At 39.8% G+C, this 288358-nt stretch overlaps 5 protein-coding genes across 7 annotated transcripts in view; 3 read left to right on the top strand and 2 right to left on the bottom strand.

The window, feature by feature from the left end:
* The window catches only part of LOC124138630, a 19901-nt gene extending 5983 nt beyond the window's left edge, over positions 1-13918 (top strand). The window contains exons 4-8 of the mRNA XM_048397254.1: positions 3636-4573; positions 7169-7204; positions 10342-10627; positions 11170-11316; positions 11911-13918. Of these exons, the coding sequence (XP_048253211.1) occupies positions 3636-4573; positions 7169-7204; positions 10342-10627; positions 11170-11316; positions 11911-13532 (3029 nt within the window). The 3' untranslated portion in view covers positions 13533-13918. The remainder of the gene's footprint in view (positions 1-3635; positions 4574-7168; positions 7205-10341; positions 10628-11169; positions 11317-11910) is intronic.
* A 4370-nt stretch (positions 13919-18288) lies between these two features.
* LOC124138565 (beta-1-syntrophin-like) lies at positions 18289-25769 on the top strand. Of its 2 annotated transcripts, none has more exons than XM_046505286.2 (6): positions 18289-18750; positions 19286-19674; positions 20147-20289; positions 21788-21966; positions 23394-23584; positions 24614-25769. In XM_046505286.2, the coding sequence occupies exons 1-6, from the start codon at positions 18300-18302 to the stop codon at positions 24704-24706; spliced, it is 1446 nt and encodes a 481-aa protein (XP_046361242.1). In that variant the 5' UTR covers positions 18289-18299; the 3' UTR covers positions 24707-25769. The 2 variants fall into 2 exon arrangements, with proteins under 2 accessions (XP_046361242.1, XP_046361241.1); XM_046505285.2 differs by having other exon boundaries at positions 21770-21966.
* Positions 25770-37657: 11888 nt separating this feature from the next.
* LOC124138567 (probable malonyl-CoA-acyl carrier protein transacylase, mitochondrial) lies at positions 37658-47657 on the bottom strand. The gene is made up of 4 exons (XM_046505287.2): positions 46844-47657; positions 45575-45662; positions 42622-42842; positions 37658-40620 (listed from the first exon to the last, which is right to left on the bottom strand). The coding sequence occupies exons 1-4, from the start codon at positions 47489-47491 to the stop codon at positions 40225-40227; spliced, it is 1353 nt and encodes a 450-aa protein (XP_046361243.2). The 5' UTR covers positions 47492-47657; the 3' UTR covers positions 37658-40224.
* Positions 47658-49281: 1624 nt separating this feature from the next.
* Positions 49282-67459, top strand: LOC124138568 (DNA replication licensing factor mcm4-A-like). Its single transcript, XM_046505288.2, has 18 exons — positions 49282-49371; positions 51019-51129; positions 52212-52247; positions 52453-52632; positions 53376-53551; positions 54240-54446; positions 55603-55837; positions 56223-56465; positions 57509-57743; positions 58826-58917; positions 60632-60734; positions 61520-61696; positions 61922-62015; positions 62231-62385; positions 62806-62923; positions 64813-65054; positions 66394-66604; positions 66940-67459. The coding sequence occupies exons 2-18, from the start codon at positions 51033-51035 to the stop codon at positions 67033-67035; spliced, it is 2697 nt and encodes an 898-aa protein (XP_046361244.2). The 5' UTR covers positions 49282-49371; positions 51019-51032; the 3' UTR covers positions 67036-67459.
* A 14680-nt stretch (positions 67460-82139) lies between these two features.
* Positions 82140-250695, bottom strand: LOC124138570 (H(+)/Cl(-) exchange transporter 7-like). Of its 2 annotated transcripts, XM_046505291.2 has the most exons (23): positions 250294-250693; positions 147359-147682; positions 135708-135782; positions 134642-134707; positions 133379-133514; positions 119428-119537; positions 118808-118951; positions 118418-118510; positions 113635-113793; positions 112740-112850; positions 108451-108566; positions 106532-106676; positions 104983-105073; positions 103715-103884; positions 103316-103351; positions 91372-91548; positions 90678-90763; positions 90230-90347; positions 89195-89263; positions 87613-87702; positions 86314-86403; positions 84093-84173; positions 82140-83558 (listed from the first exon to the last, which is right to left on the bottom strand). In XM_046505291.2, the coding sequence occupies exons 1-23, from the start codon at positions 250396-250398 to the stop codon at positions 83460-83462; spliced, it is 2691 nt and encodes an 896-aa protein (XP_046361247.1). In that variant the 5' UTR covers positions 250399-250693; the 3' UTR covers positions 82140-83459. The 2 variants fall into 2 exon arrangements, with proteins under 2 accessions (XP_046361247.1, XP_046361248.1); XM_046505292.2 differs by lacking the exon at positions 103316-103351 and having other exon boundaries at positions 250294-250695.
* Between the last annotated feature and the right edge of the window lie 37663 nt (positions 250696-288358).

Genomic DNA, 288358 nt, shown 5'->3' with positions numbered 1-288358 from the left:
ACACTTCAGTTTCATCTTGATTGCCAACATGTCACCAAAAGAGTTCCAGTGATCATCTGTGGAGGTATATTAGTAACATGTTACTTCGTGAACATATCATATTTGCACAGCTGAACAGTCTGCGTCCATTTAAGTCGTGTAGGTCTGTGACATTAAAACGAAGTTAGCGAGTTTGGGTCACGGCCACTTTGAACAATATTTCAGTTATATCATCGCGTCTGACGTATGTAAGGAATGATCAAAGTCACATCTGCTTTTGGTAAAATAAATGCGTCAAGACTAACGTAATCATAAGCATGTCTTTGTGAATCACTTTCAAATAGTCATGCTATTAGATGTTCATGAAAAGGCAAGCGTATCCTGCACCATCGGTAGCACCTGCAGCAACACATGCAAAAGCAAGTCAATTGTTCACCTGAAATAAAACCACGGGAACACTATACATGAACCCATGCTCATGATACGACTTATCAGCATATTCCTTTTACCTGTTATTTATCTAAAATATCTTTTCGGTCTTAAACAACAGCATCAAAAACATTTTCATTACCATACGAAATCATCCATTGTACGATTCCAACTATAATAAAAAAATTCATAGACAGGTGTTTATGAATCAGACATTGACGTTACCAAGTGTTGAAACTCACGAGCACGGATAAGGAACTGAGAAAACAGGGGTCATAATCAGCGGTTACTGACGCGAAAAAGGGACGCAACTCTAAAAAGGAATTCTGAAACACAGTACAATAGACAATGCCTATATCAAATAATCTTGATGACATCACCTGCGTCGAAAGTTGCTCTTTGTACTGGTGATAACAATACTAGCAGTCAGACAGACGCCTGCCATGTAGAAGCGACAATGTAAGTACAGTAGTTTAAACCTTTTTGTGCAATTACATGTTGTTTAGGCACAAAGTTAATGTTCAAAATGCTAAACGTTTAAGTAAATATTATGTCTATTCAGTCTTAAATAACATAGACAAAATCCTATTCATAATCATACGATATCTGTGCTAAAGGCAGAGTTCATGGTACGATTCCGACTTTATTATAAGCATGTGTACCTGAATACCTGAATAGTTACATCCGTAATATGTAAACCTGTTTGAAATACTCGTCTTAACAAGGGCACGAAAAACTGAAACCTATGTAATGTCAACCAATGTCACAAAGCCACCATCAGCTACTTAAATAAAGCAACAAAACCCTTTCTATGTCCGTAATGTCTGCATTAAGCAGAGTCGATTGTGAGATGTCGACTATATCATGAGCATGTGTTTATGAATCACTTTCAAATAGTAATGAAAGCAGGTGTCCGCGAATAGGTGGGCATTCCCTATCAAAGTAATAGTCTGAGATACCGTAAATTGGTGTCAAAAAGGGACGTTTAATTTGGTCGCTGTGTGGACATCATCTGGCTGCATTTTATAACGTTATGACGGCCAGGCAAACAGACGCCTTATACATAAGGGGCAATTACTCTAGCGGGCGGACCGATGAATTGTCAAGGAAATTAGAACATAATATATGACTAGGCAATTATCGTGTTGCTTACATGTATTTTCGCCACTGTCTAAAAAAATAGGTTTCAGTTGAAACTATATTGACTGTTGTCAGTAATGAATTCAGTGTTGCTCTCCTCATAAATAGCGAGCTTTGATTCCATAACCCAGCTGTCTTATCGCATAAGAATCGCGTGACTAAACACGTCAATATAAAGGCTATCAGTTTATTGTCAAGTCTCAACAAGTACGTTAGACGCCCTCTGCAGTGTATCAAGCTAGTCACGTGTAAAGGTAATGCTCTGCATGTAAGTAATATCTACTTATCATCTATATATTTGCTCATCAAAACAGTTAAACATATGAAAGAAACAACCAGTGATTTATAACAATGTTGACATTTTAAGGGAGAGGCTATGCTTTCATATCAAACAAATTTTACACTAAATTGTTTACACTACATTTACGTCATTTGTTGATGCCCAAAAATATCCGTATCAACAAATATACAATGAATTCAATAAGGTATTGATTTTGACCATTCCATAAACTTCATTGAAAAAGGCCATTGGTGATCTACGTCATGTGACCGGCGGCCATCGAGAGTATGGACGGAGTTATGGCCCTTCCTAAACTGATACACAAAGATACGACCGTCACTTTGTTGACTGTGAATAAAAATAGTCTCATATATGATTCCATTGTGATAGCATGAAACGTAATCAAATATACAAGCCTTGCAAGGACACCGGCAGTGACAACGACTTAAATGAATGTCATGACAAATATGCAGACAGGTATTTAATATCACGTTAGTTTAACGACGCTTTCATGTTTATGCTATCATTTTGACACTTATTTGAATGCAATGATTAGATATGTACTGGCCTGTTACAAGCTTATAATGGTCACTGGTAATGTTCTTATAACATAGTTATTACCATGTGATAGTGTCAATGTTGTTGTGCAACCTAGTATCAATGTATATTTTCTCTCAGATGGCGACTGCTAAAACCCTGGAAGACAATTACCTGACCTGTGTCATCTGTTCAGAGGTGTTCACAGACCCTGCCACGCTTCAGTGTTGTCACACATTCTGTAAGACATGTCTGCTGAAATACACCAAAACACAGCCTAAAGCAATGCAAGACAAATGCATCCCGTGTCCCTCCTGTAGACAACTGACAAAGGTGACCAACCCTGCTAGACCAGTAAAGGAGTGGGTCAGTCAGCTGAAACCAAACCACATTATACAGAGTATGATGGACGATTTTGGACAAAGTTCTACAAGTGAGTATTCATCTGGTTTATGACGACGCTTCAACATGTTCTTATGTTTTAGCTTTTACATTTATTTAAAATGACTGAGATTCCTGAACACAAATGGTACTCATTATTAATCACAAACAATGATTTTACTGTTTAATTTCATATCTTCAGAAATGGACTCGTGCAGTGTTTGCAGACACGACGGGAAGACAACCCCTGCCACGTCCTGGTGCTCTGTCTGCAATGACGCCTTCTGTGGTGAATGCCTCAAGCTACACAACAAAATGCCAAATCTACGAGACCATGAAATAGTTGATTTACAAATACAAGGAAGAAGAAAATCAGCTCCTCATCCAATGTGTAAATTACACAAAGACAAACGAATTGAACTATTTTGTAAAGATTGCAAAGTAGCTATATGTACTCTCTGTTGTAGCATAAAACATAGGAAATGTGATGATGTTGATACAATTGAACACATGAACCCACTTGTAAAAGAAGAACTTTTGCGAAAAACTAAAAGATTAAAGGGAAATGTGAAATCTACAGCTGAGATGATGTCAATTGCACAAATCCAGATTGAGGAGTTGACCCGAAATGCAGAAAACGTTAAAACACAAATCAGAGACACACACAGGGCTGCTACAGAAATGCTGATGAAGAAGGAAAAGGAACTGATGGACCAGGTCGACCGATCAACTGACAGAAACATACAAGAACTGAAAGCATTCATCAAATCTCAGGAGATTGACCAACAGATGTACCAGCAGGAAGCAGAGTTCGTGGAGAAAGCCGTGACGACAGAGTCTGTGGCAGACATGTACGACGTCTACGAGTCGGCAGCGGAATCTAACACAGACACAGACACAGATGCTGTCAGTACACCAACCTCCGAGGGGGTTATTTTCACACATGACATGGACGAAGTGAGAGCATCTGTGGAGGATATACAGCTCGGTCATATTGACATAGTGAAGGATATAAGTGACAGGACGTCTTCACCTCGTCTGTGTCACACAGTTGACTGTCACATAGATGGTGAGAATGTGTTTAACTTTATTTTCGATGTCACAGTGTTGACAGTTGCTTGTGAAAAGGTCATTGTTATAACAAATTCTGGTGATAATAATGTTAAGGCATTTTATGGTTTAAAGTCAAAACCACACCACAAATGTCTAACTCTATCAGGTAAACCACGTCGATTAGCTAAGATGAGTGACAGCCAGGTTGCTGTTAGTGTCCCTAACAAGAAGATGATAGCTGTGATTGGCTTCAACCCTGATCCTATACTGCTGTCAACCATGACAACGAAGCACGGATACTTCGCCCTAGCATGCCTGAGTCAGTCACAACTACTAGCGAGTAATTACAAAGTCAAACACTCTCTGGATATTCTGGATATGTCAGGCAATGTACTGAAGTCTATCAACACGGGTATCGAACCTACTGCAGATTTCATCCACGTGACCAGACAGAACAATCTGTTAGTTAGTGATGGAGGAGTGGCCTCCCTTGTGTGTGTGACCCGTGACGGAGAAGCTGTTTTCACCTACACCCCCACAGGAGACAGAGCTCTGAAACATACTCGGGGGGTCACAACAACCAGCACAGGCGACATCCTCCTTGCAGACAGTGACTCCCACAAAGTGATTCAGCTGGCAGAGTCGGGGCAGTTTGTGAGAGATGTTCTCACAGATCAGGATGGTCTCTATTATCCTTCTGGTATCTGTCTGGACAGCGACGGCTTGCTGTATGTCTCCTGTCTCAATAATGTGAAAGTGTTCAAATTCACCCAATAGGATTATGTCAATAATCACCACAATTAAAGCCTGAATAGACTCGAATGGCATGGTTACAATGTTGGTCCACTCAATGGACCTGGGAATGAAGATGAAGCTAGAACGCATACAGGGACAGGGTCCCAGGATTCACAGTCTGAAAACCATGAAAGAAGCACGTGCTGAAGGCTGTCGTGTTGTGCCTGGTGGACAAAGCTGACAGCTCTTGTTTCTAAAAATATAGTGATTCTGTTTCTTACCTGAACCTGATCAAGCATCACATCAGCATAATCTAACACCGTCTGTGTTTGAGTCTTTGACCTTCAACTTTGGAGCATATATATTGTTCGTTGCTGTCAATTGAATGTTTCATTTCAAACACAAGGCTAAAAAATTGGAATTGTTTTGGTTGGTTTGTTAAGAAAAAGTGTGCTTTTGTACAATCTTATAAGTCTTGTCTTCTCCGAGATTGGAAGGTCGGTGATTCTATCCCACATGTCAGTATTATGTGTCCGAGTGTGGTATCCATGTTAAAACTGCTGCTTGGCATCTCAAAGGGCTTGCCTTTGTTAACTGGCGTAAGCCCGGACTGGTACAAGCAGCAACACCCACGCGTACCTCCACGTCACTATGTGCGTGAACTCAACTTAACTTATGACTCATGACATGCCTTGATTAATAACGGTTACTGGAATATGACGCTGTAAATCTTGCTACATGTAAATATTTAATATTCGCAATCTTCTGGTATACAAAACTTTAACATAGGCTGCCGGCTATAGCCTAATATATAGCAATGCTGGAACACAATCCATTAACATTAAACCCTTTACTCTACTCATAGATATTCGACTCTATCATTGTTCTCATCCAATGCCGCCCTGAACAACATGGCACCACCTGTATTTACTTGAAGGTGAACAACTTTTGTATTTTGGCTTTTGTCCAATAAATGTATTTCTTCCTGGTTTGTGATTTTGTGCAATTACATAGTGCCTTCAAGTCAACCATAACCCTGAACAGATAACGTTGGTGATGTGAAGACGTTAAAGAGGAACTTAGTAATGCTTCAAGGCCTTGCATCTATGTACAGTCTAGGTCAGGTCGTAATAACCCGTGCTCCCCCGTGGGGATTCCATGGGCATTCCGATGGTGATTGAAGCTAAGGGACTGGTGTTATTGGCATATATGACTGTTTAATACCTCAATTTTCATGGTTCTGAAAGAGGAAATAATAATGTCAAATTGGTACAAACGACACATGAAAGAACTTGGTATAAGTGGCATATGAAGTAATACCAGATACTAATATTAGGCCAGTATGGTAACTGAGGAAGAAATCTGCCAAAACCACACATCAGTATTATTAACATTTGACTCGACGCTAAAACCTAAAGACATGTCCAATGCTCTTTCGTACTGGATCCCAAAGCTCCATAATCATCCGTATAAAGAGAGAAATACCGCTGGGTTAAGCACATGTGTCACCAAGTCTCTGTCTCGAACATTAACCAAAGGTCTTAATGCAATCACTTCTTTCTTTCCAAACTCAGGCACAGTGTACTGATTCCGAGCCAACCAGTCCTTGCTTTAACCCCTTATTGCCGAGCACCAGGCAGCGTAACAACAAGTACCATCTTTGAAAGTCGTTTTATATGACGCGGTCGGGGATCGAACCTACGGCATTCCCCTCTCAGGGCAGACGCTCTATCCACTAGACCACGGAGGCCGTGGTTAACTTGTAGAACATATCCAGAAAGTGTTAACTGTTGCAAGGCAAAGATAGTCATGCAAAGTAATACTATGTTTTCATTATTACCTGTCTGAAAACAAGACCTCCACAAAATGGTCCTCTGTGACTCTTGTAGCAGAAAACATTGACCAATAGTCGCTCTCTGTAACCGACTCTTGTAGCAGAATAACATTGACCAATAGTCGCTCTCTGTAACCGTCCTTTTACATTGACGGTATTGCAGGATAGGCTCTATTGGAAACCCCCAGGAAAATTTAGACAGAGTTGTCTCCCCGGCCTTGTTCCATATGAACAAAACGTCTAGTGCTATCTCGCATGAGCAAATATGTTGTTTGTTTATCAGCAATTTTCCAGCTATATAACGGCGACCTCTAAATAGTCGAGTCTGGACCAGAAGATCAAATGATCTAATATTGCGACCAACGAGTCACGTTGTCGGGGTATCAAAAATGAAATAAAACCATGGGAACACTATACATGAACCATGCTTATTATACGACATATTTGCGTCTTCTTTTTTTACCTGTTATACATCTAAAACATCTTTTCGGTCTTAAATAACAGCAACAAAAAACATTTTCATTATGATACTAAATCATCCATTGTACGATTCCAACTATAATAATATTTATCATAACCAGGTGTTTATGAATCAGACAGTGACGTTGCCAAGTGTTGAAACTCACGAGCACGGATCAGGAACTGAGAAAACATTGGTCATAATCAGCGGTTACTGACGCGATGAAGGGACGCAACTCTAAAAAGGAATTCTGAAACACAGTACAATGCCTATATCAAATAATCTTGATGACATCACCTGTATCAAAAGTTGCTCTTTGTACTGGTGATAACAATACTAGCAGTCAGACAGACGCCTGCCATGTAGAAGCGACAATGTAAGTACAGTAGTTTAAGCCTTTTTGTGCAATTACATGTTGTTTAGGCACAAAGTTAGTGTTCAAAATGCTTTTCGTTTCAGTAAATATTATGACTTTTCAATTTTAAATAACAGACAAAACCCTTTTCATAATCATGTGAAATCTGTGCTAAAGGCAGAGTTCATGGTACGTTTCCGACTATATCATAAGCATGTGTACCTGAATATCTGAATAGTAACATCCGTAACATTTAAACCGGTTTGAAATACTCGTCTTAACGAGGACGGAGAACGCTGAAACCTATGCAGTGTCAACCAACATAGATCACAAAGCCACCATCAGCTACTTAAATAAAGCGGCAAAACCCTTTCTATATCCATAATGTCTGCATTAAGCAGAGTCGATTGTAAGATTCCGACTTTATCATGAGCATGTGTTTATGAATCACTTTCAAATAGTAATGATACCAGGTGTCCACGAAAAGGTGAGCGTATCCTGCCCCACCGTTGGCACCCGTCCCAAACACATGCAAAGGCAAGTCAATTGTTCACCTGAAATTCCACGGGAACATATTGTACGAGTCAAAATAGGGAATTGCATCGGAAATCATTGTTGTCATTGATGCGTCAAACTTGGAAATGTCCTTCACATGTCTACCATAAAACATTTTGAAAGCTGTACTGAGGCCTTGAATGTTGTAACCTTGATCAAACAACTTCTGAGCAAGAGTCGTATAGAATCTTGGTAGAAAGAGCATGCTCGATTGCATCTCAAAAGGTGTGAGTGAGTGAGTGAGTGAGTATGGTTTTACGCCGCTTTTAGCAATATTCCAGCAATATCACGGCGGGGGACACCAGAAATGGGCTTCACACAATGTACCCATGTCGGGAATCGAACCCGGGTCTTCGGTGTGACAAGCGAACGCTTTAACCACTAGGCTACCCGACCGCCCCCAAAAGGTGTGAAATGTAAACAACAAAGGTTGGAGCTGCTGGATATTTTGCGCGACAAACTCGACAAACTCATCACTATGAGTATGGTAAATGTAACCGTACGATGTATTTCTGAAACAACATTAAAAGCGCCATTGTTTTAACATCTTGTGCAAGTAAATACATGTCTTCATAAAAACATTGAAAACATTGGAACCTACTCAATATATACCAACAGACCTCCAGTCGTGTTATTAAAATAAAACGATAAGTGATTTCTTGTCATCAAATGAGTTTAACCACACAAAAGTTGATTGTCCATAGCAATTGTCATGTGAATATGTGAGTCCCTATATTAGAATGCACGTCGTAATTCCCTCTGAGGAGGTGACATCATGACCTATATTGATACAGCCACATTGTTGCAATCGACATCCTGGTGTTTATCTACAATCTACAATCGTATCATATGCAGTTACTTTGTGTTCAAAATAGGTGCGTCATCCTCATAACTGATTGTGTTCGCTGATTGCAAGGCATCTCTCTAAAACTGTTCAATGTTGGGACATCATGCATAATCTTATGGTTATACATAAGCGACAAAACCATTCCATTATCATGAGAAATCTTGTTAATTACAACCATTGTGAAAACCTTTTTCTTGTACTGTTAATAACTAGTTCCGATTGATGAAAAATCAGTATCCATATATATATATATATATATATATATATATATATATATATATATATATATATATATAGCGACGAGGCACTTATCCATATATCTAGAGATTACCAGCTGAGTGGGTTTCCGTATCATAAATATAAATTAGGAATATAATATATGTTAAATAACCATTGTATTTTAGCGAGCATTGGCGAGTTAAATAAAACGTGTATACATAGTCCCCACACAGGATATTTACCAAACTACACAAACGTGATAACCTCGTTATCATAATTATCAAGTCATTCCCTTATTCTAAAAAGAATTACTAGCGGGCGGACCGGTGAATTGCCAAGGCAGGTAGAACATAAAATGTGTGTAGGCAATTGTCGTTTTGTCTATATGTAGTTACGCCACTGTCTAAAAAATAGGTTTCAGTTGGAACTATATTGACTGTTGGCATTGTCCGACTATCAATCATTGACCTAATCAAACAATATATGCGCACATTCCGTGCAAACTTGAAACTTGTTACCGTTTGTAAGAAATGAGAATAGTTCTTTTTAGAATTAGGAATGACTTTACATGATAATGACGCTTGTGTGTTTTGGGATGATAAATATCCTGAATGGGGAATTTACACTTTTTATTTAACTCGCCAATTCTCACTAAAATACAATGGTTATTCCTAATACAGGATATTTACCATCCCAAAACACACTTGAATGATAACCCATTTGTAGTTAGTTCGCCAAGGCTCCAAAATACAATGTTTGTTTCTGATAAAGGATATTTTCCATCCCAAAACACTCCCGCCTGAAAACCTCTATTTACAGTCCGGAAGACATAGCTGTAATACTATCTTTATAATATGATGTTTTACACTGTATTACAATAATCGATGTTTAAAACGTAGTTGTGCTCAAATGATCAAAGTTTAGAAACCGGGTTAGTGAAGGTCCGGGTTATAACTGGTCTTCAGCAACCCATGCTTGTGAGAGGCGAATAACAGGATCGGTGGTCAGGCTCGCTGACTTGGTTGATGCATGTCATCGTATCCGAACTGAGTAGATAGATTTTCATGATGTCAATCACTGCATGGATTGTTTGGTCCAGACTCGATTATTTACAGACCACCGTCATATAGCTGGAATATTCCGAAATGCGCGTTAAACAACAAACAAACAAATAATGTACAGTAAACTACGGTTACCACGAACTTAAAGGGACCACTAAATGTAGTTCGTAATAACCGTAGTTCGTTATAAGCACATATACAGCATATATACAGCACATGGACGGGGTTAAAAAAAACAGTTCGTTATATCCGTCAGTTCGTTATAAACGTAGTTTACTGTAATGCCAATTCATTTGCAACTATGTTTGTCTACAGAAACACACACAATGTCTCTCAGTACCACACTATCCATTACATGACATTACATTTTAAGTAATCTGTGTCATATATTACTTACAGACGTGTCACTTTAACACTGTGTGTGTCATAGAATACACCGTGAAAGTGTAACTGTTCCACGTCAATACATGTTTCAGATGGCCAAGAACCTTATAGTAAGTCACCTGACCAGTGCAGTGTGTACCGAGGTGTTCACAGGCCCCGCCACACTTCAGTGCAACCATACATTCTGTAAGTCCTGCCTATTGCAATGCCTCAAGTCAAGACCTGAAGCCAAACAAGCCAGGTCCATCCCATGTCCATCCTGTAGACAGCTGACGAAGGTGACCAACCCTGACAGTCAAGTAGAAGAATGGGTCAGACAGCTGAAACCAAGTCACGTGATACAGGGGCTGATGGACGACTTTGGACAAGGTTCTGCAGGTGAGTGCTGTAAACGTTCGTTATAACGAACTCAGTGATGACTAGTGGTGAGGTGAGGTGAAATGGGGTTTAACGTCGCGTCCAAGAGTATTGCATTTGAATAGCGTATTTGAATACGTACGTTTGTGTGTGTGTGTGTGTGTGTGTGTGTGTGTGTGTGTGTGTGTGTGTGTGTGTGTGTGTGCCAATTTATAGTGCTAGCCCACTAAGATACCATGCCGCAGTTGAACATTAATACCCCACTCAGACACAGTATACTGACTCCGAGCCGACCAGTCCTTGTTTTAGCCCCTTAATGCCGAGCGCCAAACAGGGTAACAACAAGTACAATTTTTAACGTCTTTTGGTATGACGCGGCCCGTCGGGGCGGACGCTCTACCACAACTGGACCACGGAGGCGGTCACTAGTGACAAGTTCATGACGACACTTGAGCATATTTTCTTATAAACATCATTCTCAAATTAAACAGTACACAATATTAATCGTTAGGAATATTTTTACTCTTCAAAGAATTCAAATCTTTTTTATTTCATGTCTCCAGAAATGGACACATGCAGTGTTTGCAGACGTGGCGGGAACACAACACCGACCACTACGCCAGACAGTCCAGTAGAGAAGAGCGTCAGTCAGCTGAAACCAAGCCACGCCACACACAGATTGGCGGACGATTTTACACTAAAATACAAAGGTAATATTTTGTACATCAAAAAAGGGGCCTGAAGTTAGCACCTGGTTCGTTATTCAAAGGCTGTATATATTAAACAACTGCAGTAATGCTGTCAAATACCCTGAAACTCATTTAATATATACCAGCAGGTTCGTCTTACATCATCATCCAAAAGCTGTTAAGTTATTCAGTACTATTGAATAACGAAAAACAAACCAGCACCGGGTTCGTTATTCAGTTTATGATTCTATTAAATATAAACAGTCTGTAGTCTGTCTCCCAACAATCGTTAAGCTATTCAGTACTTTTGAATAACGAAAAACAACGATGTAAGACGAACCTGCTGTCAAATATTAAATGCGTTTCAGTTTATTTGACCACATTACTGTAGTTGTTTAATATACAGCCTTTGAATAACGAACCCGGTGCCGGCTCGTGTTTCGTTATTCGAAAAACGAATAACGAATAACAAACCCACTGCTAACTCCAGGCCCCTTATCAAAAATGTGTCAAAAGGTTATATAATTATTTCACAAATAATTCACCCGAATGGTCAAGCATAGAGTAAATTCGATCAATGGAAAGAGGTTTTACTTTTTTAAATTTTTGTTCCAGATCTAAACATATGCAGCGTTTGCAGGGACAAAGGGGAGATAACTCCAGCTTCTCTTTGGTGTTCTTCTTGTGAAGCTGCATTCTGTGGCAGATGTATCCGTGTGCATCGTCGTATGTCCATGTCACAAAACCACGACGTGAAGGACATCGCAACAAGGGAGAAACGTCGTAGTTTCGTTTGTGAAAGCCATGACGAAAAAGTCACAATGTTCTGCCGAGATTGTGAGAAAACGATCTGTCATATCTGCTGCAACGTTGACCATAGGAAATGTAAAAGCATTGCAGTCATTAGCGATGTTCTTCCCAAGGTCAAGGCCAGTCTGATGGCGACCAAATTGGATCTAGAGAAAGAAATAGCATTGAAAATGGATATTATTGAAAAACGCAAATTACAAACGAAAGCTGTGTCAAACAGAACTGATGAAGTAGAGGCCGAGATTATTATGAAAAGTCAGACAGCGATGGAGAAGATACGCGTGGAGAAGAAGAAACTTCTTGATGAAATGAACAGGATCAAGTCCAGAGAGATTAACCAAATACAAGAAGAATTGCAATCAGATCAAATTGCCGTCAAAATTAGGAAAGAACGGGTTCACAGCATAGACAATGTTTTGACGTCAGACTCTGAAACGAAAGTGTTTGATTTGTATGAGGCAACTAAATCAGACACACAAACATTGACAGACAGCAAACATGAAGAGGACATTACGAGGGTTGCTGATAGTAATTTTGAAGCTCATATGGACGGATTCACGGATGCTTTGAACAAAATCACTCTCAGAAACAGCATCTCAAACTACGAAGAGATAATTGATTATGATACCTTTCATCCAACTTTACATCAACGGTTTAATGTAAATTCCAGTCTTGACAGTACCATTCCTGTAATTAAGGACATTGTTGTAATCTCTGTGAGAGGAATTGATATTATTGTTGTCACTGATTGGACCAACAAAAGCATTAAAGAATTCTACACAGAGCACGACCAGCCATTGCGGAAACTGTTGAAACTAGAAGAGAGTCCGTTTGGAATAACAAACTTCGGAGACAATCTTGTTCTTGTGAGTCTTCCGTGGCAAAGGAGTCTTTATGTGGTATCAGTGTATCCAGGCCTTAGCATCGCCAAGTCCATACCAACAATACGTCGGTACTGGGGAGTCAGTTGTGTGGACGAGGCAAGGATAGCGGCTGGTGTTTGCGACGGCGTGTCTTCATCAGTGGACATTCTGAACCAGAAAGGTGTGTTGCTCATGTCAGTGTCGAACAGATACATACAGTACCCCGAGTATTTGCACATAACACATAGCGGCAGGATTCTAGTGTCTGACAACGTGTCTAAATCTCTCCTGTGTTTATCATGTGATGGGGAGTTACTCTTCAAGTACACCCTCCATGGGGATACAGTTGTCAGCGTGCCTCGAGGGGTAACGTGCAAGCACAAAGGAGACATCCTGCTTGTCGACAGAGACGTCCACAAGGTCATCCTTCTGACGGAAGCTGGGGAGTATGTCCGAGACGTCCTGACGCCAGATGATGGGCTGGACGTACCACAAGGCGTCTTTAAGGACAAATATGGACGCCTGTATGTGACCTGTAAAGAACACATCCAGGTGTTCAAGTAACAGAGACTTTTAGGGTCATGTTCCATACAGGAACCGTTTTAGCGTTCAGACAGTACAATAAGGTTTATATAATACACTGGTTGATAAACACATTTATCATCCAAAACTGGCTCCCACAGGAGATATCGCTTGTTGATAAAAGTGGAAAAACTCAGCAAGCCACGGAGTTTTTTCAACTTTTATCAACTCGTGATGATTTATTTGATATCAAAAGACACTCGGGTGAGATTCTCTATATCCCTATACTCCATCGCTAAGGACAGCGTCCACATCTTCAAATCCAAGTGGTCTAGTGGTAGAGCGGAAGGTCCGGGGTTCGAGCCCCGGCCGCGTCATTCCAAAAGACGTTAAAAGATGGTGCTTGTTGTTACCCTGTCTGGCGCTCGGCATTAAGGGGCTAAAACAAGGACTGGTCGGCTCGGAGTCAGTATACTGTGTCTGAGTGGGGTATTCATGTTAAACTGCGGCATGGTATCTCATTGTGCTAGCACTATAAATCGGCATCAGTCAGGACTAGTACAAGCAGCCACACACACACACACACACACACACACACACACACACACACGTGCATATCAGTGCAATAATCTTGGACGCGACGTTAAACCCAATTTCACCTCACCTCACCGCAAATCCAAGTGTGACCTAATAGTAACCATACTCACTTACTCACTATTTCTACTCGGAATCCCCCCTAAAGATTGTGCCCTAATACTACGACAATATAAATAGTTGTTCATGCTGTCAAACATTGGTTATCATGGTGCGAGCTCTGGTAAATACAGGCAGATGTTATAGTTGTGGGAACCGGTTTCTCTTGCCAAGTGTAGCAGGGTGTCTGTATAACTCGACACACGGGATAGGGGTTCCCATCTTTGATCATTGAAATAATACATCACACCTGACAGTGTCACGTTATCAGCATTGATAGATATGCTTCTACTGTATCTCTGTCCTCAATAACAGGTGATAGGGAGACCTGGTGAGACTATCGTATCTCGTCCTGTGTGTTCTCTTTATTCACATGCTTACCAAATATTACATGAATATCCCAAGTTAATCCTAATCATGTCAGTTTGGCTCCTGATGGTTACAATGATGTAAATAGAATTTTGTCTAACTCTGACGATCAGTTAAGGAATACATGTTATATATCATATATGTGGGTTTTTTGTGCGCTTAATCTACACTCAAAGGTATGGAATCTTTGAAGGGACATCGTCGGGTTGTCGCGTTGTCGCCCTTACTAAAACAAGCTAAAAGAGTCAAAATTAACGAAACCGTCACAATGCGACAAGGCGACATTTTGGCCATTTGTCGTATGGTCGCGCTTTTAATAATATTTATTAGTTTACCAAAGGGAGACAATGCTACATTTTTCAAGGTCAAAAGACTTGGTAATTGTGATTATTTAAACTGAAAAATAGCTTGTTTTGTATAGCTATTGTTTAACGGTGCGCCAAGCAATATATAATATATATGCCGGCTGCCTGTAATTATTGGAGTATAGGATATACACCGTAGAGGTACGATGACAGACTGATGTTATGAGCAAGGATATACACCATAGAGGTACGATGACAGACTGATGTTATGAGCAAGGATATACACCGTAGAGGTACGATGACAAACTGATGTTATGAGCAAGGATATACACCGTAGAGGTACGATGACAGACTGATGTTATGAGCAAGAATATACGCCGTAGAGGTGCGATGACAGACTGATGTTATGAGCAAGGATATACACAGTAGAGGTACGATGACAGACTGATGTTATGAGCAAGGATATGCACCGTAGAAGTGCGATGACAGACTGATGTTATGAGCAAGGATATACACAGTAGAGGTACGATGACAGACTGATGTTATGAGCAAGGATATGCACCGTAGAAGTGCGATGACAGACTGATGTTATGAGCAAGGATATACACCGTAGAGGTACGATGACAGACTGATGTTATGAGCAAGCATATACACCATAGAGGTGCGATGACAGACTGATGTTATGAGCATGGATATACACAGTAGAGGTACGATGAAAGACTGATGCTATGAGCAAGGATATACGCCGTAGAGGTGCGATGACAGACTGATGCTATGAGCAAGGATATACGCCGTAGAGGTGCGATGACAGACTGATGTTATGAGCAAGGATATACACCGTAGAGGTGCGATGACAGACTGATGTTATGAGCAAGGATATACGCCATAGAGGTGCGATGACAGACTGATGTTATGAGCAAGGATATACACCGTAGAGGTGCGATGACAGTCTGATGCTATGAGCAAGGATATACACCGTAGAGGTACGATGACAGATTGATGCTAGGAGCAAGGATATACACCGTAGAGGTACGATGACAGACTGATGTTATGAGCAAGGATATACACCGTAGAGGTGCGACGACAGTCTGATGCTATGAGCAAGGATATCCACCGTAAGAGGTGCGATGACACACATACAAAACCAGGTCACCGAGCCCGACTACTGTTTCATTTCGGCGCCTCTTACGACAAGTGGGAGGTAGGGAGTTCGATCCTCGGCCGCGTCATAGCAACGGACGTTAAAAGATGGTATTTGTTGTTACCCTGCCTGGCGCTCGGCATTTAAGGGCTAAAACAAGGACTGGTTGGCTCGGGGTCAGTATACTATGTCTGAATGGGGCATTCATATTCAACCGCGGCAAAGTATCTCACTGGGTTAGCGCTATAAATTCGTTATGAGTCAGGCCTAAATACAAGCAGCCACACACACACACACACACACACACACACACACACACACGTGCACAATAATCTTGCACGCGACGTTAACCCACATTTTACATCACCTTACGACCAGTATAATTCTGAAACTTACAATAATTATGAGTGACTGATTTTACGCCGCTTTTATCAACATTTCAGCAATTTAGCGGTGGATATGTGTTGAATCAACCCAGACCTACGGCGTGACGAGCTACTAGAGGCTAACCCACTCGCCCTAATAAGTGTACACATCAAAGCACGTGTTTGGACAGACAGGGGTGTGTCGGTGCACACAGGTTGATGGGCAGGATTTGAAATTAACAATTTGAATTTTCCTTAATTACTTATAATAAAACTTCTTCTAAAAAATTCTTATAAATAATTACAGAAATTTAAAGTTTCAAATTCAAATCTTGCCTAACAACCTATGTGTATCAAAATCCACCCTGATAATTAGGAACATATTATCATAGTTACTTTAAATTTATTATTATTGTACTTTCATATAAAAAAAATAGGTTCGATCTTAAAAAAACACTTGAATAAACAAGTAATTAAAACGTTCTAAAATCGTCTTTTTAAATTGATTGATTAATTGATTGATTGATTAATTGATTATCTTGAAGGCAATATTCGCAAAGCTGGTACAATTAGGAGTATAGTTCAAATCGTCTCTGTATGACCAAAAGAATCATACATGGTAAATGTGACATGTTTAAGAATTTGAAACAAAACGTAAAAACGTGCGTAATAACGGGCTGCACGATGTAAGTAAAGTACAAACAAAAAGTTTAATGTTGAATGAGCTTGTAGTTTTGCCTACTGCTATACCAGTATACCAGCCTCTCAAGGCGACATAACTTGACAGCAGTCACGAGGCGGGTGGCCTGGGAGAGGTGTGATCACCCTGTGTATATAGCCTGCCCATGACATGCGGCACAGACAATGTAGATAACGAGCCTACACTTATGGAACACTGTTTGTTCACTAACCACATTGTGTTTACTTTCTCAGACACCACCTGACATTCCTTTACTGCCTCAATGCTACTCTAATGATATAATGTGTTTACCCACTACTTGCACACTCAACAAAAATAAAATTGATATTCAAAAAAATAATTAAAACCTCCTAGATCTACCACCTTCCTCACTTTTGAGATATGTGTGCCCGAGAAATATGTAAATTCTGCAGCCTCAGGGGAAAATTCTGGTTACCGCAAGTTACATACAATAGACCTTTGATTCATTTAGTCTGATTGACGTATCTAAAACAATCAGTGTTACGCCACGACAATACGTGGACCAGGCAGTTTAGTCTACCGCCTAATTAATACGACCTATTTGAGCTGACCGGAATATTTACAAAAAGTGGAATACACTAAAATGGGGGTAATTAGAACATACGGCACCCCTGTTCATTAATATTATTAATATCCATGCGGATCTTATAAGGGATCAAGCTAAAGCGGCACCCTGTCAAACAACACGTACCAAACTGGCTGAGAATGGCACCAGTTTTCGTTGGCCATAACGGCATCATATGTATATATATATATATATATTATTAGGTATGTACATACGGAAAATAATAAATACTACTCGCTGTAAGCTATATCTGTAGATATAATTTCTTAATAATAAATAATAATATTAAGTTATCAGGTGGGATATATAATATCTTAACTTCCGTATGTTAAAGCCACTATTATAATTATTATTACCATTAGGTTGCTGTCATTACAGTTATAATTGGATTAAATTATTGTCACGCTAAACTGGAATCGTATTACGTAAATATGTATGTAAGTACAGCTCACAATAGCTGACGGCGGTAGTAAGAGAGTGTGGAATGCCACGCAACGCCGATATTTACATTACTCGCAGATGTTGTGGTAATATATGGCCAAATGCAATTACGGAAAAGCACCGTTTCTCTTTCGCTATGCACCTGCTAACGTAACTTCAAGCACTGATTGCTCCCCGGTCACGTGATCCGTGTAGACAGGGAGGTCAAGATGGCGGCTGGAATAGCCAGGTCAGGAACTTTCGAAGTCTACATAAGACAACAGTGGTGTGGGGTGGATGTGACTCTAAATGAAGAGTCATTAACCCTCACACTTACGGAAAACCCCGAACAAGCGGGTGCAATCAATGGTGCGCCCGACAGTCGTCAGGGTCTTGCAAATGGCAGCCCGGAAATGCCTGAATCTATCGCCGGTCAGAAGCGATTTGTGAAAGTCATAAAAGAAGAAACAAATGGTTTGGGAATCAGCATCAAGGGTGGAAAGGAAAACAAAATGCCAATTCTGATTAGCAAGATTTTCAAAGGAATGGCAGCCGACAAGACTGAGAAACTGTACGTGGGGGACGCCATTCTGTCGGTGAACGGGGAAGACTTGAGGGAGGCTACGCATGACGAAGCTGTCAGGGCCTTGAAAAGAGCAGGCAAAATAGTAGAGATGGAAGGTTTGGAAATATCCAATATTTGTATTTCTTGTTTCTACTTCTTAACTTCAACGATACTGCTAAAGGAATAATATTCATGTTTCTCGATGCAACTTGATTGCCGGTCTTGACATGACTTGTGAAGTTTAAAGGCAGGCTTAGAGGATTATCTGCCCCTTTATCTGTCAATGAAAATATCAAGCTCTATCCATTTTCCGAGCTGCGAAACCTATTGCAGTGTACGACTCTGCTTTTACTTTCGGCTTACAGTGGTCACTAATATTTATTTATTAGCTGCAAGTGGATGTCAAATAGTAAACACGGAACTGTATGGCTTAGGTTTTGCAGCTGCACTTAGGCAAATTCATGGATGGTTCAACTTTTACTTAGATTAGCCCGACATAAGTTGCTTGACACTAGCACTGTTACATCTTTTAATTGGTTCATGACATAACCACAAGAAAAGAAAGCCTGAAAATTATTTTCATCATTTGTGCAGTATTATTTGGTAAACTTTTAAGATCTACCATTTATGATTTCTTTAATTTTTTCACAGTGAAATATCTAAGAGAAGTAACACCATATTTCAAGAAATCGTCTCCTCTGAATGAACTTGGATGGGGGTCACACCCAGACCCACCGAAAGAAACAGTCAAAACGTCCAACTGGTCAGAAACGAAAACTATACCACTCAAAATGTGCTACCTCTGTCGGAACCTAAGTATATCTGACCTCGAACAAAAAGTTCTTGAACTTCATTCACCAGATGGAAAAAGCTCTTGCATTCTCCGATTCTCAGACCCTCTTACGGCCAGTGACTGGTTTAATGCAATTCATTCTAACGTAACTATGCTAACCCAGCAAGCCATATCAGAGGCCAACCAGATCACAATTTCTGCACCAAACCAGGGGGAAATCATGCACATGGGATGGCTCTCAGAACAGGTGATGATAATGATGATGATGATATTTTTGGTTATATGTAGGGCTTGGATGACATGTATCTTTACATCATGATATGTCAAGGTTCCATACAGCTGTCGTATCATAGATCATCTATTTATTTTGGAAAGGATATTCAAAGTTTGCTGCATATTCTGTGAATACTGGTCATTATTATCAATCATTTTAACCTTAAAACTCCTTTTTTTTTTTAAAACATTTGCGTGAGATTTTGATTCAGTGGAACAATGTTATTAATATATTCCCTTTCTGTCTCTAAGTATTGGCATTTAGTAATATCAGGTCACCATGTTGATTTTCCAAGTAATCATGTGGTGACTGCTTAAGAATATGTTTCCAGGTGGAAATTCCAGGTGGAAATTTCAGTTGCTTGGTGACGAAATTAGTCGCAACTTTGGGACCTGAGACATTCATTCTCTCTCAGTCTGATGACAACTAATTATGTTGTTTGTAGCTAACAAATGAGCAGGGAAGCCCGAGCTGGAAGCCGGTGTTCATAGCCTTGACGGACAAGGATCTCCTTCTGTACGACACTGCCCCCTGGAGCAAGGAGGAGTGGGCCACACCCTTCCAGAGCCACCCACTCTTGGCAACCAGGTACATGATATACTGTGGGTCTGTCTGCTGGATTGGAATACTTTTTGGGGTCCCTGGCAGGCAAACAGGAGTCACGGCTTGACCACTGTTACCTACTAAATGTAGGCCCGTGAAGATCCAGGGTAGAATAGGTCTTCATCAACCCATGCTTGCCATAAAAGGCGACTATGAGACTTGTAAGAGGCAACTAACGGGATCGGGTGGTCAGGTTTGCTGACATGGTTGATGCATGTCATAGATCCCAATGTATGTGGATCGATGCTCATGCTGTGAATCACTGGATTGTCTGGTCCAGACTCAGATTATTTACAGACCAACATCATACAGCTGGAATATGGTTGAGTGCAGCATTAAACAACAAACAAACAAAGTAAATGTCTACAGACAACCAATGTGTGGCACCAGGGAAGTAACGAAATTCAAAACAAAAATAGAATAACAAAAATTATAACGAAAAGCACACAAGGTACTAATTGACAATGGTCATGTATTATTCTCTGAATATGAATTTTTACCTTCAGGATGTTTTTGTTTGTTTCACTGCTGAGATTTTTATATTGCAAGAAAATATTCTAAATTGCGTCTAATCGTTTCCTAATGACCTTATCTTGGAGTCCAAAGGACTCCCAGTAATATGTTTTGGAGGTCCAAGGCTGGCCACCTGTGGCCGGCTTCACTTGATTTTCGACCTTTGAAGATCCGGGTTAAAATAAGTCTTCAGCTACCCATGGTTTTCGTAAGAGGTGACTAATGGGATTGGGTCATCATATCGCACTTGCGCTGATCAAGGCTCATGGTAGCAATCAGTGGATGTCTGGTCCTGACTCAATTATTTACATACTGCCATCATATAACTGGATTATTGCTGAATGTAAACAACAACCAAACAAACAAACACCTGATTTTTGTGATTACTTAATCATTGCACATGCTCGGAAGCCTGGTCTACTATTAAATTGAAGGTAGTCCTCCACTCACACCCTGAGTGTATTTCTTGCCATAAATTCAACATGACTTAGAAATGATTGCAGCTGAATAAAACACTTCATTCTGTGTAATCTTAATCTTGAACTTCAAACAATGTCAAAGCCTTAGTCACCTGTTCAAATCATACTTAACTGGAACGTTTTAGGAGGAAAAACAAAACAAAACAAAATTCAAATTTTGTATGAATGAGCACTGCAGTATCGTAACCAAAGATGAAAGCAGATCAACGATTCAGAGGTCATGATGATGAAATTAAATTGTGATTTGTCAGTCAAGGTAAACTTGGAGTTCAGGTAAGAAAACTACTGCACATGGAGGCCTTAGTTTTTGATGCACCTTTTTTTTAGAATTATGCATGAATTGCAGAAGGCATGACTTTCCCAATCACTATTTGTTTCTTGACAGCAACCTGATAAAATAAGTTAAGGTAAATAGTGAGACATCGGTTCACTGTGATGGCTTGTTAGATTTGTCAGCCATCTTGACACTGCAGGTTGGTACATTCGGGCAGGCAGAGCAACCTCATCACCGGAGACGACGTCCTGACATTTGGTACCCGCTCTGGGACTAGGAATGGCGTGGAAACACACATCCTCCGTGTAGAGACACAGCGAGACTTGGCATTCTGGTCCCGGGCTCTGGTACAGGGCTCCCACGGAGCTGCAGTCCTTGTCAAGGATGTCACATGTCGTAAGTAGAGAAATGAGGACATTGTTAACACTGACAAGACTGTTCGATTTGATTTTAGTCTGTGTAAGGTGTTTAATTTCTCTGAAGGACTCTTGGTTTCATATGGAATCTCCAAATTAGGAATGGGTTTATCAAGATTTGTGTTATTGGTGAGATGAGGGTAATTGCTTCAGGGGAATTGGTTATAAACTAATCCCTAATTGTTTCAATAGTTACGACCCTGCGGTTGACTAACATTTAGTCTCAGAAATAAAGTTATCTCATTTAAAAATATATATCCACAAAATAATCAGTAAAATTCAAATGGAGCCTAGAACAGTCCTTAATTTCAGGGGCTGCCAAATCATTCTAGACTTGAGTTAGGGTCTGGATGATAGACGAACCATGTGGGTATTCTTACTCACATGCATAATAAAGTCCAGAGCCCACTTGTACAAAATGATCTAAGTGCTACCACTATCATAAGTCTATGTTAAAGTATGAGAGTCACATTCATCATAGCGCTAAGATAGCTTTGTGCAACTGAACCCTGCCTCCTGTTTTAGGATGTGTAGCATGCTTTTGATTGCCTATCAAAGACTTGATTATTTATGATGTAGCTGGAATACCGTTTACCATGCTTACTGCAGCATAAAACAACATTCGCTCACTCTCAAGCAGGTTTACCTGATCCAGACTTGATTATTCACAGGCAGCGGTGATAAAGCGGAAATATTTCTAAGTGCAGCATAGGACAACATTCATTCTATTATTCATTCACACTGTATGAATATTGCTCAAACCTGACTTTTAAAGGTAGCACTTCTTTCCCAAAACCACAGTGTAGTACCCCTTGAATAGATGGTTTGTTTTGCAAGATCCAGTTCAATCAAAGGAGTTGTACTGCTTATGTGTGCAAAATGGATGTGATCTATTTATTCATGGTACCTTAGATCTTCTAGCCTTTTGGTATCTTCATCATTAATGGAGGGCACGGGTGGCCTAGTTGAAAAAGGTGCCACAATTCCCTTTTCAGATTTGCGTCTGTTACCAAACTAGTACTAGCACTGACACGCCTAAAACTAGTACAAGCACTCACACGCTAAAAGTAGTACAAGCACTGACATGCCAAAACTAGTACAAGCACTGATATGCCAAAACTAGTACAAGCACTCACACGCCAAAACTAGTACAAGCACTCACACGCCAAAACTAATACAAGCACTCACATGCCGAGACCTGTGAAGATCCGGGTTAGAATAGGTCTTAAGCAACCCATGCGACTATGCTTGTTGTAAGAGACGACTAACAGGATCGGGTGGTCAGGCTGTCTGAATTGGTTGATGCATGTCATCGTATCCCAATTGCGTGGATCGATGCTCATGATATCAATCACTAGATTGTCTTGAATACAACCTGACCTCACTGACTTATCATTGCTATTTCAGCTGTGACATGGCAAGGGAAGAAAGCAAAGTTGTGTCTGAACTTTGACACAGGCTTCACAATGATAGAAGACAAGGGAAGCGATGAAATCCAACCAACCATCCTGTGGAACTACCCGTTCGAGAGATTGAGGATGTCAGCTGATGATGGCCACCGACTGCTGTGGCTGGACTTTGGTGAAGATGGAGAACAGGTAACTAGAGAATAGCTCTTGAGCAAGGAGGGGGCAGCATATTTTAAATTCAATTAATCATTATGTCTTTATTACTTTGTTTGTACTCTTATTAATCATCAAGAAGTCAAGTGAGGCAGAGTTGCGTCCCCTAGTCATGTCAGGATCCTATGATCATGTTTTTAGTTCATTGATTAGTCGTTGGTTTTATATGCACCAACCATGCTCATGGGATTTGGTGTATGTCTAAAACTTGCCTAACAGCAAGCTCACATGGCATGACACAACTGAAGTACTGCTCAAAGCAGCAGGGTCGGTCGGGTAGTCGTGTGGTTAAAGCGTTCGCTTGTCACACCGAAGACACGGATTTGAGGCCCTACATGGGTACAAAGTGTGAAGCCCATTTCTGGTGTTCCCCGTCGAGATATTGCTGGAATATTGCTAAAAGCGGCGTAAAAACCTCACTCACTCATTCACTCAAAACAGCATTAAACACAACTCATGGCCTCTCTCATAACATTTGGAAGATGTTTGTTTGTTTGTTGTTTAAAACTGCTCTCAGCAGTATTCCAGCAATATGACGGCAGTCCGTAAATAATCGAGTGTGGACCAGACAATCCACTGAATAATATCAAGGAACATTTATCTACGCAACTGGGATACAATGACATGCATCAACCAAGTCAGCGAGTCTGACCACCCAATCCTGTTAGTTGCCTCTTACAAAGGCATAGTTCCATTTTGGGAGATGTATTGAAACAGTGTGATATAAGTATTATGAATTGGGGTGTACATATATTTTAAGCTTTTGAGTATTTTTATAATGTTTTACATGTTTCAGCCAAAATAATTATAATACAGAACTGTGTTATTTTTGCACTAGTATTCATCTTTTCTTCAAGGTACAATATTACATTATGGCTTAAGAACTAATTCATTTTAAATGTATATACGTTCGATCATTTCCCTACAAAACAAGAACAAAATATGTCAATATTAATTTTGTTCATTGACTCAAAAAATGAGTAACCTCCTTGTTTTTTATTACAGGAACTGGATTTGAACACATGCCCAAAGCCAATGGTGTTTGTTCTTCATACATTCTTGTCATCCAAGGTTGCCAGACTGGGTCTCATTGCATAATAAGCATCTCATAAAATCAATAGGAGAAAATGAACAACCCTGCAGTACACAACTGCACATTTTCTGTGTCTGTGTACTGGACTGTACTATGACTTTATCCTCCCTCTTTAGAATGATCTTATTGAAATCTTTTTACAAGATATTTTAATATTGTTTTTCAGTGATTGTTTCTACCATGGTGATATTATTTGTATGAGGAAACAAATGGATTGAAACAAATGGCTTACTCCCTGAGAACAGGGATTTGTTAATTTGGAGTTTAATTGTAGTTATTGTTTATATGTTTTCATAGTCTTTTGATTTGTAATAAAAAATATGTGAGGGAGGAATATGTACAAATAGTGATTTTTTTTTTAAGGTGAAAAGGATGATTTTTATACAGTTTTCTAAAAACCAAGATTTAGTTATTAAGAGATTTTTTGCAGCATTTATAAATCAATGCTTGAGAAAAAACAAATAAGTATTTGTAGCCAATTGTTTGTCTTCAGTTTTACCTTAAAGCTTAGCAATGGCTTGTGTCTTCATCTACTGCTGCTTAATGTCATCAAAACCAACAATCAACCCAGAGATCTTTCATATTATACAAATCCACAGGTCCAAATGTTTCATATTTACATAATGTTTCTTTTATTTGAGCACCATTTTTCAAAGTAACTTTAAGGTAATCATTGCTATTATTTTCTTCTTTACAAGTTGCAAATTCATTAAGTATAGTTATGGAGTTTACGAAATCGTCGCATGTGAGTGTCCGCTATTGTTGACTGCCTGCCTGTAGTGTTCATGTCAGATTCAGTATCCAAATATTACCATGAATATGTTTGCAGCATTCTACTTGTTTATGTGCATAATATAGCATTTTGATTTAGAATTGCCTCCGTTCAGACCTGTTAATACCAAATCTTTTAAAAATCAGATCTTTTATGCTCTTAATATAATGCCTCTCTGCATGAAGGTCAGATAACCACTCCAAAGGAAGTCTCATTAGTTGAAGTGTCTCTTCAACTTTAAGGCTTTAACATTCTCTGTATTAGTTGGTGAAGCATTCTCACAAGCATGTATAATTCCGAATCTCGAAAAAACACTTAAATAGACAGTTCCAAATGTAAATAATAAAAACCACACCATCATATCGTTGTTTCTTATCACCATTGAATCTACACCCATATCATGGAAGGAATAATTCAGTTCTGGGCAGGTTTTTTTTTTGTTGACATTAAGAAATCTGAATTGAAGTGGTAAAACTCGGAAGTGGTCTATGTTCAGTAAGTGTTCAGGGTTCACCTGACTATGTTCTATGGAGGGTTTGCAGATCATCACACAGAGAAGTATCTATATAGTGTATCGGAATAAAAGATCTGACTTTAATAAGCTTGGTTGTTACCAATCGAAAGATAGATGGCATTCTTTGCAGAACAAAATAAAATAAACAGTAAATGAAAACAGTTCTTATTTATTCCTCGAGTAAATGAAACAATACAGTTTTTTCTAACTATCTTTTGGTTGTGACTATTATTTATGACTTTATCAAATGTATTTACATATTTTGCTTATGATAATGTTGGAAAGAGATCTTGTTATTTAATGTGACAGTGATTAGTGAATATGCTATATAATAGAAAACATAGTACATATATATTTATACTCCAATGATTTGATAAAGGATTAGAACAATATAAAAAATCTAGGTGTATTTCTTTGTGATATATGATAAAGTTTTGTTTTAAGAAATTGGAAAATGTGAAAAGCATGTTCAAATTGTCTTACAAAAAAAGCTTGATCATGAATTTGAGAACAAAGTCAGCACATTAAATACTTATGATACCAGATTGTATTCAAAATATTTTTAGTGTGTATGGCCAAAAACTTTTGGAAATGAATGATTAACAAAAATTAGATGACTATGAAGAATGCCCTCTTTAGTGTAGAAATACAAGCACATTTTCATTTTCGAGAAAGTAGAAAAGCAACGAACGTAATCCTGCAGGAATGTTAACTGAAGCAGGCTCTACCAGAGAACAAAGATTATTTTTGTTTTAGCCTTAGTAACCATTTTGTAACAAAACGTTTCTCTGCAGAAATTCTATTTTTGTAGATGAAATTGTTATCCCTCTGTATCTGAAGCTTTAACAACTTAACAGATAGTATTTCGATATCCGTCTGAGTATTTGCTTGCCAAAGATTATCCCTTTGCCTTATTGTATCCTGCTTGTGTTCTGTTGTGTGCTTTCATAATTATAAGCATCGTCAATACTTCACGGGTTTATTTGTATTCTGCATTCCTCCATCACCTTGAATACTGAAAATCATGAAATTAATGCGGAAAATGTGAGTGTCCTTGCCCACATCAATAAAGTGGCACGTTTCTTTCTGGCCATATCTGGAGTATCTTGTCAGGTGCACTGCATATTTCCAAAAAGAATGACATGTATAAAAAAGCTTGCATCTATTTGGTGATGTGTTAATTTCATGATTTACTGTAAATATGTCCACTTTGACCAGTGAATCAATCCATAACTGGTTCTTGTGAGAAGGAAAACAGCATGTGCTCTGACCAATGAGTGCTCAGTTTACATGTACGAACAGATATATTTCTCCTGCAGTATGTGCTACTGCCTTACGGTCACCTCCTCTCCACATTTCCTGCTAGATCCTACAGTTGTAGAGTTCGGACAAACTTCATGGATGGAATAGTTACACTTCCTTGTACTCGCACGAGCATCCAGGGAATTATCTAGACCTGCTCAGATGCCTATATTCGGTTCCAAGTCTACAACAAATGTCAGTAAACATTCCCCAATCGGAATTAAAATTTCATAATAATAATCAACTAATGTTATGGCTTTGTACATGTTGTAGTAGTGGCTTGCATTATTCTGACAAGAACAGTTATAGTATGTGCTCTTTTATTTAGTTTTACATCATTGCATTGAATACAATGTTAGAACACAGTTACAGACAAAAAATGAACAATTTAAATTCCAATTTTTTTTACAAAATATTTTTTTATTCAAATTTGCCTTGCAAGGGCACTTAGTTTGAAATCCTAGATAAACCCCTCTCCACATTTCATTGCTTGACTTCAAATGGGACATGTTATTACCACACTGCATATCTGTCATACGTATTCACAGATGGAGGACGTAGTGTGTAGAAACCTATGAAGTATTGACGATGATCTATAAACAGTTTGATGATAGTGTTTTATACTATCAACTTATGTAAGAAAGGAGGAAAACCTTTCAGAAAGATATGTGATGATCTTTTGATGATATATAGGATATATGCATGCATTTATTTTGTATTTAGTGATAAAATACTGTAGTCATCTGCAGTAGGAATCATCAGTGAGTGAAGTACCAACCACTAAGGCTGGAACCACTCATGCATGCTCTTCATGCTGGACATCTTCCCAAAGCAAGAGAGTTAACTGACTATAAAAGTCCAGTTTCCACCCTTGCCGAACTAGGCTTGTATTATTTCGTTACATTTTGGCTGGACTAACAAGTTATGATTAGACCAATAAAAATCGTGCAACAAAATCAAAATCCGGTTCGTAAACTGTCGTGCAGATTTTGGTCAATTGCAGGAATTGCAAAACGTGCACCACCAACTCGTTGTCAACAGATATTTTCCCAATCTTTTCATGTTTTTAATCAAGGTGCTCACGTGATTTGATGCACTTCGCGATGTAAGACCCGTTGTGTCACAATATAGATCTTGGTTATCGACCAGATCGTCTTGACTGGGCGCCGTCATTTTGTTTTAAACAAATGCAAGTCATACGAGAGGTGAAATCTGATTGTTCAATAGGAGAGGCTAGGAAGGGACATAACTCGTAATGACCACTGGTGGCGCTACGATCGAGCCCAGGAATTCCAGCCTAGTTCAGCAAGGGTGGAAACTGGACTTTTAAAGTTGGTTAACTCTCTTACCTCAGGAAGATGCATGCTCGATGCCTGTATTGTTTTGAAACTAAGGTTTGCCAGAAAATACTTAATTAATAGAACATTTGGCTTTTCTTGTTCAACAGCATGTGTTTGTCTCATCTTGTCAAATTTGACGTCAACCATATGTGTGTATCACAACAAAGACCAAATGCTTATTTTTGTTTGGAGAGAATGAAGTGAACATCACTTTGCTTATTGGAATATTCTTGTGAAATTCCACTTGATTATTTTCATTTGGGGTGTTGAAATCATTGTTTTTAGAGGAACTCTTTCCACCCTGTGTGCCATTATGGAATATTTTGCCTGCACATTCATGTAACCAGTATTTTGCAGATGTGTTGTGACCATATACATGTGTTTGGTATGTTCGTTATTTTCTTAGCAATGTAGTCATATGACTCAATGTTAATATGTTGGCTTTCTGCGAATGCTGTGAATTTTTTCCCCTAGAAAATATTTAAATTATTTTTGCATTGTGAACATCAATAGCACTGCATAAAATAGGACGATCAATATTTACTCAAATTTTTAATTTTAATAGTTACCTAAAGATCTCAAAAATCAATAACTATCATTATATGTAATCGTTTCTATTATGCACACGTCGATTACATATCTGCCAGTAGCCAGTACTCTATTAGCAGCTGTGTGTATGATAGACCTATATGTACTGTTGTATATGAAATATGTATCAATTATGTATTTTGAAGGCTTATATATGCTTAAATCAATCAAGTCCAAATATGGTGCTGAACTACATGTAGCATTTGACTGTTGTATGGTTGTCTGTATGTATTTAGTCTGGTATTTATTATGCTGTGTTCGTTATACAATGTATTGTAGTGATAAGAGCCGTGGAACCAGAACTGATGGCATATGGAGCAGAGATAAATCTAGGCCACAGGATTAGGACTGCTCATTTAGACCATGTTATGATTTAAAGGGGGATTATCCTGCAAAATACGAGCTGTCACTTCTTATCCGTGTTTTTAAGAATTGATGTGTTTATGGAGGTATTAAAGTTAAAAACGTGCATACTGTGTAAATATACATAGCAGATTTTACTTTTATACATGTACCTCCATAACTGCAAATACATATAGAAGACAGTTATTAATGAATTAGTCAACATAAATAACTTCACAGAGTTCTTATTTAATCATAGCACAAAAGACCCGTGAAGATCCGGGGTAGAATAGGTCTTCAGCAACCCATGCTTGCCGTAAAAGGCGACTATGCTTGTCGTAGGTGACTAACAGGATCTGGCAGTCAGGCTTGCTGACTTGGTTGATGCATGTCATTGTATCCCAATTACGTGGATCGATGCTTATGATGTCAATAATTGGATTGTCTGGTCCAGACTCAATTATTTACAGACCGCCGTCATATAGCTGGAATATTGCTGAGTGTAGTGTTAAACAACAAACAAACAAACATAGCCCAAAAGTAGCTGCAGACAAAAATGTGAAATCAGTAACATCGTTCAGCGCCATTATACAACACAAGCCATGACCATCCCATTATCACCCTGTAGACAGGGCGTCATATTTTCAGTATATTGAAACATAAACACAAAGAGAATTGCTAATCAAATGCCATAAAATTACTGGCCATTTATTCCGTAATGCATGACCAACTGACATTGAAATATAAGGAGACATAATATGCTTCCGATGTATGTATAAATCCACCGCTAAAGTCAATGAGAAGGATATTATCAAAGCAGCTAATGTTAGAGGTTAAGATCCTGTGACAATATCATCATCCCAAAAAGTGTTTCAGAGGAGAATATTCAGCCGTCAAATTTACCAAGTAGGGAGTCTTAAGTGCATCCAAAGATGCTGACGTAAGTTAGGATGCCTCTATCCCCCTGGTTCATAAAGGAAGTTCCAGAACCTAGACTTATCTCTGCTGGAGGTCCATGATTCCATGGGTCATCAACTCAATCTCATTAAAATCAGATCTTAGTTTTCGCTACTGCTTAGCAAAGATCTGAGGACATCCCATTACGGGTCACGTCAGAACGACCTTTCGCGAACTTTGACCGACCAATGAAATGACTGACAAGAAAGCGACATTAGCCAATCAGAATCCAGCTTTCTTGAGCTTTACGATACTAGTTTCAAACTGGTGACTACGATTTGAAACATATTTTGACGTATTCTCGATTAATTTTAAAACTGATCAAACGAACATTCTGGAATGGCTTATAGATTGCCTAGATTGTATGGATATAATCATAAAACCCGTAACTGTCGTTCAGAATACCCTCTGTTAAATATTTCTTGGTTGCATGATCAGAAAACACACTCCGACTGTCACTTTCATGATCTGGTAAGCGACGCTCTGATTGGTTGCATTAAAGGTCGTTCTGACGTGACCCGTAATGGGATGTCCTCAGATCTTTGTTCAGCGATAGCAAGAACTAAGAGGTCTGATTTTAATGAGATTGGTCATCGACTAGTCTGGTGAAACTGGATCACATATAATCAATGTGTATCACCAGCGTTGGACATATATACCTGTCAAGTTTGAAAAGAGCATCCTGTCGGGGAATAAATGTTTGGATCAGATATTACTGATCAGATTACCTTTAAAGAGCTGTGTCAAAATACATACATACAAACATTTGACACAGCTTCAAGGATGGGTGTATGTAAACGATTATTACGAATTCCAGTGGAGTTATCTCCCATGTAACTGATGCCAGGATGTGGATGGACAAGAGAGTATGTTGTGCCAGCATTGGTGATACGGTGTAAAGATGTATATTCACATGTTATATGTATTTACTCCACTAGTCAATCAATGAATTTATTGTTCAGATTGTTGTTTCATTATATTTGTTTTGTGTTGTGTATTATGCTTTTGTGTCGTTTTGGTTTGGTATTCCGGGACCGAACATTTTATCTGCAGAGGTAGGATCTGGGATGTTCATGCAAGACTATTTGGGGTCATTCTTTGAATGCATGCAATTTCAACATATTCCATATGTTTTAATATGTAATGCAAAAACTATGGTTTTCTGTGACAATATTAAGTCTATTTATTTGGGGGTTTTCGGGGGGGGGGGGAGATGTCCCATTTTGTCTTTTTTTAAACTTTGCCTTCTTCAGAATTGAAATGGACAGTCCCTTATGAAACTATAATATTTCATCAATGGTTTCAAATTTTTCAAGAATGACTTTACAGGTCTGTTTGAAAGTATTTGTGTCTTCTAATTAGAACCTGTACTAGCATCTTCCCAAGGCAAGGAAGTTAACTGACTCTGAGATTTCTGAGATCGATCATAGCGCCACCAGTGGCTATTACAAGTATGTCACTTCTATGCCCCTCCTATTGGCCTGTCAGATTCCACCTCTCTTATCATTTGCATTTGCTTCAAACAAGACGATTTAATCGATGATCAAGATCTATATTATAATAGCACGGGTCTTACCTCGCAAAGTGGATCAAATCTTGTGAGCACATTGATTGAACACATGAAAAGATTTGTAAAATATCTGTTGACACCCAGTTGACGGGCCAGATCCTTTGCAAATCATGCAGTCGGCTAAAATCTGCACGTTGAATGCCATGTTGTTTATGAGCCAGATGTTGATATCGTTACATAATTTGGATTGGACTATGCATAGACTCACAAGTCCAGCCAAAATATAACTCCATAATTCCAGACGGACTTTTACAGTCAGTTAACACCCTTGCCTTGGGAAGATATTGTACAAGATGTACCTAGATCACCTTTTTTCATACAATGAGTCAAACTGAATGTATGGCATCTTCATGGTAAGGGTCATATCGATACAGTGTGTCATGTTGGTGATTCATGGATTTATATATCATACGATCATGCATGTGGGGTTGTGTCATCACCAGGAGGATCTCTAACCATCTCATTAAAATCAGATCTGCAGAGAAGTCTCATATAACAGATCTGATTTGAATGCGATTGACATTTAAAACAAGTAGTTGTTTATGAGGTCAGCTCGTAATCAGTGAACAGTTATACACCTGGACAAAAGTTAAGCAGCACTACATTTTTTTCATATCTCATTGTTTTTTATATCTTTTGGAACAAACTACATGTGACGTTTATCTCATGTGATCAATGTTTACGGTACCAGTATTACCACTGATGCTTACTGAAAGGTTGGTAGAAGGACTTGGTGGACCCCCCTGACGGTTGCAAGTTCTCAGCCAAAGTTTGGAGCAGAATTCTAAATGGTCTCTAATGACGGTTGCCATGGAACAATCACAAACATGGCATGAGTCAAATCCATTTAAATTTCTGTATTACAATACGAGTAATATTATCAACAAAAACAAAATGAATACATGATCTGATTTTCAAAATGGCTGCAGTATGGGGAAATGGTTAGTCGGTGCTTGGCGTTTCTCCAGGTGCATATGATCAGTGTATCAATGTTCTACAGGACAATTCAGGATATACTCAAGATGTGACTTTTGTGAAACTACACATCATAGTTATAAGTTATGTCCAATGTATATAAGGCATGTCTATATAGGCATTGTTTTCTATTACTTGGTTGATCACCTGTATTCTATGATGGCTGTGGCTTTGTTCCCATATAAAAACGCTAGAAGTTTCCTCACACAGTTCACAAAAATGCCAAATGAATATTAGAGTATAACAAAACAGCATGGGTGGTCACGAATAATAGAGCATTTGAAATTTGATTGTTTGAGGAATGAGAGAGGTGTTTATGTGACATATCAGAGTTACTTCCCTTACCATGTTGAAGTCCTTTGGATTAATAGCATGTTCAACCACACTTATGAAATCCATTAACCAAGTAACAGAAAATAATTGCCCAATTGGACATCTGTTAAATGTGCTGACGCAGCTGAAGTGTCTGAGGGTCTGAGTTTTCCGAGCTCTCTGAACTGATGAGCTGGAAGTTGGACTCAATGAGAATTAACAGCCTGGTGAGGCTTGTTAATTTGACATCTCAAATCTTTATTTTATATTTAGGTACTGTATGAAATTTTTCATTTTCAAAATCCTTTTATACAATTTTATGAAGATTAACTGATTAATTGTACCAAATATTCAAACCAGTGAAGCATTGATCAAACCAAAACTTGGATCAGTCGCTCAAACATGAATTCATTGGTTGACTGGATATATAACTTCTGTTGCCCTTCCATCATGTCAGTCAAAATGAAAATGTAGAGTTCTGATATTTGTCGACAAATGGTAGCGTCATATCTTCCACCACATCAGGATGTGTATCGCGGGTTTGTTACTTCCTTGTCTTCCAAATACAGGTAGCTTGTATGCATCATCTGAAAGTTCTGACCATTGTGTACATGTTCACACGTTTGTGCGGGGGTTAACTAGTGGGTCACTTTCATCTGGACTGATGCACAGGACAGTGTACGATGCAGTCCTTGTTGCAGATGTTGCCTCTTGGTAATGGACATGATATGTCATGTTTGGCTGATGATGTGCCATGTTTGGCTGATGATGTGTCATGTTTGGCTGATGTGTCATGTTTGGCTGATGATGTGTCATGTTTGGCTGATGATGTGCCATGTTTGGCTGATGATGTGTCATGTTTGGCTGATGTGTCATGTTTGGCTGATGATGTGTCATGTTTGGCTGATGATGTGTCATGTTTGGCTGATGATGTGCCAGGTTTGGCTGATGATGTGTCATGTTTGGCAAAAGTATTCAAATTGTGCATGAAACATATGGTCAGCCAAAAAAGGAAATTATCATGATTATCCCTGCAGTTCACTGCACCACAAACCTGTGATCGTGGGTTTGAATCTCAGATTTGCACTGATGATGATTCAAGGTTTGTCAGCACTGTAGGTTTCACCAAAGTGATAAACATCTAACACCTGCATCACTGGGGCTTTCCTCAGACATCAAGCTGACATGCCATGAAATATTGCTAGCTGTGGTTATAACCAGCATGATGACCCAAATGAATCTGTTTTCCATCTCAACTTTTCCCGGCTTCCCTGACCTGAGAAGTCACTCATAGTTGGGGCTTACACATACAGAATAGTTATTTTATCAGAATGTGTTGACATTTATATTTTTTCAGAAATGTACACAATATGTTCAAATTTTCAGATGAAAAATACATTGTTACTTGATCAAATCTGCTGAGAGGATATTTTAATTGCAATTTTTATACAAGAAACATATCAGTTGCACTAAAATCATCTTACTAACGGCTGGTATGGGTAATATTTATTCTAGATTTAGCAAACACCATGGTAACAGATTAACACCCATTCACATTAGAATTTCATTTAGCAGTACTAAACCAATTTAAGAATCACATTCAACTCAGGGAACTCCTTCCGACCAATTGAATAACAACGTACAACATATCAGAAGGGACAATACAATACAATAATACCCGGTTGTTACTAATGTCCAGATATAGGCATGTGGGTAAGACGTTTTATTTCTTATTAATCCATTCAGACCCTGAAATTAGTAAAGAATAATAATTATTCATAACAATTCTTTTTAATGGTTTAACAACTAGGTGTTGTCCCCCAATAACTGACATATAATTTGTAGTTGTTAATGTGATGAAACCACTACCATGTACCCACTGACAACTCCTAAGACTAAAGTTGCTACTTGAAATCCGAGTCAACACACTGGCAGATGTTTCGTACATTTGCTGGAAATGGTTGTATAGAATGATGATGTCAAACCATCAACCAGCTACACTGAAAGCAGTGACTTCCCATTGAAACATGTTTCCTCTTCGGTCAGTGATAGTTTATTATAAATAAATATATATGGAAGTTTCCCCCTGATTCTAATCAATATCCAATCTCATTAAAACCAGATCTTAGTGCTCCAGCACGTAGACCTGATTTTAATGAGATTTGATGCCTATCCTCACAATACCTGTACTCATGGGTGTCATGAGTGGTGAACTTCTACAACATGCTTCACTTCGGATGATACCGTATTTGCCCTGATATGCACCCTGTACAAAATCGACAAAGGGGTCGCTTAGGCTAAAAAAAAATAATAGTCTTGGTTCTCAGGCACCGTCCACATCATAAAGTCTGCTGTATGTTTCGTATTTATTCCCATTTAAAATTTCTTTTTAAAAATCCTTAAATATTCCAAGTCCCATGGTAGTCAAACCAGTGTTATACTCATCAAGGCCCTTTCCCAGATTGATTGTACAATACTGTTTATTGGGTTACATACTAGTTTGAACAACAACAAAAAAACAATGCCCACCTGCATTATATTTTCAAATGTCATTGCCTGAGAACCAATTCTTTTATTTTTTACGCCTTATTATAACTACTTTGTGTAAAATTGGATTTCCTGAGCAAAAATAGTTCAAACGTTGAGGAGACTAAAATTTCTTCGATAATGGTCACCTGGCAGTCATAATACACTCATTAAAGTACAAAATCTGTAATGTACGTGCACAAGAAATATGTTTGATCATAGTAGGCAGCATTTATATAGATTACTTACATATTGGTGTATAAAATTGGTCAGGGGCGCTTTCTGAAGCAGGCCACTCAATGCAGAGAATATGTTAAAGCTGGTGTGCTATAACTGAAATACTGTCTCAAAGCGGCATGAAACCTTCCTTAATCAAAACTTTCTTTCGAAACTTCTTTAAGTTTTACTAAATATCAACCACATTTCTTCAGGTATGCTCAGCCCATGCTCATAGATGTGATCTTCAATCAAAGGATTCAGGTCCTTAATGTAAATCAAATGGTTTTCTTCCATCCTTTGTGCCTGTATCCTGTCTTCACAGCCAGTTCTGTCAAATAGAAGAGCAGGTCCATGGAAAAGTCTCATTTTATAAGATGGAATGCATGTATGGGCTGTATCCTGTCTTCACAGCCAGTTCTGTCAAATAGAAGAGCAGGTCCATGGAAAAGTCTCATTTTATAAGATGGAATGCATGTATGGGCTGTATCCTGTCTTCACAGCCAGTTCTGTCAAATAGAAGAGCAGGTCCATGGAAAAGTCTCATTTTGTAAGATGGAATGCATGTATGGGCTGCTAGCTGTAATCATGTGGTAATATTAAGCCATAGCAGTTTACAATAGGATTATAGCATTCAATGACAAACCACTAGTTTTAGGGGCTTCAACAGACTTGTTGTCCAGGACCTGTTGGTGTTAAGTCTGTTAACAGAACTCGCCCACTCACTGACTCAACTAAAGTGAGGTAAATAAGACCAACACCTGATTTCTTTGTTAGTTCCCCATGTACTGGCAAGCACCCACCACAAAGACTAGATCACTGCTACCATGTCACCAACCTCCTCTGACCCATCCTCGTATCCAGGGCCCATTCCACAAAGCGATCTTAGCGCTAAGACGGTCGTAAGCCTATGTTACAGTATGACAACCGTAGCGTTATGATCGCTTTGTGAAACGGGTCACTCAGTATTACATCTCCATTCAATGTTGATAAATACCTTGGAACCATTTGCTACCATAGATTTATTTTGAGACCCATTTGAGTAACTCAACGCTAATATTAGCCGTTCAACAAGTGAGAATTCTGTGCTATGTTAGATATAGAAGCGACATGAGTAAAATCACTTCCTAAATGAAGCGTTCGCTCGTCACGCCGAAGACCCGGGTTCAATTCCTGACATGGGTACAATGTGTGAAGCCCATTTCTGGTGTCCCCTGCCGTGATATAAACCATACTCACTCACTCACTAAATGAAGCTATGGTGGAGAATTGGTCCAGGTGTTTATAATCATATGGATTTGCTACCCTGGATGATCCAGGACCCATCACAACCAAGGATTGTTTACTTACCAACCATTTTCTTTTGTCTTGTGATAGTGTTCTGTTGTGTTCACCTGTGTGGTGTTCCCGTGTTCCTCTAGTGTGGTTTTGTTGTGTTCACCGTTTTGTACACTAGCCCGTCATAATGATAGCTGTACGTCCCTGTTGATGGCTCAGTGCATTATTACTGCCATCGAGAGAATGAACAAATAATAAAATGTAAACTGGTATAAAATTTATTTGTTTTCTTTTCATCTCTTTCTTCGTACTTTATTGGATAACACACGGAACATTTGTTTAACGCTGCAACAACATGCATCACTGTGGCCTGTAAATAATGTGGACCAGGCAAACCAGTGATTGATATTATGAGCAACAATACATACCGTCAGAATATGATGACCAATCAACTAAGTCACTGAGCCTGACCACCTAATCCATTCAGTCGATCGTATAGTGAAGTACGTTTATAACGAACACGATTATAATGAACCGATGGATATAACAGGTTTTGGGGTCCCATCAATTTGCTGTATATATATGCTTTTAACGAACTACGGTTATAAAGAACTAAAATTAGTGGTCTCTTTGAGTTTATTATAACCATAGTTTACTCAACAACAAACATCCGTAACTACAGACTATGAATATGACAACATAAATAATTGCTAATGCTATCAAACACTAACCTAAACCAGAATTCCCAGGGTGCAACATCATGTAGTCATGGAAACGGGTTTACAACACATGATGAGAGCCCAACAATGATTATTGCACCGCAATGGCACTGACCTAGCTAGTACTTGGAATCACGGTTGTGCCAGGTCCGGGGTTCGAGTATTTACATACTGGCTGGAATACTCGTGACTGTGACAATAAACAAAATCCACTCTAGCTCCTTAACCAGGAACCCACGAGTTAAATCCGTCTTCAGCAACCCATGCTTGCTGCAAGAGGCGACGTTTACAGTCAGTTAACTCCCTTGCCTCGGGAAGACTGTGAAGATGATGTACCTAAGTCACAATGAGTCAAACTGAATGTATGGCATCTTCATGGTAAGGGTTGTATTGATACAGTGTGTCATGTTGGTGATTCATGGATTTATATATCATACGATCATGCATGTTGGGTTGTGTCATCACCAGGAGGATTTCTAACCATCTCTACAGCAACCCTTGCGTGACGTAAAAGGCGACTATGCATGTCGTAAGAGGCGACTAATGCTCGCTGACTTATTTGATGCATGTCATCGTATCCCAATTGCATAGATCGATTTTCATGATGTCAATCACTGCACTGTGTGGTCCAGACTTGATTATTTACAGACCACCATCATATAATATACAAAGCTTGAATATTGCTGAGTGCGGCGTATGACAACAAACAACACAAACTTAGCTACATGAAGTGGTCGAAGACAATGTTTATGCTTATACGGTTGTCATATCGTGATAACGATGTATTGGTAAATCCTTAATATCGGTACTGTATTGAAACAAATTATGAATATCGATACTAAATTACTAATTCATTGTTACAGAAACATTCACATTTATTAAGATGACCATAGCAAAGATGGACAGTGACAATTCAATTTTAAACATTAAATGGACAGGCCCAGTTCATATTTAGCACTAAATTCCATGTCTACATAGGTCATTTGTATCTATCCACACACAATCATGAATCCTATGTAATCGATATTGGGTGAGTCTATATATCAATACTAAAATTTTCAATCAGTGACGCCCATATGGGAAACCATCTAGAATTTATGAATACACTAGAGTTCAAACAAGAACGATAAAGACATGTTACCATGGTCCTGTGTGGTGAATAGGACCAGGGAATTATCATAAATAGGGATAGTTATATCTCTCCATCATAAACAAAACTGATTCTCATAATATGTTAAGGGTATATATAAATAGCATGACATCTCATTACTGTAAATTGTGAATTAATGCGTCTCCAAAAGAATGCGACCACTGGACCCTAGCCAAAAATGCGACTCAATATGAATGTGACACCCCCTCCTCTCAAGCATCAGTGGATTTCTATCTAAAGATGTCCTCAGTCAGGTTTAGAATCCTCACCTTAATCCAACCTTACATTAATCCAATCACACACCAAATAGCACCGCTTATTAGCGCTGAGTAAAGTACTTCCGCAAAAACAATACATGAGCGCTGGCTCATGTCGGCCTTTGACGCAAGAACAAAGGGTGGCGTCTCTCTGGACTTGCAGGTGTGATCAGTGATGACATAAGTGAGTAGAACTTTTGTCTTGACCCCAGCAGTGACAATTCACAGGATGTAATTAGTGTTTGAATGACATTGTACTTTATATACAAGTGCTGCTCAATAAACAGTGGTGTGGAATACATCAGCGTATGTCTACGTTGATATTTTTGCTATCTAAAATGTCTTATTGTTGATATAAATGCGATGTTTAAAAATGCGAGCAAAGACCACTCGCATTTTTCGCATTTAATTCACGCTTGCATTAATTTCACGATTAACAGTATCCCTATCAAAAGTTGAATGGTATATATATAATACAATGAACCAACAATATGTCTGCTTTATCATGACATCATGCCTTGCGATTTTTGGAAACATTAAATTTACCAACATCTCAGAATCATTTCAATGTTGCTGGTTCAGTATGGCTTTATCCATATGATACACTGGATAATTGAGGTTCCAAAACAATATCTTCATACAACAATAGACGTAAAACAACATTCGATCTGTGCATTCCCTATTGAATTCCATTGATAGTCTGTCCTACACTTCCATTCGAACCAGGTTCATCCCGGCTTTAAGATTAACTTTCTTCAATAGCACCCCTAACTGGCCTCCTGGGCCGATCTCGTAGGTCTTCGGGAATTGTCTCCCCTGGTCACGTGCATACAGCACATGCATTGTCTGTTCCCACTTGACGGGCTTGCACATCTGTTTGGGTAACAAGTCGATGACACTGCCGGCGTTCCTGTACCTGGAAGCGTTCACGTTGTTGTACACAGGAACGCGAGGTTTATTCAGCTCCAACCGTTTCAGCTTGGCCTGGAATGGAGCCTTAGCTGGATCCATGAGATTGGTGTGAAAGGCTCCACTCACAGGGAGCCATTTTAGGCGGCGGATGCGGAAATCTCGGTGATTCTGCTCCAAGAAATTCAGTGCCTGGATGAAGAGAAAGAAATAGACTTACCTCACAGAACACTGCAGGACTATCTGAGCTCGAGATAAGCTGCGTATTTGCATAAAATATGCATTACATGCGCTTTAAATAAACTGAAATATATGCAGACAAATCAAATCCTCGCGTATCAAATATGCTAGAAAAACTATAAATACGCTATAAATACACTTACCGACAGTTACATTTGGTAAAGCCTGTGCTACAAACATTGCCAATTGAAAAGCACATCGTGCCTAGTCCATGTACATATTGTGTCTTAAACAGTCGCTGATCAGTGATTAAGGAAATAGTGCCTTTCTTACAATGCTATGTTTTGTAACAAAAATGGCTTCCCGGAGAGGGAGACGCAAGCAGACGCAGTCAGGTATACTACTATACACATAGTTTTAAATGATTTACAGGGATTGCATGAAACTTGTTTTCAAGTAAAAATAACCAAATGTTAAGAAACAGGTGGGTAAAAAAATTTGAATACCCTCTAAAAATTGTGGATACCTGATCAAAATCAAACCCCTGGGTAGAATACCCAAATAACCAAAGGCTTATCTACAGCTCTGAGGTTGGTCTCCTCAATCACCCAAGAGTACATGCAGCCGTGTCATGTCTTGTCATGTCTTGAGATAGTCAACATGGTCAAATAATGAAATGAGCAGCCTTTGCAAATCACGCTAGTCTGTTAGCCTGAGACTACTAAATTCTGCTTAGGACATGTGAAACCCAATGAGTGAGTGACTATGGTTTTACGCCGCTTTTAGCAATATTCCAGCAATATCACGGCGGGGGACACCAGAAATGGGCTTCACACATTGTACCCATGTCGGGAATCGAACCCGGGTCTTCGGCGTGACGAGCGAACGCTTTAACCACTAGGCTACCCGACCGCCCGAAAACCCAATGATGGTAGTCCTCATTGACTGGTAGCATTTGAGGGCTTAATTCTGAACCAGTTGCCAATGCTTGAATATTGCTACAAGCTGGAACTTAATAAAACTGACAGAAAATGTAAACACAGCAAACTTCTTTGTCTCGTTCAAACAGGACTAGCTACAAACTCTGAGGCAGTAAGTTTCCACTAGTCCTCTGGACTAGTCTTTTTCTAAATTTCTCAATTCCATTTGTGTCACCGAAGTCATATGAGCCCAACCTTTTTGTGAGAACAGTGCCTAACAGGGAAATGTTGAGTTGATGGCTACAAGTCTGCTGCACCTGTTGCATGCATCTCCTAGAAGCAAGGGTGTGAACTGACTATAAGAGTCCAGTTTCCACCCTTGCTGAACTTGGCTGGAATTTCCAGACTCGATCGTAGCGCCACCAGTGGCTATTACGAGTCATGTCCCTTCTATGTTCTTCCTATTGACCAATCAGATTCAGATGAGAGTGAGTGAGTGAGTTGGGTTTAACACCGCTTTTAACAGTATTCCAGTCATATCACGGCGTGTCAGCTTAATGTGGGAGGAAAGCCCGAAGTGATGCAGGTCTCAGACGTTTACCACTTCGGTGAAACCCACGAGCACGGGTATGGTGCTGACAAACCTAGAAACATAATCGGGGCGAACCGGGACTCGAACCAACAATCATAGGTTTCTGGCATGCCTAAGGGACGCAACTCTGCACAGCGAATCGCGGCGCCTCAGACGACTGGGCCACCCGTGCCCCCTGGTTGCATGAGAAATATTGCTTTTGTGCCATAGTATAAGAGTGCTCATTGGTCTTAGCACTCGTTGGTTTCCCCTCACTGGAACCTTCATTTGTCGGATAAAATAGCCACTACAACGCAAAGCAGCTGTATGTCTTCACTTGTGATGGAGGTACATAGTATGGGGTACTGACGATGTTCAAAGCTTGGCATACTTTAGTTATAATTATTTACAACTGTTAATTTGTCCAAACGTAAGTGATAAAAATACCACATCGCATGCACAGGAACACAGATCATCCATTTTCAGGATCAGCTTCACTTGAAATATTCCAGGTATACTCACCTCCATATTTCCTGCAACAACTTTGCATTCTGGGTAGAGATAGTTGGCGATGCTACAGACGGGGTTCTCCATGTGCAGCTTCACGCGACAGTACTCCTTGGCAGCATGGAGGGCAAAGTTGAGCTTCGTGTCGTGCCCGCAGAACACTGTCATCATACCACTCGGTGTCTCTTCTGATGCTTTCTGCATCGCCTCAGCTCGCACCTTCACTAGTTCTACAGCTGAAAAGCATGGCACAAAGTAGTTGAACTTTCCCTCATCGCTGCCATTTTGAGTGTGTAAGTTCCACAATTAATTTGCAGTATTAGCACACTTGACTAGGGCTGTTTGTCACTTTAAGGTCATGAAACTTTGTAAGTTAGTATCCAAAAATGTAAACGATCAATAACCTGATTTTAAGAAAAATCCTACTTATTGAATTAGAAATGCAAAAACATCTGGTTAACAAAAGGCACCAGTTCAACTCTTGTGTGTATACACAGTTTTATAAAGAAACAATAAACAGTTTATAATATATGTCCCAGAAACTAACCCTACCCTCGCAAATTGTTCCCTTTGCAATACCAAAAAGAAAGGCACTAGTTACGTGAATGCCTGACATGCATACAAAGTTTCATGAAGAAATATTGAACTTTTTTTAGTTCAGAAATAAACCCTACCCTCATTTGAGCATAAATCCAACCTGTTACCATGGAAATGCTAAGAAATTAAATTAAAATTTCTTGAAAAGCAAAACACACCAATTTCATGTACACCTGATGTGAACATGAGATTTCATGAAAAGTGAACTGTTTAAGAGTTATTGAGAAAACGAAACATGACAGAGAGATGGAGCCCATGCCTACATCCCCCGTGCACAAAACTGTTTGGGTGGGGGGAGAAATACAAACTCAGGGCTCAAAATGAGTCTGTGACCTGCCAATTCCAAGCCCATGATTGAGAAAGGCAAATCACTTTGTAGTGAATAAGACCACAAATATTAATGATTTCATTAGCCTTTGTTCAATTTGCCATGTCTTCAAATCCCTTTTTCACAAAATACTCAAGATATTGTGATGGATTGCCAAGTTTATCAACAGGTTGGGAAAGTTTTCCTCACCAAAGAAAGGATAATAGTATGTGAACAATATACAGTCGAACCTTGTTGTGTTGCATTGGATGTGTCGAATTCCTGGTTGTTTCGAACTTAACTTTCAGTCCCTGCCAATTCCTTCAATGTTCATCATCATTTATATTGGGATCTGTCAAACTGGATGTGTCGACCTCCCGGTTGTCTCAAACTCATTTGGGAGTCCCAAGCTTCCAAATTATGCATAAAATTCCCCTGATGTCTCAAACCATTAAAAAAATTAAAAATAATGCCCACACACTCGACAAACCTTCAATTCACCTCTCAAACAGTTGACTGACATCACTGTGATTGACGCAATAACATCACAAAGATTCACATGCAGGATACCTTCTAACAACATGCCAATATCCAATTAAACCCAATTAACAAGCACTCCTTACATCAATGGTGTAAGCTGATTAGTGCATACACATCGGCAGCAAGTTACTTAAGTGTGATCACATGACTGCTGATGACATTAAAATTGAGAAATGAGTAAAAATGATTAATATTATGGTTGTGAAATAACTTGATGTCAGTCAGAGTCTAGATGGGAACAGTGAGATCTATGATGCACCTGAGTCACCTTCCCCTTCACTATCAGCAGCCAGGGCACTTGAAATCTATTTTCGCATCCGGAACTGGCAATAATCTCTCATAACCTGTTTGGTTTTCGAAACTTCACTATCTTAATTGTCTCAAACCCTGGATAACGGGAACTTTTTCCACATCCCTATGAGTTCGACATAGTGAGGTTTGACTGTATGTATAAAACAGCCTGTGATAACATGATACAATGTACCAAAACACTCCCAACTTGGCCCATTGTGACATGACTATCAAAAGTACATCTTATGATCAAATCACAATCAGAAAATATTACTTGTTGATGTTTCAGGTTTCACAGATATAATCCTTCTGATTTTTACTGCATATTTCTGCATTTCTGATGCGTATTTTACGCAGATACGCAGCTTATCTTGAGCTCTGGATCTGTCAAACTGGATTTGTCGACCTCCCGGTTGTCTCAAACTCATTTGGGAGTCCCAAGCTTCCAAATTAGGCATAAAATTCCCCTGATGTCTCAAACCATTAAAAAAATAAAAATAATGCCCACACACTCGACAAACCTTCAATCCACCTCTCAAACAGTTGACTGACATCACTGTGATTGACGCAATAACATCACAAAGATTCACATGCAGGATACCTTCTAACAACATGCCAATATCCAATCAAACCCAATTAACAAGCACTCCTTACATCAATGGTGTAAGCTGATTAGTGCATACACATCGGCAGCAAGTTACTTAAGTGTTATCACGTGACTGCCGATGACATTAAAATTGAGAAATGAGTAAAAATGATTAATATTATGGTTGTGAAATAACTTGACGTCAGTCCAGATGGGAACAGTGAGATCGATGATGCACCTGAGTCACCTTCCCCTTCACTATCAGCAGCCAGGGCACTTGAAATCTATTTTCGCATCCGGAACTGGCAATAATCTCTCATAACCTGTTTGGTTTTCGAAACTTCACTATCTTAATTGTCTCAAACCCTGGATAACGGGAACTTTTTCCACATCCCTATGAGTTCGACATAGTGAGGTTTGACTGTATGTATAAAACAGCCTGTGATAACATGATACAATGTACCAAAACACTCCCAACTTGGCCCTTTGTGACATGACTATCAAAAGTACATCTTATGATCAAATCACAATCAGAAAATATTTCCTGTTGATGTTTCAGGTTTCGCAGATATAATGGAATAAGTTTAAACATGCATTTAGGGTGTCCTTCTGATTCCAATTTAGTTTCCCTGTACATAGATATTTACCATCTTCAAATGTGAGCACCTCAGCAAAGACTAGAGCCGACAGCTCTCCAACACTGAACCCAGCTGTGCCAACACATTTGTGATCCACCTGTTATAACAGAATGAGTGAGTATGAGTTTTATGCCACTTTCAGCAGTATCACAGCAATGGGTGAGGTGAAATGGGATTTAATGTTGTGAGTGAGTGAGTGAGTTGGGTTTAACGCCGCTTTTAACAGTATTCCAGTAATATCGCGGTGTGTCAGCTTAATGTGGGAGGAAAGCCTGATGTGATGCATGTCTCAGACGTTTACCACTTCGGTGAAACCCACGAGCACGGGAATGGTGCTGACAAACCTAGAAACATAATCGGGGTAAACCGGGATTCGAACTCACAATCATAGGTTTCTGGCGTGCCCAGGGGATGCAACTCTGCACAGCGAATCGCGGCGCCTTAGACGACTGGGCCACCTGTGCCCCCATTTAATGTTGTGTTCAAGATTATGACACTTACATGATATTGATGTTTATGCATGTCATTGTATCCCAATGCGTAGATTGATGCTCATGATGTCAATCACTGGATTTTCTGACACGATTATTTACAGACTGCCATCATATTTTTGGAATATTGCTGAGTGTGGCATTAAACAACAATCAAACAGTTATTGTTACCTGTTAACGATGCACTCAGCCACAGTCCAGCTATATGATGATGACCAGGAAATAACTTGAGTCTGACCAGACAAACCAGTATTTGATATTATGAGCAACAACCCACATTGTCAGGGTAAAATGACATGCCATCAACAAGTCAAGATCAAGTCACTGTTTCTGATCACCCGATCCATTAAGTTGCATCTTATGACCAGCATAGGATGCTGGGGTCCTATTCTGACCCTGACGAGGTGTCAGTACAATGAATATTTAAATGACAGACAGATATTTCATTACATCTCACCTCATTACTTTCTTCACACACAAAAATAAATAAAATGTGTATTAAAATAAATTAAATTAAAACAAAAAACCTAAGGGCCCCTATGTTGGGAATTATGAAAGACAAATACATAAATACCATGAACCACTCACAAATAACAAATTGGTCATTATATTCATATCACAGGAACTCGATATTGGTCAGTAAATAAAAATATATATACCCCCCCCTATCTCTACTTACATATAGGGGGTATATATTTTTATTTACTGACCAATATCGAGTTCCTGTGATTCATATAAAGTTTGATAAGATATCGCAAGTATTGAGTGTCCCTTCAATAGACATTACCTCTGGATGTATCTCCCTTAACTTAATCAGTGCTGCAAGGGAGGTAACCAATATGGCTGGTTGGCAAAAGACTGTTTTTCTTAACTCCTCAAAGGGCCCTTTCAAGCATATCTTCAAAAGATCATAGCCCAAAATGCTACTGGCTTTATCAAACAGGTCTTTCACACCTGGGTATGGCAGTAATTCCTTTCCCATGCCAACAAACTGACTCCCTTGTCCTTGAAAAAGCACAATTGATGTTAAAGATGGATCGATGACTGGCCTGTACGCTTTGGTACTTTGTAGTCTCTTTCTGTTATCATAGCTCTTGATATCGGATGGAAATTCTGGAGGGGAATCATCTGACAAAGTTACTGATTCTCGAACAAGTTCAGACACTTTTTCTGGTGAGTGCTTCTCCTCATGAATAACAGATGCATCTGGTGTGCTCTTTTCTGAGAAGGATATTTCATATTTTGTTTCTCCAGCATTCAGTTTTGTCAACTTCTTCAAAAATCGTCTTGGAATCCTTGGTTCAGTACTGCCGTGATCATCCTCGCTAGAAAAGGTTCTACTAAATAAAACAGTTTTTTGATTCCGTGATTTTATCAATGAACTTGTGCATCTTAGGTGTAAACAACGGTATGTGAATCTACAACACGATGCCATGTTAAAACAGCTGGGTATACCTTGTTGTCTACAAAAGACCCTCTACAAACATGAATTTGCAACGCATGGTAATCTTCAGTTGGTTGGAGTATCAATATTTTCCATGTGATCTCTTGACATTCACATTTGTAAACACATGTGCGTGTGCCGAAAGTGAGTCGTTATCGTAAAGCGGTTCCATTCATACATTTTACGACATCGTGGTTTATTTGTAAGTGTGTCTCTGTAGATACTTTTACGAGCTTTGCGTTACATAAATGTTCATCTAATGATAATGAAGAACTAACAATCCTGAATTATAAATATTATTTCCGCTATTCTGTTTTGCACTTTACGACTGTCGTTGGGTCAAGTGTAAAAGTAAATCAGGAATTTACACGTGAATAATTCACAAATCACACTTTTTTTCGTAAATGCCAAAAATATGTTCTGTATGACCAGTTCCATGGGCCAACATTGTTTGTGGATATTAATAATGTGACTCTCGATCGTAATTACGCACAAAATTTGTACTTAACGCGTGTTATACCAGAGCTCCAGATAAGCTGCGTATCTGCGTGAAATATGCATCAGAAATGCAGAAATACATAGTAAAATATAATCCAAGCGTATCAAATACGCAACGAACATTACAGATACGCTACAAAAATAAAACTTGTGCGTATCATCAAAATATTGTGAAGTAACCCTGCGTATTCGATTAGCAAATCAGCAACTCCACGATGACAGTTACATCATGATCATTTGCCATCACACTTTCTTGTGGAAGTATCGTGGTATTTTTGAGTCCTATAAAGCTCTCAAACCCACACGACACCAGTTTGCAGGGACTAGATGAATAGTGTTTTTAAATATTTAACTTAAATACCCACATGTGTAAAAACTAGTGGGTAACAGAAATTTGAATACCCAGATAGAATTACTGATACCCAATGATTTTAAAATGCATGGGTAAAATACCCACAACACCAAAAAGCTTATCTGGAGCTCTGGTTATACGTATGTTAAAATGTTTTTGAAGCATACAATATGATTCATCCGTGGGCCTTAAGAAACATACATTTATTCTTTAGATTTCTTTATGCAGTGATAAATGACACCATTAAATTAGGTCGTGAACATGTTTATTATCCCCATATTCGTTCATACAATCAAAATAGCACAGATTCGATTTGATATCAATCAATATTTATTGATACCACAAACTCGTTTTTCAGATATTTTTAGATCGAATATTTGGGATATCAAACATTCGTTTAACATAATGCCGAATTTAAGATATAAAAATTCGAATTTGTGATATCAATATATCTCCTTTTCAATTTCCACATGAAATGACCCCTTGGCTATCTGTGGAGTGTTTTATTAAAAGAATGTCATGTTTAGGATATTTGATAGAAAAATGTGTTAAACACAAACACAAAGAAATATATCCATAGAGTTTCACGCGTGACAGACATCAAAATTAATATTGCTGAGTAGAAGCTTATTCACTGTGGCACGTAGCCAGGAGTGAATTGTTGATATAACAAGTTCAATTTTTAGAAATCAATCTTCTACGATTCGATTTGTTATATCTACAAATTGACTTATGTTGATGTTAAAAAAATCGAATTGCCACTAATTATAGTTATTAATTAGCGTTTTTGTTAATAAGTATGTACATTGCTATTGTGAAATAATAGAACATGCTTAGAGATAGCATGTACATTGTCAACTACACAACTCGGCATTCAGATAAATCATTATTCAATTTTCGTAACAGAATCCCAATTCGTCCTTCACATGAAATTCTTTTCCCGCGAAATATACCACGTGACAGCTTTGTGTGTATTCCGCGGGAAAGTGTGTCGTGGAAGAGAGGCTGTACAATTTGCAATGTGAGTGAAATCTAGATTTCTTTGAATTTGATCAGTGATCAATATAATTATATGCCTTCTCTTACTTGATTTCGGTTAATTTTGCAAATGGAACTCATCGATCATGCTTGTCAGTGATCAGTTATGCTGTGGTAGCTCCAATATTTTCCTCAACTTGTTGATTTTGTTTCCTTCGTCAGCCATCGAGCGTGGCTGGGCTACGGTGTGTTATTTTAATGCAAAGTAAATATATTTTAACTAATAGATTTGTTTGATTGTTTTGTTTCGTTAGCTCGTTCGATATCACTATCTTCTTCACTAAGTAATGTCTTTTGAGATAACCGAGAGTGTTTTCATAACATACACCTGTCTCTTTCATACCCAGACTGATATGTTTGTACAAGGAAGCAATCGAGACGAATGCGCCACCTAAAGTTAACTCTTGACTCTAACGCTAGACTGTATTCTTGTGAAGATGTGTGAGCTGTTACTTTCAGCATTTATGGTTGTAAATAGAAAACTGTTCACGATCCTATTTGTAGTTCTTTCATGATGGATCAATAATTCCAACGAATAATTTTATAGTTTCTCAGACCCCACCCCCAACAAAAATCTTTAAGCCATACATGATGATTCATTGATATGGTCCAGACCTATACTGAAAATGGATGATAACTTTGTATTTACAGAGTAACATGAGTATCATAAGGAAGAGAATTTATGGACGTCAACTTCTTTATTATGAGGAACACATAATAAATCAAAGAAGTTAGTTCCTCCAGAGCTCCAGATAAGCTTTTGGTGTTGTGGGTATTTTACCCATGCATTTTAAAATCATTGGGTATCAGTAATTCTATCTGGGTATTCAAATTTCTGTTACCCACTAGTTTTTACACATGTGGGTATTTAAGTTAAATATTTAAAAACACTATTCATCTAGTCCCTGCAAACTGGTGTCATATGGGTTCGAGAGCTTTATAGGACTCAAAAATACCACGATACTTCCACAAGAAAGTGTGATGGCAAATGATCATGATGTAACTGTCATCGTGGAGTTTGGCAAGGTTGACGGAATGCCCGTTTATTATTTCAAAATAAGTTGCTGATTTTCTAATCGAATACGCAGGGTTACCTCACAATATTTTGATGATACGCACAAGTTTTATTTTTGTAGCATAACTGTAATGTTCGTTGCATATTTGATATGCTTGGATTTTATTTTACTGCATATTTCTGCATTTCTGATGCATATTTTACGCAGATGCATGGTTTATCTGGAGCTCTGTCCTCATAATTATGATAATAAAGAAGTTGACATCCATAAATTCTCTTCCTTACAAGTATCACTTCTAAATGTCTCCAGAGACTTGAGTGAGTATTGTTCGTTTAGGCTGAGACTAGTGAAAATCTAATTGTTTTCCCACCAAGTGTAGTTATTGTAGATTAACCACTTGTCCAATATGTGGACTAGTTGTATGGATGACCAAAGGTGTCTCCCCAGGATAACAGATGAAAGAATACAAATTTTGATGATGAAAGGTTTCTTTAAAAATACCAGTATAAATATTCCTTACATTTTGGAGCAATTTTATTATCTGATTAATAGTCACAGAATAAGTTCCTGGTTGACATCGATGCAGGGTTGTGATGAGCTTATCATACTTTCAGAACTGAAAGAGAACATGTCATCCCCTACGACACCCCGTCGACGTAGCAAGCGAGGTCGCAGCTCTGAGCCTGGCAGCCCCACTGAGAGCGAGGATCCAGGGCAGAGAACGCGTAGGTTTTGAGCTGTCTGTATGAATACAATGTGTTGGGTAGATGTGATGTCTGTAATGGCTCATACCAAATAGGCCGCCTCTGTGGTCTTGTGGTAGAGCGTCCGCCCGGAGAGCGGAAGGTCCGGGGTTTCGATCCCCGGCCGCGTCATACCAAAGGACGTTAAAAGATGGTACTTGTTGTTACCCTGTCTGGCGCTCGGCATTAAGGGGCTAAAACAAGGACTTGGCTTGGTGTCAGTATACTGTGTCTGAGTGGGGTATTCATGTTAAACTGCGGCATGGTATCTCAGTGAGCTAGCACTATCAATCGGCATCAGTCCGGACTAGTACAAGCAGCCACACACACACGTGCATGCACGTCGCTTTATAAAGGCAATAATCTTGGACGCGATGTTAAACCCAATTTCACCTCACCTCATACCAAATAGACAATTGATTGTCTTCGATTCATAGGAAATACGAGTGACATCCCCTTTTACTATTGGGGAGTCCCCCATTGGGATTCCGGGTTCGGAAAGGTCCCCACAACCTTTGGTTGTTGCAAGAGGCGAGCAAATAAATGTTGATCAGGCTTGGTGACTGTTGATTGTCTTTGTACCCCAATAGCTTTCAACATGGCTAACAATATCGCTCACTGGATTGTCTGGTCTAGACATGATAATTTACAGGCTGTTGTGATATTTGCTGGAATTTGTTGAGTAGCGTCAAACAAAGCAAAAGACTTGAGTAGATGGCAATGCTACAACAGATCTTTTATCTCCCTCCGCACCTTGGTTTAAAAAACGGGTGAAACTTGCTACACAGATTTCCGGAATTTGTAGGTAAAAATAGCTCAAACAAAGATAATGTGTGAAATTTATTCCCAGATGTTAAATATGTGTTTTGTGATGCCCGTTTCCATTTGTGATAAAGACATTTTGCTCTCGGGTAAAACACTGGGATGGGTGGCTATCTGACATACCAGTAATTTTTGGCATAAAGAGGTTGGCACTACTTTGTCCAATTTGACCACAATTAGATATTAGATTTGTATTTCACCCACAAATATTAGGTGCTGTTATATATTGTTCTTTCTTTTAGCATCTCGTAGAAGCACACGATCCGGGGCTAGTACACGTAAGTTGCAAGATCTTTTCTAAAACCTGTGTACTTCTGTAGAAAGGAACAATCTGCATTGAATGCAATGTTGATGTATCTCTGAAAATAAAAAATAGAAATTAGAATTTAAAAATCCCAATTCAAAACAAAATGGTTGTTTTCCCAATTTATCTGCCAAGGGAAATTAGTTAAAAATTCTAGATAAAATCCTGCTTTGCTTCAGCCTCTTCCACACGAGGCAGCGCCAAGAAGTCTGCCAAGAAGACTGGAGAAGGTTCCTCGCCACCATCCCGCCGCCGCCGAGTTGATGCATCCCCCGGCAGCGACCTCGCACCCATGCCGTCCTCACCCCCCTCTGGGCAGGCTGGGGACGAGAGTCTCTTCTCAAGTCCTAAGAATGGGAGTAAGTTAACAACTTGATAATATTTGAAAGTCTGGCTCGGACTACTGTTAAGTATAGTGTTACGTGTTGATTTCCAAATTGATACAAAAAGGTCAGCTCAGAAATTGGTTTGTACAGAACTAAATTGGAAAATCAGTATACAACCATGATAACCACTCTCTATTACGAATAATCAACAACACTCACAAATGTCCAGAATATTTTTACTGTTCTTGTGAATCCAGAATATGGTAGGAATCCTGTCTGCATTTGTCGGTAGATAAGATGCAAGTCAAGTCATACGAGGCCTCTATTTGACGCCTGTCACTCTCATGTAGGTACAGCCAGCCTTCTAGAAACTGCTACATCACAAAATTTCTTGAACGATGAAATCTGTCCTGAGTTTGTAAACAACCAAAGGCAGATAACTCTAAATCACACTTCCTGTCACAATTTGCAACTACAGCACTTGATATTTTACGAGCCACTCGGACATTTACTGCCACTGACAATTAGATAAACTTAACAGATCTACTGCCACACAACTGTTTCTGATATGGCTGAAAAGAACTTGTTGATACTTGTTTGATTTCAAAAGGGCTGAATACAATTTGGATCTTGGTTAAGCACTCTGACTCGACTGACAGTGTCAATTTTAACCTGACTTGCTATCAAACTAGTTTTTGCTCTTGTGATATGATTCATAGTTTGCTGACTGTGTTAAACTCAAGACATAATTTCACAATATTCCTTTTAATTTTCAGTTCCTACAAGCGAGATCGATTTGAGCTCTCCTCTTAACTATGGCACCCCAAGTTCCCGGGGCGGTATTGGCACTCCCCGCACTCCAGGGCTTGGCCAGACCCCGGTCAGACACCGATCGGACATACGGAGCAGCAAGAAAATGAAACAAGTGGCAATTGGAGGGTCCGAACCATCTGTAAGGAATCTATGTTTAAAACAAAATTAAGAAAATGTTTTTACAAATTCACTCAATTCCCCTTTGAAACTGTTCTTCACCTTTCTCAACATTCTCTATATCTGCAGGACTCCTATTTTGGTAAACCTACACTAACCCCTGGATCTATTCTCGTGGTTCTCACGATCTAAAATTAGCCACCCTTGACCTTCAAATAAATCGTGGGGGCAGTAGTGGCCCAGTCGTCTGAGGCGCAGTGATTCGCTGGGCAGAGTTGCGTCCCTTGGGCACGCCAGAAACCTATGATTGTGGGTTCGAATCCCGTTTCACCCCGATTATGTTTCAGGGTTTATCAGCACCATACCCGTGGTCGTGGGTTTCACCGAAGTGGTAAACGCCTGAGACCCGCATCACTTCGGGCTTTCCTCCCTCATTAAGCTGACACGCTGTGATGCAACTGGAATACTGTTAAAAGTGGCGTTAAACCCAACTCACTCACTCACTCAAATAAATCAGTTGTGATGCCAACCATTACTCTTTTGGCGTAAAAATTATACCCCAATCACGTGGATCATTGCTCATACTATCGATCACTGGATCATCTTGTCCACTTGATTAATTACAGGATGCTGGAGTGTGACATTAAACAACGAACAAATGCTTTTTAACAAATGATTTCAAGTTCCCAAACCCATTCCATGTTTTGTAGGAACCCACTCGTGTGACCAGCGAGCTTGGCACGGACTCGAACAGTGGACCTCAGTTGGTTATCTGGGGAACAGATGTGGACATCGAACAGTGCAAGGACAAATTCAAGCGTTTCATCACCAAATACATCGACCATGACGTCGCAGACGATGAGCAGTTTGCAGGGATGGATATCAACGAACCGTACTATCTGCAGAGATTGGCTGAGGTACAAATCCATTCAATTATTTGTGAATTCCAAATGTCAAAGAATTGGGTTCAGTTTTAATTTCATTCAAATTTTAACCACATTCATGTTTTGGTGGGGCATGGGGTGCGCAGTGCAATTCCCTTAGCAGAGTTGTGTCCCTATGGCAGTCCAGAAACTTTGGATTGTGGGTTTGAACTCACAGTTCGCCCCAATTATGTTTCTAGGTTTGTCAACACCATACCCGTTATCGTGGGTTTCACCAAAGTAGTAAACGTCTCAGACCTGCATCTCTTTGGGCTTTCCTCCTACATCAAGCTGACATGCTGTGATATAACTGGAATAGTGTTAATAGCGGCATTAAACCCACTCACTCACACATAATGATTTTGAACCCATACAGTGAAACAATTTTGTTAATGATTCTGTCCTTATTGAGAACAGGTGGACATTATTATTTTCCCCAGCCCAACAAAGTTGGCGGGGGAATATAGAAACGGGCTCAGTCCGTCACGTTTCGTTTCCGGAGCATAACTCAGAAACCGTTCAATATTTTTATGAAACTTTGCAGGTCTGTCAAGTACATGCTTTTGCTATTTAGAAATTTTAAATTTTTTTATTTTTTATGTTTCCATGGCAACAAAATGGACTTATGTTCTGTAAGGGTAGGGTTCGTTTCTGGAGCATAACTCATAAACCGTTCAATACTTTTTCATGAAACTTTGCAGGTTTGTCAGGTTCATGCTGAACTGGTGCCTTTTGCTATTTAGAAATTTTTGAAATTCTTATTTTGTTATGTTTCCATGGCAACAAGATGGACTTAGGTTCCAAACTCTTCTTTTTTTTACAATTTCCATGACAAGTATCACCTCGGCTAAAAAAGGTTAGGCTTTGTTTAGATTTAATTATGTCATAAATTCTGCAACAGGGGCGGGGGATATAGCCATGTTAGTGGCAAACTCTTGTTACTTATTGTAAGGGTGACTCAATTACAATGGTCATCATACCTCGACAGAATGGGGCGTTGCTCATGACATCAACCACTGTTTTGCCTGGCCAGATGTGATTATGTCCCCCTTGACTTTGCTGGAGGGGTACAGAGGCGCAGTACAACCAAATCTTATCAGGAATATTTTTAGTCTAACATGCAATGCAGCGTTGATCACATCCGTTTCAGATCAATGCAATTGGAGAGCCATTCCTGAACATCAACAGCAAGCACCTGCAGGAGTTTGACACGGAGGTGTACCGTCAGCTGGTCAACTACCCACAGGAAGTCATTCCCACATTCGATATGGCCGTCAACGAAATGTTCTTTGAAAAATACCCAGATGCTGTCCTTAACCATACCATCCAAGTCAGACCGTTTAATTCTGACAAGACGAAAAACATGAGATCACTCAATCCTGAAGGTATGTTTACAGTGTGTGAAGTCCATGTTTGTTGGGTGGGTACTGAGGGACTGTTGAGGTTTTTGTTTTTACGTATGTTTTTTTGTCATCTATAATTATTCATGTCAATGAGGACAATTGCATATGGATATATGGATTGGTGGAGACCATTCTAATACATTGTTGAAATGTTGATGTTTGCAGAATAAATTTAGAGTTATGTCCCTTGTCCTTGCCACACAGACTTTTATAATTTTTATAAATTTTTAATATACTTTTTATATACTTTTTATATACTTTTTATATAATTTGTATTCCTTCTCGGACTATGACTAAGAAAATCTGTGATCCAACAAATAAATGAATCGTGGACTAAGATTAAAAAATATGTACGTGTTTGTTTCAGATATTGACAAGTTGCTGACAATCGGTGGAATGGTGATCCGACTGTCATCTCTGATCCCCGAAATGAGAGAAGCGTTCTTCCGGTGTCATGTGTGTTCCAGCTCCAAGTCGGTGGAGATCGACCGTGGCCGTATCGCTGAGCCGACTCTCTGTACCAACTGCAACACCAACCACTCCTTCACACTGGTGCACAACCGCTCTCAGTTCAGTGACAAACAGATGATCAAGCTCCAGGAATCTCCAGGTAAACGTCACTTGTGTCTGATAAACCCTCACAGGATTCCAAAGCAGAAAGGTTGACAGGTCACCAGTACCAGGGGCTTGTCGTAAGAGTAGTACCAGTATGTGATCTGAAGGATTGCCCTCGTTCCTGCATCCTCCTGAGGCAAGGGAGTTAACTGACTTTAAAAGTCCAGTTTCCACCCTTGCCGAACTAGGCTGGAATTTCTGTGCTCGATCGTAGCGCCACCAGTTGCTATTGAGAGTTAACATCCCTTCCATGTCCCTGCTACTGACCAATCAAATCCCACATCATATAACTTGCATTTGCTTCAAATAAAATGGCGTCACACAGTGAAGATGATCTAATTGATAATCATGACCTATATTGTAATGAAACGGGTGTTACTTCATCAAATCACATGAGTACCTTGATTTAAAACATCCAAAATCTGCACAGCATTTTACAAACCGGATGTTGATTTCGCTACATGATTTTGATTTGCCTGCGTATAGACTCGTTAGTCCAGCCACAATTCCAGCCTAGTTCGTCTAGGGAGGACTGGACTGGACTTTTATAGTCTGTTAACTCCCTTCCCTCAGAAAGATGTCAGTCCTGATGTCAAGGATCAGCTGCTGTATTGTGTATTGTACAAATATGATTATCTACTGACCGACACACGTGTTGGAATATAGCTGGCATTGAACAACAAACATTCTGCTGTTAAATTTCAAAAGTTAAGGTATGGCTGCCTTGGGCATTATGTCTGTGGCGTTCGGGTAGCCTAGTGGTTAAAGTGTTCGCTCGTCACGCCGCAGACCAGGGTTCGATTCCAGACATGGGTACAATGTGTGAAGCCCATTTCTGGTTCCGCCGTGATGTTGCTGGAATATTGCTAAAAATGGCGTAAAACCATACTCACTCACTCACTCGTTTCTGAATTTCTACTGGTATACTAGCCTATCGAATGAAATTAAAGTAAGCGTTTCTAATCCAGTTATTTCTGATGACACGTTAAACCGATCCTGTGCTGTCAAATCCTGAAATGAAATGTTTTGTGTTGACAGAGGACATGCCCCCTGGTCAGACTCCCCACACCGTCATCCTGTATGCCCACAACGACTTAGTGGACCGCGTCCAGCCTGGCGACAGAGTGACCGTCACTGGCATCTACAGGGCCACACCCCTCAGGGTCAACCCCAAGATGAGGAATGTGAAGTCGGTGTACAAGACCCACATCGATGTCGTCCACTTCCGCAAGGTGGATCAGAAGCGGCTGCGAGAGGTGGATGAAGAGGATGGGTAAGGGGTTACCAGAGATACATCCAGGGTACTTGATTGCTAAATTCATGTAGCGTAACATGCAGGGTTTGATTTAACTGTTGGCCCATGGCCAGTTATAATTACAAAAGCCTGGCTGAGGTGTAAAGGAGATGGCCCATCTGGTCAGTCAAAATTTGACCCCTTCTCCATGTATGGTCACTGCTCGGGAATCATGTAATTTTTATGAGAAAATATTTAGGATATTTCTGTAATGTTGTGTTAGACAACGTCTTGATTTGTTCATAAATCGCCACGAAATGAGGCAAATAGATGCCAAGATTGGAGGAAAAGGGTGAGGAGTTCAAAATTTTCGAGTAACTGGGTTGATATGTGCTTGGGCTTGGCCGCTTTGCAGCCTCCATCATTTAGTTGTTGGCCAATAGTCTGGAAAGGGCCAGTAAGTTTTGAAAGGAGCAAGCCCTGGTTGCTATATACAAATTTGTTAAACCTACCCCTCACATGCCTGCAAATTTATCATTTTAATGGGTTTTTTGGAGAACACTAATACTGTCATTCATATTCAGTTGTGTAAAGTGAGAGTGAGTGAGGATGGTTTTACGCCGCTTTTAGCAATATTCCAGCAATATCACTGCGGGTGACACCAGAAATGGGCTTCACACATTGTACCCATGTCAGGAATCGAACCCGGGTCTTTGGCTTGACGAGCCAATGCTTTAACCACTAGGCTACCCGACCGCCCCTTGTGTAAAGTGTGACCAAATGGTTTGAATACAAGAATATATAAATACTTCCAATATAAGAACACCCATCACAGTCAATGACAAGGGTTGTCAAAGCAGCCAATGAGAGGGTTTATTACAGTCCTATTTAAGAATATGCTTTTGGTCCAATCACAATTCATGATTCAAAGAAATAATTTCTAGGTCCTGTTGTCATACATTAGAAATCGATCAGAGATACGAATGTAACAGATTATGACAGTTCTTTAGAAAACTGAAAAGAAAAAATAAATCTGAATTATTTATTTACATGGTCAGTGTTGTGATAAACGTGTACACTGTGTGGTGAATGTGTTTGCATAATCCTGCTCCATATTTCAGCAATGAAGCCCGATTCCCTGAAGAGAGAATAGAACTGATTAAGGAGCTGTCAAAGAAGTCGGATGTCTATGAGAGACTGGCCAGGGCGATAGGTACACCATTAACTACTTACAGTGTTATATAGCCGTGAACTGCCTCCGTGGTCTGGTGGTAGAGCGTCCACCCAGAGAATGGAAGGTTGTGGGTTCGATCCCTGGCTGCATCATACCAAAGACATTTAAAGATTGTACTTGTTGTTACCCTTTAAGGTGCTGAAACAAGACTGGACGGCTCGGAGTCAGTATACTGTGTTTCAGTGGGGTATTCATGTTAAACAACGGCATGGTATCTCAGTGGGCTAGCACTATAAAACTGTCTTTAGTCTGGACTAGTACAAGCAGCCACACATGCACACACATTGCTATATAGTAAGACTGAAGCAAAGGCTCTATGGAAGTCGGTAATTATTGACTCATTGACAGTTGCACATCACAAAATTTGAATCAGCAGCTATCAAATTTGGCTTTTTTTTCAAAACTTGAACGAAACTTGTTGGTCTGTTATTGGTCAGGGCTGTTCCCCACGTCAGATTTTAATTTTTTTCATTTTTGGCAAATAGACTTGAGTTTGGTTTAACGCTGTATAAACAGTATTTCAGTTCGATCGTGGCTGTCCGCTTGATGTAGGAGGAGTGTATGAAGTTTTGTAGGTCTTAGACATTTACCACTTGATGCTGACCATACCAAAGACGTTAAAAGATGGTTCTTGTTGTTGCGCTTGGCATTAAGGTGCTAAATCAAGACTGGTCGGCTTGGAGTCAAACTGCGGCAGGGTATCTCATTGGGCTGGCATTATAAAATTGGCATTAATCCGGACTAGTACAAGCAGACACGTGGCTGTCTGAGTCGAATAATCTTGGATGCGTCGTTAAGCCCCATTTCACCTCAGCATATAGCAGTGATGTATCGAGACATGCTCAATGTCAACAGCAAATTTAGGTCAAATTCCTCAAGACCCAGTTTCATGTATATGCGTATACTATTGCAGTGGTAAGTGGAGTGATGGCTCTTTGGAGGTGACTCTTTGTAGAGGCTAACACTTAATGTAAACAAAGTTATTTTAAAGCAAAACTATGAAACTTGTGGTGCTCAACTTGCCATTAATGTTTTGCCCAAATGTACAGTTGAGGAGCCAGAGTAAATAAATCTAGAGTTATGCCCCTTTGTCCTTGATGCAGTCTTTTCCATAATTAACTCCCATAAAGCCTCCAGCAGATGATTTTGGCGAATTCATTTTTTTTGTTAAGGGCGAGGTGAAATGGGGTTTACGTCACGTCCAAGATTAATGCACTTATATAGCGGCGTGCATGCACCTGTGTGTGTGGCTGCTTGTACAGGTCAGGACTGATGCCGATTCACAGTGCTAGCCTACTGAGATGCCATTCCACAGTTTAACAGGAATACCCCACTCAGACACAGTATACTTACTCCCAGCCAACGAATCCTTGTTTTAGCCAGAGCGGCAGTACCATCAACAAGTACCATCTTTTAATGTCTTTTGGAATGACGTGACCGGGAATCAAACCCGCACCTTCTGCTCTACCACCTGACCATGGAGTTTTTTTTGGGTTTTTGTTGGGTTTTTTTTAATGATTAATTTTAAAATTTGGTAATGATACAGGAGAAAGAGACATGAGCAGATGCTATTACCATTGTCTTCAGCAAAATGTCTGAACTAATTAGTCTGATTACGGCACGGAGGTACTACTTCTTATGCAAAACCCTGGTGTACTTGTATCCTCATCAACACAATGTCTTCTCTCTCCAGCTCCCAGCATCTACGAGAACGAAGATATCAAGAAGGGCATCCTGATGCAGTTGTTTGGCGGATGTCGAAAGGATTTCACTAACGCTGGCAGAGGGAAGTTCAGGTAATAAACTTCCCCCTCCCCATCCAAATCCCACTCATATCCTACTTCCCTCGGTGCGCACTATACTCAAGAAAATACGGTATACTCGCAGACAACCAATATCTTTTGAGGTCCCTTTAAATTTACTGCCCCATATCAGATATAAAGCATACATGAAGCACACAACGAATGCTTCCAGTAGATAAATATGTGGCATCGCTGAAAAATCCAGTGCACAGAATCCTGAAAGCTTTGAGCCTTCAACACAGTGCACTACTTGATATGTGTGCTTAAACATATCCATGGGTTAGATGTGATTTGGTATGTTGGGTAGCCTAGTGGTTGAGGTGTAATCCCAGCTGTGATATTGCTGCAACATTGCTAAAAGGGGCATAAACCCTACTCAGTCATTTCATTTGATATCAAGTATCACCATTAGGTTTACAGTAAGGACCCATGGACCTCATTCTTAATTTTAAACACAACTTTGATTATTTTCTTATGTTTTTCATGGGGGCACGGGTGGCCCAGTCGTCTAAGGTGCCACAATTCACTGCAGAGATGTGTCCCTTGGGCACACCAGAAACCAATGATTGTGGGTTTGAATCCCGATTATATTTCTTGGTTTGTCAGCATCATACCCGTGCTCGTGGGCTTCACCGAAGTGGTAAACATCTGGATACCTGCATCACTTCGGGCTTTCCTCCCACATTAAGCTGAACACCGCGATATAACTGGAATGCTGGTAAAAGCAGCCTTAAACCCAACTCACTCTGTTATTTTAGTTTGTCTGTTTCTACCTTCAGATCTGAGATCAACATCTTGCTGTGTGGCGACCCCGGTACCAGCAAGTCACAACTGCTACAGTACGTCCACCACCTGGTACCTCGAGGTCAGTACACCTCCGGCAAGGGGTCAAGTGCTGTTGGTCTCACAGCTTATGTCACAAAGGACCCAGAGACAAGACAGTTGGTTCTTCAAACGTAAGTTTATTTGCCTCCTTATTAGGTCGGGAACATAGGGTAGTTTTAAAAAAACATGGCTCACACTGTGCTTGTGCCCAACATCGTAAAGTACATGGTGACCCCAGATGGAGCATTGTTTAAATATTGATGTTGAACTTTTATCACTTCCTCAGAATAATGTTGCAAAATACCCTTCAATGTTTACTGATTATATGTCATTAACTGATAAGATATGTTTTGCAGTGGCGCATTGGTGTTGAGTGACAACGGAGTGTGCTGTATTGACGAGTTTGACAAGATGAATGACAGCACTCGCTCAATTCTTCATGAAGTTATGGTAAGTAGTCAGTTGTGAGGAGCACTGCTAGTGTTGTGTTTTGAGAATTGCTAGTGTTGTGTTGTGAGAATTGCTACTGTTGTGTTACTGCCATCAATTGTGTTGTCAGAAGATATTACTGCGTATTGGCTGTCATAAGTTAAGCTTGCTTTACAACAATTGTACCAGACTTGGTATATTGACAAGAGGTACTAGTTTCTCCTTCGTCTCAACAGGAGCAGCAGACACTGTCCATTGCCAAGGCTGGGATCATCTGCTCCCTGAACGCGAGAACGTCCATCCTGGCTGCGGCCAACCCGGTCGACTCCCAGTGGAACAAGAACCGCACCATCACCGAGAACATCCTGCTGCCACATACCCTGCTGTCCAGGTGAGCTATAGCAAAACCAGGGCGGAATCAGGGGCAGAATAGGCCCTCAATATCTCCAGTGGGGATTCTACTGTAGAATTGGTCTCCAGTACCCCATACTTGTCACCCTGTTGGGATTCCAGGGCAGAATAGATCCCCAGTACCCCTCGCTTGTCTCCCTGTGGGGATTCCAGGTCAGAAGAGGTCCCCAGTTCCCCATGCTTGTCTCTCTGTAGGGATTCCAGGGCAGAAGAGGTCCCCAGTACCCCATGCTTGTCTCCCTGTGGGGATTCTGGGTCAGAATAGGTCCCCAGTACCACATGCTTTTCTCCCTGTGGGGATTCCAGGGCAGAAGAGACCCCCAGTACCCACCCCATGCTTACACATCACTGATTAGTATTATCCGTATGAGTCACTCTATCAGGTTCTTTTGCTTTTCAGATTTGATCTGATCTTTTTGATCTTGGACCCTCAGGACGAGCTGTACGACAGACGACTGGCCAACCATCTTGTATCTCTCTACTTCAAGAGTCCAGAAGACTCCCAGGACGAACACCTGGTATGATAAACACAGGGAGGGAAGGGGCACAGTATCCCCGCACCTCGGTGAAAAATTGTCCAGCCAAGCTTTATGCATGCTCACTCACTCACTCAAGCCTCTTTGGGAATCTGGGGCGGTGGGGTAGCCTAGTGGTTAAAGCGTTGGCTCATTAAGCCGAAGACCTGGGGTCGATTCCTGACATGGGTACAATTTGTGAAGCCAATTTTCCGGTGTCCCCCACTGTGATAATGCTGAAATATTGCTAAGAGCAGCGTAAAACCATACTCACTCACTCTTTGGTACTCTATGATTCCAGCTGGCAGATTATTCAAGTGTTTTGAAAGTCAATCTAAAGAACAGGACTTGATTTAGATTGTGGATATGACTTTCAGGGCAGTGTCAGACAGTTATTCAATAGTGATTAGTGAAAAGTCGTAAAGCGTAGCATTGTTACATATGCAACTAGTCCAAAAACGGATTAATGACAGAGTTGAATGGTGGTTCTACCTGGTATAGGAGTTCTTGGTTAACCTTCCTTTGGTATTGGTGCAAAGTCTTTGCTGCTGAAACTAGAAATCATGTGTCTATATCCCTAGTACCCCTGCTGGGTGCAAGGGCCAACAAATTAGGACAGGTGGCTGAGACACTGTATGAGTGGATGATTAAATCCCACCCAAACTTCATCGATCTTTGTGAATGCGCAACATTCATTTGGCTGGCAAATACCTGAATGTTTACAGGCCTGTGATACAGCTGGAATACTGCTGTGGCACAAAACAACATTCACTCGCACATGAAGTGTGGGATATGCTTTTTGTTACCATGGTTACTGCCTCCATATTATGTGCCTCAACCCTATAAGGAACATGGGTGTCTTGAGAAGCAGAAATTTGCTGTGTTGTGTCCTTTAGATTAGCCAGAAATGTATGATCGTAGTTCAAATTATAGTTGCCCTGATTATGTTACTTAGTTTTTTTGGGACCATACTGTTCTCTTAGGTTTCACGAGGGTCACGGGTGGCCCAGTCGTCTAAGGTGCTGCGATTCGCTGTGCAGAGTTGCGTCCCTTGGGCACGCCAGAAACCTATGATTGTGGGTTCAAATCCCGGTTCGACACGATTATGTTTCTAAGTTTGTCAGCACCATACCCGTTCTTGTGGGTTTCACCGAAGTGGTAAACGTCTGACACCTGCATCACTTCGGACTTTCCTCCCACATTAAGCTGTCACGCCGCGATATAACTGGAATACTGTTAAAAGCGGCGTTAAACCAAAGTCACTCATTCACTCTTAGGTTTCACCAAAGTGGCAAATTGTCTAATGTCTGCCATCTTCAAGGCAAAGGTAATGAAATGACGAAAAAAGTCCAATTTCCACCCTTGCCGAACTAGGCTGGAATTATGAGATATTTTAGATGGACTAACGAGTCTATGCATAGTCCAAACAAAATCTCGTAACAAAATCAACATCCTGTTCGTAAACTGCAGTGCAGATTTCGGTCGATTTGCAAACCTGTGTACCGACCACTCTGCATCAACAAAAATGTTCCAAATGTTTTCATACTTTTAATCAAGGTGCTCACATGAATAGATGCACTTCACAAGTAAGACCCGTTTTATTACAATATTGATCTTAATAATCGCTCAGATTATCTTCAACCGGAAATATTTTTTTGAAACAAATGGAAGTGATATGAGAGGTGATAATAGGGACATAATAGCCACTGGTGGCCCTACGACTGAGCCCAGAAACTTCAGCCTAGTTCGGCAAGTGTGGACACTGGACTTATACACTCAGTTAATCTCCTTGCCTGTGGACACACTGCGATACAACTATCTGAAATACTGTTTAAAGTCGCATCAAAACCAGACTGTCTGACAACAAGCTGTCACCCCACTTCTGTCTCCAGGACATGTCTATACTGAAGGACTACATCGGGTACGCCAAGCGCTACATCAACCCCAGGATTGACGAGGATGCTGGTCAGGCCTTCATCCAGGCATATGTCGAGATGAGGAAGGTCGGCAGCAGCAGAGGCCAGGTGTCCGCCTACCCTCGGCAGCTGGAATCTCTCATCCGATTGGCAGAGGCACATGCCAGAATGAGGCTGTCAGAGACCGTTGAGGTGGCAGATGTTGAAGAAGGTCGCAGGTGAGGAATCGTTCAGTGGGTTTTTTTGACAGGAAAGATCTTTAGAACCATTTCGTAAAGAGTCAGTTATCAAAAAGAGAAATGACAGGGTTGTGACGGTCATTATGTCTCCCCCAGAATGGAGGGAGACATATTGTTTTTGGCACGGTTCCCGTCGGCGTTCCCACCGTTTCCAGACCATAACTCAGAAACCGTTTAATATTTTTTCGCGAAACTTTGTATACACATTAACCCAGCACTGAAGTGGTGCCTTTTGCTATTTAGAGATTTTTGACATTTTTATTTTTTCTCGTTTCCATGGAGATAACTTGAACATAGACTCTGAATGGGGGTAAGCTTGGTTTCCTGACCATAACTCGGAAACCGTTTAATATTTTTTCACGAAACTTTGTATACACATTAACCCAGCACTGAAGTGGTGCCTTTTGCTATTTAGAGATTTTTGACATTTTTATTTTTTCTCGTTTCCATGGAGATAAGTTGAACATAGGCTCTGAATGGGGGTAAGCTTTGTTTCCTGACCATAACTCGGAAACCGTTTAATATTTTTTCGCGAAACTTTGTATACACATTAACCCAGCCCTGAAGTGGTGCCTTTTGCTATTTAGAGATTTTTGACATTTTTATTTTTTCTCGTTTCCATGGAGATAAGTTGAACATAGACTCTGAATGGGGGTAAGCTTTGTTTCCTGACCATAACTCGGAAACCGTTTAATATTTTTTCGCGAAACTTTGTATACACATTAACCCAGCACTGAAGTGGTGCCCATTAGTTGTTTTAAATTTCTAGGAGTTCTATTTTTGTCTCTGTTATTTAGTAATGGAGGGTGGGAATGAAGAGATGGGGTTTAACGTGAAGTAAACGAATGAATGGGGGTTAGGGGAGTGGGGGGAGACATATGTTTTTACGAGTAAAAACACTTTCTAGTTTAATATGGCTGCAAGAAGAGGGTGTGACTTCTATTTGTTATGAGAGAATTTAAATGGAGTTTAATGGCACGGACAAGATCATTCCTGTTGTATACAGCATTGTATGTATCTGCTTGTACTAGTCCAGACTGGTTTTATTGTGCTTGCGTATTGAGATACCATGGTGTAGTTTCAACATAGATACCCCAATCAGACTCCGAGCCAACCAGTCCTTGTTTTGTCCCTATAACGCTGAGCTCAGGGTAACAAGTACTATCTTTTTTCATCTTTGGGCAGACAATAAGATAACTGGGCAATGGTTACTTTTAAATAGTCAGTTTAGGATATGGCAAACTGATAGAGATTATGCAATAATCAAGGGATACACGTAACATCACATGCTCAAACAAGTGCCCGGTTTGTTTCCCAGGCTGTACAAGGAGGCCTTGAAGCAGGCTGCAGTGGACCCGTCAACGGGCAAGATCGACATCTCCATTCTGACCACGGGCATCAGCGGTGCTGCTAGGAAACGCAAGGCAGAGGTGGCACAGGTGTTGAAGAAACTGATTCAGTCCAAGGGGAAGGTTCCAAGTCTCAAACATGGCAAGCTGTACGAAGACTTCAGGGACAAGTCTGACATTGTAAGTTTTATTTTAGCTTCATACGAAATGATGGATTGCTACTGTTTATTTGGTAGAGACCTCTTAATCCCTTACTTCGCTTGTCACGCTGAAGACTCGGGTTTGATTCCCAACATGGGTACCATGTGTGAAGCCCATTTCTGGTGTCCCCTGCCATGATATTGCTGGAATATTGCTAAAAGAGGCGTAAAACCAAATTCACTCAGTCTTACAGTGTCGTGTTTGAATTTAGAGGGTCTTTTAACCACGGTGTTGGCTTTTGATTCAACAAAATCAGCTTTAAAAAATCTTAAAGAACTTGCAACCTTATTACTATGTAAATTATCTAATTTCAGCCAATCACACGAGACATGTTCGATGAAGCTCTCAAAGAACTACAGGATGAAGATTTCCTGATCGTCACCAACAAGGTCATTCGACTGTGCACATAACTGCCATGTGATTGTCACAAGACGACACTCAACCGTGAATTTGGGCCAGTTACAGTGTGACATGTCACATTAAAACATGTGTAAATAATTGGAAAGCAGTGACAGTACTCTCAGATGCAAGAACTGCTTTTCTCTGTACAGAATCGATCATGAATATTTGGATGTTCTCGGATACCAATTGCATTTACTTGTATAGAAATTGTTACTGAATTTAATGGATATTTGAAGTTTTTCTGATAATGTTGCATTTACCTGTATAGACACTTGTTATGGATGAAGTATTGTGGAGATGGTCCTCGGATACCAACATTGCATTTACCTGTAAAGCACCCAGAGTCTTGGGTATCTGTACATAGCTGTACATTCAAACACTTTATGTTCCTGTAAAAGCGCTGATTGGAATAAAAGACTTTTATATGGAAAATGTGTGTTCTTAACATGCTATAACATTTATTTGGTGCTGTAGCAATAGTTGTGCACATTTGTGTTTCTGAAATAGTGCCTTTACTATTCAGAGTTGCATCCCTTGGTCCACCAGGCATGTTTCACCAGATTGCTAGATCCAATCTCATTGAAATCAGACCTCAGTTCTTGCTACTGCAAAACAAAGATCTGGGGACATCCCGTTCGACCAATCAGAGCATCGCTTACCAGATTATGAAAGTGACAGTCGGAATGTGATTGCTAATCATGCAACCTCGAAAACTTTTAACTCCGAACGATAGTTACGGGTTTAACAACTGAATCCATACAACCTAGACCATCTATTAGCCATTCCAGAATGCTCTTTTGTTCAGGTTTCAAATTTGTAATAGAGAATTTGAGAAAATATGTTTCGAAGTGTAGTCGCCAATTTGAAATTAGTGCGGTAAAGCACGAGAAAGCTGCCTTCTGATATTGGTCATTCCATTGGTCGGTCAAAGTTCATGCAAGGTCGGTCTGAAGTGACCCGTATTTAGCGGTAGCGAGAACTAAGATCTGATTGTAATGAGATTGTACTAGATCTAACCTTCCCTTCTTTGTCTGTGCAAATGCTACTATATATCCTCAGTAAACTTGGCACATGGACAGGTCTAATGGTGAACTTTGAGAAGTTTTCAAATTTCCATGGCTGGAAAATGGTGGTTACTGAACAAACCTTGGCACACAGATAACAGTGATGGCCTTTGATTTGGATATATACTTGCCTGTTATGTTGTATCACATGTGACTCTATAGCTAATCGTGCACAAGACAAATGGTGCATCTGAAGTTTGGAAATCACGTGCAGCATATCGTGATAACACTTGAGTGTTTGTTAAATTTGTCATTGAGTGTTGGAAACATTCTGTTTCTAAGGTTTGCATTTCTTTTGGTAGGTGATCAGTTATTTGGACACCATTGCGAGGGATCACACACTACTTTATGTATTGCAGGAGATATTCTCTTGTTATATTTGTTACATATATATTACAGCAACTTATTGATCGACCATTGATCCATTTACTCACCTCGTACAACTAGTTGAATGGGTTGAAATAGAAAAAGGGAAAACATTACTGGTCTACTCCCATCAGTGATTCTGAGTTGAGTAACTTGCAAGGTTCGATCCCGGGATTAGACGTTAGTTTAACGCCACACTCCGTGTATTCCTGCCATAAGACATCAGTCTGTAAGTAATAAGTCCGAACCAGACGACCCAGTGATTGAGATCGTGCATGGATCTATGCAATGGGGATATGATGACACATCAAGCAAATTCGCAAGCTTGACCCACCAATCCCGATGGTTATCTCTTACAAGACCTCTTGACCAATTGTAACCTGGATCTTCACAGGAAGGGATATTCCAGGTAAAGGTCTCCAAAAACCCACGTTTGTCACAAGAGATGACTAAACGGTCAGGCTTGGTGACTTGATTGTCATCGTGCCATGCTAAGGATCACCACTTTGAAAGGTAATACATCAAATTGTGTGCATCCATTGAAATATCCAAAGACATGTTTAAGGTGCTACACAATGCCAACACCTGTCCAAACTGTAGCATCAAGTAATCACGAAAACAAATTTATAGTAAAGAACGAACTCAGTAGTGCATGTGTGATCCACGTGATGCAATCGCCGCCCCAAACAAGTGTCAAATTGTTCGACTCTTCAGTGAGAGCATTGCAGAGTTCCTGTAGAGTAGGAAGGGGTAATCTGCAGCTCGTTCCACGTGTTTAAAAGGGTTGAGATCAATGGTCTTCTGCTCTAAATAGGTAACCTGTGAAGATCGGGTAGAATATTTCTTCAGCTACCCATGCTTGCCGTAAAAGGCGACTAACGGGATCGGGTGGTCAGGCTCGCTAACTTGGTTGATGCATGTCATGTATCCCAATTGCATGGATCGATGTTCATGATGTCAATCACTGGATTGTCTGGTCCAGACTTGATTATTTACAGACCGCTGGAATATTGCCGAGTGCGGCGATCAACAACAAACCAACTATGAGAACGAAGTCCGGGCCAATTGCACCAGCAAACAGTCTCGCGTACACATCCTGAATGTCATCCCTGTAGTGCACTACCTCAGTACCTGTTCTTCTAGCTCTACTGATCTCCTCCATCCACAGTGGTCATGTTCGGCTGTATTGGAATGCTGAAATATTTCTCCTTTGGCGTGACGATCTTTGAGGTCTAGACTATGTTGATTCAGTTACAAGTACTGGAGCCTGATCTTCAGCCCAATCCAAAAAGGTGCCTGACTGATGTCAGGTTCGTGGTATGCGAAGGCATGCCCTCTGTGACCGGATACCAGCCTCAGACAGTCAGTAGAAACGCTAACACCGGTGGTGTGGTGGCAGTCACAAAGTTATAACGTCTTCCTGCCGTGGAATGCTGTCGATCACATGCATGTCGTCAGGTAGATTATCCAAACGTCTGGTTCCCAGTTTCAAACATGCCAATTCTTCAGTTGTCAAACGACGCTGAGGGGGCATCAGTGCATTTAGCTCAGTTGCAAATGTTATGCTCTCTGATAATGATGTGCAAAGAATCTGTCAATTCATCCAAACACGGGTTTTTGAGCACATCTGTCTGTTCGTCATGAAATTGAGGTCCTTTAGGGACAATCATGTGTGTACCGAGATATTTCAATCTTTATTTGTTCAATGATACTTTGACATCATCAAACCTTGATCCTCAGCAAACTTTGAGGTGTATATTATAGTAAATCTGGTCTAGACATGGTGATGCTAGAATAGACTTGTAAAATTGTTGCTGCACAAGTCAATAACTAACACTATGCTTCTCTTGAGACTTTTATTCTGCCATCAGTATAAAAATATGACAGTTACAGATTATTGCAAAATTTATCATGTGTCTGGTATGAACTCTGGAATAGTGAAGGTGTTTTAAATCTAAGACATCACAACCAAACAAAGGAAGCCATACATAACCTCAGTACTCCAGACCCCCAATAATACAGAAACCCTGAAATCAGGGCAAGCATGGATAACAACAAAGGACTTCTAGTTTGAGCAAAATCAACACATGCTGCATTTTGAGAACCTTAAATAAAATATACTTCTCAACTTCTGATAAGGATATTGTTTCTCTTTCCATGATGCAACAAATTCTCACATCAGAATGATTATTATGTCTATCAAACGTTGAGTGGTATAATCAAGGGTCACAACTGTTGCCTTTCAATTGAAGTGTAGTTAGTTAGCTGCCCTTGTGTACTTGGATAAGAAGAAAAATGGATGCACAAAGTGAAAACTGACAACCAATTTCAGTTACGATAGTTACAATGAAGTGAAGTGAAGCATTTTAAGCAATTTTAAATTGGGTGTCTGGTTTAGTGAGGGTTTGCTATATGTACCGCAGCCCTCATGCCTCTGACCACCATATTACTGTAGTAATAATACAGGGCCTTTTACATAAATGTCACATGGAAAATAAATCCTGTTGACCTTGGTTTTTATGCACAATCCAATATAAAGTAGATAGTTTCTTGCATGGAGTCTTGCAACTGGGAATGTGATGATTTGGTTGTATCTACAAGAACATGGGATGTACATATGTAGGATGCTGATGAGGGCTGGGAGGAGTCCAAATAAACACCCAGGAGCCCGGCCACTGCTTCTCAAACTGACCCCGGTGACTCCTGCCCAGACCAACCCTTCAAAGTGACTGAGTTACCCTTTTGACCTCCTCTTCAAACTGACCAAGATCCCTATTCCTCCCCGAACCAACCCCTAAAAATGACCAAGATCCCTACCCCACCACCTTGAACTGACCCAAGCCCCTTCTCAAAATGACCAAGATACCTGTTCCACCTCCTCTTCAAACTGACCAAGATCCCTATTCCTCCCCGAACCAACCCCTAAAAATGACCAAGATCCCTACCCCACCACCTTGAACTGACCCAAGCCCCTTCTCAAAATGACCAAGATACCTGTTCCACCTCCTCTTCAAACTGACCAAGATCCCTATTCCTCCCTGAACCGACCCCTGCAACTCCTAAAAATGACAAGATTCCTACTCCACCACCTTGAACTGACCCCCAGCAACTCCTAAAAATGACCAAGATACCTGTCCCACCTCCTCTTCAAACTGACCAAGATCCCTCTTCCTCCACCTGACCCCTGCCACTCCCAACTGACCTGGATACCTGCTAAGCTTCTTGAATCAATCCCCAAGCCATTTCTGGCACTATTCACTGGGCATTTGTTCTGTAACCATCACAGTGAATGCTACTTCCATACTTGCCTTAATAATGATGATTCATAATGAAAAAATATTTTTACAGCAAAGAATGTGCTGAGTCTGCAATGACTTTATTCATAAACATGGAAACAAAATTGTTATATTTCAAATCATTTCAAACTTGGGTGTATATAAACAGTATACATATTATGGCGACAAATATAAGTCAATAAAGGACAAATGAAAAAGTCAACTGAAGTCAATTTCTACTAGGTAGTATATTTTCTGAACCGTATCTGGGTCTTTCGAACCCATCCCAGCCCTGACAATCAACAGCCTGTGACAACATTCATTCAGATGTGAGGAACATGGCATCAATGAATCATTTCTCATTCAACAATCACAAATAACAGTGAACAACAATTGATAACAACGTCTGTTAAGAAATCGTAACGGTTAACATTCCATCGGCTAACTATCTGATCAGGCGTCGGAGTAATTCCTTGATTGGATAGTAACGAGGTGAAAATAACATTAAAGAAGGCAGAACGTGTTGCAGTAAATTGATATTTAATCCGTGTCTTAATTTGAAGCTGGGTTATTAGTTTGAAAACAGTTGTATGGGGAATTAGAAGCAGTCCCATCATAATTATTCAGAGGACTTGACCACTCACTACGAGTGAGTGAGTGAGTTGGGTTTAACGCTGCTTTTAACATTATTTCAGTTAAATCGCGGCATGTCAGCTTAATTTAGGAGGAAAGCCTGAAGTGATGAAGGTCTCAGATGTTTACCACTTTGGTGAAACCCCCGAGCACGGGTATGGTGCTGACAAACCTCGAAACATAATCTGGGCGAACTGGGTTTCGAAGCGACAATCATAGGTTTCTGGCATGCCCAAAGGATGCAACTCTGCACAGCGAATCGCGGCGCATTTAACGACTAGGCACCAGTGCCCCCTTCACCCCGAGAACCATGTTCTGAGTTCGCCAAGCACATTGAATCAGGTCTAATTCCCGCTGTACATCGTGAGTCCAAACCTTCACGTTCTCCCGGTGACATTGCACCAGCGAAGTAAAAAATATGAACTCAAAAACTCTGTTCAAGTACCGGTATGTTGCTTGTGAGACATCCGTTTAGCTCTTTAATTATATCCCACAGCAAAGATTTCAATTTTGAAAATAATAATTAATGCCCTGGTATGTTTTCTGGAATTAATTGATCAATTAATCACTTTTGTTAATATTGCCTGCAGTGGGATATGAGACGGCAACCATTTCTGACGCTGTTCACAATTCTCCCTCATGAGTGAGTGAGTGAGTTGGGTTTAACGCCGCTTTTAACATTATTTCAGTTATATCACGGCGTGGCAGCTTAATGTGGGAGGAAAGCCGGAAGTGATGCAGGTTTTAGACGTTTCCCACTTCTGTGAAACCAACGAGCACAGGTATGGTGCTGACAAACCTAGAAACATAATCGGGGTGAACCGGGATTCGAACTCGCAATCATAGGTTTCTGGCGTGTCCAGTGGACGCAACTCTGCACAGCGAATCGCGGCGCCTTAGACGACTGGGCCACCTGTGCCCCCTCTCCCTCATGACTACTATAATCCTAAACAATATCCTAGTCAAACAGAAAGGAAGTGATTTTTTTTATCAGGGTTGATTTGATGTCAAAAAAAACTTTTTTTAAAATGGTAAAACAAAACTTAACCAAGTAAGATGATTTCATATAAAGCATTTTTTTACTTCTGCATTATATATAAGAAATGCTCTTCCCAAAAATCTAAAATATAAATTATTTTGGCTGAAATTTAATTGCTAAGCTCCTCCTCCCATCTTCATGGATACTGAACATTGCTGTTGACTAGGATTCTGATGAATGCCAACAATGTGAGACTTCACATGAAGAAAATGATTTCTATATACAGATGTAAATAAAAGCAAGAAAACCCTTTCCATAAAGAATACACAGATTCCCACTTCTTGAAGCAGACCAATCATGTTAATGTGTCCTGACCATATAGCAGAATCATGTGTGACATGTTTACAGAGAAAAAAATTGACTATTTTTTAGCTTACAATGTTACCTAAGTGTTTGGTTTCATCTCGCATTTTTATATACCCCTCTTTTCAAAAAATTGTACCCTGCTTGCTGAGGCTGTCTACAGTGCAGAAGAAAATTCTGCTGCTTACTTACCATCCCCACATGATGACTGCTGTTGATCTGGTAGGTGCTTCACAGTGGGGAAGGATGTCTAACCAGAGTGAGTGAGTGAGTTGGGTTTAATGCCACTTTTAACATTATTGCAGTTATATCAAGGCGTGTCTGCTTAATGTGGGTGGAAAGCCTGAAGTGATGCAGGTCTCAAGACGTTTACCAATTTTGGTGAAACCCACGAGCACGGGTATGGTGCTGACAAATCTAGAAACATAATTGGGGCGACGCGGGATTTGAACCCACAACCATAGGTTTCTGGCATGCCCAAGGGACACAACTCTGCACAGCAAATCGCGGCGCCTCAGACAACTGGGCCACCCGTGCCCCCAGTGTAACCAGAAACCATATATCGTTAACTATGCATTCAGTAATTTCACCAATACGGTGTGGAAATATTTTCTCAACTCAGTTCCGAGTCTGAGTGAGTGAGTTGGGTTTTATGCCGCTTTTAACAGTATTCCAGTTATATCACGGCGTGTCAGCTTAATGTGGGTGGAAAGCACGAAGTGATGCAGGTATCAGACGTTTATCACTTCCCTGAAATCCACGAGCACAGGTATGGTGCTGACAAACCTAGGAACATAATCGGGGCGAACCGGGATTCGAACCAACAATCATAGGTTTCTGGCGTGCCCAAGGGATGCAACTCTGCACAGCGAATCGCGGCGCCTTAGACGACTGGGCCACCCAGTCCGAGTCTGAAGGTTTGCAAGAGATACTTATGCAATGCTTCCAGATGCAACAAAACACACCTGACTGACAACTAACGTGCAATTACACACAAGAATATCACATTTGCTTGTTACTTTGTACCCTGATAGAATCCAACATATAGCTCTGACACCATGCTGATATTGTGGCCAAGAAAACAAGTTGCTCTGACTGCCGAACAACGGCCAGAAATCAAAATAGCGATGGCGAGAAATGTGTGATTTTGAAATCCATGCCTTCAAGTCTTTTTTCTCCCTCAGGTCAAACACCTATGGTTAATTAAAGTAGCAAGTTTGGGGATAAAGTTGCAATATTCCTTGATTCAAATTGGGTTAAATCAGCATTGGGAATAAAATATTTTTGCCACCGACAACATCTTGCCTTATTTATTGATGAGCAGCACGGATCGTGATTTCCGAATTGTGTGCACACGGAATTCCCCATACTGTACAAAGCTATCAAAGCATGTGTCACAGACTAGTGCCTGACTGTCTGTGTGCTGCAACACTTTTATGACCTACATGTAGAGAGGAAATTCTTGTCATGATCTGCATGATCTTACAAATCTATTTTTACACAACACCTGGAAATGCCCTTTGAATCACAAAATATATCATTGCACGTTCGTCAACAATGTTTAATTTTGAATTTTAGTTCACCATATATATATACATAATCAAGAAGCTTGAAATTTAATCTTGCCCATTGGCTTTGTTAACAGGGTCATGTCTGTGCCAGGGCAACAGACATCAGTTGTAATCCAAGTCATTACCCTCACCATGATACTACACATTCTTTCTGAAAAGCTGATTGGCATTTAATTGAAAAATGCATGGACTTATTCTGAGGGGATTGCAGATTATGTTGTTCAAAGTGCTAGCAGAACCAGCTAGGTATGACACCTAAAAAAACAAAGACCAACTCCTGAGCAAAATGGTTCCCTTATTCAAGGTCATTTCCCTCACATGTCAAGGTCATTTCCCTCACATGTCAAGGTCATTTCCCTCACATGTAGAGATCATTTCCCTCACATGTCAAGGTCAATGTTCAACCTGAAGCTTTGAACGTATAGAGTATATTTCTTAGTGTACAACTCTACCTTTTAAACATCTGAAAAGACTGCCTGAGAAAACTTGAAATTTGGTTTGACTGCAATACTCTGTTGATCATTACTGTTTTGTAGGGAAACATCATTAACGTCACAGCAATGTTTCTGGTAAGGTTTTAAATCTGTCAGGAATTTACTGAAAGTGGAAATTATTAAAAACTTTCTCCATTTCAAAAATGTTCCTGACAAGTTTTTTGGTTGCAGTCTCCAATTGTTGACATTAAACTGGTAGCTAAAGACCTGTATTCACATGATGATAAATTTCAGTCTTAATACTTTCCTTTCATGTGCTGTGGAAACGTCCAATGAGTTTATTTAATAAGTCGGAAACATACACTTGTGTTTCAGGTAACAGATGAAACAGATATGGGCCGGTAGGAATTTTTTCAAATTTTATTAAATGGTTAACATGTATGACCAGTATAGAACTGAAGTTAGTTTCAATTTCTCTCAAATTTGTAGAACAAAACAGGAAAGATAATATGTAGAAACATTCAATATAAAAAAACCTTGATAGCTGTTTCCAGCTGTATTGGGTGGTAAGGGAGACAATTGGTCATCGGGTTATCTGTAACACAGGCATTTTTAATCTATGGCAGTTAGATTCATACATTCCCAAACACATGCTGCTCTCCCTTTGTAGTTTTCTACACATGATCTGATCAAGAGAGAAAGAACGGGGTAACCTACTGTTACGACTGTCGGCAAGTTGACCAATCTCGATCATTCTATCACGGATCTCTCTGGACAAAACATCAACAAGCAATCATTTGAAACAACACATCAACAAGGTCAAATTTTCTTTCCAGTTCACCAGAATTCAACAAACATTTTCAATAAATTACAGAAGTGGTATCATGATGAAATATACTACTCAAAAGAAGTTAAAAAACTATTTTTTCATAGGACTATAGTTAATCTGTCATGGCAGGTGGATATGGCAAAACACAGCCTCCCAATGTGGATGTTCTTAACTTGTTTTGAGTAGTATATACTGATATGCAACTTATTAACTTATTAACATTACCCACAGGTCAAGGATATCGTTGTTATTGTTTCCAATTCTCACCAATAATATTATTTTGGCTTCATAATGTTGGCTGGTACACACAAGTTCCACTGATTTCATTGTTTGCGAAGTAGTCCATGGCAATGTCATCATGTCATTGTCGCAACTAATTAAACATGACATCATCCACTGGCCATGACATCATAGATGGTCCTTGCGACGTTTTTCCAACAGACTGACCTGTCATGACCCGGAACCCCATTTTTTAAACATTTTCTCAGATAAGAAATATTCAATAGTTAGATAACCTATTCGTACATCAGAATTATGGATTATCTGTCCCTCATGAAATAATGCTGAAAGTTCATCGCCAAGGCTCGGAACATACAAAATTAATTCAATTGGGAAAAATCCATAATTCATCCTAGCTGGTAGGTCATTCTGTAAGTCCATAGCTATACGACCTTTTCCTTCAAGGTCAAGGTTACATGGTCTGGAGTCCATTACAGTCTAGTCCATACACTGCCATGTATGAAGGGAGATATTGTTTCATCAAGGCCAGATTTTTCTTGGTTTACCAATTTTGATTTGGTTGTTTGGTAAAAAAAAAAATGCATTATACAGGAGTTTTGTGATCATCCTAAAGTTTTATTTCAATCAGGTTATATAAAAAGTGAAAAAAATCTTGGCCTGGTTTGGGTGCTTATAAATATTACATACTGGTATCTAAAATCTGACAGCGGCATGTCATTGTCATTTTTGTTGTCAAAGCAATCTTTACCATCTGCAGTTTCCAAAAACAATCTGATTTTATTTTGTTTATTTTTTATTTTTCAATTTCTAGGGTCGGTGGATCTGTAATCCAACAAAAAACATGAGGCTAAGTTTGCATAATTTGTACCTGCCAGATATATATTCACTGTAAAACTAGAGTTTGTAGACAACAAAACCTGCTGGGACTGACAATCGACTCAAGCTTTGTCTCCTGTAAGCCTTTTGAAACATTAATACAAACTAATTTCTAAGAGAGTGCTCCATGTTTTCGTGTTAACAAGTTTGAGCTTTAGGTGTGACATCTGTACCAGAACAATTATATATTCATGGTCGGGGCTTGTTTTAGGGCAATGGTACCCTAAACCTGAATCCAGTTCTTAGTGCAGGGTGACTTGAATGAGATTATGTACAATCAATGAAAATCAATAAATTGAATATCACATTTGGATTTCTATCAACACAGGATAATTTCAAACCATGATATGTCATCTTGCATAGTGGCCAGTACTGCATAAACTGTGCATAATGAAAATGGGTGATAACGAAATCACATTCAAATATCAACAAGTAACTGCTCAACAAACATTCAAATAGAATTCAAATATGATCACATAACAACATATTCTTTGGCACTTAGTCAAGTCACGTACACGATCTGACTTCTAAGTTAAACAGCAATGGACGTTAAACTATGAAAACTCGAATCGTGTTTGGCGATTAATAAATGTCACCATCTAATTCTCTCTACACCAAAAGGAAAAACATTTCTGCAATATGGTGTACACATAAACACAGTGACGTTGTAATTCCAATTCTTCTTGATATAATCTATTCATCTACATATATCATACAGTCTCCTGAAACCAGATCTTTTACTGCAATACGACACCTCTCTGTGTGATGACTTGGGGACACCTCCATATTTCCCATCAGGTGAACGTTGTAATCTTTATCATGTCTTCAAAGTTCTCAGTAGGAGTGAACAAACTCTGTATCTTTAAAATGAACATGACTGGGGAGTTCTGAATAGAAACTAATAAGTCAGCACTATTATATTGTTGTGGATATTTTTCACACTTCGTTTTGATTCTGAGAGCATAGCATCTGCACCACAAAGGATGTATTAACAAGGGTGTATTAATGATGATATACTTATGTTCTGTGGCGGTATTATTTTGTTGAGAATGAAATTTCTGAATCAAAGTTTTAAAAAAATGAGGCTGTACCTTTTCGAAAGCTGGCATCTGATTGGCTCAAGAACACAAAAATTATTTATTTTGATTGGGTGGTCAAAGTTAACTCAAGGTTCAACTGACACAACCTTCTATGGACGTGTCCTCAGACCTTCATTAAGAGGTATCAAATCATAAAAGATCTGATTTTAAAGGGTTTGGTAACATATGCAAGCATTCTTTACACCAATGTTTAACACAGCCCAGTATTTGACAACCAATCTGTCTAAATAGACCAATGAGCTGTTTTCAATCATTTGATTGGATGACATTTGCAGGTAAATAAAAGACATTCCAGCCTTTTTCACAGAGAAGAGTACTTCTTTAAGATATGTGACAAACTGACATAAATTCATTTTAGTTAAATCTTGTCATTTAATAAAATGCCCCAAAAGGGAACTTTAAAAAGTATCAAACTCCACAGACACAAGTCCACTAACCTCACCTCACTGAGACAATGACAAGTATGATACTCACTAACATGGCTACAGGAAGATGACCAAGGAATCTGTCAATGCTTCCCCAAACCTTGACATGATTAACCAACGAGGCTGTCTGCAATGTGTTATGTCTTATAAGCACTGGAAGTTAAACTGATGTTTTACACCAACTGGAAACGAGGAATCTAGTCTGTTATCCAGAGTTCATTCTCAGGTGCACGGGTGCCATTCTCTCTTGCTGAGGACGAGGTAGGATAAGGGCCCTTTTTGGGCTGAATGGAAATAAATTTTAGGTTGCTTGTAAAGTCTTTATCAACATCCAAAATATCTGCTGGGATAAAGACTTGCAGATGTTCAAATATTTTATCAAATTCTTCCCGAAAATCTCCCAAATCAGCAGTTCATCACAATTTAGCCTTATATTATACATTTAGTGTGATACCTCAACATACACATGTCAGAAAACATTCATAATTTGTAAAATTCTTGCTAATTTCAACAATAATTTACATCCTGTGGGCCAAAGAGGGCCCATACACCTTGTCCTTTCCAAATGCTGCACATTAAAATACACCATAGTGACCTGTCTCTTCCTACAACTCGACACCAAGTCACTCATTGAACAGACAAGCAGGAGCAGGAGCTTGCTTTCTACAGGGACGAAGAATGTGATAAGCTCAAAGTCATACTCTATATTTGCTGGGATACGTTTTTGTTTGTTTGTTTTTTAACGCCGCACTCAGCAATATTCCAGCTATATGACAGCGGTCTGTAAATAATCGAGTCTTGACCAGACAATCCAGTGATTGATATCATGAGCATCAATCTACGTAATTGGGATACGATGACATGCATCATCCAAGTCAGCGAGCCTGACCACCTGATCCCGTTAGTCGCCTCTTACAACAAGCATAGTCCTCTTTCGGCAAGCATGGTTTTCTGAAGGGATACGTTCAATTAGGATCTGTGAATGTACCATATTCATGCAATCAGTTGGCCGCAGCCCACATTTAAACAAGTTTAGAATGAACACTGGATATCTAGAATAACCCCAAAAGTAAAAAAAGTCCACAGACATGTCAGGATTGGCAATACATACTGAACAATTTTTGTTAGGGATCATGAATATTATTGGGGATATCTTATTTGTAGTGACGACTGACCATACAATTTAAAAAAAAAATACAAACAAAATATTCATGATCCCTAACTTATGTTCAGTAGAGAAGTAATTTGTGAAATTCAACTGATCAGTTACTGCATTCACTGTATTAAGCATTCCATTAAGCGCCTCCTGACCATCGTGTAGACAAATCTGTTAGTCACCGTCTTAATCACCCATAACAAGAGTCCGAACATCCCCCCATCTCTTTCCCCCAAGTGCTCTGGGTAAATACAGTCATCAGTTAAGGACTATCTATGGGAGAGTATCTATAACTCAAGTTATCCCGGGACAAGCTGAATAGTGACTCGTGCCCTCTCGTGGCCAGTTTTGCGACTTGGTTCCATCTAAGTGAGTGAGTGAGTATTGTTTTACGCCGCTTTTAGCAATATTCCAGCAATATCACAGCGGGAGACACCAGAAATGGGCTTCACACATTGTACCCATGTCGGGAATTGAACCCGGATCTTCGGCGTGATGTGCGATTGCTTTAACCACTAGGCTACCTGGGGTTCAGTCTAAGCACATATGGGCATAGCTAAAAGAAATGTCAAATAGTTGCGTAATGATCGTATATTTCCCCCAAATATCATATATATTCCTGATGCTATTGGAAACTTACAGTATGATACAGTATGAACACTTTTAACTCTATCATGAGTATATTTTTAAAGGAAAGACATATGTAAAATCAAAAATTATTCCTGAGGATCTTTGAACAAAGTACTTGAAGTACACGAATTCCGATTGTTTTTTTGCATTTTCACACATAACATTCATTGATAGGGGATGAGTCTTCCAGGTGGGGTGATCGGGTAGCCTAGTGGTTAAAGCGCTCGCACGTCATGCCGAAGACCTGGGTTCGATTCCCAACATGGGTACAATGTGTGAAGCCCATTTCTGGTGTCCCCCCACCGTGATATTGCTGGAATTTTAGCTAAAAGCGGCGTAAAACCATACTCACTCACTCACTCTTCTTGCAGGTTACGGAAAGCGGCGAGTTGGTGACGAATGGGCAAGGAAGTCCTTATACGACAAGACGCTCCGGTTGCATTTGAGGTGGCAAGTCAAGTCAAGAACTGGTGATATCGCTCATTTATGAACGAACAGTGTAATTTGATTGAATGGTTATTTATAGCATCATGTCTCTTGAACCGAAGTCAGTTTTAGTGGTGAATAGATCCACGATATTTATGATATTAAGATAGAGAAACATACCCTGGAAGATCAAGGATGAGCAAGGACATGACATCTGAGGTTCAGCTTGCATGATCAGTTTTCACAATGTCCTTTGAACAACTTGAAACATTTATCCTCTAGGAGATCCTGTATGTCATCACGATGGCTACAAAGACTGTATAGACTATACATGGATTGTCAGGTTTCATCAAATGGTTCGGGTGAATATAAATCAACACTTCATTGGCTCTCTCGGATTCTCTTCATCGCCCAACCTCCCTGCCCCACTATAACAGACACCTCCTGTAGAGCAGTCTTAGAAAGAGCATGGGATTTAAATGAGACTAATTTCTGTATAAGTAAGTAGATTCATGACATTCAAGCCAATTCCATTTCCACACCAAACCTCGAACATTAAGTGACTAAATAAACCAATCTCATTAAAATCAGATCCTAGTTCTCGCTACCACTGAACAAAGATCTGAGGACACCCCATTACGGGTCACGTCAGACCGACCTTTCGCGAACTTTGACCGACCAATGGAATGACCAATCAGAAGGCAGCTTTCTTGCGCTTTACGGCACTAATTTCAAATTGGCGACTTTGCTTCGAAACATATTTTGACAAATTCCGATTAAAAATTTGAAACCTGAACAAAAAACATTCTGGAATGGCTAATAGATGGTCTAGATTGTAAGGAATCAGTCGTTAAACCCGTAACTATCGTTTGGTATACCCAATATTGAAGTTTTCGAAGGTTGTATGGTGAGAAATCACATTCCGACTGTCACTTTCATAATCTTGAAGCGACGCACTGATTGGTCGGATGAAAGGTCGGTCTGACGTGACCCCTAATGGGATGTCTTCAGATCTTTGTTTAGCGGTAGTGAGAACTAAGATCTGATTTTAATGAGATTGCTAAATAAACCATCAAAACTACAATGTACATACCAAAATTACTTTCATAAAATAACGCAAGAATGAGTTATAAAATCTGTAAACATTTTTCAATTTCTGTGATATTTTATCTGTATCTAATTGCCTATCATTACAACTTGTAAATATACAAAGGTAATTAAAAATGCATAACAATAACAAGACAACAGAAAACATAATTGATATCACAAACTATGAAAATTTCAGGAAGATCTAATTCTGGAAATGAAATGTGCAACATACTGACTCACCTTTGAACTGTATACCAATATATACTACTCAACATTTGCTAAGAACCTCACCTTTGACTGAAGATGACTATTTTCGTCCTTGGCAAATCTTAAGTACATATGTTGTATATATAGTATGAAATGGTTGTGAAAGTTACCAGAACATACGCTAAAAAGGATTTAAAATAATATTTTTATATTTTTTTTATATAACAACCTGATCACAACCACAAAGGATGAAATTTTCAAATAAAAATGTTAAATTACTAAAAGAAGGACTGATATTATTTGTTTATTTCGGACACTTGCATAATTAATACACACGTGTATATGATACTTGAAAACCTTACCCAAATAGCCAATTTCATTCCATATGTATCTCAATAATTTGAATTAAATCGATGATGACTAGGCACTATTGAAAGTGAAGTTCTTATAACGACCCCCATATATTTTGTCACGAAAAATGCAGTAGAATCGACTTCCTTGCTTCTTATACAAATCACTGTTGTAATTTCCAGCACTTAATATATCACACATCTAATATCACATTCTTATTACAGCAGATTGTTTTCAATGAAAATGAAACAAGAGTCCATTCAGTCGCTATAAATATTATCTTTATCTGTGAATATTTATTCAAGGGGACATATGAAAGGGAGACAACTCTGAAATACTACACTGGAAGGGAAGTAACTCTGGTTTGATGTATGCATCATTTGGAGGGGAACTCCAAGGATTTAGCTTGTATCTGCATCTAGTTGTCTTCTATCTTCAGATTTTCAATCTTCAGCATCCCATGCTTGGACTCAGCTCGATATTTTGCCAGATCTTTCCTAGTAACCATCCCTAGAGGCTGTGAAAAAATATGTTGATCGTTTGATTATTATTGTTATAAGACGAGGGTTCTGTTCCCCAAAGTGATTTTAGCACCAAGGTGATCGTAACTCCCATACTTTAACATACGCTTAAGACAGTCATAGCACTACAGTCTCTGTGGTAAGGAGCCCAGATCAATTTCTGTTTCAGCAAAACTAATTGTTGACGAATTGAAAAATATATAAATAAAAATGCTGTGTCTCATTGAAAATATGCTGAACAAATTTGAAACATGTAGTTTTTGGTTTTTACTTTAATTTCAAGAGACAACCTTAGGATTTTTTTTCAAATGAATATTTTTATTATCCTACTTCTGACCAAGAAACTCTGTAAATCAAGGAAATTAATTCGTCTCAGTTAAACTAATTATGGTATAAAAATTCAGAGTAAAATGATGAACATATCTCATCATCATGGACCTCATTAAGGTTCTCACTAAGTGCAAACTTAATGGTGTCATATAATAGTTTCAATTCAAAGCACTTTTATCCTTTTTTCCAACTGAACTTACTTCGCTGCAGTCGCTGACAACGAGTAGATGCCTCAGACCGAGACCTCGAAATATTTTAAACACTCTGGGCAGTGAGAAATTCTGAATAAACAAAAATACATATATAAATTTACATAATCAGATAATAATGAGTACCATATTTTGTCTTTTATTCAGCACTAATATATAACAAGTCATCAGAAAATGACAAATCCCTCCAGCCCCCCCTCCCCAAATTTGAAAGAACAAATCATCCGACAGTTACTTTAAGTCAAACTTGATGAGAGAATTTCTGAGAAAATCTGTCTGTCCTCATACAAACATAGTTATTGAGCTACCAAACAAATACCATGTAATTTGGATTTGGAACTTTGTATTTCTATGTCAGGTACACACCAGTATGAACAGAGTCAAAGTCAAACTTGTTGGCATGGAAACAGACAAAAATAAAAATTCTAAAAATCTAAAAAACTAGTTAAAGGCACCATTTGACAACCTGTGTGTGCAAAGAAGCTTGAAGGAATACCCATTAGTTTTAGAAATATAGTCCAAAGTATTTTTATTTGCCTCACTTTCCCATCATTGATGGATTACAAAAATGAAAAAAATCAATTATAAAAAATATTCTTGTTTCAATTATCTTTTTAAATAATAACTGACCAAATGCATTGTATGTTGCCTCTTGCCAGAGCAATCATCTAATAAACATAACAAAATTGTCTTGGCAAAAGAAATACACTTGAAAATTGGATTTGACATAAAAAACTATAAACGTTATCAAAACGTTACTAGGTTCAAAACAGTTGCGAAAACATTGCTAACTTACAAAACACAAATATGATACCCGTATCAAATACATTACCATCGAATAAACATTTCTTGTTTGTTTCATTTTTAGTCACCATCAAATCAGGGTGTTTACCTAGCAGTTTACATTCACATGTTACTGTAAAGCTTCTAAACATTCTGCACTTAAAACATTATTAACATGTACTTTTCCCCACTCAAAGGACCTGTCCCAATAAACTGATCTAAAGAAAATTAAAATTACAAATTTATTTTATTTTGACTGACCCAAGCTTATTGGTTAGATAAAAGTATGTAAACCATGCCACTATATAAGTGTGACCTAAAAATGTGAAGTAGATTGCAATATTTATGCATGCAATTTTTCCTGTTCTTATATCACCTCACAGCTGTGCGACTACTGCAATAGGAGATGTTTTGGATGTACCGTATTCACCGTAATTTGCACCCTGTGCTCTTAGATAATTGACAAATGGGGATGCCTGTCAAAACCAAACACAGTGAGTTAAATTTGTCAGATCAATCGGTAGTTACCAAAATTAGTTCAAAGGTCATTGAAACTACAACACATTTTAATGATTTTTTGTTTGTTGTTTTATGCTGCACTCAGCAATATTCCAGCTATATGACGTATATATCCACGCATTTGGGATACGATGATATGCATCAACTAAGTCAGCAAGCCTGATCCTGTTAGTTGCCTCTTACGACAAGCATAGTCGCCTTTTACAGCAAACATGGGTTGCTGAGGACCTATTCTAACCTGGATCTTTGCAGGATTGTGTCAAAATAGTTACTTGACAATTATATAAGCCTTCTGTGCTACTGTTTCTGTAAACAAATCTGTTATACCCAAGAACATATGGACTGTCATGTACATATTCAGTCTTAGTAGAAGCCCTTATAATAATGACTTACAGATTGGTCTAAAAGTTAGTTACGGAGTGTTATTGGGACAGGGCGCTTAATACAACAAATATGGTACACGTTGGAATCAGTCATGTTGCTTAAGTAGAGGTGAGGTGAAATGGGGTTTAACGTCGCATCCAAGATTTTTGCACTTATATAGCAACGTGCATGCACGTGTGTGTGTGGCTGCTTGTATTAGTCCGGACTGATGCCGATTTTTAGTGCTAGCACACTGAGATACCATGCCGCAGTTTAACATGAATACCCCACTCAGACACAGTATACTGACTCCGAGCCGACCAGTCCTTGTTTTAGCCCTTTAATGCCGAGCGCCAGACAGGGTAACAACAAGTACCATCTTTTAACGTCTTTTGGTATGACGCGGCTGGGGATCGAACCCTGGACCTTCCGCTCTCCGGGCGGACGCTCTACCACTAGACCACAGAGGCAGTCTGCTTAAGTAGATTCTAGACAGGCAGATAGGGTCAGTGACTTGCTGGTAACTGATGATTCACTGCTAACTCACCGGCCCAACAGTGTAGGGAGTTTTATTCATGAATGGCCGGAGATCTACGAGGTAATCTCTCTCTTCCTCAGAAATGTTGGCCTCAATTTCCTGAAAACAGTCATTTTTGGAAATTACAAATCTGTTTCCTGAAAATGCTGGAAAAGCATAGCTATCCTAAAAAATATTCATTCACTGGATGTTGTGAATAATAATCTGTTGTGGATGTAAAACAAATTGTTTGACTCCTTCCTTTCAGAGAAGCAATGGTTTGTCTTGAAGCATTGACTGAAAGATATTCTGCCTCCAACCAAATTCTCCTCATCCCAGTCTCAAACCCCAATACTGACACAAACATTGACAAACTTACACTCTGACATAAATCTGATCCAATTTGGTTGAATCTATACATAGCATTAAATTTCAAATTCTGATGCCTTGAAAAACTTCGCCCTTATCTCATTAAAAACAGATTGTAGTGGTTGCTGCACTGAGGACATCTCATTAAAGGTCACAGGAGAACTTCCTTTTCCAAACTTTGAATGGCCAATGAAATGACTTTTAAGAAGTCAGCATTAACCAACCAGAAAGCAGCTTTCTCGAGCTATACAGTACAAGTTTCAAAGTGGCGATTTATATTCAAGACTACTAGGACTGGGTAGGTAACTCAGGTTCTCGCTTCGGGTGGGTCCTGAGTAGGATCGAGTACGAACAGGAATACCCGAATTCATGGTTAATCACGTGATATATTGTTAATGACAAAAATTATCTAGAACTATATGGTTACACTACAAGTCACTAATGTTCGCATTTCTTTCTGACTATGCACCCATTCCTTCTGACTTTTATGTTTGAATAAATATAAACTTCAGTAAACTTCAGTGTATGCACGATCAGGGCTCCGATCAAACAGTCAATCGGAAGAATGTACACAACTCTTGAGCCTTACAGCTGGTACCCGGGTAGGGTCTGTTACTAGGGGGTGGGTACCCGGGTAGTAAATTTGGACTCGTCCAAGCCCTAAAGACTACATCCTCAAATCTTTGTTTAGCGGTAGCGAGAACTAAGATCTGATTTTAATGACATTGAATTATACCTTTCTGTGGTTACACGTCAGTCAATTCAAGCAGTTTCCCACACAGAAATGTAAACTGTAAACATTCTACAACAATAGATGGACAATGTGTGATGACATGACAGTGGACTTCAGACCAAATATATAATGATCTTAACTCGTTTCAAGAAACATCCTGAGTTATGAGGAATAATAAAACACTCATATTTAAGAAATGTCAATCCGTTGACAGTGGAAATGTGTACCTCTATTTTGGTTAGCTCAACTGGGTAAGGATCATCGAAGTCTGACATCGTGACATCAGATGGCGGCAACATTCCTTCCGGGGCAAAGATCTAATAAAACAATAAAAGGAATAGTGAGTGAGTGAGTATGGTTTTTACCCAGCTTTTAGCAATATTCCAGCAATATCACGGCGGGGGACACAGGAAATGGGCTCCACACATTGTACCCATGTCGGGAATCGAACCCGGGTCTTCAGCGTGACGAGCGAACGCTTTAACCACTAGGCTACCCGACCGCCCCTAAACAGGAATAGAGGTTTGTAGTAAATTCAATGCTTTTCAAACAAATGATAATCATCCAGAACCTTTTTTATTACCTTTAGATTTGAAATGTATTGATGGCTACTGACATGGGATTTTCCTATTAAAAAATATCCTAAATGTCTATTTCATACACTGCATAAACATTTAATTAACAGTAGGTCCGTATCCTAACTTAAACTTGTCCTTGTTTGTGTGTTGTTTAATGCCGCACTCAGTAATATTCCAGCTATATGACGGGGGGTCTGTAAGTAATCGAGTCTGGGCCAGACAATCCAGTGATTGAGATCCTGAGCATCGATCTATGCAACTTGGATACGATGACATGCATCATGCACATAGCCATAGCATAGTCCTAACATGGATGACAACTGCTCTTTAGCAAAAGTGGTCAGTAATAACATTATTTTGTTTGCATTATTTTGAAAAAGTAAGGTCGAAAAGTCAGTTTGAATATATCCAATTTCCAATATATTTTTCTGTTTCCTATCGTGATTCCTCATAATTTGTTGTCTTTTGCAGATTTGAAGATTTTTCAACAGGTTTTACTTATAGTAATCTAATATGTTTTTTGTATGGAGAGCAACAGAAAATTAGTTCATCTTTATAACCTTTTACTTATTTGGCGGAATGAAATCAACACTGCTGTTCACTTATTTATTTTCTCTCACATTTCATTGCTTTGGGTCAGCAGGTTCATAAAGAAGTTATTGATTTAAGTTGTGATTGGTAAAATGTACAACTGGCCAATGGTACATGTCGCATGTGCAACAAGAAGTCAATTATACAATATATATTGTATACTGGAAGGTGGTAAAATATATCATAGGAATATGTTGACAATCAATTGGATAATGGTTATAGTCAATAGTCAACCTGTCAATGACATAAATAGGTATAGTCATAGTATAAGATGTCATAATATAACTAGTAATAGTCAACAGTGGAAGCAGTCAATGATATTTAAAGGTATGGTTAATAGTGCAGAGTGTCAATGACAGAAATAGTAAAATATAAATGTGCAGGCTTTCAGTGATACAAATGGTTATTGTCAATAGTGCAAACTGTCAATTATATAAATGTTTATAGTCAATATATATACATATAAATAGTGCAAACTGTCAATTATAAAAATGTTTATAGTCAATAGTGCAAACTGTCAATTATATAAATGGTTATTGTCAATAGTGCAAACTGTCAATTATATAAATGTTCATGGTCAATAGTGCAACCTGTCAATTACATACATGGTTATTGTCAACAGTGCAAACTGTCAATTTACCTTCTTTTTCAACAATGTTAACAATTGGTTCTGTAGAATGAGTCCTTTTAATTTTCCATGACGTAGATTCTGAAATGAAAGGTAGTAATAACCAAATGATCACATGGTGGGAATTACATATCAAGTAGATTGGTTCCAGTTACTGAAAATGAACGAAAGGGGACCTGTATAGTTCCTTTAGTGACAAATGCACATTACAAGCACATTGATCCTTGCAGACACCCCGGGGTAGTTGTTACCAACACAGTGTGTGTGTGTGTGTGTGTGTGTGTGTGTTTGTGTGTGTGTGTGTGGGGGGGAAGCTTTGTAGTCACACAGAACTGGTAGGAGATGAGGATCAGGTTCTGGTAGGGGACTGTTCTGATCATGGGATCAGGTTCTGGCAGAGGAAGGTGGTCTTATCTTGGAATTGGGTTCTGGCAGGGGATGGTGGTCTTATCATGGAATTGGGTTCTTGCAGGGGACTGTTCTGATCATGGGATCAGGTTCTGGCAGGGGATGGTGGTCTGGGCTTAGGCTCTGGTAGGGATCGGTGTGGTCTTATGGATGGGTTCTGGCAGGAGATGGTGGTCTTATCATGGAATTGGGTTCTGGCAGGGGATGGTGGTCTTATCATGGAATTGGGTTCTGGCAGGGGATGGTGGTCTTATCATTGAATTGGGTTCTGGTAGAGGATGGTGGTCTTATCATGGAATTGGGTTCTGGCAGGGGATGGTGGTCTTATCATGGAATTGGGTTCTGGTAGAGGATGGTGGTCTGGGATAAGGTTCCGGTAGGGATCAGTGTGATTTATGGATGGGTTTTGGCAGGGGATGGTGGTCTTATCATGGAATTGGGTTCTGGCAGAGGATGGTGGTCTTATCATGGAATTGGGTTCTGGTAGAGGATGGTGGTCTTATCATGGAATAGGTTTCTGGCAGAGGATGGTGGTCTTATCATGGAGACAGTGTTCTAAAATGAGGTTCTAGAAGGGGATAGTGACTAAAGGTCACAAATATTGCATCTGGTGATTGTTTACATCACAGAATCACTGACCTTGGGGTCCAATTCGATGACAGGGAAGCCACAGAATGTCTCCGTGGCCAGGACATCTATAATATTGCCTACAGTCTCCAAAGGCTGGAATGATAGCACGGGATGGCTCATCACCTCACTGTGGAGAACAAACACATCAGAACACCATTTTCTTCAAGCAAGAGGTACAATGGCCAATTCGGCTGGGAATCCCAGTGGGATGAACAGAAACACTCTACCATGACAAGATGTATACACAAGGGCTGGCTGAAAAGTCCTGAACCTAAATACATTTATGTTTATTAATCCCTCAACAGTTTGCACATATTTTGAACCAAATATGCAACCAGGATACATATTTCTGCAGGCATAAAATTGATGAAGTGACTATTCAAGTCCATCAAAGTTAGACTCAGAACGTTCAACCACCCTTGGCATGATTTGTGATAATGTGCATTCAACTACTAACCTGGCCTTGACGTGATCACAGAGAGGCGGGGGCTCGGACACAAGGAGGGGGATGCCACTCACTTCCACATTCATGTCATACAAACCCTGAAGACATAAACAATGCATCAACAAAGGGAGAGAACTTCAGGCAGCTCACACTATTATTTTTAACAAGAAATTCAAAAAATTAAAACAAGACAAATGAATTGTTCGTACCCTAAAATTGTAATCTACATCAGTGTATTCTGACTTGTAAATCTGATCCATACAGTATGTAGTACTGAATTTGATGTACATGTCCTGAAAGGCCTTTATGTCTAAATATATAATTGACAGCTACTCTATAATGATACGTCTATGCTTGAAGATCTATGTGTCAGGCGAATCCTGAGTGAAAAAAGCCAAACAGAATACATATATTCCCACAATAGTACAACATCTTTGGTGTAGATACCATAGCATTCAGAAAGGTATAAAATATCCACAACAAAACAGTGCAGCCTTTATCATTTTCCATTCGGAACTGCCTGATTATATTTGTTTTCAAGTCACAAATAATTTAGAAGATTCGACCCTGATTAGCTGATTACAAAGTTCACCTGACGTGACCTATGGACAGATTTGACACATCTTCATGCAGACAGGTATCGTATCAAAGAAAAGATCTGATTTTAATGGAGATTTCTACTGGAGAGCTGCCGTCACACACTCACAGTTGTAAAGAAATCTCCCACCCACTTGGAGATCATCAAGGCCAGCATGATACAGAGACCGAAGGATATGTCTCCAGTACACTCCACAATGATGACAGTCAGACTGATCGTTGTACGGAGGATGCCGCCTAGCTGGGCTGCTGCTCCTATTAAAGCATATTTGCCAACATCTTTGGCCTGAAATAAAGCAACAACTGCCAAAAAAAGGCTTCAAAGCAGTTCATCCTTATACAGTGAAACCTCTTTAATTCAAAGTCATGGGCCATAGAAGATTTGCTGATTTTTCCATATTCCACAAGCACAATACTGATATATACTACTCAACATTTGACAGGGATAATGTTATCATTCCATGATACACAAAACTGACTTTCCCTATCAAAAGTTGAGGAGTATATATTCTTAACGTGATGTTAAGGAATCTTGGGGGACCAAAACGTTTAATGATAAAACAGTTCAAATTAATGAGGTCTCACAGTGTAATGATATACTACCTTCATATTCAACTATTCCGATGGTTTTTAATCTCAAAATTGAATATTAATCCTGGGGACATAACTACATAAATAATCAATCTGATTTGTCAATAAATGGTCAGTAAAAGATTGGTTTGCAATATTAGCAATTTCCATATCTCTACTCACATGTTCAGCATGATCAAAGTATATAGAAACAAATCCAATACAGTAAGTGTACCCAATAACTGTTTCAGAGAATTCCCCGTTTCTTTCATTTCTGTTTACTATCCCACATCAATTCTGTTTACTATTCCACATCAATTCTGTTTACTATCCCACATCAATTCTGTTTACTATCCCACATCAATTCTGTTCACTATCCCACATCAATTCTGTTCACTATCCAACAATCAATTCTGTTCAGTATCCCACATACGTTCTGTTCAGTATCCCACATCAATTCTGTTCACTATCCTACATCAATTCTGTTCACTATCCCACATACGTTCTGTTCACTATCCTACATCAAATCTGTTCACTATCCCACATCAAATCTGTTCACTATCCCACATCACATCTGTTCACTATCCCACATCAATCCTGTCCACTATCCAACATCAAATCTGTTCACTATCCCACAACAGTTCTGTTCACTATCCCACATCAAATCTGTTCACTATCCCATATCAAATCTGTTCACTATCTCCCATCAAATCTGTTCACTATCTCCCATCAAATCTGTTCACTATCCCACATCAATCCTGTTCACCAACCCACATCAATTCTGTTCACTATCCCACATCAACCCTGTTCACTATCCCACATCACATCTGTTCACTATCCCACATCAATTCTGTCCACTATCCCACATCAATTCTATTCATTGATGGTGAACTTTCTACTTGACAATTTAAACTTTTAAATTAAACAAATATATATAAATAAATAGTCTGTACAAATATATAAATAATATGTACTGAAGTGAAGAGCCCAATGTCTGAAACAACGTAACAGTAAACGTAGACCCTGCAAAGTGATGCATGGCACAACCTGATTCCGACACACAATTTCCACAGAGAGTTTAGTGGTTATCTACACACAGTTTTCACACATAAAAATGTGCAAGACAAAAACTTGCAAAATTAGGACATTAATGAAAGTAAATTATACACTTAAATTCTAGGTAGACAGCATATATTAACACCAAAGCAGCTGGAAAACATGATTAATTTGCTTTCAATAATTAATCAGAAGAGAGTACGCAGTTACTGAAGTTATTGAGATCATAAATGTTTAGTAGAAACAACACATTAAAAGCTCTTATATGTTGTTATTAGGAACTTTGTTTAAATACAGTTGGACAGTAGCTCTACAGACAACACGCATTAATTTTTCTAATTCATTATACAAGTTTCTAAAATATCAGAATAAAAAAAGGTGGTGCTATGACAATCCACCAATAATTCAGAGTAATGTCTGTTACATATTTCACATATTTTGTAAATCCCCATGACGAACAAATATCAAGATGCAGCAACAGTTGGGTCTTATTTTCAAGGCATAAAAAAGACACCTCAAAACTCAAACAGTTCAAGTGAAATCACAACACAGTTCTCAGTCACCTACTCATGCTGAAGACCCGGGTACGACCCAACATGGGTACAATGTGTGAAGGCCATTTCTGGGGACAACCATCGTGATATTGCTGAAAAATTGCTAAAAGTGGCGTAAAACCATACTCACTCAGTTACCTACATCTATATGATCTAACCTAATATAGGGGAGATATTAGAGAACTAGGGGAGAAGGTTTCACCTGGAAAATAAGCATTTTTCAATCAATTTTTACCTGACTTTTATAAAATTTGCAAAGTTCAGAGCAGAAAACCGTTTCCTGGTGGCTCCAAACCACCCTTGCAGCCGAAGCGACATCATGAATATTTCATTGTCCTGCATACACTACACTCCTGCATAAACACTTTGGGATGTAGTTGCAATTGTTAACCAAGGAATCAACCACGGCCTGGTTCAAGTGGAAGGGAAACCAGAGAGCCAGCGAGCGCTTAGAGTAACATCGGAAATGTTTCTTGTGCACCCTGTGCCATAGTTTTGTGGTCATCAACCTAGCACATTGCTTAAAACGACAGACGATGGTTGGGCTTGCACAAAGGGTTCATTTAACACCTGGGACTTCTTCATGGATTCATTTCAATACCTGATGGAAAGAGACATGTATATATTTACAGGTGATGGAGAAACATAGCATATACAAGACTGGGAATGACTGGCGATGCCAAAGGTGGAGCATGTTTGTTTATCATGCACTAAGCCTCGGATCCCACTCCACAAGTGATCTTTGTGCTACAGCAACCTTATTAAGTGATTCCATATGAAGTCCAGTTCTATTTCCCAAAGGCAAAAGGTTTAATATGATGATATTGCATACCATGCTATGATCAGAAAAACCATCACTGAAGACAGTAAGTCTGAAATTTCCAGGGGGATGTAAAGAGCATATGGTCAAGGGGCATTTCAACAAGGGGATCAAAGAAGAAAATGCCAAGAGAGTATGCTAAGGACTTCATATTAAGGGCTACGTCAAGAACATCAGGTCAGGGGTATGCCAAGAACATATCAAGGAGTATGCAAAGAACATCCTATCAAGGAGTATGCCAAGAATGTCCTGTCAGGGGTATGCCAAGAACATCCTATCAAGGGGTATGACAAGAACACCATATCAATGGGTATGCCAAAAATATCATGTCAGGGGTATGCCAAGAACATCCTATCAAGGGGTATGCCAAGAACATCTTATCAAGGGGTATGCCAAGAAAATCATGCCAAGAACATCCTATCAAGGGGTATGCCAAGAACATCTTATCAAGGGGTATGCCAAGAACATCCTATCAAGGGGTATACCAAGAACATCCTATCAGGGGTATGCAAAGAACATTCTATCAGGGGTAAGCCAAAAACATCCTATCAAGGGGTATGCCAAGAACATCCTGTCAGGGGTATGCCAAGAACATCATGTCAGTGGTGTGCCAAAAACATGTCAGGTGGTATGCCAAGAACATCCTATCAAGGGGTCTGCAAAGAACATCCTATCAGGGGTATGCCAAGAACATCATGTCAGTGGTGTGCCAAACACATGTCAGGTGGTATGTCAAGAACATGTCAAGAGTGTTAGGTCTGCTTAGTGACAGATTATTTCATCAACTTTATATTTTCATACAGTTCCTCAAAACATTCATCCTCATACTCAATCATTACAAGAATGTTTACAACCACAAATGTGTGTTTTATATAACACTGAACACATTCCTTCCCATCCAAGGATGCACACTAAGAATAGTGATGTCACAAGTTTGTATGTACATAGATTTCTCCAGACTATCTGGCTCTTCTCAGAGTAAGACAAACATGTCACTGGTTCACCCTTCAAAATGGTTTCAGGCAGTGTTTGAGCTGCCAAATTTTAATGCCATGGTAAAACAGATTTTATTTCTCACTTTTGCTGAGCCCCTTGCAATGTTGAAAGGCAAAAAGTAATAATGCCATATATATGTTTTGTTTTATATTTGTTTTTCCATATCTGACAAAACTCAAAAGAGATGTTAAAACTACTTCTTCTGAACATTGTGCCTGGAGAATGACTTGTTTGTTTGTTTGTTGTTTAACACCGCACTCTGCAATATTCCTGCGATATGACGGCGGTCTGTAAATAATTGAGTCTGGACCAGACAATCCAGTGAATGACATCATGCAATTGGGATACGATGACATGCATCAACCAGGTCAGCGAGCCTGACCATCTGATCCTGTTAGTTGCCTCTTATGACATGCATAGTCGCCTTTTATGGCAAGCATAGGTTGCTGAAGACCTATTCTACCCAAGATCTTCACTAGTATCTGGAGAATGAAGAGCTCCAAGCATAATTCTAATATTTGTTACTTTCTTAATAATACTGAACAAAACAAGTTTATAGTGATGATGAATATTTTGGGGGATATTTGTATGAAATTGTGTGCCTCGTCTTCACAACAATAACATATCCCAAAAAATATTTATGGTTACTAACTTTTTTTTGTTCAGTGAGTGAGTGAGTGAGTGAGTGAGTGAGTGAGTGAGTGAGTGAGTGAGTGAGTGAGTGAGTATGTTTTACGCCGCTTTTAGCAATATTCAAGCAATATCACGGCGGGGGACATCAGAAATGGGCTTCACACATTGTACCCATGTCGGGAATCGAACCCGGGTCTTCGGCGTGACGAGCGAACGCTTTAACCACTAGGCTACCCGACCGCCCCTTTTTTTTTTGTTCAGTATGGTTAAGATTTTGTTTGTATTGTGAAAAAAAGAAACAAGTGTATTCTTTATACATGGGGCGTCTCTTCAGTCAAGAACCTTTTAAAAAAAATAGAAAAATGTTTTTGGTGTAGTACAGAAAAGGATATTAGTGCTAAGATGTTGTGGTAAGCCATGGTGGAAATTTCAAAGGCTAGAATTTTACGTTTTTGCAAATTATCAATACATTCATTACTGTGGAAGCAAACTCCGAACATGCACAAGAATTCATAAAATGGATCCAATGTATTAATGATTTCATTTATCATTCAATTAGCTGGGAATAAAAACTAATGCAAGTAACTAGACAATCAGGGAATTCAAGTTTAAGAATGAAAAATTTGGTGCCACATATTTCATTTCAAGCTCTGAAAAATTAACTCAATTCACTGGACAAAACAGGAACATTCCAATAACATCAGTTAAAATGCTCCAAGAAATTAATCAAACACAAGGTGATTGTACAGATTAATTGCACTAAGAATAAACGAAAAAAAAGAAACTGTCCATTTTAGCACACATACTACCACAACCGAAAAACAAATTTCACCGTTAATATTGTGAACAGGCAAAAAATCAGGAACTTTGTCAACCAAAGTTTACATACAATACTTACCTCATTTTTCTGCATACCTTTCTTTATTGCCATATCTGTGGCATTGGCAAGTATTGTCTGACAAGTAATTAACAAATAGAAACACCATGTTCAATGTCATACAGAAGGAACCAGCAACAGTTGGCAGGCAAATAGTTTATGACAAATATACACAGTTCTCGGTTTATTATAAAAATCTGCCTTATCATTCTCGGGTGTTCATGATATGAATGATGTTGGATGTGTTAGAGATTGATCATGAGCTATTCTTGGGTTGGCTGGGTTTTAAAAAAAAAAAAAAAATTGTTCCCAAATACTGTAAAATAATAATAATTTCCTCAGATTTTACACACAAAAAACTATTCACTGGGCATGCTTGAAGTATGGAGAAAACATGCTGTGAAAATAATCAAAACTGTTTGTCTTCTTTCTGAGAAAAAAAATTTGAATTTTTTTAAGCTGTGACTAAAAAACTTATCCTGTCTTTAACAACAATTCTCTGGGGCCCAATGCTAGCCTGCTCCTTCCCCTGGCTACAAGCCATGAAACAATAGGTTTTTATGTTTGCATCTATTGTATTGTTCAAATATAGTATTTTATGCCAGGCTATCTATTTTTAATGACTTTAATGATTTTTTAATGATTTATTTTAGTTTTTTTGTTGATTTTTCTTAGGCATAAGACGGGGCATAACAAACTCAAAACATTGTCAGCTCTGTCATTGTGAAAGATGAATACTTCTTTGTAAGCTGTTAGATACTGATTTTGGAAACATTTCTTTACACTGAAAATATTTGGGGGTTTTGCTGAATTTAATAAAAATCCCTTCCATTGAACAGTTAAAGGGTCTTCAGACAGGCAAAAATAGAATTACACATTTCACCAGCTGATGATATCCTTCCTGGTGTAGATATATGAACATTTATCAGGTAAGATCAGGAAAGAGATAACTTTCAGTTGTCTTTTACTTCCATTTAGTTCTATTTGTTTCCATGGAAATAGCAAAATCTAGGTTTAAAATGATCTTATTATCAAACAGCACCAGCACACCTGAAAGGTGATATCTGAGTTTTGGTAAAGAAGTATTAAGGTTTAGTTATTCTGAGACAAACACCAACATGATTTGAGTGGAAGTACAACACATAGGAAAAAAACATCACTTCTCTTTGGAAATAAACATGTGCTCAGACAATTGCAGGCGAGTACAGACAATTGCAGGCGAGTACTCGATGCCTGATTTCATTTGGAACCGTCAACGTAATAATTATTGACAATATGAATAAGAAAAGATATTGGTAATTTTCAGTCGCACATTTTATTTATTCAAAAAGCTTTGAGAATTATATGTTAGTCCGGAATACTATGACGTCATGATACAAAGGATGATGTCATATGCTTCTATGACAATTACAGAGCTGCCTTGTTGGACTAACGCAAGCAAAAATCACTGAACTCAAATTTTAGTCTGAAAAGTATTAATCAAATGAAATATATATTGGATGCAGTAGTCTTGTTGCCATGACGAGTGCTGCATTTCGCAATACGCAGTGAATAGTCTTAGAATTCCGAGCTTTGAGTCCCATTCAACATCTTTCATCCAATCAAATTCCAGCCCACACTCCATTTATTTAACAACTAGAAAGATGCTTGCATTACAAGCGCACATAGAAGCATCCCCATTCCCACCTTGTCTTGGATGGCTGCAACAGTGCCTCAAGCTACCCTAATAAGCATTTCAAGCCTTCAAGCAAGACAACTTTAACTATGACGCGACCTTCTACTTTAGGAGTCCTCAGAGCTTCATGCACAGAGGTCAAGCCTCTGAGTAGAACATCTCATCTAAATGAACATCACAATACAGTTTAAACCAAGTTTGTATTCGATCTTACATTTTGTTTGTTTGTTGTTTAACGCAGCACTCGGCAATATTCCAGCTGTATGACGGCGGTCTGTGAATAATCGAGTCTGGACCAGACAATCCAGTGACTGATATCATGAGCATCGATTCACACGATTGGGATAAGATGTCATGCAAACCTGAACACCGGTCCCGTTAGTCGCCTCTTACGCCAACATCGTAGTCTCTTACAACAAGCTTGCATTGCTGAAGACCTATTCTAACGTGGATCTTTACGGTTGATGATACATGCTCATCATAAGTAACGTTTTTATGTTGACATAAACAATCAAAACTCATTGTCTGCGTGTATTATGCTGTGTATTTTCTAAAAGTGTGCAAGCGAAGAGGATGACAAGCAGGACACACCGTGGAGACACACAGTAGGAGGGCTGGGACGGGTAACACAGGTGCTGAGTAGGACCCGGGTACCCACAGTACTACCCAGACATATGGTTAGTCATGTGATTATATTGTTTAATGGCAAAAATTATCTTGAACTCTATGGTTACATTATAAGTGACAAATGTTCACATTCCTTCTGACTTTATATGTCTGCATAAAGATAAGTCAACTTCAGAGTATGCATGACCAGATCGGTTCGTACTCGTATCTAAATACATTTTGACAGGTGTACAAACGTTTCCCAATCGGACATTTTGTACCTAACTCTTGAGACCTACAGCAGGTACCCGGGTAGGGTCCAGTTTTAGGGGGTTGGTACCGGGCAGTAAACTTGACTCATCCCAGCCCTAACACACAGTATCACGGCTTCCAGGATAATGAAACATGTCTCTATTTGATATTTTAACAGCTTCCTTGAAGCTCAGATACCATAAATGTGAATACAATAAATCCTTGAACAAAGGCCTGCCTTGAATACACACCTGCCTTGAATACACACTTGCAAAATGAATGCTTGCAAAATGAATTTGACAGTTAGATCCCTAAGGTCGCAGCCAGCAGGGTCTAACTGTCAAATTTTAAAAGTTTGATACCGGTTTGGAGGGATCTAAGTTATTTAAACCATGTCCAACTTTTATAGCACCTAAAATGCTTAAAAAACGTTGTTTTGTTAAGGGTATTTTGAAAGATATTCAGGAACTCTATGCTCAACTGTGAGAACACTGTGTTAGTTGGCCCTGCGTGAAGCACGTGAAATGTGTTCCCTGAGCCTTTAGCACGTGCACCTCGCACTTTGCCGATGTGGGTTATGAAATGCATGTCCCGGGGCAAGTATACCATTCGTTTTGGACCAACTCGAGCACATTTATCAATCAACTAAATATTACTTGCCCATGTTGATGGGCCTATTATGAGCAAATATAGCCCTGATCAAGATAATAGTAATTTCTTTTCTGTCTGTTCGTTTCGTTGAACGAAAAGCTTCAAAATCACAAGTACTGTACAAATACTAGAATGCATAGGGTTACATACTGTATAACAATTGCATAATACACATTTTGCAGTTCATAAAGGGATAAGCAATTGGTACTGATGTAAGTAAATATTTAGTTGTTAATTTCACACCCTTTCTCCCATGTCGCCGTGGCAGAAGACTACATTCGTTAGCCTTCTGTGCGGACTTCGCGGGTTCGAATCCCGCTGGCGACAAACGTTTTTTATGAAATTGTTCTATCATCAAGCCAAATGATAGGGGAAAAAAGAAGTTCCGTCATTGCCAAGTGGTGTTTAACTAACAATTCAGTTAGTTAGACCACGGTCAAAGACAAAGGAGCCATGGTTTAAAACCAGATATTCTTTTAGATGCTCAATAAATTGATATTAAAACGAAAGCCATTCTCATACAAAATGCAAACCACACACCTTTCATTCAAATTAAATATCCCATCTTCATGGAAATAAAAAGTGTTTTACCATAATTAAATTTACGGTATAAACAACAAATTGTATAGTAATGTTTATGACTAGATGCTTATCAGACTAATGCCCCTTCTCCTAAATACTCATACTTAGGCCTTAGATTATCATCTTCCTGAGGCAAGGGCATTAACTCGCAACAGAAGTCCAGCTCCCACCCAAGCCGAACTAGGCTGGAATTATGGAATAATATTTTACCTGGACTAATGAGTCTATGTGTAGTCCAGTCAAAATCGCGTAAAGAAATCAACATCCAGTTCGTAAACTTTCGTGCAGATTTTTGTTGGTTGAAGGATTTGCAAAGCATGTGTTCTGCCAACTAAGCGTCAACAGATAATTTCCAAATGGTTTCATGTTTTTAATAAAGGTCCTACGCAAAGTTTTTTCACAATATAGTTTTTGATTATCCATTAGATCGTCTGGACTGGGAGCTGCCATTTTGTTTAAAGCAAATGCAAGTTATATGAGAGGTGGAATCTGATTGTTTAAAAGGAGGGACATAGAAGGGACATAACTTGTATTGGCCACTAGTGGCGCTACGATCAAGCCCAGAAATTCCAGCCTTGTTTTGCCCCGGCTGGAAACTGGACATACAGCAGCCAGTTGACTCCCATGCCTCGGGAAGATGTAGATTATTTATTAGATGGTTTACGAATATTTTGGCCTAAAATTCAAAGTAGGTGATATATTAATAACAATTTAATCAGCTTAGTACTGCTGCTAATGAATGAAAACCAATAGTCTTTACATAGGATTATACCGAAAGAAAATTCATTGTTTCTTACCAACAGCGGTGATCAATCTTGTGGGTTTTTATTCATCTCACATATTTTGTAACAATGAGACAGTTAAAGATTTATCTTGTCAAAAGTCATTTTATTATTTTCTAATTTCAGTTATTTTTCATTGGGTCTTGTAAACCCCACCCAAAAACGATAAGGCCTTATCGTCTCTCAGATGTCTCAGTTAAGATTTTATAGAAGAACATTTCGATAATTCTCATAATTTTTAGATTTAACATACAGAATGAGATAAGCATACAATAATGACATATGGATACAATAAGAGTATTTTGGCCTCGCTTTTCTCAAGAAGCTGATTTGTGTGAAGATATTTTAATGAAAATTAAAGGATTTCCAAGTATTTTAGCTTTCCAAATAAGTTACTTATGAATTAGACATATTTACTTTATAATTCATGTCACATTTTTCATATGTGGATCTTTGACACCATAGTTTTAGTTTTGAAGCATTGTCACAGAAAATATCTTATGGATGCATGGTTTTCAATATGTATGCAAACACAACCATAAATATCCATGTATAAATAGTAAACTGAACATCTTCTCTATGATTTTATCCAAAAGACTGCAGTGGTCTGTAGATCATGATTATTTCTGTTTGAAGCTAAAACAGATGAGGCAACTTGAAGCTCACAGCGCATCTAGTATTTCAATATGAAGTAAATAGAGAATTGTACCCAAGTGTCTTTTAATATCAAATATATCAACATGAGTCTATAAAAGTTTAAAACTCTGGGGCTTGTTGATATGGTTGATATCAAAAGTGACGACTGTGGGATTTGAATTATCATTTGCAGAGAGATTAGCGATGTAATTTGATTGTGACATCATGGTAACACAATGTCACAATGGTCTGCAAAGCATAGTAATGCAGTTGCATTGCAGTGAGATCAAATCTCATTAAAAGCAGATCTTAGTTCTCACTCCTGCTAAACAAAGATCTGAAGACATTCCCTTACAGGTCACGCCAGTACGACCTTTTCTGATCTTTGACCGACCAATGAAACGACTAACATATCAAAAACTCAACATCAGCCAGTAAGAAATCAGTTTTCTCAAGCTTCCTGCACTAGTTTCAAACTGGGGATTTCCATTCAAGACTACATTTTGAAAAATATCCATTCAAAATTTGAAAACTGAACAAGAGAAAATTCTAATAAATGGCCGAGATTGTATGGCAGTATTTCCAACTGGGTATAAATTAGGACTGTTAAAGTTAAAATTTACTACCCAGATACCCACACCCCTATTACCCTACCGTCTGGGAATACCTAGTTTCACCGTAGCCCTGGAAAAATGTACTAAGATGTACACATAAGAAACGATCTGGTCATGCATACATTGAAGTTGGACTGAAGTTTTATCTTTATTTAATCATAAAAAAGACATAAAGAAATATGAACATTAGTGACTTGAAGTGTCACCATCAAGTTCCAGATAATTTTTGTCGTGACTAACCCCGGTCCAGGTAGTCCTGTGGGTACCAGGGTCCAAGTCGGTACCCCCCCCCGACCCGAGTTACCCGTCCCACCCCCAGTACCCATGTCCCTTCTGAAGGATAGACAATAATTTTCAAAAAATCAGTCGTACAACCCGTAACCATCATTCGGAACACCCCATGTTAACCTTTTCGAGGTTGGATCATTAATACAAACTGTCACTTTCCCGATCTGGTAAACAAAGCTCTGATTGGTCGTATGAAAGGTCGTTCTGACATGACCCATAATGGGATGTTTTAAGATCTTTATATAGTGGTAGCGAGAATTAAGATCTGATTTTAAAGACATTTCAGCGATAGCTCCAGTGAGATATTACTTAATCTCACCGAAGTGATATCTCCTGTGGATGCCAGTTCTGGATGATGAATTCACAAGTCTACATACTAGTTATTACTTCAAGCTGAAGCTGACACAAAGATACTAGTTTCATTCAATAACAGGGTCGGACACTTCACCCTGAAGACATACCTGTGGATGAAGTTGATCTGAAGTTGTCGACCAAGCCTACAAAAATGTTTTTTGCTAAAAACCAATACTTACTGAAGTTTACAACTTAATTAATTTCACATGATTTTGTATTTTCATCCTCAAAAAAGGACACAGAATACTTTAAATTAAATTCAATACTAAATAATTTAATTATATATTTATCTCAAATCTCAACACTTTCAATATATAATAACTTCATATAAGGATTCAAGCAACTCTTATTTAAATCTGAGAACATATGAATAATTGTTAGTCACTGAAATGAAAATGGATGGCATTTCTAGTATGAGGGTATACTTAATACTGTAAGAGATATAAAATTATATTTTTATACTTAAGTTTTACAAAGATATGTTTTAAGGGAAGTATTATACTCACTTGATCAGGAAACATCTGTATAACACCCAAGCCGACCAAGCGGCCCCAAGCGGCGCCGATGGCCAGAGACGGAATAAACACACCACTGGATACACTCAAACCATAGGTCCACACTCCGAGCAGGAAAAACACTATGATGAACACAATAAGGGACACAACTCCGTATGACTCTGAAACAGGAAGGGGTTAGCTGAGGTGAAGCTGTTATCAAGAAAAGATTTAGAGAATGGTGCTACACATAACCTCAAGCAATATTGGAGCTATTTAACAAATCATACTTGCATGATAAGTGCCCTGAGTGCTTAGAATATTGAAAAATGGGTCACTGTTTAAATGCCTGCCTGACAAACCATCACAGACGGTCAACTCTTAGAGCATGCATGTCGGATGGATTATGAAGATATAGTCAACAAAATTTAGGATATGAACTTATATCTTGAGTAGCATAAAGAAAATAAACCAATATTGATATATCACAAACAAACTGCAATAATTATTCCGGGAAGATCAACGATGCATGTTTTTGCACCACATTCCAACTTTTTGGTCACACCATGCCACGCTTAGAATATGCAGATTTGCATGATTTTAAGGATTCATGTTTCATGGCAGAAAATTTCCCAAACAACAAAGCTTTCTGGGCTGCTTGCACAAAGCAATCTTAGCGCTAAGAGTTCTGTAAGTCTATGTTAAAGTATGGCTGTTATGATGGTCTTGGCACTGAGGTTGCTTTGTTGGAAACTGGACTGGGCCCACTTGCACAAAGCAACCTTAGCGCTAAGATCATAGTAAGTCTATGTTTTTATATAAAGTATGGCAGTTATGATGGTCTCAGCACTAAGGTTGCTTAGTCGGTACCTGGATAGGGCCCACAGAGTAACCTTAGCGCTAAGACTATTGTAAGTCTATGTTTTTATATAAAGTATGGCAGTTATGATGGTCTCAGCACACAGATTGCTTTGTCGGTACCTGGATAGGGCCCACAGAGTAACCTTAGCGCTAAGACTATTGTGAGTCTATGTAATAATGGTCTTAGCACTAATTAAGATCTCTTGTGGTAGTGGACCCTGGTCTGTCTGGCGACTTTGTCAACTATCATGCTTGTACATGCTTGTACACACTATTATCAATATGCTCAAATAACATAATCCTTCATGATGTAGATTCATGGCCAACAACAGAATTAAAACAAAACTAAAATCCTCCCTCCCTACTGCCATGAGAAACAAGACACTTATTGTTATGTTGCCATGATGAGGCTGACTGACCTATGGGGTCATGTAGCAAGGCCTTAAGGCATCCCTCTGGTGTTGTAAGGAAGAGAGTGGACATGGCATTATGACCTTTCTCACAGAACATCTGCAAACAAACACACACAAATATAGCAAGGATTAACTGGCTGTTTGTCTCAGCAGAGGTGAAATGAGGTTTAACATCACGTCCAAGAATATTTCAACATGCCGGTTTATTAATGCTCGACTCCACTGAGATACCATGCCACAGCTTAACATGGACGCCCCACTCAGACACAATATACTGACTCCAAGCCAAACAGTCCTTGTTTTATCCCCTTGATGCCAAGCACCAAGCAGATTAACAATAAGTATCCCATCTTTAGATATTCTTTGGAATGATGCAACAGGGGATCTCGGCAGAATGATTAAGGTAGCGGCATTATGGTTTTGCATCTGTTGTGATGTACAACAACATGATCTGACAACCCTTCTATAGACTGTTATGTAATGTGAACATTCAAATCATCCTATCAGAGTTCTAAATTCTTGGTATGGATGAGCAAAACATTCAGGCCGCCATAGCTGATGTTTTGTATCTTGAAATTGAAGATAACCTATCAGTTTTGAATGTAAACATAATACATAATAACATTGTTGTTGACATTTTATACCCCCTTTCATTTTTGAGCATCATGGCATTTCAACCCAATTGGAGTACAAATGAAGGAGTATTTGTGTATTGGCTCAAGAACCCGCACATCGTTCATTTAGACAAGCTGGTCAAAGTAAACTCAGAGTTTACCAGATGTGGCCTTCCATGGAAAGTTTGTCAGATCTTTCTGCAGCCAAGTGAAGATCTGAATGAAAGTGATGGCATGGTGACTTTACAGGAGTTGAATAATTACGTGTGCCTCACATTTGAAGTGATGGCGTGGTGAATGTACGGGTGTTGAATAATTACGTGTGCCTCACGTTTGATGTGATGGCGTGGTGAATGTAAGGGTGTTGAATAATTACGTGTCTCACGTTTGATGTGATGGCGTGGTGAATGTACGGGTGTTGAATAATTACGTGTGCCTCACGTTTGATGTGATGGCGTGGTGAATGTAAGGGTGTTGAATAATTACGTGTCTCACGTTTGATGTGATGGCGTGGTGAATGTAAGGGTGTTGAATAATTACGTGTGCCTCACGTTTGATGTGATGGCATGGTGAATGTAAGGGTGTTGAATAATTACGTGTGTCTCACGTTTGATGTGATGGCGTGGTGAATGTACGGGTGTTAAATAATTACGTGTGCCTCACGTTTGATGTGATGGCGTGGTGAATGTACGGGTGTTGAATAATTACGTGTGCCTCACATTTGATGTGATGGTGTGGTGAATGTACAGGTGTTGAATAATTACGTGTCTCACGTTTGATGTGATGGCGTGGTGAATGTACGGGTGTTGAATAATTATGTGTGCCTCACGTTTGATGTCATGGCGTGATGAATGTACAGGTGTTGAATAATTGTGTGTCTCTCACGTTTGATGTGATGGCGTGGTGAATGTACGGGTGTTGTATGATTGTGTGTCTCTCACGTTTGATGTGATGGCGTGGTGACTGAACGGGTGTTCCTCGGTGCAGTCCTTGATGAAGAACATGAGGACAAAACCAATGATGGCGCTGATGACAGCTACAAAGCCAGCCTCCAGCACCCTCATCCACTTCTTGCGATGCAAGTACCTGAAACAGAACAGTGTTTTTAGTCCAAGACAACCAAATCTTGTTTACCTCATTAACCACACAGAACCATCCATAGTTAGACAAGTGAAGTGAGTGAGTGAGTGAGTATGTTTTTACAACACTTTTAACAATGTTCATGGCAAGGGACACCAGAAATAGGCTTGACACATTGTACTCATGTGGGGAACACAACTGTTACAGTTCCTTATTGTTCTGTTTGTTTTGTTTGTTTGTTTAATTGTTTGTTTAACGCCGCACTCAGCAATAATCCATCTATATGACGGCGGTCTGTAAATAATCAAGTCTGAACAAGAAAATCCAGTGATTGACATCATTAGCATCGATACACGCAATGGGGATACGATGACATGCATCAATCAAGTCAGTGAGCCTGACCACCCGATCCCGTTAGTAGCCTTTTACGACAAGCACGGGTTGCTGAAGACCTATTCTACCCCGGATCTTCACGGGCCTTCATTGTTTTGCTTTGAATAGTTGAAAAATTGATCATGTGTCTATTTATCCTTTTTACCCCAGTGGTTGTTCAATGACAATTATCAAAAAATATTATGCAGTTCGTACTTTTATAACAATTACCAACCCTAAAGATTTGGAAAATATCTGTTGACCATTAGTTGTCAGTACACATGCTTTGCAAATCCTGCAGTCAACCAAAATCTGAACAGCAGTTTACAAAAAGGAACATCAATTTCGTTAAGCAATTTTGATTGGACTATGCATAGAATCGTTAGTCAAGCCAAAATATAACGCCATAATTCCAGCCTAGTTTGGCATAGGTGGAAACTGGACTTTTATAGTCAGATAACTTCCTTGCCTCAGGAAGATGGACAAGAGAACTCTTTTTTTTAACTTTTTTTTTTAGCTGGTACTGAAACCTAGTTAATCAGTGCTACCTGATGGACAGATTTCTGGACTATTGACACATGGGTACAGTGTTACATCCTTTTGTGCACATAATGCAAAATCAGAGAACAACTGGTATCCGAAACAGACTCCATTGCGCTCAAAAGGCAAAACTGCTAAAAATCATATAAATGGATCTTAGCGCTAAGACTAATGTAGTCCTATGTTAAAGTATGGGAGTTACGATCATCTTAGCGCTAAGATCGCTTTGTGCAAGTGGGTCCAGATGACCACAAACAGGGTAAGCATGTCCTGCCTTGTTGGTAGCCACTCACACGATTTGCACAAAAAAGCATATTTGTTGCCTGACGCTGCACAGCAGAACTCCTGCCATGTGACGCAGCCAGTCAGCAAACCAGACAATCAAGTGATCGTATATACGTTCTTATAAACATCAGTGAGGATTAGGGATTAACACAGTCTGGACTTTGGTGGTCACTGTACGTAAATGCCAGAAAGATGATTCATAATGTATCATAATCACACACCTGTCATTAGCGACTCAAGGGCAGCAACTCTATATTATCGAGGTATGGCTATTTTGTGGTATATCACTTCCTGTCTTGAATTATGCATAATCAGTATGCATACGACCTAGGTTGGGTCAAGGGACTTCGTCCAAAACAAATGCGTTCTTCTCTAATCAATTTTGAATGGAAGTAGGGTTAATTCTACTTCAAAAACATTCCAGAAACTATCATAAAAATGTTAACGTGTATACTTACAAGTAGCTGTGACATACCTGTCCTGTAATCGATCAAGTTATGGAATATTGTGCTTAGATTTTCGTAAGTAAACAGCTGACGGGTATGGATTACAAGATTTACTGATAGAGTCATATTATACCTACTTTTGCCTGAAGACTGTAAGTTTATAGTTGAGCATGACAAACAAGGAGCCAGTAAGGCCTCCAAACACGGCCATCACAAGGAACACAGGGATCTCGATCAAGTCAAATGTTAAATTCTGAAACACAGGAAAACATTTCTTATAAGTTTTATGACATTCTTTTATCACCTTGAACATCAAATACACACTAAAAATACCTATACAAAGTTGGGTTTTTTAAGTCTCTGTAGCTAACTTGAAGATATCCAGGTTCAACTGTAGGACATAAACACACTGTAGAGCTATGTTACCAGAAGATTTCGTAATAAAATTTGTAAACAAACACAGGAGGTTCTAGATGTTGAAATTAGCAACATCCAGGATATCAATTCTGCATATTCGAACACAACATACTTTTGTTGTAAGACGAGTTCTATGGATGAACAACTTCTTTATTACAATTAATGTGACGTTTCGGTGTAGATCCTAACACCTTTATCAAGCAAGTGATATAGAACTCGTCTTACTTCATCACACCAACTTCTAAATGCCACTGAAAGAAGATACATTTGTTGTTTTCACATTTGCAAAATTTCAATAGGCTCATTTGTAAATAAACAAAATAGAGCCATGGACACTGTAGGTCACTAGGATATGGCAACATTTAAAACATAAAAAATGACAGCAATTTAACAAAAGTAGAAGTCATCATTGATATCCAAATATTTTCTCGACAGATAATGAGCACTGATGATATATGTACAAAACAAGAAACTACATTCTGTCACTGCTACATAATATGCAACAAACAAACAGCATTCATTTTCTTCGGGTTAAAAGTTACTTAAATAAATTTTGTTGAATAAAAATTCAACCTTAATACAGAGATACCATGGTAGCCATGATGAAAATCAGATCAGATTTCTTGAACAAACTGGAGTATCAATACAGCTTGATTAATTTTCAGATTCACCATTACAGAAGACGTTTATGGCTCACAATAGACAATGCCAAAAATAGTTGAGATAAAGACAAAAATGGATCTTGGCCCCGTTCCACAAAGTGATCTTAGCTCTGCAAGTGAGTGAGTATGGTTTTACGCTGCTTTTAGCAATATACCAGCGATATCACAGCAGGGGACACCAGAAAATGGGCTTCACACATTGTACCGTGTGGGGAATCGAACCTGGGTTTTCGGCAAGACGAGCCAACGCTTTTAACCACAAGGCTACCCAACTGCCACCTTAGCATTATCACTGTTTTAAGTGAGTGTCAAAGAATCAGAGCTACTACTGTCTTAGCGCTAAGATCACTTTGTAAAACGGGTACCAGGTCTCAATAGAAACATCTAAGTCATGCCTGAACACTCATGTGAGCAGTAAACTGTTTCCAAGAGATAGATTAATCAAATTGTACTGCCAGTAAATGTGTTTTTATGAGGCAAGAGGGCAAGCATCAAGCTGGATTAGAAACAAGTAGACATTAGGTGCTGACAAGGTAGATTTGATGGCCAACGCTTCCGACAACATTGTTTCACACAGTCAGTTGTGTTGTATGTCTGGGTCACCTGCCAGGTCGGAAAAATCAATACTGTCAACCGATTATATACTCACCAACAAAAGAAACGTGAACACCATACATGCTGGTTAAGATATGAAGAATTACTCTTATTCAAGAGATATTAGATTGGTTCGATGCATATAACGAACATGCTGTTATGTTGTGTGAACCGACGCTCATGAACACATCACATGACTCGAGATGGACCATTTGTCACGTGTAGCATATCATGATAAGAATAAAGACACGATGTGGTAATACTTTTCTGATTGTTAGTTTTGTCATTAAGTGGTACACATTGAAAACATCTCTTCTTAACGTACATACTTATGTATGTTTCTAGGATTCGCGTTTCTTTTGGTGGTGAGTATATAATCCCCTATACCAATTTTAGTCCTCAATTTCACCTTCTAAACGTAATCATGTAATTCATCAGGTAAAGTTTTGTTTTAGAGCAATACACAGTTACTCTTTTTGATAGTTTATTAGGTGAGACAAGACTAATCTGTTTCATTTTGCAGATGTTTGGGTCATTTGTTAATAAGCAGGAGGTCAAATAACTCGGGCTGTGTATTAGCAAAAAATCTTAAATGCAATATATTGCGATACTGGTATCTGTATTGCGATATGTACTGAATATATAAGACTGCTATGGGACAAATCACAAAGAACGATGAAAAAAACAAAGCTTGGTTTATTTGACGATAAAACATTGTCCTATCATGTCCTGATGCCATTGCTGGAGAATCGAACATGTGCTCGCAACTTGATGACGTTGTATATATATATGACTACGTTATTTTTGAGATGGTGAGTGTCTAGTGAGTTGTTCCCCATAGATGTAGCTGGGTACGCAGATAAACGCTATGGCTGAATGATCGCTTCCCAATGCGGGAGAGATATGACAATCAGTATTGAGAGAAAAGATACAGGTAATCGAAGTGAGGATTGTGAGAATACACGGGAAATACCCACATGTGCATGAAATCGACTTATCCGACATTGCTGAGGTCGGATTCTATTGCGAGAGTCATTATTATTTAAATACAGGTAAATATTTTTAAAGCTTATACAATTTATCATCATCCTTAAAGAGGCTGTACATAATGTTAATATCTCATATAAGAAATAAACGACTCGTGGTCATTGTTTTTCGTACAATTAAACACACTGCAGGGATAATAATCAGCAGATCCTTTTGTCTACACACAAAAGAAAACATAACTTAGTATGGTCGCCGCTGTTGTGTTGTCATGGATACATGGGAGATAACAATCAGAGAAAAATTATTTCCGCCATCAATTAATTTTGAAGGGAAGCAGCCTTCATGAATGAATTTCTCTGTAGGTTTTAGTTTAAATGATACAAATGTTAAATGATAACGAAACTTGCTATATTTTTTTACCCCCCGAAAAACAGAACACAAAAACAAATATTGCAATACTTATCGTTGGAAATGCATATTGTAGTATATCGATAATACCGTGCAGTCCTACAAACAACTGAGGTGAACTTCCTAATAAAAACTCTTGAAATATAAGTTTTAACAAAAAATACTAACAATCTAGAAGAATCTTTATTTTAAATCAAACACAGCTCTCTTCCGTAAAACACCAAATCCATTTGGCCCTCTCAGTGTGTCCAAGCAGCGCATTCTTTCAGCTACCTGGGGTCATAAGTTTCATTTCTTATCTGAAAGCATCCCTAAAGTGCTTTTAGAGTGAAAACTTAAAGGGCATTATTAAACTACCTTTGAAGAGGAATGGTTTTTTAGCAACTGACGGTCAAAATAATGACGCTTTAGTTTGCCTGAATCAAACATTTTTAATGGAACAACAAAGTGATGTTCAAAATAAGTACATTTCCAATCACACTTAGCCTTAATATTACCATAGGTCATGGATATCTTTTAAACAAGAAAATAACATTTTCTGGTCTACAATGCAACAAACAATTTTCTAATCAAACATCAGCAAATAGCTGGGGTTGTATTCTCCCCAGGGAGATGAGAATGAAAATCGCGTGCACACTGATCCATTGACTGGGGTAATAATAATGTAGCGCCATGAGCATTCACTTGGCGAATGGAATGTGGACCTTCATCATCATCATCATCATCATCATCATCAATAAATGTTTTCCACCTCATCATCATCATCAATAAATGTTTTCCACCTCATCATCATCAATAAATGTTTTCCACCTCATCATCATCATCAATAAATGTTTTCCACCTCATCATCATCATCATCATCATCAATAAATGTTTTCCACATCATCATCATCATCATCATCATCATCAATAAATGTTTTCCACCTCATCATCATCATCATCATCATCAATAAATGTTTTCCACATCATCATCATCATCATCATCATCAATAAATGTTTTCCACTTCTTCAAATGATAACAGTCCAGTAACCATGTTAAGAGAAACCTGAATGTCCTCACATCCATGTCAGCATCCCATCCCACTCCCAAGCAATGGTTGTCCGGTGCACGTCCAGCCTTCCTACAACATTGCATGTGCAGCCCCTGGGCGACAAGTGCACTGCTACATGGCAGGCATACAATATTTATCAAATAAACTAATCAACTGGCGACTGACTCCATGGATGTCTGTGAGAACTCTCCGAGAATGTACTAAAACTAACGACCTGTCCTCCCCCATGCACTGGAGCATGTACTTACCGGGAATGTACTAAAACTAACGACCTGTCCTCCCCCATGCACTGGAGCATGTACTTACCGGGAATGTATTAAAACGGACAAGACCTGGCGAGGAGAGGTGCGTGGGATGACCCTCGAAGGCACTTAGGAGAAAGTTGGTGGCAAAACATGCAATCATAGCGGAGAAGAACTGAAACAACAAATTAAGTCCACAACTTTAAAATGGTAGTACAAACAGCAGTCTTACATGATGAGCTACTCCTGCGTATTTCACGCAATAATTTCCAGAAAAACTCGCAAAAGTTTTTAATACTAGTCATTACTGATGCAATAAATTTGCTGAGGAAACTTAATTTCAGAGTGAGTATTTACCAGAAACCATTACTCGACAACTTTCGGAATTAAATGAGACGGAAAACTTTCATAAAATAGAAACTTGGAAGGCATGACTCCAAAGTTCTGAAAATGACCCCTTCCAAAATGTAGTGAGTCATCATGACGCACATCTTTACAAGGCTACGTAAATGCCTGTGACAGCTCTGTAAACACATACTCAGGCAGGCACTCACTCACTCACTCATCCACACAAGCATATGAGGCTTTTTGAACTGAGGACTAAATGCACCAATTTTGGACACACTTATTCCTAATAGAAAATATTCCCAGACATACAATCTTAAACTACACTTTACATGCCTTATATTGTCCTGATCCTCTCTGCACATAAAAAAAATCTGTTTATTCCATGAGTGAGTGAGTGAGTATGGTTTTACGCTGCTTTTAGCAATATCCCAGCAATCTCATGGCGGGGGACAGAATGGGCTTCACACATTGTACCCATGTCGGGAATCGAACCAAAGTCTTCGGCATGACGAGCAAACGCTTTAACCACTAGGCTACCCGACCGCCCCTTTATTCGATGAAAGGACAAACTACAAAATCATGTCAGTCTGGGGTGAGGTGTTAACACTGACCACTCTCCACACAAGTTCTGTGTTCCAGAAGCTTGCTGCCTCCTCCACGCTGAACAGCGTTCCTCCGACCGGGGCGCCGAACGCCGCCGACACGCCTGAGGCGGCTCCAGCTGCCACAAAGTCACGGATTTCGTGGTCCGACCGGAATTGGTCATAAATCTGAAAATGTCCAGAAATGACACAAACATTCTGATGACTCACTTGTTACATATTTACACATAATTTGTCTAGAATTTCAAAAATATTGACATTTCATTACATGAGAAACAATTTAACATACATTGGCAATTTTACATAGGATGAGCCCTGGAAGTTTGTTTGGGAAATTGTTCATGTCATGTGCAAGAAAATATATTATAAGAACAACCAATTGCACAAATAAAGATCTTTTTAAATATTAGAAATACTAACTTAATTAACTCCTTTTAATACCTTAAATCCAGTGATTGACATCATGAGCATCTATACATCTAGGCAACTGTGATACGATAACATGCATCAACCAAGTCAGCAAGCCTGAGCACCTGACCCCATTAGTCGTTTCTTACGACAAGCATAGTTGCCTCTAACGACAAGCATGGGTTGCTGAAGAACTATTCTCTACCTGGATCTTCACAGGTCCCTTTTAATATCTAAATGTAAAGTACATTTATGTTTATTGCCCAGTGCACTATAGTCCATGAGCTACTTACCCTGAAGTCCATTACAGTGCTGGAGTTACCTACCCTGAAGTGAACTACAGTGCTGGAGTTACCTACCCTGAAGTGCACTACAGTGCTAGAGTGACCTACCCTGAAGTGCATTACAGTGCTAGAGCTACCTACCCCAAAGTGCACTACAGTGCTGGAGTTACCTACCCTGAAGTCCACTACAGTGCTGGAGTTATCTACCCTGAAGTGAACTACAGTGCTGGAGTTACCTACCCTGAAGTGAACTACAGTGCTGGAGTTACCTACCCTGAAGTGCACTACAGTGCTAGAGTGACCTACCCTGAAGTGCATTACAGTGCTAGAGCTACCTACCCTGAAGTGAACTACAGTGCTGGAGTTACCTACCCTGAAGTGCACTACAGTGCTAGAGCTACCTACCCTGAAGTGAACTACAGTGCTGGAGTGACCTACCCTGAAGTGAACTACAGTGCTGGAGTTACCTACCCTGAAGTGCACTACAGTGCTGGAGTTACCTACCCTGAAGTGCACTACAGTGCTGGAGTTACCTACCCTGAAGTGAACTACAGTGCTGGAGTGACCTACCCTGAAGTGCACTACAGTGCTGGAGTTACCTACCCTGAAGTGAACTACAGTGCTGGAGTTACCTACCCTGAAGTGAACTACAGTTCTGGAGTTACCTACCCTGAAGTGCACTACAGTGCTGGAGTTACCTACCCTGAAGTGAACTACAGTTCTGGAGTTACCTACCCTGAAGTGCACTACAGTGCTGGAGTTACCTACCCTGAAGTGAACTACAGTGCTGGAGTGACCTACCCTGAAGTGCACTACAGTGCTGGAGTTACCTACCCTGAAGTGAACTACAGTGCTGGAGTTACCTACCCTGAAGTGAACTACAGTTCTGGAGTTACCTACCCTGAAGTGCACTACAGTGCTAGAGTTACCTACCCTGAAGTGCACTACAGTGCTGGAGTTACCTACCCTGAAGTGCACTACAGTGCTAGAGCTACCTACCCTGAAGTGCACTACAGTGCTAGAGCTACCTACCCCAAAGTGCACTACAGTGCTGGAGTTACCTACCCTGGAGTGCACTACAGTGCTGGAGCTACCTACCCTGAAGTGAACTACAGTGCTGGAGTTACCTACCCTGAAGTGAACTACAGTGCTAGAGTGACCTACCCTGAAGTGCACTACAGTGCTAGAGCTACCTACCCCAAAGTGCACTGCAGTGCTGGAGTTACCTACCCTGGAGTGCACTACAGTGCTGGAGTTACCTACCCTGAAGTGCACTACAATGCTGGAGTTACCTACCCTGAAGTGAACTACAGTGCTGGAGTTACCTACCCTGAAGTGAACTACAGTGCTAGAGCTACCTACCCTGAAGTGCACTACAGTGCTAGAGCTACCTACCCTGAAGTGAACTACAGTGCTGGAGTGACCTACCCTGAAGTGCACTACAGCGCTGGAGTTACCTACCCTGAAGTGCACTACAGTGCTAGAGCTACCTACCCTGAAGTGCACTACAGTGCTGGAGCTACCTACCCTGAAGTGCACTACAGTGCTGGAGTTACCTACCCTGAAGTGAACTACAGTGCTGGAGTTACCTACCCTGAAGTGCACTACAGTGCTGGAGTTACCTACCCTGAAGTGCACTACAGTGCTGGAGTTACCAACCCTGAAGTCCATTACAGTGCTTGAGCTACCTACCCTGAAGTCCATTACAGTGCTTGAGTTACCTACCCTGAAGTGCACTACAGTGCTGGAGTTACCTACCCTGAAGTGCACTACAGTGCTGGAGTTACCTACCCTGAAGTGAACTACAGTGCTAGAGCTACCTACCCCAAAGTGCACTACAGTGCTGGAGCTACCTACCCTGAAGTGAACTACAGTGCTAGAGCTACCTACCCTGAAGTGAACTACAGTGCTGGAGTTACCTACCCTGAAGTGCACTACAGTGCTGGAGTTACCTACCCTGAAGTGCACTACAGTGCTGGAGTTACCTACCCTGAAGTGCACAACAGTGCTAGAGCTACCTACCCTGAAGTGAACTACAGTGCTGGAGTTACCTACCCTGAAGTGCACTACAGTGCTGGAGTTACCTACCCTGAAGTGCACTACAGTGCTGGAGTTACCTACCCTGAAGTCCATTACAGTGCTTGAGTTACCTACCCTGAAGTCCATTACTGTGCTTGAGTTACCTACCCTGAAGTGAACTACAGTGCTGGAGTTACCTACCCTGAAGTGAACTACAGTGCTAGAGCTACCTACCCTGAAGTGCACTACAGTGCTAGAGCTACCTACCCTGAAGTGAACTACAGTGCTGGAGTTACCTACCCTGAAGTGCACTACAGTGCTGGAGTTACCTACCCTGAAGTGCACTACAGTGCTGGAGTTACCAACCCTGAAGTCCATTACAGTGCTTGAGTTACCTACCCTGAAGTCCATTACAGTGCTTGAGTTACCTACCCTGAAGTGCACTACAGTGCTGGAGTTACCTACCCTGAAGAGCACCTCAGTGCTGGAGTTACCTACCCTGAAGAGCACCTCAGTGCTGGAGTTACCTACCCTGAATTGCACTACAGTGATGGAGTTACCTACCCTGAAGCGCATTACAGTGCTAGAGCTACCCACACTCCGTCGCAGTGGTGACTCAGCATAACACCACTGCCACAGGCTAATTTGCATATCACGTGACCGGACTTTTCTCTTGTTTGTAAACAAACGCGCTTTTTCAGAAATCAGTATAGAACGGACTAATGCAAGTATTTGGTATATGCTTTACATATTGTTTTGCATAACTATATAGATATGCTACTACAACTGCGACAGTGAGTTGCATGACAATATATATTCATGCATCAAAGTGACCGTGTCGCTAGCTCTCCGTTGGGCTTCGATGACAGCACGTGGAGCCGTACAACCAATGTAAACATAGGATAACTATGCAAAAACAAGTAGATTTTTATGTATTTGCATACTTTCTAAATGAAAGTTAACCATTCTTTGACATTTGTTTATGAAAATGTGTAGACTTGTCAAACATGAAACGGATGAAAAGCATATACAATATCTTGAATGGACTGTGAAAGATGTGATGAATCGTCACATGGCGCTGGCCTGTGGCAGAGGTACTATGCTAGCTGGCTGCCGGCCGCATGGAACTCTGGGTAGGAGAGTGAGAGCTACCAACCCTGAAGTGCACTACAGTGCTGGTGTTACCTACCCTGAAGTGCACTACAGTGCTAGAGCTACCTACCCTGAAGCGCATTACAGTGCTAGACACTACCAACCCTGAAGTGCATTACAGTGCTGGAGTTACCTACCCTGAAGTGCACTACAGCGCTGGAGTGACCTACCCTGAAGTGCACTACAGTGCTGGAGCTACCTACCCTGAAGTGCACTACAGTGCTGGAGTTACCTACCCTGAAGTGAACTACAGTGCTGGAGTGACCTACCCTGAAGTGCACTACAGTGCTGGAGCTACCTACCCTGAAGTGCACTACAGTGCTGGAGTTACCTACCCTGAAGTGCACTACAGTGCTGGAGTTACCTACCCTGAAGTGCACTACAGTGCTAGAGCTACCTACCCTGAAGTGCACTACAGTGCCGGAGTTACCTACCCTGAAGTGCACTACAGCGCTGGAGTTACCTACCCTGAAGTGCACTACAGTGCTGGAGTTACCTACCCCAAAGTGCACTACAGTGCTGGAGTTACCTACCCTGGAGTGCACTGCAGTGCTGGAGTTATCTACCCTGAAGTGCACTACAGTGCTGGAGTTACCTACCCTGAAGTGCACTACAATGCTGGAGTTACCTACCCTGGAGTGCACTACAGTGCTGGAGTTACCTATCCTGAAGTGCACTACAGCGCTGGAGTTACCTACCCTGAAGTGCACAACAGTGCTGGAGTTACCTACCCCGAAGTGCACTACAGTGCTGGAGTTACCTACCCTGAAGTGCACAACAGTGCTGGAGTTACCTACCCCGAAGTGCACTACAGTGCTGGAGTTACCTACCCCGAAGTGCACTACAGTGCTGGAGTTACCTATCCTGAAGTGCACTACAGTGCTGGAGTTACCCACCCCGAAGTGAACTATAGTGCTGGAGTTACCTACCCTGATTTCCTTCTTCTTCTTCCCACACCAGTGTATCCTCCCCTTCCCCAGACCAGCCGCCATGATGCCCCCTGAGTGAGCCATGGGACCTTCCTGGAATAATCGGCACATTTCTCACTGGTACAGTTTATATAAATCTGATCGGAACAGTAACTTTTTCTGCTTCAACCAACTATGATCAACACCTCCCAGGTCTATGCAGACTGTACATTCATTTCACTAACAAGAATTATTTTAAATATTTTTGACAAAGACCTTTTAGTATGACAAGTTTAATCACATTAGGCTTCTGTTTGCATTTTTAACAATTATTGAACACAATAATGACACAATCTGACACAAGTGAGTTGCTTTAGGGTTTTGTAAAACACATTTTAACAGTTTTCTCACCTTGCCACATGCCAGACCCCCCAGGATGGACAAAATGACCCCTAAAACTTTGGAGATGAACCCCCCTAAGGTTAGCAGTCCTGGAATACGAACTCCGTTGAGGTAGGACTTGATTAATGGAATGCCACTGCCAGCTGCTTTGGGCTGAAAAAAACACACATCAAAAATGAATAAATTGCTAAAATATACAGATGTTAGGTTCACAAACATATGATCTGTAATTTACTTCTCTGCTAACAAAAATACTATGAGAACAATTTCGAACAAATTGAATACTTGGCTTTTAGATTTTTTTTATTAAATTCATTTGAGAACATTGCTTTTCTTCAACTAGATTTTAATTTATTTTTTTCAAATTTTAATGGAATGAGACTTGTTTATATGCTGTTTTTCTGAAGTATGGTAAAAAATAATAACCTAAAATATACTTGATATTAAAAATATGTACATCACGAACACGAAATGTGTTAGGAGTTACAAGCCCTTGCCAAGAACTAAACCCCAGACAACATCATTTGTTGAAGACGGAAAATGACACAAATGTGACCCAGAATCAAAAGACTTATTGTAGCCTCCCTGAAATATTCTTAAAAATATTGCAAGCAGAACATATGACTCACCTGGACATATGTTACAAGAGCAGCACCAAGAATTGTGATACTTAAGTTTATTCCACACCATATTAACACTGGAATGATGAGACAGTTCTCCTTGGAGCAGCGGTCTAGATCTGGACATGGCTTAAGGAATCCCAACTGAACTTCAACATAAACACCAACACACATATTGACATTTGCTGCCCCTGTTGTTGGTAGAACAGGTGACCTAGTAATGTAAGGAGATGCAATTTTCTCTTCAAAGTTGCATGCAGACCCGTGATGATTCCGGGGTAGAACAACCCATGCTTGCCATAAAATGTGACTATGCTTGTCGTAAGAGGCGATTGGAGGGATTGGGTGGTCAGGCTCGCTGACTTGGTTGATGCATGTCATCGTATCCAAATTGCGTGGATTGATGCTCATGACGTCAATCACTAGATTGTCTGGTTCAGACTTGATTATTTACAGACCACCGTCATATAGCTGGAATATAGTGCGGCATTAAAAAACAAACAAATCAGAATTGCATCCCTTCAGTGTGCCTGAAAGTTATCATTGTGGGTTCGCCCTGATTATATTCTAGGGTTGTCATCAGCAATCTGTTCTTGTGGGTTTCACTAAAGTGGTAAATGTCTAAGACCTGCTTCATTTTTGGCCTTCATCCATCAAGCTGAAACGCAGTGATATAACTGAAATACTGTTCAAAGCTGCATTAAAACAAATGCACTCGCTCCATTCAGGTAATTGTGGTAATAGACGTTCCCGAATGTGAGGGTTTACAATTTCTAGTAATCTCGTGGAGACATGGTTTGTCCAACTTATAAACCGACTCAATCGCATAGACAACGTTTTTAATGAAATAACTGTAACAAAAACTCTCAAATGTGTAACCTGTATCGGAGATGAAATATCGCCTGCAGTCGTGAACTCGGTTCAATGAAACCGGTGACCTCAGCACGTGTGTTTCGCAACGGTACAAAATCTGCATGTGCGTCTCGCAATGGCACGAAATCTGCATGTGCGTCTCGTAGGCTGAGACGATTACACGTTTTGCTTTGACTGACGCTCATTCATCTTACAGCCTGTTGCTGGCATACGGATCTTGAAAAGGACATTCTTAAAAAGCACTGCTGCTTATCAACACCTCTGTAGCCTTGTGGTACACTCACTGGGCTATGAAGGTTGCGAGTTCGATCCTCGGGAATATAAAGAAAACATTTGTCATCGGATTTTACATTTCATTACATGTTACAATCTGAACGGAAGTTATAATGATTGTAAGCCCTCCTGCGAGGTGTTACAATCATTGTAATACCTCCTGCGAGGTGTTACCACAATTTCAAAAACTCCATATCGAGTTACACAAACAGCCAGTAGGTTTATAATTAGTGATCAGCCATGCCTGTTTAGGGTAATATTTACATAGAACAAACATCTGTTGTCAAAGTCTCTAGTATTTGTCGTCAACATCATTATGTTTTGAATGGACAACATTGAAAATAGGTTGAATCTTTATTGTGATCCAGATTCCAATAATAAATTTGACCTACCACAAGTAATCTTAACATTGGCTTGGAGTGGATGGACAGACTAGAAAAGTAGTCATTCTCTCATCACATTGAAGACCTGCTCAGATCTGACACACTGCTGCAAAGTGTGCATGGTGATAAAGTCTTGGGTCTCCTGTGTATTAACTTAATTTATTTGTAATTGTTTGTCACACATTCATTAGACTGATTGACAACACTGAATGACACAAGACTGACACATGAATGAATGACACAAGACTGAATGACACAAGGCTGAATGAGTCAAGACTGAATGGCACAAGGCTGAATGAGTCAAGACTGATTGACACAAGACTGACACATGAATGAATGACACAAAACTGATTGAGACATGACTGAATAAGTCAAAACTGAATAACCCAATGCTGAATGACACAAGACTGAATGACACAAGACTGACAACACTGAATAACACAAGGCTGAATAAGTCAAAACTGAATAACACAAGACTGATTGACAACACTGAATGACACAAGGCTGAATGAGTCAAGACTGAATGACACAAGGCTGAATGAGTCAAGACTGAATGACACAAGCATGAATGACACAAGGCGGGATGACACAACACAGAAAAACACAAGGCTGTATGACACAAGACTAAGTTTCTCTACCCTTCTAACTTTGATGAACCAGATATCCAGTTTTTAGCTTTCTTTTTCTTTTCGAGCCTCTCTCATCAGAGATAAATTAACCTTATTCTGCTTCACCTGGCTCTCCTTCCATTATTTCAACAATATATCACAGAAAGTACCGCTAATAGGTTTCCCCACCTCTCCTTGAGTTGTTGCTGAAGCTGGGGCTGTTTACACAACAACAGGGTCTATAATTTCACCACCTCCACCAGGCATCTTCACCATCCTTCATTAGTGCCCTCGTCTACCAACATTGTTCCACCTAACCTGTTAACAATTAGGTCTCTCCTTGTGAAAAACACCCTCCCACACTTGGCAGAGCACAAGGGGATGCTCAAGGTCATTGTTTATCTCCCTGTCTCCCAGAGATGTGCAAACTATTGTTGCTGCAAGAATGTCCCTGGCTCCTGCACCACAGAGCACCGTAAACACACAGCACCATAATCAGTGCCCTGGGCACTCAGAAAATTGACAAAGGAGCAGTCACTTTTTAAACTCATACACAACAAGTTAAATTCAATGTCAGGGACCGAGTGGGAGAGAACAAATCTTGATGGAACCAAAAGTTTGGAGTTACATAATAGTTGGACATGGTGAATGACAACTTTACTTATATTTCCTGTTACAGTAAGCAGGAAATTTTTAAAAGATCCCCCACCCCTTCAAAATAAAAATGTAACCCCTTCCTACTCAGCTATATTGTTTGTAAATTGAAAACAACTAATATATGCAATAACGTGTCATTAAAAATTTGGAGAGCTTATAAAGATTACTTGCAGATGTTGGTCGGGGTACTTCTTGGAGCAGGGTGCTTCATGAGGCGAATACGGTACAGGTGGCAGGGTGTGTACCTGACACTCACTGGGGGGTGGCATCATGGGTCATTCTTTCAGTGATCCTCAACCATGTTCTACTCAGTGACTTTCTGGTATTGTTGTGCCATGTTGTGTTTAATTATCTGCAGGAGTTGTGGTTAGTGTTGTGCCATGTTGTCTCATTCAGTGTTGTTCAAGACTCAAGACGGTCAGCATTGTGCTAAATGTTGTGTCATGTTGTCTCATTCAGTATTGTTCAAGACTCAAGACGGTCACAAGACTCAAGACGGTCAGCATTGTGCTAAATGTTGTGTCATGTTGTCTCATTCAGTGTTGTCCAAGACTCAAGACGGTCAGCATTGTGCTAAATGTTGTGCCATGTTGTCTCATTCAGTGTTGTTCAAGACTCAAGACGGTCAGCATTGTGCTAAATGTTGTGCCATGTTGTCTCATTCAGTGTTGTTCAAGACTCAAGACGGTCAGCATTGTGCTAAATGTTGTGTCATGTTGTCTCATTCATCGTTGTTTAAGACTCAAGACGGTCAGCATTGTGCTAAATGTTGTGTCATTCAGCGTTGTTCAAGACGGTCAGCATTGTGCTAAATGTTGTCTCATTCAGCGTTGTTCAAGACTCAAGACGGTCAGCATTGTGCTAAATGTTGTGTCATGTTGTCTCATTCAGTGTTGTTCAAGACTCAGACGGTCATCATTGTGCTAAATGTTGTGTCATGTTGTCTCATTCAGTGTTGTTCAAGACTCAAGAAGGTCAGCATTGTGCTCTATGTTGTGACAGGATGAATCATTCAGTGTTGTTCAAGACTTTGGCATGTTATGTGTGCACAAGTGTGGGAAATGAATGCAAGGCATCACACAGAGAAGGGTTCAGCTGGCATAGTGTCAACTTGTGCAATCGCTGTCACTCCTTCACTGCCATCTTGGAAGGTAAAACATTGTTCCAGCTCCTACAAATACAATCTGTCAACACTGGCAACAGAAGATACGAGCTTGACACACAGACACTCAAATAAGACGCAAATGATGTGCAAGTCCTGCACACAATGTTCAATGTCATTTCTTCAAAGCACATGAGAGTTCTCTACCTGATTTGAAAAACACATACACAAGACTCTACACTGCAAAGAAATGAGACATTATCAGGGTAATTAGATACCACAGAGTATGTTTGTTTGTGGTTTAACGTCGCACTCACCAATATTCCAGGCATATGACAGCGGTCTGTAAATAATCCAGTCTGGACCAGACAATCTAGTGATTGACAACATGAGCATCGATCTACACAATTGGGATCGATGACATGCATCAACCAAGTCAGCAAACCTGACCACCCGATCCCGTTTGTGTCTCAAAATATTTACTACTCAAAAGAAGTTAAGGAACATCCAATTTTTGAATGGCTATAGTTAATGTGTCATTGACATTAAAGTACACCCAATTTTTTTCGGAAGATAGTTAATCTGTCATGACCATGACAGATTAATTATAGCCATATGAAAAAAGTGGGTGTTCTTTAACGTTTTTTGGGTAGTATAAGTGGTAAACAAATCTAGCAAGTACATAATGGTGAGAGGAGAATGGCATGTCTTGTTTACTCCATGATGTCACAAGTAGTTAGTCTTCACACACAGTTGCCTTGAAGCTCATGGGCACAATGTCACAAACATAACACTGTGCCAAGAGATCGTTGGCCATCAACAGTTTAAAATTTCCTCAGGGCAGACACTTAAAAAAAGTTGTCAGCCTTGATAGTAAAACATGGAATGATTTGAGCAAAATATGATGTCACCTAAAGGAGAATAATACATGCCAAATTTCGGTGCCCTCATGTTTGCAATTTCAACTTTGCCAAATATCCCTATTGAAATAATTTAAGTGCGAGGTCAAAACAAAGTCAAAATTTAAAATATATAAACCTCTACTTACACCACATGTACCAAATTTCATTTCATTTTAAAAACAAATAGCTGAGTAATGGCCATAAATAACTTTTACAATATGGCTGCAGTGGTGGCCATATTGAAAATCAGGTTTGAAACTCTTGAACTAATTGGGGTGTCAGTATTGGTGGGAAAAAACTTCGTAAGTCCAATGGTTTCTGAGGAGAAGATATTCACAAAGCATGACGGACAATCCTCCATGGATGATGGAAAATCACTTGATTTTCAGTCAGGTGTGCTAAAATTCAGTGTTCATTTGAATTTGTATGAAGGTGGATGGTGTGGTATGAATGGCTGCATCTGTCATCCAAGGTATTTACCCAAAAAACTCACACACTCTCCCTCCCATTAGAGCCAGCATCAACAAAACACAATGCATCATGTGCTAGGATGCAGCTCAACCTTGAATTCTCACAGGCAACAAGAAACATTTACCAAATCTGTCCAATAGCGCCATTGATTCCCCACGAGGAATAGATTTGATTCGCAGTTTTTAAAGACCAGGAAACCATATAATTCACTCCTGCCCAAATCCCATTTAAGATTTATAGAAAGCAATTATTCTGTACAGGTCAAGCATCCTTGCTAATACTGTCCCATTTAAAGTAAAGCAGGCTAATTTGTGCTGCAATCAAAGGTCTAGTCTTAAGAGGCTGCACGTTGTGAGAGTTCACGGCTGTGCCAAGCTTCTCGCCACGGTGGCTATATTATTATTCACCAGGGACACCTATAAACAATTATTGATTTCCCGCACTTAATTCCCAGACTTGTACATCATTATGCTGGCAAAGTACTATATTAAAAAAAAGCCTTTTAATAAGATTTGATCAATTCATCCAAATGATTAAGCTAGTTTACTTTCCACAAGTTTCAACCAGCACTAATCTATATGTTACCATCCTACTTAATCCTATACAACCAACACCTTATTTACCACATTCCTGTGCATTATGGACAGAGAAGAGCTGGTGGTTTACTCCCCAGCCTCATCATACCAAAAGATGTAAAAAACTGTACTTGTTGTTACCCTGCCTGGTGCTCAGCAAAAAGCAGTTATCATCCATGCACATAAGACCGCCTCCGTGGTCTTGTGGTAGAGCGTCCGCCCAGAAAGCGGAAGGTCTGGGGTTCAATCCCCGGACGCATCATACCAAAAGACGTAAAAAAACTGGTACTTGTTGTTACCCTGCCTGGTGCTCAGCATTAAACGGCTAAAACAAGGACTGGTATGCTCAGAGTCAGTATACTGTGTCTGAGTGGGCTACCATGTTAAACTATGGCATGGTATCTCAGTGAGCTAGGACTATAGAACTGACTTTAGTCTGGACTAGAACAAGCAGCCACACACTCACACACGTTGGTATATAATAAGACTGAGGCAAAGGCGCTACTATAGAAGTTGGTAATCATTGACTCATTGATAGTTAAACATCACAAAATTTGAATCAGCAGCTATCACATTGAGCGATTAAGAATTTGAACGAAATTGGTCAGTTATTGGTCAGTCCTTTTCCCCAACTTCAGATTTTTTCTTTCTGGGAAATTGTTAGAGTTTGGTTTAAGGCTCTATAAACAGCATTTCAGTTACATCAGGGCTGTCAGCTTGATATAGGGGGAAAATATGAAGCTATGTAGGTCTTAGACGTTCACTTCTTGGTGCTGACACACTTAGAAACATAATCATGGTGAACCTATGATCACAGGTTTGTGATCGCAAGGGAGGCAATTCTGCACATTCTAAATGTCTGGGGCACCTGCACAGAGAATCTCACCTACATAGCTTCCACGATCAAATAAATAAAGAAAAGTTAAAAAAGGTTACAAATATCTGAGGCTTGCAAAGCATATGTTATCTTTTATCAATGAGTCTTGATATATTTGAGCTTCGAAGACACGAGGGTGAGATTCTATTTCTCCTCCGAAATCATTCTGCCAACTTCTCAGTTTGTAAACAGTAATAACCAATGTCATGAGTGTACAAGAATGGAGGATATTTCATGTGTCGAGTGAAATATCATGTTCCTCTCATTGAGTGACGGGGGTAAAGGAGATATTTTCACGAGTGATGTAGCCACCAGTGAAAGTATCTCCTTTTCCACCTCACAAGATGAGAGAAACATGATATTTCACGAAACACATGGTGAGGTGAGGTGAAATGGGATTTAACGTCGCGTCCAAGATTATTGCACTTATATAGCGATGTGCATGCACATGTATGTGTGTGTGTGTGTGGCTGCTTGCACAAGTCCGGACTGATGCCGATTTATAGTGCTAGCACACTGAGATACCATGCCACAGTTTAACATGAATACCCCACTCAGACACAGTATACTGACTCCGAGCAGACCAGTCCTTGTTTTATCCCCTTAATGCCAAGCGCCAGACAGGGTAACAACAAGTACCATCTTTTAACATCTTTTGGTATGACGCGGCTGGGGATCGAAACCCCGGACCTTCCGCTCTCCGGGTGGACGCTCTACCATTAGACCACGGACGCGGTTCCGAAACACATGAAATATCCTATTTATTATATACTTCTTGTGTAGTTGTCTACTAGGGCTGGGACGGGTAACTCGGGTACCCGGGTTGGGTGGGTACTGAGTGGGGCTCGGGTACCCATAGGACTACCCAGACCTGCTGATAGTCACGTGATATATTGTTTAATGACAAATATTCTCCAGAACTCTATGGTTACACTACAAGTCACTAATGTTTGCATTTCTTTCTGACTATGCACCAATTCCTTCTGACTTTTCATATGGTTGAATAAAGACATAACATAAGTCAACTTCAGTGTATGCATGACCAGATTGTTTAATACATGTATCTAAATACCTTTTGCCAGGGCTGTGGAAAAACAATTCCCAATCGGACATTTTGTACCTATCTCTTGAGACCTACAGTAGGTACCCGGGTGGGGTCAGGTAATAGAGGGGTAGGTACTAAATTTGGACTCGTCCCAGCCCTATCGTCTACCAGAAAATTAAATTATTAGATTACAAATGTAAAACCTAGAAATGTAAATTCTCCCTTCCTAACACGCAGTGACGGTTCACAACAGCTTGTATTTGCGACGTAAAAAGTAGTTCCGTGTTTTCAAAATCATAAAAAATATAAACAAAAGTAGCAAAAAATAATTTGGGTCACAAAAATTCTGTATCATACATATAGATATGATTATATACAAAATCAACCTTAACAAAAAATATTCTTGAAAACTATATGAGATCGCTGTTGGAAGCGAAAGAGTATACGCTGGTCAAGTAACAAAAATGGCGCTTTGCGAAATGAACAGTTAACAGAGTTAAATGAAAAATTTACGGTTTAAAAGGAAATGTCATTATTTTGCCTTGTCAATGTGGAGCTAACGTAAAAAGGACGTCAACAGTTTGTGTACGGGCTAGACACTTACCATAAAGGGAGACAATCTAAGGGGAGGTAACTCTTGTATCGAAATAGCAATGTTATGTGCTATGTTCATTGCAATGAAAATTTCACTTTTCTCAACTTCAGAAAACTCAGTCTTTCACACTAAAGTATATAATAAATTGCTTACCAGCTACAGTGGCAGAGTGAATAGTGATGTCATTTCATTGGGTTGTCATGGTAACCACTACTATGATGCCACAATGGTCTGCAAAGCATTGTGGTGCAATTTCCTTGCAGTGATATATCTCCTAGAAGACACTGTTTGATCTGACCCAAGTGATATCCTTTGCGGAAGCCAGTTTGAGACGATAAGTAGAGATTTCATCATGATAAGCATGCTGAAAATAAGTTATTATCCATGCACATAAGACCGCCTCCGTGGTCTTGTGGTAGAGCGTCCACCCGGAGAGCAGAAGGTCCAGGGTTCGATAACCGGGTGCGTCATAACAAAAGACGTTAAAAGATGGTACTTGTTGTTACATAGTCTGGCGCTCAGCATTAAGGGGCTAAAACAGGGACTGGTCGGCTCGACTGAGTCAGTATACTTTGTCTGAGTGGGGTATTCATGTTAAACTGTGGCATGGTGTCTCAGTGTGCTAGTACAAGCAGTGGCACACACACGTGCATGCACGTCGCTATATAAGTGCAATAATCTTGGACGCAACGTTAAAACCCAATTTCACCTCACCTCACCTCCACTCACCATGCACATAATTTCAGACACTGTTCATACATGGCATTTGCCATACCCAAATAAACATGGATTCCTGTTTATTTGCGTGTTTACATTACATATTGTAATACGAAACCAATGTTTATCAACAGTAACTATTTTGGCACCAACACCAATAGGGCCTAATGGTGTTGAAAAACTCCAGAGATGCTGTTATTAGCAATACATAACTCAATTACAAGAACACCAGAATCTACATCAGCAACTGATGTTTTGTAAGTCAAGTGGATGGGTTATTTAGGGATAAAGAATTTTTTAAATAAACCAAAGGAGTTCAAACTTCGTATTTGAATATTGAAATGTTATGATTTTTTAATACAAAACACCTATATCTATACTAGTAAAAAAATAGTTAAAGATCACCCGATTCTTTCATATTACTATAGTTAATGTGTCATGCCATAAGTAGTATACACCAGGAGTGAGTGAGTGAGTTGGGTATAACGCCGCTTTTAACAGTATTCCAGTTTTATCGCGGCGTGTCAGCTTAATGTGGGAGGAAAGCCCGAAGTGATGCAGGTCTCAGATGTTTACCACTTCGGTGAAACCCACGAGCACGGGTATGGTGCTGACAAACCTAGAAACATATTCGGTGCGAACCGGGATTCGAACCCACAATCATAGGTTTCTGGCATGCCCAAGGGATGCAACTCTGCACAGCAAATCGCAGCGCCTTAGACGACTGGGCCACCCGTGCCCCCGTACACACCAGGAATGAAATGTGATGACAAAGCAGCATGCACTTCTCTCAAATGTGCTGAGACATATATCACAAAGAAAATTATCAATAGTCAAATATCTATCATGAAATCATTAAAACCTTGAGATATTTGTATTAAAAGAAGCTGCTCTGTCTCCACCATTTCCTCAAAGCTTAAAGTATTAATGTACCACTATGAACTAAGGAAGGGAAGTTATGCATGTCAACTTCTTTATCATGAGGCACACAAAGTTTCAGAGTATATATACTTATACTCCTTCACAAGGTGATTAAATGCTATGAGGCAGAAAACATATATATGCACCCATAAGACTAAGTGCTTCAGTCCAAAACATTACTTAATCAAGATCATTACTTAATCAAGACTTTATTAGATCCAAAAATTACCCAACTCTCAGGACTGAAACAGTAAAAGTGCAACAGTAAATGGAAATACATTATACCATCATATTTCACAATAACCTTAAAGATGACCATGATCTTTGATAGAGACATGGCACCAACATTAGCTGAGAAGTGAGTGAGTGAGTTGGGTTTAACACCACTTTCTACATTAAATCACAACGTAAATCCAGTTAAATCACAACGTGTAAGCTTAATGTGGGAGGAAAGCCCGAAGTGTTGCAGGTCTCAGACGTTTACCACTTCGGTGAAGCCCACGAGCGCGGGTATGGTGCTGACAAACCTAGAAACATAATTCACAAAAACCTGAATGCTGACCTTGAACTTTGACCTAAAATGTTTCAAAAGCACCTGGCCCCATCCTGGAGATGTTTAATGATACATGCATTAACACTTTTTGAGAAAGTTACAAAATATTGAGCGAGCAAAATATTGTATTTTGTGACGTTGACCTTTTGCATGCCAAAAGAATTCCCCATGTCCATGTGGGGTGAGACCGTCACAGGATAATGTAAAAAATCTTGACATAAATGACCTTTGACATAAATGCAACTGAGGTTTGATGTGGCAGGATTTCCGAAGAAACGTATAAATATATATTCCAACCAGATGATTACCTGAAGTAAATTGTGAGTGTCCAAGACATGAACATGGGGACGCAGGGTAGTGGAGGTATGCGGCACACTGCTCTTGATTTCCAACAATTTTACATGATCACTTCATCGTACATGCTCAGCGCCCCGTTTCACAAAGCGATCTTAGTGCTGTGACTTTCGTAAGTCTAAATTAAAGTATGGGACATATGATGGTCTTTGTGCTACGACTGTTGTAAGTCAAAGTTTGTGAGTCACAATCGTCTCAGCATTACGACTTCTGTATGTCTATGTTAAAGTATGGTAGTTACGATCGACTCAGCCCTACAACCATCGTAAGTCAATGTCAAAGTATGTGAGTTACAATCGTCTTAGCACTTAGATCACTTAGTGGAACAAGTCCCTGAAGTAGATTGGGATTTCAATGCTAGATTGAAAAAAATCAATAACTGTCATCCTGTGTGTATTTCTCACCAGAATATAAATGTCAGTTATGTGTAACACGCAATCTAAAAATTTGATAAACTTAATGATTCAAACAGCCATACTTTTTTGGGCCATTACTTGCAATGTAAATTATTTGCACCAATTCTCATAGTTTATGAGAACAGGACATAATATTTGCACTGGAGTAAACCCTGCAAACCCTATAAATGATTGATATAAATCGTAAATCAGTAACTTCAATGTTCTCATGTAGGCCACGAGGAAGGCCAGATCATCAAGAGAAAGAAAGAATCTCATCGTGATCATACATCTACACGCAGCGATAAACCACGCTTCCAACCAGTACATTGCATCTATGAGCATCTGGCATCCAATTCAACATTCCAGCATACTTCTGCTGGTGGCAAATCACTTGATAGAATACCACTAAACCCTTTCCGTGTCTGCTAGAAACTGCAGGCTGGCCAATCATAATAAAAGTCATATCAGTGTGGAGATGCTTACACTATAAAGACAAGAAGTGTCGGTGACATGGCCTCTACCACTGGAACCTGTTACAAAACTATCCAGAATTACTTGCAGTGTGAGTTACTTCTGACAAGAGAAGCCATTATTTGCCTTCATCTGTGACACATACGGCATGAACTGGACCAGCAACAGAAAACTCTCCAAGTTCAGCAATTGGTGTTGTTGTCAATCTCTTGGGCTAGAGGCTATATATATATACAAACAACATTTTGCACTAGTCAGGGTCTCCTTATTCATTTCTTATATTTTGCAACTCTTTGATGAATAAGCTTTTAGAAAATACTACATACAAGTTTCTGAAAAATATGTACATAGGAGAAAATCTGTCAAAAACAGAATGTTTTGCTCAATTTTTGCACATTTCTCGCCCAATTTGACCATTTATTATTTTTCTTATGACATTTTTTTCACGTTTTTCGATAACTGGTATAATGATCAATAACTGTACTCAATTTTGTAACTGAACTTTGTAAATATAAAAGTCAATGACAGAGAATAACCTGTCTCAATTGATCACTGAAACAGATTCCACTGGGTGTGAAAGGCAAAACAGCAGTGAAACTTATATGAATGGATCAGTGAAAAATCAGTGATGACCCAGTGAAATAAACTAAACTAAAACAAAGTGACCCATTTCAAGTCATAACACATAAAGAAACTTATGTTTATATTCACAAATAGGAAAGACTTCTGCCCGTATCTGGCCCTCAAAAAGTTAAATGTGTATGCATTTGCGGCCCAATCCTTTTATATATAATTTTGAGAGGGGCGAATATGTGCAGCAGTCTTACCCACGAAAATATCACAATATTATTTTCCTTCATTTAAAGTCGAAAGGGAGAATGGACATTAGCAGGTTCTGAAGCTCACCTTGATGAATTTGTCTGCATTCTCACTAACAACACTTATATATTTGATCATCTATATTGAGACATGCACTAAATTGTTTTGTGAGAAATCTAAAAACCAGAAATGAAAATTGTAACAAGTGCTCCCCTTGAACACCCTGGGTCCCTCATAAATGAAATATACTCAAAGGTAAAAGTAACTGTGACATGGATTATATTATGAAGTTTTGGATTTGAACCAGAGAAGAAAGAAGAAACGCAACAAGCAACCAAGTGAGGGACCGTCCCCTCAGACATTGTTCTTTCTATGTTATATAATTCCATACACAGAAGTACAATTGTACTTTTGCTGTTGAGTATATAATCAGGTGCATTTTGTGAAAGATGATACAATGAACCACAGTAGGGAGTGAGTATGGTTTTACGCCGCTTTTAGCAATATTACAGCAATATCACAGCAGGGGACACCATAAATGGGCTTCACACATTATACCCATGTCGGGAATCAAACCGGGTCTTCGGCATTACAAGCTAACACTTTAACCACTAGGCTACCCGACCGCCCCCTGATCCACAGTAGACACGACCAAATATCAGGCGATTTCAAGCAATCAGTGTTTGTTTGCTTGTTTGTTTGTTTAATGCGACAGTCAGCAATATTCCTGCAATATCACATCAGCGTAAACAATTAAGTATGGACAAAACAAACCAGTGATTGATATCATGAGCAACAATCTACTTTGTCAGGGTATGATGACCAATCAACCAAGGCACCAATTCTGACCACAGATACATTTGGTTGCCTCTTACAACCATAGATTGCTGGGTACCAGTTGAAAACCATTGTTTACCAGAATCTTTACAGTGTCAAGCATTCAACGGGTATGTCATAAGAGTAAAGGTGTGAGGTGAGGTGAAATAGGGTTTAACGTCGCGTCCAAGATTATTGCACTTATATAGCGACGTGTGTGTGTTTGTGTGGCTGCTTGTACTAGTCCGGACTAATGCCGATTTATAGTGCTAGCTCACTGAGATACCATGCCGCAGTTTAACATGAATACCCCACTCAGACACAGTATACTGACTCCGAGCCGACCAGTCATTGTTTTAGCCCCTTAATGCTGAGCGCCAGACAGGGTAACAACAAGTACCATCTTTTAACGTTTTTTGGTATGACGTGGTCGGGGATCGAACCCCGGACCTTCCGCTCTCCAGGCGGACGCTCTAACACTAGACCACGGAGGCGGTCTGTACAGTAAAGGTGAAGGACAGTTGAATGCTTACTATGTTGGAAAGGATACGACTTTTGATTAACTCAAATTTATGGTGAGCTATGATTTCCACAATGATTTGAACTCCTGCTGCTAAGAGCGCTGTTCCGATCCCGACAAAGAACATAATGACCCAGCGAGACACAGCCTTGATTGTCAGGGCTTTCTGAAAACAATCAGGGTCATCATTACAAGAAGGATCTCTTGAACATATTACAGGAAATGCTTTAGGAAATGTTAATGGTCCCATTCCACAAATCAATCTTAGCCCTACGACGATGTTAACTCCCATACTTTAACATAGGCTTGCGACAATGGTAGCACTGAGATCACTTTGTGGAACGGAGACCTGGTATTTATCAGGGAATTCTTAGATGCTGAATTGCTGATCTTCAACCGCTAGTCCACATCAAACGCCTGTATAAATGACCATAGGTAGGGTGGGACAAAAACCCACTGAAAACGTGAAATTCTTAAGCTGCATAAAATAGTAATAATGGTATGAAAATTATCAGATTTGTTCAAATAATTGACAACGAGCCATGCTTCTTTCTTACACTTCCAAGTTATGACTTCAGTTCAGTTAAGTACACAAGAAAGTCTAAATGAGCGAAAAAGGATGATTTTTTCAGCTTCAAGACAAAATCTAACAATGAACAATTCCGTGACCCAACATGAATTTTTGTAGTGTTTTTATCAACATCCCAAAAGAAAAAGTCAGTTTGAGTCAAAGGCTTGCTCATATTTATATTCCAAACACATGCTTCATAGACCTTTAAAATCATTTTTTCAACACATTTTTTAGCCTTAAGTTTACATTTCCTTTTGCAAGTCCAAAACATGCATGTGTTGAAATGAACAAATTCTCATTCATTTTAACATACCTGGTAACTGCCATAACAATTACTGAGGGGTTTGTTCCATAAATTATGAAGACCCTGTGGGCCAAAATGGGCCCTTATCATATTGTCCTTTGAACTAAAAATTCTCAATTCAGTTTTTCCTAATGATACAGGTTTGTGAAGATGACTTGTGGTTCAATGACTCATGACCGAGAAAGAGAATATGGCTTTAAGTGTTACTTTTACTAATGTATTGAATGGAATGTTAAAAAAATCTCTGAAAAAATCTCTTTTCAAACTACCGAGTTTTGCACAAACTTATGCATATTTTGCAATTTGCTTACAACAGACACTTAGTTCAAAAATCCTAGATAAAATCCTGTTGCTGCAACACTTCATTAATTAAGAGTGATGTTGTTTACAAATTGCACAAAAAATAATGTGGGCTGACCTTGGACTTGTTCTTCTCATCTTCTTCAAGGGCAAGGTCACTCTCAATTGGATCATAGTTAAGACTCTGAAGAGACAAAAATTATTTGAAAGAATTCAAACTGCAAAAATCTTTCACCAAGAGATAGAAACAATAAGAATTTTCAGCCAAGCACTATGAAACACTGTCAGATGACATCTTTCATCTGTCACAGTAGCTATAAGAAGCCACCATTGATCGATACTCTGGAGAAATACTTCACTGAAAACAAATGTTTGCTGGATTTACTGGAAGGACTAGAAAAATATTATTGTTCTACTTCCTTTCTGAGAAAGAGGTTATTTGTTTCCACGCCAGTGGATCCTATAGCATTCCAGTTATCATTCTCAACTCCCTGGGGAGTATACAACCAAAGCTGCCTACAGGTGCTGGAGGGTATTTACACCCACCTCAGATAGCAGGTACCCATTCCCTGCTGGGTGAACAGAGGCACATTGGAACTAAGTCACTTGCCCAGGCTGACACCACACGATTTGAAACTTGTGTTTCCTTAGCGTGAACGTATTCATGTTTCCAACACCTGGTCAACTACCCTCGGACGAGTGGGTTCTTTTAAGTGCACAGGGTGTGTGTACTGTACACTAGGGGTAGTGACAACACTGTAAAGACCTGTAAACATTGTTGGTCCATAGGCTGAATGACAACCTGGTCACTAGCGGGATATGATCTCAGCACCTGGTGCTCAAACAGACCGCTTGACCACACCGCCAGTGACTGAGAAAAATGTGTTTTTAACATCAAAAGTCCTAGCCAACTTCACCCAACCCCTTCTGACTAATAATGTCCCTATTAAAACTACAATACTGTAAACTCATCAGTAGAATTTTTACATCTTTTTAATTTCATTGGAAACTCACACCCTTGTATCCTCACATTACATAGCTACAATGACTTGAGAAATGGCGGGGCCTGCATTTAATGGACTTACCCCGGTACACTCAAAATATGTTTTTCACATCCCTCACTGCTTAAAATGAACACCAACATCTTTAACTAATACACAACAGCTGGAGAAAACATGCCTTACCTCCCATTTTGACACCAGTCTTTTTCTGAAGCGTGGAGAATTCTCTCCATACTGTTTCATACGTTTGTGAAACTCCTGAAAGAAACGTAATTTATTATTAAAAATGTAATGTTACTGTCATCACTTACAGGCTGTAAAGTAAAAATGTGTTGAGCTAAAGTGGTTCACTGAAAGAGTCAATCTTTCAGGTATTGTTATTCTCCAACGTCATATACATATATGTGTTTATCGTATCTCATTAGGTGCATCTTCCCGAGGCAAGGGAGTTGACTGACTCTTAAAGTTCAGTTTCCACCCTTGCAGAACTAGGTTTATGCATAGTTCAATCACAATCTCGTAAAAACAATTGACACCTGGTTCGTAAACTGCTGTGCAGTTTTCGGTTGCTTGCAGGATTTGCAAAACATGTGTACTGTCAATTTGGCATCAACAGATATTTTCCAAGTCTTTTCATGTTTTTCTTATCAAGGTGCTCACGTGATGCACTCTGCAAGGTAAGACCTGTTTTTCTACAATACAGATTTTGATTATCGATCAGACTGTCTTGACTGCGATCCACCATTTTGTTTGAAGCAAATGCAAGTCATATGATAGGTGGAAACTGCTTGTCAATAGGAAGGACATAGAAGGGACATAACTCATAATAGCCACTGGTGGTGGGAGGATCAAGCCCAGAAATTCCAGCCTAGTTTGGCAAGGGTGGAAACCGGACAGCCAGTTAATTCCCTTGCCTCAGGAAGATGCATCATATGCTGATGACAAGGAAAACTGCCTGGTTTGCCTGGCCCACATTTAATTCTTTGGACACAGCTGGAAATTGAGGGAAATACACAAACGTGCAAGTTTTTATCCATTTGCTTAAAAACTAGTATTTTATTGAACCCAAAAAAATGCATAACATGCAGAGACAGAAGCAACCCAGTTATTTTTTCCATGGCAAAATGCCTGTACCAAGAGCACCAAGCCAGACAAATAGAACGCAACTACAGAAACCTATATACCAGATGGCTGTTCGTCTCAAATGTCATCACTTTACCCACAAGATGGTGCAACACCACAAAAGTTATCCAGAAAGTAATACAATGTATCGAAAGTGTTTTAAGATGTTTCTAGACCTTCATCATGACCTTGACCCTTCATTGGCTCACCCACAAACTTTAGGCCACAGGCTGAAGGAAACCTTGTTCAAGTCACTAGTTTCCCTTCAGTACCTGTGAATGTCTTACAAGACAAGGCGTCATCTTGTAATGTGGTAACCTCAAATGCAACCTTGACCTTCACTGCACACACACACAGAACTTAAAAATAGCAACAAGGCTCTGAAGCTCACCTGAATTATGACGAAATCATGTCAGCCCTGTTTACAATTTGATCGGAATTATTTGTAAACTTATCCAAAAGCATATTCTTTGCTTCTCTTGCACACCCCAGACTTGATGTGTGTCAAATTTCATAATGAAACATGCAGAAATGTCTGAATAATACATGAAATTACATTTTCAAGATGGCCACCAAGGCATCCATGTTTAAAATCAGATCAGATCGGATCAAAAAAGGTGTATCTAATCAAACAGTTACTTGCACTCGAAATAAAAGTATCTATAGAAAAAGGTTTAATTACATAGCCAAGTTCTTGCAAGTATGTGTGTACTGGTCTGGTTTGTTTGTTTGTTTGTTTGTTGCAACATTCCAACTATATGACGACGATCTGGAGTACAAACGTGTATTAACAAAGTTTAGAATTGGCTGTAATTCTTTGGGTCTACAGCATCTACGTAGGGTTGTATCAAAAATGACTGATGATAATGTTCTGTGTGAACATTGTAACGCAATTGAAGATGAAATTCATGTTGTATAGGTCTGTAAACATTATGAAGATGAGCATAAACTGTAATTACCTAAATTGTCAAATAAGCAGTATTATTCACTTAAAGGTTTATGTACTTCACCTGATATTAATGTATTATTGCCATTTACTAAGTTCATTTGAAGAACTACCGTATTTGACATAATAAGCGCCCAGGGCGCTCTCAAAATTAGAAATAGGGGGCTCTTATTAGAATAAAATTTTGGTGAAAGAAATAGTTAAAAGATCGTAAATTTTGTGGTTTATGCTGACAGCCTGAAATGATACAAAAGAAAAGTCTGTGCGTATTAGACACGACAGATATATTTTTCCAGAATTTAATTGCCCATAATTAAGGGTGCATATAACACACGAGTGCGTATTATACACGAATAAATAAGTCTTGTGTACATTGATCATTTGGAAGAGGTGCTAATTGGGATTGTTCACTGGCCAATGTATTAGCAAATATCACTGTGGGCTCTTATTAGAGCGGGGCGCTTATTACGTCGAATACGGTATTCCTTTTATTAAGTAATTTTGTTTATTTAAGTCTGTTTATTATCATGTGGTAAATCAATCTATGAAGTAATAACCTATCTGTATGTTAATTCCATGTGCCAGCAGGCTAACAACAACAAGTACCACCTTGTCTTTCGGTTTGACATGGCCAGGATTGAACCACCGACTTTCGCTCATTGGGCTGACACACTTTCCATTTGACCACGGAGATGGTCCTTAATGGCTAAGTTAATATTTTTCGTTAATAAATATACAACTCAACCATTGACAGGTGTACAAAGACATATTCTATGATGTTATTGACATATATGTATCTTAAGTAATCAGTTCAGTGTATCTTGAAACATATATATATACTATGACTTTTGCATTGTTTTGAAACATGAAAAATATACAATCAGAAAGAAATGTATTGAAAAACACATGTCCGAAAAAAAGTATCCAATGAAAAAATGTGTTGAATAAGAATATCTAAGAACACTTCCATCAAAACTGCAAAGTACAAATGAAACAAATTTGTGGATGCACAATTCATTTGAAATAATATGTTCCCGTTTTCCATACAAACGCAAAGTAGGGTTGGAGGATGTTGGAATGAAGTAAGTAAGAAGGTTATAATCTTAAAGACTGACCAGACACTTCCTCCTGGAAGATTTGGATACCCCCGATAACCTGCGAAACACATATCTGTCCTTCATCAATCGATCACAGCGGTACTTTTGGAATTTTTCCATTCTGACATAACTCTCGCAAAGAATATGATCTTATGATGGCGTTAGCAGTAACTTGTGTGCTGTGTCATTGCCCTCCCTTGACAACAGTGGGTTGTGTCTGACAGAAACTGTCTCAGTGCCAAGTTCTCAATGGCAATTACACCTCTTGTCAATCATGACTGTACCAGGTTTTCCTAACTTCAATGTTTGCTTCAGGAAACTTACCCTAGGACAAGGTTTAGGTTACGGGTCTGTTTGGCCCATAATTTAAGAATTGCGTTAACTTGAAGAAATTAAGTAAGTTTTCAGTGATGTTATGAATGAGAACAAAATTTTGTTCATTTTAACAATATATTTTGGGCACTTCCCACCACACTAAATGTAACATTAAATGTGTCAAAAAGGATGATCTTAGAGGTATTCAAGGAGATGCTTTTTGGTATATTTGAGTGAGTGAGTGAGTGAGTGAGTATGGTTTTATGCCGCTTTTAGCAATGTTCCAGCAATATCACGGCGGGGGAAATCAGAAATGGGCTTCACACATCGCACCCATGTTGGGAATCAAGGGAGTGTGGTGAGTATGGTTTTACGCCGCTTTTAGCAATATTCCAGCAATATCACCGCGGGGGAAATCAGAAATGGGCTTCACACATCGCACCCATGTCGGGAATCAAACCCAGGTCTTCAGCATGATGATCGAATGCTTTAACCACTAGGCTACCCGGTCGCCCCTTTAGTACATTGAACATACGGAAGGTTTAGACCCAAGCTGATTTCTTAGTAGTAGGTAAAGATACAAAAATACGGTAAAATGATGTCATGGCTAAATTTTCTCTTAAAGTTGACCTCTTTTACATCATACTTGTACACTTCATGTCAGAACTCTAGCGTGAGTGAGTGTGTGAGTGTGTGAGTGACATGGGATTAACAGGTTTTTTACCATTTTTAACAGTATTCCAGTTATATCATGGTGTCAGCTTTTAGGTTGCACATATTTTTATACATCTTGAAGGGACTGAGTTGAGTTTAAAGCTGCTTTGAACAGTATTCAAGTCAATCACGATGTGTCAGCTTAATGTGGGAGGAAAGTCTGAAGTGATGCAGGTCTCAGACTTTTACCACTTTGATGAAAATCATGAGAACGGGTTAGGCGCCGACACACATAATTGAACCCACAATCACAGGTCACTGGAGTGCCCAAAGGATGCTACTACGTACAGTGAATTATGGCTCTATCAGACTTTCCAGTGGGCTAAAATGAGCGCAAACAGCTGCATTTATTGAACACAAAACTGCCAATGCTCAAACAGATAGCTAATTGTTATGATCAGTAAACAAAACACATATTTGTATCCTGTACATGACAGTAGCTTTGTTTTAACTTTATTATTATTTCATACTTTATTATACATTTTAAAAGAAAATCTTGCTACAAATAATTAAGTAGCCATTAAAATATCAGGAATTTTCAAATCATAATCTGGATTCCTAACATCAAATGAATACAGTGATTTGTATTCTTTCCACTGATATCAACCCTGACTTGTAGCTGGTCTAGAAAACATAGTGTTAGTTTGGACCCAAAATATCCTGAATATTAAATGAAGGAATGGTTTCAGGGTAATTTTGTCCAGTAGTTGTAATTAACAATTTGAGGTTTCTTTATAAATACCGCATTTAATAAGCCCCTAAGGCACTTGGAAAATTAACAAATGGGGGCACTTGTTAAAACCATAAACAGCAAGTTAAATTTGCTGTCAGAAATTGAGTGAACAAAATTACTTCAAACTTCAATGAAACTAATAATTTTTGAGAATAGCAACTTGGCATTTACATAAGCCTTCAACATGCATTTTAAAAAAAACCCAAATTTGTAATATACACAAGGAATTATGGACTGTCAAGGAAACTTTCAGTCTTAGTTGGGGGTGCTCAAAAGGATTACCGTATTCAACGTAATAAGCGCCCCGCTCTAATAAGCGCCCATGGCCATATTTACTAATATATTGGCTAGTGAACAATCCCAATTAGCATCCCTTCCGATTGATCAATGTACACAAGACTTGTTTATTCGTGTATGATAAGCACCCTTAATTAATATTAATATCATCTATAATACGCACAGGTTCTTCTTTTATATCATTTCAGGCTGTCAGCATAAACCACAAAATTTACAATCTTTCAACTCTGTTTTTTAATCTCACCAAAATTATATTCTAATAAGAGCCTCTTATTTCTCATTTTGAGAGCACCCTGGGCGCTTATTACGGTGAATATGGTACTTACAGATTGTTCTAGAAGTTGGCCAGGGGTTTCTTAGTGGAGCAGGGTGCTGAATATGGCAAATTTGGCATAGCAACTTTCTCAATGTCAGATACAGAGCATACTGATTTCAAATGTCTCTCAGAGTTAATTGAAATTGAAAATCAATCTTCAAGGATTAAGACATATGGGTGACAGTTTTCATTGACCATGTTTGCCACTGAAACTTGTACTGAAGAAAAATGAAATATTTTTTTAGCATTGTAAATGTTTTTACTTGCGGTGTAAAGATTCCTTTAACAATAAGATCAATACTGACTTAAAGGCAAACTAGACCTTGGAAAAACTGGATTCAAGTTTTTAAAAAAACACCTTCTTTGTCTGTTAATACGGTATTCGACGTAATAAGCGCCCCGCTCTAATAAGCGCCCATGGCCATATTTGCTAATATATTGGCTAGTAAACAATCCCAATCAGCACCCCTTCCGATTGATCAATGTACACAAGACTTATTTATTTGTGTATAATACGCACTCGTGTGTTATATCACCCTTAATTATGGGCAATTAAATTCTTGAAAAATATATCTGTCGTATGTAAACACTTTATAAACCACGAAATTTACGATCTTTCAACTCAAAATAATATTCTAATAAGCGCCCCCTATTTCTAATTTTGAGAGCGCCCTGGGCACTTATTACGTTGAATACGGTAATGTATTTTGGGTCATGGGTGGCCTGTTGTTGAGTGAGTGAGTGAGTGAGTGAGTGAGTGAGTGAGTGAGTGTTGCATAATCCGGCATCAGCAAGTTTCATCAAGTTTTTGGTTGGTATTTAAAGCCTCACTCAACAATAATCTAGTTTAGATGGCAGCTTGTAAATAACCAAGTATGGACTAGACAATCCAGTGATTGATATTGTGAGAAACTTCCATTCCGTCATGATACACTGACACGCAATCAACCAAATCCCCGAGCCTCATCCGATCAACTTGGTCGTCTCTTACAGCAATATTACCCAGCATCCCCTGGGAGCAGCTTCTATCAAGGAGGGAAGCAAGAATTGTCTGCAACGACCTCCGTGTTTGATGCATTAACGTTTGATTTACACAACACTGGAGGTGGTAGCCCTGTATTTATGATAGCTGTGACTCTACAATAACAGCCCAGCCCCGAGATAAGCCTCTTGTATATGTGTCGGGGAAGGATGTGAATGCCAGTTTCTCCAACAGATGTCAATAAAATATGTTCCCATCCCACCAGTTGCCAAGAACAGTGATGTTACAAGACAGACTGAGAAATCTAGGTTACCCTTATCCTTATACTGTCCATCTTCCCGAGGCAAGAGAGTTAACCGACTATGAAAGTCCAGTTTCCACCCTTGCCGAACTAGGCTGGTATTATGGAGTTACATTTTGGCTGGACTAACGAGTCTATGCATAGTCCAATCAAAAATCGCGCACCGGTTCGTAAACTGTCGTGCAGATTTCGACCGATTACAGGATTTGCAAAGCATGTGTAACGCCAACTCGTTGTCAGCAGATATTTTCCAAATCTTTTCATGTTTTTAATCAAGGTGCTTACGTGATTTGATGCATTTTGCAATGTAAGACCCGTTTTATCACAATATAGATCTTAATTATTGATCAGATCGTCCTGACTCGGCGCCACCATTTTGGGTGAAGCAAACGCAAGTGATACGAGAGGTGGAATCTGATTGGTCCTTAGGAGAGGCTTAGAAGGGACATAACTGGTGATACCCACTGGTGGCGCTACGATCGAGCCCAGTAATTCCAGCCTAGTTCGGCAAGGGTGGAAACTGGACTTTTAAAGTCAGTTAACTCTCTTGCCTCGGGAAGATGTATACTGTCAAAAGAACTCTTTTGTAAATCAGAACTGTTCAAAGATTGAATCTTTGGTGTTGTTTTAATCTCCAACACAATACCTCTCTACTAGGGCCTGAACGGGTAACTCGGGTACTCGGGTCAGGTGGGTACTGAGAAGGATCCAGGAACCCACAGAACTACCCAGACCTGTGGTTAGTCATGTGATAAATTGTTTAATGACAAAAATGATCTTGAACTATATCGTCACACCACAAGTGACTAATGTTGGCATTTCTTTTGGACTATGCACCCAGACGTTTATATATGTTCGAATAAAGATAAAACTTCAGTCAAACCCAGTGTATGCATGACCAGATCGTTCTATTCGTGTATCTAAATACATTTCGTCCAGGGCTATAGTCAAAATATTCCCAATCGGACATTTTGTACCCATCTCTTGAGACCTACAGCGGGTACCCGCGTAGGGTCGGGTAATAGGTGGGTGGGTACCCGGGTAGTTAATTTGGACTCGTTCCAGCCCTACTCTCTGCGTGAAGATCTGACCACACCCCCATACTTTCTAATCAGCGTAAAGTCTTCTAATTACTCTGTACGAGTGCGTGAAGCATTCAGACATTCTTATTTCTGTATCTCCAAAACATATATAATTGAGGAAATTTGTATGCAAGAAGCATAATATTATAATGTTGTGGCTCTCTCATTGTCTCTGTGCACATATTTGTTTTCTGGAGTGATTTTCTTTGGCAGATAAAAACAAATTGAATTAATAGTAAAGAAATGAAGCTGAATTGTGTTAGAAAGCTGACATCTGATTGGCTCACTTAAATTGGATGGTCAAAATTCAGTAAAAAATCTCGTTTTAATGTGATTGGTTGTTGTTTAAGAAATTAAAGGATCAGGTCTGTGCTGAGATAACCTTGGCATCATGCCGACAAATATCTACATTAGGTTGGTGGTCAAGTGTGTTCGCGTATATCAATCTGGTTCATCAGTTCTTATCATCTAAAATTCCATTGGAGATGGGCGGTGGGGTAGCCCAGAGGTTAAAGCGTTCGCTCATCAAGCTGAAGGCCTAGGTTCAATTCCCCACATGGGTACAATATCTGAAACCCATTTCTGGTGTCCCCTGCCATCACATTACTGAAATATCACTAAATGTGGAGTACAACTATACTCAACTCACTCCACAGGAGATATCCCTTCGGTGAGATATATAGATGATTACAAAATAAATCCCTGTTAGAAACAATATTTATAACAAGTGTATTTGAAGTACATGAGTTGTAATAACAACATTATCTGATGATGAAGTGTGTACCAACTTATCAATCACTTTAAAATCAGATCTTAGTTCTCGCTACCGCTTAACAAATATCTGAGGACATTCTATTGTGTGTCACGTCAGACCGACCTTTCATCCGACGAGTCACAGCATTGCTTACCAGATCATGAATGTGACAGTCGGAATGTGTTTTCTAATCATGCAACCTCCAACATTTAACACAGGGTATTCCGAACGACAGTTACAGACTTTATGACTGAATCCATACAATCCAGGCCATCTATTAGCCAGTCAAGAATGTTCTTTTGTTCAGTTTTCAAATTTTTAATCAACAATTGTCAAGATATGTTTCGAAGCGTAGTCGCCAGTTTGAAACTAGAGTCGTAAAGCATGAGAAAGCTGCCTTCTGATTGGCTAATGTCAACTTCTTGTCAGTTATTCCTTTGGTCGGTCAAAGTTCGCGAAAGGTCGTTCTGATGTGACCCATAATGGGATGTCCTATCATCTTTGTTTAGCAGTAGCGAGAACTAAGATCTGATTTTAATGAGATTGGCTATATATCATTATTCACTTTAACTTTTCAAATTATCGAAATTCTACATTGAAAAATGATGTTGCTGGTATAAGGATAGCATATGAATACAACATTTGATGCTGATGAAACAACCATAGACTGTTCTATCCAAGTGCAGGGTGCGGTCGGGTAGCCTAGAGGTTAAAGCGTTCGCTCGTCACGCCGAGGAGGTTCGATTCCCGACATGGGTACAATGTGTGAAGCCCATTTCTGGTGTCCCCCGCCTTGATATTGCTGTAATATTGCTAAAAGCGGCGTAAAACCATACTCACTCACTTACTCCAAGTGCAACCAGGTATTACAGTGTACAGGTACATCTGAGATCAATTATCAGAAAAGATAAGCTGCAGATACCAAAATCATGTTCACAATAGCATCATCAAAAACATACCCAAGTTAGAAATATCTAGCATTATAATATCAAACTCAGTTCAGTGTAGGCGAGGGGTGTCCAAGAAACGAGTCTTCAAGTCTTGTCATGCTGGCTTATGGTTTCATGTGTCAGCAGACGCCCCCATTTGAAAAACCATTACCAAAATTTTTCCCATCACTCTTGCATCATTGGTCACCATGACAACGAAATCAAATGACATTATTAACCTCTCTGTCACTGAAGCTGGTTAGCTGTACTTGACTTGACACTCAATACACTGGTTATTTCTGATTACAAATTGCGAAAGTCTTAACAATAGAATCTCAACCTTGTGTCTTGATAACAAACCTATCACCACTTATTGATATAAAGTTAACCAAATCATCTCAGCAAGCCTGTTTTAAACTTTTTTTGAATCGTGTTGATATATTTCATGTCAAAATTCACTCAGCGAATATTCTCTATATATTTCAATCTGATCATAAATATTTTATTTTTTGTTTGTTAATTTACTAATGCTTGACATAATAAAATGTGACATGTGAAAATTTATTTATTTTTAGCTGTGTCAGGTGATTTGGTCAGAGCAAACGATCAATACAAGCAGGAAATGACAAGAATGACATAGCTAACCTTACATAAGTATCTTGTTGTATTCCATGTTAAAGTTTGGCATGTGTGGAATCTGTAGGTGAACAACATCGGAGGTATGTCAGTCTTTGTGCAGCTGATGCTCTTTCAACAGTTTTTTGTGGAAACAGTATGTTCATGTACTGTATTCATTTACAACATGTCTGAGCGGTGTTCAATTTTCTATCAGAGTTATGTCCCTTAGCCATGCAAGGATCAGCTGATCATGGATTCAAATCCCAGATTTGCCCCTTTCAATCCTTGCATTAAGTCCCACAGTACCCAAGGTTGCAAATGCTTTTAAAAGACTTTGAATTTGCCAGTACAGAATTAAAAGGGACTTAAAAATGTTTTATCGTTTAGTTCCAAATTCAATTTAGTGTGGTAAAATCTACAAGTAGGCTAACCTAGCTCAACATGGAAAACACAGCATGTCTATCTCCTAAATGTTAAAACTATTATGTCTTTGGTAAAAATCTGTAAACTAAAGAATTTTTTGTTTTGAAATTAAATCTTAATGTTTTCTGGACATGTTGTTTGACTTGCTTGACATGTACATCAGCTGATTAAATTATATTCCATACTTTACCAGGTGCTGTAATTAACAACATTTGAAATTGTCATCGTGAAAATTTACTTTGCAGTTTAAAGGCTCTGATATTCCCAAAGGTGGCATAAAGTCTCTGTCAGGACTAAAATTGACTAAAACAGAATGACAAATATTCTGGTAGCTAGTTCCCAAGGGCATATAAAATATGTAATTCATTTCTTAAGCAAAACATGCTGGAAATAGTATAACAGAGAATCTCAGAGAGTTTTTGGTATAAAAATTTCAAAAAGAGTTGACACAAGTCTAAAACTAAAAGGCATACTGTGGAGTCTTAAAACTTTTTGGGCGGTCGGGTAGCCTAGTGGTTAAAGCGTTCGCTTATCACGCCGAAGACCTGGGTTCGATTCCCGACATGGATACAATTTGTGAAGCCCATTTCTGGTGTCCCTTGCCGTGGTAATGCTGGAATATTGCTAAAAGCAGCGTAAAACCATACTTACTCACTCACTTAAAACTTTTTAATCGACAAGTGCTGATGTATTTCATATCAATAGACAGTTAAGCGAGATTCTCTTAATTATAAAAAATCAGGACAAAGAGTATCATCCTAACAACTTCACTATTAACAAACACAATGTTTGAGGGCCCCGTTGCACAAAGCAGCCTCAGCGCTCGGGTGATCATAACTCCCAAACTTTAACATAGGCTTACAACAGTCATAGCACTAAGATAACTTTGCGCAACGGGGCCCAGGACCACTTCTTGCCCTTTCATAAGGTGTCATTCAAGGGGCAGAAAGAAGTCTTAAACAGTTGTGCGACAAAATGGATGTTGTTTTGATAAATATGATCAAACCTAATATATGTAATTAATATGGAATACATTTTGTACATGTTTTTCAAATTTGGAATTGAGAATAACAATATACTCATAAAAAAAGTATCTATACACTACATAAAAGATTTCTGGGATTCAATCCTATTTGATGAAGTTTTTCAACCAATCAGAATGCAGCACACGCTCTCTTTCATTTTCTAATTTACTTGGTACTTACTTTGAACTTGGAAGACAGGAGCGCTGTAATACTGTTTTGAGTCAAGGTGTCCGTTGGTTCTGTTTCGCTGTCGGCAAAGTCGAACTGGGTAAGGGGAGTCTGAGGTCCGTTTTTGTTACTTGCATTAACAGGGCTAAGTTTGGGCAGTTTCGGAGATCGAGGAATTCGTGGGGAACGTGGAGCCCTGGATAACCTTGGTGACCTTTGATACTCATTCCGGTTCGAGTTGTAGATAGGAATCCGGATATGTGGGATCTGGAGATCATTCTGGTTCTGGATTGGTGATGTCGGACTGAGATCATTTTGGACTGGTGTTACAGTGAACTGAAAACACAATGGAACAGTTTCGTAGAATCAAATCAAACAGTCAATCATAATTTGTGTAAAAGTAAATATTTTGGGCTCAATGCAACTTTGAATAGCATTCCAGTCACATCAAGCAATTTCAGCTTAATGTGGGAGGAAAGCCCAAAGTGATGCAGGTCTCGGACGTTTACCATTATGGTGAAATCCACGAGGACGGGTATGGTGCTGACAAACCTAGAAACATAATTAAGGCAAAGCTGGGATACAAACCCACGAATCTGACTAAGGGAAGCAACTCTGCACAGCAAATTCAAAAGCCACAGACAATATATTGAAACAAATTTATATCAAAATGGAATCATTTTTGACAGGTGTTACAAGGAAATAAAAATGGATTGGAATAATTTTGTTGAATTGTGGAATAACAAACAATCACACACACAGAAACAATACATGAAACCACACATGGGATGGTGTTTTTGGTGGGGTGATAAAAGGATAAGGTACTGGTAAAAAGTACAGGAAAGTACAGTGAAAGCAATTACTACTTCTGTGTTATACCATTCTGAATAAAACAGTCAAACACTTACCATAAACCATGCATTCACAGTCAAACATTCAGTTAACCATTCACCATCAACCATGCCTTCAGTCAACCATTCACCATGCCTTTACAGTCAACCATTCACCCTCAACCATGCATTCACAGCCAACCATTCACCATCAACCATGCATTCAGTTAACCATCCACCATCAAACATTCAGTCAGCCATTCACCATTGACCATGCATTCAGTCAACATTTCATCATCATACATTCACCATCAACCATGCATTTAGTCAACCGTTCACCATCAAACATTCACAGTCAACCATTCACCATCAACCATTTTTGTTCTCATTCATGTCAACATATCTGCCAACTTTCAAAACAATTTCTAAACATTTTGCTCAATTCTTAAATTATGCAGATCCTGTGAGCCAAAAGGTTGCCTTATCCCACCTTGTCCTTTCAGGTTCAAAACCCAGACTTAACTCCCTTTAAGCTAACACTTAAGCCTACTGAGCTACTGTATTCACCTTCTGCCCCACTCTGGGGCACGGGTGGCCCAGTCGTCTAAGGCACCACGATTCACTGTGCAGAGTTGCGTCCCTTGGGCACGCCAGAAACCTATGATCGTGGGTTCGAATCCCGGTTTGCCCCAGTTATGTTTCTAGGTTTGTGAGCACCATACCCGTGCTCGTGGGTTTCACCGAAGTGGTAAACATCTGAGACCTGCATCACTTCGGGCTTTCCTCCGACATTAAGCTGACACGCCGCGATATAACTGGAATACTGTTAAAAGCAGCGTTAAACCCAACTCACTCACTCTGCCCCACTCATTTATAATGCATGTCTTCAGGTTACTTGAGAACGGACTCCACTTCATTACATCACTGACACACATTAATGCATTGCATTTCGCTGGTATCAGCTGTTCAGCACTGATCTAAGTAACATGAATGGAGCGAGTTGACTTTAATCTGCATGTGTTTGATAACAACAACATTTGTATTGGTGGAACTAGAGAGTCTAGTGATGTGTAAGCTTTCAATTGCAAAGAAATCCATTCCTTATCTTAACTGGAGAATATCACATCTGGGGCTCAACTGGTCGATAATAATCATTCAGAACCCCACCTAAGATGGAAGTCAATCTCGAAGAAACCTATTATGTTTGACTGCCAATTTTGGGAAATTTTTAAACAGAAGTTAGAAAAATGTTGATTCGATTTCACTAACTTTTAGCAGAAAGCTTTAGTTTTTCCCTTTAATCAAATTTTTGCAAGAATTTTAGTATAGTTTAGTGCTACATATTGGCCCGGTGTTCTGAATTTAATTTAAGACTTTATCATCCAAAGATATATTTGAATGTTGATTGCAGTGATCAGCAGTCACTTGATTGATCTAAAGGTAAGTATGGTGGTGATAAAATTGAGTTTTATCTACTTTGGTACTGTAAATCATGAAATTAATGCGTCTGCAAAAGAATAAGAATGCTGGCCCCTGGCCAAAAATGCGACTCAATATGAATGCGACACCCCCCTCCTCTCAAGCATTAGTGGATATGTTATCTAAATAAAATATCCTCTGTCAGGACATGCATGCGCGCTGGCTCGTGTCGGCCTTTGACTCAGTCGCAAAGAACAAACACACCGTGTTGCGTAGGTGGTGTCTGTCTGGACTTGCAGGTGTGATCAGTGATGACGTAAGTGAGTAGAACTCGTCTTGACCCGAGTAGTGACAATACACAGGATGTTATTAGTGTCTGAATGGCATTGTTTATATACTTGTTACAAGTGCTGCTCAATAAACAGTAATGTGGAATACATAGTTGTTTGTTTCCAGCGCATGTCTAAGTTGGTATTTCTGCTATCCAAAATGTCTTTTTGTTGATATAAATGCGATGTTTAATAATGCGAGCCAAGACCCCTCGCATTTTTCGCATTTAATTCACGCTCGCGTTAATTTCAAGATTTGCAGTATTTCATGAACCACATTCAGAACTTGGAAACCTTTAAACAATGCTGTTGAGTGCATTATGATCTGGAAGCATACTCTTAGTAACCGGGTCTTATTGAAAAGTTGACAATACATAAACAATACTTGAAAAATCAACAAGAAAACAGCATTATCACCATCCCCCGCCGTGAGAATTTTGTTTGTTTATATAGTCGTGAATTAATTGTTAACTATGAAAAGAAGAGTCCTACATATCTTTAAGAAGAGATAGGATGGCTTTATGTCTGGAGAAAATCTTATTTTCAAACTAACATGGATCAAGGGCTGTAACTGTATGCACCAAATCTAAAAAGATGAAGCAAGGGATGGCACTATAGAAAATGATAATTTTTGGCACCATGTGTATCTCTTAGATAAGCATGGAACCTTCATTCATGTAACTTCAGTAGTTGCTGAGAAAACTTGTCCCCATTGCAGTATGTCCCTGAGTGAGTAAGTTCCTGAATAAGTTCCTGAATAAGTTCCTGAATGAGCGAGTAAGTTCCTAATTACACAACAGCAACGTGTGAGTAAGTTCCTGAGTGAGTAAGTTCCTGAATGAGCGAGTAAGTTCCTAATTACACAACAGCAACGTGTGAGTAAGTTCCTGAGTGAGTAAGTTCCTGAGTGAGTAAGTTCCTAATTACACAACAGCAACGTGTGAGTAAGTTCCTGAGTGAGTAAGTTCCTAATTACACAACAGCAACGTGTGAGTAAGTTCCTGAGTGAGTAAGTTCCTAATTACACAACAGCAACGTGTGAGTAAGTTCCTGAGTGAGTAAGTTCCTAATTACACAACAGCAACGTGTGAGTAAGTTCCTGAGTGAGTAAGTTCCTAATTACACAACAGCAACGTGTGAGTAAGTTCCTGAGTGAGTAAGTTCCTAATTACACAACAGCAACATGTGAGTAAGTTCCTGAGTGAGTAAGTTCCTAATTACACAACAGCAACGTGTGAGTAAGTTCCTGAGTGAGTAAGTTCCTAATTACACAACAGCAACGTGTGAGTAAGTTCCTGAGTGAGTAAGTTCCTAATTACACAACAGCAACGTGTGAGTAAGTTCCTGAGTGAGTAAGTTCCTAATTACACAACAGCAACATGTGAGTAAGTTCCTGAGTGAGTAAGTTCCTAATTACACAACAGCAACGTGTGAGTAAGTTCCTGAGTGAGTAAGTTCCTAATTACACAACAGCAACGTGTGAGTAAGTTCCTGAGTGAGTAAGTTCCTAATTACACAACAGCAACGTGTGAGTAAGTTCCTGAGTGAGTAAGTTCCTAATTACACAACAGCAACATGTGAGTAAGTTCCTGAGTGAGTAAGTTCCTAATTACACAACAGCAACGTGTGAGTAAGTTCCTGAGTGAGTAAGTTCCTAATTACACAACAGCAACGTGTGAGTAAGTTCCTGAGTGAGTAAGTTCCTAATTACACAACAGCAACATGTGAGTAAGTTCCTGAGTGAGTAAGTTCCTAATTACACAACAGCAACATGTGAGTAAGTTCAAGAATGAGTAAGTTCCTGAATGAGTAAGTTCCGGAGTGAGTAAGTTCCTGAATGAGTAAGTTCCTGAATGAGTAAGTTCCTGAATGAGTAAGTTCCTGAATGAGTAAGTTCAAGAATGAGTAAGTTCCTGAATGAGTAAGTTCCTGAATGAGTAAGTTCCTGAATGAGTAAGTTCCTGAATGAGTAAGTTCCTGAGTGAGTAAGTTCAAGAATGAGTAAGTTCCTGAATGAGTAAGTTCCTGAATGAGTAAGTTCAAGAATGAGTAAGTTCCTGAATGAGTAAGTTCCTGAATGAGTAAGTTCATGAATGAGTAAGTTCCTGAATGAGTAAGTTCCTGAATGAGTAAGTTCCTGAGTGAGTAAGTTCAAGAATGAGTAAGTTCCTGAATGAGTAAGTTCCTGAATGAGTAAGTTCAAGAATGAGTAAGTTCCTGAATGAGTAAGTTCCTGAATGAGTAAGTTCAAGAATGAGTAAGTTCATGAATGAGTAAGTTCCTGAATGAGTAAGTTCAAGAATGAGTAAGTTCCTGAATGAGTAAGTTCCTGAATGAGTAAGTTCCTGAATGAGTAAGTTCCTGAATGAGTAAGTTCAAGAATGAGTAAGTTCCTGAATGAGTAAGTTCCTGAATGAGTAAGTTCAAGAATGAGTAAGTTCCTGAATGAGTAAGTTCAAGAATGAGTAAGTTCCTGAATGAGTAAGTTCCTGAATGAGTAAGTTCAAGAATGAGTAAGTTCCTGAATGAGTAAGTTCCTGAATGAGTAAGTTCAAGAATGAGTAAGTTCCTGAATGAGTAAGTTCCTGAATGAGTAAGTTCCTGAGTGAGTAAGTTCCTGAATGAGTAAGTTCAAGAATGAGTAAGTTCCTGAATGAGTAAGTTCCTGAATGAGTAAGTTCAAGAATGAGTAAGTTCCTGAATGAGTAAGTTCCTGAATGAGTAAGTTCCTGAGTGAGTAAGTTCAAGAATGAGTAAGTTCCTGAATGAGTAAGTTCCTGAGTGAGTAAGTTCAAGAATGAGTAAGTTCATGAATGAGTAAGTTCCTGAGTGAGTAAGTTCAAGAATGAGTAAGTTCAAGAATGAGTAAGTTCATGAATGAGTAAGTTCCTGAGTGAGTAAGTTCAAGAATGAGTAAGTTCCTGAATGAGTAAGTTCATGAATGAGTAAGTTCCTGAATGAGTAAGTTCATGAATGAGTAAGTTCCTGAGTGAGTAAGTTCAAGAATGAGTAAGTTCCTGAATGAGTAAGTTCCTGAGTGAGTAAGTTCAAGAATGAGTAAGTTCATGAATGAGTAAGTTCCTGAGTGAGTAAGTTCAAGAATGAGTAAGTTCCTGAATGAGTAAGTTCCTGAGTGAGTAAGTTCCTGAATGAGTAAGTTCAAGAATGAGTAAGTTCCTGAATGAGTAAGTTCAAGAATGAGTAAGTTCCTGAGTGAGTAAGTTCAAGAATGAGTAAGTTCCTGAATGAGTAAGTTCCTGAGTGAGTAAGTTCCTGAATGAGTAAGTTCAAGAATGAGTAAGTTCCTGAATGAGTAAGTTCCTGAATGAGTAAGTTCAAGAATGAGTAAGTTCCTGAATGAGTAAGTTCCTGAATGAGTAAGTTCATGAATGAGTAAGTTCATGAATGAGTAAGTTCATGAAGGAGTGAGTAAATTTCTTAAAAAGGAAGTAAGACCCTGAAGGAGAAAGTGAGTGAGTCTTTGAATGAATGAGAACTTGAATGAGTGAGTGAGAATCTGAGCTGGAAAGTGAGATGATGAATGGATTTCCTGAACGAGTGAATGAGACTCGTGAGTGAGTGAGTGAGTGAGTGAGTAGGGTTTAATGCCGCTTTTAATATTATTCCAGTTATATCGCAGCGTGTCAGCTTAATGTGGGACGAAAGCCCAAAGTGATGCAGGTCTCAGACGTTTACCACTTCGATGAAACCCACGAGCATGGGTATGGTGCTGACAAACCTAGAAACATAATCGGGGCGAACTGGGATTCGAACCCACAATCATAGGTTACTGACGTGCCCAAGGGACACAACTCTGCACAGCAAATTGCGGCGCCTTAGACGACTGGGCCACCCGTGCCCCCTTTCTGAGTATGTAGTAGATACATACATATATATATATACACACGCAAACAACTGAAGTACAACAGAAACAATGCCAGGAATAACCATGGGAGTTAGTAATCAAATGAATTTTTAAAATTCTTTACAAATTTCATTCAAAAAACGAATTCTAAATTTTCAACACCATCAAAAGGAAAATCTCCCCAAGAATAAAATGATAAAACAAAGAATAATACACAAGGGATAAAACATTTCATAATCAAGGCAGTAATCATGCACTCCAAATGCCACATGGATAGAAAAACTCTGACTACTTCTGATGCAGGCTTGAAAACAACGTTATCTATAATTTATCAATTAATTATCGACATTGCCACGCAATACTCTACGCAATGTACAGATAACACGATCTCTACCAGGGGTGTCCTTAGTCTTATCTCAAGCTTTTATTTAACACCAAATAATACATAAGGGACTCGGCCAATGAAAACAGAAAGCAGTAGGCAAAGACCGAAATACATTCCACTCAGCTGATCAACAGCTGATAACACTACCAGTTGGTGTCCCATGCATGTGAAATTAACGACTGTCATCCCATCAGCCGGGCCAGGGGAATATTTATTGTTTAAAAGTTTACAGCTGTTTCTGAATTGTCTTTGATGATTTATTTCTGGAGATGCAAGTTGATTTATTGATATCTAAATGAAAAGGATCTAATATATTTTTTGTTGATATGAAATAAATGCTCTTTTAACTTTGATTTTTTGTCAAATTGGCTGCATTGGCACATTGTGTTTGAGCAATAATATTTGAGGTGAAGGTGAGGTGAAATGGTGTTTAACGTCACGTCCAAGATTATTGCACTTATATGGCGACGTTCATGCACATGTGTGTGCTTGTGTGGCTGCTTGTACTAGTCCGGACTGATGCCAATTTATAGTGCTAGCTCACTGAGATACCATGCCACAGTTTAACATGAATACCCCACTCAGACACAGTATACTGACTCAGAGCCGACCAGTTCAGTCCAGACAGGGTAACAACAAGTACCATCTTTTAACAGCTTTTGGTATGACACGGTTGGGGATCGAATCCCGGACCTTGTGCTCTCCGGGCAGACGCTCTACCACTAGACCATGGAGGCAGTCTCAAAAATATTTCATAAACAGCTAAATTCAAAATAAACAGATCAGCGTGAGGTTTAAAAAATCAAATCTACAGTTAACATACACTTACATAAAAATAGTTCTGTATTGATTGTTCAGTGACATTCTGTCTTTGTAGTGAAGTAAATCATAAATATGATCAATGTCTTGTAAATTGCCAGCATCATCCAAAGTGTATGTTTGATAATATGCAGCCACGTGCTAAGAAAATTTGTACTTATTAAAACTATACACAAGATAAATTTGTCGCTGATCGAGTGGCAGTGAACAAACTTTAATAGCTAAAGCACTGGTGAAACTTAAACATTTTTTTGATAATAGTCACCAGGCAATTATATACTCTATGCTGTTGTATACACCAGAAAATATTGACTGTCACGTAAATTTTCGGTTTTACTAAGTGGCGCTTATAAAAATCACTTCCAAATAAATCAAGAAGTCGGACAGAAGTGCTTATTTGAGAAGGGCGCTTAATAGAGAAACTATGGTAGGTGTTATTTTAGTCGTTGAAGAACACACACACAACTTGCTTTGATCCAAAAAGAAAAATTTAAAAATGATATTGGATAAAATTGACAGTGATTTATATCAGCAAAGAGATATTAACAATTTCAAATAACTGTCCTTTAGACAACTTTCTCAATACAAGACTGACCAAAGTAAATGAAGCAGCAAATGGGTACCCGGTAGGATGAGATGTAATTGTGAATGCAGAGGTGAGGTGAAATGGGTTTAACGTTGCATCCAAGATTATTGCACTTATATAGCGACCTGCATGTACTAGTCCGGACTGATGCCAATTTATAGTGCTAGCTCACTGAGATACCATGCCGCAGTTTAACATGAATACCCCACTCAGACACAGTATACTGACACCAAGCCGACTAGTCCTTGTTTTAGCCCCTTAATGCCGAGCGCCAGACAGGGTAACAACAAGTACCATATTTTAACGTCTTTTGGTATGACGCGGTCGGGGATCGAACCCTGGACCTTCTGCTCTCCGGGCGGACGCTCTACCACTAGACCACAGAGGCGGTCTGTGAATGCAGAACCTTCTGGTGTCTAACTTGAATGTATTGAGGTGAATAGAATATGAGCTGTTTGAACTAGTGTGTCATTGACTTGTGAGTCACGTCTCACACTCACCAAGTAGCACCAACTGAATGAACAACTACTCCAACTCATAACAATACAATTGCTAACAAAAGCACAAATCCCCATGTATTTGCTAAAACGTGATTTTCATATTTGGTTTACAAAGTGTCCCTTAAATTCAATTTCATATGCAACGACAGCTCAATTAGTCAAAGAAGGTACATGATAACGAGGAGTTCACTGAATGCATCAGTAGAAGATTCAATACAAAGCACTTAACTCAAGTGTTCATGTAATCTCCAAACAATTACCACTTGCAAACAGGAGAGTCTCATAAGCATGCAGAATGTTTAATGTGATTTTGATGTTTGACAAGTAATATTGTCAATCCTTGGCAAACTCGAAATGGATATTGCGAAATCTCAGTTTCAAGAAGTATATTTTACATGGAAATCTATAAGCCAAAATACAAAAACAACAAGTTCTGTTTCAGGAAAGAACAAAATCAATTCCAACCGGTACTCTTATCAGAGGTTTTGAATAGTCACAAGCATCACAACATCCAGTGCCTGTACAAGAAAAGACACTATAAAATAAATATCATGAATTTTCAGCAGTTATAAAAAAGGAATTAGGGGATTCTGCTGCCTCACTGCCTGAACACGGACATATTGTTAAACTATGCCCGACGAATTCATTAGTTTTGTTCTTGGAATAAAGTTATGAATAATAATAACATTAATAATCTATGATAGTTATAGACAAAAAGTATTGGACTCTGTGAACCGATATGAATTATTTACTGAAAGGAACTACTTTTACAGACAACCGGCGCCTTAACTTGACTTCTACATGACCTTGACCTTCAATGTTCAAGTCCATGAATATGATGCATGACATATGTAACAAATGAATTCACTTGAAAAAATTCAGCTAAAATGGGCAGATAGACTTGCTCATAAGTCATATAAAAAATCTATCATGCACATACTATTTTCCTGATGAGTATCTATATATAGTGCTGCACACTGGAACATGCGGACAAGCAGGAAATACAGGTCGATACAAGTTGGCGAGTTAAGATTAAAAGTCACTTCACCATACACAATGAAAGCATAGACGCTACAAATCAGGAATAAAACCTGGCAGGTGCATGATTGCAGGAACGTGGAGGCAATCTTGTAAGTACAACAGGAGAATGTTTCCCTAATAACTATTTATGAATAAAGGTTAGGATCAATTTTATTTCCATACCAATGAAAACTACTATTAAAGGCCAACGCCAAAAGACATTATTACAAGGGTTCGTTGTTAAGTTGAAGGACTGAATTTTCTCTAATTTCCTTTGTCTGAAACACATTTAACATCATTAATCAAATATTTTTAAAATTTCTATTACCGACGCTGTCTGTTATAAAATTTCGGCAATCAATTTTGATTTATCCACAGTCAAAGATACATATTGTTTGTCGAACATTTTCACAAAGATGTATAAGGAAAGACATGACAGAGATCATCCATTCTGTAATAAGCAGTGACAGGAAGGAAAAGAGGCATCAATCAAAACATCCTGATTTTGTTATTATCCATAAGGAAATGTGGCATCTGACAGTATGGACACATTCACAAAGGGTTTCTTGATGTCCCAGTGACATCATTAAGACAGAATTAGGGGTTTTTCTTTGTTGTTCTGACAGAGATTGATGGAGGGACTTGACGATGAAATGTGATCATGACAAATCTGTGACATATTCGTGAAATATGATCACACCAGGCAATTGTTTTAATGGATCTGGTATTTGATTCTTGTGAAACTTGGACCTTCATCACATTTCAGATGGAATCAGAGGAATATATTTCGATTTCTGTTTTGTTGGTGTGTTCAAGCGGTACAAGTCAATACAATAACCTTCCAAAACCTCAGAGGGATCTTGGGTTGTATAATCCCCAAGGAGCTGAGAATGAAAATTGAGTGCAAACTGATCCATTGACCTGGGTAATAAAAGGGTTTATTATCATTATATTATTAATAATCAACCCTTGGGCGTGAAAATACTTGTATATTAGTCGTAAAGGACAAGAGACAACAAGTGTTGAAACTGTTGGCGTGACTGCTGAAATACGGACAATGAAATTATAAGAAACACTCCATCAGTTGTTTCTGAAGGTGTCGGAAGCATCACTTTAAGAACAGAGCTTAACCAGAAGCTCTTCTACAGCAAAGAAGGCTGAAGTCTGTATTCAATTATGGTAATTCCTGACAGGTGTCACCATGATGGAACATTTAAAGAACAAAATTACCATCCACACAATCTAAGACACTGAACGATTTTACAGAGACTAGTATTTATCAAGACATCAGCAAAACCAGGGTCTGTTATTCAAGGAGAAAGATGGAAACACTGTGCCGATCGATCTGTACACGCAAGTACACCTCTGGGAATATTGGTGATTATTTGCTCACGTACGCTCGACACAAGGGAAACTGCCTCGCTTAATTGGTTACCTCCCTTTGAAATAGTGATTAGCCATTATCAGGTTAATGTCTATCACATTGAACCACGTTGCGAGGCTTGTTATTTTGAAGTCCTCTTTAGGAAAGTAGTTTCTAAAAGTGTACTATCACTGACGCCATCTGCTTTCTATGAAATCAATATTTATGGATGCATATTTTTTTTAAACATTTTTATAAAATATCGGCAAATTGAGATTATTGATCTTGAAAACTATGTTTTGGTAAAGGTATGTATAAATAGAGTTACAAATTTATAAAATACAGTTTAATGATCAAAATTTTCAAATATTTCAAAAGTTTCAAACATGGATTTGATACCTGTAAACTTCATTAAAAACCAAATATGTTATGGAGAATTACAGCTATCAATCAAATCATTTAAAGTGTGCCAGCAGAAAATACCATCAACATCTATCGGCTTGGTCAAGCGACCTGGCTGGTTATTGAACAGGTTTCAAAGAGAGAAGGAATTGAAAAGTCAAGTCTTAAATACACTCAACCTAATATAGAATTCAAATTAGAAATCAACCAAGAGCAATGCTAAGGGACAAGAGGCACATGATGAAGGCACAAGATTGATGCTGATCGAGTACTACCTGGGTTCTGCATCCCCATGCACACAAACCGCCTCCGTAGTCGAGTGGATAACTGTCTGCCCTGAGAGTGGACAAGGTCAGTGGTTCAATCCCCCTCCACATAATACCGAAAGTCATTAAAAGATGGTACTTGTTGTTACCCTGCCTGGCACTCAGCGTAAGGGGATAAAACAAGGCCTGTCAGCCTGTAGTCAGTACACTGTGTGAGTTGGGTAGCCATATGTTGAACTGCAAGGGATAGTTGAAGGAACATATTCGCTCTCGCAGCACATTTTGTCATTAGAGATGTGTTGTGGTGAAATGGAATTTAATGTCGTGTCCAAGATTATTGCATTTATATAGTGACGTCCATGCACGTGTGTGTGTGTGTGTGTGTGTGTGTGTCTGCTTGTATTAGTCCGGACAAAAGCCAATTTTACAAAGCTAGCCAACTGAGATACCACACCGCAGTTTAACATGAATACTCCACTCAGAAACAGTATACTGACTCCCGAACCGACCAGTCCTTCTTTTAGCCCCTTAAGGCTGAGCACCAGGCAGGGTAACACTAAGTACCATCTTTAAATGTCTTTTGGTATGACGCGGCTGGGGATGCTCTTCCACAAGACTACTTGTGCCCTTAGAATCGGGGTGATGACACGGCTATGGCAGCGAATGGGTTAGAGCACAAATGTTTTCAGGACATCAATTATATCCAGCAAACAGTTTCATTTCTTCGTAAATCATGAGGCAAAAGAATTTTTCCAGTATTTTGAGAAACAATTTAAAATATGCAACGGTCAGAGCCCTATTGCTGTGAAGAGTGTAATCTCTCCGACTGTAATAAATACTTTGTAAAAACCATCCTGATACCATCTGACAACCTTGAGCTACAAATATCCATGTTCCCCAGCCTAATCAAACTTGGGCCTCTCTGTCCAAGTCAGCTGCGGTAATCAACTAGCAACACGTACATCACACTGTACAGAAAGCCAGGTTTTGTTCCAGTGATTAATGCCCAGTGATAACCTGCTCACATTAATCCTGTCCTTGTGTTGTCTGAGACAGCGTCTTCAATCACCAATAACTTGCTGCATTCTGGGTAATATACTGGGATCGGTGATACATGAGGGCGCCAGTGGCGATGTCGGTGGTGTTGAAGTTGGAGGATGTGCATGTAGATGATCCTTGTAACTCAAACAGGCTGATAGTCAAACTAGTGGCAGTTAAATTTAAAGTTGATTTCTGAGATTATACCAATAAATATGAATATTGGCTAACCCTTAGTCTCTGAAAATATATCATTTTGATAGAAACTCCATTTGAATTAAAAAAGAAGACCCAGTAAGATGGCAGATTTTGAACCTGAGAAAAATCTAGACTTGCTTCAAATAGAGCTTTTCCATTGTAGAAAGGGCTAGTTGGAAGGCACAATAATATGGTAAAGGGACTAGGAGACAGAAAAATATGAATATATGAAATATTTGAGGGAATTATTTATTCTTGAATATTCCTGAAGTCTAGAATGAAAATAGACCTTCTAAAAAACATTGGGTCAAATTGGAGCAAAATGTCCCATTTTAACATACCAATCCTCTGAATCTCCCACCACCCATCCTCCAACCCTCCTACAACAAACGACTCACCCATTGCCAGCTGTTTCAGTATAGTACCTCACTATCAGACACCAATAAGTGGAAATGCTTTGTATGATGAAATAACCATTTGCCATTTCCAGAATTCCTCTACACCTCCCCTCGAACACAAAACCAAGATTCTGAGAATCACCCACCTTTAATCAATTAAACACTCCATCTACATGTTGTTTCTAAGGGGCATCCTGCCCTTGCTAAGTACAGACAATTCCAAACTAAACAGAGTAGTCTAACTCAATAAACAGAAGGGAATACCCTTGGTCTCCAATGAAGCTACTCATCTTTCTGGAGGTGGCATCGACTGCTCGCTCTGTGCCTCCCAGCACAGCATCTCCAATACCAAGCTAACATAGACTGTATTAGTCGTGACATTTAACGGCATCAACACTGCCACCAAGATAATTTGAAACATTTCTGTTGTGATATCTCTGTATATTGAATCTTGATCAGGGATAAGCTCCAAGGGAATTACGGACCACTCCCACCATAACTTAACACTTTATCATGGCCAAAATCTTCATGGAGAATAACAAGCCTTCAGATAGTTTTGAGGATTACCCATACGCTAGCATTTGCAAAGGGTATTGATATTGTCTTGAGGTATTCAGCCAATGAGTCGTCCTTTTTAAAAATAATTCTACTTATATACTGTTTCAGACATTTTCCCAAGGCAAGGGAGTTAATTGACCATAAAAGTCCAGTTTCCACCCTTGCTGAACTAGGCTGGAATTCCGGAGTTACGATTTGTCTGGACTAATGAGTCTATGCATAGTTCAATCAAAATTGTGTAAGGAACAAGGCATCCGGTTTGTAATCTGCCATGCAGATTTCACCATTTTACACCAAATATAAATGAGATCAGAGGTGGAATATCTGGTCAATAAAAGTGAGTGAGTGAGTTGGGTTTAACACCACTTTTAACAGTATTCCAGTCATATCATGGCGTGTCGGCTTAATGTGGGAGGAAAGCCCGAAGTGATGCAGGTCTCAGACGTTTACCACTTCGGTGAAATCCACAAGCACGGGTATGGTGCTGACAAACCTAGAAACATAATCAGGGCAAATCAGGATTCTAACCCACGATCATAGGTTTCTGGCATGCCCAAGGGATGCAACTCTGCACGGTGAATTGCGGCGCCTTAGACGACTGGGCCACCTGTGCCCCCGGTCAATAGGAGGGACATAGAAGGGACAAAACACAAAATAGCTAGTAATGTCACTAAGATCGAGCCCTGAAATTCAAGCCCAGTTCGGCAAGGGTGGAAACTGGGCTTGTACTGTCAGCTAATTCCCTTGCATCAGGAAGATGGTTTCAGATGAATTTCGATCTGTTCTTGTTGTTTGTTTGTTTGATTGTTGTTTAACACCACACTCAGCAATATTATAGCTATATGACAGCAGTCAGTAAATAATCAGGTCTGGACCAGACAATCCAGTTATTGACATCGTGAGCATCAATCTAAGCAACTGGGATATGATGACAAAGATCAACCAAGTCAGACTACCCAATCCTGTTAGTCGCCCCTTACTACAAGCATAGTTGCCTTTTACGGCAAGCATGGGTTGCTGATGACCTATTCTACCCGGATCTTCACAGGCCTCTCTGTTCATCAGTTGCCCCATCCACATTCAAAAGTTCGAGAAATATGACAATCGGTATTAGAAGAAATGGTACAGACAATCGGCATCAGGATTGTGAGAATATGCGGGAAATACCGAACTTAACCCACTTGGTTTTAAATTGGATTTGTCTGACATTGCCAAGGTCACATTCTATTCAGGGAGTCATCATTATTAAATTTAAGGTAACTATTTTTAAAACTTGCACATTTTATCGACATCCTTAAAGAGGCTGTACTTTATGTTGAGATCTTATATATTAACGACTCAAGATCATTGTTTATCATACAATAAAACACTGCAGGTAACAATGAGTTACGACCATGAGTCGTTTATTTCATAAATAAACAGTGATACATGTCTATGTGACAATAAGAGAGCAAGAATGAGAGATTGAGCTGGGTTTAACGCCACTTTGAACAGTATTCCAGTTATAGTACGGCATATCAGCTTAAATGTGGGAAGCAGGTCTGAGACGTTTTCAGCAACCCATGCTTGTCATAAAGGCGACTATGCTTGTCGTAAAAGGCGAATAACGGGATCAGGTGGTCAGGCTTGCTGACTTGGTTGATGAATGTCAATTGAGTGAGTCAATTGTGCAGATCGATGCTCATGATGTCAATCACTGGATTGTCTGGTCCAGACTCGATTATTTACAGACTGCCGTCATATAGCTGGAATATTGTTGAGTGTGGCGTTAAACAACAAACAAAAAACGTCATTCAGGGAATAGAGATCTGTAGAGTAATACAGGTCTGTAGGCTGAAAAGGTCAAATTGGGCAATAACAGTGTTGTTTACTGGGAGTGTTTTTGTTTTATTTGCATATTTGTTCACAAGGAATTCAAAATTATTTGGTAATTGTGATTTATCTTGTTTATGTTACGCAAACACTGAGCTTATCTGGAGATCTGGAATACAGAAATAGTTTCATTATTAACGCTATAAAAGTAAATCGCAATTCACACTGCACCTCTCCTTTAGGTATAAAAAGTGTTCACCAAGTTTGAAAAGAACCTGTGCAGAAGATTTCAAGTGATAGGTCACAAAAAGAAATAGCCTCAGATGGACAGACAGGTATAACTAGGATAATAATAATAATAATAATAATAATAATAATAATACGCTTAATCACCCAAACGAAAAAATCTGGTTCCCTGGTTTTGTAGTGCTGCACAATTTCAACGATCGGCCAATCCCCAACCTGTCAACTCCTGCCTTAGATATTTTAATCACATTACAGAGCTTTTCTGTCAGCTCATCTGTTTGATTACCATGTCGACATCTCACGCCAAGAATTATTAAGTAACAACATAGAAGATGCCCTTAGTTCTCTACTTAGGGATTAAGCCCCGCCAGAATATTTGTGATGTAATCTCTTATCTGCAAGGGCAACAGTAGGTTATGGTAACCAAGCAGGATGTTAGTCATGAAAAGTTAGTTACAGTCATGAATTGTTATATTAATTATTCAAAATGTCAAGATCAAAGGTCGTTTCACAAACTAAGTGAGTGAGTGAGTGAGTATGGTTTTACGCCGCTTTTAACAATATTCCAGGAATATCACGGCGGGGGACACCAAAAATGGGCTTCACACATTGTACCCATGTCGGGAATCGAACTCGGGTCTTCGGCGTGACGAGCAAACGCTTTAACCACTAGCCCCCCACAAACTAAGTGTATGCAAAGCTGCTGTCTAGTCTGTGATGGGCCAACATTTCAGCATCAACTGCGCTTGAACAGTTGGCACGGTGGAAACAGACAACATATTCTTACTAAACAGTCCTATTCATAGCTTCTTAGCCAACTGTCTTCTGAGAAGATTTCTATCGCTGCCTGTTAGGTCGTCTTACCAACACGAACTTGATCCATTCATCTTGGACAGACAGATGAGGCGGAAACTGATGTAAGCTAACATTACTGGATCTGGTGGTTGTAGATTTGGTACCATTACAGCAAATTACACAAAATCAACAATCCATGTAAAATACAACAGATGCACCAGTTGCTCCTAAAGAGATTTGTTTTGGAAGCGATCATGCAGCATTTGATTTCAGCACTTGGGACTTTTAAATACTTTCTTTGAATGTAATGAATTTCTTTCTTTCGGAAATTGACTTGACATATCCACGAAAACTGATATTCCTAAAAATCAACTTTTTCACTATACTTGTTCTTTAAAAAATTCATTCTAAAAAATACTATAGTTTAAAAACACAAGTTTATTTTCCATTACCTTCAAAAAAGAAGATATTTCACGTCAATATCATATTTTTGTGTTCATCTAAAAGGAAGTTAAAAAAAGTACCATAAGAAATCTTTGTCAGTTTTCATAAAAAGGTAGAGGACAAAGAACCTATATAAGTAAATCTTTAATGAGAATCTTACTTCAAGTAAACTTGGGGGCACGGGTGGCCCAGTCGTCTAAAGCGCACACGATTCGCTGTGCAGAGTTGCGTCCCTTGGGCACGCCAGAAACCTATGGTTGTGGGTTCGAATCCTGGTTCGCCCCAATTATGTTTCTAGGTTTGTCAGCACCATACCCGTGCTTGTGGATTTCACCGAAGTGGTAAACGTCTGAGACCTGCATCACTTTGGGCTTTCCTCCCACATTAAGCTGACACGCGCGGATGTAACTGGAATACTGTTAAAAGCGGCGTTAACCCAACTCACTCACTTAAACTCAGGCCCAAAAAAACCTAAGAGACATGTGCCTCTCTTGTCCTACATGCAAGTAAACAGCTGACTTAGCATTTTGTCTTCCCAGGTGCCAGAGACCCTGAATTTGCCTTAGGCACTGCAGTTCCAGAAGGACTCTTAGACATCCTCATATCTGTCAGGATTCCTGGTAACGTGATCAGGTCATTGGGTACAGTGATGTGACTGTAAACTTTGTGGTGCTGAATTCTAAAGGTTGGCTCAACCAAGTCACAGACCTTGGTTTCGTACTGTTCAGGAGGTGCCAGAGGCCGTGGCTCAGGCCAAAGGCACTGCAGTTCAAGAATGGCACTCTCAGCAATCTCAGAACTGGCAGGATTTGTTGGTAATGGGTTCGAATATTAGATTAACTCTGATCCTCAGGGCTGGGAGTTTCTTTTAGTTTTGTTTCGTAAACAATCTCATTAAAATCTGATCTTAGTTCTCGCTATCGCTAAACAAAGATCTGAGGACATCCCATTAAGGGTCACGTCAGAACGACCTTTCACCCCCTTACCAGATCATGAAAGTGACAGTCGGAATGTGTTTTCTAATCATGCAACACGAAATATTTAACAAGGGGTATTCCGAACGACAGTTACGGGTTTTATGATTATATCCATACAATCTAGGCCATCTATAAGCCATTCCAGAATATATTTCTTTTATCAGTTTTAATTTTTTTAATCGAGAATACGTCAAAATATGTTTCGAAGCCTAGTCGCCAGTTTGAAACTAGTGTCGTAAAGCTCAATAAAGCTGCCTTCTGATTGGCTAATGTCGATTTCTTGTCAGTCACTTCATTGGTCGGTCAAAATTCACAAATGGTTGTTCTGACGTGACTCGTAATGGGATGAACTCAGATCTTTGTTTAGTGGTAGCGAAAACTAAGATCTGATTTTAATGAGATAGGTTTCGTAAATGAAATGTCTTCCGTCACTGATATATAATTTGAGGTTTAAGAAGGCATATATAACTTCTTTTCACAATAGGGGTGAAAGGATACATCGGTGCACCGGTGCATCGTGAGTTTTCATGTGATGATACGATACACGATAGGTTTTTCTTTGTATCGATACAAGATGATGCACTTGCTGAAATAAATTCCTTACTACTCGTTCAATGACACTGGCATTTTTGTCAGTCACATATAGCAAAATGTGTCGTAATTAGCATTTCAAGTTCACCACTAAAAATAGCCCTTACATGTGTTTACAGATAGCTTTTCCTTTTGAACCTGCTTTGAAATATTTATTGTCAAGAACTCTCCATGCGATTTGACATAAATATGTGAATGGCGATATGTATCGTATCATGACCTTGTATTGTGACCTTGCTGTATCGTTTCACCCGTATTTCACAACCCACTTATTTTTCATGACATCCAGCAAGATCATATGTCGAATCCAGTTTTGGATGATAAATCCAACTCACTCACTCACTCACTCACCACAGTAACACATGGAAGAAGCCACACATTCATACACTCTAAGATAATTCTACATGAATTTGGAAATTAAATTCTGAATGGTCGATCAGAATCACAACAACCACCTCTGTTTGAAACAGTTGAACTGGCATCGGTATCACCACAGTGAGGTAATATTTATGGTGAGGTGAAGTCAGGTGAAATGGGTTTAACGTCACTGCCAAGATTATTGCACTTATATAGCGACGTGCATGCATGTGTGTGTGTTCGTGGCTGCTTGTACTAGTCCGGACTAATGCCGATTTATAGTGCTAGCTCACTGAGATGACATGCCGCATGGATACCCCACTCAGACACAGTATACTCCGAGCTGACCAGTCCTTGTTTTAGCCCCTTAATGCCGAGCGCCAGACAGGGTAACAACAAGTACCATCTTTTAACGTCTTTTAGTATGACGCGGCCGGGGATCGAACCCCGGACCTTCCGCTCTCCGGGCGGACGCTCTACCACTAGACCACAGAGGCGGTCTAATATTTAGGGAGGATGATGACTCAGCAAAAGTGTAATTTGGTGTGACACCCAATTCTCTCCATCCTTTTCAAACAGATGAAGGTTAAAGACGGTCGTTTCTTCCAAGTGCTTGTCAAAAAACAAACAAAAGCAGATCAAGGGAAAATCAACAGAAGGCCACCCTTTCTACCAAACATCACTCAAGAACTTAATATGCCATCAAAAATAAACCTAAAGATGATATGTCTGTGCCAAGAGTTTGAAACGAGAGATGTTCCTACACAGGGTTCAACAGAAACCAGTGGGTTTTGTAAATAACACGATAGCTTACTTTGGCCATCTATTGTAGCCTACAAGGCCAGATGCCCCAGCTAAACGATTCCAGTGGAAATCAATATTTCACTTCTGGGGAACAAATAAGTGAATTACACTGAAAAAAATACACCTTTTTAACGATAATCTGCTGTTTATTTTCTACTGAATATATACAAAGGCTCCTGGCAAATCCATTCCAGAAAGCTTTTAGCCTTGGCTTTCTTGTACATAACAAATCTGATCTGCTGTTTAAAGTCTTAGAAGTCTCATGTCACATTCACAGTCAAAAGTGGAGCAGTATATATTTAAGAAATATTCTTATATGAGATATCAACATTATATACAGCCTGTTTAAGGATGGTAATAAAATGTACAAACTTTATAAATATGTACTTGTATTGAAATAATGATGGAACCCTGAATACAATCCGACCTCAGCAATGTCTGACAAGTTCAGTTGAGGAACAGTTGGGTTACACAATTTTCACGCTGATTATTTGTACCTATTCTCCCAACACCAGTTGTTATATCTCTCCTAATTTTGGGTGCAATCATATAGCCGTCGTTTATCTGCATTGCCCAGCTACTTCAATGGGGAACATTAGCCAAGTCAGAGAGTCTGACCACATACCCAGTCCCCAATATCAACCAATTCAGTCTGACCACCCTATTTCCAATATCAGACAAGACAGTCTGACCACCCTATTTCCAATATCAGACAAGACAGTCTGACCACCCAATCCCCAATATCAGACAAGACAGTCTGACCACCTTAACACCAATATCAGACAAGACAGTCTGACCACCCAATTCCCAATATCAGACAAGACACACTGACCTCCAAAACCCCAATATCAGACAAGACAGTCTGACCACCCAATCCCCAATATCAGCCAAGGCAGTCTGACCACCCAATCCCCAATATCAGACAAGACTGTCTGACCACCCAATCCCCAATATCAGACAAGACTGTCTGACCTCCCAAACCCCAATATCAAACAAAACAGACTGACCTCCCAAACCCCAATATCAGACAAGACAGTCTGTCCACCCAATCCCCATATCAGCCAATGCAGTCTGACCACCCAATCCCCAATATCAGACAAGACTGTCTGACCACCCAATTCCCAATATCAGACAAGACAGTCTGACCTCCCAAACCCCAATATCAGACAAGACAGAGTGACCTCCCAAACCCCAATATCAGACAAGACAGTTTGACCACCCAATCCCCAATATCAGCCAGGACATAGTCTGACCAACCAATCCCCAATATCATACAAGACAGTCTGACCAACCAATTCCCAATATCAGACAAGACAGTCTGACCACCCAATCCCTAATATCAACCAAGTCATATCATATCAACCAGTGAGAGGTACTGGGGGCCTGTTCTATTCCAAGAACCCCTCTACAGGCACATGGAAATGACAAATTATACCTGCTTGATATTAAGGAGTTTCAAGGTGTTTCAAGGAGCTAAGCTATCACTCCAAATAACTGTAACTGCAGAGCTGCTGAGGAGCACAAGGCCACACACACTCCTTCCAGCTCTTGTCTGTATAATTGTACTGTGAGTTACAAGGACCAGCAGGTCAGATGATAACCAGGAAAACGGTCTTCAGAACTCCTCCAAGCAGTCATAAAACATTAATAACTTTCTGAGATTACATGACCTTTTCTTCCAGACGAACAACTCTTCAAGTGGCAATAAAATCTGATCAGTCTTGACCGCTATCAAAAGTTGGATCACCGCTCACTGCTGTGTCTAAGTACTTCCCACAGGGGGAGGGAGAAATGAGAGTGGGTATCCCTGTGTTGGAGCTAACAACAGGAAGCATCACGTCAGATAGCTCTTGATGAGATGAAACGAGGATATCAGATTCAGAAGGGTCTATGATAAATTCCATTCCTTGTACACTTTTTCAAGACAACAAGCACTGACAATGCTACCTGTGTCTCATAGATCAACCTTCAAAGAGACATGGGCTGGTGGGTTAGCCTAGTGGTTAAAGTGTTCGCTCGTCATGCCGAAGGCCCGGGTTCGATTCCCGACATGAGTACAATGTGTTAAGGACATTGCTGGTATTCCCCGCCATGATATTGATGGAATATTGCTAAAAGCCATACTAGCTCGCTCAAAGAGACACCGGAAACTGTGTGACATAGTGAGGTGGGTCTTACTCCGCTTTTAGCAATATAAATATTTTAACACCAGAGAAGAGTCTTCATACATTGTACCTATGTGGGAAGTCAAACCCAGGCCTTTGGCGTGATGAGCGACGGCTTTAACCACTTTTACCCCTTCACCCCAAGAGGATACTGGTTACAGATGCTACACACTGTACCATGTAATTAGCTTATAATTTTAAGTTATAATTTGTCAGAACTGTCACCTTCAACTTGCAAGATGAGATTTGCATTTATTTTCTGTCGCCGATGTACACAGTCAAAAATAGCTGCCTGCCTGTTATCCCAAGAATGGTAACATTTCTGTCAGGATAGGTGAAATTTATTCCAACCTGCCCAACTGTCAAGCAGAAAATTTCAGTACCTAACACTGTATCTATTTCGACAGTCAGAGTAGATCAACTGAATTGAGAAACACATTTAGTTAGCTTCAATGCAAATCATTACAAGCGTCACCAGCCCATCACACCTGTGGGGAGAAACAATTATTTGCAACACTGCCTATGTGTCATGTTTTCGCTCATTTTAGATTATTTTACCACCACAAAGTATGGATGAGTTTCTAGGGCTTCGGTTCTGCCAAACATTGGGGCATATTGCACATTGCACATTGCACATGTATATTGTGTCTCCTTAGGCAAGTGACTGTTTGAAATATGCCTCTGTCCACTCAGCAGTTACTGAGATGGTAGCATCTCACTGGCAGCTTGTATACTCCCCAGGGAGCTGAGAATGAAAATCGAGTACAAACTAAACCACTGATGGGTATTAATGTAGCACTTTGAGCATGCTTTAGGGTGTGGGTGTGGCACATTATAAATATGAATTCATTTTATTGTTATTATTATTATCATACTGACTCAATCACACGATCCAATGTTCCTCACATACCATGATAACGCCTTCCCTGTGTGAATGCATGAGAAAAATACATTAACCACATCAGCACTATTCACTTATTTCCTTTCCTAATGTAACGGCCATAAAGTTCACAAGTCCCATGATGGGATTCGAACCACAGACCTTCTGATCTGAGGTCGGACGCCTTGTCCACATGACCAATGAGGTAAAATTGAGGTAAGGATGTCATCTGTGGGATGACTCCACACCCTGCTACACTGACAAGGTAAAGATGTCATCTGTGGGATGACACCACGCCCTGCTGCACTGACAAGGTAAGGATGTCATCTGTGGGATGACTCCACACCCTGCTACACTGACAAGAGCATCATGAATGTGGATGAAGTTACACCATTAACCATAAACTCATTCTTGTCATGCTAGGCGGACAAATCTATTTTTAGCTGCCACCATCATGGGACATCCCTGTGTATGAGCGATATGTATGCACAGAGCTGGGTAAGTTGGAGGATATTCCTCACCATAACAAATAGATATAAATAAAAATCAAAGTATGGACAATAATTCATGCATTTAGTGAGTGAATATGGTTTTAGGCAGTTTTTAGCAATATTAGAGCAATATCACGGCAGGGGACACCAGAAATGGGCTTCACACATTGCACCCATGTCAGGAATCGAACCCGGGTCTTCAGCGATTGCTTTAACCGATCATGCATTTAATTGTCCTTGACAGGAAGTAGGCTGGAACATGGTCCTCACCAGCAACCTTTCCGAAATGTCCCTGACATCCACTCCCAATGACTTGATGTTTCATGGAGAAGGCTTCGCCCGTAGATGTCAGCCTATTACTGTAATAAAATTACCCAAAAGGCTACACTGATCAGCCCTAATCTGTAGGTTTAAAAACAAGTCAATTGAGCAGACATTCCAGGGAAGTATAAAAGTCCATTATCTGTGCACTTTATGTCGCCCGTTAGCGTGTGGCTGGGGTCTACTCACACAATTTTCCTGGAACAAGGGGCTAATTCCTTGTATGATGGCCCGAAAGTGAACAGCATCTTTGCATCACCACTTGCAATAAGCAATGCTACAGTGGAACGTGTCAAAATGGACTTTGACTAAACCAGTTATAAACATCCCAGGGTTTTACCTTGACTTACAAAGGTCTGGGTCAAGGGGGCCGATAATAATAATTTTAAGGGTCCTTGCAGGCAATATGAGGGTTCTGTAAAGTAATGAAATGGTGTCGTGTACCGTACTTTTTGATAATTACTTCAGTGCCTGGAATGAATCAGTTATGTGGACAGTGGTCATGATTGATGGGTGAACTGACAGACAACCATATTAAACTTTTCTTGATGCGCTGTAGGTACAATGAATATTATTGTGCATCAGGACGCAGTATTTTCTTTAAATTCTTGTCCATTCTCGATATTTGGGCGTCGCGTAAAACCCTGATATTTCTTTCAGCCTTATCTATTTTCCACGTTTCTGTATCACTTCTATAACCTCATTAATCGGACCTGTTTAAATTAAGAAGTCTGGTTGTGACAGAATCCACTGTATTCAAGTATGGACAGTCTACCACACAGCCTGACCACGCAATTCCAACCTTTGTCTGCTCTTACGACAAGCATGAGATTTCAGGGTTCTATTCAACCCAGAATCCCCACATACCGATAAAAGTTATCATTAATAATTAGACCACGAGCTACACAGAATGATGGATGATGTCCTTCATAGGGCTAGAGGCTTTCCCACTGCAAATCCAACCATGATCCCAACCAAATTTCCCACTGGGATCCCACAGAAATTTCCTCTAGGGTAAGAATGGCAACTTCAAATGGGAAACAAAACCTCGAAAAAAGTTCACAAATGCCTTTCTTTATCATGCAATAGTTATAACTCGTTTGTTTGATTGTTTGTTGATTAACGCCGCACTCAGCAATATTCCAGCTATATGACGGCGGTCTGTAAATAATCAAGTCTGGACCAGACAATCCAGTTATTGACATCACGAGCATCGACCCACGCAATTGGGATACAATGAGATGCATCAACCAAGTCAGCGAGCCGATCCCGTTAGTCTCCTCTTACGACAAGCATAGTCGCCTCTTATGGCAAGCATTGGTTGTTGAAGACCTATTCTAACTTGGATCTTCATGGGTTGGATATAACTAGACAGACAGGATGGCGACTTGAATATGATGCATCCACTTGAAGAACTCCTGGATATTGGTAGCTAGGGAACTGACAAGTGGACAAACATGGACTCAAGTGCTAATATCACAAAACCAGATCTGGTCTTGAGTATCCCAATTTGAATGGTAATATGCCACACAATCGACAATTGTGTTTTTCTCTCACTGTTACGAAAGTCAATATTTATCCAGACACTGTACTCTTTATGGTATATATAGGCTCCTTCAAGTTTACCACATACCGACTTAGACAGGACGGAGATGGGACAAAGATAATGACAGACATAGACAAAAAACTTCCGTGGTGACTTACTAAGAGGACAGAATGTCCGGGCTTCTATCTCCAGCCGCATCATACCAAAAGATGTTAAAAGATGGTACTTGTTGTCCCCCCATCTCGCACTTGGCATAAAGGGGATTAAACAAGGACTGGTCTGCTCATAATCATTCGGGTATTATGTTAAAACTGTGGCAAGGTATCTCACTGGGCAAGCTGTATAAAATCGGCATTCGTTCAGGCAAGTACACACACAGCCACACACAGCCACACACAGCCACACACGCACATGCACGCATATCACAATATAAGTGAAGTAATTTTGAATGCAATGTTAAACCGCATTTCCCCTCAAATCATCTGTCGACCCATGAAGATTCAGTTTAGAAAAGGTCTTCAGCAACCCATGCTTGCTGTAAATGATGACTATGCTTGTCATAAGAGGTGACTAATGATATTGGGTGGTCAGGCTTGCTGACTTGGTTGATGCATGTCATTGTATCCCTATTGCGTGGTTAAATGCCCATGATGTCAGTCACTGGATTGTCTGGTCCAGACTTAATTATTTACAGACCGCTGTCATATCGCTGAGTGTGGCGTTAAACAAACAAACAAACAAACACTTCATCTGTCCAGCTGGATGTCTGACTGCACAATTAACAGGACATGAATATAATGAGAACAGGGCACATACATGTATACTTCCAGTTCATCATACTTCTAATATTTGTAACACAACTTATCATACTGTTATAAACACTTTGACATTTCTCTTCGCAGGGATTTATCTAGGATGCTCAACTAAGTGCGCCCCTGGCAGGCAAATTTGGAAAAAATATTGTTATTTTGTACAAAATTGGGATTTTTTTAAAGTTCCTATTTAATTAAATTTTGAAAAGTATTTTGAGATTTCATTTAATGCAACAATACGAAACAAGGCATAAAAACCTGTTCCTATTTATTGATCTTGCTGTAAGTGAATACAGGTTACTTCTACAAAGCCATAAAGTTAGTTATTAGTTATATATATCAATACATTGTAACATGAATTGGGAGATGTTCAGTTACAAATTGGGAATTTCTAGTGACATTTGCTGCAGCGTTGGGGCCGAATATCTGCCTCAGAGCAGGTCTAGATAAATCTGTGCTTCTGTTTACAACAGGCGAGTTAGGGAATTGGAAATGGAAGTTATCTCCCCTGGTTGAGTACTTGACATGGGACTCAATCTAAACCCGACCTGTACTTGAGTACTCGAGTACAATTTGACCTGCAATTTTTTTACATACGTGTGTAATAAACAAAAGTTCCTGAGGCAAGGGAGTTAACTGACTACAAAAGTCCAGTTTCAACCCTTGCCGAACTACGCTGGAATTTTGTGGCTTCATTATAGCGCCACCAATCTATGTCCCTCCTATTGACCAATCAGATTCCACCTCTCATATCACATGCATTTGCTTCAAATAAAATGACAGCGCCAAGTCAAAACAATCTGCTTGTTAATCAAGATCTATATTGTAAAAAACAGGCCTTACTGCGCAAAGCGCATCAAATCATTTCAGCACCTTGATTAAAAGCATGAAAAGATTTGGAAATAACTGTCAATGCCCAGTTGACGGTACACATGATTTGCAAATCCTGCAGTCGATCCAAATCTGCACGTTGAAATCCATGTTGTTTATGAACCGGATGTCTAGTTCGTTAAGCAATTTTGATTGGACTATGCACTGACTCGTAAGTCCAGCCAAATTGTAACTCCAGAATTCTAGCCTAGATCAGCAAGTGTAGAAACTGGACTCTTACAGTCGGTTAACTCTCTTGCCTTGGGAAGATGTTGAACATATTCATAAGATTATACAACTTCACCAGGCCATACAATAAGATCCCTTAAATAGTCAAACATTGTCAGCTTTACACTGGCTAATTAATACACTACATTCCATGACCAATATGACGTGCTGGTTTACTGAATGATGGTGACATGTGTCTATTCTAAGTCAACTAATAAAATTCGGCCGTATATAACCCAAGGAAGCAAATGAGATCTATTCCTTGCATGCACCTTATGCGAACCCAACTGTTGTCTGATATTGTCACAGTGAGTAGAGCAAATGGCCGCAAGTTCAGGATTCACAATGCATAACTATGTCCCAAGTGTAAAATCATGGCGCTATATTATTATTACCCAGTTGGGGGGGGGCAGTCGGGTAGCCTGATGGTTAAAGTGTTCACTCATCATGCTGAAGACCCGGGTTCGATTCCCGACACGGGTACAATGTGTGAAGCCCATTACTGGTGTCCCCCGCCGTGATATTGATGGAATATTGTTAAAAGCGGCGTAAAACCATACTCACTCACTCACTCACTCACTCACTCACTCACTATTACCCTGGGCAATTGGATCTGTGTGCACTTGATTTTCATTTTCAGCTCCCTGAGGAGTATACAACCCAACATTACCACCTCTTTCTACCAGGTACCCATTCAGGGATGGGTAAGCAGTGGGATATTTTGAACAGTCACTTCCCTAATTAGACATCACATGATTACACATGCTTCAATGTCGGGCAAGACTTAGAACTCTCAGGAGTCATGCTCCCGAACACTCCGGCCATCCAACTACTCTCCGCAAACAACGCCAAACAACATTCTCTTCCTTAACTTCACCTTATTTGTGACCAGTGTTCTGTGCTAAGGACCACATGCCATCACAACAACAACGAGCATACAAAACCAAAAGTTTGAAGGTAAGCTACTAAACCCAGGAAATATGGATATTTGAAAGTTACATGTAAATGCTATTACTTCAGTCAGAGAAGAACGTCAGCAATAAAAACAATGCTTTTGATCACTTATTAAAAATGTTGAGTTACTTCTTGTAAGATGTTGCATCTAAATCCATCAACTGGTTTTTTTTAGAGCAATTTAAAATAAGGTTTATATTATTCTGCTTATCTTATTGTGATTTTTGGCTCTGGTTGGTTGAATTCGGAAACCGAAACAATTAGTGTTTCATAAGTGTTAACCTTGAGGTCAATCTTGTCCAAAGAGACATTGGGAGTGCAGCAACTAGAGTTACCTCCCCCTGGATCCAGTATTTGTTTGTTGTTTAACATCGCACAATATTCCAGCTATATGACGGCGGTCGATCATGAGCATCGATCTACGCAATTGGGATATGATGACATGCATCAACCAAGTCAGCGAGCCTGACCACCCCATCCTGTCCAACATTGCATACCAATTTCAAATACAGTTTTCAAATAAGAAATCAAACATACCAGAACCCAATATCTTCTAACACATCTGACAAATTCACAACAAAATTATTCTCAAGGTTCCCAACATTTAAAATATGAAGTAATGTCAAACAATATATCTGCAAGTCATCATTTACATATTCACCGTCATATCTATGCAAGCTCCTGTTGTCTTACCCTTTAATATGCATTGTATTTTTTCACGGCCACCAAGTCATCTAACAAAATATAACCATGGTAAGCTGTAACATCATGTAATTGGTCCTGTGTGTGCTCTCAAGCTGTTCAATAATTCATCAGCTGTCACACAGCAGATCGGAGTGCACATCACTGAGTGGTGACAGATTTACATTATAATTTGGTGCTTGGCAGTTACAAATTACTGTAAATATTGACAAAACAAGGCAATAGTCTGCTTTCTCTCAGCTGTACTGGGAGTCTGAGTGGGTTGTTACATTCCTGTCTACAGTTGTGTCCGTATATTCATGTCTGCAGTCATGTTTGCATCTTCATGTCAACAGATAACATTTGATTCAGTTCTTACAACCATAGTTTAACAGGCTAAAGACAATTGTAACACCACTCTTAAATATAGACTTAGGACAGTCATAACAACCGCACTTAAACACAGACTTAGGACGGTCATAGCAACCACACTTAAACACAGACTTAGGACAGTCATAACAACCGCACTTAAACACAGACTTAGGACGATCATTACAACCGCACTTAAACACAGACTTAGGACAGTCATAACAACCGCACTTAAACACAGACTTAGGACAGTCATAACAACCGCACTTAAACATAGACTTAGGACAGTCATAACAACCGCACTTAAACACAGACTTAGGACAGTCATAGCAACCACACTTAAACACAAACTTAGGACGGTCATAACAACCGCACTTAAACACAAACTTAGGACGGTCATAACAACTGCACTTAAACACAGACTTGGGACAGTCATAACAACTGCACTTAAACACAGACTTGGGACGGTCATAACAACTGTACTTAAACACAGACTTGGGACAGTCATAACAACCGCACTTTAACACAGACTTAGGACAGCCATAACAACCGCACTTAAACACAGACTTGGGACAGTCATAACAACCGCACTTTAACACAGACTTAGGACAGTCATAGCAACCACACTTAAACACAGACTTGGGACGGTCATAACAACTGCACTTAAACACAAACTTAGGACAGTCATAACAACCGCACTTAAACACAGACTTAGGACGGTCATAGCAACTGCACTTAAACACAGACTTAGGACGGTCATAACAACTGTACTTAAACATAGACTTAGGACGGTCATAACAACCGCACTTAAACACAGACTTAGGACAGTCATAACAACTGCACTTAAACACAGACTTAGGACGGTCATAACAACCGCACTGAAACACAGACTTAGGACAGTCATAACAACCGCACTTAAACACAGACTTAGGACGGTCATAGCAACCGCACTTAAACACAGACTTAGGACTGTCATAACAACCGCACTTAAACACAGACTTAGGACAGTCATAACAACCGCACTTAAACACAGACTTAGGACAGTCATAACAACTGCTCTTAAACACAGACTTAGGACGGTCATAACAACCGCACTTAAACACAGACTTGGGACAGTCATAACAACCGCACTTTAACACAGACTTAGGACAGTCATAACAACCGCACTTAAACACAGACTTAGGACGGTCATAGCAACCACACTTAAACACAGACTTAGGACAGTCATAACAACCGCACTTTAACACAGACTTAGGACAGTCATAACAACCGCACTTAAACACAGACTTAGGACAGTGATAGCAACCACACTTAAACACAGACTTAGGACGATCACAGCAACCGCACTTAAACACAGACTTAGGACAGTCATAACAACCGCACTTAAACACAGACTTAGGACGGTCATAACAACCACACTTAAACACAGACTTAGGACGATCACAGCAACCGCACTTAAACACAGACTTAGGACGGTCATAACAACTGTACTTAAACATAGACTTAGGACGGTCATAACAACCGCACTTAAACACAGACTTAGGACAGTCATAACAACCGCACTTAAACACAGACTTAGGACGGTCATAACAACCGCACTGAAAAACTTGGGACAGTTGTAACAACAACATTTAAACACAGATTATTCACATTACTGATTTACAATCTTCGTTGATATTGTTTATGTGTCGTGTATCTTGTCACAGACCATTAATCCAGGCATCCATGCAAAATGGACTTTTGTCGCCAAAGTTTTATACAGAGTTTCAGATCATCAATAACAACACTTAATGAGCATGCCACAATTATCTCCTTCCTCTGCAGTGTTGACAACACAGGTCACCATAGAAACCACATCAACTGACAGGATGATTTGTACTTCATCTCAAGAGCTGCTCAGTGTCATGTGACCAGATGAACACAAGTCATGTTAAAAAACAAACCCCGAAAGGGCAGGTTTTGTTTGAAGTCTGAATTTTGAATCCAAAGACCATAAAATGACTGTTTGAACATGGGGTTCAGGAGGAGAATTCAACACTAATGACAAATCAGCTTGACAGAGAATCGCTCTTTGATTGTTAATTCTGCCGGAGACACAAGAATTACATTTTACAAGTTCCTGATTTGTTAGGATCCATTCACACATGCACTTGTTTTTGATCTCCTGTTTTTTATGTCTTGGCATGATTGCTTTGTTGAATATGTACAAACACATGTTGTGAGTGTGATGGGTTCAACATCACCTGGAACACTATTTAAGAAATATCACAGCATGTCAGCTTTATGTGGGAGGAATAAAAAATTAAATGGGACAAAGTCATGTTTGTTTGTTTGTTGTGTAATGCCACACTCAGCAATATTCCAGCTATATGACGCCAGTCTGTAAATAATCGTTTGGACCAGACAACCCAGTGATTGACATCATGAGCATCGGTCCACGCAATTGGGTAACGATGACATGCATCAACCAAGTCAGCGAACCTGACCACCCGATCCTATTAGTAGCCTCTTACGACAAGCATTGTCGCCTTTGATGTCAAGGATGGGTTGCTGAGGACCTATTTCACCCTGGATCTTTACGGGTCAGACACCACATGTAACATGTAAAAAATATAGACATTTTTCAGAGGTATATTTTAAACATGACATTCTAGGATATATCTATGGCCACAGTGACACCCTGTTAATCCGGTGGGTACTGTTTCCAGTGAAATTGTTTGGCTTTACATTTCTCAATTAATGAATATTTTCAGTCTATATGGCATTGACCCTGTAATTAAACATAGACATTCCCAACTGTTATCAACTAAAAAGCTGGGTTTAAGTGCAAAAAAATCTTTTAAGTATATTTCTCATGGATGCATTTGAGTTTAACGATTAAGAGCGAGTGAGTGAGTTGGGTTTAACGCCGCTTTTAACAGTATTCTAGTTATATCACATCGTGTCAGCTTAATGTGGGAGGAAAGGCCAAAGTGATGCAGGTCTCAGACGACTGGGCCGGGCCACCACCCGTGCCCCCTTAACGATTAAGGACAGACAGACATTGGTTACAGACATATTTAGGGACTGGTCATGTATTATAGGGCTGTGGGATGGGCTTGGAAGTGAGATTTGGGGGGGGGGGCATGAAAAAAATAACACTTCTATATTATCATTTTTTAAAAATAAATTTGAAAATTAATTAGAGACTATGGTAGTCTTTTGTTATATTGAGGTTGGGTCATAAAAAAATGTTACATAAATGTCAGCAAAATATGATATTGTCCTAAGACCAATCCTCACCAAACACCCACCCCAATAATAAATGGCCAGTCCCTCACCAGAACCCGAGTTGTTATTTGCTAAATTAAAAATTATACAGAAACAGAATATAATAATACTTAAAACAATTCACTATAAGTTAACAGATATTCAAAGGACTTGAAAAAATAAATTATCAAGGGTGCTTTAAAATATTTTTAACTTTGTTCTTTTAGACTGCACTCAATGTCTGTTATTGATGATATTGATGCATTAAGGTGAGTAGTCAAACTACTAATGACTCTAAAATAGGAAAATAATTACATTCAACACAATCAGCTTTGATAACAAATTTTATCACAAATAACTGTTCCCACGCAACAATGAAAAGCATTTCATTTCTGGGATAATCATCATTGCCGTGTTGTCAATCAGTTGGAAAATTTGTCATTTACATCCAGCAAAAACAGTTTTCATCGATCAAGCAACAAAATCTAAGAATGTTCCACAAGTAATATAGTTTTTCAGTTATGATTTAGAGGAATCTTATACATTCACATTGCATGAAAACAAAATCTTGTGATATCAATTTGAGCATGTTGTTTTTGCTGACAAGATACAAAAATACAAAAAGCTGCGAGTTACAAAATGTCAAGAATTCATGACATTGGATATTTTTCAAATAAGAATTAATAGAAAATCGAAAGCACTCACAATCAGGAGCCAAACTCCAAATGTATCGGAATGAGGTTTCAATCTGCAAGACCAATTATTTCTGGTATTTGCTTAACAAATATATAGGCTGAGAATTCATGATAGACAATCAGAAGAAAAACCCAAGAACTTAAATTTTAAATTAGCTTTCTATTAATAAATGCAAAACAAACATTTAACTTGTCAGAACAGAGTGCATGGGAGGTTGATGGTTTAATCTCAGCAGATTCCATTGTTTGTATACACCCACAAACATTTGCCGCAACAATTGGTGAGAACATTAAACAGTGTCGATTGGGGCCTGCCTGCTGGCTAAACTCGATTCAGGAGCCACCGGTTTGAGAAGTGTAGTGGGTTTGTCCTCCAAACAGTGAACATACCGTATTCGACGTAATAAGCGCCCAGGGCGCTCTCAAAATTAGAAATAGCGGGCTCTTATTAGAATATTATTTGGGTGAAAAAAAAGGAGGTAAAGGATAAATTTCATGGTTTATGTTGACAGCCTGAAATGTTTATATACGACAGATATATTTTTCCAGAATTTAATTGCCCATAATCAAGGGTGCATATAACACACGAGTGCAAATTATACGCGAATAAATAAGTCTTGTGTACATTGATCAATCGGAAGGGGTGCTTATTGGGATTGATCACTAGCCAATATATTAGCAAATATCGCCATGGGCACTTATTAAAGTGGGGCGCTATTATGTTGAATACGGTATATACCTCTTAAGTGTCCCAAGAAGAATTCCTAACTGTGAGCCTGCAGGGATCAAAGGTCATTTATGAATTTACTTATTGTGAACACAGTAAAATAATAAAATCACTGGCCAAGCATAATCTTTACTGACCAGGGTACTTTTGGCTCAAGACCACCCTTAAAGAATACCATACCACATAAAGACGAAGCCTTCTCAATTGAGATCATGTCAGTCATTTTTAAAACTGATAAATATTAAAAGCCTTAAACAAATGATATTTTTTCAATACACTGAGTCCAAACTAAGAATATTTGACCTAAACATCCTCATTATTATGAACTGATCATTTGTCTTCAATGAAAGACTGGATGGAAGTTCCTCTGAAACTTAAATCATTTCCTGAAAACAAATTGAAGATATGATGTTTGATGGTGATGCGGGTCAAAAGACTTGAAGATCCCGGGTAGAATAGTTCTTCAGCAACCCATGCTTGCCGTAAAAGGCGACTATGCTTGTCGTAAAAGGCGACTAACGGGATGGGGGATCAGGCTCGCTGACTTGGTTGATGCATGTCATCAATCCCTATTGCGTGGATCAATCCTCATGATATCAATCAATGGATTGTCTGGTCCAGATTTGATTATTTACAGACCGCCGTCATATAGCTGGAATATTGCTGAGTGTGGCGTTTAACAACAAACTAACCAAAAGACGTGAGGTGAGGTGAGGTGAAATGGGGTTTAACATCAGGCTCAAGATTCCGTTCAATCAGACGGAGTATACTGGATCCAAGCTGACAGTTCTTGTTTCCTCCCCTTAATGCCGAGCACCAGGCAGGGTAGCAACAAGCACCAAATTTTAACCTCTTTTGGAATGACAGGCTGAGGATCGATTCACTGGCATTCCGCTCTCTGAGCAGACACTTCACCAGACTACAAAGGCGGTTGGGTTCCTATAAACCATGCTTGCTAACCTCACTTCTTCAATGCTTGACCATTACAAATAAATCATTCAGCTCCATCGCCAGTGCTGGAGAGAGGAACGAAAAAAACACTCCATCAAAGGATGGGGTCAGACAAGCATGATATATAGATATAATTCATACAGAACCAAGCGTATCTGCAGATGCCATATCCCCTCGCCTATTCATCACTTAATCTCAGCAACACATAAACACATCTGGAGACTATGGATTGCCTGTCAGAAAAGTCTGCTAAAGGGAGCTGTAGGATTTACGAACCACTTCTACATTTCCACTGATCTTAGAATGACACAGGAATTCATTTTGCAGAGTTGTGTCCCTTTGCTGCTCGGATCCGCTGACCATAGCTACAAATACCAGGTTTGCCCTGATTATGATCCTTGGTCTGTCAGCACCGTACTTGTACTTGTCAATTCACCAAGGTGGTAAACGTCTACGACCTGTGAAACGTTCAGGCTTCCATCCCGGACATGATACAACTAAATACTGTTCAATGCTGCATTAACATCTGCTCAATCACACTCACTCACAGCAACCCATGCTTGCTGTTTAAGGCGACTATGCTTGTGGTAAGGGGCGACTAACGGGATCGGGTGGTCAGGGATCGCTGACTTGGTTGATGCAGGTCATCGTATCCCAATTGCGTGGACCGATGCTCATGATGTCAATCAGTGGATTATTTACAGACCGCCGTCACATAGCTGGAATATTGCTGAGTGCGGCGTTAATCAACAAACAATCAAACAAACAAGTTATAACTATTGCATGATAAAGAAAGGCATTTGTGAACTTTTTTGGAGGGTTAGTTTTCCAATTTTTAGTTTGCATTCTTATCAATGATAACTTTTATCGGTATGTGGGGATTCTGGGTTGAATAGAACCCTAATCCTCATGCATGTCATAAGAGCAGACAAAGGTTGGAATTGCGTGGTCGGGCTGTGTGGTAGACTGTCCATACTAGAATACAGTGGACTCAGTCCCAACCAGACTTCTTAATTTAAACAGGTCCGATTAATGAGGTTATAGAAGGGATACAGATATCGAGAATGGCCAAGAATTTAAAGAAAATACCGCGTCCTTATGCACAATAATATTCATTGTACCTACAGCGCATCAAGAACAGTTTAATATGGTTGTCTGTCAGTTCACCCATCAATCATGACCACTGTCCACATAACTGATTCATTCCAGGCACTGAAGTAATTATCAAAGAGTACGGGACACGACACCATTTCATTACATTACAGAACCCTCATATTGCCTGCAAAGACCCTTAAAATTATTATTATGGGCCCCCTTGACCCAGACCTTTGTAAGTCAAGGTAAAACCCTGAAATGTTTATAACTGGTTTAGTCAAAGTCCTTTTTGGAATATTGCTGAGTGCGTCTTTAAACAATAAACAAACAAACACTCACTCACTCACACCTACCAACCTGACGAGCGGCGAGTGTGTGGGGGTCACTGATATATCATGGCTGTTATATTATTGTAAATAATGTAACAAGAGACGGAAACCAGCAGCTGCATGATGTCACATAATTAGTTGATGAGAGAAACTAGAACGGTACATAAATAATCCATGCGGAAGCTCTAATTATCAATATGGACATTCAGAGTAGCGATCAACCCAAACACGCACACCAGTGAGACTAAGAACATTGTTCTTAGATTTAAGGCCACACTTTTTAATTCAATGTTTCACAAATTAATTCCAGCTTTTCCACGAAAGGTTGGTCGAAATAAAAATAAAAATAAATACCTATGCCAATCTTTTATTTATTTATATGAAAGTCATTCTGCAGTGGAGTTAAAACTGCAGATGGCTTCTTGAATCACTGACAGTGATGTAGACATGGAATTTATATATAACATTTTATATTGTATAAGAGGATCTATACTACTAGAGGGAGACATAAAAAAAAAAAATCTTTTTATGATTGATTTATTTCTTTTCCAGCTGCTTTTCAGTGAAACGAAAAATAAAACATGTGTGGTCTAATCTTTTCTAAATCTTTAAGCAGAAGCATTATCAGGTAAAAGATAAAGACTCCAGAAATGGTAAATTAAACAATCATGACTTGAGTTGAACAATATCGTTGACATTTCCTAATTTTTTCCTACATAATGATCCTACATCAAACTAAATATTTGAGAAGTCACTTCAAGGGATGAGTCTGTATACGTTCAAATGGGTTCTGTGATTTGTTTTTTATTTATTTGCTTTTTTAATTTTAATAAAAAAACGGCAAAAAAAACCAAAATCTACAAACTCCATCCTCCAACGAAATCTATGAAATAATTACATTTAGTACTGGCGAGTAAATGTTTTTATTGCAGGTATATCATCTTATGTTTACAATTTTACTTACTTCCTGCTACGTCGGAAGTTACGTAACCAACACAAGTTGCCACATAGCTGGGCCTGGCGGCGTTCGCTCCCATTTAGACCTACAGCGTTGGTTGGGTTGCGTCGTTTCCGTCATTTGGGCCGTAGCATTACCGGTAAGTATATATTAACAATTAAATTTGGCCTGGCGGCGTTCGCTCTTATTTAGACCCGCAGCTGTGGTCGGGTTGCGTTGTTTCCGTCATTTGGGCTGTAGCAATAAGTATATATTAACAATTAAATTTGGCCTGGCGGCGTTCGCTCCCATTTGGACCCGCAGCTGTGGTCGGGTTGTGACATTTCCGCCATCAATTGGGCCTTAGCATTAATTAGATATTAACAAATATGTTTGGCGACTCAAGTCGCCACATAGAAATACTATTTATTCCATTTCCAAATTGGGGTAGCCCTTTAGAACCTCCACAAACTCGGCCATTAAATCCACTGTTGCGTCTTTGTCATTCTTTCAACATAGCCCACCTTCCTCAGGGAGGTGGGCCATCGCTGTAATATCCTGCAATAACAAATTCAGATTTGTACTTTTTGAAAAAAATGTTGATCTTCTTTTAGGTGTTATAATGTTCCGGGGGGGATTCGCTGTGCAGAGTTGCATCCCTTGGGCACGCCAGAAACCTATGATTGTGGGTTCAAATCCCGGTTTGACCAGATTATGTTTCCAGGTTTGTCAGAACCATACCCGTGCTCGTGGGTTTCACCAAAGTGGTAAACGTCTGAGACCTGCATCACTTCGGGCTTTCCTCCCACATGAAGCTGACATGCCGCGATATAACTGGAATACTGTTAAAAGCGGCGTTAAACCCAACTCACTCACTCACTGTTATAATGTTCCAAGATGTTCTGACTGTAGATGTCCTCAGACAGATGTAGATATAGAAACATGACACAAGTTTAGACCAGCAGTGACCTTTGTTCCAGATGAGCTAACCTCCATTTCCAATAACCTTCTACCCAGTGTTATTCTGAATAGGTGAAACATTTCCATTGCTCATTTCTGTCTTTCGCTTGTTTGCAAAACATCACCAGCTGTCTAGACCTGGCTTGTGTTCGTGTGAAGCACATAATACAACCTATAATATATAAATTACAGCAATTTACCAGACTGTGAGACTAATGGACCAGACCAGCTAGTGTTCCTTTCCTGCCAGACAGTATTGTGTAAGTCCATTATTCACGACCTTGACACAAGAGACCGTAATTCTTACAGGCAAGAATAGTGATAATTGTAAGACTGCGAAACTGGATTGTCAAAGGTCGCCTTCCAGCTTCACATAACTCATCGTTGAGCCTATCGTATTAAAAGCATCTTGAATGTTACTCCTTAATATAGATACTTCCGATTCTCTTTTTCTGAATTGTCTCATTGACGAGAACAAACACCTGGTACCGGCACTCCTGTACATCAGACAGAGGAGCTAGCTACAGCACTCAGAAGAACTGTCGACCATCACCAGTAGGGCACTCATTTTTTTTCTTTTCTTGAATACCGAAATTGGGTTGGTGGAAAAAAATATGAACAAAAAACATGGACCATTCAATTTTTTGGAAAAGAAATATGTTCCCTATTGCGTGGACCATTCAATTTTTTACATTTTGCTTGAAAAGAAATATGTTTTTGGATGCAAAATTTATCAAAATTAAAATCTGATATTTTTCATATGTCATTTTTGTGAAATGTTACAAGGTTTTTGTAATCACACTTTTATATGAATTATTTTTTGAGCCACAGTGATTTGAGTACCGGTGTAACAGGCTGAAAGTTCCCCCTAGCCAGTTCTTCCCCAGAGTAGGTTTAGCCGAGGCTATTTCATCTCCGAGGAAGAACTGGCCTAGGGCAGACCTTCCTTTTGGAAGAAGTGTTTAGCCTGGTACACCAGTGGAAATATGGATAATAGTCATCGTGGCTGCTTCTCTCACTTTGTGCCATCACTTTGTATCATCAGGAAAACAAATTGTGATTCTGTTTATGTCTGATTACCTAGCTTGGTCGTAATAAAAAGGCTTTATCTGGAATTTTATTTGTTTCCATGTCCATGAATCTTAGGATCAGAGGCCTGTGAAGATCCAGGGTAGAATAGGTCTTCAACAACCCATGCTTGAGACGTGACTGAATGGATTGGGTGGTCAGGCTTGATGACTTGGTTGATAGCATGTCATTGTTTCCCGATGGCAAGGACCATTGGTCATAATATCCGTCACTGGATTGTCTGGTCCAGACATAATTTTACAGGCCGTTGTCATATTTAAGCTGGAGTGTTCCTGAGTGTGGTCTTAAACAACAAACAAACCATCTAAGACCTGCATCATGAGCTTTCCTCCCACATCACTCCAGGATATCACTGTGATACAGCTAAAAGCAGCATAACTCACATACTAACTCTCACATCAGGCCAGCCCTTAAAATCTACACAGAATGATGCAAAGAGCAGTGTTCAGACTTGGAGATTCAGGCATTATTTGAACAGGTCGGCGGTATAATAAAATCACTTAGAAGAAAATATGTCCACCTCGGCTCCCATGTGGTCACGAGGCACATTGTTGTCATCACCGAGTTGTTTTAAACATGATGTAAGCCAAACCCTGCACTGATCTGGAATAATGTGTTGTTTCTCTGTAAACTGAGCCAGCATCACCAGCATATGCATCCTTTAGTATGATCCTTCCATGAAATTTTCTCACAACATACTGTATTCAACGTAATAAGTGCCCCACTCTAATAAGTGCCCACAGCGATATTTGCAAATATATTGGCTAGTGAACAATCCCAATTAGCACCCCTTCCAATTGATCAATGTACACAAGACTTATTAATTCGTATATAATATGCACTCGTGTGTTATATGCACCCTTAACTATGGGCAATTAATTTCTGGAAAATATATCTGTCATGTATAATACACACAGGCTTTTCTTTTGTATCATTTCAGGCTATCAGCATAAACCACTAAATTTACAATCTTTAACTTTTTTTCACCAAAATTTTATTCTAATAAGTGCCCATATTTCTAATTTTGAATACGGTAGTTGCAATTCTCCCCCCAAAAGAGCTTGTGTCAGATATTAGGAAAATTTGTTTGTTTGAAGCTGCACTCAGCAATATTCCAGCTATATGACCAGATTGACATCATGAGTATCGATCTATGCAATTGAGATACGATGACTTCATCAACCAAGTCAGCAGGCCTGGCCACCAGATCCGATTAGTCGCCTCTTACAACAAGTATAGTCGCCTTTTACAGCAAGCATAGGTTGCGATCAGGAATGGCAGGTGATACAAGCTGCGACTCTTTGTTATAAAAATGGGATCGGGTGGTCAGGCTTGCTGACGTGGTTGATGCATGTCATGAGACGTTTCCCAATTGGGATGCCATGATGTCAATCACTGGATTGTCTTGTCCAGACTCGATTATGTACAGACCACCGTCATATAGCTGGAATATTGCTGAGTCTGCGTAAAACCACAATGAATCGATCAATCATTACCAAAAGAACATCCTTAACTAGAACTTAAAAGACAAGCTTATTAGAACTACCCACATGCCAACATATTCAGCTATCTTTTATAGAACCAGAACATCAAGGTTAACTGTTTGTTTTATTTACTGAAAATGAACCTCATGTTTGACAACACAATAAGTGGTCTCTACTTTTCCCGCAGTCAGAATTCATGCACAGGAGTCAACATTTCCGTGAATAGCCCACCAGACGACTGACATATGCTGTTATATAAAAAACTCATGCAATATCTATCATGCCACCAATTACTTCAATTACATCAATTTATTATTATTGTGCACTGGCGTGTCATAAAAGGCTATGAGCACCCTCGAGATATAACAAATACATAGTTGATGAGCGATATCATTCTTAATACACAAGCCACAACTCACATGATGAATGTCCATGAACATCCCCACCTGCTCATTCAGGACTGTCATTTGTCTAATAAACTCATCATGTTAATCAACAAATCACTAAATAATCTATCCATGGCAAAACTAATTTAGCGTAAAGCTGCATATATATACACCCAAGGGGTCAAGGTGTCTGAGGTTGGAGGTCAGGCTTTCATCGCATTGCGTTACCTTCAGTGCTCATATGAGCGAGTAACCGCATGAGGGGATAAGTTAATTTGCTTGCTGTCATTGCTCAAGCATCTCCAGGGCTTCAGCTTCAGGAACAGGATGATGCTTTGGGAATTTAACTCAACGCTAAACAGATTCCCTGATTGTTGCAGATGCTGATTGAACTGATACAAAATATTTTGCCATGATGTTATTGCTAACAAGTGGGTGTGAAGATTGCTTTCTAAATAATGAAATAGTGTTGCAATAGTTAAATCCACTATTGCGATATGTTTGGAAATGTTGTAGAACCATGGCAAAAGTACTGTGATAGTACCGTCTGTACCGTCGGTTCAAATAATGCCTGAATCTCCAAGTCTGAACACTGCTCTTTGCATCATTCTGTGTAGATTTTTAGGGCTGGCCTGATCTGAGAGTTAGTGAGTGTATAAGTATGGTTTTACGCCGCTTTTAGCAATATTCCAGCAATATCACGGCGGGGGACACCAGATATGGGCTTCACACATTGTACCCATGTCGGGAATCGAACCCAGGTCTTTGGCATGACGAGTAAACACTTTAACCACTAGGCTACCCGACCACCCCCTGAGAGTTAGTATGTGAGTTATGCTGCTTTTAGCTGTATCACAGTGATATCCTGGAGTGATGTGGGAGGAAAGCAGATGATGCAGGTCTTAGATGGTTTGTTTGTTGTTTAAGACCACACTCAGCAATACTCCAGCTTAAACATGACAAGGGCCTGTAAAAATTGTGTCTCGACCAGACAATCCAGTGACTGATATATGACCAATGGTCCTTGTCATCGGGAAACAATGACACGCTATCAACCAAGTCATCAAGCCTGACCACCCAATCCATTTGGTTGCCTCTTTCAACCAGCTTAGGTTGCTAGGGACCTATTCTTACCCAGAATCCCTAAGATCAATTTTTACACCTTTATTACTAAATATTTCATGATGTATTGGTGAAACTGCAAGAAATCCCATGTCTAGTTAAAATAATTATCATATAATTTACTTAAGCTGGCAGGCTCTGTTGGTAACTTCCTGTTATAGTCTAACTAAACACAACAAAATGTTTCAAATAGTCTTCTGACATTCCACAAACTGCATCTTTAAAAAAAATGTTCTGCTCACAGAATAGATAAATTCTGTTTTGTCATGTTATGAAAACAACAGATCCTTTAAGTGCTGAACATTCTCTACAGAAATTCTTGACTACCCAAAACGCCAAATTGCTATCAACATTCTATTTTGTCTCTTATTCAACAATGGCTTAATTTGCCAAGACCTGGTTCAATGAGGCCAATGTCCTTCAAGTCAACTGTAGTTAATGTATTTAGTCAATTACAAAGTCCCAGCAGTAGACCTGTTCCCTGAGCCGGAAGTTTGCCTCTAAAGAGGGAATTTGAAACCAGAACTGGACATGTTGAAGAATAATGATGGCAACTGAAGCCATCCTTGTGGAAAATGTACAATTTCCCTGGACTACCTTTCCTGTCCATTCATAAGTAACAGTGATCAGCACTCGGCGTTCTTGGAAGGCAGAACAGTGTATCTGATACGCTTTTATTAGATTTACCATAAGTCTTTTCCTTAGAGAACAAGGGATGATGGATCAGCTTAGTGTCCAGTGTTGATTAGTCATGCCGGAGGACTGGGTTTGATTCCTCACAATGGGTGAAGACCAGTTCTGGAATACTAGGAAAAGCGGCGTAAAACCATCCCCATAAACTCACTTTAAGAAAAATACTTGAAGACATGCTCCATCTTGGACTGGAAAGCAATAATTTGTCCTCCAAAATTATTTTTTTCATTCCTGAAAACAATTGTTATAAAGTTCTGTTGATCACCATCCCTTGGCTCTGGCTGCTAAATGATATTAAATAATGAATCAGATTTAGTCTTGATTCAGATCCTTATAGTTTGTGGCGACTATGCTTGTCGTAAGAGGCGACTAAGCGGATCGGGTAGTCAGGCTCGCTGACCTGGTCGATGCATGTATCGTATCCCAATTGCATGGATCGATGCTCATGATGTCAGTCACTGGATTGTCTAGTCAAGACTTGATTATTGCTGAGTGCGGCATTAAACAACAAAAATAGCCGGTGCCGGTGCACCTGAACTGAACAAGTTCAGACAATCAGATTTCCAACATTCAATCCATACCATCACAGGAAGATAAACTGTCTACATTCTTGATGAATCTAGTGCCACTCCACTTGCACAAAATCTTTAATATGTCTAACAGTGGATGTTTATTCTAATTTCCAAAGAAAACACAGGTAAATTGATACGGCACTAATGAGGCCGAAATCAAAGGCTCCTGTATAGAGCATATCAATATTCCAGCTTCCTGTCAATCTTACTCTTTATTATATCGCCCATCCACGGAGATCTATTTCAGGACCGACACACAGAAGATACCGGAACATGCTGTTTAACTATATGTACCATCACTGTAAGTAAATCAGATAACCAGGATCTGACAGCTTCGTCAATAAAAGCATCTCACAGGCTCTCTGTACCTGGTCTAGGAGGCTGGAAGTATAGCTGGAACTCAAGGACTTGTCTGGATCAGGGCAGAGATGAGGTCTGTTATATCTCATCTACACAATAAATTGTGACATTAGGTTTATTTTAGAGATTATGGAATCAGACTGTTTTGGAAAAAAAGATTTGTGATGATCAGCTATTTTGAACTAAGTGAACTTCAACATGGCCTTGGCCTTTATGAGTGAGTGAGTGAGTGAGTGAGTGAGTGAGTGAGTGAGTGAGTGAGTGAGTGAGTGAGTGAGTGAGTGAGTGAGTGAGTGAGTGAGTGAGGTTTTACGCCATTAGTAATATTCCAGTTTTATCATGGCATGTTATGGTGTCACATGGTCCTGTGTAGAGTGTTCAGATCAAAAATCAGATCACAAATCAGGTGAACTTGGATCATGGAGTGTAGATGACTGTGTTCAGCAGCTCGACTCTTGAGAGTTTCTAGGGCTTCGGTCCTGCCCCCACACTCACACCCATCTTAGATGTGGTGTCTCTTTTGGCAAGAGACTTTGTTAAAAAAATGGCTCTGTTCACCCAGCAGTAAATGGGTACCAGGTAGGATGAGATGGTAATGCGACTGTTAAGCTTCTAGTGCATCACAGACAGCTTGGGTTGTATACTTCCCAAGGAGCTGAGAATCAAAACCAAGTGCACACTGATCCATTGAGTCTGGTACATTTTAAATACACTTAAAAAGACTTCTTCTTCTTCTTCATTATTATTACTGTTATTATTTACAGATTAAAATAACAAATCCAGCAAGGAGGATTTGTGTGATCCTGGCAGTCAGGCTGGTTAGGCTCATCATCAGCTCAGGGCCCTTGCCCCCTCTACACGCAACCCAGACAGCGAATGGAACTTCTCCCAGGAAGCGCTGCCTATTCAAACCCAGAACTTTTTGAAGAATGTGAAGACTTGCCAACACTGCAGCCTTCTGCATTGTCCAGATTGTCAGAAAGGCTGTATCCCTGGTAGCAAACCCGGGTACTCTCACAATGTCAGTCAACAGATTGGGAGGTACCAAACCTAAGACACCGAGAACAATGGGGAGTCAGACAACTTGGTACTTGGGATGTAAGTGTGACATTTCGAAAGCGAGGTCCACATATTTGCTAGGTTTTTCCTGAATCTTGTCAATCACATCAGCGTCAAAAGAGACAGAAAATTCAATGATATAAATGATTTCATTGCATTTATCAAAAAGGACAAGATCAGGTTTGTTGGCCTGGATATGTCTGAGGCTGTAAAGGGGCCTATTCCAAAGAATTTCGTATTTATCATTTTCCATGACGCCCTTTACATATTCTGGGTCGTACCATGGATGGACCTCTGTGTAAAAAAATTATTATTATTATTATTATTATTATTATTTGTGCCATATCATAAGCAGAGGACACTACAAGTCAACCTTGGAATACCCATTGAATAAAATATCGGTCATTTACTTTTTGATAGCAAGTAATTATTGCTTGCCAGTGTACTGTTATTATGTTGCAACATCTTTCATTATCACATACTTAATTTTCACATACTGACCAAAAATGTAACATATTATCTTATTCTATATTAACTCTGAATATAAGAAATGTTCATGTCATAAATTATGTATCATGAATCAAATGTACCTGATGGCAAACATTTACAAAATAAATAAATGAAACAAAAAAGTAGCCATGACACTTCAATTAAAATAATAAAGAAGTTTATTCCATAAATTTAAATGAGACCAAAAAGCTACATGATACAGCATGATAAAGTCATCTTGATCGACAACAAATATACAATAATTAGTACCAATATACGTAAAGCCGAACAGTCATCAAATATGATCAAACTGTGAAGAAAGAAAGAAATTATCCATGATCAGCTGTGAATGTCTTGGAGACTGTTTGGTTACCATTTTTTACCCTCAAATTGGCGCCAATTGGCATTAATGTAAACAGAAACTCCGTCAATGCCAGCATCAGAGAGTAACAATTGTGCATTGTCGGAGCCTCAGGACCAAATTAACAAACCTGACAGAGAACATCCCCATCCGATTCCCAGGAATCAACACCAGTCCGTTATTGAACAAGGGTAACATGTGTTTCTATTCTGTGCAAATTGCATGTAGCATGCTGGAGAGCTTTTCTCAGACCCCAATCTCCAGGAAAGAAGGTTTCAAAACATTTCAATATCGATTCATTTTTTCTGATGGAAGCAAATGGCCCTGGAATGCAGGTGTAATTTGTTTACAAGCAAGTTCTTTCTTCGTTTCGGTGGTTTATGCAAACAACAATTACAGTTTATGGAACAGTAATGATTCTCAATTTCCTGTTACCTCTATTTTGGGAATCAGGTTAAATCAGAAATCAACCAGACAATCCACCAGACACCTGAATCAAATATGCACTGGAAACAATTATTGGACACAACATCCGTCCTTAATTACCATTACCAGTGCAACCTATCTTGTGGAGGCAGGTCACATTGCTTGATGTTTAGCATGAGTTGGCAAACTGTTCTGTGTCTATTCCTGAGTCAATGTTGTGCACCAGCTTGACTGCAAAAAAGGCAGACGTCAAGTGTCTGACAATTACTGACAAAAACTATTAAAATAGTTGAACAAAAATTGCTGATTAAAACAAAATTTGTTTCTTTATTTGATATTATAAATTTCAGACATATTTATAATGTCAGTCCATGTTATCTGCTGTGTTATTGGCAAACCTCCTCTAAATTCTTTCAAGGGAAAGTTAATAATGATGTGTTTGTTTTGTAAACGTCTTACATGATGTGTTTTTGCTTACTTACATTTCAAGAGTTTATTTTAAGAAATATTTTCAACTCAGAACTTACACTACTTTCCCAAATCCTTATTTCAGGGAGTATTACAATCCCTTCTTTGTCTGAAAATGCTTCTGGATGTGCCAGTGGTTTATAAAATCTCCTCAGGTTACTCCAGATCCACCTCTGAGTTCTTCTGCCATCTCCCTTCCTGCCTCTGGTTAAACCAGCCCCCTAAGGTTTCTCCACCATCACCCTTCCCTATCTCAGTGGTGCAACCAGCCCCCTAAGGTTTCTCCGCCATCTCCCTTCCTGTCTCAGTCGTTCAACCAGCCCCCTATGGTTTCTCCACATCTCCCTTCCCTGTCTCAGTCATTCAACCGGCCCCCTAATGTTTCTCCACCGTCTCTCTTCCTGTCTCAGTAGTTCAGCCAGCCCTCCATGGATTCTCCACCGTCTCCCTTCCTGTCTCAATCATTCAACCAGCTCTCTAAGGTTTCTCCACCATCACCCTTCCTGTCTCAGTGGTCCAACCAGCTCTCTAAGGTTTCTCCACCATCACCCTTCCTGTCTCAGTGGTCCAACCAGCCCCCTAAGGTTTCTCCACCATCACCCTTCCTGTCTCAGTGGTCCAACCAGCTCTCTAAGGTTTCTCCACCATCACCCTTCCTGTCTCAGTCGTTCAACCAGCTCTCTAAGGTTTCTCCACCATCACCCTTCCTGTCTCAGTGGTCCAACCAGCTCTCTAAGGTTTCTCCACCATCACCCTTCCTGTCTCAGTCGTTCAACCAGCTCTCTAAGGTTTCTCCACCATCTCCCTTCCTGTCTCAGTAGTTCAGCCAGTCCTCTAAGGCTTCTCCACCATCTCCCTTCCCTGTCTCAGTGGTTCAACCAGCTCTCTAAGGTTTCTCCACATCTCCCTTCCCTGTCTCAGTAGTTCAGCCAGTCCTCTAAGGTTTCTCCACATCTCCCTTCCCTGTCTCAGTGGTGCAAACAACCCTCCATGGTTTCTCCACCATCTCCCTTCCCTGTCTCAGTAGCTCAACCAGCCCCCTATGGTTTCTCTACCATTTCCCTCCTCGCTGGGTTGGTGGCAAAATCAACTCCTCTCTGTTTGATGTTTGTTAATAAGATTACCTATGAATTATTTCCAACCTGCAATTGTCGCACTGCCCTTGCCCTGCTTCAGAACTCCCCAGCGACACCATAATTGCATGCATTCGTGATGAGCTCGTAACGGCACAGACCCTCAGCATAGCATGCACTTAGTGAGTGCAGGGAGGCCTCGATTAAAAGCAACTTGCGTATAATTTCTACTCTATATAAACATTTCTTCACGGGATAAAACTGGACACACAAGAGTCATTGATTGGGTAATGGCTTGACAAGTTCATGAAAGTGCACATTCCCTGTTACCTCTGTTTACATCATCATGTCAATATTTAGCTTCAGCAGAACTCAAGATAAGCTGTGTATTTGCGGAAAATACTCAGAAAATAAACAGAAATACGCAGACAAATTAAATCCTAGAGTATCAAAAGCGCAACAAAATCTACGAATACGCTATCGAAATAAAATTAATGAATACATTACTTCTGTTAGATAAAATGATTGTGTAACAGCCGATCGCCAAATTCACTTACCGAAAGCTTCTGCTACAAACATACTGATAGATGCAAATTGAAAAGCACATCGTGCCTAGTCAATGTAATTTTGTATCTAAATTAGTCGCTGATTGGTGATTAAAGAAATAGACAAATTACTAAAAATGGCTGCCCGGAGACGGAGCCACAAGCAGACGTTTACTGCTATTCACATAGTTTTAAATGATTTACAAGGATTGTTACGAAACAGGTTTTCAGTTAAATACCCATATGTGAAGAAACAGGTGGGTAAAACAATTTTAATACCCTCTAAAATTTATGGATACCAAATTAAAATCAAACTTCTGGATAAAATACCCAAATAACCATAAGCTGTGTAGCTTCAGTGCAATGGAAATCCACAAGTTCTGTGATTCAGATGATGGAATTCAATGGAATTTCCAGTCAAGTCAAATTCCCAGATCGCCTGTCTCGATCAAATTCCATTCAAGGGCAAGAGAGTAAGATTAATTATGCTGTTTAGCCTAACTGTTTCAAATGGTGTAATCCATTCAACATTAAAACAGACATTGTCAAAGACAAATTACCTCATTAAATTCATCAACTATTATGGGTACTGATGTTGGTTAGACAAATTGATTCTGGACACACACCTCTTACCGTTTTTCTTCAATGAGCCATTCGAAAGTTGGAGCCTAGCGGCACCATTATTGCATCACTTGTTTCCGTACTAGTTGATTTTCTTCTCAGTGCTTTTAAGAATCCCAACAATATAACTTTTAATGTCTGTAAAATATGACATAATAACACCCTTCATGTGAAGATAACAGTATCATTTATCACCCACGATTCATTGTTGAGTCGAAATATTAAGCTGGCAATGATAAATACTTTTACAATGGAGTGAGTGAGTGAGTGAGTGAGTATGGTTTTATGCCGCTTTTATCAATATTCCAGCAATATCACGGCGGGGGACACCAGAAATGGGCTTCACACATTGTACGCATGTCTGGAATCGAACCCTGGTCTTCAGCGTGACGAGCGAATGCTTTAACCACTAGGCTACCCAACCGCCCGCTTTTACAATGGAAAGCAAGTCAGCTGTACGCATAATGGTGCTCAAATGTCATTGAAAAAGTGATTGACATGATTAAATGACGTTCGAATTATGCAAATTATACCAAATTATGCGTGTTAAAATCTAATGTCTCCATGACCAAAGCTGTATGTAGGAATTGAACCCATGAGCCAAGTTACTGTGACGACAAACCTAGAAACACAATCAGGGTGATCTGGGATTTGAACATTCATAGATTCCTGAAACACCTAAGGGATGCAACTCCGCATATAAATATGACGCCATAGGGACTGGGCTCCCCCATGATAATATTAGGGAGGACAAGTGAATGAATTTTAATCCTAATGTTTTATATGTAATCAAGTAGTACAACATGTACATGTACTTTCTATTCACAACACTTCAATATTTCACATCCTGACCTTTATATACTTCATAGGCTGATGACCCTTGAAGACACAGGGTAGAATAGGTCTTCAGCAACCCATGCTTGACATAAAGGGTGACTAACAGATTTGGAGGTCAGACTCGCTGACTTGGTTGATGCATGTCATCGTGTCCCAATTGGGTTGGATCCAGGCAATCACCGAATTGTCAATTATTTACAGACCACTGTCATACAGCTAGAATATTGTGCGGCGTTAAACAACAAACAAACAATCACAGGCTGCCTTTCATATTCCTTGCGCTGACTTCCATATTTCACATGCTGACTTCAATATTCCTTCATATTAAATTATTTTCCTCACATCAGACATAACCATAACTTTTGAAACTATAACTGCCTTCACTCCAACACCACACACACACAACATCAATAAACGGCAGCTCAGTAAATAAACCATGGCAACAGTACCAACCACATGATGGAGTCCACATGGACATATCAGAATTTATATCTGCAGAATGGCCCACCTAGGTATGAATTTCCCCCTCCACGATGCTCTCGAGGTCTGCATTAAATCAACACACTGTGGCAAAAGCTCTCAAACTCTGCTGTATACAAAATTAGAAAGTCGGGCCAACTCATATACTATACTAGATGCCACTAGCATCTCTCTTGCTTTTTGTGTTTTCTCATCATTCACAACACCGTCATTGTTTGTTGGTAATAAAACAATCCAAGCCATTGTTACAAATTTTCATTTGGCTCCAAACTAATTTTTGTTGTTTGTTTGTTTGTTTGTTGTTTGATGCCACACTCAGCAATATTCCAGCTATATGATGGCGGTCTGTAAATAATCGAGTCTGGACCAGACAATCCAGTGATTGACAACATGAGCATCGATCCAAGCAATTGGGATTGATGACATGCATCAACCAAGCCAGCGAGCCTGACCACACGATCCCATTAGTCGCTTTTTAAGGCAAGCACCTTTTCTACCCCAAATCTTCACAGGTCAGTTTTCTTTGTGTATTAGTCAGTCAATATGATAATGTGAAAAGAAATGTTATATTTCATGTTTGTCAAGTTTTTATAAATGTTATCAACAAAGTACCTGTATACAAATAGGTCTTGGAATCTTTTCAAACGATAGTCATTGACCTTGACCTTTACTAAAAACAATGGTTACCAAAGGTTGGCCATAAAAGTACATCTAATTTCATGTGGAATTATCATGTAATCTAAAAGTAGTTTTTTAACTTCAATAAATATTAGGTATGAGGAATATAGGCTCTGCTTTCTGACAAAGAGCTTCCCTTTCCTTTCATATAGTCGGCAGAACTTGGAATCCAATTTCCGAAAAAAAACTGACCCCATCTCTTGTAAGTGTAACAGCTTTTCAGCTTGCTGGTTGGTTAACGTCTTTGGTCATGTTGACAAGGCGTCCACTCTCAGATCAGAAGATCTGTAGTTTGAATCCCAGCACAGGACTATTTTATGGCCACTACGTAAGCAACGTATGAGTTCGACTTGCCCAATGTCAGATGTGTTTTTCATTTTCACACAGACAGAAGTACTTAAAGCCTGGTTGATCAAACACTGTTTAACACTGAGACCCCCACACGATGTAAAGTATGAATCAGAATCATGTATAAAACTCAAACTTCCTGTTGTTATATCACAAAGGGAGATAACCCAAACCACAACAGGAAATGTAAAAAGCATGTACATTTCACCAGGGCTTACTGGGAGTGGAGGTCTCAAGTAAAACGGACAATCATTTGGTGAGATGCATTTTTTTTGGAGAACCAGTCTACATGTATGAAAAGTATCAACACCAACAAACACCCCTAAACCCCACTGTCCGCCATGATAATTAAGTGACCACTCACAAACAGGATTCGGGTGCTATGGTGGTTGTCAGTTCCAACAGGTCCTCATCTTTCATCTTTTCTGATTGTAAAATACCTAACATTCTGGCACAATGTTTCTGTTCTGAGACAAAAAGAGGCATCCAGACATCCAGTTTGCACAACTTTAAATAGTCATTCCCTTCCTGCATCCATTTTCAAATGCTATTTCCCCAACAACCATTTATTTTAATTTCTTCAGATTTACAAAGCAACTGCATGGTACAAACTAATATTAAATGTTTTTTCCAGAATAATAAGTTTTGCATTAACAAGATTCCATATTTAAAATTGAAGGTATTTTATTGATAAATGGACGAGTCAGTATGGTTTTACGCCGGTTTTAGCAATATTCCAGCAATATTATGGCGGGAGACACCAGAAATGGGCTTCACACATTGTACCCATGTCGGGAATCGAACACGGTTATTCGGCGTGACGAGTGAACGCTGTAACCACAAGGCTACCCGACCACCCCTTTATTGATAAAAATAAATTCGGTTTCAGTTCTTCACTAAATCTCTTTCTATTCAAACAAAAGCACTATTAGAGAATTCCTCTCAGCAAATTGTGCAAAAGTGAGAAACGAGATATCACATAAACATCTTCACACAACAACCAAGTGTGCAACAAACAAGCAACATTAAACAAATATCTTCCATAATGCAGACATGTTACAGTAATTTTCTCAGGCCAAAAAAAAGAAATGTATGTTTTCTATTTCAAACCATCCAAATTATTAGTAGCTAGTTTTTTTACAGTATTTGTTTTTTTCCCCTTTTTCCCTTTGAAAACAGCAATTCGCCGTGTGTCTTTAAAAGCCTGATGAAGATAATGACTGGTTCATCTTTAGTGAAGTGCATCACATTATGGAATATGGACAGTGTCTGGATGGTGATGAGAGCTTTGATGCAACTCAAGAAGAGTGACAGTGATGGAAATGTATTTTATTCAGTGTGACACAGGGCACTTACAAAGATGTTCAACTCTGCCCTTTTGAATCTAAGTGAGCCAAGAAGAAGAATATTTCACCATTGATCCATCTTTAGTCTGTCCCACAATCACGGACCCAGATTGTTTTCCCCTCAGCCCAGCCCTTACTGTAATGCATCAGCTCCAAAAGAGTGAGTGAGTGAGTAAGTATGGTTTTACGCCAATTTTAGCAATATTCCAGCAATTTCACGGCAGGGGACACAAGAAATAGGCTTCACATCAGCTCCAAAAGAAGCAAGTCAACTTTTACCACAGGTACCCAGAGCTCCCATCTCACTGGGGCTCCCATCTCAATGAGGCTCCCATCTCACTGGGGCTCCCATCTCCCTGGGGCTCCCATCTCACTGGGGCTCCCATCTCCCTGGGGCTCCCATCTCACTGGGGCTCCCATCTCACTGGGGCTCCCTCACTGAGGCTCCCATCTCACTGGGGCTCCCATCTCACTGGGGCTCCCATCTCACTGGGGCTCCCTCACTGAGGCTCCCATCTCACTGGGGCTCCCATCTCACTGGGGCTCCCATCTCACTGGGGCTCCCATCTCCCTGGCTCTCATCTCACTGGGGCTCCCATCTCACTGGGGCTCCCATCTGACTGGGGCTTCCATCTGACTGGGGCTTCCATCTCACTGAGGCTCCCATCTGACTGGGGCTCCCGTCTCCCTGGGGCTCCCGTCTCCCTGGGGCTCCCATCTCCCTGGGGCTCCCATCTCACTGAGGCTTCCATCTCACTGAGACTCCCATCTCACTGAGGCTTCCATCTCACTGGGGCTCCCATCTCACTGGGGCTCCCATCTCACTGGGGCTCCCATCTCCCTGGGGCTTCCATCTGACTGGGGCTCCCATCTCAATGAGGCTCCCATCTCAATGAGGCTCCCATCTCCCTGGGGCTTCCATCTCACTGAGGCTCCCATCTGACTGGGGCTCCCATCTCACTGGGGCTCCCATCTCACTGGGGCTCCCATCTCAATGAGGCTCCCATCTCACTGAAGCTTCCATCTCACTGGGGCTCCCATCTCAATGAGGCTCCCATCTCACTGAGGCTTCCATCTCACTGGGGCTCCCATCTCACTGGGGCTCCCATCTCACTGAGGCTTCCATCTCACTGGGGCTCCCATCTCAATGAGGCTCCCATCTCACTGAGGCTCCCATCTCACTGGGGCTCCCATCTCACTGAGGCTCCCATCTCACTGGGGCTCCCATCTCACTGGGGCTCCCATCTCAATGAGGCTTCCATCTCGTTGAGGCTCCCATCTCACTGGGGCTCCCATCTCACTGGGGCTCCCATCTCACTGGGGCTCCCTCACTGAGGCTCCCATCTCACTGGGGCTCCCATCTCAATGAGGCTCCCATCTCAATGAGGCTCCCATCTCAATGAGGCTCCCATCTCACTGGGGCTCCCATCTCAATGAGGCTCCCATCTCACTGGGGCTCCCATCTCAATGAGGCTCCCATCTCACTGGGGCTCCCATCTCAATGAGGCTCCCATCTCACTGAGGCTCCCATCTCACTGGGGCTCCCATCTTACTGGGGTTCCCATCTCCCTGGGGCTCCCATCTCACTGGGGCTCCCATCTCCCTGGGGCTCCCATCTCACTTGGACTCCTTTTCAATCTTAATGTAGCAGCTTGTTTCTATCAAAATCATTTATTTTCAGAGTCAAATACATCCTTGACCTTGAGCTTGATAACATCCTATTTAAATTCTATATCAACATGGGTGTTTTATGAATCATACCACACATATGTATGTTAATTTTAGGTTAATCTTCATAACTTTTGCAGAAGAACATCTATCATTTGCTTCATCATCATAATCATCATCATCACAAGGTACCATATTCAACATCGTATATAAACATTTCAGGCTGTTAGCATAAACCACGAAATTTATCTTTCCACTGTTTTTTTTACCAAAATAATATTCTAATAAGAGCTCCCTATTTCTAAATTTGAGAGCGCCCTAGGCGCTTATTTCTTCAAATACAGTATATCTTTTTTAAATTATGAAGTTTAAGCTTTTCCTTCAGGCACCTCAGGAACATATTTTAACTGTTCCATTGGCATGCTAACACAAGCACCAAAAGAATAAAGTTTAGGATCGGTGAGGTGAGGTGAAATGGGGTTTAACGTCGCGTCCAAGATTATTGCACTTATATAGCGACGTGCATGTACGTGTGTGTGTTTGTGTGGCTGCTTGTACTAGTCCGGACTGATGCCGATTTATAGTGCTAGCTCACTGAGATACTATGCCGCAGTTTAACATGAATACCCCACTCAGACACAGTATACTGACTCCGAGCCGACCAGTCCTTGTTTTAGCCCCTTAATGCCGAGGGCCAGACAGGGTTACAACAAGTACCATCTTTTAACGTTTTTTGGTATGACGGGGATCAAAACCCGGACCTTCCGCTCTCCGGGCGGACGCTCGACCACTAGACCACGGAGGCGGTAGTTTAGGATCGGAGATTCCAGCTTAGATCAGTAGGGATACCAGAAAAACAATTATTATTCATATGGCCTTAAGGTTTTTCCAATTTCAACATGCACATTCAAAATTTGGTCATCCCTAATGCCCGCTCAGTGTTAAGGTTTACGACTATTGCTCAATGCTCCATATCTTGGGGTGTTACTATCCAGAGCTCCACTACATCACTGGTGCACCTGAGGGTGTATGGATAATTAGCTGGCGATGTTAACGAGCTCAAAGGAACAACATGGCAGATGAAATTCTTATGGCGGCCATCTATCAAGGCAATAACTGCAAAGATCAGAGGCTTGGACGATCTGAAGTCTATCTTATACAAGTAATTAGTAATTAACCTCCTAAAACTATTTTAGAGATGCCTAGGTGTAGCTTGAAATAGACACCTAAGCGATTTGATAAACACCCTGATCATGGATGATGGTTAATTACAGAGATAGCATTTGTTTCGTGTGCATCAAAAAGTGTCAGAAAAAAATGTTCAACAATCTTTTCTAACAGCTTGAAAAATTTGTATATTTTGAAATTTAAACATTCTCTAATGTAATGCAATGAAAACAGAAAATTAATTTTGTATCAACATTTCACAATTAATTAACTTTTGCAAAAAATACAAAAGTCAAGTATCCTACAAATATGTCAAAGAAATACATTTACAAAAATTAATGAATTTATATCGGAAAACAAATTCAACTGACAGAATATAGCAAATGGGTTCAAAATAACTTTCTTGTGGAAAAAGCGTTAAGATTAACTTCCTATAATGAGAAAGCTTGACATTTGAATCTTATTCTCAAATGGGTTTAGGCCACAAGAAAACAAGATTCCATAAGCTCATAAACATGAATAATTTTATTTTACAAATAATGCCTGAGTTATTAAGCTCAATTAAGCTAAATTTAGTCCTCATAAATGTAACCAACACACAACATGACTACAAGAGACTTAATCAGAAGTAAATCAAGGAAACTAAAATTCAGAACTTAATTTCTCAACTTGATATTAAATAAAAATATCGAAATAAGAAATCTTGAAATTGCTAATGCCAAAATGCTACAATAAACCTGTATAAGATCAATGTTCAATAAGCAAAAAACCTTTTTAAATTAACTTCTTAAATTAAAAGTTCATCTCTGTTAGTCCTGTAATGCCACCAGTCTCACGTTATCACCCCAACCACAATTCTCCCGAAGATGAAGCAGTTGCTCCCAAACTAAATCTCACCTCATCATGGACCAGCTTCACCACAGAGAATGTTTTCAGTTCCATCTTATTGTAACTGTCCACCGACATGGTACCATTTTCCTGGCATTCACAAAAATGCTCCCATCGTGAGCTATTATCCGCCTCTAACCATCACAAACAAATGAAAAGATCACATTTAGATCCAGAGGAAGCGATACACCTCTGCTCAAACGTAGATCCATTATTAACTAGATGGTCCACGGCCGATTATGCCGCACAAGTGAATTCAGAGAGAACGCTACTGAACCCCAAGACAATTGGCCTTTGACTTGTCTATTTCGCTGCCAATCACATGCATCCCTCATCCACGGTGTTGTCATTCTTACCTCGACTCTTGTATATATCACAAATGAGTCTAAACGGAAGCGTGGTTGGAGTTAAAAAGATGCTCAATTTGCATGCATTCTTATACGGCTTCTCAAATCAATAGCCACCGCTAATTACCGACATGTTTGATTTCAGAGGCATTCTCTTGAAGTTTACCACCGTGCATGGCACTGCTTCCTTGTCCATAACTGACCTATTCTGCAGAATGCTACCAACGAGGTAGATAGCGCAGATTGACTGACAGTAGTTTTGTTGCTTGTCACTATACACTGAGAAGTTATTAGTATAGTGTTGGAGGTCTTTCAGTAAAAACCTATTGTTCCCTTTGGCATTAGTGGCATCAATACACTAACATCATTTGGAGATGCAGGGAACTGAAATAGAGCCTTTGATGACAGTAATTTCTTCAGAATTGGAAATAAAGTTGTCACTTTCATCAATAATGAAAAGTTACATTTTTACAAAATGACTCCAATCCAATTATGAAATATTTTTATAAAACTCAGGCATTAGTTTCTTTTTACCAATTGTGTTTAAAATTAAATTACACTCTTTTAAATTTAGGGGTATTTCAATAATTCAATCCCTGGTTGAAATAATATTCTTGAGATAAATTGTGAACAGATTCTGCAACTTTCCTGCAATGTAATCAATTTCACTCCATTTCAATCAATCACACATACCTCCACTTTCTCCTGAAAGTTGTAGAATACGGCTGTCTGCATTCTGATTAAGAGAAACTCCTTCCTTTCACATAGTTCCCCAAACTTGGAATCCAATTTCAGAAAACGGACAAAATATGAAGCAATCAAACCTATGACAAGTATTACCGAGACTCAAAGTTCGCACAACTCCTAAAAAAATAAAGATACATTTCACACTGATTGACAGCTTTTTATGCACATGAACATGATCTTCAAGCCCTGCCTTGCTCCAACAGGTTTCGTCAAATTCCAGTCAAGCTAGTGACGCATTGTGCATATATCAATATACAGACATTCCCTTCACTATGATCCTCGTTCTGATGTGAAGAGCCTGCCTGGGTTGCATAAAAATCAATTCATTTTTTCCACTTCATCTGCGGCGAAAACACTACATACAAATGCATCTTTCAGCTTGCATTATCACTGATTCAGAGTGTATTCAAGGACTTGTTGAAACTGATCACTCTTTAAGATAAGTCCATTTCACAAGAACCATGGTAAAAACAGCCATTCATATACAAGTTCAGATGAACAGGCACCTATGTTCCAAGTGTTGCCACCATTCCATATAAAAGAAGCGATCTCTATCGCTGGTAGCGGTATGTGTTTATCTAAGATGGCTGTCAAGCCTAGCAAAGCACATAAGAGATACTACTTTTATTACTCCCCAAATATCAAAGGGGATCACAAATCTCATATGAAGAATTTTCTGTTAATGATGACACTAATGGCAATTGATACCATTATTTAAACTATTTAATAATCCATATAAAACTAACAGCAAAATGGTTACAATTCTCCAAAGAATTCATGAATTTTATGATATCAATTATGACTTATGATACCTAACAATTGTTTTCAATCTTTAATAAAAAAACCATTTTATGACTTTTATTTTATGAATGGGAAAACCAGAGCAGTTAATTACAATCCCACAAGAAAAGATAATTCTTATCATGTGACTAATAAGATCCGATACCGCAAGCAGATCCACTGAAAGAGTCACTTGAGAATGGCAAAAGTATTTGAAAATGCATCTAATACTGACAGGTAATTGGCATCTGAATTTCATCCCCCAGTTAATTGGATTGCTGGGCAAAAGAAAGTAAGTATACACTGGAACACTGGATTTGACCCAAACAGGACAATCGTTATCAAAACGTTACTAGGCTGAAAACAGTTGCTAAAAACATTGCAGAGTTGAGGTTCAAAACACAACTATGATACCTGTATCAAATACATCACCATCAAAAAAACATTTTTGTTTTGTTTCATTTTTATTCACCAAACATGGGTGTATCTTTTCTTAAGTTTACGTCAATCCATCCATTACCACATATACCACAATCTCATATGAAGTAGATGTTAAACATGTTTTTTTTAATTTGAAAAATAATCCCTCTGAACATCTGGTTCAGAATTGGTCTTTAGCAACCCATGCGTCGTTACGTGTAAAGAAGCAACAAACAGGATCGGGTGGTCAGGCTCTCTGACTTGGTTGATGCATGTCATCATATCCCCAATTGTGTAGATCGATACTCGTGACGTCATTCACTGGATTGTGTGTTCCAGACTTGATTATTTAGAGCTGGAATATTGCTGAGTGCATCATTAAACAACAAACAAACAAATCTTTTATCACTGTGCCATTCAAATCAGGTCAAAACTAAAGCTATGGTAGCGCACAGGACCATGTAACTGATAATAATCATAAACAAACTCGCAAAAATTTGTGCCTCGTATGCAAGTTTGTTTGTTATAATTAGTTACATGGTCTTGTGGGTAGCGACACATCAGTGAAGGAATTGGCTACACACCATACTTCTGTTACTGGCGATGTACATTTCACAAGCAGCTGATATATCTGACCGCTCTTTCAACAGTAGAGGGAGTGTAGCATTGTTACTAAGCATTGTACAAATAGCGATAGGAAACTTGCCATCAGTGAACACGACCGATATATCCTGACAAATATGCCATGTACACAGGGAATTCTACATGGCAAGCAATATATAAGGATAAAGAAAATTGCAGCCTTGGGGACAAATCCACCTGTTTCCAATTCTTGATCAAAATAGGTCCTCGTAACCTCATGTTTCCATTAGCTAGAACCCTCATTTAAAACGAGTCGGCAGTTTCTTCATTTACACGTTTTATTTTTCAAAACATTCCCAAACCTCCTCCCCACTCCCAAAACCCAACTCCAAAGAATACTTCAGAAAGACTGATCACATGAAAAATATTTACATGTACTCACGGAATAAATTCAATATGAAAACACTTCAAAACCTAAAATAGTAAAATAGCCATGGAATTTAAAGTTAATTGTTGTTTAAATAACCAACTTAACCCTTGGTATTTTGATAACTGTCCTTCTCTGGCGACCTCAGATTGACAGGTTATTTCTGTGTATGTCAGACTGACACAGTAATCACACATCTCAGCACAACTGCCAGTCTAAAATAACAAATCCTTTAAAAAAAATATAAGCCTTTCAGTATTTCAACAAACTTCAGATGAAAATATTGAAAAATGAGCACATATGCCTTAACGACAACAGAAAATGTCCATTAGCTCTTCAAAATTAATATTTCCATCAGGTAAATTGGCTCAATGAACAGCTAATTGAATAGAGTTACAATGTGTTCCATCCCATCTTCTTTCTCTAACACCATATTTTGACACCTTGCACCTAAAACCAACCTAAAAAGTCTGGCATTGATTGATGTACCAGGAATGCAATTCTCAGAGTTGAGTGAGAAGGGTGCTTCAGATCAGCGGGAGAAGATTGTTCTTCTCTGACAATGCTGATAATTATCCCAGATAAAACCTTCAGATCTTTGTTAACTAAAAAGAGTTATTTATTGTTTTTTCCTCCATACTCTAAGTCTCATAAAAAGATAGAGTATAGCTAAAAAGTGTTTCTCGTGCCATTTGCGACCATAATGAAAGAACCATTGATTATTTTTTGTTTGTACAATATACCTGTGCAGCTCAATGAAAAGTGAGTATCTTTTTACCGGCTTCTAAAAAACCAAACATTGTTCTGATGAATTGTTTTGCTGCTGAATCAGACTACCTGCCAGAGTGATTGCCCATGTACCTGTTAAAAGCTTCAATGAAAACAGGTTCTCTTTTTTCATCCATGTTCCTAAAAAATGACAGTCAATGTATTGTAAGAAGTCATTCTTTTTCCATACAAGACCATAAGACTGTAACAATTGTCTCAAAAAAGTTCTCCATGAAACTTTGTGAACACAATAAAACCAATTAGGTTACAGAAAAAAAAGGAAAAAGAAAATCATCCCTGGTTTCAATGCATTTGCAAATAATATTCTGAAATTATTGATTCAGATAATGGTTAGATTGTTTTCCAATGATGTCGTTAAAAGATTCTTAAGACCGTAACGAGCAGTATGAATGTTAGTTCATGCACATTTAATGGTGATTCACAGTCAATTTTCAAATAAAATGTAATCATACCACCGGTAATTCACTTTGACACAAACATTATTTTAATAGGAAATATTTTTTGATAGGAGTTAATTTTTGATGATGGCTAAATTCTTTTATAGTCTCCACTGTCCGGAACCTGAACAAATGAATGTTGATAAAAAATATGCTTGTATGAAATACTTTTGGTCTAGGAATAGATATTTTAGTTTCAAAAACAAACACTTTGTTGTTTTGGAGGGAGGAAGCATATACCATCAGTATAAGAGCTATACACTGATGAATAACCTCGCAGAATTGAACATAGTTTTATGAAATGAAAAGTCTCTTTGAGACTGTAGTCATTAGTTCTACTACAACTGATATAGATATGGCATAATGCAAAAGAAAAATGGAAGTTTCCACATAAATGTGAGGGATTTAGTCATTCTGCTGTAGGTAACAAAAATATTCCAAACCCTCATTACTGAGGCTTCACATGTGAGGGTCTATTCTGCTTGAGGGTATACCGCAAGAGTTCACACCTGGTAATATTTACATCCTGATGGGAACACACCTATTACTCTTGATCCTCTGGTTTCAAAACACAAACATGTTTTGGCATCATCAATACCCAGTGCCTCTGCATCTGCCATAACAAGACTTTCTTGACAACCGCTTACAGGAATGTTTATAACATTGGTAGGTAACTTTGATAAGTAAAGGCAGTTGTTGGTGTAACAATATTTACAGTCACTCACTGACTACATCTAAACACAAATGTTTAGTATTAATATGTATGTAGTCAGTGTGCATATCTGCCAATCAAAATATAGGCTTTTGGAATAAGTTCTAAAGAAACCAGTATCTCTCAGTAACTGTCAAACAGAAACTTGAGGAATGTTGATAATGATATAATTATCAACCAGTGTTTGTAAAAAGTACTTTTGCAAACATATTACAAATAAATACTGGAAAATACTAAAAGTAGAGCCACAAGGTGTTTTAGCTATCTACAATTCAGTAAGTGCACATAAATCTTTAAACACCTACACACAGACTCTGATAATAATGGGTTTTTGTGAACAATGTAAAACAGGATATAATTTCTGAATACAGTTTGTTTGTTTGTTGTTTAACGCGACACTCAGCAATATTCCACCTATAATCGAGTATAAATAATCGAGTCTGGATCAGACAATCCAGTGATTGACATCAAGAGCATCGATCCACATAATTGAGACATGATGACATGTATCAACCAGCGAGCCTGACCACCAGATCCTGTTAGTCGCTTTTTACGACAAGCATAGTCACCTTTTTATGGCAAGCATGGGTTGCTGAAGACCTTTTCTACCCCGGATCTTCACAGGTCAAGCAAGAAAACAATTCTTTCTTCAAATTTTATTTGATAAAGTCAATATGGTTGCCATTTATAAATTTGAATCAGAGTTCCATGATCAATGTTAAAGTGAGTGAGTGAGTGAGTTGGGTTTAACACCACTTTTAACATTATTCCAGTTATATCACAGCGTGTCAGCTTAATGTGGGAGGAAAGCCCGAAGTGATGCAGGTCTCCGACGTTTACCACTTTGGTCAATGTTAAAGATACTTCATGCGAAATGAAAGCACCAAAGTTGTTGTCATTGCAGAGCAAAATTAAGCATTGTTCAGGGCTCAATTCATATTTTATTTTGTATTTTGTAATTATTTATTTTTGAATTTGATAACTTTATTTTAAGGACAAAATGTTAATCTAGCCAGAACCCTATAATTGTGGGTTCAAATCCCATTTCTTCCTTTACTTATTTCTAGGTTTGTCAGCACTGTACGGTGCTCGTGGGTTTCACGGAAGTGGTAAATGTCTAAGACCTGCGTCACTTCGGTCTTTCCTCCCACATCGTGCTGACACGCTGTCATACAACTGGAATACTGTTTAAAGCGGCGTTAAACTCAACCAACTCACAACTGCACAAATAATTTTACATCACTGAAACATCAAATTTAATATACTACCCAAAAAAAGTTAAAGAGTGACCCCAGTTAATCTGTCACAGCCTTCCAAATATGGGTGTTCTTTAACTTGTTTTGAGTAGCATACCGTATTCGACGTAATAAGCGCCCACGGCGATATTTGCTAATATATTGGCTAGTGAACAATACCAATTAGCACCCCTTCCGATTGATCAATGTACACAACACTTTTTTTGTTCGCGTATAATACGTACTCGTGTGTTATATGCACCCTTAATCATGGGCAATTAAATTCTTGAAAAAAGTATCTCTCATATATATAAACATTTCAGGCTATCAGCATAAACCACTAAATTTTACCAAAATAATATTCTAATAAGAGCCCCTTATTTCTTATTTTGAGAGCGCCCTGGGCGCTTATTACGTCGAATACGGTAATGAAATTTGATGTTTCAGTGAGGTAAAAATATTCAATCGTACATTAAGTAACTGACAGAGATGACAGCATTAATGAGTACCATTTTCCCCATTCTGCTCGTGAATTGGGCTGACACTACTTAAACAATATAGATCTTGTAGAGCTGGTGTCCTATGATAATATCACATGGGAATTGCCAATGATAGGTGACATGCCCTTAACTTTGGGCAATCAGATCTATAAAGGAAATAAGATAAGCCTTGGATGGCAGTAGGAATAAATTCCTATGCTTTGGGTGTAACAAATGAGTTACTTTTGTTAACAGGCTAAGTTTCATGTCTGCACGACATGCTATCTTTAGGATTCTACTGCCGGAGGAACAAATCAAACAATCTGTTCAACTGGTTGAAGCTGATTGACTTAAAAAGGTTATAGGGGTTGTCAATGAATGGATATATGCATGAACAATGGCTGAAAGAAAAAAATAACAAAATAACCAAACAATACAGCGCATAAGCTTTTAATATGTATCAACGAAAAAATCATATGACGTATTGCTAATAATTGAACAACCATGAGATGTCTAACTGAGTCTTGTGATCAGGAAACTCACATTTTTCTTCATTTCTCTCAAAAAAGAGGACAACCAACAGCGAATCTTAAACCATGGATGGTCCCTTATGAAGAAATGCTGAAAGTCCCCTGCCAAGATTTTGGTTTGGTTTGTTGTTTAAAGCCGCACTCAGCAATATTCCAGCTATACAACGGCGGTCTGTAACCAATCAAGTCTGGACCAGACAATCCAGTGATTGTCATCATCAGCATTTATCTGCGAAAATGTATTTGTCGTTGTTTGTTGACATCATGGACAACGATCCATGCAACTGGGATACAATGACACACATCACCCGAACTCGACCACCTCAGACCTCCACTCGACCACTCGACCACCCATTTAGTTAACGCCTAACGACCAGCATGTAAGGAAAGAATTGTGATCATTTTGCGTGTAATCACTTGTACATAGAGGAACATGTAAGCATATTTTTGGATGGTAAATATCCCGCATGAGGATAAACATTGCATTTAGAAGCTTTGACAAGTATTTACCATCCAAAAGCACTTATTGTGACAACCTCTATTATTTTTTGGTTGTTTGTTTGTTGTTTAATACCACACTCAGCAATATTCCAGCTATATGACAGCAGTCTGTATATAATCGAGTCTGGACCAGACAATCCAGTGATTGACATCATGACCTCTATTATTCCCCACAGGGTTGGAAATAACCGAAATCATAAAACATTGTATGTGCACCAGCACAAATATCACTTCAAGCGAGCCAGTGTATTGTTTACGCCATCCGAATGGCATTGTTGACATCATTCGACAATTGTGGTTTTCTAAGATGGCAGTCGTGATCAGTGCATTTTTCTAAAGGGGAGCTTTAAAGGATTAAGAAATAATTGGTATTAAAGAAATTATCAAACTCACATGTGTGTCATACTGATTTCACAAAACTTGCGTAAGAATTCAGTATTTCCCTTGCTCTCGCTCAGGAAATAGGAGAATTCTGACACTCATTTCATAAAATCAATATGACACACATGCTGGTATAAAACCTCTATTCATACAGGGATTTACTCTTGAATTCCAAACTAAGTGCCCCTGGCAGGCAAATTGAGGGGAAAATTGTGATATTGTTCAAAATTGGTTTTGATTGGTTCTTATTTAGTAGAGTCTGAGGAAATTGGACATTTTAATTCAATCTTGGTATTTGTACTATCATTTGCTGCAGACTTGGGGAAACTCCGCCTCTGAGCCGCTTAAGAGAAATCCCTGTCCTATATTATTATTCTTAAATTCTATTTTGAAAAAGTATTCTCATATCTCACAAACAGTACCTATTGCAAGTTTTCCTGGAATGAGTAAGTGAGTATGGTTTAACGCCGCTTTTAGCAATATTCCAGCAATATCACAGTAGGGGACACCTTAAATGGGCTTCACACATTGTACCCATGTCGGGAATCGAACCCTGGTCTTCGGCGTGACGAGCGAACGCTTTAACCACTAGGCTACCCAACCGCCCTTTTCCTGGAATGAGTGCATTGATACATTACATCACAAGTTCGGTGATAAGTCAGTTAGACAACATGCAATATAGTTCCTGCTGAAACTTGTGTTATATACACAGATTTGGGGTATTGTAGACTATTACTTTGATAAGGATAAACACATAAGAGTGAGTGAGTGAGTGAGCTGGGTTTAATGCCGCTTTTAACAGTATTCCATTTATATCGCGGCGTGTCAGCTAATGTGGGAGGAAAGCCCGAAGTGAAGCAGGTCTCAGACATTTACCACTTCGGTGAAACTCACGAGCATGGGTATGGTGCTGACAAACCTAGAAACATAATAGGGGCGAACCGGGATTTGAACCAACAATCATAGGTTTCTGGCGTGCCCAAGGGACGCAACTCTGTGCAGCGAACCGCGGCACCTTAGACGACTGGGCAACCCGTGCCCCCCTTTACACATAAGACGTAACAATATACTTCAAAGATAGACAAGAGCAATGACATGTATGTTTCTTAACACTGAAGCTTGTACCTTCTTGACCTTTATTTGCATATGTATGAGCAAATGAACCAGTCAGATACTGTTTTAATCAACTGGTTTATTCCAGCAGATAAAGCTACCCACAACAAAATATTGTACATACATTTGCACCAAACATATCCTTTTTTAATTACGATATACCCTCATGAGGATTTCGGGTTAGAATTGCTTGGTTGCGTGTCATTGTACCCTGATGGCGTGAATCATGGCTCATAATATCAACCATTGGTTGTCTTGTTCAGACACGATTATTTACAGGCCTCCAACATATAGCTGGAATGTTGTGATTAAACAACAAACAATTAAGACAAAATGACAAGAGTCATCAGAAGATGATATATCCCCCCCAACCCCCACAATAGCAAAAGTTTTTTGTTTTTTGTTGTTGTTGTTTTAACGCCGCACTCAGCAATATTCCACCTCTACGACTTCGGTCTGTGAATAATCGAGTCTGGTCCAGACAATCCAGTGATTGATATCATGAGCATCGATCCACGCAATTGAAATCGATGACATGCATCAACCAAGTCAGCCAGGCTGACCACCCGATCACAAAGTCGGGTTCTTACGAAGACACAATTTGAGCCCCTGGTTATTACAGGTACCAAGTTTGGGTGCAAAATCTTTCAATGTTTTCAAGTTACACTCTGGAAACAAAATACAGACGGATGGACAGACAGACCAGATGATGACTATATCTACCGCATTATATGCCGGGGGAATAATAATCGACTCCATCATACAAACAGTTAATTTATTTCACGAGGACAGTAAATAAACCAATAACATACAAAAGGTGATCATAGCTTATGCAAAGGACAGTGATCCCATATACAAATGTTCACAGCTGAGCTCATCCATTTAATCACAAAACTTGAATTTTGGAATGATAAATTGGATTACAGGTCACTCCTTAACCCGAGGTATTAGAAGTCGGCCATCTTTTAATGTCTCGCTTTCAAACTCAACTTTCAGACACTTGACTAGAATGCTAGTTCCCTTGCTAGTTTTTCTTCTTCAAATGTTGACTGTTCTTCTGGTGTGAATCCGCTTTGGCGAGATCTTGATGTATTGATCTCATTTGAACAAGATGAAGAGTTTGAAGCAGCTACGGTTTTAACAATGGTATGACACTTCAGTCAAACCGATTTTTCTGCAAAATGGTTGTTTTCGAGTACTTACTTTTTCATGTTATTTGATTATCAATTTTGGCGACTGTGTTAGGAGCATGATTTCAGAAGATGGAGATGCAGCAATAATTGTTAAAGTTTTTATCAGAAATTTCTGTAAGACCCTAATGCACTTTCCTAGCTTAGCAGAATCACGACCTGAGAGTGGTCAGGTGTATGTCATTCTTGAATGTCACTTGCATCAATCATCATTGTTGCCATGACAGCAACCATCATCAGTGTTTAGATTCGTAACCATGAAAACAAGGGCATCAGATCAAATTACGCTGTGTTATAAATAAAAAAATAATTTACTACAGCCATGTGTTTATTATAAATACATCAAGGACTTGCTCGGACAACGCTGTGATTTTGAATGTAGATATATGGCAAACTCATAGAGGCATTTCGATTGGTTGTTGATTTCAAGCTCACGAGTGAGAGAAATTCTGACCTCAGTTAGTTATATGAGAAATTGAGATGGTGACGACACTTCATGAGTGAGTGAGTGAGTGAGTGAGTGAGTGAGTGAGTGAGCTTCACACAATGTACCCATGTGGGGAATCAAATCCGGGTCTTCAATGTGATAAGCGAATGCCTTAACCACTAGGCTACCCCACCACCCCTCTTCTGAAGTAAATCTAAGGTGGTGAACGGGTCCTCGGTATATATCATAATAGAATAGAGATATGATACATTGGATGATCGTGGTTACACATTGATGTGATCAACGACACAGACAAGCAGTAACAAAATCAGAAAATCAAAATCTACACTCTATAACAGACATCTATATGACATCTATATGACATCTGTCTGTAAATAATCAAGTCTGGGTCAGACAATCCAGTTATTGATATTATGAGCAATGAGTCACGCTGTTGGGGTACAATGATACACAATCAACCAAATTACCGAGGCGACCACACAACCCATCTGGACGCCTCTTACATAGGTTCTGGGGACCAATTCTAACCCGGAATCCAACCAAGATCGTGTAATCACGATTCTGGCACAACAAAGAAAAAAGAGTAAGGACATCCATGTATTTTTAGAGACTTACATCAGCAGAACCACCAACCAATTCTGTCCCCTTCCCAGACAAACACACACTGCCATCACAAGAATCCCCCACAGGAAACGTAGGGCATGAAATCGACAAGTTTGGTGATTATCTTACGACTGACGTCTCTCAAGGAGCAATCAAATGCCAGGATACCAGATACACAATTAAAGTTTTTAGGTGGCTGAAGTCTTTTTTCCACAGCTTGGATTGTTTACAGGTTACTTAAATTAGGATTGTGTTAAATTATTCATGCTCTGATGTCTGTGGGTCTTCATTAAGAGAGTTCCATCACCCTGTACAGTATACACAGTACAGATGGCACATAATGTCACGATGACACCCAGCCGTGACACTGCCGTGTTGCACTCAACAAAAGTTAAGCAAGGCCAAGCCAATTTATTTCTTGTTTTACAATGAGCTATCCTGAAGAATGTTTGTTTGTTTGTTGTTTAACAGTGCACTCAGCAATATTCCAGCTAGATGACAACGGTCTGTAAAATAATCGAGACAAACCAGTGATTGACATCATGAGCATTGATTGAGATCCATGACATGCATCAACCAAGTCAGCGAGCCTGACCACCCGATCATGTTAGTCGCCTCTTACGACAAGCATAGTCGCCGTTAACGGCAAGCATGGGTTGCTGAAGACCTATTCTACCCCGGATCTTCACAGTTCTCCTGAAGGATGAGAAAGGCAGTGTTCATTTCAGACACTGGTAGAGTGGGGCTAAATGACCCCAACCTTTCTAAGAGTTGGAGACATTTGATGATACACAAATATTATTTGACCATGAATTTTGAAATTACTTAGTTCTCATTGGTCAATCGGAGGCTATTAAAACACAATAATAAACCCCCTCTGATTCAAACAGCTGGTTTGATGGACACATCATCGCAGAAGCTAATATAGATCGAATAGTACTTTTTTCAGTCATGGTCGGTGTGCATATTCAAATAATTATATCTCCAATTATAAGTTACAAAATGCATGCTTGGGGTTACTACAATATTCAAAGGATGTGTGGCAATACATTTCGTGCAGAAAACATGATAGAAATCCACAAAGAGAATGCATTTAGTTTTGGAGACAACAGAGAGCTTTTCTATATACGACTGTGACGCAATATTTTGCATCAAAATGAGCGATATGACATCGTAATGGTGAAGTGCGAAGTCAAACGAAAGCCTTGCAAAGCATGCTTAGTTTTCTTTCGGAATGCCCACCTTGAACTGTGTTTTCAATGTACAATGATGTAGAGCTAGGTTACCTGTAGATTTAACTGTGCTAAATTTAACATTTGAAACCTCAAGCTGCATGTTCGGTTCCAAATTCAATTTAGCGTGTTTGGATCTACAGTTTACCTAGCTCTACATTGAAAACACGGTATGTTTATCTCCTAATTAAAACTTTAAGAATGTTACCGTTTTTACTGTCCTTCACGAATTCAAGTTGTCAGTGTCACTTAAAGGGGAAGTTCACACGGAAATGAACCTATTTTTCTTGTACTTTTTCCACATTAAAAGTGTTAACCTAGAAGTGTCATAGACAAAAATATAAAAATATCACTAATAATTGACATATTTTTTGCATTAAAATGATTTATATTTTTCACATTTACCAAGTGTTCTATTTCCATAACAAAAACACCATGGCTTATGCCCCTTACAATATGACGTCATTGGTGCCAATTGATAAACATTATGACGTCATCATGCTTTGTTAGAGCCGCTTCACGTGGTGTAGGTACAGGTGTGTGATTCTAGCGTCTCAGATGCAAGCCAGCATAGTGTTATGCTGAGTCACCACTGCGCCGGAGTGTGTCGTAGGCCATGTTGTTTTACCACAAACTGGTACTTGATATCTTTTGCGTTGAGAATAGACAGGGACCCAGTTGAATTGGCACCAATTACGTCATAATCTAAGGGGGATAACTCAGGCCTGTTTAGCTCGAAAAACCGAAGGCCTCATAACGGCATATCATTTTCATACTCTTGTGAGCTTCCTACTTTCACTGTGAAAAAAATGAGTGTATATTTTCACACACAGATACTAACTAATTCTAAAATTGCGTTTTGTTTAGAAAAAGATAGAAAGTGATTTTTGTGTGTACACTTCCCCTTTAATGTATTCCCATTCCCAGCTGCACAAATAATTTTACATCACTGAAACATCAAATTTAATATACTACCCAAAAGAAATTAAAGAGTGACCCCAGTTAATCTGTCACAGCCTTCCAAATATGGGTGTTCTTTAACTTGTTTTGAGTAGCATACCGTATTCGACGTAATAAGCGCCCTGCTCTAATAAGTGCCTAGGCGATATTTGCTAATATATTGGCTAGTGAACAATACCAATTAGCACCCCTTCCGATTGATCAATGTACACAACACTTATTTATTCGCGTATAATACGTACTCGTGTGTTATATGCACCCTTAATCATGGGCATTTAAATTCTTGAAAAAAGTATCTCTCATATATATAAACATTTCAGGCTATCAGCATAAACCACTAAATTTATCTGTCTTTTTCACCAAAATAATATTCTAATAAGAGCCCCTTATTTCTTATTTTGAGAGCGCCCTGGGCACTTATTACGTCGAATACGGTAATGAAATTTGATGTTTCAGTGAGGTAATAATATTTAATCGTACATTAACTAACTGACAGAGATGACAGCATTAATGAGTACCGATTTCCCCATTCTGCTCGTGAATTGGACTGACACTACTTAAACAATATAGATCTTGTAGAGCTGGTGTCCTATGATAATATCACATGGGAATTGCCATTGATAGGCGACATGCCCTTAACTTTGGGCAATCAGATCTATAAAGGAAGTAAGATAAGCCTTGGATGGCAGTAGGAATAAATTCCTATGCTTTGGGTGTAACAAATGAGTTACTTTTGTTAACAGGCTAAGTTTCATGTCTGCACGACATGCTATCTTTAGGATTCTACTGCCGGAGGAACAAATCAAACAATCTGTTCAACTGGTCGAAGCTGATTGACTTCAAAAGGTTTTAGAGGTTGTCAATGAATGGATATATGCATGAACAATGGCAGAAAGAAAAAAACACAAAATAACCAAACAATACAGCGCATAAGCTTTTAATATATATGAACGAAAAAATCATATGACATATTGCTAATAATTGAACAAAAAAAACATGAGATGTCTAACTGAGTCTTGTGATCAGGAAACTCACATTTTTCTTCATTTCTCTCAAAAAAGACAACAACCAACAGCGAATCTTAAATCATGGATGGTCCCTTATGAAGAAATGCTGAAAGTCCCCTGCCAAGATTTTGGTTTGGCTTGTTGTTTAACGCCGCACTCAGCAATATTCCAGCTATACGACAGCGGTCTGTAACCAATCAAGTCTGGACCAGACAATCTAGTGATTGGCATCATCAGCATTTATCTGCAAAAATGTATTTGTCGTTGTTTGTTGACATCATGGACAACGATCCATGCAACTGGGATACAATGACATACATCCCCTGAACTCGACCACCTCAGATCTCCACTCGACCACCCATTTAGTTAACGTCTATCGACCAGCATGTAAGGAAACAATTGTGATCATTTTGCGTGTAATCACTTGTACATAGAGGAACATGTAAGCATATTTTTGGATGGTAAATATCCCGCATGAGGATAAACATTGTATTTAGAAGCTTTGACAAGTATTTACCATCCAAAAGCACTTATCGTGACAACCTCTATTATTTTTTTTATTTTTTTTGTTTGTTTGTTGTTTAACGCCACACTCAGCAATATTCCAGCTATATGACAGCAGTCTGTATATAATCGAGTCTGGACCAGACAATCCAGTGATTGACATCATGACCTCTATTATTCCCCACAGGGTTGGAAATAACCGAAATCATACAAATTTGTATGTGCACCAGCACAAATATCACTTCACGCGAGCCAGTGTATTGTTTACGCTATCCGAATGGCATTGTTGACGTCATTCGACAATTGTGGTTTTCTAAGATGGCAGTCGTGATCAGTGCATTTTTCTAAAGGGGAGCTTTAAAGGATTAAGAAATAACTGGTATTAAAGAAATTATCAAACTCACACGTGTGCCATACTGATTTCACAAAACTTGCGTAAGAATTCAGTATTTCCCTTGCTCTCGCTCGGGAAATAGGAGAATTCTGACACTCATTTCGTAAAATCAATATGACACACATGCTGGTATAAAACCTCTATTCATACAGGGATTTACTCTTGAATTCCAAACTAAGTGCCCCTGGCAGGCAAATTGAGGGGAAAATTGTGATATTGTTCAAAATTGGTTTTGTTTGGTTCTTATTTAGTAGAGTCTGAGGAAATTGGACATTTTAATTCAATCTTGGTATTTGTACTATCATTTGCTGCAGACTTGGGGAAACTCCGCCTCTGAGCCACTTAAGAGAAATCCCTGTCCTATAATATTATTCTTAAATTCTATTTTGAAAAAGTATTCTGATCTCTCACAATCAGTACCTATTGCAAGTTTTCCTGGAATGAGTAAGTGAGTATGGTTTAGCGCCGCTTTTAGCAATATTCCAGCAATATTTCAGTGGGGGACACCTTAAATGGGCTTCACACATTGTACCCATGTCGGGAATCGAACCCGGGTCTTCGGCGTGACGAGCGAACGCTTTAACCACTAGGCTACCCAACCGCCCTTTTCCTGGAATGAGTGCATTGATACATTACATCACAAGTTCGGTGATAAGTCAGTTAGACAACAGGCAATATAGTTCCTGCTGAAACTTGTGTTATATACACAGATTTGGGGTATTGTAGACTATTACTTTGATAAGGATAAACACATAAGAGTGAGTGAGTGAGTGAGCTGGGTTTAATGCCGCTTTTAACAGTATTCCATTTATATCGCGGCGTGTCAGCTTAATGTGGGAGGAGAGCCCGAAATGAAGCAGGTCTCAGACATTTACCACTTCGGTGAAACTCACGAGCACGGGTATGGTGCTGACAAACCTAGAAACATAATAGGGGCGAACCGGGATTTGAACCAACAATCATAGGTTTCTGGCGTGCCCAAGGGACGCAACTCTGCGCAGCGAACCACGGCACCTTAGACGACTAGGCAACCCGTGCCCCCTTTAACACATAAGACGTAACAATATACTTCAAAGATAGACAAGAGCAATGACATGTATGTTTCTTAACACTGAAGCTTGTACCTTCTTGACCTTTATTTGCATATGTATGAGCAAATGAACCAATCAGATACTGTTTTAATCAACTGGTTTATTCCAGCAGATAAAGCTACCCACAACAAAATATTGTACATACATTTGCACCAAACATATCCTTTTTTAATTACGATATACCCTCATGAGGATTTTGGGTTAGAATTGCTTGGTTGCTGTGTCATTGTACCCTGAATGCGTGAATCATGGCTAATAATATCAACCATTGGTTGTCTTGTTCAGACACGATTATTTACAGGCCTCCAACATATAGCTGGAATGTTGTGATTAAACAACAAACAATTAAGACAAAATGACAAGAGTCATCAGAAGATGATATATCCCCCCCAACCCCCACAATAGCAAAAGTTTTGGTTTTTTTTGTTTTTGTTTAACGCCGCACTCAACAATATTCCACCTCTACGACTTCGGTCTGTGAATAATCGAGTCTGGTCCAGACAATCCAGTGATTGATATCATGAGCATCGATCCACGCAATTGAAATCGATGACATGCATCAACCAAGTCAGCCAGGCTGACCACCCGATCACAAAGTCGGGTTCTTACGAAGACACAATTTGAGCCCCTGGTTATTACAGGTACCAAGTTTGGGTGCAAAATCTTTCAATGTTTTCAAGTTACACTCTGGAAACAAAATACAGATGGATGGACAGACAGACCAGATGATGACTATATCTACCGCATTATATGCCGGGGGAATAATAATCGACTCCATCATACAAACAGTTAATTTATTTCACGAGGACAGTAAATAAACCAATAACATACAAAAGGTGATCATAGCTTATGCAAAGGACAGTGATCCCATATACCAATGTTCACAGCTGAGCTCATCCATTTAATCACAAAACTTGGAATTTTGAAATGATAAATTGGATTACAGGTCACTCCTTAACCCGAGGTATTAGAAGTCGGCCATCTTGTAATGTCTCGCTTTCAAACTCAACTTTCAGACACTTGACTTGAATGCTAGTTCTCTTGCAATTTTTTCTTTTTCAAATGTTGACTGTTCTTCTGGTGTGAATCCGCTTTGGCGAGATCTTGATGTATTGATCTCATTTGAACAAGTTGAAGAGTTTGAAGCAGCTACGGTTTTAACAATGGTATGACACTTCAGTCAAACCGATTTTTCTGCAAAATGGTTGTTTTCGAGTACTTGCTTTTTCATGTTATTTGATTATCAATTTTGGCGACTGTGTTAGGAGCATGATTTCAGAAGATGGAGAGGCAGCAATAATTGTTATAGTTTTTATCAGAAATTTCTGTAAGACCCTAATGCACTTTCCTAGCTTAGCAGAATCACGACCTGAGAGTGATCAGGTGTATGTCATTCTTGAATGTCACTTGCATCAATCATCATTGTTGCCATGACAGCAACCATCATCAGTGTTTAGATTCGTAACCATGAAAACAAGGGCATCAGATCAAATTACACTGTGTTAAAAATAAAAAAATCATTTACTACAGCCATGTGTTTATTATAAATACATCAAGGACTTGCCCGGAGGAGTCTGTGATTTTGAATGTAGATATATGGCAAACTCATAGAGGCATTTCGATTGGTTGTTGATTTCAAGCTCACGAGTGAGAGAAATTCTGACCTCAGTTAGTTATATGAGAAATTGAGATGGTGACGACACTTCATGAGTGAGTGAGTGAGTGAGTGAGTGAGCTTCACACAATGTACCCATGTGGGGAATCAAATCCGGGTCTTCAATGTGATAAGCGAATGCCACTAGGCTACCCCACCACCCCTCTTCTGAAGTTAATCTAAGGTGGTGAACCGGTCCTCAGTATATATCATAATAGAATAGAGATATGATACATTGGATGATCGTGGTTACACATTGATGTGATCAACGACACAGACAAGCAGTAACAAAATCAGAAAATCAAAATCTACACTCTATAATAGACATCTATATGACAGCTGTCTGTAAATAATTAAGTCTGGGTCAGACAATCCAGTTATTGATATTATGAGCAATGAGTCACGCTGTTGGGGTACAATGATACACAATCAACCAAATTACCGAGGCGACCACACAAACCGTCTGGACGCCTCTTACATAGGTTCTGGGGACCAATTCTAACCAGGAATCCAACCAAGATCGTGTAATCACGATTCTGGCACAACAAAGGAAAAAGAGTAAGGACATCCATGTATTTTTAGAGACTTACATCAGCAGAACCACCAACCAATTCTGTCCCCTTCCCAGACAAACACACACTGCCATCACAAGAATCCCCCAAAGGAAACGTAGGGCATGAAATCGACAAGTTTGGTGATTATCTTACGACTGATGTCTCTCAAGGAGCAATCAAATGCCAGGATACCAGATACACAATTAAAGTTTTTAGGTGGCTGAAGTCTTTTTTCCACAGCTTGGATTGTTTACAGGTTACTTAAATTAGGATTGTGTTAAATTATTCATGCTCTGATGTCTGTGGGTCTTCATTAAGAGAGTTCCATCACCCTGTACAGTATACACAGTACAGATGGCACATAATGTCACGATGACACCCAGCCGTGACACTGCCGTGTTGCACTCAACAAAAGTTAAGCAAGGCCACGCCAATTTATTTCTTGTTTTACAATGAGATATCCTGAGGAATGTTTGTTTGTTTGTTGTTTAACAGTGCACTCAGCAATATTCCAGCTAGATGACAACGGTCTGTAAAATAATCGAGTCTGGACCAGACAAACCAGTGATTGACATCATGAGCATCGATTGAGATCCATGACATGCATCAACCAAGTCATCGAGCCTGACCACCCGATCCTGTTAGTTGCCTCTTTAAGACAAGCATAGTTGCCGTTAACGACAAGCATGGGTTGCTGAAGACCTATTCTACCCCGGATCTTCATGGGTATCCTGAAGGATGAGAAAGGCAGTGTTCATTTCAGACACTGGTAGAGTGGGGCTCAATGACCCCAACCTTTCTAAGAGTTGGAGACATTTGAAGAAACCAGGGGGCACACAAATATTATTCGACCATGAATTTGGAAATTACTTAGTTCTCATTGGTCAATCGGAGGCTATTAAATCACAATAAAACCCCTCTGATTCAAACAGCTGGTTTGATGGACACATCATCGCAGAAGCTAATATAGATCGAATAGTACTTTTTTCAGTCATGGTCGGTGGCATATTTAAATAATTATATCTACAATTATAAGTTACAAAATGCATGCTTGGGGTTACTACAATATTCAAAGGATGTGTGGCAATACATTTCGTGCAGAAAACATGATAGAAATCTGCAAAGAGAATGCATTTAGTTTTGGAGACAACAGAGAGCTTTTCTATATACGACTGTGACGCCATCTTTTGCATCACAATGAGCGATATGACATCGTAATGGTGACGTGCGAAGTAGAACTAAAGCCTTGCAAAGCTTGCTTAGTTTTCTTTAGGAATGCCCACCTTGAACTGTGTTTTCAATGTACAATGATGTAGAGCTAGGTTACCTGTAGATTTAACTGTGCTAAATTTAACATTTGAAACCTCACGCTGCACGTTCGGTTCCAAATTCAATTTAGCGTGTTTGGATCTACAGTTTACCTAGCTCTACATTGAAAACACGGTATGTTTATCTCCTAATTAAAACTTTAAGAATGTTACCGTTTTTACTGTCCTTCACGAATTCAAGTTGTCAGTGTCACTTAATGTATTCCCATTTTCACTTATCACATTTTGTTTATTCAGTGTTCTAGTCGAGTTAAAGAATTACACTTTCTTAAGTTATTTTTATCTGCAGCCACATTCTGACAATTTTACATACCGTATTTTCTTGAGTAAAGTGTGCACCCAAGTATAATGCGCACCCCCCTCTAGTGAATTCAGTATTTTGAAAAAAAATAAAAAATTATGTGCAAAAGAATTTTAAATATTACACCGTACCCTCTACAGTGAATTCCAGTGAACAGGTGATAAGAAACTTGGTCAGTACAAATTTGAAATTTGAAATTTGAGATAAAAAAATCACCAAACATGTTGATTTACCGTTTAAATTGTATTTTTTGTTTTGCTAGGCATTGTTTTACATCCAGGGATTAACATTGCCTTGTGTATTTTCTCGTAAACTAAGCCGGAAACAGCAATCAGCTGTCACTGTGCACAAGAGGATACCAAAAGCTATAGGACAACGTTGTCAGTCAAGAATGCCAGATGAAGCTGCAATTTCTCCAACATTCTGATTTTATTGGGTTGTTCCGCTGTGCACATGATAAATGCATGCAATGAGCAACACGACAGCGTAAGCACCCACTGTGTGATGTCAGCACAGATTTATCTAGGATGCTAAACTTACATGAACCTGTGGCAGGAAAATTGGGAATAATCCGTATTTTGTTCAAAACTGGGATTTTACTAAATTTCAGATTTTCTTAGGTTTAGAGGTAATTAGAAATTGCATTTAATGCCACAATATACAACAAAGCATTGCAACCTGTTCCTATGTATTGATCTTGCTGTAAGTGAATACAGGTGACTTCTACAAAGCCATAAAGTTAGTTATTAGTTATATAAATATATATATATATCAAACATTGTAACATGAATTGGGAAATGTTTATATCCAAATTGGGAATTTTTAGTGACATTTGCTGCAGACTTGGGGCCGAATATCTGCCTCAGAGCTGGTCTAGATAAATCCCAGGTCGTAATACATGTTGCAGTAGTAGCAGCATAAAATTCCCGACTCCCGTGATGGGATTCGAACCACGGACCTTCTGATCAGAGGTCGGACGCCTTGTCCACTTGACCAAAGAGGTTAACCCCGTCAGCAAGGTAAGGATGTCATCTGTGGGATGACTCCACGTCCTGCTACACAGTTATATCAAGCATTTAGTCATCATCAATGGCAAAGCATGTCGTTTTGAAAAATATATATGGTTGTTGTATATATTAAGGCCAATATTGGAAGTCGGACAAATCTGGATGCTTCATCCAATCCAGGGATAGTTCTTTGTTATAATACTGACAATGAATAAAAATGCAAAGTGAGTGAGTGAGTTGGGTTTAATGCCGCTTTTAACAGTATTCCAGTTATATCACGGCATGTCAGCTTAATGTGGGAGGAAAGCCTGAAGTGATGCAGGTCTCAGAATTTTACCACTTCGGTGAAACCTACGAGCACGGGTATGGTGCTGACAAACCTAGAAACATAATTGGGGAGAAACGGGATTCAAACCCACAATCATAGGTTTCAGGCGTGCCCAAGGGACGCAATTCTGCACAGTGAATCGCAGCGCCTTAGACAACTGGGCCACCTGTGCCCCCACAAAGGCAAAGTAAAAAAGCATTGAAAATTAATAACGAATATATCTAATTGGCCACCGACCAGTTAGCCCCATTACACACAGAATGCAAGTACCCGACATAAATATGAATGATAACCAAGGAATAATCTGATAAATGTCGGAGCGTTGTTCAAAGCGTAACGCCATCTGGTGCTCTCAGTCATCACATTTGCGTTTATCTTTCCATAAACCAATAATAAATAAATAAGCCTAATAACAGTCTATTGTTTCCTGATTTGGTGATAACAGAATGGGTGAGCTTAGTGATATCACTGATTTCGTACATGTGTCAACAAAAACTAAATTGTTCTTGTTTGTTAAGTCTTTCGTATGTTTGATGTAGCATTGTTTTGATTACAGTGAAGACTAATTGTTAAGTTAAGTGAAAGGATTTGTTATCATGTCAAATAAATTTGTCTTCTCATAAATAATTTTGACCATAGAAGAGCCTCAAAAGTAATTTCAGGGAATATGTCTTCAAAACTTGATGTTAAATCAGGGAATATGTATAATACCTGAAAAATTTAGGGATTATGTATATTCCCTGAGTGAATCAGACATTAAATATATTCCCTGAAAATTTCAGGGATTATATATATTGCCTGATTATACATATTCCCTTTTACATATATATTGTCTCTATCTCTTGTGTGTTAATGAATAAAAAAGCAGTATGTGAAGCTATTACTGTTGACATATTTATTTTTAAGAATCGACTTCAATATGTTTTGGAGTTACAAACTTAAAAACCTATGAGAACACTTTACCATAAATCCTCAGGTTTATACTTCCTTAATAAATCTGACATAAAAACACACACATGCATGCATGTGGCTTCAGAAAAGCAGTGACCTTGAACGCGACATTCAACCTCACCTCACCTCTTGCATGACTAAATACATAAGAATGGCTAAAATGAACGAAAAAGACCGATTTTTCCACCTTCAAGAGAAAATCTAACTATCAGCAAGTGTGTGACCCAAGATGAATTTTATACCATATGCTTGTATTGATTTTGTCTGCCTCTCCCAGGAAAATTAGCTTAGGTCAAAGACTTGCTCATGTTCAAGTAATAAACTACTGCTTTGTGAAAACCTCTGGAACTAGCCGATCCTGTACATGTTATTCTGTACAGTTTTTGTTGCATGCAGTGTGTGAAAGAAGCAGCGGCTTGGTAGCACATGGCTACTTGTTCTTTCTGGCTAGTGAAAATAAGATAGATCTATGTTGTCCAACTGGCTATTAATTTTCTATCTAGTGAGCTGCAATATATAATAAACCTTCCTTCTCCCATCTCAAGAAGAAATTGTTCCCTTGAAACGAGACTTGAAAGAAGACAACTATCCTAGCTATAGAACATATTAACTATTTAACATAGACCTACGACTATCATAGCTCTATTTGTTAACATAGACTTACGACTAACATAGCTCTATAGTTAACATGATCTTACGACTATCATAGCTCTATTGTTAACATAGACTTACGACTAACATAGCTCTATAGTGAAGACAGAATTAAAACTACCATAGCTCTAGACATAACACGGACGTACGACTACCGGCTATAACTACCACAAGTTTGTGAATCAGGGGTCTCTCCTTCATCATAAATCTAAGAAGCATCAATCCTGACAATTTATCATGGTGTTTAAGGTGCAGTCAATGGTCAGTAATGCTACACATTTTTTATTTTTCGTTTCACAGGCCTGCCACCCCTACTGAGAGCAGCTTGAAAAGAAATAAATTAAACATAGAAAGATTCATTTTTCATTATTCTCTCGCTAGTAATATAGATCCTTATATGCAATATAAAGTGAGTGAGTATGGTTTTACGCCGCTTTTAGCAATATTCCAGCAATATCACGGCGGGGGACACCACAAATGGGCTTCACACATTGTACCCATGTCGGGAATCGAACCTGGGTCTTCGGCGTGACGAGCGAATGCTTTAACCATTAGGCTACCCGACCGCCCCTTACATGCAATATAAAAATTTATATATAAATTCCATGTCTACATCACTATCAGTGTTTCAAGAAACCAGGTTTAATTGAACCCCATTGTAGAATGACTTTCACATAAATAAATTATTGTCATTGTCATTACTATTATTTTCATTTTCATTTTTATATTTATTTGGACTGACCTTGCATAAAAAGCTGGAATAAATCTGTGAAACATAAAATTTACAAAGTGTGGCCTAACGGGGCATTCTGTATATACGAGATAGTTCAACTGTATGAAGGGGTTGTTAATTAGTCAGGCAGAAAAAAAATATATATATATTCCCCCCATCACTGGACTAAATTCTAAGACATGATGGAAACGGTTCTTGATGATTGAAACGCTCCTCCAAGACTATTCACTTCTACATTGTGACCTTGGTTCCTATTGGAGATGTTTTATTTCTGGGAAAACAAAATATACAAAGATTTAAATGTCAGAGTTTGATAGTCTGAGAGATTATGCTTGTGCCAAGAACGGCAGTACCAGGTCAAACGTGATCAAACTGCTGTGTTAGCTGGCTTCGTAACCATGACGATAACTCATGGCTTCCCATAATATTTTTGGAGGAAGATCTACATACCAAGACAAACCAATTTCAGTTTGTATATAACATATGGTCTATAACAAATCAAACTTAAGAAAACATAAAATATAGGAATATGATGTTTGTTACAAGGTTAACTTCCTATACAATTGTCTTGAAAGAATGCCTCAAATGAAATTCAAAGTAACTGAGTTTCCAATCAAAACCATTTTTACTTTTGTAATATTTACAGGATTCTCAAAAAAACATGGAAATGATTTGCTCTGGTCAACTTTTATCAGTTCAATGGAAAGGGAATACATTGGTTCTAATGTCAAGGCTGAAAAGTCTCAAACATGTCACTGGTGCCAAACTCTGGACCTGTTGGTGCCAAGATGACGTGTTGCGTATGACAGATTCTGCCATTTGTCACTTTTGCACTTTGTATACTAGAGAATACTTAGTTTTTTTCTATCACTTGGTAATTTTTTACACAGGAGATATAAAATATAAAGCAAAACGTTACAACACAACTCTGTACACATTAAGGCTGGTGTCAATCTCATGGAAGAGCTAATTTATATTTTACATACGTCCAGCAGGCATTTGCCTGCTTCTATACTTTAAAAAGTAATCAATATGTTGAATTAAGAAACAGTTATTAAAATTTAAGACAAGATAACAGATTTATTTTTATTTGGAAGCTGACCAACAGGAGTTAAAAACTACAAACAAAATTTTACATAACATCAAAAATTAATTTCTTTTTTTTTTAAAATATAAAAAATGAATTATTTCTAAAATATTAAAAATGTGAAAAGAGAAGAAAAGGATAAATGCTCTATTGTTTCTGCTGTTTTTCTTGTCCAGTAAATTAAAGCTACCAATTCACTTATTTACGTATTTACTTAACATTCCATAAGATTGTCCAACTTGAATCAGCTTGTTATCCAAATTATAAAAGGAGAAATATACACATGGCAACTGGAAAAATATAACAATGGCTGCTCACACTGTAACCAAAACAAGTTTCAATGCAGCGGAAATATTGCCAATGTGACTTTAAATTTTAACTCACTCTCTCCAAGTAAATACCCGGTAATGGAAATATACTATAAAGTTTGAAAAAACACTATCACTTTTTACTTATTTAATTTACAAGAGCTGTACTTTGAGTGAACAGCACAAACCTGTTCAATTTAAGTATGGTACAATCGATTAAAGTCTTGTTCTGCTTCCAAACGAAGAGATTAATTGAACCTTTAAACCTGAACCATTCACTTTGAAGTGCAACTTGAGAATGACAACACAATTTCAGCATCAGCACCAAAGAACTAAGGTAGATGAGGTCAGTACTGCAGATGAGTGAGTGAGTGAGTGAGTGAGTGAGTGAGTGAGTGAGTGAGTGAGTGAGTGAGTGAGTGACCTTGTCTGCTTGATGTGGGAGGAAACCTCGAAATGATGCAGGTCTTAGACATTTACCATTTAGGTAAAACCCACGACCACTGGTATGGTGCTGACAAACCTAGAAACACAATCAGGGAGAACCAGGATTTAAAACCAAACTGCAGATAAGTGAGTGAGTGAGTATGGTTTAAGCCGCTTTTAGCAATATTTCAGCAATACCATGGCAGGGGACACCAGAAATGGGCTTCACACATTGTACCCATGTCAGGAATTGAACGTGGGTCTTCGGCATGACAAGCGAACGCTTTAACCACTTAAGGCTACCCGACCACTCCAAACTGTAGATGAAGAATGACAAAATTACAGATAGAAGGTTCCTTATGTACAAGGTGAGCTAACTCCTGATATATTACATCCTCATAAATCTACAAATAATTAAAAATCACATTTTCTTCTAAGGCCAGTAGATAAAAAATAAAATAAACAATTCTCTTAATCAATATGGTAACGTGGTAGGCTTAAGCTAACGATCATGGTGGATTTGAGGTTAATTTAAAAATATAATAATTTTGCAATAAAACAAACAACACAACTAAAAAAGGTTCTGAAAATGCATACATACAAAGGTTTTTTACCTTTTTAAGTTTATTTTTTACCTTTGCAAAAGTATCACTAACAAGCACCGACTCTAGTTCATGACCTTCAAATCAACAACCAATCAGAAAGACTCTTCTCAAGGAGTGAGTGAGTGAGTTTGATTTTACGCCGCTTTTAGCATTATTCCAGCAATATCACGGCGTCTTCTCAAGGAAAAGTTTACACAGATCTACATTGAAAATCATGGCCACAGCTGAGCCCTCGTTGTATATTTAATTAAATCATGTGATTGTTATAGATGAGTGATTACATGTTTTCCTGGGTACTAAGATAGGGAGGGAAGTCCATAAGCTACAAGATGTTCCACTTGTATTCGAGATGACAGGCAAAAGTTATTTGATACAGGTAATATCTCTGCTGAATTCACTCATGCAAGAGTGAGTGAGTGAGTGAGTATGGTTTTACGCCGCTTTTAGCAATATTCCAGCAATATCACGGCGGGGGTCACCAGAAATGGGCTTCACACATTGTACCCATGTCGGGAATCGAACCAGATATTTGCTGTGCAGAGTTGTGTCCCTTAGTAACAACAGGTTCCGGTGATTGTGGGTTCGAATCCATGATTCTCCCTGACCATAAACCTTGTTTGTCAGCACCATACCCGTTTAAGCCCAAGAGAGGTATGGAGTGAGTGAGACAGAATTAAACTTGGTATCAACAATTTGTCATCCGTTTGAGATGAACAGAAGCAAAAACTTCAAACACATGTATCAACCATCCAGAGCTCCGGATAACTTTATCATGTTTATGAGCAATTGAGTTTTTACTCTAGGGTTTCTATTTTAATTGGGTTATTACATTTTTCATCGGGTAACCAATATTTTTTCACTCATCTATTCATCAATCTATTGGGTTTTCCCCAAATTAGTTAACATTTTAAGATTTAAAAAATAATAATAATAATGTTTTAGATGTGTATAACTGTTCAAAATAAATAAGCTTGACCAAGAAAGCAAAACAGCTCGTAATTGTGTGTCGGAAATTAGCCCCTTAGTACGCATGCTGAAAAGGCTTCATTGGGTATTTACGCAAGCTATTTTTATACATTTGAGATTATCATTTAATGCATGCGTTTCTGTGTGCAAGTTAATTGAAAGTAATTGGGTTTTGAATATTTTTGGGGGGTATTTTACACAAATATGCTGCTTATCTGTAGCTCTGACCATCATAAATAAACGCCCATCTATAATTACATTCAAATTTCACACCTTTTCACAAGTCACACAGATTTCAGATGTTCTAAATTATTATTTGAGAGAGATTTCCCTGCATATTTCCATATAAGATCGCAAGATCAGAAGATTCAGCAGAAGCCAATGAAACTGGGTACAAGATTCCAACAGATATCAGCCCATCTCTTGGCTGTTAAGCCTTATTCTCATTCCAAGCTTACAGCAAATGAATCTTTGTCAGATTCTGGTATCACAAGCTTTGAACTCAAAAACACTCATCCTCGGAGTTAAATCCACCCGTTGGCACTTCTCAGATAAAACAGTATCCCATTGTGGCTAACAGTATTACAGGGGGACCACACACTATCAACAACACTGACTACAGGTTCTTAAAAGATGAAAATAGATAAACAGTTCATTCTTTATGAATTTACCCTCTTGGCAGTTACATACGGAGTTTCCGTACTCTAAAGATGGCCTCAATACTGCTTCAACTACTACTTTGACAGATTTAATGTTTAAGATGCTAGATCACTGTAACCTCGGAAATCAATAATTGAGATACAGCCAAACATCTTGAAAAGAGCCAGGCACATTTTCTAATAAGACCGTGGTTCAGTTTCCCATATATCTGACGTTTCAGCATTCCTGACCAACTGGTTGCTGATGAGAGAAGCCCTTAGATATCCTGTGCCATGTTCAGAGAGGGACTTGTTATGTCAACACACTGACATTTGATGAGATTACCTTGGTGGAGCTGCTTAGGTTCTGGAAGTGTTTGAAATCTTTTTAAGATTACCACCGTAGGAGAGTATGGTGAAGGTTAGATATTTATTGGTAGATGTGTTATATCATAACCATGGTCTTAAAAATATTACATCTTTCAGAGTGTTGTATGTTTTAATCATGGATTTTGAAAAATAGGAAATTTTATTTTCAAAATAGGAAATTTCAAGATACTAAGTTGAAATTTCAAGACAATAAGTTGAAATTTCAAGATATGTATCTTGAAATTTCAACTTAATATCTTGATATTTCAACTTAGTATCTTGAAATTTCAAAACATCATCTTGAAATTTCAAAACAACATTTTGAAATTTCAAGATTCTAACTCAAAAATTAAAAAAAACCAATGGCCCTAAAAGGCTTCCATAGTTACCAGGAACGTTGCCTTAAGAAATAAAGTTTGCACCGACATCAAACATTTGAAATGTTCCCTAAATGGTACGCTTCAGCCAGGATCCACACGACAGACAACCTGGTTCCTTACACATTCATATCAACTACTGTCATGTTGAACTTATTCTCAACGGTTCATACCTGTCACAATACTAGTTCCCCATGCCCTTTGATACGAGCTGCTGAAAGCATTTGTTACGTTTACCTACCATTAGATGGATTGACACAAGCAAAACTGTCATCCGACTTTGATGGAGATATTTGCTGCAGAACCTTTTCATCTGAATTTAACGCAATCGATAGGACAAACTAAGTGTGCCAGCTCGATCGACATAATTGCATGTCTCCGTCTGAAGAATAAATAGAAATGTCCCTTCAACGTACACTTAGTCTGTTTATTTAATAGCTGTTTTAAGGTAATCGCTCAGTGTGGTCAGCACTCTCTCCGTGAACAGCTTTTTGGGTTGTTGCATGTGATCGGTAGGATAGTTCGTGCAGTATTGATTTTTGTCTGTGCCGAAAGTCAGAAGAACGGCAGACGAAGATAAAACACATCCTCCGCGGCTGATGAATGAACAACATTAACAACGACAGGCAATAAGAGACTGTCGATAAACCTGGGCCAAAGTTTCACACTCTGCATGAACATTTTTGCTTTAAAAAACATCCAAACATGATTGATTTCAACTCTAAAACAGATTTTGTCACGAATGTACACCATGTAATATTAAACACAAGATTTAATGTACTTCTACATCTATAATATGTTTCTGTATCGTCTGGTTTGTTTGGGGGCCATGTTGGAAATGACGTAGCAATTAGACCAGGCAAGGTGATTATGTCAGGGCTTAATATTCCTTGCATTATATATCGTAATGGCATAACCAAAATAAGCCTGATGGTAAATCCTAATTTGGAAATAAATATTTTGAGATGTTGTACATGTGTAAACTAAACAAACAGAGTTAGGGATCATGAATATTTTATTGAGTGAGTGAGTGAGTATGGTTTTACGCCGTTTTTAAGCAATATCCCAGCAATATCACGGCGGGAGACACCAGAAATGGTCTTCACACATTGTACCCATTTTGGGAATGGAACCCGGGTCTTCAGCATGACGAGCGAACGCTTTAACCACTTGGCTACCCGACCGCCCCGAATATTTCATTTTTATATTTTTATTTTTATTTTTTTATTTTAGTTTTTTTATTGTAGTCAAGATTGAGCACATAATTTCAATAAAATTTCCCCAATAAATTCATGATCCCTTACACTTTTGTTAAGTATATTATTATAAGCCAGAGATAAATGTTCCTTCACAAAAGTAATCTGTACAAACATGCAAAAACATATACGAACACACTTAATGCACAGTTTGAGTGAGTGAGTTGGGTTTAACGCCGCTTTTAACATTATTCCAGTTATATCACGGCGTGTCAGCTTAATGTGGGAGGAAAGCCCGAAGTGATTCAGGTCTCGGACGTTTACCACTTCGGTGAAACCCACGAGCACGGGTATGGTGCTGAAAAACCTAGAACCGGGTGAACCGGGATTCGAACCCACAATCATAGGTTTCTGGCGTGTCCAGGGGACGCACTTCTGCACAGCGAATCCCGGCGCCTTAGACGACTGGGCCACCCGTGCCCCCTGCACAGTTTGAATCATGAAATAAAATTTAATGGGATGTGATAAAGTCTTGATTTATTACAAAGAGGCAACCTGTCTAAATTCAATTCATCGAAGTCATGGCGAAATGACATTCAACTCATTTCAATCATGGAAGAACACTTCTTGAGTGGACATCTATTTTTAGCATCATGTCATTCACCCCTTGTTAACACAACTCAAAATGAAGTTATGATGGTGAAAGGGTCCAGGATATATGCCATTATAGAATGGAGATTAATACAGTGGATAATCAAGTTTCCCCTCGCCTAACATTCTTGTAAATTGCATAGCCGGTACACTTATACGTTAGTCTCGAAATCTCATCCCAAGATGATTACTTTGGGAAAGCCTTTATATGATCAAAGCAATATTACTGTGAATCCTTCATTCGTTCATCTGGAAACTTGTTAATCCAGATAATTGGAAATGGTACTGTCTGGATAAACAGGGTTCAATCCCACGGTGGGTAGTTTATAGATCAGGTAACTGTATAATAAATTACGTCAATGCATATCATAATTAATATGTGTAAGTAATATGTTGAATGGTTCAATGGCTGGAGAGTCAGGAGCAACAACGTATGTGAGTTATATCTAAATAAATATACAGTAAACTACGTTCATAACTAACACACTTATAACGAACTGACGGATATAACGAACTGCTTTTTGGCCCGTCCATTTGCTGTATATATGCTTATAACGAACTACGGTTATAACAAACTAAAATTAGTGGTCCCTTTGAGTTTGTTATAACCGTAGTTTACTGTAGTGCAATTAAAGAGCTTCAGGCAAAAACTGTTGAACAGTTCGAAGCAGTATTAGGCATATGGCAGTTAAGCATACCCCAGAACCAATTCTGAGCAACTGTAGTTAACTGTACTTTAATTATATTTTTATATTTTATCAGTATTTGGGAATATTTTCCATACAAGAATATCTCTAACGATCATGCGTATATTATACATTGTACAACTTTTTCTGTCATAACAAAATTTAATAAGGACCCAATATCAAGACGTTCATAAAACATACTTTTTATGCATATACATGGTATATACAGCATATACACAACATACGTATACATAATCATGATAATGTATATCAGCTGATCATCTGCCGACCTTCAACACTGTTTCCATGTGGGGACACAAACAATGCTGACCACGCCCCCAGGGGTCAGGTAATCAGGGGTCATATAGTATTCTCTTTGATCTTCTATAAGCCTATTGTGCATTCTCTTTGCAAAGGTCCTACTGTTGTAACTTCCACCAACCTGTTCTCTCAGGTATGTTTAGTACAACCTAAAATACCTCATGCTGTGAAGTATTAATATCCCTACTTCGGTCAGACCTAATTTGTAACATAATTTTATCAAAGAAGTATGCCTGCAGGATGACACTGTGTCATTTGTAATTATGAAACTTTATACCTGCAGGATGACACTGTGTCACTTGTAATTATGAAACTTTATACTTGCAGGATGACACTGTGTTGCTTGTAATCATGAAACTTTATACCTGCAGGATGACACCGTGTCATTTGTAATTATGAAACATTATACCTGCAGGATGACACTATGTCGCTTGTAATTATGAAACTTTATACCTGAAGGATGACACTGTGTCACTTGTAATTATGAAACTTTATACCTGAAAGATGACACTGTGTCACTTGTAATTATGAAACTTTATACCTGCAAGATGACACTGTGTCACTTGTAATTATGAAACTTTATACCTGCAGGATGACACTGTGTCATTTGTAATTATGAAACATTATACCTGCAGGATGACACTATGTCGCTTGTAATTATGAAACTTTATACCTGAAGGATGACACTGTGTCATTTGTAATTATGAAACTTTATACCTGAAAGATGACACTGTGTCACTTGTAATTATGAAACTTTATACCTGCAAGATGACACTGTGTCACTTGTAATTATGAAACTTTATACTTGCAGGATGACACTGTGTCACTTGTAATTATGAAACTTTATACCAGCAGGATATGACACTGTGTCACTTGTACTTATGAAACTTTATACTTGCAGGATGACACTGTGTCACTTGTAATCATGAAACTTTATACCTGAAGGATGACACTGTGTCACTTGTAATTATGAAACTTTATACCTGCAGGATGACACTGTGTCACTTGTAATCATGAAACTTTATACCTGCAGGATGACACTGTGTCACTTGTAATTATGAAACTTTATACCTGCAGGATGACACTGTGTCACTTGTAATTATGAAACTTTATACCTGCAGGATGACGCCATGTCACTTGTAATTATGAAACTTTATACCTGCAGGATGACACTGTGTCACTTGTAATTATGAAATTTTATACCTGCAGGATGACACTGTGTTGCTTGTTATTATGAAACTTTATACCTGCAAGATGACACCGTGTTGCTTGGAATTATGAAACTTTATACCTGCAGGATGACACTGTGTCACTTGGAATTATGAAACTTTATACCTGCAAGATGACACCGTGTCATTTGTAATTATGAAACTTTATACCTGCAGAATGACACAGTGTCACTTGTAATTATGAAACTTTATACCTTCAGAATGACACCGTGTCACTTGTAATTATGAAACTTTATACCTGCAGAATGACACCGTGTCACTTGTAATTATGAAACTTTTTTTGAGAAAGATAAAACTTTGTCATTTTGCAATTATAGAACTGTTTTCACCTCTGGGTTAACACTATGTTAATCAGAATTTGAAACTAGTATTAAATAATATTGCCAGATCATTTGTATTTATACAAATATATATATCAAAATATTAACTGATTTATGTCAATCAACATTTGCTTTTATAATTAAAAAAATGTGAGAATATTACTAAATGGATAGCTCAAAGTAATAATTAAAAATTGTAGTAATTATTATTATTATAATTGTGATAATGATTATACCCAGAATGTCTTCAGTATACATCTTCATCTTCACATCATACAGATTTACATGAGAAGTTCATTCCTTGTTTGCAGTTTGACAAGTGTTGTGAATACGCTGTAGTACTTTACACTTCAACGTGTCTTACATTGGTAAAGAAACAAGAATTTATTTCCAGATGAGGATTTTACCCCACTTCGGTATTTCGATACCTAACTTAAACATTACCATTATTATACCACACACATACAAATCTGCACCATGCTCTTGACATCCCGTACACAGGATACAATATCCACAAAATAGCATCACAGCAGAGCAGGAAGTGCACATGTCGGCCTCCAGCCAAGTTACCATCTGCAGTCTTGTGTACGTGTGTGTCATACACATCACAGGCGCACATTGTGTAAGGGAGATAACTGCATCTGGCTTATCTCCAGCCCATGCCATCGCACTGGTGTAACACTATTTGACATGTATATGATGATATCAGCAAATGCTGCCCATCTGAGAACATATGCACTTGTCCTGTAATTGTGTAAAAATCGTTTTGTATGAGGATGGGCGTTTTGTATGAGGATGGGCGTTTTGTATGAGGATGGGCGAATAAATGAAAGGAAGTTCTTGCAAACATGAAAGGAATTTTGATTTCTTTCCTGTTGAGTCAAAAGAAGAATAATTGCCTGATGCATGAACTGCAAGTTGTTGGCTGACATACTTTACTGAACACTTGGCTGCACTTGAGATGGTATTATACATTTTTTAAAGCCTTAAATGTAGAAACAGAAGTGAATGAAATACACAAGCCATTACCATCCTGAAAAATATATATCAATTTTAGTCCTTCAAACTGCCTGTGGCCCCTGAAAAAATTACTCATAATATCTGAGTAATATAATCACTCAGAGGGCATTATGGGTCCGAATAGGTCAACAAGAAGTGAGGTGAAATTGGGTTTAACATCACATCCAAGATTATTGCACTTATACAGCGATGCGTGTGTGTGTGCGTGCGCGCACTATCCGGACTGATGCTGATTTATAGTGCAAGCTCACTGAGAAACCATGTCGAGTTTAACATGAATACCCCACTCAGACACAGTATACTGACTCCGAGCCAACCAGTTATTGTTTTAGCCCCTTAATGCCGAGCGACAGACAGGGTAACCATCTTTTAACGTCTTTTGGTATGACGCTGCCGGGATCAATCCCCTGGACCTTCTGCTCTCCAGGTAGATGCTCTACCACAAGACCACAGAGGCGGTCGGGTCAACAAGACATCATGCTAGTTCATTTGTTTGTTTGCTTGCTTGTTGTTTAACGCTGCACTCAGTAATATATGGCAGCGGTCTGTATATAATCAAGTACAGTAATCATACAGTGATTGACATCATCAGCAACGATGTACAAAACTGGGATAAGATGGTATGCATCAAACAAGTCAGAGAGCCTGACCATCCGATCCTGATGAAGGATATGGATCGGTCGTGGCTGGGCTCAGCGACTTTGTTGTCATAGAACCCCAACAACATGGGCCGTGAACAGGCTGTTATGTGGTAGGTGAGATTGTTGCGGATTTACCGGTATATATGTTGTTTGTTTGTTTGTTGTTTAACGCTGCACTCAGCAATATTCCAGCTATACAACGGCGGTCTGTAAATAATCGAGTCTGGACCAGACAATCCAGTGATTGACATTATGAGCATTGATCTAAGCAATTTGGATACGATGACATGCATCAACCAAGTCAGGGAGCCTGACCACCTGATCTCATTAGTCGCCTCTTACGACAAGCGTAGATTATGTCTCGTGATTGTCTGTGGCAGCAAATGATTGAGACACTTGTAAAATATCAAGTGATATCGGGCCCAGATTGGAATAGAAGCTTGATTTAGAGTTACCTCCCTTGGTCTGTGACAAATACAGAACAGCTTGATCATTCACGTCTTCCCAAGGCAAGGGGAGTTAACTGAGTGTATAAGTCTTGTTTCCACCCTTGCCGACCTAGGCGGGAATTTCTGGGCTCAGTAGCGTCACCAGAGGCTTTTATGAGTTATGTCTCTTCGAGGTCCCTCCTATTGACCAATCAGATTCCACCTCTCATATCACTTGGAAAAAAGCTGTTAATGCTAAGTTTTCGGTACTCATGCTTTGCAAATCCTGAAATCTGCATGGCAGTTTACAAACGGATGTCATTTTGTTACACGATTTTGATTGTACTATGCATAGACTCATTAGTTCAGCCAAAACATAACTCCATAATTCCAGCCTACTTCGGCAAGGGTGGAAACTGGACTTTTATAGTCAGTAACTCCACTGCCTCGGGAAGATGGCTCGTTCAAAGAGTTTCATGATATGCCTGAGTTTCTATAACCTGTATAAGGGCAACACAAGGGCAGTTCAGGGGCTTTTATGACCTGGCGTGCACTTATAGATCTACTTTTCAAGCATGGAAGTTACACCTATCTAAAACACTATATTACTGTAAGCTTCCAACTGCATTCAAGAACAGAGCACATGCCTCTTTCAAGACATTCCACAGTGATTTGAATCTAGACGTGAGTGCACTGACATATTATAGGGGCCCAATGCAGTTTGTGAAACCTGGAGCTGTGTGTACAATACAGTTTCTTAATCATTTATTGACAGTGTAAGGCCATTACTAACCTCACAATTTAGTTCTCTACACGCCACTTTCTGGATTATCCTTAGTATATAAATTTGGAGGTGAGGTGAAATGGGGTTTAATGTCCTGTCCGAGATTATTGCACTTATATAGCGGTGTGCCAATTTTATTGTGCTTGCCCACTGAGATACCATGCCACAGTTAAATACCCCACTCAGACACAGCATACTGACTTCGAGCCGACCAGTCCTTGTTTTCGCCTCGTAATGCAAAGTGCAAGACAGGGTAACAACAAGTACCATCTTTTGGTAAGCCGCAGCCGGGGATTGAACCATTGTTGAACCTCGGAGCTTCCGCTCCCCGGGTGGACGCTCTTCAATTTGGAAATCACCAAATGCATAAACATGAGTGAGCAGTCATGAACACTGTACGTAGGGCTGGGACGGGTAACTCGGGTATCCGGGTTGGGTGGGTCGTGAGTAGGACCCCGGTACCCACAGGAATACCCGGACCCGTGGTTAGTCTCATGATATATTGTTTAATGACAAAAACTATCTAGAACTCTATGGTAACACTACAAGTCACTAATGTTCGCATTTCTTTCTGTCTGTGCACCAATTCCTTCCGATTTTTCCTATGGTTGAATAAAGATAAAACTTAATTCAACTTCAGTGTATGAATGACCAGATTGTTTAAAATACATGTATCTAAAAAAGTTTTGCCAGGGCTATGCTAAAGATGTTCCCAATCGGACATTTTGAGACATCTCCTGAGACCTACAGTGGGTACCCGGGTAGGGTCGGGTAATAACGAGGTGGGTACCCAGGTAGTAAATTTGGACTCGCCCCAGCCCTAAAACACTGTCTTACTTGCTTTACTAGTTTTTTCTTTCCAGGTTTCTACACTTGTGCAACTTGGATGGGTTAAGATTGTATAATTTTCATCAAAGTCAAGTTGTTCTTTTTCTCAGCAACCCAAACATGAAACATCACTTGACCCATTATATTTATCACAAATGCCAACAATGTATCTAAAAGGGTGGGGAGTCCCTATTGATCTATTAGGTACTCTGTGCTTGTCAAACACAGGTACAACATGTGACGATCAGGTAGTGTAGAAACTGGTGGGGGCCAAGTACCGGTACTCAGTGGGGAGGAGCTTCATGTCAGAGTTGGCAACTGGACAGTTCAAGCAGGCTTTCAGATCAGCTTATTTTCTGGGACATTGATCGATGTCATCCAAACACTTCTGAAGTAATAGAGAATCTCACCCGAGTGTCTTTTGATATCAAATATATCAACACGAGTTGATAAAAGTAGGAAAACTCCGAGGCTTGCCGAGGATTTTTTTCCACTTTTATCAACAAGTGTTGATATATTTGATATCAAAAGACACGAGGGTGAGATTTTATTTATCATCCAACATCATTCTTCCAACTTTTTCAGTTTGTAGAAAGTTATAAGCAGTGTCTTAAGTGTAAAAAGCACTACTAATAGCTTCAGTAGCAGAGCCATAAGTGATGTCATTTGATTGTGACATCATGGTAACCAATGACGTCACAATGGTCTGCAAAGCATTGTGATGCAATTTCATTGCAGCGATATCTACAGTATAGATATCACTCGATCTCACCCAAGCGATATCTCCTGCGGGAGCCAGTTTTGGATGATAAAATATAGTAACATAGAAGTGTGTTCCAAAAGTTGATAAAAATCTTTAAATTCCTGAGTTGTAGGTCTGTGAGAGAAAGCATTTCATGGTAGCAAATGAATAGTTGCATCATGGTTGGAGGGGGGGGGGGGGGGGTTTATAGCGTTATCAGCTTGGAAACTGCATTGTGATGGGTTTGAGAAGTTGCGTCATGCAGGATGACAAGAATTCGGATTTGGTGTGAGAGTGGTAACTGAACAGCTGTACCATGCGCATTAGGGTAGAAAGGATTTCATGTGAAGGTCAAAATCTGCTTCATGTTCAGTGAAGGGGTTTTCACATGGTAGATCGTATTATAGTCTGGTGAAGACGTAAACTCGAAATATTTTTTAGAGGTGATTGTTACATCATGTTTTTGATGGTATTTGACCCACTGAAACTATCCATTCTGCTGAAGTCATCTATCTGAAATTAATATTGGCACCATGCATTGACATCAACCAACTGACACTTGGAATTCCATCAATAGGATTTCCCTATTGGCCAACATGCCTCTTAGATCAAGCTCAACAGACGTGCAGTGAACAGCACAAACATAACAGTAAACGTATAACAGTAAACGTATAACAGTAAATGTATAACAGTAAACATAACAGTTAACGTATAGCAGTAAATGCATAAAAGTAAACCTATAACAGTAAACCTATAACAGTAAACGTATAACTGTAAATGTATAACAGTAAACCTATAACAGTAAACGTATAACAGTAAACCTATAACAGTAAACCTATAACAGTAAACAGAGTAAATGTATAACAGTAAACCTATAACAGTAAACCTATAACAGTAAACCTATAACAGTAAACCTATAACAGTAAACATAGAGTAAATGTATAACAGTAAACCTATAACAGTAATAAATGAACTTTAAGGTTAGAAGATTGACTCTGTTCACTTCACAGACGCTTGCAAAGTGTTCAAATGTGAATCTCATATCAAAACTGCCCAGCAAAAGTTCTATTTAATATCTATTCCATTACATAGACTACAGGTTGTCCTAGTGTGAGAAGAGCCCTGATAAACATCTGTGTCAGCATACGTCTTATTGGCCAGGGTGGAGGGACACATTCCTGTGTCGATAGTAAATTTCTATCAAAGACACATCACTCCACGGGGTGTTTGTCTTGAGTAACCAAACTGATGACTATTTATTCCCAGCTCCTGGAGTGAGTGAAAAGTCTAAGCTTGTTCACAACTTTCTGAATATTTACACTCAAGATGGGTGTGTATCGCTTAATCACCAATAATAATAATAATAATAATATTAATAATAATAGTTTGTTTGTGTGTTGTTTAATGAAGCACTCAGCAATATTCCAGCAACATGATGGCAATCTGTAAATAATCGAGTCTGGACCAGACAATCCAGTGATTGACATCATGAGCATCGATCTACGACGTTGGGATATGTTGACACACATATACCAAGTCAGCTAATGGGCTTCACACATTGTAACCATGTGGAGAATTGAACCTGGGCCTTTAGCGTGACAAGCGAACGCTTTAATCACTGGGTTACCCAACCCCCAGCTTAATGTAGAATGCCAAGGTGAAGAAGACATTTCTGAATTAAAAACAAAATGTGTATGGTTCTTACAAACCAAGGATAGTGATTTAGGGGGGAACTGGGATTCAAACCCACAATTAGTTTGTTTGTTGTTTAATGCCACACTGAGCCATATTCCAGTCTGTATGACAGCAACCTGTAAATAATCAAGTCTGGACCAGACAATCCAGTAACTGACATCATGATCAACAATTGTGATGCAATGACATGCATCAACCAAATAACCAAATCTGAAAACCCGATAGTCACTTCTTTAAGGCAAGAATTGGTTGCTGGGGACCTATTTTCTTACCCGGAATTGTTGAGGGTTAAACCCACAATTAGAAGATCCTGGCATGGCTAAGGGATGCAACTCTGAACAGCAAATAATGAAGACATAACTTACACATAGGGTGAACTTTGTTTTTTTCTTTTGTTTGTTGTTCAACACTACACTCAGCAATATTCCAGCTATATTATGGCGGTCTGTAAAGAATCGAGTCTGGACCAGACAATCCAGTGATTGACATCATGAGCATCGATCCATGCATTTGGGATGCCTGACCACCCGATCCCCTTAATCGTCTCTAACGACGAGTACAGTCGCCTTTTATGACAAGCATGGGTTATTGATGGCCTTTTCTACCCCAAATCTTCACGGGTAGTGAAGGCATTATAATCCTTAGTCAGTTCATGTTGTGGCCGACAACCCCATGTTCAGCGATTAGTTCCGCAGTTGCATCATGACATTATTACTCAGTAGTTTTAGAGGGAATTTTCATCAGGCAATAATGCATAACCACTTAGGTCTGGTTTCCAGCGGGTGATTCACAAAACATATGTTGCTGAATAAAATTAATCTGAAGCAAATGATGCCGAGGAAATAATCTCCAGCCAGCATCCATGTAACATATGACGAGGTTGTATGGATATCTGCAGGCTATCACCTGACTTATGTAGACTGGAGTTGTCATGACTTACTGTACAGGACTCTGTCTGTCTGTCCGTCTGTCTGTCTGTGCGTGCATGTCTGTGTTGACTCTGTGTGTGTGTGTGTTTTATACATATTTCATGCTCACTCACACACCACACCCACACAACACAGACACACACACCACACATATTGACACAGACACACACACACCACACACATTGACACATAGACACACACACCACACACACACACCATACATATTGACACATAGATACTCACACACCACACATTGACACAGACACACACCACACACCACACACCACACATATTGACAGACACACACACACACCACACATATAGACACACACACCACATATTGACACATAGACACACACACACCACACATATTGACAAACACACACACCACACATATTGACACACACACCACATATTGACACATAGACACACACACACCACACATATTGACACAGACACACATACACCACATATATTGACACAGACACACACACCACACATATTGACAGACAAACACACACCACATATATTGACACATACACACCACACACCACACACCACACACACACACACACAGAGGATCCACCACTGCTGCATACTATTTTTTTGAGTGATGAGCACAACTCATACACAACAAGATTAAAGGGATTGGGCCAATTGGAAGTCAAAGCCAGTTTAAATCACATCATTCAAAACGCACATCATTTGTATGAAAATTGTATTATTTATATCTATCTTGCAGTTGATGACGGCCCTAATTACCTAGCAGTGAATGGGTACCCGGTAGCGGGGTTTCACCTTGACCTAGAAAACTAGGGGTCCACAGGACCCCCAATTAGTCATTTCAAGAGTCCTTACAGGAAATATGAGTGTCCTGTAAAGTAATGAAATGGTGCACTGTACTGTAAGATTTAGTAATTACTTTAATCAAAGGAACTTTATATATTCTTGTCAAGAGTTTGGTATAACATATATTATTTTCTGCATCCATTCTATACGTTTGTGTGTAATGGACGCATATTTCTGCATCGCATAAAACTCACAGGCAGCTTTGGTTGTATAATCCCAGAGGAGCTGAGAATGAAAATTAAACTCATCCATTGACCGAGGTGATAATTATGTAGCGCCATGAGCATTATGATTATGATTAAGATGATGATGATGATTATTATTATTATTTACAGACCCAACAGAGACCAAAAATAGGCTCCAGATCATGGAACATGGACCTCCTTTAAACTACAAGATATTAACAACATAACATCTGAAATATTCTGTTGAAATGTTATATTGAAAACAAACAATTTCTGTAACAAGCCCTTTGATGTTTTAGAAACTACATATAAGTATGTATACTGAAAAAACCATGTTGTGTCATACGACTCCCAGAAAATCAGAGTATTTTGGAATATGCTGGATTCATGCATCATCACAGTGAAAGCCAGCATCTGTTGTAGGTTCTCTCCATATTATCATGGCATTGACTTATTCATGTTACATGTATATTCTAGCAAATGTGGTATAAAATTAAGTTAAATATTCTTGTTATATCAATTTTCATCCCACTTGTTCAATACAACCTAAGGCCTTGCATTCATGTGATGTAAGCACAGGTGTTCCTTGAATCTATATCCCTGGCTATTCTGTTAGAAGCCTCATCCCCAACAATATTTGTTTGTTTGTTTGTTGGTTGGTTAAACGCCGCACTCAGCAATATTCCAGCTATATGACAGAGTTCTGTAAATAATCGAGTCTGGACCAGACAATCCAGTGATTGACATCATAAGCATCGATCCACACAATTCGGATGTGATGACATGCATCAACCAAGTCAGCGAGCCTGACCACCTGATCCCGTTAGTTGCATCTTACGACAAGCATAGTTGCCTTTAAGGCAAAAATGGGTTGCTGAAGATGTATTCTAACCTGGATTTTCACGAGTCTGACTCCACCCATAATAAACAAAGTTCCACATATCTTCATCTCTTGTTCATTGCTACCTAATTATCACACAGAGTGAGTGAGTGAGTATGGTTTTGCGCCGCTTCTAGAAATATTCCAGCAATATCACGGCGGGGAACGCCAGAAATGCCATGGGCTTCACACATTGTACCCATGTCGGGATTAGAACCCGGGTCTTCGACGTGACGAGCCAACGCTTTAACCACTAGGCTACCCGACCGCCCCTATCACACAGAACTATTTTCACTATATCAACCAGATGCAAAATATGGACACAAATTGTAAATTGATCTAATAAAGCACATTTCTCAGTCCTGAAGGATGACAAAAGCAGGCCTTCATTTAAGGAACCTGATTAAACTTGCACCAGGTGCATGTTGATATGAAAACTTAGTTGCACAGACAAAACCAGATTCTTGTGTGGAAAAGTAAGGCTGAGTCAGACACAAATTTGAATGTTTTACCATGCACTTGGTGCATGTAGACATAAATATTAGGCATCACTTGTCAATAAAGGTTTGCGCTGGTGCAAGTTTTATATAGTTAAATTGAGCCCTGTAGAAGTAGGACTGTTTGAATCGTTAAAACTAATTAAAACTGTGGACTGCATGTTACATACAACTGGCATTTTTATTCTGGTAAATATACAACATCAACGCCAGAGAATAACCAGTCTTGATTATCCACTGAAACAGATTCCATTGGCTGTAAACATTAAATACACACTAAGTGCAGAATGTCTGTTGTTTATTTTTACAATCTAAAATTGAATCCCAACAAGTTAAATTCTTCTAGCATGTTTTCATGCCTTGTACCATCTCAATTTATTGCTGAGAGTTAATTGTACCCAGGATTATTATTTAATTCAACCAATGGCATTTAAGAGCCAAATTATGTTTCCTTTGAAAACAGTGTAATGCTTTCTTATAACATTAATTGTATCCTTTTCTGTAGCTGGAGATTCATCAAGGGCCTTTCATAATATCTTCATGTTGAGTGAGTGAGTGAGTTGGATTTAATGCTGCTTTGAACAGTATTTCACTTACATCATAGCGTCACCTATAACATGAAACCTGAAGCAGAAACTAATCTGAACCCACAATATATGCTTGTAAATAATCAAGTCTGGACCTGATAATTTAGTGATTGACATCATGAGCATCGATCCATACAATTGGGATGTGATGACATGCATGAACCAATTCAGCAAGCCTGACCACCCAATCCCGTTAGTCGCCTCTTACGACAAGCATGGGTTGCTGAAGACCTATTCTATCCCAGATCTTCATAGGTCCGACCCAATGAAGACATCAGTATAAGAATGAACATCATTAACCACTCCAACACCATCAGGTCATTGAACCTTGTAAAAATAGATACTTAAAAAAGAATTCCAAAAATGATTACATTCATTCGCCTTTGAGCCAAATCCTAAAAACAAATCCCACAAAACCCTTACAACAGTTCAATAATCCAGGCTCACAAAAATATCCTGGTGACACAGCTACCTTAATCTATGTCGAAGTATGGGAGTCCTGTCAATTGTAGGGCCACAATTGCCTTGTGAATAGTCTCAGAATACTGAGAATTAAGGAACCGTCACCAGCAGTCTTTGACTGAAAGCCCTTCACTGTGGAACAGAGATAATACCGTATCTTCTCTGTACGGCCACGACCAACTACCCACAGATAACAGCCATTGGTTTCAAGTGTTTTTGAGTGCTCCTCAAACCTTGATCCATTTATACACTGAAGGGCTATTTGCATTAAACATGTCACAACTATTGGCCTATATCTGATAGGTGTATATCACTGTAAGTGTATGTGACATCAACTTTTACCATAAGGGCGTTTACTTTCCTATGTTGGATGTTGATGGTGAGGTGAGGTGAAATGGGGTTTAATGTCTCATTCAAGATTATTCACTTATATTGCGATGTGTGTGTGTGTGGCTGCTTGTATCTGTCCAGACTAATGCCGGTTTTATAGTGCTAGCCCACTGAGATACCATGCTGCAGTTTAACATGGATACCCGACTTATACACAGTATACTGACTCCTCTCCGTCCTGTCTTTGTTATATAAATAAAATGCCATGCAATAGACAAGGAAACAATAAGTACCATCTTTTGGTATGTTTGTTTGTTGTTTAACGCCGCACTCGGCAATATTCCAGCTATATGACGGCGGTCTGTGAATAACCAAGTCTGGACCAGACAATCCAGTGATTGATATCATGAGCATTGATCCCACAATCTGGATCAATGACATGCTTAAACCAAGTCAGCGAGCCTGACCACCCGATCCCGTTAGTCGCCTCCTACGACAAGCATAGTCGCCTGTTATAGCAAGCATTGGTTGCTGAAGACCTATTCTACCCGGATCTTCACGGGTTAAACAGTCATGTAGATGGTCAGCTTATCATCCTGCAGGATTAGACAACGGAAACATCTTTACCTTGCATTCCATGGGAACTCGGCAGTCAAGAAACTAATCCATCACTGTCACTGATGTAGTGGAAAGATGTCACCAAATTTCAAAAATACAAATCCTTTAACTTTTCTTACATAGATAATTGCATTAGTGTAGTTTTAAGTCCTATTGTTTTTGATAATCATCATTCTAATGACCAATTGACCAAACAAGATTTTGTGATATTTGTTTTAACCATGATTTGCATAACAGAAACATGTGATTGTTAATAGTCCTTCATTTGCAGATTGAACTTGATACCATATTGCTGTGTCAACAGTCTTTGATAGATTGAATTTGAGAATTTCCAAATCTTTCACTTGCAGTTGAGTAAAATATTGTTTTAAATATCTAAACATTATTGCAAATTTACCCCAGTCTTTACCATTCTTAACTTAGTTTATTTTCATTTGGTTTTTCATATTTAATCACAATTCTAATAAACAATATAAGTAAATCTTGATTCATATATCTAACTATTCATTTGTACAATGAAATGAAGCAAAATATTGCCACATGAATATGAACAGTAAACAATAATTTGACATATTATCAAGCTGTTGTGAGACATATATTCTCAGCACTCAAAGACAACACAATTCCAGGCATACAGATTCCCATACCAAATAGCATGAGACCGTTCTGTTGATAAACAGATGTCTTGCCACTTTGGCAAAACATGGAACACTCAAGTCTGGAATACTTCCATGGGGAAAAACATACCTCATGTCACCTTAAACATTCTTATTTCACTATTTCGGTCCACTAGTGAATTTATGCACCTAACAATTACCTGCAAATACCGCCACGCTAAGAATTATTTCAACCGACAAGAGAGTTTATGGTTTCCCTCTGTATGCCACCATGCGTGTGCACTGTTGAAGAAAAAATATTCTATCAACGCTCCCTATATATTTCAACACCTCATTTAAACTGCGTGTCAATCAGCTGTGAAATGACTTTATATCTTCACAGTTTGACACAATCGGATAGTCCTTCCTGCATAATATTGATAGTGCCTTTCTTACAATGTGTGTAACAGGGCGTTGAAAACGTGCACAGAATCACGCGAGGACGATAAAATCACCTGGCTATAAATATCCGTCATGATTTGCACGCTTTTCATGCTTGCCAAACAGTTTGGCAATACACAAACAAAAACAGCAGGAATTCTTGGATTCCACGTACAAACTATTTCTGTGTTCATACACACAACAAGCCTGGCTTCAAATAAACTCAACACTTTTAAATTGCGATGTCAATGTAGCAGATTGGTGGCTTTTGATCAACGCGGGGTTCCGATTGGGACAGAATTTACTGCAGTGGCACCAAAGGGGTACGGAAGTCTTGGCGCCTCTTGCACGTGTTGCGAAGTGGCACGTCCCGCACGAAGCAATGACGGTTAAAAGCATGAATACAAACGCACCCTACCTTAACTTTTTTGGGATCCTCTGCGTCGACAAGACTCGTTTCCCTGGTATCGGAATTAAGAAACTCAGTAACAATTGTAGTAGGAATGTCCCCAATTGACGCCATATTGTATATAGTCGATAGCCAAATCCAGTTCTGACATCTACACCTGAGTATTCATATCAGCTGTAGGCCTATAGTCCTTTTCATAATCACGGTCCCATATCAGCGATACAGCACTGTCGACTTCACTGTCCATTAAGAAGGGAAAGTACGCACACGTTTACGAAAGATAACAGTTCTAGGCCAGCGGTCACATGCAGCCAACTGTGGGAAGAGGTAGCCCTCTTGGAGACACGTTTTGGCAAAAATGGCTGTGCAACTGTTGGTGTGACTTTCTCTGACAGGGCCGGATCCTAGAGTGTCCTGTTCGTGCTTGGTAAAGTGGCCAAATCAGAACAAATGTTAATTATTATATTAACTTTGACAACGTAACAGTATTAGTTGCGAGAAGTGATCCATTTTGACAGTGCTTAGCATGACTGACTTACACTAAGCTCTAGGCACTAATGCAATATTAGGTCATTTACATACATATCTAATGGCGCCCGACTTAAGCATTACAAAGAACATTTCGAACTCCCTTTTCCGCCATATGTCTGATGGTTTTTTCAGGTACTTTCCAAACGTAAGCTTTGTGTTTCTTTATTTGTTGTTTAACGCTACACTCATCAATTACAGTTATATAACGGCGGTCTGTAAATAATGGAGTCTGGACCAGACAATCCAGTGATTGATATGATGAGCATCGATCCACGCCGTCGGGGCATGGTGACCTGCCATCCCCTCTTCCGACCAACATTGGTTGTTATGGACCAATTCCAACCCGTTATCCATACCGGTATCGAAACATATACCTTTGTCGTGTGTTGGGTTCTATTCACTGCACTATGAATGGATGCTTTTCGAGTTGTGATTCCGTGTCATTGATTTGTATTGAAAATCGCATTGACCTTCAAGTGTCTTGCTTCTAAACAGAGCAGTGTTCGATCTCTTTCACATGTGTATAGACTATGTGAGTAAGTGAATGTTGTTTCTCACGCCCCACAGCACAGATATTAATCAGGGATGACGGGGTAGCCTAGAGTGAGTGAGTGAGTGAGTAAGTGAATGTTGTTTCACACCCCACAGCACAGATATTAATCAGGGATGATGGGGTAGCCTAGAGTGAGTGAGTGAGTGAGTGAGTGAGTGAGTGAGTGAGTGAGTGAGTGAGTAAGTGAATGTTGTTTCACACCCCACAGCACAGATATTAATCAGGGATGATGGGGTAGCCTAGAGTGAGTGAGTGGATATGGTTTTGCGCCGCTTTTAGCAATATTCCTGCAATATCACGGCGGGGGACACCGGAAACGGCTTCACACATTGTACCCATGTCGGGAATCGAACCCGGGTCTTCGGCGTGACGAGCGAACGCTTCAACCACTAGGCTACCCTAACGCCCCGGGTAGCCGAGAAGCGAAAGCGTTCGCTCGTCACGCTTAAGCCTGCGTTCGATTCCCGACAATAGTTAAAGCCCGTTTCTGGTGTCACCCGCCGTATTATGACTGGAATATTGCTTAAAGCGGCGTAAAACCATACTCACTCATCGTAAATAAACAATCTAGGCCACGCCCTGTGTTTTATCTGATGAAGTGAATTTTGTATGACATCGAGTTAGCAATATTACAGACATATGACGGCGGCCTATCCCTTTGATCGAGCTGACGATGGTTAATATCGACTCTGCTACGAACGAACCATGCCGCCGTGGCTCTGAAAAACAATCAGCCATTTTGACCACCCGATCCCCATAACTCCTAGCACATGCATGGATGCTGGGAACCTATTCTCACCCTGAATGCCAACTATGTTTGAATTAGGACAAAACACGCCGACGATTTACCTGGAAACATTCTCCGGTTCTGACAGTAGTATGCCATGGTGCAGTATCTTTGTTGATGCAGATGGCGTGTGCTTGTTTGGTTTCAAAATAGATGCGCAGCACTCTTTATGATCGTCACAAGTATGCATGTAAATATGATCAAATGACATCATACAGTGCAAGAGGGAGCATCTCAAAAATAGGTTATCAATAAAATTGCTTGTTGAACGGGATATTTATGAAACGTTTTTCTTCTGAAACCATTGCCATTCGGATCCTCTTGGGTCCACTCGGCGTATTCGCTAACTACATAACAGCCCAGTTACAGTTGGACTGGGACGAGTCAAGGAATTAAGTAGCCGGAAGTGGTGATGTTGCATCGTAGGAGTCACTTGTTAATGCTAAGTTTTACATTAATACAAATGAAAATTCCAAACAGGAGCGTCTTACCTTGTTTTCTGAAATGTTATCTCAGGTAATATATTTACCAGACGTTGCAATATATCTTTCAACGTTCATAAATACATGGATCTGGAACATACTTCCGGTACACGCCGATTGTGATTAAAGGCAACCCGAATCACAAATTAATAGTGGAGTTAAAGAATGAGTTTTGCTAACACGGCCCCTTTAACTCATTTAAATGATATCAGAGAGTGCGTTTGATTTGTATTTAGGAAACAATGAGAGAGTGTTGTTTAATGCCGCGGCAATATTCCAGCTCTGTCAAGGCGGCCTGGCAATCCAGTGACGGAAATCATGCGCAGCGATCCACGAAATCGAAATGTTAATTCATCTCTTAACACAATTATCGGGTACATGGACACCATTTTTTAATAAATGCAGATTGACGCCAAGGGAAGACATTAACCATCGTTATGCCTTGCGCTGACGGATCAGGGCTTATAATCAGAGTGAGTGAGTGAGTATGGTTTTACGCCACTTTTAGTAATATTCCAGCAATATCACGGCGGGGGACACCAGAAATGGGCTTCACACATTGTACCCATGTCGGGAATCGAACCCGGGTCTTCGGCGTGACGAGCGAACGCTTTAACCACAAGGCTACCCGACCGCCCCGATTATAATCAGACTGGAGCTTGGATTCGGAACAACGGGTCTGGTGCAGAGAGTTGCGGCGCCGTTGACCAGAGGTAAACCCCGTCAGTTAACACAATGACGTGAACACAAATCCTTTTTATTAGTGATCTTTGATATCCTGTCTTCGGACATAAATCAATTGCATGCGCTGCATAAAAGAAGAAGAAAACTGTACGTGATGACCCCGGTCTCAGTGACGATTATTCTTCATGCACTTTAACTGTGCCAAGGTTCACAAAGGCAAAGGTCAACAACTTCTGATATACGCATGTAGTTCAAAGTTATCAAATACACACGCTAATGCCTCTGATAGTAATCTGATCAACTGTAATACAAATCACTGACCACACGTAAACACCAGTCAGGTTAGAGGTAGGCTAAGAAGTAAGTAATACTAAGCTCATCCTATAATACCTTGGTAAAGCTATGTTGTTTGTTTGTTGTTGAACGCCGAAATGTTCCAACTATATGACGGCGGTCTGTAAATAATGGAGCCTGGACCAGACAATCCAGTGATTGACATCATGAGCATCGACCCGCGCAATTGGGATACGATGACAAGCATCAACCATCAAGCGAGCCTGACCACCCGATCCCGTTTGTCGCCTCTTACGACAAGCACAATAGAGTTGCGAATATAGCAATTGTATTCATCCTAATATAATGGAGATAAAATACACTGAATAATGTAGAATGCCGAGTTTTACTATCGTGTTGTATGTGCTTAGCCGGGTATCACATTTTGATTGAGATCACCTGTAGCAGACAATAATATCGACTCAGGAAAGTTATAATTCCACGTGTATCGGCTTCGTCCTTATAGCGAGGAGTATGAGATAGAGGTATACTGTTTCGAGCATGTTTATGGTGATGTAATGTACTCCAAGGGTAAAGCGACAATTTCGCGTTTGACAAATGTGCTTTATTGATACAGAACTTAATGACTTTATGTAATAATACTGGTGGCACATTATAGGTCAACGTTGAGTCAGTGAGTGAATATATGGTTTGCGACGCTTTTAGCAATAGTCCTGCAATGTCACGGCGAGGGACACCAGAAATTTGCTTCACACCTTGTTCCGGTATGAGGAGTCGAACCCGGGACTTCGGCGTAACGAGCGAATCAGATAGTTGGGTTTAACCCTGCTTTGGGGCGGTCGGGTAGCCTAGTGGTTAAAGCGTTCGCACGTCACGCCGAAGACCCGGGTTCTATTCCCGACATGGGTACAATGTGTGAAGCCAATTTCTGGTGTCCCCCGCCGTGATATTGCTGGAATATTGCTAAAAACGACGTAAAACCATACTCACTCACTCACTCACTAACGCTGCTTTGTGCAGTATTTCAGTCATAGCGTGTCAGCTTGATGTTTGAGGAACTTTTATCTTCTGTATCTTCAATCGGTCTCCTTGGTTCAGTGGATAGAGCGTCTACTCGGCGGACGGAAGGGCGGTGGTTCAATACCCTGGTCGCATCATATCGGATAGCCTTGTTAAACTGTGGCATAATAAACCCGGACCAATACAAATAGTTTAACGCCAGCGCGCACACACGCACGCACGCACACACGCACGCACACACACACACACGCACGCACAAACACATATAAACACGTATGCACCTGCATCTTCAAATTATTCACATTCCACAGGAAAAAGGGAAATGACACGTTGCGTTTCTTATGTATTTCAGTATACGTTATTTTTTTGGTATAGGTAACACCGTCCCAGTTACTCAACTATACATAGCCACCCGCTAAATATACACACAACAACGTGAATCATTTAGAAGCAATGAGATCGGAATTACTGAAGCCGAACGCCTTCACTGATCAATAGCATTGACACTGCCAGCGAAAGACCGACGGTTCTCGCTCAACACAGGTCTTGTGTGCACAAATCACAATATAATTCCAATTCAACGGCATGCCCACCTGCCGACAATGCTCTCAAATAGCGAATGTTTCATGGTAAGCAGATCACTAGACTGTCTCACAGTCCCCGAACCTTATTATTTTCCCTCTCCCCAGCCCTTATTATAGCTATACATGAAGCAAGTCTAGATTTTCCTCAGGTTCTGAATCTCCCATCACACTGGGCCCCTTTTTAATTACATGTAGATGCGTGTTACTATCAAAATTATATATTTTTAGAGACTAAGGGTTAGTCTAGCAGATCGCGGGGAAGATCACACATTAAGCTCGACAGGGGTGTAATTCTAGAGTGAGTGAGTGAGTTGGGTTTAACGCCGCTTTTAACAGTATTCCAGTTATATCACGGTGTGTCAGCTGAATGAGGGAGGGAAGCCCGAAGTGATGCAGGTCTCAGACGTTTACCACTTCGGTCAAACCCACGAGCACGGGTATGGTGCTGACAAACCTAGAAACATAATCAGGTAGAACAGGGATTCGAACCCAGAATCATAGGTTTCTGGCGTTCCCAAGGGACGAAACTCTTCACAGCGAATCGCGGCGCCTTAGACGACTGGGCACCCCGTGCCCCCCGTGTAATTCTAGATCTTGAAGTGGTTCTAGTTTTCACATAATGACAAGAGTGAGAGCGTGAGTTTAGCATAACGCCACTTTGAAAAGTGTTTCAGTGAAATGACGGCGTGTCAGCTGGATGCAGGAGAAATATCCGAAGCGATGCAGGTCTCAGACATTTACCACAGGCACGGCTATGGGCAAACCAAGTGATAATCAGGGATCCGAGACTCGAACCCAAGACTATCGGATATTTCTGATTTATACAAACACTGCTTGACTGAAACTAGAACGACACGAATACGTCTACGTTTGTAGTACTGATTGTGTGACACTAGAATAACACTAGTATGGTTGTAGTACTGATTACGTAATACTATAATAATACTGGTATAAGTACGGTTGTAGTACTGATTGTGTGACACTAGAATAACACTAGTATGTTTGTAGTATTGGTTGTGTGACACAAGAATAACACTAGTATGGTTTTAGTACTGATTACGTAATACACATTCAAGTGTCACGCAATCAGTAATACAACCATACTAATACTAGTGTCATTCAAGTGTCAGACAGTCAGTACTACAACCATACTAATATTAGTGTCATTCTATTGTCACACAATCAGTACTACAACCATACTAATACTAGTGTCAGTCTAGTGTCACACAATCAGTACTACAACCATAGTAATACTCGTTTCATTCTAGTCTCACTCAATCAGTACTACAACCATACTAATACTAGTGTCATTCTATTGTCACACAATCAGTACTACAACCATACTAATACTAGTGATAGTCTAGTGTCACACAATCAGTACTACAACCATACCAATTCTAGTGTCATTCAAGTGTCACACAATCAGTACTGCAACCATACTAATATTAGTGTCATTCTAGTGTCACACAATCAGTACTACAACCATACTAATACTCGTGTCATTCTAGTGTCAGACAATCAGTACTACAACCATACTAATACTCGTTTCATTCTAGTGTCACACAATCAGTACAACCAAACTAATACTAGTGTCATTCTATTGTCACACAATCAGTACTACAACCATACTAATACTAGTGTCATTCAAGTGTCAGACAGTCAGTACTACAACCATACCAATTCTAGTGTCATTCAAGTGTCACACAATCAGTACTACAACCATACTAATATTAGTGTTATTCTAGTGTCAGACAATCAGTACTACAACCATACTAATACTAGTGTCATTCAAGTGTCACACAATCAGTACTACAACCATACTAATACTAGTGTCAGTCTAGTGTCACTCAATCAGTACTACAATCATACTAATACTAGTGTCATTCAAGTGTCACACAATCAGTACTACAACCATACGACCCGTGATGATCCGGGGTAGAATAGGTCTTCAGCAACCCATGCTTGCCGTAAACGGTGACTATGCTTGTCGTAAGAGGCGACTAACGGGATCGGGTGGTCAGGCTCGCTTGATGGTTGATGCATGTCATCGATCCCAATTGCATGGATCGATGCTCATGATGTCAATCACTGGATTGTCTGGTCCAGACTCGATTATTTACAGACCGCCGTCATATGGCTGGAATATTGCTGAGTGCGGCGTTGAACAACAAACAAACTACATCACACCTGCCCACGCGTGCGTGCAGTCTGCTATACGGAATATAACCCACGGATTATCTGAAACAGACCATGATCAATCTGTCAGGCCTGAGCGCGCTGCGCTGTCGCAGCCAGCAAGCCGCATCGTTGGAATTACATCCTCTATTTGCTGTTGTAATCCAGTTATAGATCTGTTGCATATCAGACCCAGTGACTACACATGGATAAACATAACATTGGAAGTGTACAACTGCCGTCCGGTGTAGATGAACAGTATTCAACGTGTCCCTGGTCCCTAATATGGTTATCGGCTTATCCGTTGTTCGAGACAAGCGATATGGGTTGCATCGGGTCGCTATAGTTAAAGCGTCTTGACAGCTGTACATCGAGTTAAGGGCCTTCGAGTTAACGATGGTACAGAAGTAACACACTGTAGACAGCTACAGTATTCATAATGATAAAACTTATAAATATTTTAGATTGGACAATATCATGACAATAGAAATTTACTTGTGCATTCAATGTTAATTTCATGTACATGACAACATCAGCATTCGACGCACCTTATTGCCAACCCACGTTAATTCGAAATGCTGGAGATTGTCGACAAATGTCGATCATTGATGGTTCGAGACAAGCAAGAGGCGGTATTATATCATAACGGCAAGTCAAGGCAGAAAAGGCGAGTAACGTCCCCTTGTTCTCATAGGCAGTCCAAGTAGGGCTTCCGGGTCATCTAGGTCACATGCAACCTATAGTGGTCGTAAGAGACGAGTTACTGGATCGGGTGGTCATGTGACTTGGTTGATGACGTATCAGTGTACCTCGACTGGGTGGATCGATGCTCATGACATTAATCACTGAATTGTTTTGTCTTCAGCAACCCATACCTGCCGTAAAAGACTATGCTTGTCGTAAAAGGCTCGGGTGGTCAGGCTTGCTGACATGGTTGATAGATGTCATCGATCCCAATTGCGTAGATCGATGCTCATGATGTCAATCACTGAATTGTGTGGTCCAGACACGATTATTTACAGACCGACGTCATATAGCTGGAATATTGGAGTGCGGGGTAAAACAACAAACAGACAAACAAACTAATCCTATAGCTGTAACACTGCTGACTGCGGCGTCAAACAACAAGCACTCACTATAGTACACACAAACGCACAATGACATAGTAAAACAAATGAGTTCATATCAACGAGGTTTACTTGTCCGACTCTTCAACCCAACAGATCGACATCCTTTTTGTTGTAACACGTAAAGGTTTCATCAACATGACATGTCGAGTTCGAGTTAAAAAGTGTACATCAAGCACTGGAGTAGCCGAGTGGTTAAAGCGTTCGCTCGGATATCCGAAGCCTGGGTTCTGTTCTCAACCATGTGTGAACCAAAAGCTCAGTGCGTGATAGTGTTGACAAGGGGTCAGAGTAAAGCAACCCCTTCACCGTACAATCTACTCGAACATTACATGAAGCAGAGACCATGGTCTCTGCATGAAGCAAACGTGCCTCCTTCAGCCCAGCTGATGTCACCTTCCCAGGTGCAGTTACCGTTATCAGCTGACCTGCACACATAACGGGTTATCAGTGCAATGTACATGACTCCGGGCAGGGCCCGCTACACATGCAGTCGCTTACAGTGAACCAGCGCCATCTGGATTACATCACAATCTTCACACTTCTGATGTTATATTCTGTCTCGTCTTGATTTATGCGGGGTCTGTGAAATGTTTGGTCGTATTCTTCTTCATCATCTTTATCATCATCGTCGTCGTCGTAACGTAAATGAACTTGTAACAGCCATTAATAGGGCGGAAGTCATGATTGGACACTTGGACACTTGGACACTTGAAAATTGCATTTGTCTGAACAATACAAACGTTATCGAAACGTTACTAGGACGAAAACACACTCCGAAACACTGCAAACTTCAGGTCACAACTATAATACCTGTATCAAATACATCATCACCGAATAGCCATTTCTTGTTTGTTACCTTTTTAGTGACCCGCGAAATGTGTAAAATCAGTCTTCAGCAACCCATGCTTGCTGTAAAAGGCGACTATGCTTGTTGTAAGAGGCGACTAACGGGATCGGGTGGTCAGGCTCGCTTGATGGCTGATGCATGTCATCGATCCCAATTGCGTGGATCGATGCTCATGATGTCAATCATTGGTTTGTCTGGTCCAGACTCGATTCTTTACAGAACAGCGTCCTTTAGCTGGAATATTACTGAGTTAAACAACCAACCAACCAACCTACCATATATATATTTCCTTTTGCCCGGCGGTTTAGTATTATTATTATTATGATGGTTGTTAAAGTCCCAATTTTAGCGATAGTAAGATGAGTAGTTGTAGTAGTGGAAGTAGTAGTAGTGTCAGTTTAAGTGAATGAATGGGTTAATGTTGTTTTTCGTCACCGTCAGCAATATCAGTCTCTTATCACAGCGCTAGGTGGTGAGGTGAAATGGGGTTCAACGTCGCGTCCAAGATTATTGCACTTGGTTTGTCAGGAACCTATGATCGTGGGTCCGATTTACCCTAATTATGTTTGTGGGTTCGACATTGCCAGCCTTTGCTTTCCGTTGTGGGTTTCGCCAAAGTGGTAAACGTCTGAGACGTGCGTCTTTTCAAGCGTTCCCATTACAAGCTGACACGCCGTGATATAATATAACACTGTTTAAAGCAGCGTCAAACCCAACCCACTCACTCGCTCACTCATCAGTCGTGTGGCAATGATGACTAGTTAAACACATCAAAATAGTCGTACAATCAATTTTATCAACTCATTTCTAATTCGTTTTGAGCAAGACAAACAGCTTCGCAAGGATCCATTTCAATGACCTTATATTCCAAGGTCATGACGCCAGTGCTGGTCGCGGGTTATTAGAATACCCTGATGTAAGTCACCAAACATATTAATCCATATTTACCACACTAATTAGAAACACAATAGCCAGATTTACGCACAGGTATACATCGTGTACAGGCGTATGGTATTACAGCGAGTGGTCAAGTGGCCAGCGATTGACCCTGTTGTATCTGTCGTAAGATAGACTGGCAATGACTGACGTGTACAAACAGCAGGCGTCTGGCAGATAGACAACACAGATTACAACAAACTGACTCGGGTAGCCGTCCTTTAGTTAGGCCACTGCTACCGTGTTTTGTTTCTTGGTGTTTCGAAATTGTCAATGAACTTCTGATTTTTCATTATGTGTGTGTGAGTTGAGTTTAACGCCGCTTTTATCAGTATTCCAGTTATATCACGGCGTGTCAGCTTAATGTGGGAGGAAAGCCCGAAGTGATGCAGGTCTCAGACGCTTACCACTTCGGTGAAACCCACGAGCACGGGTATGGTGCTGACAAACCTAGAAACATAATCGGGGCGAACAGGGATTCGAACCCACAATCATAGGTTTCTGGCGTGCCCAAGGGAAGCAACTCTGCACAGCGAATCGCGGCGCCTTAGACGACTTGGCCACCCGTGCCCCCTTTTTAGTCTGTAATGAGTGAGTTGAGTTATGTGAAGGTTTTAACACTATTTGGGGATATCACGATGGGGGGCGCCAGAATGGGCATTACAGATTGTACCCATATTGGGAATCGAACCCGGTGTTCGATGTGAGGAGCCAACGGGTTATCCACTGGGCTATTCCACTGCGCCCATATATGTAAGTGAGTGAGTGGTTATTGCTCAACGCCGCATACGCGATCTTGAATCTATATTTGCGGTGAGTGAGTGAGTGAGTATGGTTTTACGCCGCTTTTAGCAATATTCCAGCAATATCACGGCGGGGGACACCAGAAATGGGCTTCACACATTGTACCATGTCGAGAATCGAACCCGGGTCTTCAGCGTGACGAGCGAACGCTTTAACCACTAGGCTACCCGACCGCCCTATGTACTTTTTTAGTAGCAAAAGTTGTAGTTGTAGTATTTTATTCACTTATGCCAGTTTTACAGTGCTAGCCCACTGAGACACCATGCCACAGTTTAACATGAATACCCCTCTCAGACACCGTATACTGACTCCGAACCGACCAGTCCTCGTTTTATCCTTTAATTACAAGAGTCAGGCAGGGTGACAACAAGTCTCATCTTTTAACGTATTGGCGTATAGCGCGGCCAGGGTTTCGAACAACCGGTCTAGAAGGAGAAGTAGTAGTAGTAGCAGATGTGGTAGTAGTAGTTGTGGTGGTGGTGGTGGTAGTAGTAGTAGTAGTAGTAGTAGTAGTAGTAGTAGCAGCAGCAGTAGTAGTAGTAGTAGTAGGAGTAGTAGTAGTAGTGAGTGAGTGAGTGAGTGAGTGAGTAAGGTTTTACGCCGCTTTTAGCAATATCACGGCGGGGGATACCAGAAATGGGCTTCACACATTGTACCCATGTCGGGAATCGAACCCGGGTCTTCGGCGTGACGAGCGAACGCTTTAACCACTAGGCTACCCGACCGCCCCAGTAGTAGTAGTAGTGGCAGTAGTAGTTGTAGTAGTAGTAGTAGTAGTAGTGGCAGTAGTAATGGTGGTAGTAGTAGTTGTAGTAGTAGTAGTAGCAGAAGTAGCAGTAGTGGTAGTGATAATAGTAGTAGTAGTAGTAGTAGTGGTGGTGGTAGTGATGGTAGTAGTAGTAGTAGTAGTTGTAGTATTCGTAGTGGTAGTAGTAATAGTAGCAGTAGTTGTAGTGGTAGTAGTAGTAGTGGTAGTCGTGGAAGAAGTAGTAGTAGTAGTAGTAGTAGTGGTAGTATTCGTAGTGGAAGTAGTAATAATAATAGTTGCAATGGTTTCAGTGAGTGAACAAGTATGATGCTGTGACTCTTCGAGCCATGCCCGACATGCGCAAGAGTGTTTTCCATACATATCCATCTAGGGAGTCGAACCCAGACTTTACGCCGTGACGAGGCAACACCTAAACCACTCGTGCACGCCACAACCCCTGAAGTAGTGGAAGCAGAAAGTGTTCCAGTAAACACAAGGCATGTTACGTGCATACATACATGTCGCCATAGCAGCAGTCAGATAAACTGTTAACCTTTGTTTCAAGTATACGCCAATATCAGGTTCATCCCAACTATGTTTTCCACTACCCCAGATCAACAAGAGAGGTGTGGGTCTCCAAGTAACCACAGCAACAGCACTAACAGACACAACACCTTCCACTGACAGACACATATGAATTCATAATTACATCTAGACGCTACAGAAACAACGATAATTGGAAACATTGACTGAATATCGTTATTCGTTTGAAGCGTGAAGTGTTGTCTGTTTCAAACGCCTTTGAACTTATTTAGGTTCAAGAATGTCCATGAACAGGTTTCAGCCTAGATTTCAGTTCAGAATGTCCAAGAGCGGGACGCCAGGGCTTAAAAGGTTCACCTGGTGACAACATCGACAACGACAACTCCCAAGGAACGTTACTTCACCTAATTGGTCAAAATTCAAAATGGCTGGTAAGAGTCAACATATGTTTGTTTAGTTACATATGTGGATTGTAGAATACTGGTCATTCCTGTATCAATGGCCTGGTCAGTCATGAGGAAACTGAGTAAGTAAGTGAGTGAGTATGGTTTTACGCCGCTTTTAGCAATATTCCAGCAATATCACGGCAGGGACACCAGAAATGGGCTTCACATATTGTACCCATGTCGGGAATCGAACCCGGGTCTTCGGCGTGACGAGCGAACGGTTTGACCACAAGGCTACCCGGCTGCCCCTTGAGGAAACTGAAAGGAACCACGGGAGTCTTCTTGGCCGTCACCAGTTTGTTTGTTTGTTGTTTAACGCCGCACTCAGCAATATTCCAGCTATATGACGTTGGTCTGTAAAATAATCGAGTCTGCACCAGACAATCCGGTTATTGACATCATGAGGATCGATCTACGCAATTGGGATCGATGACATGCATCAACCAGGCCAGCAAGTCTGACCACCCGATCCCGTTAGTCGCCTTTTACGACAAGCATAGTGTTTTACGGCAAGTATGGGTTGCTGAAGACCTATGCTACCCCGTAATCTTCACGGGTCCCGTCACCAGAGTGTCACTCTGCTCTCTGTTACTGAACATATCCGATATGAAACTATTTCCTGTACATAATCGAGTCTGGACAAGACAGTCCGGTGATCGATATGATGAGCAACGTCCTACACCGTCGGGGCACGCTGACACGCCAAGGAAGTCTCCAAACCCGACCTATGAGGTCGCCTCCTACGACAAGCATAGGGGACGTATTCAACCCAGAATCCCTTCGAACAAGATGGACATATTATTCATATTCGTATATCTGTCACATAATAGAAGTCGCCATGTAGCTGGAATATTGCTGAGTGCGACGTTAAACAGCAAACAAACAAACAAAAACATAATAGAAAATCTAGATAAAGTTGATGCAACAAATCCATAAATTTCACATCCACGTATGATTGCAAACGTACAAAGATAAGGTGAGGTGAAATTGACTTTAACGTCGCGTCCAAGATTATTCCATTTATATAGCGACGTGCATGCATGAATGTGTGTGTGGTGCTGCTCGTGTTATTCCCTCTCATGGCAATTTGTGCGACCGGGTACCGTCTTAGCGCAAACGGGCATACCTAAAACAATTGTCAACTCGTTGCGTAATGGTTCACGCATGTTACCCCATATGTCATATATATTTCAGATGCAATTTAAAGCATATCTGGACATGCGGAATTATACAGTATGATTGAACACATTTAACTGTGTCTTGGGTATATTTTTAAATGCAAGTCATATGTAAATTCGCAATTATTTCTGAGGGATTCGTTGACGAACAACTTGAAATCATACGCGCATTCTGATTGGTTTGTCGTATTTTCGCACATAACATTCATTGATAGGGGGACGAGTCTACTTGCAGGTTACGGAAAGGGGCGAGTGGTGACGAATTGGCTTGTACTAGTCCGGACTAATACCGACTTCAAAGTGCTAGCCCAATGAGATACCATACCGCAGTTTAACATGAATACCTGACTCAGATAATACTGACTCCGTGCCGATCCGTGCTTGTTTGAGCCCCTTACTGCCGAGCGCCAGGCAGGTCAACAACAAGTACCATCTTTTAATGTCTTTTGATATGACGCGGCCGGGGATCGAACCCGGACCTTCCGCTCTCCGGTCGGACGCACTACCATTAGACCACAGAGGCGGTCGTAAACATACAAGACACCAGGAAGCCGTTCCACAAAGCGATCTTAGTGCTAAGCTGGTCGTAACTGCCATACTTTATCATAGGCTTCCTCTGCAGCAATTTGAGCAGGAAGCTTGAAACAAACTTTAACACATCGCTAAAAAACAGGACAACACTGACAGAAAAGTAAATAAAATTATCGATTTCTCGAGGTTTATTGTTTTCTAAATAGCAGCTTTTATGGGGAAATCTTTATTGTTTATTTGTTTTGTCGATTTTATCAAGCGTCGCGTTGCGGCAGAACCAGTCAGGTTTGACTCGGTTCTGTCACAAGCAATTGCTCATCACAGGTCACTCAGCACTGTGTACCATGTCACTCAGCACTGTGTACTATCTCACTCAGCACTGTGTACTATGTCACTCAGCACTGTGTACTATGTCACTCGTACTGTTTACTCTCAAGAACCAGATCATCTTTTAATTATCTTATGATCGACGGTGTTTATTGATTCGGGTTTATTTCATACCCCAGTGTGTTTAGCTGAGAGTATTATGTTACGCTGTTTATTTAACGATTAATGGCTGCTTTTGATTGATGGCAAATGGTTAATGGATCGGATGAGTGCAGGCAGTTAATGTTTCCATTGCTGTACCCAATCCTGGTTAAAATACCACCATCGTAATTATTATTCTATTCCATAACGAATTTGTACAGCGCACTTTTAAATTTTTAATTACCCCAACGACCTTTGACCATGATATATTTTATTATTACCCCGGTCACACGATTGGGTGTACTCGATTTCCATTCTCAGCCCCTTGGGGAGTATACAACCCAAATGACCTGTGAGGCACTTGAAATTTAACAGTCACAATATCATCACTTCCTACCGGGTACCCATTCACTGTTGTGTGAACAAATACATATATTGAATTGCCACTTGCCCAAGGAGACACCTGATGCGCAACCTGTGCTTCAGTGTGGGACAGGGCCGAATCTCCTGAACTCGTCACCCATCCACCTACTCTCCGCAACCAGCGTTGCTTTACTTCACCTGATGTGTATACAAGACCAGGTGCCACTTTGATTTATTTTTGGGAGGACATTGATCCCAGTATAAGAGGAATTGTTGTTTATCGCCGATGGAAATCATGAGCATCGACCCACGCATTTGGGACATGATGACCTGCATCAACCAAGTTACCGAGCCTGACCGCCCGATCCCATCACTTGCCTCTTGCGTCAAGCGTGGGGGAAGACCTGACCAAGCCTGACCACCGATAAATTTTGTCGGCCCTTACAGCCACTGGTTCTATCTTACACTTCCTCACACTGTCCTCTCGTCTACCAAATACAATGACAATATTCCAATATGAACCATTTCTAATTTTCTGTCAGCAACGTCTGAACAAGAAGCCATAACGGAGAGTATCTACCTTTGATCATAAGCCACAAGCTCCTCACAGCGATAGCCAATTCGTGGAGCTGATACCGTGAGTATAACGAAGGTGTCACGCGCTGGGTAGGAGCTTGCATCAGCCAGGATTCAAGACGTCATCGATAAAACCTCGTCTCGTGAAACAATTAGTCTCGCGTTACATCCTGAGACTTGTCAGTCTCTTGAAATGACACTTGCTTACTGATTACAATGAAAGCTGTCGACAGGGACACTTGTCTGTGTCTAATCGCTGATATAGGGTCAGAGACAGAGACATGGCGTTCAGGGTAATTACATATTCAGCATGATAACTCGTACAGGGTTATTTGGACAGCGTGACAAGGCTAATATTAGGTAAACATTGGACATAGGTTGGACACAATATCGGCGTTTATGGCGCTCATTATAATTATTTATCTTATTATCATAACTATAACTCAGTGACACATGTTGACAATAAGTGGCTGACGTGCTGATAAAAGAGTATGCCAAGAATTGGTTCGACATGATGTTTCTTAAACTAACTCTTCATACGCGTCAAATTGACCGCAATTCGCCGTGCAGTTGCGTCCATTTGACACGCCAGAAACCTACGATTGTGGGTTCGAATCCCGGTTTGCTCCATTTGTGTTTCTAGGTTTGTCGGCACCATACCCATACCCTAAGTGGTAGACGTCTAAGAAGTGAAGGACCCCCAATTTTTATATGACTAGTTAATGTGTCACGGCCTTCCATTTGTGGATGTTTTCCTAACTCAGTCATACTTGAAAAAGATTATTTCAAAATCAAAAGTACATGCATTTATTGTACAGTATATATAAAAACGCTTTCTATTAATTGTAGGTGCGGTCGGGTAGCTTAGTGGTTAAAACGTTCGCTCGTCACGCCGAAGACCCGGGTTCGATTCCCGACATGGGTACATTTTGTGAATCCCATTTATGGTGTCCCCCCCCCCCCCCCAGTGCCGTAGCCAGCCGGGGGGCAGGGAGGGCAGTTGCCCCCCTAGATTTGTTTTATAAAAAACAGTTTTATTTGAATCAAGTTGGGGACAAGTGATACTTGTACAAATATTTGCCCCCGTGAAGATCCGGGTTAGAATAGGTTTTCAGCAACCCATGCTTGCCGTACAATCCGACTATGCTTGTCGTAAGAGGCGATTATAACGGGATCGGGTGGACATGCTCGCTGACTTGGTTGATGCATGTCATCGTATCCCAATTACGTGGATCGATGCTCATGATGTCAATCACTGTGTTGTGTGGTCCAGACTCGATTATTTACAGACCGCCGTCATATAGCTGGAATATTGCTGAGTGCGGCGTTAAACAACAACAAAGCACAGCGAATGGCCATTTGGGCCACAGTGTCACATTTCAGTAAGCGAAACTTTAAGGTAAATTCAAGGAGTTTTGCTAGAGTAAGATGACCTAATTCGACATTTGCACAAAACAAACCATTATCACTCACTTGTTTAGAACTGCTGAACAAACTTTAAAAACATGGAAGGTTTACTTTTGGGTGAATCCATGTGGCACATTGGTGAATTCAAGCAGAGCATGACTTCAACGTGCGTTACGCCACGCTCTTTGTGTGGCTGCTGTCGTGTAACTGCTGTGATGATCTTGGTTCAGCCACAGTGGGTAGAAACCGTGAAGATCCGGGGTAGAATAGGTCTTCAACAACCCATGCTTGCCGTAAAAGGCGACTATGCTTGTCGTAAGGTGACTAATGGCATCGGGGGGTCAGGCTCGCTGACTTGGTTGACACATGTCATCGTAACTCAATTGCGTACATCGATGTTCATGATGTCAATCACTGGATAGTCAGGTCCAGACTCGATTATTCACAGACCGGCGTCATACAGCTGCAATATTGCTGAGTGCGGCGTCAAACAAACACACAAACAAACAAACAAACGCAGAGGATGGTACCCGCTCGTTAGGCCAAAGACAATATGCGTTGCCAATTTCAGTCATCCAAAAATAGGGTAGGTAGTGTTTTTTCGTGGTGTCTTCTCAAGGGTGGATGAAGGGTATTTGAATGACTGGGCTGCTGCAAAACACACGTCATAATGTGTTTTTTGTGTGTTTTTGTTCAACGCTGCACTTAGCATTATCCCAGCTATATGACGGAGGCCGGCAGATAATCGAGTCTAACAGGCCGCCGTTATTAATATAATGAACAACGATCCCCGCAGTCGGGATACGATGAAACGCAACAAACCAAGTGACCTTGGCTGACCACCAGGCTTATTAGTGAGTGAGTGAGTTGTGTTTAACGCCGCTTTAAACAGTATTCCAGTTATATCACGGCGTGTCAGCTTAATGTGTGAGGAAAGCCCAAAGTGATGCAGGTTTCAGACGTTTACCACTTCGGTGAAACCAACGAGCACGGGTATGGTGCTGACAAACCTAGAAACATAATCGGGGCAAACCGGGATTCGAACCCACAATCATAGGTTTCTGGCGTGTCCAAGGGACGCAACTCTGCACAGCGAATCGCGGCGCCTTAGACGACTTGGCCACCCGTGCCCCCTTCCCAGGCTTATTAAGGCGCCTCTTACGGCCGTCACAGGTGCTAACGTGTGCATTAATGTACGGGCATGTACCCGTCCTTAACACCAACCGCATGATTACGTCAAAATGTCTGTCTGAGAGAAAAAAGGTCAAGGTCAACGTCTATACCTTACAGTACACCACACTGAACTGTACTGATTACTTTTCAAAAACCTATAGATTGCATTCACAATTATATCAGCCAAAACAAATTGGTTTTGAATATTAATTCACTACTTGCTGATCTGGTTACAATAGCCCAAGTCAACACTATCTGACATATAGACCGTTTAATCAGGTCTCCTGTTGCCTGGCAGCGCTGGACGAGTCGCGGTCTTCGAACGCCGGGCGTCAGCGTGTGCCCGGATCGCGGAGTTCATAGTGAGGTCAAGGTCAAATACCTGCATATCAACCGAACAAACAGTCTAAGATAACAGATGCAGTATGATTATATTCACGCGTGTACATATCTGAGTAACATGTATGATAGATCACCATGTGTTAATTATTTGTTGCCGTGAAATTCCGGGTTAGAAAAGGTTTTCAGCAACCAATGTTTGCCGTACAAACAGACTATGCTTGTCGATAGAAGCGATTACAACGGGATGGGATCCACATGCTCGCCGAAATGGTTGATGCATGTTTTCGTATCCCAATTGCGTGGATCGATGCTCATGATGTCAATCACTGGATTGTGTGGTCCAGACTCGATTATTTACAGACCGCCATCATGTAGCTGGAATATTGCTTCGGTGTTAAACAACAAACAAATATACAATCAAAACATCGCTTCAATATCAAGCAACGGTACAAAATCCGTGCAAAATTATTCGTTCTTCAAGTGAGTGAGTGAATGTTGTCTTACGCCGCACTTGTAATGTAAATAATCTAGGCTGGGCAAGGTAAACAAGTGACTGATAGCATAGAAGACATGTAATCAACAATGTCATCATACATTGTGACCATCCAATCTTCATTACTTTTCCGTTGACTCTAACAAAAACAAAGGGAGTAAGTATGGTTTTTCGCCGCTTTTAGCACTATTCCAGCATTATCACGGCAGGGGACCCCAGAATTATATCCATGTACCGCACCGTCCACAAAAACAAATGGGGAACTGGGGACTTAAAAATCCCTCCTAATCCCACACAAGAAAGGTTATCGATGATTTCATTGACAACTTTCATCATGTGGAGCAATTCGCTGTTGTGTCCCTTGGCCGTGTCAGGATCTGCTGCGTTTCCAACAGCGGCAATGCGGTTTCGCCATTTCATTCATGCCTGTTGGCAGAATCAGAATCAGAAGTCGTTGAGCAAGAAAATGTTATTGCTTATATAATAATAATTATTATCATCGATAGCTTTTTAAGATTTGCAGAACGCCAAATCGACATGTTTGTTTGTTGTTTAACTCCGCACTCAGCATAATTCCAGCTATATATAATCGTAAATAATAATCGAGTCTCGACCAAACAATCCAGTGCTTGACATCATGAGAATCGATCCATGGAATACTCAAAAGAGGTTAAGGAACACTAGATTCCTTCATTTTACTACAGTACCAGGACAGATTAACTATAGTAATGTGACACAATAGGGTGGTCCTTAACTTCTTTTCAGTAGTATATAAGACGACATGCATTTTCCGTTGAAGGAAAAAGCCATCTTTGTCTGTCCGGCTTTCATTTCTAGCAAGTCATGTTTAAAGTTTTGTGATATTTTTTGTCTCATGTCTGCTTGTGCAAAACCACTTTGACGAAAGTGATAAACATATTATTAATTTGGTGTGACATTAAAAGTACATCAGACGAGACATTACAGGTCAGGGTTTACAACAATGTTGGTTTTTGCCAATTTGTGAATTTCACCTTGCACTTTTTGTCATGAGACACCTTGGTTTAATGTTTGCTGGGAGACTTTAGAATTTTATCTTCAGCGGGTTTTCATTCCACGGTGGCCATGTCATCGTGGTTTGTAATAGTTCTGTTAAATAAATATTGTTTATGCCGCATCAGCAAAATAAATTGCAAAGTCCATGTTAAGCAGCATTGGTTCATGGAGGAAGCAACATGACACGCTGACAAACAAGACACATTGCACTGACACAAGAAACTGAACGAATTATTGGGTTTCTTTTTATTCAGTAAGTGTATGATTGTTTTACGCATATGGAGATGGCACACAAACACAGAGTGAAACAAGTCAGGCGGTCGTGTAGCCTAGTGGTTAAAGCGTTCACTCGTCACGCCGAAGACACGGGTTCGAATCCCGACATGGGTACCATGTGTGAAGCCCATTTCTGGTGTCCCCTGCCGTGATGTTGCTGGAATATTGCTAAAAGCGGCGTAAAACCACACTCACTCACTCACTCATAACGAACTACGGTTATATCGAACTAAAATCAGTGGTCCCATTGAGTTTGTTTTTACCGTAGTTTACTGTAGTTCATTAAAAGAGCTCCAGGCATAAACCGTTGAACATTTTGAAGCAGTATTAGGTACATGGCAGTTAACATACCCCAGAACCAATTCTGAGCTTGTGAAGATATGTACAATCAGGTTTTTCACTTCCAGTGCAAATTTAATAACTTTCGCTCTTTAAATACAAATTACGTATTTATTACTGCAGCTAGGGCTCAACAGATGTAAAACAAATATAAGGAAGACAGTTTATGGATGTCAAATTCTATATTATTATGAGCACAACGTTTCGGAGTATATGCTCCGAAACGTTATGTGAGATGAGGTTCAATTGTGTTCAACGTCGCGTCCAAGATTATTGCAATTATATAGCTACGTGCATGCACGTGTGTGTGTGTGTCTGCTTGTACTAGTCAGGGCTGATGCCGATTTATAGTGCTGGCTCACTGAGATACCATGCCGCAGTTTAACATGAATACCCCACTCAGACACAGTATACTGACTCCGAGCCGACTAGTCATTGTGTTAGCCCCTTAATACCGAGCGCCAGACAGGGTAACAACAAGTACCATCTTTTAACGTCTTTTGGTATGACGCGGCCGGGGATCGAACCCCGGACCTTCCGCTCTACCACAAGACCACGGAGGCGGTCTCCGAAAACCTTGTGATCCTTATAACAAAGAAGTTGACATCCATACATTCTTTTCCTTATGTGTATCTTCTACATTTTTTGTGTGTAAATGCCTTTCAAAGATAAAATAGATAGTTTTCTATAAATCTATCATAAACATATCATCGCATCAACATCACTCAAAATAAGTTTAGAGAGGTATGTTTTTACTCCTTATATTTAGGTACTATTAAATTTGGGACTGCTTACAGCTGAGCAAACGACTACCCTCGTCGGGTAAGACTGCTGCATCGGCGGGGCTAATACTCGTATTTATTGCAAAAAATACTCAGTTTTATTGATATATAACCACCATGTTACAGGCTTCAAAGAGAAAACACCATGTACAGATGATACTGCACCTTTATGTTGGTTGGTTGGTTTGTTGTTTAACGCCGCACTCAGCAATATTGCAGCTGTATGGCGGCGGTCTGTAAATAATCGAGTCTGGACCAGACAATCCAGTGATTGATATCATGAGCATGGCATCGATGGGATCGATGACATGCATGAACCAAGTCAGCGAGCCTGACCACCCGATGCCATTAGTCGCCTCTTGCGACAAGCATAGTCGCCTTTTACGGCAACTATGGGTTGTTGAAGACCTATTCTACCCCGGATTTTCACGGGTCACACCTTTATGTTATCTGACTGAGGAATAGATACGAGCAAGAGGAAGTTTGAAGATCGGCTTGGCTTATGTAGCTCGCCGTTCATGAAGCTGTTCAAATGGAGCATGATCTGTCCGTAAGTCAAGAAGTACTTTAGGGCGACTGTGAACACAACAATGCAAGCATTAACCGAAGCGCTAGTAAAATTCTCCGTTATTTATCGCCGCACTCATCAATATCTTCATATGACGGTGGTCTGGACTAGACAATCTAGTGATTGACATCATGAGCATAGATCTACGTAATTGGAATACGTGACATGCATGAACCAAGTGAGCTTGCCCGAACACCCGATCCCGTTAGTCGCCTCTTACCACAAGCATTGTTGCTGAAGACCAACTTAACTCGGGTCTTCAAGGGGACCGTTGCTTGCAGGGCGTACCCTAAGAAGACTGTTGCTGAAAGCAATAAATTAAAAGTTATCCAGTTGAACAAATCCTCTAGTCGGCTCGACTCTGTCCCATATGTTTTCCCGACCTGCATTACTGGGAATCCATATTGAAATTGGATTCTCTAGTTTCACTGGTTCATGTGACTATAACATTACACACCATAACCCGGCGGTGGTTGTGACACTAAATGTTCCTCGATCGAAATGTATATCTAATTTATTTTTACCAAAAGCATGTTTTTCTCATTGACCGAAGAATACGATCTCGCTCGGTATGTAGTCAAATCAGGCGATATCGTTGTGGTTTTACATAGGTAACGGAATAAGCCGAGAGGTTCGGAATGTACACAACATCCTTTTCTTGTTAAAAATGCACAAAGGTATCCTGTGTAACAGCAAACTCGCACGTGAGTTAAGTTCAACACGTGGGCGAGAGTTGCACGTGCAGCACAAGTTAATCGCCTTCTCCGTGAATATGTTTGAAGTCGCTTTCTGCCCTGCAGAACAGGTGGCAATTCCCCTCTCTGCAGATGTGATTAAAGACTTCGGTCGATATCAAACACCATGTAATCAACAACGGAAGACCCCGAAGAGGCTGAAATTACATTAATTCAAAGTAATTAAGTTTTGTGATAATTAATTCATTTGAGTGGCACAGGGATCCAGATGGTTTAAAGTATGACAGTACCCACCATGTTGAGGAAATGTACGAGTCGTGATAGTTGCGATTTGCGGTGTAAAAAATACTGTGCGATAGATGACATTGCGTGTTCAAAGCGAAGTTCCTGACCAAAACTCAACAAAGGTCTCCAAGGGAGATAGGGTTCCTGAACAAATGACTAATTCATTAACTTTCTATAGCGAATGAGTTTGTTTAACCTTGATATCGAATTGCGTGAGCGGTTTGAAGCCGGGAAGAGATCTTTGGGATGATTTTTGGGGCGCATACTATATTTTGAGTTTGAAAACTTGAACGTCATATCATGTTTGGTTTTCATGGCTACCATAGAGCACTAAGTTGACTACCATGAGCTGAGGTCATTTATTGGATGAGTGTGTAGCCAAGTAGTATATGGTAGCCGAAGACCGGGTTCGATTCTCTGCAATGTGTGAGGCCATTCTTGATGTCCCCTGATGAGATATTGCTGGAGCATTGATAAAATCGGCGGAAAATCATACATGTCAATTTGTGAATAATGAATTGATGTGAGATTGTATTATTTTCTAACCATCATGCCTTTCAGCAGATGCCATACACAGATGGAATCTTATTACAAACCACTATTTCAGGGAAAACACTAGTCGGTCTCACAATCCCTGAACCATGTCATTTTCCCTTTCGCCCATCCCTTACACCCCACCCCTTTTGAAGACTTAATGTAGTGTGTTGTAGGCAGTAAAAGTATCTGGGAGAGGATTTGGATATTATGGACCCCTGCCTTTTAAAAGGCTGGATCCGCCCTTGTATTCACACAGTGAAAGTGGTTGGTGAGTAGAGTGTTTACAACTGTTGTACTATTACATACAAGTACTTTCCGCTATCTGTGTGACCCACGTGCAGCTGGGAGTCTCCACACACAACTGCAGGTGATCACCAGGTGCGCGGAAATACACCGACTGTTCCACAACCATGTGCACGGGGTCAAGGTGAAGGTGACTCGAGAACCCATGGGTTTCCGGTGACCTTGATAAGGAATCCTTGGTGTCGAGGAGGGGTGATAAGGTGTAGTGGTGATGGTTACACAGATGCCTTAGGGGCCCACTACTTTATATAGGGGGTGTGGGGTATGCTCAGGGATTTATATATTTTTTAAATATTTTGTTTTCAGGACATGTCCCTGGCATTGTTGGTTGTTTATCTTCACAGACTGTCTTGTGTTTGTGTTTTTCTCAGAGCTGGGCTGCAGTTGTATGTACGTGTGGCTAAGTGTGATTTTACGGCCTCTTAGTAATATCAGTATGGGGGACACCAGAAATTGGCTTCACACATTGCACTCATGTGGAGAATCGAACCCGGGCCCTTGGCGTGACGAGCTAACGCTTTAACCACAAGGCTAACCCACCGCCATTTATATGTGCTAAATAACAAGTGAAATAAATGTCCTCGATTAGGCACTTATTATCTCCAGTAGGGGGCACGGGTGGCCCAGTCGTCTAAGGCGCCGCGACTCGCTGTGCAGAGCTGCGTCCCTTGGGCACGCCAGAAACCTATGATTGTGGGTTCGAATCCCGGTTTGCCCCAATTATGTTTCTAGGTTTGTCAGCACCATACCCGTGCTCGTGGGTTTCACCGAAGTGGTAAACGTCTGAGACCTGCGGCGTTAAACCCAACTCACTCACTCACTCATTCCCTGAACAGTGTAAAATAGCTGGTCATTGTAAAAGAGACATACAGTATGCTTTAGGATCCGGAGACAATTGTTTGGTGCAAATTAAAATGTACTTTAACTAGAACCATTGAAAGATAGAGATTTCCGAACTAGGATTCGAAATACGTAATTCCCTTTATATGTTTAGCCGTGACCATGTGACCAGACGCGTCGTGGACTATATGAAGGAAAGCGATCGGCGAGTATCGCCAATACTTCACGGGTTTGCATATTCTACGTTCTTCCACCGCTTGCAGTGTCGTTTATTCGACTCGTCGCTTCAAGGCCCGTGGAGATCCGGATTAAAATAGGCCTTCAGCAACCCTGCTTGCCGTAAAAGGCGACTATGCTTGTCGTAAGAGGCGACTAACGGGATCGGGTGGTCAGGCTCGCTGACTTGGTTGATGCATGTCATCCTATACCAATTGCTTGGATCGATGCTCATGATGTCAATCACTGGATTGCCTGGTCCAGACTCGATTATTTACAGACCGCCGTCATATAGCTGGAATATTGCCGAGGGCGGCGCCTGACAACAACCAAACAAACAAATCATTTCAGTGCATGGCTAAAAATAGAGCACGTCACTACAACATCGTCGACTGTATGTATTCACGGGTGATGAAGAACGTCATGTTTACAAACAAACGTACTGACGATGCTGTCTACAGGAGCACGATCTGCCTGGATGCATGGTGACGTATCTGTGACGGTCCAGGAAAGTTGGAAAGGTGTCACCTGTCCCGACCCGACACAGAGCCTTTGCGACGTGTGCGTTGCTCTGGGAGTGTTTATTTGTTTGTTTGTTTTGTTGATTGTTTTTTGTTTGTATTTACGATAGACCACGAGCGGAACCACTTTTAACCGTGGCATGAATGAAAAACTATATTTGTCAGAACAGAACACGATGAATGCAAAATAGTATTAAGCCATATCAACTAGATGTTGAACCATACAACACCACACAATCAGCCAGGTCACACGTTGTCACCAACTGATGGCCAGCAGATGGCTTTGACGACAAGCAAGGAGTACTGGGAACTGTGGCCAAGCCAAGGTGGACGAACTGTATTAAACTTGGTATACTATATGTAAAAACAAGTTTGACATGCCAGGGATTGGGTACATGTAATCCCTTATGTTACAGATTCAGCTAGAAAACTATAAAACCTTTGCGAGACATTAAACAGGGTCATAACTGAAGTGAGTGGGACGGAGAGCTGGATCACGAATTCTGTTTCTACTGTAACCTTGTTGACTCGTACGCCGTTAAATCCACGCACCGTTCAGATGACAGGATCCTTTGAGGCGCTGCGGTTCTGAGGGCCCTGATGATTTCGAGTTAGTGAGTGAGTTGGGTTTGACTCTCTTAACAAGTAGTTCAGTCATATCACGGCAGGCCAGCTTGATGTGGGATGAAAGCCAAAGTGATGCAGGTCTTAGACGTTTACCACTTTGGTGAAACCCACAAGCACGGGTATGGTGCTAACAAACCAAGAAACATAATCATGGCGGATTTGGCATTCGAACTCATGAGACGCCCAAGAGCCCAAATCTGCATAGCAAATCTCCACAGTGAATTCACCCGGGAAGATCCGGGTTAGAATAGGTTTTCAGTAACCCATGCTTGCCGTAAAAGGCAACAATGCTTGTAACAGGCGACTAATAGGATCGGGTGGTCAGACTCGTTGGATTGGTTGATGCATGTCATCGTGTCCCAACAGAGTGAATCGATGCTAGTGATGTCAATCAGTAGATTGTCTGATCCAGACTCGATGATTGTCAGACCGGCGTCATATAGCTGGAATATTGCTGAGTGCGGCTTTAAACAACAAAGCGAATGGCGCTTTGGGCCACAGTGACTCATTTCAGTAAGCGAAACTTTAAGGTAGTTTCAAGGAGTATTGCCAGAGTAAGATGACCTTATTCGACATTTGCACAAAACATTCCTTTATAGGATCGATATCATACTGGGGGACCGAAATGTAACGAGAGACATGCAAACATCAATTACAGTATCAATATTAACAGAATAACTATTTTGTCAGTAAAATGAAAACATCATTTCTCTCCTGTGTGCTTAGTGCTGTGATCTAGGGCCCGGCTCTGATGTACGTCTGTTGTATCAGAACACTTCTCCAACGACGTGTGTGATAAATAATGCATGAGTAAGCAGCGATCTAAGCCATTCTGTAGTGGATGGTTAAGATTGTAAACTGACGGTTGTTGTAACAAACCGTACCGTGGTGGGATATTATCGATCCATGACGCGCAAGCAGGTTGTTATCCATCCATAAACTGATGATGTTAATATTGTGATGACATTTTTCCTTAAAGATGTATTTCAGAAATCGATATATTGATTACCATTGAGGTGAGCTAAAATTGGGATTAACGCAAGATTATACAGCGACCTGCATGTGTGTGCGTGCGTGTGTGTGTGTGTGGCTGCTTGTACTAGTCCAGGCTTATGCCGGTTTTATAGTGCCAGCCTATACCATGCCGCAGTTTTAACATGAATATCCCACACAGTATACTGGCTCCGAGCCGACCAGTCCTTGTTTTGGCCCCTTAATGTAGAGCCCCAAGCAGGGTAACAGCAAGTACCATCTTTTAACGTATTTTCGTATGACGCTGCCGGGGATCGAACCTCCGACCAACCGCTCTCCGGACAAACGCTCTACCACTAGGCCACGGAGGTGGTAGTATTGATGACAGTTTTGGATATATGATAAATATTGATAAACAGGCACATTGCGAGCAGCATAACATCCCCGACGATGAGTGAGTGGGTTGGGTTTAACTCCGCTTTTAACACTGTCAGTATTCCAGTTATATCACGGCGTGTCAGCGTAATGTGGGAGGAATGCCCGAGGTGAACAGGTCTCAGACGTTTACCACTTTAGTGAAACCCATGAGCTCGGGTATGGTACTGACAAATCTGGGAACATAATCGGGGCGAACCGGGATTCCAACCCACAATCATAGGTTTCTGGCGTGCCCAAGGGGCGCAATTCTGCCCAATGAGTCGTGGCGCCTTTCAGTCCGTCAACCATCATTTTGGCACCCGTTTTGTTTCACAATTGTTTTCCATTAAATACACAATCACGAAACGAAAGTTGGTTATTATCACATAATACTAGAAATACCAGTTTTGTAATATTTTGTTTAGGACATGCTATTTCATGCATGACCCAAGGTCACCCTCCACCTATCGGTATAGGCGAGAAATCTGTTTTGGGGATGTGTTGTCAAAGGACTACGTGATATCATTCGTAAGGTTTATTTTTTTTAAAGGTGAATCAAAAAAGAGAAACTCCCTTGATTTTTGTTCATTGTTTCACTAACATAAACTTGCATGCAACTAGCACATCTCGAAAGGACTTTATTCTGTTGGTTGGTTGGTTGGTTTAATGTTTAACGCCGCACTCAGCAATATTCCAGCTATATGACGGCGGTCTGTAAATAATCGAGTCTGGACCAGACAATCCAGTGATTATTATCATGAGCATCGATCCACGCAATTGGGATCGATGGTATGCATCAACCAAGTCAGCGAGCCTGACCACGCGATCCCGTTAGTCGCCTTTAACGACAAGCATAGCCGCCCATAATTCTGTATTATCTCCCCTGATAGTTTAAAACCTGCAGATGACGAACCAAAGGGGCCATCCCAAATGGCAAGAAGAAGGTGTAGCTAGACAGTTTTGACAAGCGGGAATTGAAAGACGTCATTCCACCTTTCGTTATTGATTTAATATATATTGATTTATTGATTTAAATATACAGACATTGAACACGGATTTTCCGACGAATGCCTATCAGATACTGACATGCCTGCTACTCGGAAGGTGTTTTGATCAGTAGTTTTGGTATAACTTCCAGGCCTTCCTATCTATCGGGGTGAAATGAAGAAAAGCGGAATTAATTACCGACACATTTGGAACAGGGTCGCATTATTTGATTAGAAAGTCGTAAAAATGTGAACGCAATGAAATAGTATAGAAATCAAGCCATCCGCAGAAGAACACACTCATAACCACTAGCGGACCAGCGCCAGCCGCGACGCAACCAAGGATGATGATGATGATGATGATGATGATGATGATGATGATGGATATTACCATCATGGTAACACTGGCAGAAACAGGCCATCGACAGAATTTCCAATTAAACATTTGCCCAAATCCTCATGGCCCACATGAAGCGAAGACATTAGATAAATATTTAACTGGTAAGTACATAAACACGATGGTTTCACACTATAACGAGCTTCACAAACTCGGTCTGTCCCACTGAGAGAAGAGAACACTCCGGTGCCAGACGGTGGCTGGAATAAAATCAATAGTTCATCAACTGAAACTAATGATAAAAATACAAAGGCAACTAACCTGGTGTTCTTTCGGCGACTCCGAGATGATTTCCGCTTCCGCCATGTTGGTCTAACGGTAAATTCCGATTGGTAATTTTGAGCACTGCTTGTCAGGAATCTTAAAACGTGCCGCTTGTACTCGGCCGGTCCTCCGGATGTTTATCAAAGGCGAGAAATACCAGCTGACAAAGATCCCAGATTGGTTGATACACGTCCCACCAACTCCCGAAGAAAGTATTCGAAAATTGGTTGGTATGTCCAAAAATGACGCTGAATCCTGATATCACCCGAGGCTTCTTTGAACGGTTTAATAACGACCTCTTCCACATTGAATGATGCTACTACCTCAGTACCTCGATGAAGTAACGTTGGTTTCTTTACATATGTTGTAATATCCTCCAGAGTCCTTGTGCAAAGAACATTTTGTCCATAAATAAGTACCGTACATATGCTTATATACCCTGAAAAGCATATAAAAGTATAAAGGCGATCAAAGCATCATGGCCCAAGCACAGAATCAGTTCTCCGATGTAAAAGAGAAAGTTATGCACGTGCAGTACTAGTACACCGAATCGTTGGCGATGTCCAGGTCGTCAAAGGAAACACGGACACTCCTTGTACACTGGATAGTCTGTCCCCTGTCCAAACGTCCGTTCTATCCTATTAATGGAATGTAAATGCAATACTAAATACCTGTATGACAGTTCCTTTCTGGCCATTGGACTCCTGCATCACTGCCGGAAATACACAAAATTGAAAAAGGCCAAGTGGTCGTGGAATTGTTTTATATAACTTACAATGCCACGCTAAATCCTGTACCAAACTGTGTTAAAACATATGCAAAATCGATAAGATAGCACCAGAATGGGGTTGTCGTATGTCCACCAAAGACATGTCAGAGAAGGCCCCAATCAAAATTAATGGCTTATCTCACTGTAGGATATTAACATGAAAAAGGGTTTTATATCTATTCCCAGGGATACAACGTTATTTAAACACGCGTCCAAGAACACGTCCATGTATCCCTGTCATGTGTGGCTCCAATGTCCAAACTTTGAATATGGAAACATTTCTCAAACTGGTATCAACAATCGCTCTCAGATACAAGACGCCAATCCTTCTAAGCCAACAATTACAGCCCATCCGGTGAAAGCCAAGAGATGCTTTGATGCATGTACCTAGTACCCGCAAACGCCGTCTCTCAAAAATCGTTAATCCACAACCGCAGGTTGTCTCAAAGGCATGAACCTAAATCAAGTTTCATATTTCGTATAAATCCATATATTGACACGTGCAATACTCTCCACGTGCGAGGTTTAAACACACACACAATCATGGACAATAAATAGCATTTCTTTAGGACTCTCCTCACACACAATGCTAGGATTACCAGTTGGTTTCAACCTTCTCTCTTAAGTTGTACTATGCTGTGTGTTTGCATAACGTATTTCCGATAGAAAACACATCTCACGTTTAGATACATTTGCAAAAATCCATAGTCATTAAGTCGATGCGTTACATAAAACATGGACTTTATCAAGTCTTTCCAAACAGATCAAGGAGCATCTATTCACCAGTAACGATAGTTCCTTTGAAATGTCGCTTTTGGTTATACGTTCTTTTGTCGGTATCCGATATCCGTTGAGAAGAACAGGGTTCACCACTGTAGAATATTAATTTATTTACCAACCGAAGGAATCATAGGTGCATGGACAATACATTATCTTTCCTGTGTTCACGTAGTATCCGATGTAGTGGTCAGAATGGTTGAAAAGTGTTTTTTTGCAGACCGGAAGTCCGGATCCCTGTACCGGAAGCTGATACCAGGGATCTTCTTGTGTGGAAACACAGTTCAGAAATAATAACGTTTGTTTATGCTGGTGTTTTAACAAACACTATGGTGTCCTTGATCCACAGAACTGAAGAAATTCGTTGAGCAAGATACTTCAGATACGTGCGTCAGACAAAACGATACTATGGCTTACAATGAAGCAATGTTCCTCTGTCACAAAAAAAATGGACAAACAATAAACTGCTTGGATCATTGGTAAACAGGGATGTTTGCTTAAACCACCATTCCCTTTTCCGGATCAACTCTTCCAACACGACTTTTACATCCACCTATGGACGGGAAATCAATGTCAAGAGTCAACAAGTGCACTAAACATCCATTGTTTCAGGTATTCGAAATCAGGTACACACAAAAACCATCTGACTGGAACAATTATCCGAACTCGGTAAGAATATAACAAAATGTTACAATTCAGCTGGATCCAAACACCGTCGAATAATTCTGATGAATAGCTTTAAGTGAGATCACAACATTCGGTGGAGAGAAAAAAATCGTAATTGGCGTATTACGTAATTGATTTGCTTTGCGCAACATTGAACATGCTTGTTTGTGACATGACGTAGGCTGTCCATTTCCGCTGTGAGAATGCATCAGTCCTGATTCAGATAAATCCATACATTCGACACATTAAATAATGGCACTTGGTTCCCTTTGGTATGACATAGTTGCGTATGTATCCGTTGGGGGTGCTGTCAATGACGTTGCATGTTACGACGATGGTGTGGTGCTGTCAAGGACATTGTATGTTAACTACGGCCATGCGTGGTGGAAACGACGGGGGGCGGGGAGACGTGGCCATCAATAAGCTGGGTCTGTTTATTGTCGACGTGTGATCTGATTTCTATCTCCCCAGCTCGATCACGTAAAATATTCATCACATCGGCCACGGGTCTTTTTCGCCACTATCTCATTAACAATGGAAGATCGTATGTTTTATAGAAACTCCGATCACATCCAATACATGCTGTTTTCAAAGAAAGAGGCGTTCTGAATTGTCCTGTGCAGGATATTAACTTATTGGTGATGGGGTTAAGGTGTCAACGAGCGTGTGGGTGGTGTTGCTTTAAAGATGTTTCACAGTTGTGCAGAAAACTGTCCAACCGTGCGTCGAGCAGCTATGGACGGAGAGATGTCGCAGCCACAAGAATTCGGCCATATTGCGACGAGAAGAAGTTCATAAAATTTAACAAAAAGTGTCATCAGTACGTCATAGTTGAAAAGTTAAAGTAAACAGGCAAACATTGTGTAGCGTAGCCAAAGTATTTATATTTGTGTAAAACACTGGATGGAGGCGACAACAGATATGGTACTCTTACATTTTGATACATCATTTAACGACAAGATGTCTGACATCATCTGTTAACATGTCAGAATTCAGATCTAATTCAGATCTAACCTGCATTTCATGCATAATGAAGACAGATAAATATTTTATTAAAGTTTCACCCCATGTACAACATTGTAAACACTTTAAAACACAGATAAGAGTATACAGACCGTTCCCAATGGTACTACGAGAGACTATGTTTGTTTGTTTGTTTGTTTCTCTGTTGTTTCACGCCGTACTCAGCAATATTGCAGCTATATGACGGCGGTCTGTAAATAATCGAGTCGGGACCAGTGTCAGTAATTGACATCATCAGCATCGATCTATGCAATTGGGATACGATGACATACATCAACCGAGACAGCGAGGCTGACCTAGCGATCCCGTTAGTTGCCTCTTACGACAAGCATAGTCGCCTTTTACGGCAAGCATAGGTGGCTGAAGACCTTTTCTAACACGGATCTCAACGGGTACGAAAGACTATGTAAAATTGATATACAGTATAACATTTACATGCATAAAACAATGCTCGAGCGTACATTTCATAAAAGCTTTTGGCAGTATTAACCGTTATGTCCCAGTCAAAGCTTTTGTACATCAGATAAAACACAATATTCGTCATAATAATATATTGCTAAACAATCTAAGTTAAAAGGTAATGAATGTGTATCTGCATGAATGTTTAATTTGTAAGACGGACGAGAAATGGCTCAAGGCTGTGCTTCTTCAACATCTGACTGCATTCATACATTCATCTTTAATGTTCTTGCAAACAGTAAAGGGGCCTAAAGTGACGGGCCAAAGAAAGTATACACACATGTGTGATGGTTGTTATAGTGAAGGGGGCACGGGTGGCCCAGTCGTCTAAGGCGCCGCGATTCGCTGTGCGGAGTTGCGTTCCTTGGTTACGCCAGAAACCTATGATTGTGGGTTCGAATCCCGGATCGCCCTGATTATGTTTCTAGATTTGTCAGCACCATACCCGTGCTCGTGGGTTTAACGTCTTAGACCTGCGTCACTTCGGGCTTTCCTCCCACATTAAGCTGACACGCCGCGATATAACTGGAATACTGTTAAAAGCGGCGTTAAACCCAACTCACTCACTCACTGTTATAGTGAAACAAACCCAAAATAAATATTCGATTATGTAATTGATTCGGTTACCGTACTGTTTGCATTTGGCCTTCAGTTTGCATTGTTTCGGCGACTGTTTTCAGCCTTTTAATGTTTTGATAACATTTGTAATTTTTTGTCAAATCCAACTGCACTTCCTTTCGGTCGTATTACATAATTGGAACATCATACTTGTTGCTTTGACCGAAGCCACCAAACCGGTTTAGGTAATCTAAAACCGGAACTAGAATGAGTTTCTTAGCAACAGATTTGCCTCACTGAGCTATCAGTGAGTGAGTTGGTTGAACGCTCCTTTGAACAGTATGTGCTTCAACCAATTGGGAAGGGAAGGATGAAGTGATGCGGGTCTTGGAAGATTACTATTTTGTAGCAGTGGTAGTGTGCTGACAAACCTGAAACGGTTGGTTTGCTGTTTAACGCCTCACTCAGCAATATTACAGCTATATGACGGCGGTCTGTAAATAATCGAGTCTGGACCAGACAATCCAGTGATTAATATCATGAGCATCTATCCACGCAATTGGGATCGATGACATGCATCAACCAAGTCAGCGAACCTGACCACCCGATCCCGTTAGTCGCCTTTTACGACAAGCATAGTCACCCTTTACGGCAAGAATGGGTTGCTGAAGACTGAATTTACACATGCAAAATTATGTGGCTCGGGGTAACTAGGTTCACACAGAGAGCACGCCACACCATATACGCCTCGTTTTCAATCCCCAGGCCCGAATTTATCTCACCGACATTCATTCATACAGATTCGGAATATATGTCCGACGTTTCACTGAATAAAACGCTTTGATTCAGCCATTTTGACAGCTAGCAGACGACGCTTTCGAGTTATTTCCCTTTACCCAATGCATTCAGATAACATCGGATCATTTCAGCTCTACGATACTAATGCCAGATAAGCATGTTACCTAAGGTGTGTTCTGATTGAATTGTCAGTGGGCTACATGAGCGGGCTACATCAGTGGGGTACATGGAAATATTTGCCTGCTTCTTAACCAATCAGAATCTAATGTAAGGTGAGATATTGGTTCTTATTTCATCGATTCCAACATGCATAGTTTGAGATTTGTGATGAACAAAGACAACGTGCTGACTCATCAGGTTTGTTAGCTGAACTATACCACACAATGTAACATCCCATTACGGGTCACGTCAGGACGACCTTTCGCGAACTTTGACCGACGACTGAGATGACATCAGCCAAGTCGACATCAGCCAATTAGAAAGCAGCTTTCTCGAGCTTTACGGCGCTCGTTTCAACCTGTCTACGCTTGAAAATTATATTGACACAGTTCTCGGTTAATATTTTAAAAACTGAACAAACGAACATTCGGGAATGTCTGTTATATGGTTGAGAGTGTATGGCAGTGCTTCCTACGTACTGTGCAACGCGTCCTCCGTTCAAATGTTTATCCGACGGAATCGAGGGATAGACGATAATTTTGACGGAATCAGTCCTACGAGCCGTAACTGTCGTTCGGAATACCCAGTGTTAACTATTTCGAGGTTGCATGATTAGAAAATACATTCCGACTGTCACTTTCATGATCTGGTAAACAACGCTTTGATTGATCGGATGAAAGGTCGTTCTGACGTGACCCGTAATGGGATGTCCTCAGATCTTTGTTTAGCGATAGCTAGAACTAAGATCATATTTTAATGTGATTGCCACACAATGTAACTTAATAATAATTTGGTGTATACAACCTGAGACAATAAGATTCAGCATCCTCTGGAGAACAAATTATTTCTTTTAAACAATCAATGTTCCCTCCCCGCCTCTTCCCTCTGTCTCCAGAATGTATAAAATATTTTAAATTATTATATACTGAGTCAAATTAAAAACTCCACATTTTGCGTGCGTTGACAACTGCCACACAACGCCTCCGCATGGATCTTGTGATTCTTGTGAACACATGATTGGGAAGACGACGCCTTTGTTGCTGCAAAATGGCGCCAAGATCTTGCAAATTCTGTGGTTGGTTCTGGAGAGTGCGCAGACTTCTGCCAAGAGCATCCCAGACGTTTTCGATGGGATTGAGGTCGGGAGACCTTGACGGCCAGTCCATGACGTTGACTCTCGCATTCTGAAGGAAATTCCTTGTCAAAATTGCTGTGTGGGGTCTGGCATTGTCGTGTTTGAAGATCAAACCGGGTCCATGTGCTGCAATAAAAGGCAGAAGTTCTGGTGCCAATACCTGGTCGTGGTAAGCAGCAGCGTTGAGGTTGCCACGGATGACAAGAAGCCTGGAACGTGCATTGCCGCAGAAAGCACCCAACACCATGACACTTCCACCTCGAAATCTGTCAACTTCCTGAACACAACACTGGGCGTAACGTTCATGACAGCGCCTCCACACCCTCGCCCTACCATCAGCAAATCGAAGATTAAATCGGGATTCATCACTGAAGACGACTTGATTTCAATTCCTCTGAGTCCATCGTAAGTGTCGCTGTGCCCACAATTGACGTTGACGTCTGTGTGATTGAGTCAGAATCGGCCCGCAGTATGGCCGTCGTGCTTGAAGGTGAGCAGTTCTTAGACGGTTTGCGCACTCAGTCTACCCCTAAAAAGTTCATTTCTGGTTGATGTAGCCGTCAAAATTCGGTTACGGAGGTGACGTAAGACGATCCTCTGCATGTGTCGTCATACGTGGTCGACCTGGCCGAGGGCGATCAGCGTGGTACCCGTTTGCTGTAGACGCGTCTGTAAATCATAAACAGTCCGTCGACTACAACCCATCGTCCTTCGCCTACGGACGTTACCGTCTGCAACATGCCGATGGCACGTTCACGTTGCACATTTGAAAGGCGTGGCATGACAAATGGCCGTAAAGACTTTTGTTTTCTTGTGTTTTTCTTTTTTTTTTGTTAATGACTGCTAACAAGTATGGCTGAAAACACGTGCGGTATTATGGCCACATGACCAGTTGCACGTGAAAAACCACTTTTGCCACTATAGTGATGTGCACATGATTTTGATCGATTCACCTGCACAATAACGGGTGTTATCTGAAGACAATACGTGGCCATTACTGTTTGAATACACAATAAGGGCCCACAATGATAACTGGTCAAAATGTTAAAATTTTAGGATTGTGAGGTTTTAATTTGGTTCAGTATATATTACAAACTAGTTATGGTGTCCTGACCTTTAAAACCCAGCACAACATTTTTTACTGATCTGAATAGTGATACTGAATTCTAACATTGTTCATCTATATATACTCTGCCAAAAAACCCACACATTTTAGATGTATATTTTATATCAAATATATATATATGATATGATATAATAATCAACAGATGGTAATCGATTGTTCACAATTGGCACACATCATGTCATTGGTCATCGGAACAGTATATTTTCAAGGCTGAGGTCATCTGTTCTCAATATCGTGTGTGGCCACCATGAGAGTCCAAAATTGTCTTGCATCGTCATCCCATGGAAGCAATCAGATCCCGAATTGTGGCCTGGGGAATGTTCACCTACTCTGCCTGCAGTGCTTGTGCCAACTGTCGGATGTTCTGTGGTTGTTGCTGACGTGCTCGAAGTCGTTGACCTAGTGCATCCCATAAATGTTCCATTGGGTTTACATCTTGAGACCTGGCGGGGGCCATGGGAAGACCTCGATGTAGTGATTCCTGAAAAAAATGGCGTCAGTCTTGAAGTGTGAGGTCGGGCGTTGTCTTTTCCCCAGAACTTGCACCAAGTCTGTTCTACCAGTGTAGGAGGTGATGTCCACATCATCACAAGAACACCGCCAAATCTGTCCACTTCCTGTATGCAGTTTCGTGCATAACGTTCCCCGCGACGCCTGTATAAACGGGGGCACGGGTGGCCCAGTCGTCTAAGGCGCCGCAATTCGCTGTGCAGAGTTGCGTCCCTTGGGCACGCCAGAAACCTATGATTGTGGGTTCGAATTCCGGATCGCCCTGATTATGTTTCTAGGTTTGTCAGCACCATACCCATGCTCGTGGGTTTCACCAAAGTGGTAAACGTCTGAGACCTGCACCACTTCGGGCTTTCCTCTCACGTTGAGCTGACACGCCGCGATATAACTGGAATAATGTTAAAAGCGGCGTTAAACCCAACTCACTCACTCACCTGTGTAAACGATGTGTACCATCTGCACGCGCAGCATAGAACATGACCCGTCACTAAATCAGACTTGTCTTCATAGCAATAGTTGCCATACGATATGACCTTGACACCATTGACGTCGCAGTCGACGATGTAGGTCTGAACTGGTCGTCTAATGTGAATACATCCAGCGCGTAAATGGTTCCTCACTGTCTGGCCTGATATCCTACGCAATCCTGGTATTGCCGTAGTTGTAGAGGTGGTCGTGGTGGTTCTTTCACGTAAGTGACGTAGCCGTATGAATCTGGCCTGTGCTCTAGTAGCGATACGTGGTCGACCGGATCTGGAAAGATCCCGTGTTGTCCCGTGTGTCTGATAACGGTTCTAAAGTCTTGTAATGGTGTTCGGTTCTACGTGGAAAAACCTGTCTACGGCCAAAGTTGATTCTTCTGCTTGCTGTCGATCGATGGCGTTGTTGCGTTGGGCTTCCGTCAGTCGTGGCATGTTTTCGCTGTTCACTTGCTGTAAG

Source organism: Haliotis rufescens, unplaced genomic scaffold (genome assembly GCF_023055435.1).
Source record: "Haliotis rufescens isolate VD_foot unplaced genomic scaffold, xgHalRufe1.0.p SCAF_17, whole genome shotgun sequence".
NCBI lineage: Eukaryota > Metazoa > Mollusca > Gastropoda > Lepetellida > Haliotidae > Haliotis > Haliotis rufescens.
The sequence above is the reverse complement of the archived record's forward strand: the minus strand, read 5'-3'. Positions and strand labels throughout refer to the sequence as shown.

Excerpts from the sequence above, each read along its gene's own strand:
- LOC124138570 (XM_046505291.2), bottom strand. The coding sequence starts at position 250,398 with ATGGCGTCAATTGGGGACATTCCTACTACAATTGTTACTGAGTTTCTT. Across the intron at positions 134,708-135,707 it reads GACTGGTGTCAAAATGGGAG|AGTCTTAACTATGATCCAAT; the intron begins GTAAGGCATGTT and ends TTGTCTCTTCAG. Across the intron at positions 105,074-106,531 it reads ACCACGCCATCACATCAAAC|ATGTTCTGTGAGAAAGGTCA; the intron begins GTGAGAGACACA and ends GTTTGTTTGCAG.
- LOC124138565 (XM_046505285.2), top strand. The coding sequence starts at position 18,300 with ATGGCGGCTGGAATAGCCAGGTCAGGAACTTTCGAAGTCTACATAAGA. Across the intron at positions 18,751-19,285 it reads CAAAATAGTAGAGATGGAAG|TGAAATATCTAAGAGAAGTA; the intron begins GTTTGGAAATAT and ends ATTTTTTCACAG. Across the intron at positions 21,967-23,393 it reads TGTCAAGGATGTCACATGTC|CTGTGACATGGCAAGGGAAG; the intron begins GTAAGTAGAGAA and ends TTGCTATTTCAG.
- LOC124138567 (XM_046505287.2), bottom strand. The coding sequence starts at position 47,491 with ATGGCATCGTGTTGTAGATTCACATACCGTTGTTTACACCTAAGATGC. Across the intron at positions 45,663-46,843 it reads TAAGGGAGATACATCCAGAG|GTGGATCACAAATGTGTTGG; the intron begins GTAATGTCTATT and ends CTGTTATAACAG. Across the intron at positions 42,843-45,574 it reads GGTGCTCACATTTGAAGATG|CTGTAGAACTAGTGAAGGTG; the intron begins GTAAATATCTAT and ends CATGCTTTTCAG.
- LOC124138568 (XM_046505288.2), top strand. The coding sequence starts at position 51,033 with ATGTCATCCCCTACGACACCCCGTCGACGTAGCAAGCGAGGTCGCAGC. Across the intron at positions 52,248-52,452 it reads ACGATCCGGGGCTAGTACAC|CCTCTTCCACACGAGGCAGC; the intron begins GTAAGTTGCAAG and ends GCTTTGCTTCAG. Across the intron at positions 62,386-62,805 it reads CCACATACCCTGCTGTCCAG|ATTTGATCTGATCTTTTTGA; the intron begins GTGAGCTATAGC and ends TTTGCTTTTCAG.